Consider the following 256,599-nt stretch of genomic DNA (forward strand, 5'->3'; position numbering starts at 1 on the left):
CTCTGTGTTCAGATTAACCAGTAATGTCCAAAGTACACCTGGAAAGACTTTAGAGATAACATTTGTAAGGTAATGCTCTCTGGACTTGAAGAGAAAGTGTTTTTCCAATTAATTTCTGTCTAAGGGTTGGCTGTGATACTTATCCAATTGGCAACCTAGTTTCAGATTTCAGCTTTAAAATATAATTGGCAGCTCAGCAAATTCATAAAATTGATCCCCATTCACACTTATTTTTGGCTTGCATTAAGAATGTGCCAACCTGGAACTCTAAACTTAACCCCAAGTGACTTTCCCAGGGCTGCTGCCCTGAAAGGGAAGCCTGGCAGCAGCGCCTGGGCCCCAGCCAAGATAAATCTTGAGCCGCTGATGTCAGGGCAGCTGTAGCTTGAACCACAGGTGAAGGGAGAATATAATGATGGAATAAAGGGTGGATTTTGTAAAATGTGCCCTTTCTGACACCCGTTATTCAAGTGACCCCACATTTGGCTCTCCCTGCTCCATGGTCTGACCGCCATGCAGCAGCTTTTATGACCCTCTGAGCTGCCTTGCACGCTTTTAGGGCCATTTAAACACAAAACACTTGCTAAAGTTAAGACGCAGCATAAAATGCTTAATGCAGTGTGTTTCAGCTCCATGCATGAGCAGCAGCTAGCAGAAGGCAGCAGAATCAGTTCAGCTGGTGTGATCGAGCCTTGTCTGGGGGTGCACAGATTTCTTTCAACCTACGGGAGCCTCCCTGGCTAGGAGGCTCAGGAGAAGCCGAGCAGAGCCCAAACTCTGCCACGCAGCCCTCCGAAGCCTGCTACCATGTTGTGTCCGTTCTGTTCCACATAGGGATGAAGTGAACGCAAGCCCTGCTGATGGGATTTATGTGAGTGCATGGGACTGGCTTGTGAAAGTCAGCCCTGGAGCAGCAAATCCTGTTTCTGGTGCTACCACATTGACACCTTGTGGTGGACTTCGCCACCCTGTTTCTTAAAAATACATTATTGGTGTATGTCTTACAAATGGCAATTGCTAGGTGTTTCCTAGAGGTGTTCCACCTGGCTGTTTATACTTTTGCTTTCAACAACTCTACTTAAGCTCCCTTGGACAAATACAAAGATTAAAACATCAAAGAGCAAAGTGCAGAGACTGACCTAAAGCAGTGTCTCCCAAATACCATCCCTGGTTATATAAGCAATATCATGAGAGGTGAACAGAAGTAACCACTGGATATTAATTTTTTCTACTTTTCTGCTCATCTAAACTTGGATTCTCTGTCCCTTTTTTCCATAATATTATGTTATTTTGACTTCAGCTTAAAATGATACTCACTTCCACCCACCCACCCCACCCCCGCCCCGCTCCTCTGCAAGGCTTAAATATGACCTATGTAACTTAAGAAAGATGCTCTAAAGGTTTAAAGATCTTCCATCTGCTTCTTTAAATGAAGCCAGGGCTCCAAATCCACCATGTGTCATATATTACATTATGAGCAAAAGGATATTCAGATGTTGAAGTTCTTCTCTGAGAATGTTTCCCTGCTGGAAATAACATTTTTACAAGCTTCTGTATTCCATTCAGACTCTTCCTAACAGGACCTCCTGTGGGGAGAACTCGGTATTTCTCATTCCGATGATAGTTTTGAGTAACATTTATAATTGTCTGCCAATGGCTGTGTATTTTTTGGCAATAACAAATCATAGCCAAGTTTGCTTCCCAGCTAAAATTTCTTTAGCACTGCTTTTGGAGCAGCGATTGGCTGGGCTGCAGCTTTTGCCAGGCTATCGGGGCATTTACGTCTTTGGTTTCCCTGGAGCTGCAAAATGTGGTTTTATTTATGAAGGGCATTTTGCCATTTACCACTTCAAGTGGTAAAAGACATCACGTTCCTCTGCACTTCTCCTGCTACCCCCTACTTAGCAAGTGTTGGTTGCTCTTTACTCCTGTTAGGCTGTTCTCGTCTATCTGCAGCTCTTCTGCTGACAATGAGAAAACATTACTCCTAGTAACGTAAATCCAGTAAAACTAGGTCTAATCTGGAAATCAAACTGCCAGACAGTGATGGTATCTTTGTCTTGTTCTCATGTTCAATGCTGTAGTTCATTCCGTTGCTATAGGTGATACCACTTCTTATTTAGCAGTTTCCTCAGTTGTTTGGAGTCCCTGCAGTACAGATACTGAATTCAGCAAGCTGACGATCGCAGGAGAGAGCTGAACCCTTTGCTCACTGTTAGAAGTCTGCGGATGGGTGGCAGCCACCCTTTTGATTCTTACCGTGCACAGCCGTACCTTTCAGAGGTTTATTGTACCTTACATAACACACAATCTTGCTTCTACCAGCTCTACGTTTCTTTAATCTTATTTAATACCCCTTTGGCTTTCTATGAGAAAAATTTATTTCTATTTATCTAGATTGACTGGTTTTATGCCATCCATGTTTTGTTTATGGTTCTATTCTGCCATTCAGTGTCCTAACGCCCATTTGTCCTCTCTATGAAAGCAGTAGTGTTAGTAACTCCCACAAATGTACTATTTTGGTGGTGGTAGGTGGAAGATAAATGTTGCTTTTACAGGGGGATTTCAGGTAGTTAAGAGCATATGGTGGCTGAGTTTCTGTTAGCATCCCATTTGATCCTCAGAGAAGAGAAAGCTGTACGAAGTCAGCACAAGCACGTGTGAATGTAACTTTGCCTCTGTTTCCTTACCCAAAAAACTTTTGCTAGGAAAACTGCTTTAAGGTGGGATAGGAAAACAGCCTTGGGCATATCAGGTCTCTGCCAGGCTAAAGGTATCTGCATCAAGCTTTTAACAACAACGACAACAAACACCAAACAATATTTTAAAAAAAAGAGGAAAAAGAAAAATAAAAGAAGGGGGAAAAAAAATAAAATTAAAAAAAAAAAACCCAACCCCCAAAAAACCCTTCAGCTGGAGGGTGGGGGTGAAGGGAGAGATGGGATGCTCTCTGGGCTTAGAGCAGGAGGAGTACTGGGCACAGCAAGGGAGGAGGTGAGCGCCCGGGGCGGGGAGGGAGCAGGGAAGAGAAGGGACCGCAAAACAAGAGTTTGGGGCAGCAGTGGGCAGGGGCATGTGGTTTCTGTGGAGGTGGAAGGAGCGGGGTTGGGGCAGGGAAGAGTTTTGTAAGTTGTGACCCACTCTGTAAAGGGTGAGATGGAAATTCTGAACCCAGCAAGAACAGGAGGAAAAAAACTGTGGAAAAACTAGGGAAGATGAGGAAACTGTGACACAGGGGAAAGCCAAAGAGGAGATGTTGGCGGTGCGGTTATGATGAGCAATTCTGATGCCACCATTCATTGGCAGAGGCACATCGTCTAATTTCCTTGCTGCATTTAAAGGCCTGCCAGCCCTGCATGCGTTGTCCTAACTTTCTGGCTTGTCACCTTGCGTCTGCTGTCCCCACAATTGCTGTGTTCACAGCTTTGCTCCATTTGTATGTCCGTTTTGATTGCATTGCCAAGACAGCACATCAGTACAACTCACTAAAGAGTTCCTCCGAGCCTGCTGCAAGACTCCAAGGCAGTGAGCCCAACTCAGGGCGGAAAAGGGACGTGGCTAAAATGCTATAAAAATCCCTTCGCTATCGATTACAAGTCATAGCGCTTTCTTAATAATGCTGATGACAAGTGGTGCTGTAATATTAAACTGTTCTTCTCAAGAGTTCAAAGCATCCCAGTCCCACCAGCACGTAGGAGGTAAATTCTACAGTGGTCTTGTATGTATGTGAGTGAATGCAGAGGAGACGTACCCTGAGGGAGAGAAGCAAAGGGCTTACGGCGGCAGAGTGAATGAGTTACAGCTCCAGGAGTAAAACTGAGATGTTCTGACTCCTGGCTTGGGGAAAGTCCATGCAAAAGGTGAAAGATGACATCTGAATTGTTATCTTAGAGAAATGTATGTAAACTACCTGTGTCCAACGTAGGAGTCTGATAAAGGCTTTCACCAAAAGGTTTCTTTGACTTGCAGATGTGGTCTGTCACGCTTGGTGAAGTCCAGGGCTTGCTTGCTCTTCCCTAGCAATCCAACACTTTTAAGAAGGAGAGAAGCTGTGAAACTTGCCTTGTTCTATTTACTTGTTTGTGATTAGTTCAAATGTTTGCATATAAATTGTGCCAGCTCTTACGGGAAGTGAGTTAAAATATTAGCAAAACTTCTCAGAATAATAGGCAAAACCAAGTGTTTGATACAGAGCAAGATTATTATCTACTTCATAGACCATCTTATGGCATTAACTTTTATGGTATCTAAGCTCACAAAATTAGTAGACTTGTCATCAATGTTCTGTGAGGGAGAAATTTAAGGAGAGGTGGGAGGAAGGTCCTGTGAGCTGCCCAGGACTGCATCGGGTGCAGAGGACCACCCTCTTTCCTGCTTTTTATACTGAGAAGCTGTTGCAGGGATGACTTCCACCCAAGAATTTTCAGTGAAATATTTGTATCTAGTTTCTGTAGCCCCTCTCAAAGGAGGGTATCTATGGCTTCCTAACTTTTCGGGAAAGGGTGAGAGTAGAGAAGGGAAGAGGGGTCTCTTTTATGACTTCTGTTTTTTTAAATTTTTTATTTTTTAATCTGAAAATGAATTTGGCAACTCTCTAAATCTCCCTTAGGAAAGCAGCCCTTCTCCTGGAGGGTTGCTCCCACTGCTTCAGTCCTCTTCTAAAAATCTTGACAAGCAAAAAGCAAAGAACATCAAGGGCTTTCCGAGCCTGTTGGGATTTATGGATTCGTTTTCAACTTGGCAGCAAGAGCTGGACTTGAATGCATCTCTGCAGAGATACCAAATAGCAACAGCCTCCTACCCTGCCTGCACAGAAGTTGCCTGCTCCTTTCTGTTAGCAGCCCCTTCCCTCACCTCAGGAGCTGACAAAACCAGAAAGAAATCCTCCTGCCTTGGAAAGTGCAAAAGGCTCTGCAGCGGAGCATCCTGGGTCCCAAGTGCTTGTGCTGTGGTGAAATAACGAAACAGCCTGTGCTTTCCGTGGGCTCTTGGCCAGCAGCAGAGCTCCTCTCAAGCAGGCAGTGACACAGTGCTGCTGCTGAGCTGCCCTTCGAACAAAAGCTCCATGAGAAAAAACCCTCTGGTGAGCAGAAGAGCCAAGAGAAATCAAGTTCTGTTTCATGCCAAAGACTGATTTATTTTCTTAGACACTTTCTCAGCAGAATGCACATTCTGTGCATTTTCCTGAAAGATTCCCCAGTAAAGAAGACAGAAATGAAAGAAAAATAAGTTATTAAACATCAAGAGAGGGTTTTAAACAACCACCAAATTCCTGTGTATCCTCAAAGGAAAAGGAGAAAAGCTTTATGCACGTCTCCAGCAAGCCGAGGGCACTATATAAAGGCAGCATGCCTGTTTTCCTGTAGATTTTAAATGCTTTCTGTATTGAAATATGTAACATACATTCCAGACATAAAACCAAATGTGGACATGTATGGTTATATCCTGCTCCATTGCTGTATGTATATTTTCTGAATGCTGTAATTTGGGACTTGTTCTGTTTCAGAATGTAGAAGGTATTTTTCCCCTCCTCATCACACTTTCTCTGCGAGTGTATATATGCATACAGCAATATATATGTGTACAGCAGTAGCTGGGAAAGCTCTGGTACAGGTTGTTAGGCAAGCCATTAAATGCCTTATGGCGCTTCAATGTGTTAAGTGTGGCGAGTGGCATATTCCAGCGCAACTAACAATGGCTGTAGAGCTCAAGTAGTTTTCAAAGCATTTCACAGGGCTTTTATTCCATAGTTTTGTTTTAACGTCAGTTCTAATCTTTATGCAATATGCAGTGGATAAATTTATAAGCCATACTGGTGATCCAGTTATATATATATATTATGACTATAATTAGTAGAAAATTCATGACATATGGAAAAACTATCATGTTCTCTGAAGATAAATTGTACCTCCAAACTCCAAATTACAATTTCTTGGAGCCAACCATATGGCCATAAGAAATTGAACTAATACAGTGTACTTACTTCCTGAAGATTCTTTAAAGACTACCACCAAAAAAAAGCTGCTGGCAGTTTCCAGAGGGAAACAGGTCAAACTACTACCACTTTCAAAAATGCATCATGTGATAATGTCGCTAAAGGTAAATTACTACTCCTTAGTCATCTTTTTGAAAGCAAGAGAATTCAGAGTTGTCAGTGAGGGCCATGTTTAATTCCTGCCTGGAACCAACATCACCAATTGCCCTTCAGAGAAGAACGAAACAGAGATACTGCAGGGTCAGAGAGTTTGTAAATCCCACCTGAATGTTGGACTTGATAAAGCACCAGTGCTAAGAGGAATGGGGGAAAAAAAAAAATAAAAGCAAACAAAAAAGAAAAAAGATGACATTATTCAGAGCGTAAAGTGTTCTAGATGACCATTTTATAATGTGTTAAAGCACTTTTAAAACATGTCATATTGACATACTTAAACTTTGGTATAATGCCAAAAACTTTCAGGATCAATCGTAATATTTGAATTACAACCTGAAGAATTCAGTGGAATAATGCAGAGATTAGCAGCTTTACAGCTTACTGAAAATCAAACATGTCCCAACAGAACACAGTTTAGATATCTGTAATCATAAATCAGCCATATGGGAAAACATTTGGTAATTAAGGGCTAAGTCAACAACAGTTTTCTTCTTTGATACAACAGAGACACTTTAAAGCTCCCCCCTGCCTTGGTATCTATCATCTGTGTTAATTCAAAAATGAAGAAACAACCCCAGTCCCTCAGGCCACATCAGGACTTATATTGTAGATGACTTCCCTGATTTTACTTATATTGTGTGTGATCCCTGAGAAATGTACCTGCAGCTACCTTCAAGTGCTCTGGAGTATCTCCACCACCTCTGCTAGTGATTCTGTGGGTTCACAGCATTGGTTTATAAACACAAGGTGTGTCTTTGAAAGCTAGAAGGCAATAATATGGACCTGAAGATGCCTTCTAGCAGAGAGCACAGGTCAGGCGAATAGGGCAAATTACTTTTATGTGCTAACTGAGCAAGTAGTCACAGGGGGTCTATGGAGACCCTGTTACTGGGACCCACGGAGCATGGATCTTTTACAGTAGTTGAACAGTAAGTTAGGACTTTAAAAACAGGTCTAGTGTTTCAAGGCATTAATGAAGATCTATGCCATCCTGAAATCAGTCATAGAATCATAGAATTGTTTAGGTTGGAAAAGACCTTTAAGATCATCCAGTCCAACCATTAACCTACACTACCAAGTCCACTCTAAACCAATCAAGGGTAGGCTAGACTAAACCATGTCCCGAAGTGCCACATCTATCTGTCATCAGTGAGATTCAAATGCTGACAGCCTGGTTACCTTGAGCCCTCCCATTCACTTCCATGGGAGATGAATGATCCCTCTGCAGTGAGCAGCAGCCTTTGCCTTGACCTGACGCCCCATGCGACTTAGCTGGTTGATGCTTAGACTTGTGCTCCTGGAACAGCTATAACCCTTGCCATAAAGCCCTTTAATAACAGTTCATTAGGCCTCAGCTTTGTGCCCTGGGGCTTGTTGGGAAAGATTTGATCTGGAGGCTTCACAAGTTTCTGTGTCTTTGAATCAGTAAAGTCAAACTAGCACTATCCTTGATATCAGGGTACAAAGCCATGATGTGGTTCACCTCGCTGTAAGGGAAAAGGGAGCACAGCTCCCTGTATATGTTTGCTTGCTGGGCAGAAGGTGGCCTTGCAGCTGGAGTGGGCCAGTAGTCACTATAAGAGGCATCAGGGTAAGCATGAGCTTTCTGGAAGAAGCCCAGCCTATTGCTGGCGTCTAACAGAAAGGGCTGCCGTGGGGGACGGCTGGGGAAACAGTGCTGCTGCTGCTGCAGCTGACGCTCGCTGTACAAGTGAAGGGGGCCGGGGGGAAGAGCTGAGGACTGAGGCAAAACACAGTGCTGAGCACCATCAAGGACGTAGCGGCTCCTCTGACCCATCCCGTGCATGCCGCAGCACTCCTGAGGCCAGCCGGGGTCTGGGCGCACCCCACCCCGCGCAGGCTGCACCGTCTGCTGGAAAGGGCATCCCGGTAGGCAGGTGCGGTCCAAGCCATGGGCGCGATGAAGCGAGTACGGGTTGTGCCTGAGGTCACCGCAGCGATGAGGGCTGTCCGTCACATCTCTGTCCTGAGAGGTATGCACGGACCGATTGTAACCATAGGTGTCATCGGTGATGGACAGGGCTGACAGCTTCTCCAGGAGCGGCTGGTCTCGCAGCAGCTCCGCCTGTAGCAACCGCTTGTCCAGCCCCAGGTCAGCGCCGGGGCTGCCGGCCCAGGTGCCGGACAGCTGCTCACGGCAGCTCCCCTGGGACCACCCTGGGTAGCAGGAAGGCCCTGCGGAGCCGCTGGCTTCTTGCAGCATTTCTGTGCAGGCATCGGGCGGAGCAGGCTCTCCTCTGGTCCTGTATGGTGAGTGGTTACGTTGTTCCTCCTCTTTCCCCAGGCTTAACGGGACCTTTATTTTGGCCCTGAGCTCATCAGCGACCGAGACCTGAGCTTGATGTGGTCTCTCTGGGTGGTAAAATTTGCATTTATTGCCATAGGTGCATTTTTTACCTGAAAGAATCAAAAATCAAACAAGAGGTTGTCGCTAGCAGCCATGTCGATTAATGTAGTCATCACTTCTCCCCAGCACTATGCATTTGCATGGGTGCGGTGAGAACAAACAGCGAAGAGGGGAAGTGCCGTTTTCCAATTCAGTACTTTTGACCCCAGATTTAAATATTGCTGACCTAAATAGCAGGGTGAAGCAGCAGGGAAAGGAAGTTTCTGCTATTTTGGAACTGTCTGAAATTAATTTATGTTCCGGTTGCTGCACTCAGTGGCCTGGGAGACCTGCTGCTACACAGGGTTGCTTTAAAAATGGTGTAGAGATTTACCTCTGAGAAACTTCCGCATTACTGGAAAGCTGTTCGGGGCCAGGGTGGGGGGAAGCATTTGGATGGCCTTTCCTGAGTGCTGTAATCAAAGTCCACCCTGCAATGTGAAAAGTGTGTGCAGGCTGGGGGGGGTCAGCATGGCCACGGTGCCCGGTTTGGGTGCTGCATGCGGGTGAGGATGGAGGAGCCAGAAACAGCTGCTGCCTTTACTGAGGCTGGAGCCACTTAAGCAGGAGGGGGAAAAAGCGTCACCCTGGCCAAAAACTCTACCGCACAAAGCGCCAAGTACCACGCAAGCACATGGCAACGGCGCTCGCTCTTAGCTGAAGGAAAGCACCACTAGGAAGTAAGGGGCAGGAGGAATTGGGGTGGCAGTTCACAGCACGGAGAGAAACCCACCATAGGGGCAAAGCTGCCATTTTGTTTCAGGAAGCACTGGCTGTTTGCTGAGGAAGTTATTAAGAGTGGGTCCATGCCGGCCTAATGGATCATCAGGAGGCATAAACCTGAAAAAGGAAAAAGTCACAGGGGTAACAAAACTACCTCGAGCTCTTGGAGCTAAAGTGTCATCACAGCTTGCGGGCAGAAAATCCTTGTGATCCTTTTGTAGCCTGGCCTTCAGGAGTCAGCCTGCGCTACTAGATACGGTGCCTTCCTGCCTGCTAAGCCAATACTTCAGCTTCACGTAGCTGGTTTTTCCTAATAACTTAAAACAACTGGGAATACACGGCGGCTTGGCGCAGCTCTGGCCGGCCAGCAGCCCCTGCCGTTACAGCATCGCTTCCTTTTTCTCTGAAGCAGCAGCAGCAAACTCTTCTGTGCTCCCAGCACTGCGAGCCTCAGCGGCAGCTCCCTTCTGCAGCAAACTCACGTTTCTCTTACTAAATACTTGTAGGAGAATGAGGTTTAAAAATCCAGCGGTTAATTCAGAGCTACAGCCGATCATGCGTGTGGTGTGATAATCCCAGCCTTTTTCAAGGATTCAGTAAAGGCTTCCCTCTACAAGGCCTGCAAAAATGCTCAGATGATACTGTTTATTATTCTGTGCCAGTACCTACCTGGATGTGATGCTGCAGGAAGAAAACTAATTAGCATCTCTGGACTTGTTTGCAAATGAATCTGCACCGCACCCACCCGCAGAACAACTCTGTCCGACGAAGGGAGTCGCGGGTGGGAGGGGAAGGGAATTTGTTCATCTGCACCCGCCTGTGCACCACCGGGAATTTGTTCATCTGCATAATGGGACTGAAACCTCCAACTTCAGGCTGTGGTTTTTGAGAGGTTTCCAAAGCTGTGCAAGAAGTTCCCGCTAAAATTGTTCAAATGAGCTTCAGAGTAGCAGCTAGACTTTCTGAGGGGAAAGGTTCTGAAAAGATCTGGCAATCCATACGAAATAGGAAGGAAAATATCATATAAATTGTAACCCATTAGTAACTAGGGAAGAAGCCTGGTGGTAGTTGGAGATAATGGACTGGAGCTTCGAGAAATACTGTATGCTGATGTTCAGCGACTGCATTTCTGCCAACAATGTAAGAGGAAAACTGAAGCCCCGTGCCAAGCACTCCCATCCAGTTTTGGAGGTGGGAGAGCCTGGTCTCCATCCTGACCCATGGAGAGTGCCACTGTGTGAGGCAGCGTCTCCGCTCGCACTTGTCCGTGCACACTGGATGCCTGCATGTGCATTTCCCCAGCCAAACTGACCGCTGACGAACACCTCTGCTAGTAGGAAACTCGGACAAGGTTAGTACGTACAGACTGAGGAACATACAGCTCGGCCTTGCAAGCACGGCGCAAGTGCTTTAATGAAAAGCTTCCCCAATGGGGATGGCTAAGGGGGCAGAGACCAGCTTGTCATCACTCTCTTCTAGAAAGTTATTATTAGAAAAGCATAGGAAAAAGGGCTGTTCTGCCTTGTAGGGAAATTAAAAATATGGCCAGATAGCCAGTCTCCTCTCACTGATTTAATTCTGTCATCCTGCTATGAAAGAGAAATGAAAAGATACCAGGCCTTGGGTTAACATCCCACTTCAGATTGGGAAGAAGCAAAGCTGCTCACTAATGTTGCCTTTGAAATAGAGAAGTTCATTGAAGAGTGACTGGGGGTTTTAAGACCAAAGCTGAGGGAGCAGGAACTTAAGAAATGAGATAAGAAAAGCTGCAGAATTCCCTTCAGAAAAAGGCTTGCATACTCTGCTACTGGTGGGAGGTGCATTAATATTGGAGCTGACTGGGTGTGGTGGTGCAGCCCCCCGGGCCACTCTGAGATCCCAGGATAAGCCCTGTTATCTTGGTCATAAGCTGTTATCTTGGTCATAAGCGCAGTGACTTGGGCGTCAGGCACTCTCTGGCCACACCTGGGCCACCTGCTGCCTGAATTGTGTATCAGAATAACTCAGCACTGATTGTGGCCAGAACGTAAAACACTGCCCAAAGCCAATCATCTCGAGATCCTATGAACAGCGATCCAAAAGGGAGACCTTTTGAGCTCTCCGGGACCGCAGCGGGCTGTGTGACCCAGTGTCTCCCCTGCGCTGGGACGCCTCTCGGGGCAGATTTCGCGAGGATTGAAGGATCACCCATCGATGATTTTGCGAGGACTCAAAGGCCTGATTTCGCGAGGTTCACCGACCGTCCATTGATGAATGCCGGCACATAAAAGTAAGTAATTCATGCAACTCATGAAAAGGGAAATTTTAATCACAGGTTAACCTCTGTGTGTGTGTGCAATTTCGTTCAGAACTGTTTGTCTGTCTGTCTGTGCGATTTGATTTAGAGCTGTTTGTCGGTCTGCCTGTCTGCATGTGTGTGATTTGATTTAAACCCCAGCTGTGTGTGCAGCCCTGCTGTAAGTTTCGGGTGACCCTTGTCATTCTCGAATCTTTAAATAAGTCACTGTTTTGATTGGAACAAATTCCATTGAATCGCTCTGTTAATTTGGCTGATGCTTAAGTGCTATTAAGAATTATACAACCTAATTCTGTGATCTATCTCAAAAATACTAATAAATTCTAAATTGCTGCTAAACCAAAGCCATGTAAAAAATCACATTCGCAACACTTGGCCCATAATGTTTCCATTAAAGATTTCTTAACAACAGCTGTCTCTTACCTGTTATTGACAAAAGAGTACATGAGTAGTCGTTGCTCAATAAACCATTTCCACTCAGGGTTTTCATTCTGGAGATCCCGGTAATGGTCATTGGAAACAATGACTCCATCTTTCTCATAAGCAACTTTCACTATATAGCGATCATCGTAGCAAACTACCCTCTTGCCTTTCACCTTCCGGGATGGGGTGTACACAAGGATCGATTGCTTTTCAAGGTCTTCAAGAATGTGCTGATCTGGTGGGGTGGTTGGCAGAAATAGAAGGGAAAAAATAAAAATAAAAAAAATAATCAATTAATAATGACCAGGTCTCAATCATGGGCTAGAAACCTACAGGAATCTAAAGATGTTCCAGCACTTTGAGCAACTTAAAGCAGTGTGATTTTCAGATGCACTGATATCTGGTGGTTATTTGGCAACTTGAAAAATAGGTCTTTTACAAAAGCATCTAATCTTAAAATTTGAGATACCTTTTTTAATTTTTCAGTCCTATCCAGAGAAGGATGGCTTGAATTCTACACCAGAGACATGCTGAACCCCTGTAGTTCCCTTTTTACCCCACTAGATGCTAGAGGGCTCATAACCAGCCCTGGTATGAGTGTTACTGGGAGAGAAAATGTGCCTGATAAAACAAACAAACAAACAAACAAACTTCTTTTGCTGCCGTTGAGGACGCTCTGGCTTCTTGTCATTCCTGCTACACAGAAAGGCGGATCCCCAGCCGCCTCATCTGCAGCTGCAGATGCCGAGCTGCTGGCACAAATGTGGCAGATCTATTTCCATACAAACTAAATATTGTCACCCTCCGCAGACTTCAGATGGTGCGTTTCCTTCTCCTGGAAGAGGAACCCATGTAGCTCCTGTATTGGGGTAATAGGCTAACGGATAATAGTCAAGCAGCAGTGAACGCTTTGGATCCTGCCGCCTTTGGATAATGTGTGAAACGATGTCGTCGTCTCCTGGATGGCCTTAAAAGCTCTGCAGACACATTGCGAGCTGACAAACTCACTCTTTCTTTAAGTCAGCTGGCAGCAACTTGTGCTTCTAAAGCAGAAGGCTCAAAGCAGTGTAACAAAGCCTTGTGTGCCATTTCAGCTGCCAGCCAGGAGCGTGTGGCAATAAATTAATGACTAATTTAAGTGCTAGAAACCTAATACACAACCTGCACTCTGCTTGTCTTTACAGGGCAAAACCGAACTGGACTCTTCGCACCCCCTGCCTCCAAACTGCACCTAATGGTTGCCAAATTATGCTCAGGATGGCGACCTACCTGCAATTGGACTGTCTTGTCGAGGGGGCTCCTTTCTCCAGAGTGGGACAAAAACCTTGATGTACGTGTGCCCCCTGTCTCGAAACCAATCCACTGCCAGCTGGATGCCCCAGCAGGAGAATATCTCTTTGTTTCCATGACTATATAAAAAAAAAGAGGAGGATGGTGAGGCAAAGATTTCAAGAAGCTTAGAGGTCTCTTTAACTGAGCCAGTAATGAAAAGACAAAACAAACAGCTTTTGTGTCATTCACCAGTTTCCAAGAAAGCAACCTGGCAGGGTGTCCTGGTTGGACAGATCCAAACAAGTCCTCCAGCACAACCAGAAACTTGTTATCTGAAGCAGTTTGGATCCTTAAAATGAGAGGTATCCTACCCCCCATTTCTATGACCTGCCTGCTACCCAAGCCTGTTGCTTCCATCTGTATCTGTATGGACTTGGGTCCTAAAGTACTGGCAAGATCTTAGGCTGTGTCAGACGTTTCACGTGCCTTGTCTGATAATGGCTTGAGGAGTGAGAGTTTCTTCCAGCACAAGCAGAAACCCACGAGGCTCTCCTATGAGAAATAAAATGTGGGAATTTTCTTCTGTGGTAACAGTGACATTAGGGATTTTAATGTCTGAAGTAGCTGCAAGTGTGATCGCAGGTCATTCTGCTGCTGACCTCTTTTGGAAACAGGAGTCAAACTATGGGGGAAGGAAAACTGTAAGAGGCAGGATGTGAAATACAGAGAACCTAACCCAGGACACCAAAAATGGGACAAGACCTCAGTGGAGATGGCCACAGGCACCTCAGGCCCATCTTTATCTTGCCCTCGTTGGTCCATTTTGTCTTCATTGCACAGAGAGGTAGGAAAGCCCCAGGACAGGCACTGTAGAGGAGGCAGTCAAGGCGAGCTCTGGAGAATTATCAATATTCAGAGCAAGACACAGAAAACAACCTCAAAAAACCCAATTGGGGGTAATATTCTTCCTAGGTTTCTCCCTCCCTATTGAAAGTTCTCACTGCTTGTCATTCTCTTATCTAAAATTTTATTACAGTGCGGTGCACGTGCAAAGGAAGGTAATTTGTTAACTACCTCTGCACGAGGAAACAAAAATAAATTCTACACAAAGTCCTAAAATAGATAAACACCCTCACAATATCTACAGAAACATCATCCTTGTACTTTGAGCTTTCTGGATAATATGACCACAGCCCCACTCAGGCTTTCACCTCTGCAAAACATACTACATACTTGTAAATTACTCTCTTGGTTACTACACCCACCTGCAGTGACGGACCAGTCAAGGATGATGCCACAGTCTTAAATGCCTCTCTCCTCACCATCCCCCAGGAATTCAAGTCTAGGTTCCACCTACATCAGCCTCATAATCAAAGCTCCATCTGACACCTAATAAAAGTGTCAGTGCTGAAATGGTGACCACAAATGAAAAATAGTGCAGTTTGGAGGAAGAAACCCAGTTGTTCATTAATAGCTACCCAGGCAATAAGAAGTCTTAAAAAAAAGCCCCCACCAATAATAAATGGTCTGACGTGCTTGACACATCTAATCTCCATTCTAGAGCTACAGTTTTGTTTGGGTTTAAAGGATAGGATCTAACCAGGATAGGTATAAAGTCACCTGGACAGGTACATTGGAAGTGCAGGTGACTTTTTCAGATAACTGCCATTAAAAGGAAGTCTAGGTACATCTTTAATGCCACGACTCAAACAAAGTTCGACAACAGCCTGCTTTAACACTGACTACTCGTATATAACACCTCATCAGCTTTAGGAAAGTAATTCTGGATATACCCATAGTGCAGAAGGTAAAGCACTCAAGCACAAGTGATTTGGCCAAAAGGACAAGCAAAACAAGCAAGAATAGGCACCTGGAATTGTTTCTCAGCATTATCACTTAATCCAGTGGCTGCTACAGCCAAACCTAGAGAATGTGTATCTAAAATAGTACGTACACGCATGGCGTGCTGCAGTGTCGACACAACTGAACACCAATGTCTGCTGTGCAACGGAGCAGGGGCTTTAAAACTTTACATTCTCCCTGGCCTCTGTACCTATCACAGCTTAAAAACTAGGTGTACGTGCAAGCGCTAGACTAGATAGCCTCTTCAGTGTGCCGTGAATAGGGTTATGACAGTTCCCTTTTCATGTTAAGACAACTCCATTTATTTTTTTCCACTAGCCTTGCTAAACCATCCTCCCAGCTTCCCATGGATAGCTGGCAGATGGCTAACTTGTTCATTACACAACGGAAAAACAAAGAGAGACGCCTGACTAGTGAGACTGGCTGAAGGCAAGGTTATTTTCCATTCAGGTTCTATGGATAGGCTGATTGATGATTGGAGACTGCCAACTCACTCGCTTTATTACCCTGAGGCATACACATCCTTTTCAAAACCTTGCAGCCCGCAATGGGCCCTGAACGCCGACTCTGAAATGCTCCAGAAACACCAATCCTAAGACAGAAATACAATTGCTCAAGATGCTTTTCTCCACACAGGCAACTGGCTCTCCAAGCTTCATCTTTTTGACAGCTTCATCCCTAAACTGCTGCTTCTCCTGCACTTTCATGGGTTTTGGTGTTGATGACTCTGAAGTTTTCCCAGCAAGGAAACCTAAAATCCCTTTTCCCTTATTTTTGCAAACAGCCCTTCTCCATCTGACAGCAGCAAACCAGAAAAATTAAAATGAGGATACTGGAAGCACTCACCAAGCCCATCCCATTAGCCAAAGAAAATGCCATTCAACACTGCTTTGGAAAGGCATCCAGGAGAGGAAAGCAGCTCCTTCCAGGATGCTTCAGTTCAGTATGAACTGAACTGACAAGCTCAATAGTCTTCTCCATGATCCAAGCAGTCTTTATCAAGACAGAGTTTGGGGATGTCTGAGAAGATCTGTAAAACCTTTGCCTTTCTGAAATGCAAAAGTACTTCACATTCCTCTAATTCCTTTTAAGTAAAAGATGAGGAATTCACAGCAGAACACCAGCCTTCAATAATCTAGCAGGCAGACATCTCTCAGACTCACAGTTTGGAAATTATTGTACAAAAAGATTTAAATTTTACATGCCAGAACTACGTGTGGCTTCTTGAAAACCCATTTAGGTGAGCATGCGGTCTAGGAAAGCAATACGACATGCTAGCTCAAGCCATTTGCTGCACATAACAGTAATGACATTTGTTTTAAATAATCTCTGTCTAGCAAACTCCTGTGCATGGGCTGGCACAGTGGGATCATCTCAGTACTTTCCCAGAGTAGTCCAAGCTCAAAACATGCTCTGTCTCATTAGCCACCAACCTACTCTGGGCCTCCTGCTCAGTGGCAATGGTGCGTTTTCTGCCATCTTGGAAACAATGCTGTTCTCTGCCTTGTCCGCCTCTGCCTGCTCTAAAAAAGCCCTGGTAAATTGGTGAGGACCAGGGTGTTCCGGGAGAATGAAGCGCATGGCCAGTCAAGGGTAGTATTGCCCCTAACACAATGAAAGCGTAGGTGCTCAGCTCAGCTGCTCTGCCTGCATGGGTGCTCATTTCTTTTGGAGAGAGGCAAGGACACCCTAAAGAGGGTCTAGGGTGAAAATGCAAATGGGGGCAGGAGATCCTAACACCTGGCTACTGAGCTCATGGCCCAGCCAAGGCTAAACAATTTTGCTCTATTGTGTATTTCTCACTCATGAGCTGCCCTGACCGAGGAACCCTTCATTTTCGGATGGGATTTCTCCCTTCATCCAGAAGATGGCATAATTTGCGTAGTCTCTAGTTGCTCTGGATGTGCTTGGCCCCTTTCCCCTCTAACCAGAGGGGATGTGGTCTCATCTCACCTCACACCAAAGCTAACTGAAGGAGGAAGCCCTCCTCCGCCTTGTCCCAACCTGCAAGGACTTGGGCTTGGCCATGCTGAGCGGGAAGGGAAGTTAACAGGGAAAACCGGTGGATAGCCAGTGCGCCCTGGACTCTCGACTGCTGGGGCCTCTGGCTGTCCATATCGCTTAGGTAAACAGAGGCCAAGCCATGACTGTCTTTGGCCTTCCCATCCATGTGGATGTGCCAGGCTCCCCACCAGTTAGAGTGCTTTCACAGTGTCAGGGCACTGCTTAGGAAATGTAATTGGCCAGGATGGGTTGCTATGATGTTTCCCAGAAACAGAATTAATTACGGAGGAAATGAGACTATTCAATACACGTCAACTATCAATTCCCTGATATTTCCATAACAATGAAGCCAAAACGAAAACCAAGAAAAATATACAAGCTGGGAACATTGTTGGGGTTTACTTGCAAGTCAAAACAGTACAACTGTGATGTTGTTAGGAACCACAGCCACCTGTCTTTATTTTCCCTCTCCTTCTTAGGTTAGTTGGGCTGTTCTGTCTGTCTGGTCACCAGTTTTTCCTGGCAACACCTCAGCATATAGATTTAGAAATCCTAGGTACCCATTTGAAAAGGCACGTAAATATCAGTGGTGAACTAAAAGGGAGAGAGAGCTGCTGAATCATACTGCCGTACATGGTAGTGGTTAGCTAGCTGGTGGCTTATGAAAGGTCAAAACGCAGAGCGAGCCAGTGATTGCGTTTGGCGTGCATATTTATGGGCATAGAGACAGTAGGTCCCAGGAAGCCTTGCCTCAGCCAAAGAACAGGAATAAGCAGTGGTTCATACATTATACATCAAATACACCAATGCACCTCTCACCTGAAGAAGAAACATACTTCAAGCCATCAGCTTTAAAATTCAAAAGCTTCAGAGCAGGAGAGATGCCTTTTACGAAACAGAGCTTACCTCATTGCAACATTGCTGCCATCGATCACAATGGGTCTCAAATGATCAGAAGAATCACCTTCATCTTCTCCAAGCCACTTTGACCTTGGTGAAGCGCTACGTGAGCCACGGGCAACCAGTTTTAGCAGGGAAGGCTGAGCCTGGCTCTCCAGAGCTTGAGGTTTGCTCCCCATCCGAATCAGCTCTTTCAGCACATCGTCTTCCAGGGCCTCTTGGCCCAGGTTCTCCAGCACTTTGCAGATGTCCTGCTTACCATAGCCCAGCTTGCAGAAAAAATCCAGCTTGCTCTGGTGCACTTCCACCCCTGCTGTAGAAACTTCTCTGGAGCGTGGTGGCACCGGCTTGCTAGAAAGTGAATTGGCCAGTGCCATCTTAGCAGGCATTTATGTTCCTTTAAACCCAGTGCTCCTGTCTTCATCCAAGAGGCATCAGCTTTAGGTGGGGGAAAGATGAGAAACAACAGAATTCAAGCGTTAAGGAAGAACATGCAGTTGTCTCAGTTAGTTGCCTAGTGCACAGCAAAGAGGCTATCTGATCAGCTGTCTTCTCTCTGAAGAGACTGTCCAGTCTTCTCCCAGCATTAACGCATTTTTCTGGTCTACCCTTATTTATAAAAGCACTGGGGTGTCCCGTGCAATGTTTGTCACTCTCCAGGCATTATGTCAGACAGGTGTCATCCTACTTCATGAGCTATGCAAGCCTGTCTGTACACAGACACACTGTATGCGTAATTTTGTTCTTCAGACTTATCTCACAGGAAATGATACAAAGCACGGTGTAACCGGGGATTTTCGATTTGCTCAGTGTGGTTTGTGAGCCACAGATAAAAATCTGTTGAATATTGTTGGATGAGCTCAGATGCTATAGCAACTTCACAAGTATAGCAAGTTTCATCAAGTGATTTAAGGAAACATGTCGTTTGCAAAGTAGCTGGGAACGCTGAACTTTTTTTTATAGTTTTGTCTTTTCTAGTATGTGTCCGTGTGTGTATACGCAGACATACCTTATGAAATTCTGTCACTCATCTGTTCTGATGATGCCTGACTTACTCTTTTCCTGTTATTTGCTATTTCAGTGAGGGCTTTTACGTTCAGAGAAGCAGCTTGTTTTTTGGAAGCTGTCGGGGCAGTGGTTGGAAGCAGGCAATCTGAAAAGTGGTTTCAATTTCACTTATATTTATTGTCAAGAGAAACTGGTAATTCAGAAATGAGTGTGCAGAAGTAGCAGAAAGCTACTTCAAACTTCTCCAGAACTGCACCATTTACATTTCTGGTCTACCCAGTAAATGAAGGCGATGGGTAGCATAGACGTGCATACCCAGAGCTGCTTCAGCCCAACACGTGTGACAAGAGCAGGACATACACAGTGACTACTCATCCATCAAGCCAAACATCTTCTTCGGTCACTGTTGGCATGCTTGCACTGAAGCTTGTCTCATCACGTCTCTGCAATTATTGGTGTTACCTGGATAGAAGCTGTGACTGGTTCATCTACCCACATGTAGGACATAAAGGCAGTCCTCTTCCCTTCACTAATTGCGGCCAGCAAATGGTGCAGAATTACCTGACCAAACAACTACCTCCATGACGAGCCCAGAGCCGCAACCACATTGCGCCCACTGGCTTCCCTTCCCAGCCCGCCCTGCATGCTGCTGGCCCGCCGGCCGCTCCCTGCCCAGCAGTGGGCCACTCCAGGAGCTCAGAAGCCAAAAACCATCTGGAGGAAGGCACAGAGGGACTGGAGACAGGGAGATGGGAGAGGAGCGTGAGTGCAGCTCCTCCCCCAAGGCATTACGGACTCCCCAGGCTATGGGGAAGAAATCCACATTGGGTTCGGTTAATTTAAAACTGATTAGTTCAGCAGGAAAGCCTGATAATTAGTTAATAACCCCACTCATACAACTTTGACCTTTACTTTTCTACGTAGCCTTATAACTTTCAGATATTCTTCTCTGGAAGAAATTTGGCACTCTGTTAAAAATGACAAATAGCATCAGTAAAATAAAAAACACCTTAAGTATGTCATATACATAAGGGGAAAGCAGTTATCGTGTATTTTTCCATCTAAACCAAAGCATCGCTTATTTTAGCCAGTGGGCTTGACTGTTTTTCCTCACAGTGCAATCCACATGTGTAAGAGTTTTTACATCTAATCCTTTTTTTTAATTCATGGACTGAAGATGAAAAAGAATTTGCCTGCTTTTTCATTACTGAAATGATTTCTCAGCTTTGAAATAGCTACTCCCTGAACTGAAATCCGTTGTATCTTTGTACCCAAATATAGCTGAAGCTGTCACAGCTGGGCTAGCGCTGTAGCAAACGCCGCTTCCAGGTGTGTGGTCAGTGCCTCCAAACACTTAACATGTACTACTTGATTTTTTTTGGTGTCTAGATTATTTTAATAAATTATTGTAAATGAAAACCTTTAGTTGCTATCTGTCCCCAGATTGAAAAGAAAATATTTAATACATATTGTAATAGCCATCACTACTATTTTTTAAACCTGTATTTCTATCTATTCTGATGCTTTTATATATATATATATATATATATATCTATCTCAGACCATTTTTCCACATTAGCATCGCATTTGGTTGTGTGTGTGTTTGTCCTGGATTTCATCAGAAAGCAAGTTCAATTGAATCCGGAATTTTACCAGACAGCTTTCCAGCTGCAGAGGATGCAGAGGCCACCTCCATCTTGCGGCATGCACCTCGCAGCCCCTAGCAGCAGCAGCACACGCGAGCACGTGCTGGGCGAAGGCTGCTCACCGCATCACTTTTCCAGCTCCATCCCGGGAAGCTCTGAGTCTGTGGTCTGTGTCTGCACCCTTTGCATCCTGGCAGGCAGAGGCAGCATTTTGTAAGGCTTGGCCCTTCTGTGCACCCTTCAGCTTGGTGAGCTGGGGCAAGGCATGGGAAACGCTGAGCTCTGGGTTACTGCCTGGGGTTGATAAGATGCAGTATCAGCCATCATCAGCAATGTACGAGGTCTGAAAAGTTATCTACTGGATAACTGCATTTTGGCCAAATATTAAAAATATGTAATGTTGTGACTGCAGGGTTTTCACCACAGAGAGATCAAGTTTGAAACCCTGAGAGAAAAGCCTTGGACACAGCCAACACTGAGGTCACCCTTCTAAAGAGAGAATTAAAGGATAATAAAATCACTAGCTTACACATTAGTAAAGAGTCAGTAGCGTGCCCAAGTCCAAGAGGTCAGTTGGGTGCTTATAACTAGCACAAAACATACGACAAGAGGAGAAATTGTGCATCACAGAGTCCAGCTTTTGCTATCACAGACAAACAGGTTGTGAAATCCAATTTATAAACTTGTGACCTTCATTTGCAAACTACTTAGATTTCCTCCTGCCACTTTCCCCCCTCACTTCAGCAGACCTTGTTGGGAAGGTGCTCTTGTTTTCCCTCCACTGAGAGCCAAAGTCTTCTCATTTCCTGGCTCAATTTAGCCGCAGGTAGTTGTGTGCCCATCCTATGTTCCAGCTTAAAAAGCACCTCTCTCTCTCTCTGCAGTGTTGTGTCCCCTCTTGGATACCGCCCCCCCCCCACACACACAGAGGTATCAGCTTTAGTGACATTTCCAAAATTCTATTTTAATCTTAACATTTCATCTATTAAAAAAAAATTACATTTGACCAAAAAATTGAGACACGTCAAGGTTTTCTGTCTTTTTTATCTTTCAACAGATTTGGAAAACTAGAAAATAATAATTTGAAATTTTTGTAAAAACTTTCCAAAAAACTATTGGTTATATTATAATTCCTCAGCATTCCTGAAGCATGGATTTTGCCTAGTCCTTCCTCCAGATGTTTGCTCCACTTGCGAACAGTCAAGAGCAGGACCAGGTGCCCCGCAGGTGTGTTTTTAAGCAGCACCTCCAGCGGCCTCAGGCCACAGAACCACAATAAGGACCAGCTTGACTCAGAGGGAGCTGGGGCTCCTCAAAGCCCCCACCAAAGGCCAGTCCTGGCCAAGCAGGAGCAGAGGGGACATGGCCCCAGCTGGACCTGGCATTGGTCAAGGCAGAGCAGGTTTGGGTCTTCTCTAAACTAGACGTGCATGCTGAGTAATACCAGGAGCGCAGCAACCGCTCCCTGCCACGCTCATTTTCCCCCTCACACCTTAGGTCTGGGCAGCCTCTTCTTCCTCCTCTGTCCCTGAGAATCACGCCACAAACCACCTCAGCCTACCAGCCCACTCAAGCCCTTCCATGAGCTGTTTCTCTGAAAGAAGACGGGCTGCTCTGCTTTCAGAAAAACAAGAATTTTTACTTTCACAGATTAGAGATGCACGTAAACTCTTAATAACAAGACCAGTCATTTGTTGCCTTGATGACTAAGAAAAGATTTGCCTGTTTCTTCCTCACCTTCCCTACCATGTTTGCCAAAACCAACACAAGCAAATACCCTGGAGAGCGAGCCGTACTCACAGGTAAGCCCTGCTTGCTCTGCACCGTACCTGACAGCTGCGATTTCTGGGTCCCAGCAATACCATCCCACCGTTCGCAAGCCAGAAGCTGGATTCAGAGCAGTACCGGGCTCACAAGGAAGTCGTCAGCCCGTATTTAGAGGCTTTATGGCAAGGCTGATGTCAACCGAGAGCAAACAAGTGCAGTGAGCAGGTTAGAGCTCATTCTATAGGAAGGTTTTACTTCCTCATTTGGCTGGCCAAGCTCTCATTTAACTGTACAGGTTGATAAACTTTCATTTCATTTTTCAAAAGGAAAAACAAAACAAACAAAAAAAGAGGTTCCCTACACATCTCTGCTCTGAGTCACAGGCAAAGATTAGTCAAGCCCACTCTGGAAGGGATCCACAACACTGGGCAGTAGGAAAATGGCGTATGAATTCTGGGGCAAGAGAAGAGTTTTCCACCAGGGATGCTTTACCAAGTTAATTCAGCCTCATCCCCCCTTGCGTCTGGCAAATTTCTGTCCTTCATGGACACAGGGAAAAAATATTTTAAAAAAATCAACATTTTGCTTAGCACCTGATATTGCAAAGCCTCATTCAAACACCTCCACGTCTGAGAGAACCTGCTCTGGGAGACTACAGTAAAATATCAAAAAGCAACCCAAAACCCCTAACGTACCGGTGCCTTGATTGAAAGACCGCCTCAGAGACACAGAGCCTGTCCACAGGAAAAACCGACAGGCACTTCCCAATAGAAACCTGAGGTTTTCCTCTGCTTGTTCCTTACCTTGCTGCAGACAAACGTGCCCCAAATCCACTTTTCAGCAGCAGGAAGGGTTGGAAACTCAAGGTGGGGTTAACCTCTGGGACTCTGGATGCTGCAGACAGCTCTGCAGGCATGGTGCCCCCTGCCCAGAAGGCCAGGGAGGGTGGGGGTACCCCGCTGCGGCAGGAGAGCACCTCTGCCACTGTTGCAAGGTGACACACCAGAGCAGGGCCACCCTTCCCCAGCCAGAAGTTCCCCCCCTACTTGCATACTTTGTGGAAGAAGCAGGGTGGCCAGACCCTTGGTAGCGGCATCCCCTTTAATCCCAAGACTGGTTGCTGGTAAGCAAGCCCCTCCGCTGCCTCCCAGCTGGTTCCAGTCAATGGTTATGTCTTTGTATTGCACCCAGACTCCCGGGGACTCTTTGGGACCCAGGCTGCCCGGCTCCCGTGCAAAGCAGTGCCTGGCAGCCACGGGATGAAAGGGCAGCACACCGCCTCATCTATCCTGCCTCTGGCACAAAGCTTCCTCTGATCCACACAGGTCTGGCTGGGCAGGTTGGTGGCTGCAGAAATAGGAAAGTGTTCCTAAGGTCACAACTAAAGCAGCATGTTAGTTTTCTGCCGCCCGGAACAGCTATAAGAGCAGAACACCCAGAGCCTTTGACTCCACATCCCTGGAGAAGAAGGATCTTCTTTGCTCCATTTAAACTTGCAGAATGCCACATAACCTCATCACAAGACCACTGCTAAGCAGTGCTATAGGAAAGGAAGGAGAAAGCTGCTGCGTTATAATCCAGGAAGGCAACAGAGCAAAGCATGTAACATTGCATAGTATCGTTTTAACTCCTCCTTCTCAGTAAAACCTTTTTTTTACTACATAAATAAGAACAAACCAGAGCTTATAAAAAGAAACGAGAAGAAAAATCAGATAAGAGAATTTTGCACTCATCTTTCATCTGTAATGAAATGACTAAACCCATCTACTGTAAAAAGCCATGAGCAAAAGACTTCAACATCATTCAAATCGTAGTCAGCCAGGAAGACCCTTACCCACCTCCTGCAATCCATTAAGAGCCTTTACCTAGGTGATGGCTAGCTGAGAGACAGAAGACTATGCGAAATAAAGGATCGTATTTAATTTTTCAGACGGTCTCAAACCCTTTCGCTCACCAGCACAGATAAACATTTGAGTACCCAAGGCTGTGGTTTCACAGACATTTCCTTTCTCTGCTGTGCTCCCTTGCGCTGACAAGCGCGCTGAGTGTTCCCAGAGCAAAGATTTATTGCTGCTCAATGGCATTGTTACGTTCAAGAGGGAAAGAGCTGCAGCGGGAGAAGTTTGCAGAAGGGAAGATCCCCGCCTGCTAATGGCTGTTCCTATGTTGAGCTGAAGACTGCGGATTTACTGGTTTGTGAACCAACTAGACCTTCACCAGAAAGAATCATTACTAACCTCAAAGCAAGACAGCCTTGTTACGGCAGCTCCTGGAGGCTACGGAGAGGACCAAGCATGACTCACAAGGAGGCTCCCTGTGCAAAACCACTTTCCCGATGGTGTTAGACTTTTGTATGGAAAAAAATTATCTTGAAACTGGTAGCGTGGAACACCGCAGGTGTTTTTGTCTACACACCCCAGCGAGCTATTTGCTTTGCTAAAGGAAACAGTCATTTATTGCATCAGCACCAGAGAAAAGCAGTATTATCGTCTTCCTCATCTGAAAACGTTCACCTGCTGGGAAAATCAAACAAGCGTAGGTGGCCATAGTATCACAGTGAAAATTCTTTAGCTCCTAACCAGAAGGCAGTCAGGATACAGCAAGTGCTTAATCAAACGCAGGTCTATTGCCAGGAATATTTTAAATACTTACTGGAATTAATACATTCCCCATCCTGCCTCGAGCAAGAGTATCTCCCTACCGCCTTCAAGCAAGGCTTGGGTCAGACCCTCGAGCCATACTCCCTCAATTCAATCTCCTCTATCGCCTCACTAAGAACAAGTCACCGGTACACAGTACGAGCTATGGTCCCAATTTCTAATGTTATTTTTTACACACTATTGGGCGAAGTCTAGATGTTTTCTGCCAGTGAAGTTCTCTCCCTGTTGGAGACACAAAATTTTGACTTGGAGACAGGTGTTCACCCCAAAAATTTGCATCACTAACTTAACAGGTCCTGCCAGAGTGCCAGATCAGTTATTGATGGGCAACCTTGTATTCAGGCTGGTAAAGAGCGAGTCTCTTTGGAAGAGGTATTTTTACATGCTTGCCAGAACGACCACCTTTCCTCCCTCCCCAAAACTATGCCACAGTAGCGAGCACTCCATCTGACCGCAGAACAGGGAGAACAGAGAACTGATTTCAAGAGTACAGCCAATGGTAACTTCTTTTACTTCTTGGAAATGTACAATTCCATCTTAAGATCTGATGTAGCGGGATCCCAACTTGTTTTTGCCTAAAATATCTATTTTTCCTCTGCCTTTTATATAAAAAGATACTGCTATTACTCAAGTGTTTTCCACTGGGCTTATAATAAAAAGTACCTTCTACAAGCAGAAAGTCCCAAACAAGTTTCAAGTTCAAAGGTTACTGCTGTTCAGCTTAAGATTTCAGAAAGCTCTTGGAACCGTCTTTCAGCTTCAATGATTTATCATATGCTTGGAAGACCTAAACGTTAATACAGTTTACTGCTGTCTTTCGACACGGCTACCGTGTTGAACTAAGATGCTACTGGCTTGCTCACTGAGAAAAAGCACATTCTGGCGGTAACCAGACCAAGAGTTTTACACAAAAATACTACCCTGTAGCAAGTATTTACATAATTCTTTGTGTAATTTAACATTTTTCAAATTGCTTATACTCGCCTTATGTATACAATGAGTGACTGATGGAACAGGATTGACATTATCCATGCTCTAGAAAGCTTGCAAGCAAAACCTGTAATCCCCTTATCAGTAACATACAAGATTTACATGAAAAAATCAGGCTACAGGAGGGTGAGATGAACAAAGATAAGAGCAGCAACAGGTTCAGAAATGCTTTGGAACTTACTGGAAATTTTGAATGTAACTAATTTGCAATTAAAAATGCTTGTCTAAATAACTAGTGGGGGTGGGGGGAGTGCTTTGTTTTATTTTGTTTGGGTGGTATTTTTTGGGAGGGGTGGGGGGGTTGTTGACAAGTGGAAGGAAGCAGGTACAGCTTTACCTACAGAGAGTGAAGATTCTTGGCAGCCCAGAACCAGGGACACATGGCACGCTCTTCCATCCATGCATGGGACTATGCAGAACAACTCACTCAGCACACATCCCAAAGGAAGAGCAAACGCACCAAGGCATTGTGCCAAACCGGGGTTTTGATGAAGAATGCTTACACGTTGCCAGCTCCCTAACCCACCCAGAGCACAACCCAGGTTTATGCTCAGGGCGTTTCATAAACACACTAATGATCTTTGAGAAAAGAAAAACAGGAAGCCATCGGCCAGAAGGCTGACAGCCATCAGGCAGAGCACACGCCAGGATGAACGCAGGGTTACCATGAATGTTTTTGGGTAACTGCTTACCACGTCACCCATGCTGGAACACCAACTGATTGCATATAATCCTTATGCTACCTCTACCGACTTGTGTGACGGCCATTGTTGCAAACCCCTAGCCTCTCTCATTTGCCTTAAGTGCTTTAAGACCAGACCCCATTCATAACATAGTTTTGGTCACATCCAAAGCCTCAAGCCTGCAGAGCGCTGAAAGAACTGCAACGCACGACTACAAAATAGGTGTCTAACTTTCTCTTATCCATGGACTACAACAGCATACAGAGTCTACATCGCCCTTTTAAGTTGTTACAGAGAAGGGAATCCAACAGAAAACTATAAGGAGCTGATTTTTAGGCCTTTAACCTCTGAACAGGGAACCTAAAGCATGAAGAGTTCCCCTTCAAACAGGCCTCAGCTAAGTCAAAGTGAAGAAGCTGATCTCTCTGCTGCGACATTTTCGATGTTATTCTCAACATTAGAGGAAGGTGGGGTTTTTTGTTCTTTTTTTGCTTTTTAGCTACCACAAGCCCCAAAGGTCAATACTGAAACTGAGGTTGGAGATAGCATTGACGAAAAGGAAACGAGGATAGGGAAGTGTGAAGGGAAGTGCGAACTCTCATTAGAATAAAACAAGCCAACACTTCAACTCCCGGGTAATAAAAAACCCGTCTGCTCCAACACCTCTGGCAGGACAAGAACATCAGGAAATGTTTGTGGTTTCAGCTGACCATATGGCTCATTCGTGTCATTTCCAGAAGAACCACAGGTACACAACCTTAACTTCAGGTGACTGTAGCAGTAAATCCCATCTAACTCGGAGTGCTCAGCACTTCATGTGTGTACCAGGTGAACCATGATCCCTCCACAGTGTTAGCAGAGCAGCCCAGAAAGTCAGTCTTATTTAGCAGCACCTGAAATTAAGTACCTACCTCCAAATGGGGAGCTTTTATGCTGTCACCTGATTTTTTAACATCCGCATTTGAAAGTTTTAGCTTAAAAATATAAAGAGGAGATTTCATCCATCTGAAGACACCGGACACATTTTTAAAAGCACTAAGGCATATTGAAAATCAGAGACTTGAAACCTTTGGGATGTATTTATTTTTTCACCCTTTATTCTGAAGACTCCTTGGCCACCTACGCAAATTGACTATTTACTTCCATACACTACTCATACAAACGTTCAGTTCTTAAGCATTTACCCGTTGTGAGGAAAAAAAAAAATCTGCTGCTGAAAAGTGGGCACATTTGCCAGAAATAGGGTGTGTGGTTTTAAACATCAAGTTCTGTAAGTGGTTGGGGGCTAGCTGAAGCCTGGGAATGCCTGCTGAAACTCTTCATGCTGTTGAGTCACTTTTCTCATCTCTCCTGTCAGAGGACCTCTGGTGTTCAGCAGGAATCCAGCTTTTTTTTTTTTTTTTTTTCTCCAGAGTGGAAGATTTTTTCTTTCTTATGACCGCCATTTCCTAAAAGCAGCAAGAACTTAAGATGCTTTAGCATCTCCACTTCCTTGTCAAATTTGGCCAATGTTTTTGCATGTTAAAAATGGGCCGTGGAAAAGAAGAACTGAGGACGGTATGGCAGTGCAAACCTTGTTTCTTTAACAAAGCAGACTAAAGGCAGGAAGAGCTAGAGAAAATCTACTGCCTCAGCAGCACTACCCCACAGTGCATCATACCCTGGACTAGCAGAGTCCTTCGGAAGTCTGCTTATGCCCAGACTGAAGGCAGAAACTTTCTGGACCGGAACAGTGAGCAGTCCTCAGCCCCAGGCTCCCTGACAGACTCCTAAGAGCAGGCTTCCTGTTTCTTTCTCCTCTGGGAAGCGGGCCCTGCACTCTTGCTCAGACTCCGCAAGGACTGCACAGGCCCCCGCAACTCCCCGGTGGCTTAGGAACATTTTCTAAGGAGACAGTTATGGAAACGCTGGATTTCTAGTTCCATGCTTTGAAGCACACAACAGTTAGAAAGGAGAGATTCAGCAAAAGGCAGCTTCTTAGCCAAGTACACTTAACCTTTAACAAACCGGACAGGGTAGATGCTGCTGGAAAGCACATTCCTGTATACAATACCCTCACTATCCTCACTCAGCTCGGGTCTGGATGTTCTAGGCATCTGGCCTGGCCCTCTTAGCAGAATTTTCTGCCAAGGGGTAAACAGCTGCTTTTGTTCCTTTATTACGAGCCTTCTTAAGCATCTTAATCAGAAGTTCACTTTCTGCACACAGTCCATCCAAATGCACCAGCCAGGCACAGCTACTGGCCCACCAGGGCACTGTAATTTGCAGCGACTCTTCTTGCCTGCCTTAAATTTTAGTCTTCGTCCTGCAGACCACATTCCAATAAGAGGTATCAAGCTATACAATCTTATTACATATTACAATCAGACAGTACAGCAAATACTACAGAAAAAACACAATCACAAAAGAAAAAAGTTAAATTTATTCATCAAAGCAGACTGCCTCCAAGCCATCACACATTCCACAGAAGGGAAGAAAAGACGAATGCTATCCCCCATGTCTCCCCACCCCTCCTAACAATGTGAGATCTCTCCTCCTCTGGAGAGGAAGAGGAGGACATACGCATTCTTAAAATGTATGCATACTGACTAACACCGTTTAAACGGTGAGGTCTTGTTTATCAGAGCAAGCCAGACATTGAAGAGCCTGCCAACTTTCACTAGGACCCAGGCTCTGATAACTTCACCTGCCTTTCCCCGTAGATGAAGAGTTCTTAATTGACGTACTTCTGCCACGAAACCTGAAAATTAATTCCATCATGGCTTTGGTAAATACAATGCAAGTTACAAATCCTGTTTTTCTGCTAGTGACTATTTTCTTCTTTCTTACCCACCCAACATAACCTGCCTGACATCATAGCAGCTGGATCCCCCTGACACTACAGATGGGCCAAGTATCAAGTGAATCTCAGTTTTGAGAGGCATCCTCCAGCAATGCCACAACGCCAAGTTATCTGTGTAAATAAGCGAGCAAGTGCGTGCTATTGATTTAGTATGGCGCAGCACTTCCATTGCCCTTGCAAGTGGCACAGCAGTACTTCAGTGCCTTTAACCACTGCTGCACAGTGGTGCCTGCAAATAGAGCTGACAGGACTAAGCCAACCAGAAGCCCTTAATTTTAACGGGAGGAAATGGAGGTTTGAGTACTCATATACAAATGGTATCTGCCCACTTTCTGGAAGGAGTGTGCACAGCACACTTCGGTCTCCCCAGGTCTTCTATCACACTCATTACCTTCTATTACACTCATTAGCATCTGAAAGTGCTGAAAGACAAATACAACCTCCTTGTAGAAAGGAGGCATGTCCTGCAAATCTCTTCACAGTGGAGAAGGACAATTCACTTGTTAGTGCATGCTTAAGTTTCCAAAAAGCTTTAGACAACATTCCTTATTGGAGACTCAAACCATTTCACTAACACGAGTGAAATACTTTACTGGAACAACCTTTCTGGAATCAAGGCTTACTCTGACAGTCATACATACATGGGGCATTCATAGAATTATAAGGCCAAGCTGCCAACAGAAGGCAAATGCTTTTATCCAGTAACTGCACATCCATTTGAGAGAATGTTGGAAATGCTGGAAGAAAACATATTTTAGTTCCCCTCTCTCTTTTCCTCATCCTTCATCTGTACTTGGGCCTCTCTTTGTCTTTTGATTTCTTAGGACTTCTGCTTCTGTCTGCTTTTTTATCCCAGTCTCTTATTCGGAAGTCATCTTTATATTTGTCTCTTTGTTTGCTGTAAGTGTAGTCTCTCTCCTGAGATCGGCTGCGACTCCGATGCCTGTCTTTCTTCTCACTCTTTATCTTCTCTCTACAGCGTTCTCCTTCATGTTTTCGATCGGAATCCTGTTAAAGGAATTGGATAGATATGCAGTTACAGGCAAAAGGGGAAAATATACAGACATGAAGAGAACTAGAAAAGAGTCAAGCATGGTTGGTTCCTTAGCTGAGGCTGGTACTACCTGAAATAGATTCACATCCATAATGATTTGAAAAAGATAATGCATAAACCCCCTGCACTGTAACTACATGAAGAAGGTAAGTCTACAGCTTTTGTCAGCATTTATGGAAAAAAGCATGGCTGCCAGGTATGCTGCTGCTCATATTTCGTAAGAAGCTTTAGCAAAATCTGGTTATATCAGGGACTCAACTCAGATGGATATTATCAAACTCTTCATAAGCATCACACAAGCTTCTAAGCTATATTTGGATTCTGACTTCTTATTTAACCAATGGAAGTATTTTGATCATAGGTTTTGTTTCAAGCCCCACAGGCATTCCAGTGCTATGAAGATGCAGAACACTTTTTAAGATCTGCCTGTAATAATCCTTAACAGTCTAAATTCTAGGCTTCAGAAAAATGAACGATGCCATTACAAAGGCCAAAACTACACATGCACGCAAACCACTTCCTTGAAGCTAAAAGTCCACAAGAAAAGGCAACATGGAGAATCTAATTCTTTTAAATGTACGGTCAAACAACAAAGTAATGAAATATTAGTTGTATTGTATGTACAATATGTACAATTAGTTGTATTTTGCAGGCATCAGCATGGGTATGGACCCGTACAGAAAACCCATGAGGATACACTCATACACAGACATAGTAAACTAAGGGATACAAGTCTATCTAATTTAACATGGCCTAAAAAGGAGAGACCAACAGTATGTACTACAAGTGGTAATGGTGTTTCAGCACACAACAACTCTTTAAAAACCCCCAGGTAGCCAAAAATGAGGAAATTTTTAATTTCTCTATCTTTCTGCACGTTGTCATCAAGAATGCTGACCGAGTGGCTCAGCACACAGAACGGATTTGCTCTGGAGAGAAATGAGGTTGATGTGACAAAGGAGGGACTGCTCTCAGTAAAACACCTGCTTCACTTGCTGCACTAGGCAGACAGTATGAAACCACTGAGACAGTGTATTAGTAAATGAAGGACAGATGGCTTAATTACTGAGATTGTGACATGTCACACTAACAAGATTATGGCACAGCACATGCATAAGAACACCTGTGTGGAGACACCAACACCTGTACAGGCCACAACATCATAGCAATTTTAAAAGTAAAAAGACAAAAGTCACTTAGAAAGTTGCCATTTCATTTCAAGGAACTCTAAAGATTTTGTTAATACACAACACTGAGTTTTGACACATGAACTAACATTTTCAAGCACTGCTAAAAGCTATTTTGATCTTATTATTCAACTAAGATATACAGTGAAACAAAATACAAGAGGAGCTTCAGAATCCTGCAGAAAGATACATATACAATTTACTATTACAGTAAGAAGGTGCTTGGCATTTGTTTCGAAGGTACGATCACTTGAAAGTTTAGTATTACTATATGCTCTAGCAGACAGATGCCATTTTATGGGATTTTAATAACACCACTATTAAACACACATCATTATGAACTATGAAAAATGTCTGAATTATACAGTATTTCTTTCTTAATTTCAGATACGATTTTCATTTTTCTAAATATGTACACATGACAGTAGCATTCACAATTGTATGGCTAAAACCTGTACTGCATATATAAACAAGCAAACTTTATTTATTTAAAAGAATAGTGAAAAAAAACCTCTACTCAAAGTGGAGCTTTGATCCAGAAAGGCAGTGATCACCATGGTTCCCAGAGCAAACTCCCAGGGCAAACACCACCTTTAGAATTATGTAGATAATGCTGAAATACTGGTGTTAAAATAAGCAACATAAAACCCCTGGACCAACGCACACATCGATAATCACAGATTTGATCTTTATCTACAGAAAAAAAAATTTCTGCTACCACTGGGTACAGTAATCTCACTGGTGGCCAAATGCTTATTCCACATCTTTACTGCCAAACTCTATTTCAGTACAGATTTTAAAATCTGAATTCGTCAAAAAGGAGTGGTGATTCCAGCTATTTATAATAGGTTTGTCCCTTCATCTTCAGAACGATGCACAGCCATTTTAGTCTTGTACACAAAAGCCTCCATCTGTTTGAACAAGATGACAGGTTTCAAGCCCCTTTGTGGCAGGGCCTGAGTAAACATCAGAAGATGGACAGACTGGGGGTGGAGTAGAAAGGAACAAGACAAAAATATTGGCCAGAAAACCAGATGGTGGGCTTGGTGCACTGCTGCCTTCTAGCTGGTTTGTTGCTGAAGTTTCCTCCCAGCACAAGGAAAAACAGGAGAAAAGCAGAACAGCACGCAGTTGAAAAAATCTACCACGCCAACACTGGAGACAGGCTACTGGCCAAGACAGGGCAGGGAACAGGTTACTGAAGACTTGAAAGTGAAGACAAATAGCCTACGCTGCATGCCATAGAAAAGGGCAACTTGCTGAAAGGATTTTAAAAAGTCATATGAGCAAGGAGCCAGCTAAGCACAATGACCTTCACAGAAGCATTTAGGGTACAGGTGTACAGAGCAAGTCTGAAAGTGCCACAAAAAGTTTGTCACAGTAGCTAATATGATCACAGTGTAAAGGAAAAAAATGTAGTAATTTGAAGTAATAGAATGAATTGCAACTTAGTTCCCCCCCAAAATGGGTTACATTTCCCCTTAAATAAGATTTTATCTTTTTAAAGTCTTTGGCACAGAAGAAAGTCAATTTTTAAACACTCTAAGTTACTAAAAATAATGGTATTTTGAAATCAAATCTTTTATGCCCTACTCAAGTCAGAAACATGCTGTTGTCCAGTTGGAAGAGGAAGAAAAAGATTCCTATTTAAAAACAGGCTCTATCTTACTGCTGAAGTCTAGATTTCTCAATACAGGATCACAGCCTCTTATCTGTCAATGCGTAAGTGATGATCATTCCAATTCTTAATCCCACACTATGTTGGTAAATACACATGAGGAAGGAAATATGAGAAGAGGGAAAGACACTTCTCTGGAAGTTCGTGGCTGGCTTTGCCAAAAGTAGTAACTTGCCAAAACTGCAAGTTTTTACCTGCACTTGCAGGTAAAGCATCTAGAAATATCACGAACTACCATAAAAGTAGAACAAATATGCTACCTCTACATACATTAGGCACACTAGTTAAAAGGAGCAAAGAAATAGAGACAGCCTTTTCATGAGGGAGATTGTATTCAGGGTCAAGTTTGATCAAAAAGAGAACAGTGCCAATAAGCAGTAAGAGCAGGAAATTAAAACCAGAAAAAGCAGTATCTTTGCCAAAACCATGCATTACAGAAACCTGAAAGTCAGGAAGCCCCTATGTCTCACAAAAATCCATTGGATAGGCTATACTTCTCCACTGATCCAGTTATCATAAAAAAAATCCAAGGAACAAAAAAACACAGAGAAAACTGGAAAGGGAAGTCATAATATAGATCTCGAGCAGAAACATGACCTGTATTCATTCTAGCAAATCCTATTCACAAACCCACATGGTAGTGCAGCCGTCTGCTCCAGACCCACATCCTGTTGCCTACTAAAAGCAAGCCACAACACCCTACCTCTTCTACCCTTTGGAATCAAGTCAAACAGCACAAGATTCAAAAATATATTCTTAAAACATCAACACAGAGGCTGAAGATTCAGGAAGCATGTGTCAGACTAAGAAAAGGATGAGTCAAAATATACTAAGAAAAAAAAGAAAAAAAAAAACAGCAAGAGAACAGAAAAACAACTCAACATCATGGAAACTATTCGGAAAATAAAACCCTTTCAGTCATAGCTGGAGCTGGTAGCACAAACTGCAGTTTCAGTTGCCAGAACTTCCCATTATAAGACTGTTCTTTGTTAATTAAAACCTCTGCCCCACTAGGGGCTCAGGGTGGAAATTTATGTATGAAGCATGGCTATTGTGATCTTTGGCCAATTAGTTGTGGAAGGTCTGCTGTTGTTTTGTTTTAAAGTTCTTACCTAAAATATATTCTAGTATTTCCAAAATAGGGTTAAGGGAAAATGCTTTGTTTGCCTATATGTCCTGGTTTCGGCTGGTATAGTTTTCTTCGTAGAGTTAATTTTCTTCCTAGGAGCAGGCACAGTGCTGTGTTTTGGATTTAGCAGGAGAAGAATGTTGATAACACACTGATGTTTTAGTTGTTGCTAAGTACTGCTCATGCCCGTCAAGGACTTTTCAGCTTCCCATGCTCTGCCAGGTGCACAAGAAACTGGGAGGGGGCACAGCCAGGACAGCTGACCCAGACTGGCCAAAGGGCTATTCCATACCATATGACATCATGCTCAGTATATAAACTGGGGGGAGTTGGCCGTGGGGCAGGGATCACTGCTTGGGAACTGTCTGGATATCGGCCGGTGGGTGGTGAGCAATTGCATTGTGCATCACTTGCTTTGCATATTCTTACTATTATTATAATAATAATATTATTATTATTGCTATTTTACTTTATTTCAATTATTAAACTGTTCTTACCTCAACCCAGGAGTTTTCTCACTCTTGTTCTTCCGACTCTCTCCCCCATCTCACTGGGGCAGGGGGAGTGAGCGAGCGGCTGCATAGTGCTCAGTTGCTGGCTGGGTTTAAACCACGACACTATACTAAAAATGCTACCATTCATCAAAAAAGCTTCCATACTGTTATGCTTTGAGCTGGTCTCAGTATTCACACTGAACACACTCTGCCTCAAGAACATGCCTCCTTCCCCTGTTCTTGTACGAGTTCTCCAGATTATGCCCAAATTACAAATAAATAAAAAACCCATTTTGTGTATGCTAAAGAGGATTTGTCAGCTAAGCTGCCTGCAGACTTCACCTGGAAAGGGCCATGCCCAAGACATTTACTGAATCTCTAAATCACACTGAGCACATACTGCTCAGTATGTAGATACTATACAGTACACACTAACAAGAATATTCGAGTACAGACACAGAGAAAGATTCTTCCCATAAATTCATTTTCACAGCTCCAAGAGGGAACTATGTTGTTTGCCATCAGAGAACAGAAGTAAGCCTCCACCTGTGACTTTGGGCATAAGAAGGCTAAGCTATTTACACCAAAACGGCAGAAGGTGAGCAACATAGAGGAAAGCACTGGGAAAGACAAAGATACCAGAACACAGCAGCCGCAGACTACAGGAACAAGCCACAATAGCAGCAGATGACTAAATCACAAAAATATGAGAGACACAAAAGAGATCACAGAGTCAAGCACTAGAAAATACTGTTTTCCAGAACCTGGGAATAGCACCAGTAATCCTTCTGTCCTCACATTTCTGCGTTGTGAAATCCACTGATAACGTCTCTCGCAGTCCCCTTGTAACAATTATAACATACAAAGGTTAATAGCCTATTGCTTCCAGTACTTGTTCTACCACCTGCAGGGGTGGAGACATCTGAATGATTTTAAAACGTTCTCTGCTAATAACGCATGACCAGCCTGTTCCACACGTGTAATTTCTGAACCATCAAGAACAAGGACTGCTTCCAGAAACATCTGTTTCAAGAACATGAAAGTGACAATGTCAATCAGCCAAAAAGATAGGAGGAAGTCTAACCAACACTAGTTCAGACTTGTTGCATGTATATGCTCCGATCGAGACTTTTAATTATCTGAACAGGTCTCTCCCCTCCACCCAAAGGATCCCAACTGAATGGGTATACAAACAGCGACAAAAAGACTTGTACCATGAACAAGCAACAGGGCTTACTGGTGGCACTGAAAAAATTTAATCGCTGATGTTCATGAGGAAAGTTATTTTTAGCATCACAGCAAGAAGTGATGCAATGGAACAACCAAACCATGTATGCTCTTTTTACACAGAACTTAAAGCAGTACTCAAAACTCATGCCAGGACAATGGTTTTATTTACTGTGGCTGGAACCTTATCACTTTCTGCAAAATTGCTAGAAGACAGCTTTGTTCTCACTCACAAAGCCTGCATTGTTAAAATACTGGGTTGTGGGGTTTTTTTTCAGCTTAGCTCTATTCTCCCTAACATTCACACTTCAGTGGTGCTTAACCCTCCACTTTATCATTGCAGACACTGTCTCCATGAAACACCAACATCTTGACTATCCGAAGTTCACAGAAAGGTGAGAATGCTGACCTGACAGGCTGCAGTGGAACTAAGGAAAGACGGAACTACTGTCTTCTGATGACCTCCTCTATAGTCCGAGTCTTACAGCACCATTATGCTTGCACAATACAAATGCAAGCAAACCTGCATACACATTTTACAAAAACACTTCCAAAACAGTTAAGGAAAAATAAAAAAGATAATGCAAAGAGACTGTGTTTCTGATTCCATATGGGAAAATGCCAAAACGTGCTGGTCTGGCAAAAAAATGAGAAATAGTTTGCATTCATGAAATATGATTAACTACTAGTTTATGACTGGGAATATGTGAACAACAGGTTCAAAGTGCTGAAGATCTCCTACTTCATCAGATGCTACACTGCCTCTTCAGGATGTTTTGGCAAAAAGCCATTCAGACATGCCAAGCTTCAGAAGTCCAGGAATATCTAGAAAGCCTCTTTCATAATCAGATACTAACATCAGCCTTCTGTATGTTTACAACTCCTGTATTTTATGGGACTTTGCACACTATGTCCTCAGTTCAATATTAGACTTTTTTTCCCTGGCTTCTCTTATTAGAAGAGCAATAAACGGGTATAAAGTTAATGCACGAAGAAGGTAATACCTTAGATTTTTTGGTCCTCTTGTCATCCTCTTCATCTTCAGAGTGATGGTGCTTTTTCTTCTTTTGTTTTTTAGCCAAGTGTGACTGACTTGTTTGAGACTCTTCTATATCCTCCTCCAGCACAAGGTCGTACTTGGCACTGATGGTGTTAGTTAAGGACAGATCTGTTACTTAATAAATAAATAAACAGCAGAACATAAAAGCTCACGAAACAAACAAACCCCTGTTTATCAGACCAGGGTTTACCCAGACTTACTATGTATCTCAGTCTGAACAGGATCGTGCACACTGAAAAAAATCAGCTGTGCTAAAATGACTGGATTCTGTCCTGTCAAACAGTACAGCCAGGTCCCAATTCTCCTTTCTTTCCTACCTGCGGGTATCTGAACAAGCTATGGTCTTCCCTTCTCTCATGCTCACCACAAGCAAAGTAGAATCACAGAGCATGATTTAGTTACTACTGTGGTCTCATTTTGGATGCAGCAGGTCCCTTGTGAAATTACTTAAAACTCTGTTATGCCACATGTCATTCCAGGGCTCCGGACTGGGAACATTATTTACCTGCACACAACATGGAAGTGGAACAGCACATTCTGATTCAACTAAATTCATCTAAGTCATCAAATGAAAAATGCAAAATGCTTAATTCCATCTCAAGCACCAAATGGTTATATGAAGCAGCAGCAAAACACCCATTTGGCAAGCTTTAATGATCAGAAGTCTTTTCCAGGCTGTTTTCATAAACTGTACTTAGTGCAAAAAATACCTTTGACCAGAAAAGGATACTCCTGCTTTGGTTTTACCTTCTCTTTCAGAGCAAGTTTTGAAGGTTTATCACGTTCCTTTTCGTACTCTTTGAAATCATCCTTGGTATACTGCCCACCTGTTCACAGAAAAACATACTCAAATTCACTCCAACTAAAAAAATAACCAAGATCCACACCTAGCACTAAGTTCTGCTTATGAATTTAAGGGCTCTTCATAACCATACAGAGATTCATAGCAGGATACAGCTCCAGAAACAACACTGACATGTGGGTAACAGAGTAGAAGAAAGTAGGACAAGTTGTGATTTTCTGTCCTTCCCTTGCTTGCAGATCCCATTAAACAACATATGGCTTTCTCCTCACTCATGTCCAGTGGAGACAACGCATGAGCTGGATCACAAAGCAGCATTTACCAATTAGTCCCGCTTTGATTACAGGCCGTATGTCACACTACTTAAAATTCTGTTACCATGAAAGCCTACAGACTATTCCCATTATTAAATGATTTTTTTGTTCTGGGCTGCACAAAGGAAAACCTCTGAGACAGCTACAGCTTAGGAATTCAAATGGAAAAATATTAAAAAAATTGTCATGTCTTGAATTAAAGAGGGGCATGACAGATTTCATTTTCCAGCTCACAGATTAATAAACTTAATAAAGTACCAGCTCACAGATTAATAAACTATTCTACAGCAACGTGCTGCCATCTCACGGTCATACTTAAAACTGCAATACTAACTGGCTAGGTCAGAAATGGCTACTGAAGATGGAAGGACAGTACTTCCCCTAGGTAATCTTTTGGGTACCATATAAGCACAAGAAGATGACAGTATAGTTAGCTTTCCAAAATTTAGGACAATTTAGACATAAGTTACCCAGATAAAGAAAAGTTTTCTGTGTAGTCAGTCAGTACAGGATGTACTGCAGAGCATGGTACAGCTAAAAAAGTCATCTCAGCTCTGTATGGGACAAGTTTTAGTGTCCATGACTAGTCCCCAATGCGGAGAAACTGTATGCAAACAATTGAGAGCTGACTGCCTTGTTAGGCGAAGACACACAAGAACATCATCACTGCAATGCACCTCTCCAAGTCCAGTGTTTTCCTCACGTCCCCAACAACCAAATAACCACTGTATCCCACCTCTGCCACCATCTTCTTCCTCCCAAAACATCCTCAAACATCTGAAACTGGGTTTTATAACATACGGCCTGCTATGCAATATGCTTGACCTGCAGGAGATGAAGAGGGGAAATCCCCGTCCTGAATACCGATTTTTTTCTTGTACACACCCAACTGTCACACAGTGAATAAAGAATAGAAACTAGAAGGTAACAATGCACTGCCATATTATTTTGCTAGTAAGTAATATCAAAAAACATCACTTTAAAGCTTGAGAGGAACAAATGATTTACTGGCAAAAATACAGCTGATAAAAAGGCAATCCATGGCAATGTAATATTAATATAACAGTAGCAACCCCTTCTACTCTTTCATATGAAACAAGTGAAGAGAAGAGCTAGCAACTGCGTTGCTCTATTTACTACAGTACCAGGAGAATTTATATCCCTGAATGAGATTATTTAAGCTCATAACAATTGCTCCTCTTTACATAATACTTACAGTATAGAAGTCATGGCTTATTAAGTTATGAGGGTCAAAGAATCGCAAATGTACCTACCTTTTCCCTTCCACTTAATCTTTGCAACAGACTGGCTAAAATCCACATGTATTCGTCTGTCATCTATCAGCACATTGTCCATTTTGAAGTAGGCTTTCTCACAGTCTTCCTCCTGGTATTAATGTTTCCAGAAAATTTTAAGTCATGATTGTTTCATAGAAATATTCACTGAAGAGCTCAAACACAAATTCATCTGCTTAATGGCATACATTTTTCTCTAAAATTGCATAAAGCACAACAGTTCTTGTGTTGTGCCATTTCAAAAGAAATACTTATGCTTTGTCCGAATGTAAACATTTCAAATTCCATTTCTTCAGTTCATTTCACTATTTTAAAATTTGCCAATCCAGCTACGTGTTTGGCACATGTAATACATTCAGAAAAACACGGGAAAAAAGGACAACTAATAAAAGCTCCATTTTAAGTACCTGAGTAGGCTAAAGAGAAGTGAGAACACTTTTCCAGTGTTTTCCAGTTTTCCTCATGGATTAGAGTGATTAGCAAATACAACCAAGAAACTATGCACCATCACGAGAACTTTTACTATCAATCTCACAGTAACAGCAGCATGTTGATAAAGTAGTCTTATACTAAATCCAAAACACAGCACTATGCCAGCTACTAGGAAGAAAATTAACTCTATCCCAGCTGAAACCAGGACAAAGCCCAATACAGGATGCTACTGTATTCATCAATCTACCTTCTTTCATACACCCTCCTCTCTTTATGCAGCATGCCTCCTTTTTCTCACAGCATTCCCTTCTTTAACTCTTCAAAATCCTAATGTGCTTGGGGGGGGGTGGAAGGGACCCGCTCTCCTCCCACTGGTTTCAAGACAAACTAAGAAGAACGTATTTGTTTTGCTAGGTTGTATAGAGAAAGACTTAAACATTTGCCTCATTTAGGACCTACAACTTCTACAACTAAGTCAGTAAGGGAAAATACCAGCTACCCCACACTTGAAGATTTCACTGGTTTTCCTTAATGCAAGTGCACCAAAAATGAACTTTTATAAGTAGAATCTATGTACAGTATACCTAAATAACATAACATACCTTTTCAAACTCAATGAAAGCGTAACAAAGAGATTCACCAGTCTTCCAGTCTCGGATCACTTCACAGCTGAAAAATTGATACAAAATTAAAATGTCAATGCTGTTGGAGCAAAACACAAGGCAAGCACTGCTTAAAAGGGAGAGTAACAGTTAAAAAAAAAAACAAACCAAAACCAACCAACCAAACAATAAAAAACCCTTGAAGGTATTGTAACACTTGAGTCTGAGAGAAGACAAGACTATTCAGACAAGCTATATGAATTCCTTGCAGCAGCCATCAGTGAGGAAGAAGGTAGGATAGTCTTGTGCCAGAACCCTCCTTTCCGGATTATTCAGAGAAACTATCTGAAAGTGGAAGGACTGCAGAAGAGGTACTGAACAAATTGATAGAGGGGAAAAAAAGAGTTTAAGAATCCCTAGGACATCCAGAAATCATGCTGGAGTTGTAAGAGTGGCACACATGATGCCAGTTTCACTCACACATACATACAGTCCAGTGAAGGATCTGGGAGTCTGCAGGCCTGTATGCCAGTACTGCACAAACTGGTGGAAACTCAACACAGAACAGAGTTAGCAGGCATCTGAATAAACAGGACCTACTCGGGACCATCTGAATAAACCTAAGTTCTCTGAAAGAGTCAATATGCTTATGTGTGATGATGATCTATTTGATGCAGTCTTTTGAAATCCCTCTGGAAATTCTAATAAACTCCTGCACCAAAGGCTTTTGGGGAAACTAAGCAGCAATGGCATAAGAAACTTCTTTGCATTGATAAACATGTGAAAGACCGCATAAGAGTAAACAGTCATTTCTCACTGAGAAATTAAAGAGGTCACCAGTGGAGTCTGCTGATGATACTAAATTGTTAAAAAGTGGCAAAAATAAAGACTGAAAAAATTGCAGAAAGTTCTTAGGAGACCAACTGAACAACAAGATAGCAAATGACATTCAATGTAGATAAATGCAACAAGATCAGCATGGGGGGGAATCCTAATTGTGCATTGTTTAAAAAGAAAAAAAATAGCTTTAGCATTAACTAGAAAAGAAGTTGAGAGCAAAGCAGAGAATACCACCATAAATCTGTAATTTCTTTAATACCATGTGCAGTTCTGGTCCTCTCATCTTGAGATAAAAACAAAAGAACATGAAAAGGTTGAGAAAAGGGAAGTAAGGTAACGAAAACTCCTCTGCAAAGCATGAGTATGTAGGCTTGTACTGTTAGCAAGAAAAACAGATGACTTTGGGGTATAGGATAGAGAGGGGTGTAGGAAAGTAGGCTTCACCGTCTATCGTGTTTTTTGATACCAGTACTAGGAGGAGCCAACTGAAACTAGGAGCCAAGTTCAAAACTGAAAAAGGCAGCAGGCATGAGGAACACCTTAACAAGGAGTGTATCGGATGCCAGAAACGTTTGTCACTTTATTTCAAAACCATACATATTCCCATGGAGAAGAAAAACCCAGAGACTGTATCTAGGTCATGTAGCATCTGAGATAAAACTCTTAAAAGGAGGGAGAGGACGGGGGGCTTGGGGGAATATCATATGCTTTCCTTGTTCCTACATTTCCCTAGGCTTTCACTTAAAACCACTGCTGGGACAGGATACTCATCTAGCTAGATCTGACTTTGTATCACCATTGTTGCGGTCTCTATCCAAATACATGCGGGCACAGGATAAATCTCCAGGGACGCCAGAATACTGCTTAACAGCCAAACCTAAAGAGACCGGCAGGAATCAACAAAGTTGGCAGTTTCAACAAAGAAGGTTTTCTTTTTTGCTTTACAATAATTACCTTTTAATAGGACCAAATCGTGAAAATATTATCTCTAGGTCTTCATCTGTGGTCACAGGATTCAGTTTACAAACAAAGAGCACATTTTCTGGTGGCTTGACCTCGGCATCTGGTAAATCTCCCACCTGTGGTATACAGAAAAAGACTTTCATCACTTCTGCCGAAAGCTTTCTACATTTTATTGCCACAAGCACACCGGCAACACATCTTCTGGATGATCTCAGACACATTCCTATCACAAAATCAAAAATTAATAAAATATTTTTCCTACTCAATGTCACAAAAAAGTGTTTTCCATAGCACCTAAAAATGATTATCTATTTGCAATTCCACCACTGGGACTTCACGAAAGTCACAAATACTTTATACCTTGCTTTCCCTGTTCATAACGTAACAAATACACAGTTCTAAAAGGTGAAAGCGTACTTCTAGATCCACTCCATTATAAAAATAAAAATGGACTGGATCCATTCCTTAGTCTCTGTCTGTACCCAAGATAAACTCACCTTTCCTTGAAATCTGGCAACAGCTAGGATAAGCTTAAATTTAAGATCGCTTGATAAGGATGAAAAGTTATTATTATACAACTTTGTTCAGACAGACAGAAGGGAGAAAGCATTCATGCTTACTAAAAAACACTTGCTTACAGCACACACAACTTCAATGTTTACAACCTTCGATCAAAATTCCCATCCTCGAACTAGCAAATTAAGTTACAAAGGAAAATGCAGATACACACACCACCTCCTGTTGAATAGTAGCACTTCTTTTTAAAACCTGAACAAAGGACTAGTGATATTTAAACAATTTATCTCCATCTTTTACTTAATATGCTAATAAAAAGGTAATGCATATTGATTTGATAGCAGAAAGAAGCAAAATAACACAAGTAAGCAGCAGATTCCACAAAAGAGAACGCAAAAGGAGTTTAAGCACATGACACTTCAGAGAAGTTTACTGCTTCAACAAAAGAACAATGGAACTAATAGTTGGGGTTTTTCAAATCAGTGAAACTAGCAGTACACTTAGTTTTTAAGCTCTTCAGCTTATGTAACATAGCTCCCTATTGCATACTACCCAGCAATACTCACAGAAAATTACCGCATTGGCTCACATACCCCACTTGCCTTTTTTAGCTAACCTTAACTTTATCCAGAAAACAGCTCATCAACCCCACTGCTGCTGCAGAACGAAGAGTCCACGCCTGCAGATCTTCTGTAACACTGTGGCCACATCTAGACTGACCTTGGTATTAGTTTCTGCTGCAAACTATTCACCATAAATTTGAATTTGGTAGTTGTAAAGAAGTGTGATGGATTCACCCATCCTTCAACAACAAGTGTGTGCGCTTTTTTGCTTTTTTTCTTTTTTTTTTTTTAAAAAAAAGGACTTCAAAGCCTATTCACAATTTTTGTTACTAAAAACTCTGTGTTTACAGCTGCCAGCAGTTACCAAACATTACGTTTAAGAAGGAAGAACATAAAGTTAACCAATGTTAAATTCAACTAATCCCACAGAAGGAAGACAACCATTACATATATGAATAACGCATCCTCAATGCCACTATATGCCCTGGGAAGAAATTATCTCAAAGTAGCTCAGCTCTCTCCCACACATGCTAAACCTTTTCCAGGATTAAAGATATTCAGCAGCATATTATGTACGTTATGTTCTTTAAATGGATGCATTTCTAGCAAGTTTTTATAAAGCCTCCACTGGTCCACTTTTAATCCTGGCTTTAAAAATGAAATATCATTGGTTTTATCGGAAAACCACCTCCAGTGCTCATGCTCAATCCTTTCCATTGTACCACAGACATTTAATAGCACAGATTCTGAGCCGTGACATTATCACCTAATGAGCAATTTCAAGATAAATAGTACACATCCTCCTAGACTCAATATAACATGCACATCTAAAAGGTAAATACAGAAAGATGTTCACCATTTCCAGAAGAATGGCACGAGTTTTTGCTTCTTTTTCTGCTTGAACTTCTTCTATTTCATCTGCAGACCGTCCTTTCAAGTCATCAATTTCTTCATCTGCTCCTATTCTACCACTCTGAAAAATGAAGGAAAAAAGCTATTTATTACCAAGCCATGGCCAAAAATTCTTTCTCACTTTCCAAATACTACTTGGATGACCTCCCCTCTTTACCCCCCAAGACATGAAAAATGCTTAAGCACTGTTTCTCTGCAGAACTGGGCTTTCATTCTGTTCTCCCCACTTAGATTAATAAGAAAGAGAGAAGATGTTATCCTCATGTGCTTCAGGCACTATGAACTATGTATGAACTTTCAGGCCCAATGTGAACCATATGCAGTTAGATATTCTAAATTCTTTTCTAAGTTCTCCCATCTCATACTTAACATCTCACCACAAGTGTTGACTCATTTCTAATCTAGATAGCTCCTAACAGAAATGAAGATCAGGAACACTGCAAATATCTGTGGTATCTAATAAGATTCAAACATTAAATATAGCATATCACAACAAGAATTTTATTTTTACACATCTACATCTAGGCAGGATTTGAGGTTTCATTTTTTCTCCTCATCAGCATCTCTAAAACACTGTCCTTCTTACAGACATTTCTACACCAAAAGGTGTATCTTCAGACAGGCTACAGGGGAAGAAAACTAAGTATAAGCTTTGAAATCTCTATGCAGTTGGCAGTGAGCTATTAAACTCCTTATACCACTTAACATATCTGAAGGTACATCAGAGAGTAAACATAGTGCAGACATACTATGAAAACCTAATTCCAATCTTGTAATTATATCTATTAAGCTTAAAAATAAACAATATTCTCTCTAGTCAATTTATTCGTTGCTTGAAACAACTGTTTCCATACAAGGAGATAATATCACATAGCAACTTCCATAACTGCATGCCATGAGTGAGTTATGAATAAATACTATTATGTTTTTAGCAAATTACTTCTGTTTGATCAAATACACCACAACAGCATGCATGTTTGCAGATATAACTGAAGGAATGACCAAGATTACTTCCACTGAAACACAGACTCCTTCACATTTAAAAGGAAAAAAACAGCAGTAAGCACTTTAATATTAATAAACATTAGTTATGTTTTGTCTTCTACCAGTGCATACAAAAAACCAGTAATGCCAAAGGTGAATATTCTGAATGTCCTGCTTAACTGCACTGTAATTAGAAATCTAAAATACGGCTTTCTAACCTAACTCTACCATAGTCACAAAGGAGAGCGCCCGCATCACCCTTTTATCCTTTTCTTGAAAGATTAAGCAGCCATATTTTATTAAACACAGCAATAGCCCCAAATAACAGACAAGCATTTGACATATCAGAACTCAAGCTGGCATAGTAGAAGAGCATCTCTTATCCTCCTACACTAAAAATGTGTAGTTCTTTTAGGATATAGATTTGACAGACAAAGTCTTAAAGACAGAATTCTTATTTTGACCAAGTCTGTGCTGGTCACCAATAGGGATAAGTTTATTTAATCATTCCTTCCAACTGTTCCCCAAGAAGCTATCATAAACACTCACATCTAGCTGTTCCTTAGTAGGTTCTGGTGAGCGATCAGGAATAGACAAGCCAGGTGGATCTTCAAATGGATCATCTAAAATTACTGTATGATTTATCCTTATAGAAAACAAAATCGAGACCAGTATCAGTCACATGCAAATAAAACTCTCTTTACCAAAGTAACAGGAAGCCAGCCCACTGATTCTCAGTTATATCCCAAACAGCCAAACATACTGTATGCTTGTAAATACTAGTACTGATGCTTTTGTAAATGCAACATAGCTGCACATTTTCTTATATAGTTGCTTATTTTAGTACCTGCTTATTTTACCAATAATACTGGAATAGAAGAGTATTTAAGATACCATGTACAGGTCACCCGACATCGCTATATTAATCTAGTTTCCAAAAAAAGATGAATTTGTTTAATTGCAATGTATTCCTCAAAAAGGGACGTTAAAAGCAGTCACACCTGATATCTTGATATGGGATAAAATCCTTATCCACGAAGGTTTCATTGATTGTCTTCAATACATCCATGCCTTCTGTCACTTCTCCAAATACTGTATGCACACCATCAAGATAATCCAGGTTTTCCCCTGTAGTAATAAGAAACTAGAAAAGAAGATACAAAACCAACAACGGTAAATAGAAATATTCAGGGCTTGAGTTTTACCTTAGGAGAGGTACAACTCTCACTGAAATCAGTGGGGTGGGGGAAACCCTCTTCCTGACTTCTGCAGGAGATGATTAGTCTTCTTCCATCGGCTCTGAGAAGATGGTGAGCCAACCTACAGCTCACAGCCACCGCCTGAGGCAGAGAGACAGAAGCCTCCCTCCACACAAACTCGCAGCTCTGGCTCACTGGACCCTTCTGTGAATTGATACGACTCAGTAACGTGGCAGAAAACCAGAGTGGCAGAGGAAGAGCACATAGGTATCTGCCAGGCAGGTTTGTTGAGCGAGATCAGCGAAGGATGTGACAGGCATCACAGCTGATGAAAGGGGGAGGGCAGAAAGCGCAAGGCTACCCCTCTGGGCAGCAGTCAGCTGTGAGCTGAGCTCAAACCATCGTCACACTGCATTCAGCAGGTACATTTTCACAATTTTGGCAAAAACTTCCATAGTTCTACCTTCACCTGCTTCTATCTGGGCTTTTTTCCTTCCTTCCCTTGTATCACAAACCCTTCTCTCCCAAAAAACAGGACACAGAGGAGAACTAGAACACAGTAGCATTGGCTTAGATCAGATCATTGGCACTGAAATGTATCCTAACACAAATCAGGTGTTTCACTTGAGGGCAAAACTGAAGCTATGCAAATTGATACCAACTCAACACTTGGTAACAAATTAAAGACAGAGGACACTTGGTAATGAATAAAGGAGGAAGGAGCAGATATGCACAAGTAACAGAACACAATGCTTTACAATCTGACTGGTAACATCTCACTCCTCATTCTCTGCAACACAGTTAAGACTGGTTAGTATTTGGTACAGGTTACACTAAGCTACATTACATTTGTAAGCCAACTCCACATAATTCCTTACTAGAATTTTTCTTTCCCAAGGAAGAAGCTGCAGTAATGTTCCTGGGAACTGCATTCATTCCTATATGCCTGTATATATGCTAGCAGGCTGTGTTCTTAAATGTAAATATAAATGTCATCTCTTCTTCCTAAACCCCCCACCCAAACAATCAATTTTATACATACAATGCAGGGAAGCAACAAAATTAACTCCATATATTACAAGCTCTAGCTGGAATAAAACTGGGTTTTTTTTTTAATTGCTATTCCATTATTACAAACCCCTCTTTTTAAAATTAAAACATACGGCTATTACAAGTGAGGCATTTTAATATATAAAAGTGACATTGCACCTAAAATAATAATTTAGAAATAATATAATTCTATGAGATTAGAGTTTTAAATATACCTGCAGCAAAAACTTTGTGCACCTGAACAGGGAACAGCAAAGGGAACACCACCACTTTCAAAAATTGTTCTATAACATCGCTGGGATAATTGTATTATTAATGCACACTTTTATGCAACCATACAGAGGAAACTGTGGTATGATTTCAGTTCCCAAACTAACATGAAGTTACAACCAGGAAGTTTTAAGATTATTTTAAAACCCAATTTCCTTACTTTTCACTTCCATTTAACTACAGGATTTTTCTCCTGCCCATTCTATACATTCACAAAATCACATCAAGGTATTAACAGAAATTAATAAACAAAGGAAAAAAGATAGAGGACTGAATTGTAACAAAGTTTATGAAATTAATCTAGGACAGGATTTGAATCTGAGCATTTCAACCTCTTTCTTTTCTGTAATCAAATACCCATTGGCACCTGGGACGCTATGAAAAAATACTTATCTATGGCCATTTTTTTACATGCCTTTTGACCATATTACAAGATAATGCTATTGAGATGACACTGTCATTGTTATGCCTCTTTTGTAAATTCAAGGAATTTTCATTTTAGTTACTTAGACATGTACCAAGGTTTTCCAACACTGTATGCTGACCTGTGATCCATGCTGATCATTGCCATTGTTCACCATTGACACGGTTCCCTTTTTCTTGTGCTTAATTCTCGGCGCTTTTTCTGCCTCAAAAAATCTAGCTTGATCACCATACAGTTGACTGAAAATATATATAACAAATATGTTACAAGGCAAAGGAATTTTAAAAAAGTGAGATAAACAAATGCTGTTGAAACAGTAAATAAAACCCCTTAAAAATTTTTACATTGGCATCCAAATAAAACCAGAATTTACATTGCATCCATGCACATTTTTATGGACCTGTACACTTACATAATTCACTTTATATTACAGGGAACAGCAAATTTTTCTCTGAGGCATTTCACAACGGCTTTTGGGGGAGTCGGGGAGGGGCATATTTGTATTTTTTTTAAATACAGTATAGAACATTTTTCTAAGGCATGAAGCAAATCCGTGTTTTGATAAGTGGGTTCTGTAAGAATAAGTTAATCCATGCTGTAAAAACATAATCATTTATGTCACAAATTTCTCTTTCTTCCAAGATAAATGGAAAGCCACTGAATCTATGCATAAACTTAGTTCATCACATAGACAGGACTGCATACAGTAATTTGAGATACACAGGATATGGCAAATTGTTAAATTATTTTTAATTTTTTAAGTCTAACCCTGACATCACTCATTTTGTCTCACTCCATAACTGACAGAGGCATGGTCAATACACACATTTGCCCAAATTTAAGGGGAGTGTTCTTTTTGAACTTGTTTTGCTAAGCCGGTGTAAGCTTTTATGAAGAAAGGATTCAAATTAAACTTTGCCTGTATTAGTTTCCTGGGTAGCAAGAACAGAAACTCCAATTTTGTGGACTTCAGCAGTAATGAACAGGTAGAAAAGACAAACTGCCACTCTCCGTGCTAGTAGTGGAACGGAATCTGCCACTCTCTCATCACCCTATACTTCCCTATCTGCTATACCAAACAGCCTCAGACAAAAGGGCAGAATATCAAAATAAACTTGATCTACCCGTGTGCAGAGACAGCTCAGGTCTGGTAAGCTTACCTACTTAGACTTGCATCTACTTAGCACAATTATACTGCTTCCAGAATCACCGGAGTGGTGATCCATGTATCCAGGTTTTTAAGGTTTTGTATTTAAGAGGCTCTGACAGACCACGACTTATAGAAGTCAATACTGGCCTAGCAACACTGCCTCTGTTCAAACTGAGCTATGTATCTCTCTATGCTGTGTTCCCCAGCACTCCAGGTTTAGTTCTGCTCTGCAATTTTAATTCTACTTTTAATAACAATTTCAAAGGAACCTTATAGAACATACACACTTTGCTAAATTCCATCCTAGCTGTTTGAATGATTTCTTTCAACTTTTACGTGCATGACCACTGAAAACATCTTAAACAAAGAAACAGATTTCTTTAAACACGTTCACATGACCAAAATGAACACAAGTAAATTTTTAGGAGCAACAGGATTACTTATACATAGAGGAAATTAAGTATAGTCTCTATATTCCCCCGCCCGCTCAATTACATACATTTTGTTACAAAAATAAAAGTAGTAACAAACTGCTAATGACTTTGCCTTCTACAGAGCACTTAAGTTACCATCCTTCTCTTACAAAACCAAACCTATACTTACTTGCTAACTTTTAAACAAACAGAAACGTATGTACAACTTGTTTTTGTAACTTCACTTCTAAGGTCAGAGATAGAATACTGTCCAGAAAAAAAATTGGAATGGCCAAAGGCAGCGTAGGAATTAAAAAGGTATTTAAGTATGACAACCAAAGAAGCTTATACATCAACATTTTTACTTCCCATCAGTAATTCTGCCCCAAGAGAGCTGAAGACAATCTAATTGAAACCCCCTATTCCCCTATACAACTTCTCTGTTTATTAAGTAACACAAAAGTTTTACTTACCAAAATATGGATTCCCCTCCACGGCCAGTTCCCATGGGGTCACCGGTTTGTATAATAAAATCCCTCTGTCACAAAGCAGAATACATAAGATATTGCTTTCATGTTTGTGAATTTAAACGAACAAAAAAATAAGGAATTGAGAATACTCACCTGTACATTATGAATAAGACAATAGTTGTAGTACTTGACTTTGCAGAGCTTCAGAAAATTCAGACAAGCTGTAAGAAATTATACCAACATTTATTAAAGAAAAGCCCAGATGTAGTAAGTATGGATACAACAGATATCCAGTTCAACGTGTAGAAAAGTGTTTTCGGAGCAGACTGTGTTAAGAGTTATCAGTGTACAACCTACAAACGCTGTGAGAAACACTCTTAAGGAGTTGTAACATTTCCTCCCTTCCTAAAGCCTACCTCTAGTGATTCGGAGAATCCTAAATACTACTACTTATACAGAAATGCACATTTCTTCTCCCCGGTTTCTTTCCAAGCACCTAAGACAGACGACCACGGTTGCCTTTCGATCTAGATTATATTACATTTTCTCAATTTTTTGAATAAATACGCATTGCGTGTATAACAAACGCATAATTAGAAAAAAAAAAAATCCAAACTTCCCAACAGTACTTGATGCTTCCAAGCATTTCAAACGCGTACATACAAGCCCAGGCGGACCGCTGACGGCCAGGGAAATCCTGGCACTCATCTGGATCTAACCCCAGGCCCGAGGTCCGCCGTGAGACACCAAAACACAGGCGGGGAGAAGGCGTGCTGCTGACCGCACGCACCCCCTGGAAGTCCGCTTGCCCGGGGGGCCGCGCCGGCAGCCAAACCTCAGGCTGCCACAGGCCCAGCAAAGGCCCCGCAAAGGGCCCGGCTGGCTACCGGGGCCGCGGGCGGGCGGGCCGGCGGGCAGCGCTCAGGGGAGCGGCCCAGCGGCCCCTTCTTCCCCGAACCTTCGCGGCCCCCAGAGCCGCGGTCCTCCCCGGCGAGCAGGGCCGGGCGGCTGAAAGCCGGCGCTTCCTGACCGACCAGGCGCCATCCGCCCAAGGGGCGGAACCGCGCCCGGCCCCGGCCCCGGCCCCGGCCCCGGCCCCGGCCCCGGCCCCGGCCCCGGCCCCGGCCCGCCGCGCTCCTACCGCGGGGCCGCTCCTCCGTGTAGAGGTCGATCACCAGGTCGCCCAGCGTGGTCTCCAACAGCACGGCCATGGCCGCCGCCCGCCCCCGAGCGGCCCGCCGGCGCTGCACCGCCCCCTGCCGGCGCGGAGGAGGAGCCGGCGCCGAGGCAGCGCGGCCCCGCTGCCCCCCGGCCGGCCGCGGGGAGGGCGGACGGGCTGCCCCGGGGCCCTGCTGGGCTGCTCGGGGGCCCTGGCCGGGCTGCCCCGGGGCCCTGCCGGGCTGCTCTGGGGGCCCGGCCGGGCTGCCCCGCTGCCAGCGCCGCCCCTCCCCGGGGCTGGATGTCCCCACAAGCGCGTCGGCCTCGCAGCGGGGGGGACCCCCGGGGCCGAGCCGGCCCTCGCAGCTGCCCGCCTCCATGCTGCGGCCTTCCCCGGCGGGAGGGCAGGCCCGTTCCTCCACGTTCTCGCAAGCCCAGGGGCTACGGGGCGGGGGTGGTGTACGGCGCGGCCGCGCTCCCGGGGCTCTCCCCTCCGGCGGGGCTGGAGGCGGCCGGGGAGCCCTTCCCGAAGGGGGTGTGAGAAAATGGGGGCGGCCAGGAGCAACCTCCTCCGGCAAAGTAGGCGTTTTGAGGCCGATCGTGCAGCTTTCGAGCGTGGTGCTCACCGAGGGGTGCGCCTGCTTAGTCTACACAAAAAAAACCCCTACTTTTACCTTGCAGTTATTAATTACAGGGTTATAAAAGTGATTAGCAGTCCCCGTATTTGCCTGGAGCACGCGGCTACAACACAGGCTGTAGTACTGGGGGTGACACTGAAAAAACAGACAAGCAAACAGAATTTATTCCCTTCCAAGGGGTGCCATGGCATGAGTGTTCTTGGGCTGACGTGTTAGAGCCGTACTCATCTAAAGGCTCGTCATCTTGAAAGCAAGGGATCCTGCTCCCCCACGCAGAGAGCCTCCGCTTCAGGCTGCGCTGTCTTCACCTCTCCCCAGACCACGCTCAGGTACTCGGCGCACGACGAGTTGATTCAGGTCACTAATCTGTTGGGGAAAAAAATTGCTTTTTTGTTGCTGAATTTGCTTTCCGCCAGAGCAGTGATCTGAACTGACTCACTGTACAGTAAAAGGGAACCAGTGAAGGGGAAGGGGGGAGCAGGAATGCACAGCTGGCAGTACACAGATGTGCATGTAGGTTGGTAAGAGCAGGATCTCCTCTTTCAGAAGCAGCAAAAGTAACATCAGATCACCACACTATATAACAGCACTTTTATAAATAGCCAGGCAGGGAATTTACCCGCTTTTCTGTTCATCGCTATCCTGCTGCGTGATAGTCCTGGAGACACAGCGGGCTGGTCCCGAGACCAAGATCTGCACTGCAGGGAGTTGTATTTTTGCCTCCATCATATGCTAGTCTTCAAAGCTGTTTGTGCTATCATCAAGCATTTTGCAGTGTTGTATTATTTTTGTGAGCTCATTCCCAGTCTGTACATCAATCCTGAATTGATTCAAGGCTGTTTTTAAGCCATCCTGTATGGCAGTTATTGATAGAAGAAAGCACTATAGCACACATTACATTTATTACTCTGAATCTTTAAGAGGGATGTAAACAGTTTTATGCAAGCCTGTGCTGACTGAAGTTTAACTATTTACTTGCTATTTTGAGAACTCTTACCTTGCACTTCAGAAAGAAAGCACCCCACTTACTTAGGCCAGGCTTTTATCACTGTTTTTAGTCATAAATTAACTAACAATTTCCTTATTCTTTATCCTGGCTTTTGCCTTCTAATAACCCATGGCTATAATGAATGTTCAATGAAAAAAATGGCTTTTCATGATCACTTTTAAAAGTCAGAAATATCACTTCCAACTTAAATATAAAACCACTGAAATACAGCACTTCTGGCACACTCAGCAGCTTAAGCAGTAGTTGATTTCAGTACAAAATACTTAAAAATGTTACCCATTTTAATAGTTATAAATGTCAGGACATGTTTACCAGTAGACTAGAGGAGCCTAGGAGGCATGCGTCTGAGCCAAAAGGGGAAAGCCCTCTTATGCTCCCAGCCTGTCCCAGCCCTGAGTAGTTATTCAATCACCCAAGGAGAGATCACTTGTGAAACTAGATCACTAGTTAGTTAGTTATTGCAAGGAATTTTATCATTTGCGTTAATTAATTATGTTAATTTACGTTTACATCATCCGTTGTGCTGTGAGACTAATGAAAGCTTTGAAATTTGGGGAAAACAGAAGTATGTTGAAAGCATTTTTAGTGCATAATTTTTGCAGTTTTAATTGAGTTCCAGGAGAATAAAAAGAGGGGAAGAAGGAGGATTGAAGGCAAGGGTGTGCAAAAGATTGGGAGAAAAAGGAAAGAAGGAAGGAAACAAAACCAGAAGGAAAGCATTACTCGATAGGTAGTTTACCAGGAAACTTGCAAAAGGAGACAGTCAAAAAGGAACAGGCATTCCTCTCCTATTCCATTTCAGTTGAAACGCTAAACTCCTTGAGGTCAGCTGAGAACCCAGCCTGATCTTTGCTGAATCTATAAATTCTGCAGGTCAGTGACCCTTGCTTCTCTGCTTGTATTTTTATATACTCCTATACCATTAATTAGTATGCCTCTGGTACATTTTGTAAACATTATAATCACGAGTCTAATACACAAAACACTGTAGTATTGTAGCTTGCTTTTGCTCATCTAGGATTCACCAGGTAACCCCCACTCTGATTTACACCCAGAGTGCAACTCATAGTTAGGAATTTCGGTAATTTAAACTTCCTCCCACCAGCACATGCAAATGACTGCAAGTACCAACAAGAGCTGCATTCTTGTAGCTGCCATCCTACCCCCGAAGACTCTTACGCATCCCTTACGAGATTTAGCAAAACATCTTGGTGGGGAGCTGACTTACCACATAGTTTTATGCCTCGGGAGACTGCACAGTGAACAGACCCTTCACCTGTGTCTTTCAGTTTACCAAACACAACCGATTAAAAAAAAAAAAAAAATTAAGGACAGGTCTAAGAGAAACTAGGTAAACTAGGTGATGGTACAGAGAGGCGGTGGAAATTAAGATGCCAGAGTTTTTATCCCTTCTTCTGTTACTGACTTGCGTGATTAGAGAAGGCAGTTAATCAGCTTTATTTTTTCTAATCTCTAAAAGAGTACTAACTACTGATAATAAAATGTATTTAGTGATGAAGTACTTGAGGTTTTCACATAATATGTGTGAAATATACCTCACAATATATGACTCTCCTAGGCCTCATTTTCCAGTGCTTTGTATCTTGTTGCAGATGTTTATACCAGTGTCTCATGAATGCAAACTGCATATAAAATACTGTCTGTGGGTTTTATGATTTATGTTCACTATCAACCAAGTGGGAGTCATAGAGCAATATAAAATTAGACTACAGATTGCTTCAGCAGGGCAGCTAATTTATTGCTCTGCCCTGCCCTGGGTGTATTAAAACCTCCCTGGACAAGTTGTTAAGATGTTTGTCACCGTTAGAAAGCTTTTTGCCAATAGATAACGGCAATATTTGTTGTCGCAAATAAAGCACCTTTTATCTTCATAACCGCTGAGGACTCGGAGATTCAGGTTGTTTCCTTTCTCCTTGCCAGAGACTTCTGTGGTTTTGACTGCCGCTGTTCAGTTCCCCCCCGTTTTCTCTTCTCTAGGCTGAAGACTTGTAGCTCGTCAAAACTTCACCTTGCGCTTTCTTCCCTTCTGATGACCCTTTCTGCTCTCCCCTGGAGCACGCTGCCTGCTTTTGCTTTCAGGAAACCTTTCTTGACGTGCGGTGCTCAGAACTCGGCCCAGGATTACTCCGGCCAGATGATGACCCTCGGACAACTGCAGGTGCTTACGGGTGCGAGGTAGGTTGGCTTGACGAGGGTACCTTGGCCAGGTCATAAATAGCAGAGGTTATTAACATTAGGTATGTGGGTAATTCTCTTATTATGCAAAGCGCTTTCAGAGGCTGTAATCATCTACTAAGGGTACGGGCGTTTGCAGGCGCAGGCACTTGTCCTCGGGTTATTCTGCAATGCCGAATTCGGCACCTTCGGCCGGGGCCGGAGCAGGGGCAGGGGCCAGGGCAGCCCCGCCGCCGCCGCCGCTGCTCCCCGGCAGCGGTGGCAGGAGAGCACAGACGGAGCTGTTTCTCTCGCTAAACTTTTCGCCCCTCTTCCAAAAAAAAATGGTCATTCCCGAGCCGACGCCCGCCCTCCGCGGGGAGCTGGCAGAGCGGCGTGGCCCTTTCTTGTGAAAAAAGCTGCTGCGGCGGCCGGGGGGCCGCGGCCCTGCCGCAGACCGCCCGCGGCCCGGCTCCCCTCCCCGCCGCGGCCCGGCCCCTCCCGCCGCCTCCCCCCTTCCCCCCGGCCCCGCCTCTGCCGCCGCCGCCGCCGCTTGTTGATGTTTCACTTTGTTTTAATTCCCGGGTCGCAAGATGGAGGCGGCGCTGGGACGGCGAGAGCTGCTGCTGCTGCTGCTGTCGTCGCTGCTGTCGTCGCTGGCTGCCGCGCTGCTGGGCCCTGCCGCGCCGCTGCAGCTGGGCCAGGTACCGACGGGGGGAGGGGGGGCCGGGGCGCGGCGGGGCCGGGCCAGCCCCTGTCCCCCGGCCTCCCAGGGGGGAGCCGGGCCCCGCCGGGGCGCTGGGCGGCGGCGCGGGCGCCTCCTGTCCGCGGCGGGGGCCGGGGCTGCCTGGGCCGCAGGCGGGCGGGGGGCAGCGCCGGCGGGAGCCGCTGGCGCGGCGGGAGGGAGCGGGCGAAGGCGGTGGCACCGCGGGGCGGTGTGCCCGCCGCCGGCGTGCCCGCTGCCCGGGGGCGGGGGGGGGTCGGCTGTACCCCCTGGCAGCCTAAGGTGTGTTAGCCCTGCCTACAGCGCTCGGGCCGCTGCTTAAGTGCGTGTCGGTCTGAAACGTAGAAAACGGGTACAAAAGGACAAAATTACGCATCTGCCACAAACCCGGTTACCGTGCGTGTAAATGTTTCCCCCCCCCCCCTTTAATGGCTGATTTATGTGGGATTTGTTACGCCGAAATAAATACCTGACAGGTTGAGGGGGGAGATAGTTACTTCTGTCCAATGTAGATGTATTTATATTGTATTTTTACGGTCGTCTGCCCGCATCTCGATGGTTCAGTGCTACAGAAGTACGGAGTGCATTAGGTCCGCGTTTCCTCCTAGTGATTACTGTACTCTTGAACCAAGAAATGGTTTTTGACGTATCGGTGTATTACGAGGCATCGTGCTGTCTGCTTTTCCATTCCAGTACCTATGCTGTACCTTGCTAAGATGAAATTAAATTTGGTGGCTTTTTAAAGAGTGGAAGGAATTTTTTGGGTAGTACTTACGAGATCTCAGTGGGAATAAAAAGCAGTGCCGTGGCACTGGTGAGGTTTGACCTCTAGAATTACAGAAGAGAACTGGGTACTTCTGCCTGTACTTGAATCATGAGTAAATACATCCTTTAGTTGTTACAATCGTGATCTCCAAAGTGTGAGATTGCAAAGAGTGAAGAGCTGTGTTGGGTTTGTAGTCGCTGGTCTAGCCAATGTGAAGTTGCTGTCGTGGGTGTAAATTTATTATGGCTTTTTTCCTCCACAGTTTGGTTTTGGTGGTGGGTTTTTTTTTTTTTATTTAAGTAAAACCTTTCCAAGAAGGCCTGACAGAGGCCCTGCACTGGCACATCCTGTGCTGCAAAGCAGGATTCCTGGGCTTATTTCTCTGTATAAACATTTGAAAAGACATCTGCTTAGCTGTGATTTCAAAATGGGGATCTAGATCTTCAGGCACTTCTCAAAGTGCATCTGTGCTTTAATGTGCTCTAGAGAGAGCACAGTCCTCAGGTGCTTTGCTTATCCCTCTGAGAAACGGAGTGCTAGCTTGAATTTGGCACAAGACACAAGAAGCGACAGTGGAATATAGACCTATGTTCTTGTGTACCTTCTCCCTAGAAACTATCCCACTTTCTCAGCAAAACTTCAACTTCATAGCACTAAAGTTGGTTGCCACCGTTGGCAGTTGTGCAGGATGTGGAGGCACATCTGCACATGCTATCTTTGGATCTGAAAGCGTGAGCGAGCATGGCGCAGGGGTGCCGGGGCGGGTCCCTTGGATGCCAGCTTGCGGTCAGAAATGGAATAGCTGTGTTTTAAGACTGCCAGGAGGGCTTGACTTAGTAGCTGGGGTGTCATGCCTTATGGGCATAGCTGTGCTGTTTGTGGGGTTGAGTTTGCCCATTTGTGCTGTACTGCTAAGGTGGTCTGTCAGCTCAGTTTTTGCTAGTTGCAAGTGTCTGCACTTTTTTAGCTTCATACTGGTGTGGTGGCATAAGTATATGCGGAAAAGCTCTTTTAAGAGTCAAAAAGGGAACATATACATTTTTACTTTAGTATTTTTTATTTTTAAATCTCAAACTTATAAAGACTTGTTTCCTCCTAGACTATTTCTTCTTGTACATACAGGATCATTTTTGATGTAGAAGGAACAACGCATCTTGAGAAAAATTTGAGTAGAAGAATTAATGGGTTTTGAGCATGAGCTAGTTTATGGTGGCCTGATAGGAACGGAAGTGCCTAGGCAGCAGGAAAAGGCAGAGCGGGAGTGCTGTGCTGTCAGGTTGGCTTCAGAAGCCATGAGCTTAACGACAGTGGGTGATGGGGTCAGAGTAATCGTGATCTTTCCTCAGAATGGCTTGGGACTGCCGTCTGGTTGGGAGCAGGCAGCATCAATGTGTTCAGCTTTTCTTTGACTGGACACCACGACTATGCCCTCTACAATTCTGTGAGCCCGCTGGCAGCGTACTACTGATAGCTTCACATTTTGTAATTCTTGTACATGGTATTAAATTTTACCTCCAAGTTGATGGCCATGATGTTACAGAAACCATAATGGAAGGACTGAGGAAAAACCTTGAAATATTGGAATAACGTTTTGTAAGGCTGAAACGCTTTTGTTCAGCTCCGGAATGTGAATGACTCCACTGTTGTGCAATACTTGTCATTTCTTAAATAAGCTGTTTTGAAATCTGGGCTTTTTTTTTTTTTTTTTTTTTTAAAAAAAAAAACATTAGCATGTGTTTTGGTTTTTCTTTCCCTTCCTGAAAATTGGATGAGCAAAACTGGATTACAGATTGATATTAGACAAAGTTTAAAGAAAAAAAGGCAAGGAATGATGCAACGAAACAACTAACCTTCACATTAAAGTGACGTGTTTTTCTGGTGCAAGGTCAAGAATTAGGTTTTGCGTTTTAGAGTTTTTTTTTAATGTGCTGATAGGAACTGGCTAAAAGCACAGTGGGCTGAATGCTAATGCTATGTTGTTTGCTTACTCTGTTTGACTCTTGATAACTTAGATTTAGCAGTGTTCTTTCTAAATGGCTTACTTGCCTACCAGATTATTTCACAATAGGAGAAAGTAATCTTCACTACATCAACCATTTGAGTATGCTTGCAGTGGGTGTAATGGGTTTTAATCGAAGAAGAAACTTGTCAATAGTGACATGCTGAAATGTTTCTTTCATCACTTTATGCCAGTTTCTCTATTAACAGCCTGGCGCATGTTCTGAACTTTATGCTTAAAAGATATGACATCATCTTCCCATGTATATTTGATTAAATTAAAGCAGTATGATGCAACCATGTCCTGGTGATGTGAGACTAAGTATTCACCTTTAAAACTCCTGATAAAATATTCATAGTATGAGTGGATTTAATAGGGAGAAAGCAAAGGCAATTAGTTGTAGCAACGCATGTAGGGCAAAGGAAAGGATAAGCAATATTATACTAAGAATCATCACAAAGCAAGGAAGGAATGTAAGTGTGCTTGTTCAGAAAAGAAAAGCATCGTGTTAGATTTTTATATTAACAAAGATAGTTCAGCTTTAGTTACTTAAGCAAATACTGGATTTCATTATCTTACCCTAAACTTTGTCATGCGGTTTAATAATGCCAAACCTTATTGGAGCAGATTTTGTACTAAAATTTTGTAAAATTTGAGGGAGTAATTATCATCCTGCAAACTTGTCATGTCAAATTTGTACCATGATTATGTCTTAACTCAGTTATGTCTGATTGCAGTGAAGACTCATCCTACAGCATAGCTCTGTTTTGAGTCTGATGAAAGAATTATTGGAAGCACATACCCAGAGCCCTGGATTGCAAATATACAGTTACACTATTTGGAGCCAGTTGTCCATGTGAGTGCCAGGACTCAAATGGTATGAGTTTGGGTGGTAATTTTGTTTGTCTGTTCAAACAGTTGTTTCTAAATTTGAAAAGACACCATGGGAAAAAAGTTATTAATTTTGTCTGTTTCTTATCTGTTTGGCAACTTTCATTGGACTTTTCATTTTCGTATCGGAAACAGGGTATCCCAATAGTGCCTTGTGTAATCACTGCGAAGGGATTGTCTGTCTTCCAAGTCTCCGTACAGCTGGCCATCTTGCAACGCACTGTGCCATCTGTTCCTAGTGCTGTCTGCTCCACTTCCCACAGGCCTTCTAGTGTAGAAAGAGCCTTTTTCGGAGAGCCTCAGTAGAGAACAGCTGTGCTTTAAGTGGGTTGGCTGCTAGCGGCTGAATCTAGATGGGGTTTATGTGACTAATGCAGTTGTGTAGGACTTAACAGTTACCCTTGTACTGGGAGAAACTGTACAGTGCACCCCGTCAAGTACCCACTGCCCAAGGAATAAGTTTTTCCGTGATTCTGTAATCCAACCTGTTTGAAGTTCTTTTGTGATGAGACCCAACAGCTTTGTCTTGTGTGGCATTTTTCATAAAAGGCTACGATTAGGTGAAATGTTCTCTGTAGATTTGTGTGGCATTGGTATGGGCAGTCTTTGAGGATTAATGAATATTCCCTTTTAACTTATGCCAGATGCTTTATATTCTTTGCTGCCATCTTTTCCCCATCTTGCTCTTCTGCTGCTACTGTGATTCTACTGCCCCAGTTAACACTCCTGTGTTCCATTGCAGCACATGGTGAAAGATAAAGGATTAGAAAATGATCACTACCTGCTTATCTCTATTGATCCAAGTTCACAAAAATTTACTAGTTCACTGTAATGTATGTCGCCACACTGTTACTGCTGTTGCCTAGCTGTCCTAGGACAGGATGGTATACATTTGTGGTACAAGTGCTGTCCTCTTTACAGGTACTGTGGCCACTGTCACTGTAATATCACTGCTGGAGCACTAAAACAGTGATGAGAAATTGTAGGAAAACTCAGGAGAGACATCTACATCCTGTAACAACAACAAGAATGATGGGACAGTTTTTAGTGTAAACTGGAGAGTTTTGCGTGAAAGCGTTCACAAGCACAGGAAGGGATGAGGTGCTGTGAATGATGGAACGGGTGTCAATGGTAAGCTGAAAGGACAACCTGATTCCTAGGGACCTGGATTGCTTCTTGGGGCTGTCCTTTGATTCCAACTCTGTCAAAATGCAGCTTTCTCAAATATTCCAGTGAATTCAGGACCTTTTAAATTACAGGACTGTCTGAAATTTATGTGAACTTCCATGATATTGTTGATACTGAAAAGCATATTGTAAGTTATACAAACAAGTTTTATACTCACACTTCAGGCTTCTCCAGAACTTGACAGTGCAATATTATGGATTACTGCAGAAGGCCCATGTCCTGCTCTCAGTGACTTTGTTACTACAGGATCGGCTTACTATGCTTTTGATACACAAAATAAGTGATGTGGGGTTATTTACTTTTCTCAGTACTGAACTGTATAGCCATATCTATAAAACACTCCCTCCCGCCCCCCCCCCCCCCCTCCCCCCAGTAGTGAGTTTTGTTATGGTAATATAAAAGGTATTTTCTCTGTTGAAATTAAAGGATGTTTCATAATCTGTGAGTCTTCACCCCTAGGATTGGAAAGATGGGTATTTGAGTTACCACTGGAGCACATTCTAGCAAGTATGGCTTGTCAGGCCAGGCATTTCATCATGAAAGCATGGTGCAAGCAATATTGGCCTGCCCAGTGTCCTTTCCTCGCAGTTTACAAGCATTAACAATGTATGGCCCTTGAGCACTTATTCATGAGCAGATACCAAGGGGGTACCAACTGGGGTCGTGATAACGGGGAATGCTGCGCATCACCCGTTCCCTGCTGTGGATGAAAGTGGGCTGGCTGGCATGGCGCTCTGCTCTCCCGTGAGCAACTTGCAATAATCCCTTCCCCGTTCCCCCAGCCTGGCTTTTCATTGTGTTTGGCATGCACCTTGTGGTTCTTGCCCTCATGTAGATTTTGGTATGGGGTGTGTAGGGTCAGGAAGATCGGCCGTAGCAGAACCTGTTGAGTTTTGGGTATGGCACTGCAGGAAAGACCGATGGGAAGCCATGGGAAGAGCAGTGAGGAACTCTCCTCTAAGGAATGATTACTTGAGCTGGGAGCATTAGCATAAAATCAGGAAGACTGAGTTGGAGGACTTATTTTCCATGGGAGGATGTTGTGAAGAGTAATGAACAACCTGTTCATAAATTGCAGCAAGAAAGCTTCAGGTTAGATGTTAGGAAAACTTGTAATGTTAAAGGTAGCTGAGCACTAAATAGTAGTTGAGGAGAGTGTGAAATATTTGGACGTCACTGGAGAGCTTTAATAAGTTAAATTAACATCTGTCAGGAATGACATCAATATAGTGATTCTGACTCTGGAAAGTTGGTCTTCCTCTGGTCCTTGAGATGTTTCTGTATCAGTTCAGGAATGTTTAGAGCAAGCACAATTGAAAACTGATTATTTGTTAGCACCAAAACTTTGAGATCTGTTTGAAATATTTCTTAGCAAGACTGGCACCAAGTCTTTGAGGCTGCTTAGTGAAGAGGCAAAACAGGAATGTATGACAACTTGAGGGTGGATGTACAGAACATGGGAAGTGATCAGTAGAAGAATTTGTTGGATCTGGGTGTGAGCAGACGAGTCAGAGGAATGTCAAGAGAACGAGTTCTCCGTTGCTGCTTGTGAACACAAAATGGCAAGGGTCATGGTGTAGCCGCTGTAGTAGAGTATTAATAGTTGCTCTGAGTTATGGAGCAGCTTTATGAACCTGTGCCTTCCAGAGGATGCCCCATCACCTTGCCTCTGATCAGAGGGAGATGCGGCGAGGACAAGCAGACCGTGCGGCAGAGCCAGTCCAACAGCCGGTGGCTGTCAGAGCAAGTAGCCCCGCTCCTTCCTCACAGCTGCCTGCTTGCGTCTCTCATGCTTGTCTGGCTCTTCTTTGCTTGTCGAACTGACAGAAAGACGGTCTGTCAAAAAAGGAAAGTTTTCCTGATAATTTAATGAGCTAAGTTGCCTCACTGGCTTGGCATAAATGAACGGGAAGGATGATGTGCAGGAGAGGAGAGGTCTACGCTGTCTCTTTCAGTGGCAGAGGCAGCAAGCTGTTAAGCTGTCTTATTTGTCTGCACGTAATGATCTATTTTTTGTAACTTTGACAGCATGGAACTGATCCCCTGAAATACTTTAATTTCTTAAACATGTAATATGCTCTTCAAGTGCAAGTTTTAAGTGTGTACCAGAATTCATGACTGTGCTCGTGGATACTGTGTCAACAGAATTGACAGCTATTGTGAAGAAAATAATCATCGCATATATAGCTCACTTTGTACATTTAACACTCAATTGTTGAGCACTTCTATCTTGCCCCATGCCCTTCGTTTTCAAGTAAAGCATTTGATTTTAAAGAAAATCAGCAGTTACAGGCTATCAGTCATTTCCTTTTTCTTGTCATTTCAGTGAGTCACTTCGTAGATGTTGAAAAAAGATTGCAAAATACTTTCTGTGGAAAGGAACTCAAATTTCATTTGAGGCTTAAAAACTGAAGGAATATTAAGACTGCCTGGAAAATCCAGCTTTTGGGCCCCTTGAATTCCCACAAAACAGAAAAACCTGGGAAGTCAGGTTTTGGTAATCTGTTAAGCAGTTTGAGGGTGTAAAAGAAGTACAGCTCTGAATGCTAGATAAAGAGCTAAAAGTTTGGTGGTTTTTTTTTCAATACACAGAATTCTTAAATCTTGAGAAGAAAATAAGTGGTTTGAGGAAGTTACAGGATGACAGAATAGATTACATCCTATGATTATATTATTGGTCTGGTTTATATTTTCAGTCACAGACTTCCAGTTCTCTAAGTATATTGGTAATTTTCATTTACTTTGAATAGGTAGGATTTAAGTTTTGAAGAAAAGTCAGTATAAACACCTGTTTCCTAGAAAGGGCATCGAGAAGGAGATTTCTCAGTGGCCAGAGAGTTTTCCTACTGATCTGAGAAATGCATCTGAAGCATCAATGACAAGTAATTTCCAACCAAAAGGTTATCTGTGTTAGATTTTAAACTATGCTTCTCATGATGCCAGATTTCTGCTGAATCAGATTTGGATGTTGTTTTTCAGTTTTCAGTAATCCTGGCTACCTATATATACTGATTAACACCTGCTGTTCTAAGGAATTTTTTACATTAATAGTCACACTTCAGAAGCTCTCTGTTCATGAATTGTGACTATATTGTGCTAGGTACTGTATATTTCAAGTATTTCCTGCCTGAAAATGTAGTGTTTTATAAAAATCCCAAACAAAAAGCCTTTTAATGTATTTAAATTCTTTAAAATGCATTTTAAATTCTGAGCAAGTTCAACTTTCTGTTGAGACATGACTCACGTTTTAGCTGTTAGTTGTGAAACCATGTCTCAAACACAGAGCTAAAGAAGATGCTGAAGGCATGGAGAAGTTTTCCAGAGGAAAATGAAACTCGATTAGAATAATTTAAGGCTCCCAAAAGGCAAATAAGGAGCTTAATATTATTTTTGAAGAGGTGACTCAGGAAAGTAGCATGGCAATTGTTACTCTTGGCTATGTCCAAGAGAGGTTTGGCTTTTGTAGGTAGGTTTTGTCAGGGGCAGGCCTGGGAGATTTAAGGTCCCATCTGCGAAAGAGGCCCTGAAATTACCAGGGTGAAATGAGATGACAGAATGAATGAGTCCATAAATCACAGCAATTAGGGTTGGAAAGAAGGAAGCAAATCCCCATTAGCTGTGAGTTTGGAGGTGTCCCATGTGGCGTAATTGTGAATGATAACCAAAGAAAAGAAACAGTATTACTGGAGACACTGAAAAAACTGAGTGTTCTTTAGTACAGGCTAACATGTATTAAATTATATTTTACCTTGAAGACTAAGTGGAGCACTTAAAAAATTTACAGAGTCTGATTTTTACCTTGTATTGTCTATCATTTTTCAGCTAATGAGAGAGACTTTTCCATTATATCCATGTGAAAGAAGTTCTCCTGAGAATTTAGCTTATCATCATCATCTTTATTTAAAAAAAACCCTTTATGCATAAGGGGATGCAGCTGTCATTCTTTCTCATCAATCCTCTTTATTAAAAAGTGAGGGGAAAAAAAGAAAAGTAAGCATATTCCTCTTTCTTCTGTCTGCTGGATAGAAAGCCTGGGAACGTGCTCTAGGGATTGTATGTTGTCATTCTGTAAGGACAGTGTGTGAAAGCTGCCTGTGGCCTGCAGTGGCTTACGTGTTTCCTCAGAAACTTACATCGCTTCTCTCTGTTGTTTTCCAGGAAATTGGAGTCAATGTTATGATGTTGAAAACCAACGGAGAATTTCACAAAGGACAGGTTTGTCTGGTTTTTCTGTTTATTCAGTGAATTAACATGCAGTGAAACAAAGTCTGCATGTGGATGCAAAGATCTGTTTTGTCTGACGTCAGTCAGTATGAAGTGTGTTCCTCTGAGAACAGAATTGTAGCATAGGGCCAGGAGCCATACACTCATTCTGTCTATGTGTCTGTCTTTCAGGTTGTTTTTAATATCACCTATGTTAATGGACAGGTGTATCTAAATGATTTTCCTATGAAAAGCGGGGTTGCCCATATAACATGTCAAACAGTAGTATGTGAGTATTCTCTCTCTCTTTTTTTCTTTTTTTCCTCTCCCTTCCCTCCCCACTCCCCCCGGGGTATTTGGCTTCCCTGTTATCTAGTAACCAAAGCTTACAATGACTACATGTTCTTGTACTCTGCAAACCTGAGCATTGTAGAAGCAAATCATTTCCCAGGGTAGGATAATTTTGCTACTAAAAAGGGTGGGGAAAAAAAAAAAATCTTACTGCCTTGTTCTCAAGTCACATTCACATGCTTATATGTAAATGGTCTAATCTGAAATCCAGACTCTGCCTCTCTTCAAAAGAATGTTTTGCACTACAAGCTAGACAATGTAAACAGAAGGATGCAACTCCACCCTGCTAATGGCTGTGTCCCTAGGTTGGTTGGCATCTATCCAAAAAGAGATTCAATAACAAAAGTATGAATTATTGTTAGGAAGATCTTTTAATTATCTCATTTCTGTGTCTACTGGACAAACAAGTTTCTGCTGGATAGGATATTATAGCACAAATACTGCAGTTTTGCTAGTGTCCGGCAGTGGTTGATGACTTCGAATTATCTTGAGACTGCTGTTTTTTCCACTGATTCAATGCTACACCTTTTTTGAGATACAACTGTATAATTAATTAAACAGGGGCCATTATGCTCATTTGATTTAAGCTTCTGTTGTATTCAGAATGATCTCTTGATGGATCAGGTGCAGTCAGTCTCTAGCTTGGTTTCTGAGGTCATCCTCTCCTTATAATCAGGCATTTACTTAGAAAGTATGAATGCCTTTTCTAAATTGCTTCTCTGAGCCATGATGTTGTTTCTTGAACCCTTCCTTCCCAAGCATGATCAATAATTAATTTGACACTATTTCTTTTCTGGAGGGGGAGAGCAGTAATTAATTTCTCTCTGGGACATTTATGTTCCTATTGCTTCTATTTTTTCTATCCTAGGGCAGAAAAACACAGCAAAATGTCATTTACCTGGAAGATAACTGACTCCAGAAAAACAGATATGATTTTATTGACTAATTCTGAGAGATACAGAGCACTCTACTGTAGTTCCTATTAATTTCCCAAATCATAGTTGTATAGCTTGCAGTGACTAGTTACAAACGTGAAACGTGAGAAAAATACTGGTTTGACCTGGGAGCTAGGAACCTGGAACTCTCTGTCTCCATGTTTGGGTCTGAGTCCTCAGCACAGTACCTCTCTGTTATCTGTAAAGTAATGTTTATACCATTTACTTACTAAATCCTTAGTGATAGATTCAGATAACGTTTGTAAAATGCTAAAGGAATATCATGATACTTGTTACCTGTTAACAAAGGGGAAGAATACTCCTGAATGTATGTAAAAACCAAACTTGAGCCAAATATTCACGCTCTTGAATATCAGAGTAGAGACCAAGTCTCCTGAACAGTATTGTCTTGGCACTGTTGTCGGAACATGCCTGGCGCCTATATTCCCACTTGAAGTTCCCACAAATGTCAATTTTAGAATCGTAGAATCATTTAGGTTGGAAAAGATCATCCAGTCCAACCATTAACCTAACACTACCAAGTCGACCACTAAACCAATTAAGGGTAGAGTAATAATTAATTTCATGTTTCCTGGCTTGGTGGCTGGATTATTTATTAATGAAAGTAAAACTAGGAATCACTAAGGTTGGAAAGGACCTCTAAGATCGTCAGTCCAACCATCAACCCAACCCCACTATGCCCACTAAACCATGTCCCAAAGTGCCACGTCTACATGTTCTTTGAACATTTCCAGGGATGGTGACTCCACCACCTCTCTGGGCAGCCTGTTCCAATGCTTGACTACTATTTCCCTGAAGAAATTTTTCCTAATACCCAATCTGAACCTCCCCTGGTGCAGCTTGAGCCCATTTCCTCTTGTCCTATTGCTAACTACATGGGAGAAGAGACCAACACCCACCTCACTACAACCTCCTTTCAGGTAGTTGTAGAGAGTGATAAGGTCTCCCCTCAGCCTCCTCTTCTCCAGGCTAAACAACCCCAGTTCCCTCAGCCGCTCCTCATAAGGCCTGTGCTCCAGACCCTTCACCAGCCTTGCTGCCCTTCTCTGAACACGCTCCAGCACCTCAATGTCCTTCTTGTACTGAGGGGCCCAAAACTGGACACAGTATTCCAGGTGCAGCCTCACCAGCACCGAGTACAGGGGGACAATCACTTCCCTGCTCCTGCTGGCCACACTATTCCTGATACAAGCCAGGATGCTGTTGGCCTTCTTGGCCACCTGGGCACACTGCTAGCTCATGTTCAGCCGGCTATCTACCAGCACCCCCAGGTCCTTTTTGGCCAGGCAGCTTTCCAGCCGCTCTTCCCCAAGCCTGTAGCATTGCATGGGGTTGTTGTGACCCAAGTGCAGGACCCGGCACTTGGCCTTGTTAAACCTCATCCAGCTGGCCTCGGCCCATCGATCCAGCCTGTCCAGGTCCCTCTGCAGGGCCATCCTACCCTCCAGCAGATCGACACTCCCACCCAGTTTGGTGTCATCTGCAAACTTACTGAGGGTGCACTCAATCCCCTCATCCAGATCACTGATAAAGATATTAAACAAGGCTGGTCCCAAAACAGAGCCCTGGGGAACACCACTTGTGACCGGAAGTGTGATTTTGGAAGCACGAGTGTCTTTCACTCCTGTTGAATGTAGTGGGGATTGAGCAGCCTGACACATGAAAGGTTGGGACCAGAGGGAGCTTCAGCTACTTGGCATCTTTCAGGCTTTGGTTGTTTAATGTATGCTTGCTGCTAGAAGTCAGAAGACATTCAGCAACCAGGTTAGTGCGCTGGCTCACACCTATAGGGATCCTTTCTTGTTCTCTCTAACCTCGTTTTCTCCTTCTGCCACTTATTTTTGCAATGGAAGATATTGCTAGATGATGCCAAAAAAAAGTATTTTTCCATATTTAAAATAAGCAAGATCAGTTTACGAGGAAAGGGGACATTGCATAAAAGTAACGAATACACTGAGCAGTTACTGTGTAACTGAAAGACACTACTCCAACATTCCCACAGGTTACCTCTTAGGCTCAGCTCTGCAAGTGACACACACCACTAGTGGCTTAGAAACAGGGCCCAGTTCAGTCTCAGTTCATGTACCTTGCTATCTGCATGCTGGACAGATCTGTCACCTCCAGTCTTGCACTTCTGCAGCACTTCAGTTCTAGCATGCCCTCACCTGTAGTAGAGGCATGGTAGTTGGGAAAAGGATACTAACTCTATGCAAAAACACTGAGGGTGGAAAGGCAGTTCTCTGTGTACTTGTGGAATATTAGGTTGCCAAAGTAGCTGAAAGCTTTTGGGTAGGAAGAGAGTTTGAGGCATCATGGTCACATATGAAAATGGGGCCGGGGGGAGAGAAAACATGTACGAGGGAACTGACACTCATCTTGAGTGGTGTATGCAGTGTGTGTGGAAAAGAGCATACTTGTTTCTGTATTGAGAGGAAGGGGAATGTTGTGCGAATCAAGATGTTTACACAGGTGGCTGGCTGGGCTGTGGCATTACTCTTATGAACTCTTTTGGATAACTAAAGTAAGGATGCAGCAATAGGGAAGCCAAAGTGCTTAGAGTGCTTAAATGCAAACCTCGAAGGCAGGGATGCAACATTGTTTGCAAGTGCCCTCAGTCTGGGGATCATACAGTGCTGCTGTTGTCTGCTGTGTATATCATGAGACCTGCTCCAAGTTTGAGTTGGTGATATACTGGTAAAAAATCATGGCATCTGTTTTACCTGTGGCCTGGATTGCTACTGCTTATAGCAGCAGTTACCGGAAGTGTTAAGGACATCAGCATAGTACAGACTTCCCTACAACTGTTCAGGCATCTCTGGTTTGACACTAGTGGTCCTCTGCAGTTGTAATGACTTTTGCATTCAGATGCTACATGTGCAAAGACATCTATGTCAGAGTTGCAACTGTTTGCCCCACGGTTGAATACTACTTTCTGGTTGGGGTGGTTTCTCTTTGAAAACTGTGACATTGTGTGTTAACAGTGGAGAATGGAAACTTGGATAACTTACCAGGTCAGCAGCGCCTGGGAACTGTCAGTGTTCGCATCATGGTTCACGAGTGGCCTTTGGCATCCAGTTCTGATTTGCAGCTGATTGTCATTCAGGAAGAAGTGACAGAAATTGATGGAAAACAGGTAAAAAAAAACCCAACGTAATGCTTGTTTTTAATTTAGGAGAGGCAAGCAGTTACCAAGGATTAAGAGGTTTACATGTGTCTGGCTGGTGGTTAGAGCACAGAGTATATAATCTAATGCTAGCTAGCACAGTACTGAGGGAGATAATACCAACATAAGTTGCCTGTACAGTAGCAAGGGTGTTTCATGAGAAGACTTCAAGTTTTAATGCTTCTATTTGTATTTTAATTATTAAGTGTTGGATGACTTTCCCTTAAGCTTGTTACAGTATCATTAACTCTGTCACATGCTCTTTCAACACGTGCATTTATGCAAGCAAAGTCAGACTCACAAGCAATGCTTCATTTACAAAATAATGTACAAAATAAATAAAAGGGGTCTGGGCTCATTCTGAGTCCTGAGGTTTCCCCCGTTGTTTATTCCAAGCTAACAAAGTGTTTCAAGCATGTGGGATGGGAAACAGCTTGCAGCAGCAAACTCTTATGGCAGGTGGGCTTGTTGTGAAAGCCCACAACACCAGAGAGCTTAACCTTAGAATATTTTGCATTTAAGATAATTCATTTGAATAAAAATCTTGACAATGAACATGGATTTTGAGAAAAACACCCCCAAATTCTAACTGTACTTGCACAAATACCAGTGAATGTGAGGGGTTACAATTCTAGTTGAGCTTGAAATGTGCAGAACTGAGTTCTCAAAATCACCTATAAGGTATAGTTATTTTTCCAACCAGAGAGGTTCTGGAGAGAAGATACAGCCGCTGAAGCCAGCAAAAGTGTCATTTGTTTCAGTATGTGTCTGCATCTTACATGCGGTCAGGCTCTTTTGAAGCTGGCTTACGTTCTGCTGGGTTTTTTTTTTGTTTGGTTGTTTTTTTTTTTTAAAGGAGAACGATAATAGCATTGATCCTTGATTAACTGCATGCTCAGCATGTAGTATTTTTACAGGGATCTGCATCATATCAAAATTTTACTCTGTTAATGAAAAATCCCACTGAGAGGTTTGAGCTTTTCTAATGAGCTGTTTATCCCACTGTCAGAAGGCTAATATATCCTGGTTTGGTTCAGTTGTTACACAATAGCGTTGCTATCTTTCAGATTTCAAACCAGACATCATAATGCATTTCAGATTTTCATAGGGACCTGGTAAGAACAACCAGAAAGCTAATGTTGTTTCCTTACTTGTTCCTTTAAGTCAGCAGCTTTCAATCTTTCTCATTAGTTACCAGCTGACAGTAACGATCATCTGTTTCATTGCACCATTCTGCGCACGTGTGAAGCAAAAGGAGACCGTTGGTTGGCCTGTGGTTCTGAAAACATGAGTGAAACTGTGTCACATGCTGCATTCCTCTTTCGTTATATTTCTATGTAGCAGTTATATAGTCACAAACACTCTGGATTTCTGTCAGTTCTTGGCCTCACAATGCAGTTATTGATGTTAGCAGGAGTTATGCTGAGTGTGTTCTACATAATAATCACTGCAAGCATTGCTTAAGTGAAATGGGTCTGGTGCATCACTGGAAGAGGTGGAAGAAAACTATTCTTCTGGTTGTTTGAAAAAAAGCAACATTACTGGAAAAGCAGAACCATGTCTTGCCTCAGCAACACTTTCAGTGTTTGCAAGTGCTCTTTCACTACGTACTTGAGTTTTCCATGCCCTAAAATGCCTCCCTGATCGTAATGAGCTATGTAAGACTTGGTTAAAAGCCCATGGAGTGACTACCACATGCTTTTGCAGGGACAGAGAGACCCACTCTGTTCAGCATATTTTCTAATGTGGTATAGTCTATAGAAGAGTGGTAAGTAAAGACAAAGAACACTAATTCATGTTATAACATCCCTATGTCTAAATCTTAATGGCTTGGAGTTTTCTGTGATGAATACATCAGGCTGGTTTTCTCTGCCAGCCTACTTCACTCTTACTTGTAATATCAACATGTTTGCATCTCTTGTAGGTTCAGCAGGAAGAAGTAACAGAAATAGATATTTTAGTAAAGGACCTGAGAGTACTTAGACATTCAAACTACACTGTCCCTTTGAAAGAGAGCATGCTGTATTCTATCCCAAGGGACAACGACATGTTATTTACACTTCCCAACCTCTCAGGAAAAGGTATCCCTCTTAGCTGTTACATAATATTTTTATTTATAGTTGATGTAGTTGCTTTACAAGGGTGAAACAGTTCCTTCATTAACAGGAAAGTGTTTTGTTTTATGTGGTTTGGTTTTTGTTTTTTAAACACCTAAATTCAACTCTTCTACATCCTAGGTGTTTTGTTTGTTTGTTTTCAAAACTGCTCTCCTTTGAAGCACCTGGTACTTGTCAGTCTGCAACCCAGACATATCACAGGAATAAATTTTTCTCTCAGTGCTATGATGGAAGTTTCTTTAAAGCTCCCCCTTTTTGCTGATAATGAAGGAGAAAACTGGAGAGGAAATACCTGTCTGGGTCACTTCCAAACCAGAGAATAGTTTTGTTATTAAACTTGAATAGCTTAAAAGCAAGAGAAGTTATTGAATGCCTTAATCTTATTTCAGTTTTGTTTAATCAAAAACTCTCAAGGATTTCATAGGAGATTAATATTTTGATCTAGTTCAGCACCTTTTAATCTGGCAACAGCTGAAATTTACAGCTAAGGGCACAGCTAAAGGCTGCATTGTAACACAGCTTCTGCTTCTTATCAAGTTCACTACTCAAAAAAAAAAAAAAGTCAGCCTTCTGTGTTCTTGCTGTAAATGTGTGAGAACTGTACCATAAGTATAGAAATGTAGCATGTCTTTGTTTTGCTGAATAGTGAGTCAAATAAAAGGCAAGCCCCCCACTAAATCTAGCTTTTCTTTTTCAGATACTCAAGACCCACTGCAAACTACCAGTCAGTACCTCATCCGGCAAGTAGAAACTACAGTAGATGAAGAGACATTACCTGGCAAGTTACCAGAGACCCCTCTTAGGATAGAACCTCCATCTTCTTACAAGGTAGTTTTGTTGTTTGTTTATTTTAATTATTCGTATATATCTTTAAAGACTGGTCTAAAAAGGAGAAGCAGGTTTTTTTTCCCCTCCTCCTGTTTTTTCCCTCTTTCCCCAGAGTGAAATGTATAGAGCTTGGTGACATTTCTAGGAGGAGAAGTTGTAGTAACATGTTGCAGAAAGAGCTGAATGTTATTCAGTATTATAGTTTGAGGGAATAAACTTCCTTCCCTGTTTTTAGTATTGTCTGCAGAAACACATACAAATATTATGTTTTCCTCCTTTGTGGATGTTTACAGAACAAAACAAACAAACCCAGTATTGTTAGGATTCAGATAGCCGGTTTTCCTCATGTGAAGACCAAACACAACATCCATTTAAAGATCGTAAGAAGGTATATAACATTCCTAGGCCTTTGTCGTTGGTCCTCTATTTTTAATTTAAAAAAAAAAAAAAGCAATGTAGTATGTAGTAACTCATTTCTGGAAGAGAGAATTGCCATTCTTACTTAACCTGGTATTGACTTCTCAGAGTACTGTTATGCTGCTTTATATTTGTTAAAGACCAGGATTTTCTGTTGTGTGAGGCATCTGACCGTAACTGACTTCCACAGAAGTCTTAAAAAATTGCCACAGCCAACCACTAAGAACAGAATTTCACAGATGTACTCTAGAAAACTTTTAAACCCCCCCCCCTTCCTAAATTACCCTTTAGCAGTGAGAAATTCGGGTTTTTTTTTGGTTTTACTCCAGTAGGAATCAGATGGGTTTCTAAATCCTGCAGTGTTCTGACCTCACAGATACTTCATGACAGTGAGTTGTGATATTTACATTATATCAAGCTAAGCATTTATAACAGTTTCAAATACTGTTTAGCTTTAAGTTACCTAGGTTTTTATCTGACTCCGCTTGAGTGCTTACCCTTCTGGGAGATGGGCCATTGGTCTCAGCCACTGTAAGAAACACAGTAAGAGCTTGAGAAGTTTCAGTTCCAGATTAGGTAAGGATGGGCTTGATGGCGTCCTCTGTGGCTGAAAGAAACACTTTATAACCTACTGCTGAGACGGGAGGACCAAAATAATAAGCTGAAAGTTACAGATAGACTAGAGAAGGAGCCACCCCTCTCCTGAGCTGTCAGTAACCCTTCTGCTGTTGTACACTGCCATGGTGTCTTAGCTTCTTGCCTAGGCCAAATAGCTCACCTTTCACCTGCTCTGTTCAAGTATCCTTTATTTCCCAAAGTGGCCTTTCCTTTCAGGGAACTCTGCTAGGATGAGTAGAGGACTAAACCTTCCAAACTTTGTAGAAGAAAGATGTCTGAGTCGCCAGTCAATTCCATCCTACCTTCACATATGTTTAAGCATACATAAATTTCAGTAAAACTATCACCATGTAATGTGATTCACCAGTAGCTACAAAAACTGCACTTGCTATGCTTTGCAACCTGTCTTTTTATTTTTACCTGTTTGGTTGTAGGTGATGTGCCAGTGGGTGGAAGACTTAAGAAAAGGGTTGTGCAGATTCTGGTTTCGATCTTTACCCATCTTCTTCAGTTTGATGGAAGTCATTGTAGTTGGAGTTGTTGGAGCAGCTCTTATTCTCAAAGTCTTAAAGGTGCTTTTCCCTCCCTGTGAAAACAAGTAAGTAATTTTTGCTTTTTTTTTTTTCCTCTGATGAAGGCAAAACATTAACTAAAAAGTCTTTCAAGAAGCAACCTGGTTCAGTAGGAAAATGATGGCAACACTTAGGTGAAAAGGCTGCCTGTAATTATCCCAAGTGACCTTTTGACACATAGGCATTTCAGAGGAATGTCGGAAAATCTTTCATTGGAAACGTCTTTAGCTTGACTGTCATGCTGCTGAATTTTTATCAAGTCTTCTGAAGACTACGTTGTGAGACACCATTAACATAGCTCCAAGAGAGGAGGGTAGAAACTAGAGCTAAACAATTCCAACAACTCTAAATCTTTTCATACTCCTACTGTGTTGGAATTACTATAGTAGTTACGAAAAGCCTCAAACTTGGCTTTGCAAATTTGTACGGGAATCCCCCAAGGAGGAGCTAGCTATGTAGGCAGCTTACGAGCCATAGTGATTGGTGCTAGCATTGGTGGCAAAAGGTCACAAATAAAGTTGATTGACTGCAGATGGCTTTATTCACTCGGTGCGTTACCAGGAACACTAATATTTTTCAGAGAAGCAAGCTCTCAAAACACAAGGGGTAGAAAGATGAATTAGTAACTGCAGCTAAGATCAGGATAGATTTAGTGCTGGAGTGGGCAAGCATGTACATTTTAAAGCAACCCAAGTCAGTTCTGGAAGACCTAACCCTTGGAACCATACAATTCTTTCAGGAGAAGGGACTGACAGTGTAGCACGCTTCATCACCCACAACAAGCACAGCTCATGTCTTCAAATGCAACTGACCGGCTGTGCTTCAGAATGGCCCTGAGTGCAGTTAATTTATGTATCCACCCAGGGATATGACTGGCCTTAGTCCTTCTGACAGAGCTAGAAAAATGGAGGTTTAGAAGATCTGGAAGGTTGGAAACTGCAGTGACAAAAGAGAGCATGCTTCCCCCTGACATTTTACAAAGCATGCTGTCAGTTTGGAGTACTTCTTGTAACGAACTTCTTAGAGCAGAAGAAGTGAAGAAACACTTTGTACTCCCCTCCAGCAGTAAGCAGCTTAATAATGCCACATGTGAAACTCTGAACTAAGAAGAACTAGGAAAAAAATTCTAATCCCCATAAACTGTTCAGCAAAGATTCTGATGGCCTGTCCATGGCAGAGGTCAGTACAGAGCAGAAGAACCAGCCTGCAGTAATGCCTTTTCCAATTGGAGAACGTGGGGCTTGTGCATGGCTTGTCAGAGCATTTCAAGAAATTGTAACACTGGAAGGACAGTGTCCCCCCCCTTTAAAAAAAAACAACAAACCCAAACCAAAACTAAACAAAAACCAAAACCCCAAAACCACACAGTCATTTTCTTGGTACCTGTATAAAGGTGGTCCCATAAAAAGTGGTAAAGGTTTGATTCTAAACCAGCAAGAATGAGTAGGTGGTCTCATTTGGTGAGTGACACAGTTGTGGATGTGATTCAGGACCTCATCCCAGGTCTTTAATGCCATTCTACAGTACACTGATACAACTAGAAGCCTTAGCTAGTCTTAGAGATTTAGGTACAAGAGCCTGACAAAGTAGCTCCTGACGGCAGACAGTTTTAGGCTACTATGAAATTGAGTATATAGAGCCTACGCTGCTGATACTTCAGATGTAGAAACTGGGTGAAGTGACCCCTCTGAAACCACAGCTAGTACATTTTGGAACCAGTTTTCCATCAAATTTTCATTCTAGCTTAATAAAAGAGGCATTATGAGGGTAATACTTACTTGATGCATTGATTTAAACTAAGTTGAGGAGTTTAAGAATAAATCTGATTTTTAGAACACAAAATTGTTTTGTATATCATTTTCTAATGCCAGGTAATCTTACCTTTCAGAGGCATCCTTCTCCTGGATCAAGTCAGCTTTGTACCCGTGATTACCATCAGCTTGCCTTCAGATCTTCCAGACAGGAAAAATAATTTAGATGAGAAAGCGTGTACTTAATACTGTGTTTACTTTGGAGTTACTGTTTTTTTAAAAAAAATTTTTAGTTGACCTGAAATTTGCCACTTGATCTTAATACCTTGTTTGTTTCCTTCTAAGAAAACTAAGTCAGTTGATTAATTGGTAAAGGGACACGCTGGCTGAGGCCCAAAGCTGACTTCCCTGTGCCTCTCTGTAAACATGCAGCCTTTTCAGAAGCTTCAAAATAAAACAGCTTTCCACCCTGAGGGCTACCATTGGTTTTAACTTCTGTGAAGTCACTTTTCCACACCTCGGACAGGATGCTGGCTGCCTTCACACCCATAGATAAACCAGGTCAGCTATCCTGAATAGCGAGATGATGAAATTCAGGGTGTCCTGAAGTCTCCAGATAGCATTCTTCAGAAAAGGACAAAGGAGTATCACTAACATTAGCTGTGCCTGCAAGCCTCAACAAAGCTGCCCAACCTGGTTTCAGGTCTTTCAGGGTTGAGTGTACCCTGCGAGGAAAATATCACTACCAAACATTTGTGTTACTCAAGTAATTTGACATTTTATAGATGCAAAACAAAAATTAAAAAGGCAGATTTCTATTTCAAGCACTTTACACTTCTATGGCCCCTTCCACTCAAAAATTGTTAGCACTTGTAAACGATGTGCTTTTTGTATCTGTGACAGCAGTACTATGTGAAGTCTGAAAAGAAAAAAGAAAATTCTACAAAAGTACTGGCTTACTATTGCTAAGTAGGCCCAGTCTGCCCATGCTGATTTGTACCGTTAACATTTTTCAAATAAACATTTAAATTGTTTATTAGACTGTGTTCATGTGTGCATCTATATTTAGTTACACTAAAGAGCAGTTTTCCAAGTGCGTTAGATGCAGGGTACTATTTGTTTTTTAGCTTTTGTTTGTTCTTATTTACAAAAATTGTTTGTCAGAAGAATGACTAGGGAAAAAAATAAATCTTAACTACCTGATATTAGACTGACCACAGTTATCATTTGAATGATCAGAATTATCCATGTTCAGCTGAAGTTGTTATAGTGAGGGAGGAAAGCTAGGATTTCCAACACACACATCCCTCTTCCCACTTAAGGAAATATTATCATAAGTTTAATGATGTCTCTGAGTTACTCAGATACATCTGGTCTGTGACAGGAACAATTTGAGAGTTGTCTCAAACTGACAGCACTGCAGTGGTAGAAGAAACATTTCTAACACTGAACTGCCTTGAAAAAAGACAAAATGAAAAAAACCAAAACAAAAAATACCACCCAAGCAGCACAGCATGGTATACGTCAGCAGAAGGTAACAGGGACGCTGCTCAAACTTCCTTTTTTTATTTTTTGTTCTAGCACCGTGTGGGTTTGTACTTTGCATTTACTTCCTCAAGCTCAGCGTCATTAGAGTGCAGGATCCCAAACATTTGCCAGAGACCCAGCCGAGAAAGGATGACAGAAGTGGGGGATGTGTCACAACTGGCTGGGTGCTTCAGGCAGGTGTGGAGCTGGGAGACACTGGAGCAGGGCAGCTGCTCTGCCGATCTGGAATGAGTGGCAGTGACTGACATCGCTGGAGCCTCAAGCAGTGCTTTCCAGGACCATACCACAAGAGAACTACCAGAACGGTAATGTAACCATGTAAGACACAGGTGATGCTAGAGCTACAGAGGCATCTGAATTGAGACTGCAATGTAGTGAAAGAAAACACGTGACAGAGGGGCAGTTGTCATCCATAGCTAAATGGGAAGCCGCTGAGACTCCAGCACAGGCACAGTGACTGCACAGACAAGAGGAACTGTTGAAGCAAGTCTGCAAACAGTCGTAGACAAACTCCTCTTCCATGTATATGGAAATTAATGTTCTTTCCACTGTATGAACATAGCCCCAGCCCCTTCATTAACAGTTCAAACAGATGTATAAGGCTGAAGTTTAGCTTCTTATAAAAAAATAACCCAAACAAGGAGTAGGATGAACACAATAATGACAGTTCTTCCTTACTGCCTAAGCATAGCATTAATTGCAATGCAGATGGAAATTTGGCAGCTGTTAGCATGTGCTCTTTGCATCCCTACTTATGAAACTGTAAACCAAGCACCTGCACACCAACAAGGAGATTTAACTCAATTCTAAACAGCTGCAACATAAATAAGCCTTAAGCCTGAAAAAGTCTTGGTACCGCTTCACAACTCACCCGATTTCCATGAGCTAAGTAACCCTCTTTTCTTCTGTATTGTGTTCTACAGTTACAAAGCACAAGGGAAGAAATACTACCATCATGTTAACAAAATTAAGTAAAAAAAAAAGTGCAAATCTTGAATAAATTAATTACCAGACAACATTGCTGTGCTATGGAGCTGGAGCTATCAAGTCTTAAGAAGTTATAGCACTAGTGTTCTGCTTTAGCATGTACATGGTTTTCCTGAGTGGTAACAGTCTCATGCCTTTCAGGGGACTGCTACTTTGAACTGGGACCACTCTGAACCATTTGTAAAACAGTTTACAAACTCCTTAACTGCAACTAACACAGTTAGGAAAGGGCAACTGTTTTGCATGGCAATCATGGCAGGTCTCATTTTCCCAGCGTATAAGCTGACAAGGACGCAGGTTCCCAGCTGGGGGAAAACAAACCAACACCCACCTCCCACCCTCAAAACCCAAAAAACCCCTCCAAACCCTCACTCTGTAGGATGGCAGTAGGTTTTTCAGAAAGGCAACATCTCTTACCTCCTCATGAACTATGGCTCTCACTGCAGCCCTTCTGTTCCATCACCCTCAGAATGCCTCTCCGCCTTTTAAACACACAGAGTTCAGGAGCGCTGGCCCTTCCCTCCATACAGGAGCTCCACTGGAGCGGGTGGGTATCATGTTCTGCGTTCCAAAACAAAATGAACCTCTGAGCTACAGATTCCGCATCTACCACTTTTTTCCCTTCCATCTACCATGTGTTACACAGGTGTTCATTTTGTTCATTTAGAGTGAACAGGGCTGGTTGAGCTGTAGAACTAAACTACTGCTTTTGAAATGAGGTTTACTTTAGAAGTTCTCAAAATATATCATGCTTTCAGTTTAAGCATCCCCTTACTGGACTGCTTCCAAGGACTAAAGCTTGTGTACTTTCCCATCTTACTTGGGTGAATATTTTGGTTTGCTTCCAATGGATTGATTTCTGAGAAGAAATCTCTTCCTGCAACACAACTGACAGCTGTATACTCATCCTAACAGACAAACAGAAAAATAAGTATCAAGAGAGGCCACCTCTTCAAAACACTGCATCTTTTTCTTAAATCTGACACATATGGCTATCCTTTTGAAAGGAAAGAGGTAAACTTGTTTTCCATTTTGGAGATGAAAGTCTACAAATACACACACCTGTATACTCACCTGAACGTCTTTCCTTCATGTCTGGGTCCATCATGCCAGGTCCACCCAGGGATTCAGGAGCTCTCAACAGTATCTCCTTCTCTGTCTCACTACAGCGTCTCATTATCGGCACTGCTGAAAGTCCCTTCGCAGTGTGTCCAGCTGTCACTCACGACATAGTGGTGAATTTTAAGTACATTAACAAGATGTTAATGATAATGGCATTTATACAACTCATTTGCCTCCTACTCAGGCTGCCAGTTTTCCTTTTCATTACCATTTGTCCTTTCCGTCTGCCTTACAGCATCTGAACGGACACGTGAGCAGGAATTCCACAGCCAGTTTCGTACAGCATGTATCTACTGGCTGAAAGAAGTCTAGACATACTTGATTCATGAAAAAGTATGAAGCTTAGCTGTAAGGAGAACTACAGCTGGCTGCTCCGAGATGAGCTAGCAGGATGAAGTGTTTCCAAAATAATAGGAGATGGACAGAGATGATAGATGTTTCAGTTACAATGACCACTGTTGAGCAAAATCTGAAATTATGACCTAAATGGTCACTGTAGAACCATTCTTGGAGAATTGCTTCTCCATTCCACTTGTCAAGTAATGCAGAAAGAGAATTTAGATTTTACATCAGTTGTAAAGTCAGTTCGAGTATTAAATTTAAGTAATTTTAAAATCTTGAAGATCAAAGCAGATCCCATCAGTATCTTTCACACTTGAGAAAAACGGGTAACTTTTGAGCTAGTTCAAAGACAGCTAGACAGAATTTGCATTTAAAAAAATTTATTTAGACATCTGTTGCTCTTAAATTACAAAAGTTAAAAAGAGCACGCAGTGCACTGACACACTACTTATTACTTCTAAAGCTGTTTTAAGACGTAAGGTGGCTTCTTCAAGATAAGACAACTCAGCATGATCCAAATTCAACTATCCACTTCTCATATTTCTCAATGTCCGCAGCAGATACAGATTTAGAAACTTTCTTCAAAGCTATTTCAAAGTCTTCCATAGTTGTTGGCATGTGCATTTCATCTCGGGAAAGGTTTCTTATTTCTTCTGGTGTCAAGCCTTCAATACGCCTTCTCATAGCCATCAACGATGCATCTCTATTAAGGATGCAAAAACACCCCAAAAAGTTAATCAATATAGGATGACAAGTTCAGTTGTTTGAAAGGTTCAACATTAAGCTGTTGCATTCAACAACGTGCAATAAAGAATAGTAAACTTCTACAGCAAGATCTCCAAGTGCTTGTACAACCTCCAATACCATGCTATCCGTATTTTTTAAACATGGATTTATCCTCACTGGATCTTTGAATAGCTACTATTTACAGGCTAGGCAAAAGAGGTAAAGACTAACTGGTTTATCTAATGCCACTGCATGCCTATGAGTACCTGCTGTTTATAGTATTTTTAAATAGGAACAAGGCAGAGTAATGGTTTCACTCCTACATATAGAAGTGGCTGCAATGTTTTGAATGTTTCCTGGTCCAAATAGGAGGCCCACTTTAGACAGAGACAGTACCTACCTCCAACCTATAAATTCACAGCTAAATGTTAAACTACAAAATCTGTTCAGCCCATGGCTCCTCAAACTTCTGGCCTCAATAAGCATTAAGTGTCTTTACAAGTGTGTCATTTTCTTGCTGCATTAAGTTTGCATTTGGATTTCCAACAGTAATCTCAGTAGCAGCAGGTGACGAGCTGGTGAGGCGATAAATGGGTAACACTGAAAGACTAAAGTTCCTGCTAATTCATTCTTATATAGCTTAAAATAAGAAAATGCTACTTATTTTGTCTAGCAGTAAAAAAGATGGAAGGGTAATCCTGGCAATATCACAACAGTATCATACCATATTGGTAGGTGAGAATCCAAAGAGAAGAACTTATACATTGTCTTCTAGGAGGATTTAGAAAGGTGTTTTCAGCATATTCTGTTTCAGTTCTACCCCCTCCACCCAAAGGAAACCATAACTGACAGACTTCATGGATTTACTAAATAATTGTTAACAACTAGAATGCATAATACAATAACTGGAATTTCAGAACAACCCAAGAAAATTGCCTTTTAAACTCCATCTTAGTCATATATCACCACGCTTTGCTGTTCTGTCATCATTTGTGAACTAAAAGCCTGTGTAACACAATGGGGGGGCAGGGGGCAGGAAATGGGGGGAAGCATCCCATGCATCTAATGGCCTCCAGACAGCAGTTCACCAAAAAAAAAAAAAAAAAAAAAAAGCCACAACAAAAACAACCCAACCAAACAAAAAACACCCACCATACCCCAACACACCCACAAAATTGAAGTGCAGCTGCCGCTACTTTCTCCTGTAAAGTCATTTTGCTGACAGTCATTCCAACACCAACTCTTAGTGCTTCCCCAAATGCACCCTTAGTGCCTGGAGGAGCACCAAAGCTATATTCAAAAAATAAGCAGCCACACACTGGAACACGCAGCAGGGGTCAGTTCCATTCCAAAAGCCTTTCAACCTTCACAGTCTGCTCAAAACGATTCAAAGTCAGTTCATACTCACATCTAATATGCAGTTTAGATGGATTTAACATTTCCTGAATGTCTTTATTTTAAAGTTTCACCTTCATTTTCCATAGTTATATTCTGACTGGTTTTCACTCTGGCTCAGCAAACTTTGGATTTCCCCTCAAATTCTTTAAGGTAGGAGAATAATTGGAGCAAACAAGAGTTCTTGGCTCACTTTTTCTTAAGTTTTGCTTGTGTCACTAGCAAGGACTGTTACAGTCTACAAGTTTGAACTTCACTGTGCTTATATACTGTATGTCTGAACCATACAAAAGCACTTTTAAATCAGCCATACGTCTTTTTGTCTCAATTGAAATTAAACAATCATGTTTACAATCTGTTTTTCCTGATACCATTAACAAAGTGTAAATACACAGGCTAGTACGAGTACTTTCTTACTAATTTCAAATCATGAACACCCAAACCCCAGTTCGCCTGGATTTCTGGTTGCTGCCACCTCAGTCATCTCTAAGGGAACTGCCACAAATGAAAGACTCAAGTGGTTCTTTGTGGGGTTTTTTGCTTTTGCTTTGGTTTTTTAATAGTATTTGTACAAATGGACTTTGATTAAAAAATAAAAAGCAGCAGTGTGTGTGTGTATATATATGTATGTGTGTGTGTATACATATATATACACATGAAATTCACTCAAAAACATTACAAGTATTCTGACTTTTAAACAAGTGTATTGGTATCCAGTATAAAATTAATTACAAACAACGAACACCGAACAGACCAGAGGAGACAAACTACAGCTAAAATGCACAAAGCAGCAGGCCAAATAAACTCTCTTTCATATCACATCAACCTATTAGCACAAACTCCTTTCAAAGCACAAACACCAAGACCGAGCAAAAGAACACCACAAATTCATCTCACAAACCTACAAATGAAACAAATCTGTTCAATGCTGACACAGAGCAACTAACATACCACTTTTTTCCCAGACACTGTGTAAGGATTGTTCAGGAAATAGTACTGAGCCTCCAAACTCTTAGTTGAGCCTTAAGGGACCCTGCTGATAGAGCCTTCGGTGGCAGTTTTGCATACAGGTGCATTCATCCCTGTGGCACAGCATATTGTCCTCTCACTTGTGCTGACACGTGTTTGCAGAGCGGCATTAGGAATCAAGGCAAGAAATGGATCTGCATTTGAGTAAAGCGATGAGATGTTTTTAATCCAGAACAGTTCTCTTACCCTGTTCAAAGTACAGGCCCACAACAGTTGCGCTGGCACAACTTGGAGCTCAAGCCTCACACTGCCACACTTTCGTGCTGCCTCCAAAGCCTGAAAGCATGGTTACACAGCTGCTTATTAGATGACAACAGCCTCTTAAGAAGTTTTGGTTCTTTGTCTCTTACTGCCGATCCCATAATTTGCCACCGCTGCAACTGTGCCAGTGCAAATCTTTAGATGTAAACCAGATGACTGGTATTAGTCTCAAAAGATCCATCCTTTCCTTCCCTTTTCAATTTTTGAAAGAAAAGATTGAGGGATGGGTTAGAAGGTATTTTTAGTCAATTATTTCAGGAATCTTGGTTACAGAATAGGCCCACGAATGATGGTATGCAAACAGTACTGAGGAAAAGGGGAGATGGAGGAGGTAGAAGAAAACCTAAGTCAGCCTCATCGCTAAAGCCAACGTGCTGAGTACACAGCTCTCATACTGTCACACAACATGGTATATACCTTTTCTGTGTCATGGAGGAAGAACACGCCGCATTTTTACTTTAGTTATTCTGGCCTCTGCCACTATCACCTCTTACACATGGATGTTCTGCTGAAGTAGCACAACCTCAGTGGAATGACTGCAACTCTACAAGTTAAAGTCTACCATCCTGTGCATATTCCTCACGCAAGGAATTTGGTGTACATGAAAGAACGTGAAATTTTACCTAAATCACAGCCTGTTTAGATTACTATGTTGCAATGGCTCTTCATCATTATAATATGAAAATATCAAATGGAAATGTAGGTAAATATTTAAGGTAGTGTTTCACCTTTCAGCCATACATAGAAGACAACTTACAGTCTGTTTTACCCAACAACTTTAATGATGTAAATTAGTTACTTTACAAACAGTTTTCGCAGAGTTTGTAGCAGTAGTAATACAAATGTTAACATACCTGCATACGTTGGTAATGTCTGCACCTGAATAACCCTCCATTTTCTCAGCTATATTTGCAAGGTCAACATCATCAGCCAGTTCCAGCTCTCGCAAATTTATTCTCAGGAGTTCCTCTCTACCTTTTGCTAATCAGAGAACAGAAAATTGAGTCTATACAACTTGCTTTCTGAAGATAAATAATGAATTGAAGAAGGATAAGAGGGAAGAATGAGAAAAAGGACACTGTAGTTGCTACAAAGGTAAATGTTCAATGTTTAGATTTTACCTGGTCCTGAATTCATACATGAATTTACATACCTGTATCAATTAGATTTTTAAACCAGGTGATCAGAACTAAAGAAATATTGATAAAGTTTAGTCTTTTCAACCACTCCTCTCCCCAAGTTTTCATACCTGATGGTAAAGGAATGTAAATTCTCTTTTCTAGTCTCCGTCTCAGGGCTTCATCAATATCCCAAGGAAAATTAGTAGCAGCAAGTACCATGACCATCTTGGAAGGATCATCATTTTCAGTAGCCCCTCCAACACCTGCATTGGAGAAAAGAAAGTAAAATGTACATGTTTTGTGAAATTTCATGTATTGATAGAACAATATCCACAACTCTATAATATTAAAGCAGCTACTCTATTGCATTTTAGCGAATCCAAGTGCAATAGAATCACTAAGAGCAACAGAAGTCAGTTTTTCATCTGTATAACAGCCTGCAAGCAAGAATGGAGACTCAGTTTAATTAGAAGCAGTGGCATAGGCCACTGCTCAGGTCAGGAAGTTCCTCTCTATCATGGCTGGAACGCTTTTACAGCAGAGTTGTTTGTATTTCTGTCATTACAGTCTTTGAATTTTCACATCAATGTCCTGTAACAGCATGTGAGGAAAAACAAAACAACCCCCCAAAACCACCACCACACCAAAGAACAGACACCCATGCCCTGCCCCCCCAACATTATTCACCAACAGCCATGCAAAAGCAGCATTACTCTCCTACAAAGTTTCTTCACTTCTGAATTCAGGCCAAACGTTTCACATCCACAGGTAGACACCTACAAACTGCTGAAGTGAATGTTTAAATTTGGTAGACTGAATCACAACTTCTCAGAGGCAGAGAGAACACCTCAGTCTCTACTGTGAAACTGCTGCTGTATGAAGAAGTTCATTTCATTAAACTTGCTGCCCTCTGCATTTACTGTTTTTGCTTATAATCATAGGGTTGGGCTGTGGAATAGCCATTGCTCCTAGTCTGCCTGAAAATTTGCATATAAAACACCATTTATGAACAGTCAAGTAGAAGGACTTCAAATAGTTGTTACTAATAGAAATAGCTTATATACATACTTGAGTTATGAGAACAGTATTACAACTCTGCTGCTATTTAAAGTCAAACATAAAAGGGTATCAACATCAGAGAACCAGAAATAAATATACAAATCTTCTGACTCATAGAATTCTATCACAAATTACTCCATAGATGAGCACTTTTCAGTTGCTCCTTTCCTTCTCCCTGCTCAGAGTATAAAAAGGATGCCTCTATGGCAACTTTGCACAGTGTTACCTACTTTTAAACTTGGTTAATACTTCACATATCAACAAAATAGCTGCAATGAACTCAATGTTTTAAAAAGAAAACTCTCCCAACCACTTCTATAAAAAAAATTGCCTTCATTTTTTATTTTTATCTTGGGGGGGGGGAGGGGGGAGGATCCCAAAGAAGTTAAGTGTAACGATTGCCTTTAAAGTTTAAATTGGAAGAGGTGACAGTTCTTTTAAACCACTTTTTACTTGGTTTTGGAGAAGTAAGCGATATGCTAGGTAAAGACTGAGAGGAGCATTTAATACTTTTTTTCTTCTGCAGTTCTGAAATCTTGTATTTTCCACTGAATCTTCATTATTCTGGACCAGTAATATAAGGTTATTGCTCAGATGCTAAAAGATTGTTAAGTTATTGCCATCTTTTTTCCTTCCACACTGGCAGTTGGAAGTGTATTTGTATCTTTTAATCCCAATTTTATGTAAGGCTTTCAAACAAATTGCTTCTGGAGAATGAAGGGGTTTTTTTGGCTTTTTGGTTGGGTTTTTTTTTTCCCTCCCTCAAGATTCCTGCAGTCCAGCACTTCCCAGTGATCAGGTTATTTACCATCCATCTGAACTAGCAGTTCTGCCTTCACACGTCGGCTAGCTTCATGCTCCTCTGAAGTTCCCCTGCGACTACAGATGGAGTCTATCTCATCAATAAATATAGTTGTCGGGGCATAAAATCGAGCCTAAAGAAAGCAAAAGATAAAACAGAAACTGAAATGGGAGTCTACTCACATTTAAGAGAAAGCAGCATATTCAGAGCTGAATAATGACACATTTATCCCAAAGAATCAGCTCGTAAGTATCAAACAATACCTAACCTTCCCTCTCTTTGACCATTGCACACAACTATAGAGCAGCTGTGCATTCATTAATAACATTTGAGCAGAACAGTTTCTGGTGAAGTCCTATAATTGCTAGGGTTATAAACAAACATTTAGTAAGCTAAAGGCAGTTTCACACATTAGGAATAACATTTTAACTGTGGAAGTCATCACAGAATGCCTGAATAAGAGCCCAGTTAAAGCTAAGATGAATGTTAGGCTAGGACACCATGATATGGAACCTGTCCAAGAGACAGGTCAACTGCAAAATAACTCTAACCTTTCTGAAAACAAGAGAGGTCAAACACAAGGATCTGCAACAATAAAAGCTATTGTCCTACAGCAGTTGAGATGCTGTCCACTGTGTATATGCATTTTTGATCAATAGGCATATCAACTCATTTAATACGATCAAACTATATTGCAAAAAATCTTTTATTTCCTGACTTTTCTGCTACTGTAATTGCAACTCTGCTGCCCCCTTCAGTACTGGGCACTTCAAACACTGCATGCAAACCTGGTAACATGAAAAAAAGACTACATGTTCTGAGCCAATTTCAAGTGTTATGTGTTCTGAAGCCAGCTACAGTTTGGAAGTCCACTTATTTTAAGCACAAACAAACAAAAAACCACCCACAACAACAAAACGTGCACAGCCTAAGTAGGGTTCTCACCCAGAAAGCAATTAGATTTTATCTCCAGTTTTATATTCAAGTATGTTCTACAGCACTCATCAGCTTATAGCAAGCTACCTCCAATGTAACAAGCTAACCCTGAAAATAAAGATGACCTGATTTTTCAGTTTTTATAAAGCTATTTAGGAATAACCAGATCTTGAATGTACATGGCCAAATCAGAAGGTCCTAAAGCGTTTGAAGCTTGGAGAGCTGTTTATGTATGCTATGAGTTCTACATTTTGGTAAGGTTTCATTATTCCAGAAGTAATTCTACTTCATTATCTCACTATTTATGTTCAAAAACTTCAATCACCATTTCAAACAGCAGACGAACAAGTTTCTCAGATTCTCCTCTGTATTTTGAGGTAAGTGTGGAAGAAGAAACATTGAAAAAAGTAGTCTTGCATTCAGTGGCTACAGCTTTTGCCAGGAGGGTCTTTCCAGTACCAGGAGGACCAACCATCAGCACACCCTATTAAAATGAAAAATAACCACTTTTAGGGCAAGAATCAAAACAGAGACAATTTCACAGTTTGTTTAATAGTGTAATATTAAAGTACTAGATGTAAACTTTCCCTTGAAAAGTTATTCAAAGGTAAGTAATTAATTGCTACTGCTTACTTGCAACAATATAGTTGCAGGCAGTGAATTTATGTGTAACATCTTTATTTTGTTAGTACTATTTACCATAAATTTTGTAACTAAAAAGTGGAAAGAATTTATATAAAACTGTAAACCGCCTGAAATTTCTTGTTCCACCAAGATACAATCTCAGAATCTTACTTTTATGATCACAGGATCAGATTTTTTCATACCTTCCATGGTCTTCTAATTCCCTTAAAAAACTCTGGCATCCACATTGGTAAAACTACAGCTTCTTTAAGCAGCTTTTTGGCTTCTACTAAATCAGCAATGTCATCCCTGACAAAAAAAAAAAAAAAAAAAAAGTGTTTGACAGATTCAGAGAGGCTTCAAAAGAATCAGTCCACAGCTCAAAACAATATGCAAGTAAACTTGATTGTTATGTAATGGCTCTTCCATAATTCAGGAAATGAGTTGGATTTATTTATGTTCTAGTGGCAAAAGCCTACAACTACAGTTGACATCTGGCTAGTAGACTCCAGCTGGATGCAAAAGCAAAGAGACACACATTAACTATTTCACTAGAGCACTGTTGTTCTTATTCACAGAAAGTATAAGCAGAATAAGGCAAGTTGGTTAAACTTATGCTAGTTACAGATGATGCTTTCTTCTTTTGCCAATATGTTGGCTGTCCCTGAAACGTGAATACCATCTTTCATTGTTAGAAGAAAAATTTACTGAAGGCTAGTAAATGGAGCTGAATTAAAAAGAATTTTTAGAATTCTTTTTCAGAGTTACAAATGTATTAATTCTTAGACACCTTATAGGCTGGTCTTATTTTCCTGAGGGTAACTCTCAGGGCATTCCACTTAACAGCATGTGCCCAAGTAATATTTTCATTTCAAAATATATCTATATGAAGAATTAGTTTCAAATCTGAAGTTGTAATTTAAGATTCAATATAAAAACTGAAACATATATTTATATATGAAACTGAAATACATGACAGTTACATGCATACCAAGTTGTCTGTGGGATTGTTCAGGTTTTTTTTAAAGCCTACTTTATTTGCCAAAAGGTTTTTGCTAATTTAATCCTCACAAAATCACCTAAGCTTGGAAACATTTGGAACACAAAACCCCCTTTGTATAAGGTTTAATATTTAACATGTTTATGTAAAGGTACTGACACGTGGTTATACTTTACACTGGCGGTTACATCACATCCAGCAAGATTTCAAATGGTTCCTATATTGACATAACTTCTTTGTTAATTGGTTTTCTATCTTCGTATGCCCTGGGTAGCAAAACAGGTTTTTAAATGAAGAGACACTGGCAGACACTAGAATTTTATACGTTGCAAAAAAGTACCTCAAAAATCGATTTCAGGACTCTTAGAACTAAGTTTGAGCAGCTTTGTATGGTCAGGTTGGACAGGGCTTTGAGCAACCTGATATAGCATGCCCCCCCAACGGCAGGGGGTTGGACTAGCTGATCTTTCAAGGTCCCTTCCAACCCAAACTATTCTATGAATCTATAGGTGGAAAAACACAAAATATAAAAATACTCAACTACACAAGAAGTTTAGTTGCCTATTTAATGAGTAAAGAAAACCTGTAGGTACTTCTTATATGCAAGCATATGCTAAAATACTTAATTCTTGTCCTGTTGCATAAGAGGAAAAAGAAACAACTCAGAAAGACTGGCAGCAGTATTCAAACTTACCATCGAATGTTGGGATTCTGAGAAATTATATCTCTTTCCAAAGCTTCTACTAAATCTTTATCATATCCAGTACTATCAAATTTCTTTGGTTCAGACTCTGAAATCTCAGGTGTGGATTTGTTCTACATATAAAGGATATAACAACATAAATACATAACAACGGTTATGCTACTAATGGATTTTTATAACAATTCCACAATAGCATCATATTTCTAGAAGAGGGCAACATAAACCAGCATGAAAATTATGAAGCATCCATATTACTGCTGCACTGCAGGATCTATGTGGTTCACCAAGACTTGTGTACTGCCCTGGTCCCATTTCCTTCTCTCCAAAGGCAGCCTATTGTACTGATGCAGTTTCTTTGCTTTAGTAGGTAATCAAAACTGCACACACCTATCCCAGTCTAACAGTGTTCACCTTCTCCCAGGGAAATCAAAAACTGAGACAGTAGCTGGGTAGGGGGAAATCATGAGACTGAATCAGAAAGTGTCACACTGAGCTAGGGTGTCTCAAATATATATCTCAAATATATATGAGACACAAAAAAAATTAAGCAGGACTTCCATATGTAGGACGAGCAAAGGTGATCTGCAGGAAGACCACAGAAGTACAAAAGAGCTCACTGACTGATACAGAAGCATAGACAAGAACAGCAGAGAAGCAGCTCTGCAGCAGAGCAGAAGCAAAGAAGCTACGCAGTTGAAGGGGCTCAAACAGCAGAGACCATGCAACTGAAAGGAAATAAAATGCACTAGACATACCCCGTTTTTTTAACACACTTAACAGCAAGCACTGGTGATGACAGAACAACTGTAAAAAAGAAAAAAGACCTATCCTGTCTCTGTGTGTGCATATCCTTAGCGAGAGAGGATTATCATTCAAAGACAATGTAATTTAGCTCTTAATAAAAGGAGTAGCTTACATAGCTAAACAATTCCACCCTTGTAGTTTATGCTATTTCCACAGGCCATGACATCTTGCCATATCATAAGGTTGCTGAAGCTCACAAACTCTATTACATGGATATTTGATTTATTCAGACTCTGGAAAACTATGAATTTAGTGTCTTCAGTATGATCTCTTACTCTGGTCATCAGCTAAATTTATGGAGACCAGAGCACAAGCAAAAATTAAAGCACTCTGACTGCAAAGACTAGATCATAGATCATTCTCTCTCATGAAGTATGTTGGGGTTTTGTTTGCTTTAAACTGAAAATAGTCCGGAGCTAATACCAGATCTCAACAACAAAAAAAAGTTTAAAAAGGTAAAAAGTAAAGGTCCCCTTTAAGATTAAATAAATCTTGAAATGCTTTGGAACAGGCAAGTCAATCTCAGTCTAAGATATGGGAAAGCAATTAAAGAACCCACAAGGACATCCACATTTGAATGAGCGCCATTAGGCTCGGTTTCAGTAATTCAGTGATATAATTTTAAACAACTATCTCCAAGTTGCAATAAACAAGCCCACATTTACCAGATCATTTCCTCCAGATGAGGGTTTGGGGATTTTTTTTTTTTTTTTTTTTTAATTAATCCGTAACCAAGACTGTCCGTAAAGCAAAGATACCTTACAAGGTGAGATACAAATCAGCATGCTGACTTTGAACAGAAGAAACACTTTATAGGCATCTAATTTTATAATACACTCAATATTAAGAAAGCAAGACTGAATTTCTCAACTTCACTAAGTTACTTGCAAGTTTACCTTTTCCTCTTTTCCTTTATTTTGCTGATCCTTTTTTTCCCGGCTGCGGACCACCTTCCCTTTATCATTGGGATTTCGAGAGGATGGACGGTGAGGGCCTCTGACAGCTGCACTTCCACGATTATTGTGACCTCTGCAATCACTGCATGGAGCAGACTGACGTTTTCTGGGTCCTGGCGAAGGTCTAATTAGTTGTAACATATGCAAAAAGCCTCAGTGTAAAGTCACTGGTGAGCACTACATAACCAAATCAAGTGGTTACAAACTGAAAAGCCATTTTGCTCAAGACAAAAATCTGCATGTCAGAAACAAGACAGACATTTTTAGATAGTCACTAAAAATCCATTTTCCCTTTGCCAAAAGCTCAGGGCTCATTTGCTTAAAACAAGCTTCTTGCTTTGTATATTTAATAAATAAAAGTAATCCTAGTATTATGGAGCTGGGGGGGGGGGCACAAACAAAACCAAAAAACCGAATGTATTTTCTCCTTATCACAATGGTCCTCACTCTCCTACCCAAAGAAATGTAAAGGTTTCTTGGGAATTACAGTTTTATTTTCACTTCCTAGGAAAGAAAATGTGTATGTGAGGCCTCCAGTTGTTTGAAACTACACTACTTTTAGAAGCACATATTGAATAAACCAGTATCGTGACTGGTATTATGGATTTTGTTTTTAAAATTCAGTTTCTTCCCCATACAAATCCGTTACGCTCACAGATATACTTTTTCCATGGGCCTTCCTAAATTCCAGCATTAATAAGCTATCAGTCAAGCTTAAGTTCAGGGATATTTCTTGACAACAGAAAATGGAAGATCCTGATTTGGAGACCATCTACTAGAACTAGAAGATATGTTTTGACACATCATTCAAGATATATCAGGATCCAGCACCTTCATAAAAGTTGTCTTTAATTGATTCACAGCAGCAAGTTTGTCAGAACTGTACATATCTCTTCAGGGTGAAATGCCTATTAGGCAACATGAATATGCTAATTATAAGATCATGAGTGTTGAAGTCTTTTCACTCTCCAAATGGAATATCTACCAACCTATACTTCTATTTATGAACACCTAGCCACCTCTGAATTCTACCCCAAAGCTCAAAATAAAGGAATAATGTGATTACACATCTAATTTCATAGAATCATAGAATGGTTTGGGTTGGAAGGGACCCTCAGAGATCATCTAGCCCAACCCCCCTGCAGTGAGCAGGGACAGCTTTAACCAGATCAGGTTGCTCAGAGCCCCGTCCAACCTGACCTTGGATCTTTCCAGGGATGGGGCCTCCACTACCTCTCTGGGCAACCCACTCCAGTGCTTCACCACCCCCATTGCAAAAAATTTCTTCCTTATATCCAGTCTAAATCTATCCTCCTTTAGTTTAAATCTATTCCTCCTTGTCCTGTCACAATAGGCCTTGCTAAAAAGATTGCCCCCATCCTTCCTATAGGTCCCCTTTAAGTACTGAAAGGCTGCAATAAAGTCTCCCCGCAGCCTTCTCCTCTGCAGGCTGAACAACCCCAGCTCTCTCAGCCTGCCCTTGTAGGAGAGGTGCTCCAGCCCTTGGATCATTTTGGTGGCCCTCCTCTGGACCTGCTCCAACAGGTCCATGTCCTTCTTGTGCTGAGGGCCCCAGAGCTGGACGCAGTACTCCAGGTGGGGTCTCACCAGAGCAGAGTAGAGGGGCAGAATCACCTCCCTCGACCTGCTGGCCACGCTGCTTTTGATGCAGCCCAGGATACGGTTGGCTTTCTGGGCCGCAAGCGCACATTGTTGGCTCATGTCCAGCTTTTCATCCACCAGTACCCCCAAGTCCTTCTCCACGGGGCTGCTCTCAACCCCTTCATCCCTCAGCCTGTATTGATATCGGGGGTTGCCCCATCCCAGGTGCAGGACCTTGCACTTGGCCTTGTTGAACCTCATGCAGTTCATGCAGGCCCACCTCTCCACCTCAATTTGTGAGTTCTGCTATTTCTGTATAGGAATTACTCAATACTTCACCAGCTGGCAAGACAAATGGAACAGGAATAGTTCTCTCAAGTCTTTTTCTTTTTAGAAACATGAGTTTGTGTATCTCTTCTCTAGAAAGCTTCAAAGTGTTAGGAAAGTTCTACCTCCCAGGCTCTATTCTTCCAGAAGGTTTGAATGAAATTGGCTGGCAGTGTTCATTATTATGAAAGTTATTAAATGAGATAAACAGAAACAGTGTGATCAGACAAGACCCATTTCTTTCAGAAAGCAGGCTTAAAATAAATCAATTAAAAAAAATGTAAAAATGTACCCGTAAAGACTGAAGTTACCCATCTGTGAGAAATAGCTTCTAAGTTCAAAGCCTCAAAGAACAGTTTGAGAGCACAGCTAAGCTGATCTAATAATCACTTTCTGTCAAAATGCACAGTCCCATGTGTGCTGTCATGCACTCCTGTTCCCTCCTTCGTGGTACCACTGGCATGTGTTAGAACCTCCAATTAACCAGTTCAGATAGCTAACCTCAGGAAAAAAAACAACAACAAAAATGAAACAAACTAAAAGCCAAACCAAAAAAACCCCACACTAGGCCCAAAAAACAGTGTCTTTTTTGCCAGTTTAGCATCCTGAGCCAGCTAATCAACACCAACGAGGACAAAAGTCAAAAAAAACCCAGGCAGCTGTGGAGGGCAGGACTATCCTTTCAGGAGCAGCAACATTGTCAAACCACGCCACAAGGCCTTGGTTTCACCAGGTTTAACCCAGCATAATTCAAAACTACTTCTGAAATAAGCAGGCTTGCCGGCAGCTGCTTGTTCCCACCCCTTCCCTTGAGTTTACGCTAGCCCAACTGACCAGTTCATGAAGGAGATCAGGGAACCACCTTGCTACACAAAAGAAACTGAGCTTGGACACTTCTAGATTTTACTGTTATTCTGATAATACTTCTTCATCCTTTTCATATCAGCTACATGCAGAATCATTTTAAAGTTGATGAGAAGATCAGTTCAGGAATACAGCTGGGCTTCCATGGAATAACAAGTTTATCTTAAGTCAGGGTGGGGGGGAAAGCTTGACATTAGTCAAGCCTATATAAGACAAAAGCCCCAGAATATTCTGAAGTAGGCTGCCTCAAAATGACACCTCCTTCACCACAAACAGTGGCAAGCTGCTGGTGTAAGTGTTACACATCTAAGTTCTAGGACAAAAATTACACAGGAACAGGCTGAAGTCAAAGCACACTTTGCCCTGATAAACGTTAATTTAGGTCTTCAGGTTTCCTCTTACCTACGTTCAGCAGGTACTGGCAAAGACCAGACTTCTGCATCATGAGCTGGTAATTCTTGCTGTGAAGCTTTCAATGGAGTACTGTCTAGTTTAAAACTCTCTAGTGTTTTCATTATATCTTTCACATGCTTAGCTTCCACACTTATCTCCTGCCAAACCTGATTTAAAAAAAAAAAAAAGTAGATTAAGCACATTGCAAATAAGTTTGTAACAGTCCTCTGTTCAAGCCCATGTAAAGCCTGGATGGATTCCACAAGATTTCACAAGCTACCTGATTCTACTTCAATAGACAAGAATAACGCACATCAGATATTAAGGAGGCTTTTCTGCCTTCCTCAGCACACTTAAAGAACAAACAAATAGATTTTGGATTTAACACCAAAGAGACTTTTAACAAATTTTGCATATTAAACAAGTACGACAGAAAAGAGCGCAACCTAATAATGAAAAAAAAAAAAGATGGTTTGTGCTAAGGATAAATTAACATGGTAGCTACAACTCAGTTTCTATTAAGAATCTATAAGTCACACTACTAAAACACTGAGAGGGAAGTAAGACTATTCAAAATGACACCAGCCTAAAAAACTTTAGCATAACAGGAACACTTATCAGCAAGAAGCTGACAAGCCAGGCAGTGCACTGGCTCCCCACGGCTGTGTTCCATTGCCTGTTTTGTCATTGTCAGCGCAAGAAGTCATAAAGACGACTTAAATAAGTCTATATAACAACAAAAAAGCCTATATATAATAGCACTACAGTTTATCAGAGAATGGTGTAAGTATTTTTATACTTTTGTTTACCATAAGATAGGCAATTTTTGCTACTTTAATGCTTTTCCCTCAAAATGTCCCAGAAAAGTGCTATTTACCTGTTGCCATTTCTGCTGCAGATACGTATCTCTGACAGAGTAGAGGTACTTATTCATTTGGTCAAGAACTCCCTGGTAGTAGACCATCGCAGAGTCATAATTTCCCAGTAAGGCATATTCACGGGCCAGCTTTACATTCTCACTGATCATAACAAGGCTCATGTTCAACATGAAGCTGAAAAAAATAGGAAATATTAAGGGGAAAAAAAAAAAACCTCCCAGGACAAATTTTTGCAACCATTTTCATATGCTCATTACATTATTTGGCATATCAAAATATAGAAGCTGGAAATATACTGGTTAGAAAAAGGTCCTAGAACAAATGTCATCCATATAAAGAGATAATTGTTTCTTCATAGAATTGTTTCATGCAATGGAGATTCTGTTGAGAAGGGTATACAGGATATGTAGATTTAAATGCACCGTTGCAAGTCACAATCGTATACTCTCCTTCCCTGTTTATTCTATTGTGAGATAAATTGGTGTTTTACTGTTAGCACTACAACATTGTCCACACTACAATGGCCCGCAGTTTAAAAAAAAACCCAGCAAACAATAAACCAAAGCCCTTCTTCCAGATGCATTAAGTTTTGTTAATTTTTTTGTATTAATGTTCCATGCATACAAGTTTAACAGTCTGATTTTGCCTCATGGAGAATACTATTTCTCTATTTGTTTGTTTTTACAGTTCTTCAGTTTTATTTATTGTTTCTTCAAAACAAATATCTGTCTTCCATGTACAGTTTGCACCTCCCTATCACCTTCATTTTTACACTTAAGAGATTCTTGAAAAACCTTGAGGCTACTAAGTTATCACTGAATGGTACGGAAAGGCCACAATTAAACATTTAGTGTGTAGCTACCCGCTTTATTTAACATATTGTTCAAACCATGCTACTTTTCCCCACCAGTGGGTTGGTTTTTTTTTTTTTGAGCAAACATCATGGACTGTGACCACTTCCACTTTGTAGCATCAGCAGAATCTGCACTTTTAGATTAAAATAGCACAGAATTATTATTTATACAAATACAGCAATAAGTAGAAGCAGTAGACTTACTCTTTACGGTACAGCCACTGTCCATATAGCAGTCATCCTATGTTCTTATCCATTACGTATACATCCCATCCCCCTGTCTCCACTTTTTCTGTCTCTTGGTCACCAAGAATTTCCCCACTCTTCTCCTAATTTCCTAGAACCAAGCACAGAAAACACTGAAATAAGCAAATAAACATGCCTGCAAGAGAGCTGTCTTGCTCTCATTTCAGTACCTGTACCCAGTACCAGTAAGAAGCAATCACAGACAAGCAATTACAGCTAAGCCCTGGGATGAAGCATACTTGATACAGATCAACTATTTAAAGAATGTAAGAGGTACTAAACTCACATGCGCAATAAACAGACTTAAGACTGAACACATTTCAAGACCAGGTCACGGTCAAATTGGATGCGTTATTAGAGGTTTCAGAAGCCACACTTTACACACACCAGACAATCTACTGCTAAAATATTAGCTCCGCAGAGTAAAGAGGAGCTGGTAAGTATAAATCAAACATTTTAAGACTTCCACTCCTTCTGTCCCCTTCCCAGGTACCATTATGCACAGACACACAGCTGATCCATGCCTGAGCCAACATCCTCTTTTTTCCTTCGTTGCTCTTCCTTCCCTAGTTTTCCTTGAAGCAGAGAGCTGCTGTGAAAAGTTTCAGCCCAAACAGCAAAACTCTGGCGGCAGCAGAGCTGAAGACAGGCCTCTGACAGCCCACACCCATCCACACAGAAAGGACCCATGGGGTTGAGTCTGGAAACCTGCTATCATATGAACCTGCACTATATAATCTCACTCTGGCCAGAGAGTCGCTGAGCTGGCCAAAATGATGTCCACAAGCTGATATAGTTAATGTGACCAGCAACTACAAAGACTACCACATCCCAGTCTAATTAGGCTTTGGAGACACAGTTTGACTTGGGAGTTTTGTTGTTTTTTACCTCAGGAGAAAAAGCCAGAAGATGTTTGTCAACTGCTGTATGGATCATCACAGAGATATTACCAAAGTTTTCCCTGCTATATTTAGGAGCAAGCTTTTCCACTCCTGCTCATCCTACCAGATACACCTGTTTGCCTGTCCTGAGAATTCAAACCGATGACTAACACTACTGAAATCACAAGTTGAGCAAGATGCTAATAAACATTTTAAAAATCAAGTAATAGCACGTTACTAAAGCCAAACTAGACTTTCAAACACAGAGAGAAGTCACAGATAACTTTTTTTTTTTAATGCTGAATAGTGTAGAGCGATCCAAGCAGAACAGCAATTCTGTTTAAATATCCAGGGGGAAAAAAAGCTTGTAAGGGTTGTTTACAACTGGAAATGTGAAAATAGCAAGAATCAGAAAAAACCTAAAGAGGCTAAGGTAGAAAGATATGAAAGCTTGGGACCAAAATGACAGTATTGCACATAACAGAAGAGTAAATGTGATTTTCAGGTGAGAGAAGACAGAGAAAGGAAGGACAGAAAGCGGAAACAGACACAGAAGAAGAATGAGCTAACATCTCACATGGGGTTGGGGGGAGAGGGGAAGAAGGTGCTCACTTATAAATTTATGTTTCCAGCATAACCAAAAGTACTAATTCCAACAAAAATCCAGGAATCCATGTGTTTCATCAGTGGTACTGAAAATGCAAAAGAATTTAGTTTAAACTAGAAAACTAGTTTAATTTGTTGCTTCGTGTTGAGTCATAAGAGCAGAAGAGCTTGAAGTGGCTTCCAAATACAAGGCTTTTGTGTATAAGTGGGGAAGAAAAAGCTGCTGGCTCTGCTTATGCCTGGACATGCCACTGCTGCTGCCGCTTGAATACAAGCAGTGTGGGAGCTGATACACTAATGCGAGTCTACAGGCTTACTGCACCTGTAACTGAAGATGCTGAAGCAGTTCTAAGACAGGGTAAAAAATGGAGTTAAGAGTACTAATCTGAAACCAGATTAAAGTTGGTAGCAGAAAGTCATAGTAGACAGTGGCAGCTCAAAGTAGGGTGTAAGACACATGTGGGAGAGGTGTGAGTATGCACAAATCCAGAGTTAAACCAGACCTGAAGGAATTAAAAAAAAAAAGATGACAACAAAACTAATCCTGCAACACTTAATAATTTTTAAAGTATTTACAAATACCTAGTACTAGCACGTAACAGGATGTCAAAGCAGCACAGCTGCACTTATCAGCTATGACCTTTCCATGAATCGTGCCCAGTGAAGTTATCTATGTTGCAACAGCAACTGAAATAGTAATGAGCTTGTAAAGTTTACAGCAAACAGGATATAAGGAAAATAACCTAAGCACTTTGTCTTCCAAGTTTAATTCTACACTGTGTACAAACACACACACTTCACAATATTCTTCACACAGAATACTCACTCTCTACAGTAGCTGTGAGTATATATGGTTCCCTGAAATTAACACAATAGAAACCCACCCAATTAACTTGTAACAGCCAAGAGCAGCGAGGGCTGAAACCTAACAAAGGTTTGAGATACCTACAGCTTTTGAGAATGAGGTTTTGGAACTTATTTTTACATTTTATTTCAAAAATAACAGCCTGACCACCATCAAGAAAACACTTGGGATAAAGTCATGGTGGAAAACATGATGTAGGGAATTATCATAAGGAACAGCTATAAGTAATTTCTGCTCGCGTTCATGCATTAGAATTTGGGAAGCTGTAACTGAACACAACAGCAATCCTGTTTCACAAAGAAATCCCCCCCAACTTTAAAAAAATAAAAGAAGAAATTGATATGCAGGGAGGGAAGGTTAAAGTTGGAGTCTATCAGTTACTATGGGGGTCCCATCAGCTACTCTGCTGACACAGAGAACAGTACAAGCCATACAAGGAAAATACTTCCAAAGAATCCTGCAGTCCGACCTTAATGTTTGGACTAAGCCAAAGCCTGAATTTTGGCAGACTGTACATGTTTCCATTATTTCAGCCTGTATAAGGCTCTGACATCAAAGTAACCATGTAAAATTCAGAAAGTTCTCTCAGCAAGCTAGAAGAGAAAAAAACCCTAAAGTAATAGCTTTCAGGAATCATTTGCTACTGATCACCGTGGCCTGTGATTGGACTGCATCACCTCCTAACTTCCTTCCAGCTTTAATACTCCTCTTCATAACATCCACTCCTAGCAACATTTGGTATCAACAAGCTATTGTGTTAATTACTTGGGAAACAGAAGAGTTGCCAGACTTACTGGATACTAAACAAACTGGTTCTCATCCACTTATTGTATTTAACAGTAACGGTAGCAAAAGAGAAACCACCAGCAACAACTAACATAAGCATACTTAGTTGTTTATGCAAAAAAAAAAAAAAAAAACCAACCAAAAACCATTAGGTAGGTAGATACACTGTTAGCAGATGATTTTATGTTTTCAAGGCTAAACCTTTCAAAAGACTGAAAAAAAAATCATATTACTCCCCATTTCACGGGGGTTGGCATTCTTTTAGACAGTCAATGTTAAATTAGCAAGTTTCTCAGAAAATTTAAAAGGGTCTGCAGCAGAATGGATATCTAGAATTGATACCTACTGCTTTTCTCTGTCTGGAGAGAAAACTAGCATAATTGCAAAAAGCTTACTTCATAAAGGAAAAAAAAAAAAAAAAAAGGGTGGAGGGGGAAGGGAGAAGTAGGAATCAAAGCTCAGTGTTTGAACTGGTGCCACTGCCGCGTAACACAGCAGCCCAGCTAGCCCAGCTCCCCGGGGCCAGGGTGCCGAGCAGCCACACAGCCGCCTTTCCACGACTTTAGGGATGGCCACAGCGATGCCCCGTGCGGCTCCGAGCACGTGTAAGCCACAGCAGTGACATCAGACCGCCGAGCACGGTGTTCATGGTCACGGGGTGTCACGACAGCAATGACCGCGACGACTCACGCTCTCCAAAGCGGCGCCCCAGTCCCTGGGCCGCGGGACAGAGGAGCCGAAACTCTCCTTCCTCCCGCCCGGGCGGAGAGGTGCCCGGCTCCCCTCGGCTCCTTCCTCCCGCCCGGGCGGAGAGGCGCCCGGCTCCCCTCAGGGCGGCCCTCGGCTCCTTCCTCCCGCCCGGGCGGAGAGGCGCCCGGCTCCCCTCAGGGCGGCCCTCGGCTCCTTCCTCCCGCCCGGGCGGAGAGGCGCCCGGCTCCCCTCAGGGCGGCCCTCGGCTCCTTCCTCCCGCCCGGGCGAAGAGGCGCCCGGCTCCCCTCAGGGCGGCCCACACCACGCCGGGGGCGGGCTTCGCCCCTCGCCTCAGGCCGAGCGGAGCGGGGGGCACCCCGCGACGGCCACATCGGGGGCGGAGGACGGACAGCCTGGCCGCCGTAAGGAGGGAAAATACCTGGCGTCGCTTGCTCCTCTCCAGAGCTCGGCCCCACCGCGGCAGCAGCTCCCAGCAGCCACGACCCCTCCGCTTCTGCTTCCTCCTCCAGCGGCGTTAACGCCTCCCCGGCCTTGCCCGCCTCCTCCCGCCGCCGGCGGCAGCAGTTTGAAGGCAAATCCGGCTGCGTCACTTCCAGCCCGGCGAGGCGGCGTCCTGTGTGACGGGGTCACCCAAGCGAGCCGATAACGCGTTGGCGTCTGCTTAAGCGTTATTGCTGACAGCGATAACCTGTGTTTTTTCTTTGTTTGTTTTTTAAATTTTTAAGGAAAAAGACAGGGGGAAGGGGGAAAAAAAGAACGCGCAACTGCATTGGCCGGGAATCGAACCCGGGCCTCCCGCGTGGCAGGCGAGAATTCTACCACTGAACCACCAATGCCGGTGCGAGAAGCATCCCGCGCCTGCGTCAGTCGAAGGTCACAAGGGGCAGACTGCGCCTGCGCCGCCGCGCGCTTTCAAACGGTCGCGGCGGGGCGGGCCCGCCCCGCCGCGACCGTTTGAAAGCGCGCGGCGGCGATTGAGGGGGGCAGCCCTGTTGAAGGGGGATTAAATTTCTCCCCAGAGGCGCTGAAACGCAAGGATACCTTGGCCGCCTTTAGGAATTGCAGTCGCGTTAGAAACGTTGCTGTGAAAGAGTGTTGGATTCCCCCCCCCCCCCCCCCCCAACGTATTTAACGTAGGACTGCGGCGGGAAGTTGGTACGTCTCGCCACAGGGGTAACCTGACAGCAGCACACGAGAGGCCCGAGAGCACAGATGGGCCGAAAAAAGGCAAGTTTATACCTCCAAGGAGGAAAGATGCGGTATGGTGAGGCATCAGGTGCTACCAGCACAGACTGGGCCTGCCACGGCGGACAGCGGGCTGAGCAGAAGGAGGATCAATCTGTGAAGAGGGGCTTCATTCGGCTATTTCCTTCCCATACTTTGCAAAGATGGGTTTTGTCTAGTGAGGAGCATGTATCTTTTTTTTTTCTGCACACATTCATTGCTTGGGGGCTGTCTCCAGCTCTTCAGACGGTTATAAAAGGTGTTCTGGGAAACAAAACGCGTCATGTACTACAGGGCTTAGGAAAACCAGATCCTGAGCTCAGTAAGCCACAGAAAACTGTTCTTGAGTATGGTGTCCCTGATGGAGCAGTAACTTAGTGCCCATCTAAACAGACTCAGCTGCTTAGCTTCAAACAGGATCTAAAGGTCGGTCACCATGCAGCAGGCTTATGATAGTCCATTAGGGTCAACTCAGAAGACCTGCAGCACTGCAGAGTCTTTTAATTAAGTTTATCACACACATTCTTACCCTTCTGCTCTTACTTTTTTACCCATTTAACATTGTTAAATTGGCAACTTTAGTCTATCCCTTTAATGTCTGAATTTAAAACAATCATTTCTACATTACTTCAGCTATAAGATAAAGCAAGCTGTTGATGAGTTTTTAAAATTCTAAGTGTTACTGTATCACTTGGTTGATTACAGCTGGAGGGACTACCCTTCTTCTGTTTATAGGTTGCTAATGAATGAAAAATGGTGCTGTACTTCCACTTCTCTCCCAAACCAAAGTAAAATAATTAGGACATAATAGTGTCTCTGCAGTAAGACACTGGTTTCTGCATCAGCAGTTTGAGATGTGCACTTGAAGAAGCAGACTTTCTCAAAGACAACTTCCCCTCCTAATAAACACGAAAGCTGTGATTTGTTGTTGTAACTCCCTTAAGAGAAGGAATAGCTCCATGGTACCTAATGTACGAGTAATAAATAACTAAAGCTTTAATTATTTTTATGAAAGAGGTAGCAAAGGACAGAGAAAGAGCACCAATAAATGGAACTCTTGAACATCAAAATGTGTATTTCTGAGAACAGGTTACAAACATGAGGTAACTGCTAAGTACAATAACATTTCTGCTATTAAACATATGCAACCTTTTGTTAATCAGTGGAGCTGTTGCAGTGTAAAGGGGACTCAGAGGAGAGGGGTGTGAAGGAGAAGGGAAGAAAAATAAAAGCATTTGGGCAACTAATGTTTACATTTCATATTTGATCAGCCAAAACAAGAATTTGATTTTCACTTCTTATGAAGATTCATTGCATTTTTTATTACCCCAGCAGGTGTTACACTACAGAAACCGATTCTGAGAAAACAGAAACTGTTTCTAAAACTCAGAAGGAATGTCACCAATTACTGGTAGCTGATAATTCAGTTAGGCCGTTCACAAGTGCTGGAATTCTTTCACTTATTCTGAAGTAACTTTAAAGTAAGTGTCAGTGCAACCATCCACTCACATCCCCTAGGTCAAATATGCACGCTGCTCTAACAGTTCAGTCAGCAGGGGCATGGAAGCCTCAGCTCCTCAACTATCGGGTGCGGACAGACAAACAGCAAGTCTGGCGCTCCTGCACAGACACTCTGGGGTACCGACCAGGAAATTCAGCGCACAAGATGCACCTTCTTTTCATACAGAGATCAGCGGACTCAGCGATTATGGTCCAAGCCACCCCCATGTAACCCTATAAAACGCAAACGTACCAGTAAGCATTCGTAGAGCACATACCACACATGTAGCTAGACTACAGCTATGTGGAGACCTGGCAAAAAGGGATGCATGCCCGTGTTGTGACAGCGACAAGTACACAATACTCAAAAGACTGTGAGATAACGCAAGATTGTTAAGTTTACTAACTAGGCACGTAATAAATGAATAATTTGCTTAAGCGGAATTGTGCGGTGGTCTATGTATTTAATTGGAGGATCCAAAAGAACTGACAGTCAGAAAGATATTTATAATACAAAAAAGACATTATATATACACATATACACACATGGAATATATCTATATATATCTATATAGATATACACAAATCGGTAAACTTGAATAGCGCCTTTATCGAGAGCATCTTAAGGCATTCAAACATTTTACTACGACACTGACCCTATTTATTATCTTTTTGCTTTGGCTGAATTAAAGCAAACAGATTAAAGGTCTGATGTGAAACACCAAAGACGTCTGAAACCAAAGCCTAATTGTATCGTGGGTGACAGCAGCATCGTCTAAGAACCCACCCACTGCACTGTCTATTAGCTGAATAATATTAAAAGGAGTCTAAATAAATCATTCCCACTCACAGCTTTGCAACAGCAGAAGATAACGTCAGTCTCAGAGAGACTTTCTAGCCATATATTCTATAGATTCTATTACAAATTGAGGATAGAAAAGATACAGCAAGAGGGCCTGCCCTAGGATAGAATGCCACTGAATATCAAATAGTATTTACAGTACAGTTATGGGATTATAGAACATTTTATAAATACAATTAGTATGTGTACAAGGGCACATAAAAGAGAAATTTATTTTCATGCTTTACAAAGTGAAAGTAACCTGAACTAAAACTTACTGCAGAATTCCACAGCTGCTGGTTAGGAGCTTCTCTTCTCAACTGCCTGTACAAACCCAATCCCCATCACAGGTCACCAGTGAAATACCCATGTTTTAAGCAGCAGCTTTGAAGAATCTCAATAGACTCTGAATCATGAAACGTGACGTTTCAAAACATGGGTAAGACATAGCATGTTGGAGTTGTGACAACATTTACGCATAACTAACTTTCTCAGAGAACTTGGACTGTAACACACTGCATTTTTGCAAGGAAATATATAATACTGCAGCATATAGGTGGCAAAATTCAAGCAAGGTACATTACAACTTCTAACACAAAATAACAGAAAAAGCCAGAAGCATCTACCGAATTCTAAAGATGTGAGCTCTTCCTATATTTGTTTAGAATGGTAAAATAATATTTAATATTTCAGTACTTGCACATGTCCTTAAAAGATCAATAATTTCCTTTAATAAAAGCAGTTAGTTTTGCTTGTATAGAACCATGGTGCCTTTACAGACTTTTTTTTTTTTTTTTAAACCACATTGGCTGAAGACCAGTTATAGCATGAAACAGGAATATTACATAATACAATGCAGGCAGAGGAGAAATATATTCAGATAAAAAGGCAATTTTAACAGTCAACATAATGAAGAACTGACATTATTTTCTCTGCACACTTCACAAATGGTAAGGCAGGCTTGATTAAATTACCTTTAACCAGTAATATATTATACTTTACTCCAAGACAAGTAGACCAGTTTTACTGGGATACTTACTATGAAGGAGGATAATCTTTAAAGGTTTATTTACATGGAAAACAATCTTTTTTACATAATACATAAAATGGAGTAGTTATACACTGCAGCCATTTTATAATATTTAAGCTAAATGAAATGAATGTTAAAAACTATATCAACAGCTGTGGAACAGGCAGACAGAACGTGAACTGTTTTACTAAGCTACAAACCCATTTTCATTATAGAAAGTAACTAACTACCTGCTTGAGAAAAGAAAACAATTTTTTATAACCATCTTCTAACCACTATAAGCACTTCACAGTAGAGGGGCGAACTTCCACAAATGTTTTCTCCCGTGACAAAGTCCGTTTAAGAAGCTCCCGTGCTGCCAACCCTCTTTACTGCAGTTCACTCCTTCCTCAGTTATGCCAATATAAATCATTTTTTGGACCACAGCGGGAACTGGATCCCTCAAATGAACACGCTTACGAGAAACAAGCCTCCAAACACTGAACACCGGGCAGTTTTTTCACTGATCCAGCATTCGGCACAGCACTATATGCAGTTGCACTGGCACAGAGACACTGAACTGGAGCACAGAAAGGGAAGCGCAGAAGAATTTCTTAAACCAGCTTGGTGAGAAAAGTAAACTACTAACTGGCATTTGCTGCGAGAACAGCTATGAACACCAATTTCACGATGTTTAGATAGACACAATGCCAGTACAATGACACAAATAATAACTTAAGAAAGCAGTAATGCTTACAGGCACATTATTAGATTATCCACTGGAATTCAATTCCAAGGAGGAGGAAATGTTTTAAGAGACATGAAGTTTACTAAAAATAGTGCATTTTCTTTACCACTGCGCTAGCCTCAGGAGAAAGGAGGAGAGAGAGAGAGAAAAACAACATAATTCTTTCTGCCTCTCACCTGTAACTCCCGGTCCCAGGGAAGCTGCTTAGAGGGCTGCCCCCCTCCCTGCTCCCAGTAACCTCGACAGGCTCAGCACCCTCCCACCACGAGACCCACAGGCACGCCTGCTCACCTGCTGCGGGAAGTTATGGACACAGCCAGGCAGCAGACACAGCCCTAAGTTCCTAATTCTGTTCCGAATTGGGCTGTGAAAGATGGACCACCAAAACTGTACTGACGGCTCGGACAGACTGGTGCATGACATTTCTCCTCACTGTCTGCGTAACTAGGAGGAAAACCATTAAAGCCAAGTGAAACCGGCCTCCACAACAAGTCTCAAAAGCCATAATTTATCATCTTTTCCCATTACTATCTCAAACATATAATAAAGAAACTATTCTAAAATTTATTTTTCAAACTAAAAATTCCAACTAAAGCAGAACTGTACACACTTTACAGTTTGGTTGTAGTCAGAAAATTAAACTAGATTTCAGAAAGTCTTTTTCCTAAAGCTCTTTTCCTCTCATAACTATAGCACTGATGACAGGAGACAAACAAGTTGTTTCTGAGCGAGCAGTCCTTCTGCTTTGAGAGTACCAGTCACGTGTTACAGCGTTAATAGTGTCAAATTCAATTACTTTTTAATAAAACACTAGTTCTAATGCTTTATCACTTTACAATCATACTGTAGCCAAGACTGACACTTCCTTGTTCCAAAGCCGAGAACTATGTCTACCACAGCAGCTGGAAACATTTCACCATTTAGATGGCCCAGTTTTTCCAACACTGTGAATAATTAGGCTAAATACAGCAAGAAGTGAGGGTACAGCAGCCTTTTTTTTTTTTTTTCCCCCCCCTCTTCAGAAATGTATCAGAGAGCTTCATTAGTGTAAAGTAGGTTTTAGATTTGGTCAATGCAAGGAAAAACTGTCATTAAAAATTCTGAAGCAAAGATTTGTTTTCTAAAATTATTCAGTATATGTACAAATAGATACCAGGCATCATCAGGGTGGAGGGGGTGGGGGGTGGGGAAGTCGTCACTATTTCCTATTTTGAGTACTTAGAGTACAGAGAACCGATAATAAAATTCAAATTATATTTTTTTTCACCTAACACCAAATCTCTTCTAAATTAAACAATTAACAATGCTGGAATAAATTAATATTTGAGAAGGATTTCCCTGTATTCTGGGGAAACAAAATGTACAGAGAGGGAAAGAGAAGACACAGTTTTCTTAGTGTTTTTTTTTTAAAAAAAAAAAAAAGCATGCATTTACCCTAGCAATCTTCTCTCAATTCTCTTAAGAGAAGAGACTTTTCAAATATTGCAGCTACAAAATAAGTTTATTTAGTTTTTGATCTTTATTCCTCTACTAAACATAAACCAGGTCACGATTTTGAACTCCTCTACCTGCCTGTTCATCATCATCATCATCATCATCCGACTGCTGTTCTGAGTTTTGAGAACTACCATACTCATACTCAATGGGCTTTGGATTGTTGTATGGGTAGCCATTATCATCAAAAAACCTTCGGAAGGTGAACTCATAAAAAGCATGTTCAGGATGTTTTCCATTTTTGTACCACCCATTAAGTGTATCGTTTCTGTTCCCTTCCTTATCATCATCACTCCACAATTTATCTGGATCAACTGGATCAAAGTTCGATGTATCCGTAGGATGAGCAATTTTGGGAATGTAGAAAGCAGACTGCCGCCGCAGATCGCTTGAAAAATCAATTGTCTTAAAAAAGGGATGAGCTTTTATTTCATCTGCACCGTTTTTGCCTAAACGATCTTCTGGCCCTCGGCAGAGTTTAATAATAAGGTCAGAGGCCTCTGGAGTCAATTTAGCTTGAGGTGGAATATGAAGTGCAGTTTGCCAGTTGATAACCTTTAAAGCAAAAAGAGGTGTTATTCCATTTACAATTTCATAAAAAAGGAAAAAACACAGTGAAAATTAAAACAACAAACAAAACAAAAAACCCAAAAAGCCACAAAGCAATCATTCAACATGTGTGTTTTTACAGTAGAGAGGGGAAAACGTGAAGCTGCTCTTTCAGAAACACAGGCATGTTTTGTCTGGAAAACTGGCAAAATCCAGATAAAGTTTGTTCGCATCCCAAATCTAAACTAGAGTCTGGCACACAGTGCCCCTGCTATAAACCAACAAAGATACCATACAATCCAGCATCTGGAACCTGATATGAGGCACATGGCTCACAATCTTAAAAGGAAGGTGAGACAAACCAATTTGGATTTATCCGATGCACTGGAAAGATGAACACATTTAAAGTTAAAACTAATCAATGCTGCACTACATTTGAGCCAACTAGTATCCTGCAAGCTGAATGCAGCTTTGCAAAGACGGCACCTGCAGAAGCTTGCCCTGGTGGTTTCTCTGAAGCAGCCGGGGCTCAGGAAGGAAGGGACCAACAGCTCTGAGCCGCCAGTAGCCCTGAGCAGCCACGGTCACCTGCTGCTCCTCCACCTTTGCACACTGCATGTCTGCAGATACATCACCAAAAGAAATCCTCTGCAGGTGAGCGGGCATGGAAGCCTGGTGGGGAAAAAAACACCCAGAGGCTGGAAGAGGAGAAGAAAAAAAAGTAGAAATCTGAAATGTGATTTTTAGTTGGCGTGTTTACTATATGACCAGATAAAAAGATATGAATATGATCCTTCACGTCCCTTTACATATTAAGTGCACTGCCACAGTAAAGTTTAAAAACTTGTTAGTTTATAGCATGCTTGGATAGAGCAGCACTCTCAAAAATTACTTTTGATTCCATTACAAATTAGAAAGGCTCTGTAAATTTCAAGCCTGCTTTTTCAGACTGTCAATACCAGACTTTTAAAGTTACCTTCATTTGTGTTTCCAGCGGTGTTTGTGCCAGGAATGGAGGCTGCCCCACTAACATTTCAAAGAGAATTACTCCAACACTCCACCAGTCACACAACTGTGTGTAACCTGAAATGAAGTCAAAACAAGGTAGTCAAAGCCTTAGTGTAATTTTAATCTTGTATTTCTAAGAATAAAAAAGGTTCACAAGCAAATTCTATTCAATACTTGTTTAAGATTTCCGTATTAACAACTATTTATTTTTTTCTCAAAATATTACATACTTGGGAAAAGTGGCAGTGTAAGAAAGGTGAAGCGAGCTACCTGAATATCAATTACTTTGCAGTGAGATTACAGTACGAAAATGCATTACCTGTTCGCAACAATACTTCTGGCGCAATATAATTGGGTGTGCCAACAAGGGAATGGGCCAGACAGCGCTGATGCTGACGTGCAGCCCTACGTTCAAGTGGCTTCAGCCGATCTCCACACCTGCAATTTGCTGGGTCACCCCATTCATTGCTGAAATCCATACTGTCTTGACGTGCATGATCACCTATAATTGAGTGAGAAAGATGCCAAAATTTAGGAAGATTACTCTAGTTCTTAACGAGTAAGAAATTTCTTTTATCTGTTAACATTTCTTGTTCTAACACAGAATCTGTTTCAATTTCAACACTCAATTTGAGAGCTAAAAAAAGTCATCACCACCAGAATTTTGACTTTTTGCTTATGATGTAAAATACCAACTTTTGAGGACTTTTAAGTTAACTTTTGACATAATTATGAGAAATTATTGAGCTTGATCTTTTCTCAGTTTTTCTGTAACATAACCACATTGGGGGTACAGGGTGTATATTGGTTTTGTTGCTATGCAACCAGAAAACCCCCAACATTTAAACCATCAAAAAATAAAACCAGATTTTAAATCTTCAGCTTCTCTCCAGAGACAGTATAACAGTCTGGCCTAATATACATGATGTTTTGATAAAAACAAGTCAAAAGTAATTAAAAAATTGTCTTTGAAGGTATGTTCTTTTGGAAATTAAAACCAGGTTATTACAACACCTGTATTTTATCACGCTCAGAACTGTGCAATTTTTTTGCACCAGCTTTTTTTTTTTTTTTTTTTAAAGTAATCAAGTAGGGTTTTTAAAAGCTTACTTAAACCTTTCTCAGAAATCAATAGGTTACACTAAAAGAAAGCACCCAAGACACTCAGAACTTGGCGCAAGGTTTTCAAGAACAATGAAATTTAAAAGATCAATCCCATCTTCAAAACACAGTCAGGGCTGCTGTCTATGTAATTATCTTGCTACCGCAGTGATCTTCTCTCTCCAAATTTCAGAAGCCACTAATGGGACAGACTTACAGCAGCATAGCTTATTCCTCCCTTAAGGAATCAATGCTCACGCTTACAAACTCTCCCTAACTAAGCGTTGCTTTCTATAGTGTGAGTGATGTGCAGACATATTGTCAGATGCGTTATTATTCAGAAAGGAAACAGCACAATCATCTTTCTACTCATTTATTATTTAATTCCTTGCAAAGAATGACACGTCAACAAAATAACAAAGAAACCTTTTATATTTCTCTTACCACTCTGGTAGTATTTTGAATCGTGGGTCCATCGAAAACCTGTACAGAGCCCGAAGTCAGTCAATTTAATATGACCATCGCGGTCTATCAAGATATTATCAGGTTTAATATCTCTGTGGATGAAGCCCATTTTATGAACACTTTCAACTGCGCAGGTCAGTTCTGCTGTGTAGAACCGCGCCAGATTTTCTGGAAAGACACCCATTCTAATTAGGAGACTCATCATATCACCTCCTGGAATGTAGTCCATTACAAAGTACAAATTGTCCTTATCTTGGAATGAATAGTACAGGCGAACCACCCATTCATTATCAGCTTCTGCAAGGATATCCCGCTCAGCTTTCACATGAGCAACTTGATTTCTAAGCAATACATCTTTTTTCCTCAGAGTTTTTGTTGCATATAAAGCATTAGTATCCACTTTTCTTGCTAGGCAAACTTCTCCAAATGCACCGACTCCCAGGGTTTTAATTTTTACAAACATTGACTTGTCCATTTTAGCTCTTCGTAGCCGAATATAATTAGACTCCTTCTGACACAACATTTTCCTCATTTGATCTCGGGCTTCTGGTGACAATCCAACCTGTGCAGCAAACAGAATTAAATCTGAAGAGTGAACAGTACTCTTAATTCTTGGTGATCTTCTTATAATTACAAGGCCTAGGCAAAGCAAGCCAAATACTTGTATACAGCATGAGAAATAATACTTTAAGGAGTTTTGTTTTCCTTTTTTTTTTTTTTAATTTACACATTAGGATTCTATGAAAACATATAGGAGTGATACAAAGCAAAACGCGATCGCTTTCAACAGCAAAATGCATGAGGTGCCAAAGCACCAGGAGGTTCTTGAGAAGGGAGTACTTTCTTAAGGAAAGAAAGGGTAATTTACAACCTACTGATAAACATCACCGCAAATAATACTTATCTGAGTAACAGTGTGCATCAACTGCCTCCCTGATTCTCTTTGCAGAGCTAAAGGAAGCCAAGACGTGCCTAGGAGCAGTAAGTTGCTGAGGACTAACTAAGGAGCTGCAGTGGGAAAGGCTTCCACTCTCCAGACTAGCTAGACCAGAAGTCACTAAACTTCCTGACCATGCCAGTGGAATTTCAGTTGCAGGAGGGAGTATGCGACTCCCCCTCTCATGCTTCCCTGTGTACCTACACAAACCAGATCCGCATGGCACCGTTTCCTACCGTCCACCCACACCAAGCACGTGCCTCTGCCACAAGCCAAGACCTGATCTTCCTTCTTACCACATAACCCACCTCTTTCTAACAAGACTTCAGTCACGCTCTCTCTACTGCTCTCCGCTCTACATACCAACAAGCTGAGCACAGCAATTTCTTTCAAGTGGCTCACTCCTCCCCATGGTATCAGTTCCTGGCCTTCTGTGTACATATCCCTATCTTGAATGAACATCCCTGGCGTTCTGGCCAACACCACTAACATTCTGGCAGCTGAAACACTCACAGGCCACACGTAACTCATCACCTACAGCGTGGAAACTCTTATCTACAAGAACCACACTAAGCATTCTTCTTGTATTCCAATTTGGGTTCCTCCTAGCATATTTTGCTGGCTTCAATTCTGTTAAAGTGCCATTCAATTCCCGTGCCATCTTTCAGTGCTCTGGAATGAGAATATCCCTTCTTTTTGGCTTTAATGTGAGCAGAATCTTTCTTCAATTTTTTATACATTTTTCTCTGCGACACTATCCCCACACAGCTTTATGCTCACTCCTCCTTTTGTTCTCTATCAGCATTTTCAAAATCTTGTATGTTCCCTTTTTTATAACATCTCAATTATTTTATCTACCTACCTGGCTTGAAATCACCATCCTACAGCAATGATTTCCAAGTTCCACCTACAGTATATTTCCTTATCTTTTCCTGGACATTCTGATCATAAAATTGAACATGGCCAAATTGAATCCCTGCAAACATCACAACTGTTACTCAAGCACTATTCTAGAAGTTTTCAATTTTATTGTCACATCTTATTGATTCTCGATACCAAATCTTGCTGCTTCCATTTCTTTAATGTTTCAGATGTTTAAGATACTGTCTGCATAACAGTACTCAGGACCATCATCAGGATTAGGTAAACACTACTCTAGACCTGTATAAACTGCATGTTAATAGGTGACTTCTACTTTGCCTAACTTACAACATAACTTGAAACAACTTATAATAGATGTGACTGAGAAAAAAGGTGAGATAAAAGATTAATTGGATATCATTCAGTATCTTAAAAATGCTTTAAATACTGTTAGAACACAGAAGATTTCTTACAGACATCATAACAAAAATGGATCCAAAGGAGATGCAGTTAGGAAAATGCATACAAAACGCTTGTCTACCCAAACAAACTTCACAAGGAAGATCAATTCAGTAAGATTTTAATGGGGAAGGCTGTCTCAAATTTGAGACAAATTTTTCTGTTGACATCAGACAGGCAGTATTTCGGACTGGGTCGCAGTAGTTTCAAGACTGGATGTGGGAAACAGGTTCAACTCCCTACTCCGAATCAAGAAATTGTCTTTCTCAACACATTACTGTAGGGATATCCTAGCACTGTCTTCCAGGACAGAAACATCTCAAGTTTTCTGTGAATGAACATGCTGAAGGCACACTTCAATGCAGACAGAGGGATTTTTGAACACTTACAAATGTCAAGAAGAAATTTGAAGACCTGACCCTGTTAAAGTTCAGACAACAGTGGGTCACCTTCTCAAGTTCCATCTGAACCATGAAGTCTGCTTCAGTACAGCCCCATTTGCACACACAGTGAACCCCACGGATCAGTTAGAAAACTGGTAGACTATAATCTAGATGGCAACAAGACCCTAGAAGGAGTGAGACCCAATACAGTAATTGATCACTGCAATACATACAGAGTCTCCAAAAACCTTGTAGCTTTACCTTCTAGTACCTGCTCCCTAGCTGTTGCATCCTAACAATTTTGTTGTAAAAAATAGCTCAAGTACCCCATTTTATCACCTCTTCCCCCAACCCATCTTCACTTTTTCCTATGCCACCCACTAAAACAAACATTCATCACAAACTGATCGCTCTCTGCATTGCTCTTATTTTCCTTAGAACTCTCCTCAGCTACAGCATTTACCAAAAATTAACCAACTTTGTCGGCTGCACAAACGCTCATGGACATACACCTCCAATTAGTTCTAGTCAATGCCAGACACAAGAGCTTCCCGAATTGCTGTACGATGTCACACAATTTGCTCTCATCTTGCTTTGCTTTAAATGACGACTTAAGTTTCTCTTTGTGGCAAAGACATCTAGCATAATTCTTGGGCAAATTCACACATCTGAATTAAATATTTTTGAGAGACAGCTCCACTCTATTCCCTAGGAAACCTGATAGCATAGAAATATGTCACCTATGCTAGAAATACAGCATCCTGTGAAGGTAAGTATTTCTGTAGGGATGCATTCTGGTATTTTTTTCTTTCAAAATTCCTACCAAAGCAGAGAAAAGAAGGGATTCAGTACTTGTTTAATCCTCTTAAACTTTCTGAAAATAAGTAATGAGCTAGTTTCCCTTTCTCCTTAAGGCCCAAAATATACTTCGCTATTGTGAGATTCCTCTCTTACACCCTGATGAAAAAGGAGAGGTCTGCTGCAACATAATACCCCGTTTTCCACCCCTCAGCCTGTAATTAAACATCTGCATTTCATGTAAGAAAAGATATTTACTAGGATGCTTTAAATGCACAAGAAAAATATCAAGAAGTTATATCAGTGCTTTCAGATACGTAATACTTATGCTTACTATGGAACACAACACAGTAAGAAGGGAAAGTGAAGTTTGCAAATCAACATTAATTATATCTTACATTTCAGTACTCAAAAATAGTAAAATAAATTCATGCTTAATTTTGATGCAGGATTGCATGCAAAGCCTTCTAAAAAGGGATCATGCTATTCTTAATAAATACTGTTGCTCCAAAATCTTACTTGTCTACACAGGGATGGAGGCTACAGAGTTCAGGAAAGCTTCCCACACCTTAACAGTTTAAATCAGCTGTTAGTGGAAGTGAAAAGGAAAGAGAGAAGACTAAGAATGAAGATCTAGAAAGAGCTCCAGGAAGAAATCTTGCTAACATTTACATATTCATGATTAAGCAAACACTTATAAAACACTACAACTTACAGCAAGAATTTTCAAAGAGTAAGAAAACATGGATTTAAAAAACAGCACTTCAAGAAAGTGGCATAACTCAGATACATTCTTTCATAGAATAAATTAAAAGGTACATCATACTTATGTCAAATTTTCAACTACAATTGTTAAATATATATAGGTAATACATCTTGAATTTCCATTTCTGCAAATCTTGATTTCACTACTTCTCACTATTTTCTCTTTTGAAATTACATATGTATACGTCAGCCCCCGTTTTTACCCTTTTGATTTCATTTAGTAGAACACTGACATACCAGAAATAGACCACTGATTCATGTCGGCACAAAGAAGTTGATTGTACATGTTTTTCTTGACATCTGTTTTTTATTATCCTATTCAATTACCCCTTGTTTAAACAGATACCCTTGCAGCCTGGATTATAAAATACTTCGGCAAAAGGTACCATGTCTCTTTCATTCTAAAAATGTAACTTTTAAATACTGATTTTTTTGTATTTGAACTTAAAAAACCCTATCGCTACTAGAAACAAACTGCAGAACATAAAAGGCATCATTAGATGACTATATAAACGCACTAACCAGCCTACCACTTGTCCCTGCTTTGCTACTTGCACCTGCAGTGTTTATTTAAAAAAAGTTAAAATCACCAAAATATTGCAAAACTCACTCAAAAATCAGGACTAAATAGAACCCATAACAAAAAGCTATGAGCCATGTAGCTAAATCTCAGTTCACGCTACAATGATTTTGCTTCTGCTGCCTTATCATACACGAACCAGATGAGCTACACATAGACATGCAAAAATCTTACTTAAAAAAACCTAATTTCTAAGACGACAATGGAGTACATAAACAAAGAAATGAAGAATTTGCCACATCTCGAACACAAAAACTAAAAGCATACTTCAATACCGTGATATACCACAATGTTCTATTCATCTTTACTATTTAAACATTCTACAATTAAGATATATTTCTTAAAATTAATACGGGAACAGTTCTCTAGTCATAGATTTAGGAAGAAGAAAGAGTTTACCCGCATCATTTCATTCTCTAGTTGTTTTTTCCGATGCAAACGTTGCTGATGCGACTTCAGTATATTCTCCACGTGCTGCTCCATGAAGAATTTAAAGGCCTGAGGGGAATAGCTTTGAATGCGAGACTCTCTTCTTTCTTCATCTTTCTTGTTTTTTCTAACAGGAACAGGCGATGTTGTAATTTGTTTCTTTTCTTTATCTGTTGAATCAACGCATTCATAATTCTTTTCATTCTCATCCTCCTTGGATAAAATAGGTGGTTCCTCCTTGTTGAGCTTGGGTCCTGTCTCATACAGATTGATAGAGGGATTCTGGTGTAACAAGTGTTTTGGGTACGGTGGTGGTGGACCCTGGTAATTTGGAGCCTCTGCAACAGGAGACATGACTGCCATGTTTGTAGCTGGACCCTCGGAGAAGGGAATGGTCTGAACGGTTTGCACTGGCTGTGGCATCCAGGAAGGGTGAGTGGGCGCTAAGGCAGTCTGTAGCTCTGGTTTTAACACACGCATACTTTTTACTGGTTGCTGAATGGGAGCTGGTGTTATAGCTGTTACTGTTGTAGCCGAAGGCTGAGAGCTGCTAGAGTGACTCTGCCTATTTCCATGATGGTTGTTGAAAGAATTTGACCGCACGGGAACGTTGGGTTGCCACGTAGGCATGTCATGCCCATTGCCAGGTGATGACTGCGGTTGCACAGGGGAAGGCTGTGACCAGGACGCAGGTATTCCAGCTACGTTTGTATTATAAAGTTCCATATTGTGGCTGTTTCTATTTGGCACCATCATTGCCTGAGGAAGATTCCCATTGGTGTATGCTGAAGGAGGAGCAGACCCTCCTGCCTGCATCTGTAGTGCTGTGGGACTTTGCCTGTTAGTTGGATTCATGGGGTATGGGGGTGGCTGGCGACTGACAGAGTTCCCAGACACCACATTCTGGTGAACTATGAATTCTGCCTGACAATTGCCATTTTGCATTCCAGCTCTTCCCGAGGGAAAACTAAATTTGCTGTTGGCAGAACTCTGCATGATTATTGGTTGCCTGCCAATAGGGACAGCGCTCATGCCTCTCTGACCCTGCGTGGAAGAATTTACAGGTGGAGGATTCATAGGTGGAGGTGGATAACCATCCTGCCATGCTCCTGGTGGCACTGGAGAAATACGGGAGATCACATATTCCATGTTTCCAGAGTAACGCTTTGTTTGAGAGTTTGCTTCCCAGGAAGGAGGTGGAGGAGTAGTTCCCCTTGGAGGGGGTGTCTGTCCTCGAGGAGGTGGAGGCGGAGTGACACTCCGTATCTGCGGCAGAGGCGGGGGATTCACTCTTTGTCCATTGCCAGGATGGGCCTGAGCAAATGCTGCAATGCCAGATCCAGATAACGGCCTTCCTACATCAGGCTGAGAGCTGGGACTTTCTGAGCGATAAACTACACCATCTCCCAGAGAAGGGCCGTGCCTCTGAGGAACCAAGGACTCCTTAGAACCCTTCCAGCTCTGCTTGCGGTTAACCGATTGCTGTACAGTCCCTGCTTTTACAAGAAGAAAACACAGCATTTATATTATTAGAAATTATTTCTATTCACTGCTTTGAATATTTTATTCTTCGGCATTAATTACTACAGAAACAGCATAGGAATTCTCCAACATAACATAATCCACTGTACTTCATGTGAAAAATTTATCTCTATCTAGTAATACACAGCATGCTATGGCAATATGCTCAGTACACAGTACAAGAGAAAAAAAATGCAATGACACTATAGTATCAGAGATTTTAGAAATCACTTTTTGAAGACGCATTTTGCTTCAATTACAGATGCACTCAATTTTTAATTGAAAAAATGGTAATATGCAAAATTATTAGGCATACTACATATTTTTAATCATGCATACAAGCAATTCTCAGAAGAGATGTTCAGTACAAACGCAAAAAAGCAACAGCACAGAAAAATCGGTTTAGTCGTGTTGCTATTCCTTCCAGTTTAACATAGTAAGTGAAGTGTTTCTTAAACTAAAATTTAATTGAATGTTGTAAAATCAAACAGCCCACTTACACCATTGTATGCATACAGTTCATCTAAAATTGTTATATTCCTTGCATGCGAAATTTGCTTAAGTATTACAAAAAGTTATGTCTTTATGGATAAAGGTGTTGTATAGAGGCAAGAATTAAAACTGTATGAAAGTAAAACTTACAGAGCCAAACTCTACAATATATTTACTTTACAGATGTTATTTTGCATCATGTAAACAAAATAATACGCAAGGAACTGATAGTGCATGCAGTCTTACTGTGCTTTTTACAGTGTTATTACTGCAATATTTGTAAACACATACAGTACTGTAACTGCTGAAAGTCACTATATCTTCAGTAAAAGAATGTGTTAATTACTATATCTTTGCAAGTAACAATGAAAATCATGGCTAAATGGTGGCATTTAGCTAGCAGCTTCATACAAGCACCGACTAACCCGGCTTCACAGACTAAATGAAAATAATGCTGTACTTCACTACTCTTGACTACTAATTTTTCCTCATACCTATATGATCAATTTAAAATGTAACTTTACAGAGCTAGCAGCTCAGCACTCAACTTGAGTCAGGTAGAAGTTCAGTATTTCTGCTGCATTTGAAAGTTACCGTTTGTTTAGGCGTATGCTACTAAAACCTGGCAAAAAAAGAAAAACATCAAGATGTGCTAAAAATGTGTTTGCATGCGTTAAGACAGCAATAACAGAAAGTAGCAAAATTCCGACTCTGTTGCTACTAAAGCTGTAGTCTGTCCCCTAACTTCTATAAAAGCATGAAGTCTGCCTTAAAAACCATACAAACAAGATCTGGAACCAAGCAGAAAATTAAGTAGCAAGGCGGATCTTGAAACAGAACATCCTAAATACAAGTATTGTAGCCATATGATACAGAAATATATACACACACAAATAATACATATACACAAAAGTACACATACATAGTGCTGCTGTGTGGGACAATGTGTGAAAAGAGACAAAGAAATTAAAATCAGAATTCAGTGCTCACCACTGACTTCTAAATGGCACCTGACACTGAGAACAAGATACAGGCATCACACCGAGGGACAAAAATTACTAAAATGAGATATGAATGCCATTCCTTGTATAAAATACTTACAGACAATACTAAACCCATGCAGTTATAAAAAGAAACGTTTAAGAAAGTCACGTCAAATGCACCTATCTTTCAGAAGAATTACATTATATACTTCACATGCTATTTTTAAAAGCAAAAAACTGTATCTCAACATCTCGTCTATTCCATTGTGAGTACATGAAGTAGGAATTTGCTATTTTATATTTTTCACCTACAAGAATACAGTCAGTGAATTACTGAGTTACCATGGATACACCTACCTGGTGGTTTCATACCTGCGTTTACAGGTCTCGCTGCTGCTGCAACCATCTGTTCCCGACGAGGATCCTGGTAGCTCATTTTACTTATAAATTCGATGGCAGCTTCTATACTACGGTTGTTAGTTTGTCTAAGAGCTTGTATAACCATATCCTAAAGAGAAAGTTATATACAAAAAATAAATTACAAGAAAATGTCAAAAATACAGAAAAATCACAGTTATGCAGCCAAATATCCTCCAGTAATTTTACCAAAGTACATAACTGATTTCGCTCAATTGTTTTAAAACTAATTTTAAAGTGTTTTCTCCACAACAGATCCTCCAAAACACTAATACAGTCTGGATTTTCAGGGAAAAAATGTTAACTTGTTGAAGCACTATAGTTTGATGTAAATCGTGTCACTTTGCTATTTGTACAGTTTGCTCATACGCACTGGTACGCACTACCCAGGTAACAGCTACTTACATGATGACCAGAGGTCCCTTCCAACCCACGTTATTCTATGAAAGATACCCTAATATGAAACTCAGAACTTCAGGGTTTGCTCATTTTCATTCACCTCAGCATGACTTTTTGTCAACAAATACCCATTAGTTTCTCCCTAAGAATTCTTCCTGATGAAGACAACAGTATTGTCAGAAATTCTATTATTTTGTGGTAAATTTAGGCTCTGTGTTCTTAGACATCCAAACACAAGTTTTGATCTGATGGCTAATCCCAGCACTGTCAATGGAAAAATGTATTATGGACCAGAGGTTTTTCCACTGACTTGAATGACATCAAGGTCAAGCAACAGAGGCAGAATTTCAGAAATAGTTAAAAGTCAGGCACTGCTCACCCAGTTATATTGCACGGGATTTGTGCAGCTGACTCAAAAAGTCTGAAACAAATCCACAGCATAACTCCCTATAATTAAGCACACTGTCTTTAGTGATTTGTTACGGCCACACTTTGTCGTATCGAAGCAATCATTTCAGTTCACATTATGTTTGAACAGGTTACCTACATACGACAGCATTCACCTTCTACTAAAATCAATGGGAAATCAAAAGACAGCTCAGGAGGGAAGAAGTCAATATCGATTTCAATTCAAACCCACATTTATACTTTCACCATGCCTGTGTACATTTTTAACACTACAAACATACAAAATTACATACAGCCTTCAGAAACGGTAATTAAATTCAGCAAACAAAGCAGAACCTTAAAAAAGGATTTTAAAATAAAAAAATACATACAGTAAGGTTGTTGCAATGTTTACAGACCAGCTGACATTGCTGGAAAAAGCAGATACAACTTTTGACCTCGTAACTCCTTCATGAGACAGTTACGTCTGCAACACTTCTACTGTTATAGGCAAGACTGATCTGTTGCGAATTAGCACATTTTCAGCACCAGTATGCTGTTTGATCACTGTGCAAACAGAAGGTTAAGTTGTCCAGATTATTTAATTTACAACTGGAATATACTTTTATGGGACCCATCATTCATTTGTACCTACCGACTTCAATTTTCTTCTTAATCAGTTTCAAAACCAAATTTACTGTCTTTTAGCCAAGTAATTCTACAATATATAAACCTAAACGTACAAGTTCACATCACCAAGCCATAAAGACACACAGAATCTCAAAGTACAGAACCAGCAATATTTTTAAGAGATTAAATTTAGTTCCCTCTCCACTAACCAGAGGACCCGAGTAAGAGCCAAAGGATCTCTCTCCCCTCTAGCCGAAGAAGAAAAACCTTGGTCACCTATGTGACATGAAGTATTCAATGTCTTTAAGAGTATCACCTTACACAGTACTTCAGAACTTACGAGGACTGAACCTGTATCCCAAGAAGCAAGACAGGTTTCCTGTAAGCTATTTTGGGTGGTTGGCAAAAAAAAACCACCACACACAAAGAACTGCCTTCTCACATAATTACTATACACATATATATATTACTACCTATATACACACTATATATATGTATACCTGATACCAACAGATATCTATCTGTTCAGTTTTAACCCTGAATACTACCTACTACTTGAGGGGTGGGGAGAATAACCCGAACATTTGTGACATTCAATATATTAAAAGAAAAAAAAAAAAAAGGTAAAAGATCAGCCACTTACAGCTGGCCAACACACCCCAGCTATGATCCAGTCGATAAAACAATCCCAGCTCAAAATACATTCTCATTTCATTCCTACTTGCTGTCTTGAATAGCCCCCACCAAAAAAAAATGCTTTCCTACTTCAGCTGTATCTGTTCCCGGTGGTGTTCCCGGGCCAAAGCCATATGGCCTATTGTGGCAACACAACTGTGGGTTAACACATGGCAGAAACGGCTTACGCTGGCACTGTGCCTGAAAAAAGGTCCATATAACCATAAGCGTCCTGGGAATTCTCAGTTGCATCCACGAACAAAGGGTAGGAGCAAAAGGCTTCTAGATACAAAAGGATCCAACAAAAATACCAACTTAAGATACCTTTCTAGTTTATTATCCAGCCACATACCATTCTTCGGTTTGCAAAAATGACTGCAGGTTCAATCTGTAAAAATAGATCTGAGAACTGATCTACTTTTAAAAACAAACAAACAAAAACCCAACAAACCACAGAGCAGGAACAAATTATTGCAAAATCATTTATCATTATAAAATCCTTCCATTCTTACTGAAAACACAGCCTGGACTGTGTATTGGAACCAGCAAAAGGAACATGCAAAACCACTATCAGCACCTGACAATGGGACATTGTTGAGGAAAAGCCAGCTGATAGTTTTGGAGAAGCTTACTCTTGGCAGAAGTAGATCCCTGTAAACACCGAAACATCACAGCCAGCAGAACTCGTGAGCTGGTCACTACTACAAGCAGTGCACTCCTGTGAAAGCAATCCCTGTTGTGGTACTGTGCCTTTTACCTTTGGAAGGACGAGTGGTTTGCTAGCTAGGTTTAAACCTGCTTTTGTACTCAGGCTTACAGAGAATGCATGAAAACAGGTGCAATTTACTTTGATGTGCAAATCCCAGTAAAAACACAGGAGCTATAAGCGTATTAATTTTTTATTTCTGGAAACCACTTTTCAAACTCCTTTCATTTATTAAAATGAATCAATGGAAATAAGTTTAGTCAATAATTTAAAAAATAAACTGAACAATTATTTAGTTCCCTGTTCTTATAATGAAAATAATAGCAGAATAATTACTTATGTCCAAGGTTTTCAAGACTTGACATTTTTGTCTTGAGAGTATACCACAGAGAAGACACTCTGCAACTGGTTTTGGCATGTACCTTGTTATTTTATCTGTATCTGACAAAGTGCATAAAGTAAGGACAGACAAATTTCTTTCTCCACAAAGTCTGAGTTTCTATAAGCCACAGATGTAAAAAGCTCATTAAAATTAATTTCTGAAATATTTGGTACTGTCTTTCAATTTAGAAAGGCCATATTTTAGCAAGATATTTTAATTGAGCACAATCCAGAATTCCATTGAGTATCAGAGGCAAAATCCATGTTCTAGAGAGTCCAGTTCTCTCTGTTTAAAATGATATAAATAATTAAAACAACCTACCCCTACCACATAAGAACAAACTGCACAAGATGCTTAAAAAAAAAAAAAGCCAAGCCTTTGTAAATCCTTCTATTCCTCCTCTTCATCCCCCATTATTACCAGTTTCACTACATCCTAATTAGAAACCTACCAGATTTTGCAGAAGCCATTTTACTTATCATATGCAGTTCAAACATTCCATGATGAACAGCCCCTCCAACATGTATTAATAGTTTATAGTTAGCAGAACACCAAATCTTGAAAATAAAATATTTCACCTCATCAAAGCCAGCAGCCTGTAAGTCTTGCAGCATTTGTCGATTAACTTCTGATGTTCCTTTGACAGCTGAGGTTGTTTCGTTTGCAAAAGGCAGAAGTGAGTTTCTTATCTCCTGCAAAACCTTATGATATGTTACAAATTTGGGGGGATTTCGGCCTTGTCTAGGATCTTCAGATAACATTTTGCCCATGCTGTGATCAGCTTTAGCAGCATCTGAGGGTTTAGGTAAATTCCTGAGGCTCTCTCGTATTTCCTGTAGCATCTGCTGGCTGCTGCCAGTATAGTTACTGGCAGGAAAAGTCTTAGGCCTCATTTGTCTATAACCTTCTGGCTTCTCACTTCTCTTCATGAAAACATGTATATATGCAACCTCCACCAAGGACTCGCACACACCAAAATTCAAGGAAGACTGGCTGGTAGTTTCAGAACCTGTGAAAGCAGTGGCGCTTCACTGGGAAACCATGGTTCCTGTAGTGCTGGAGTTTGTCACAACCCAAAACTGCTATCCTGGTAACAAAACAAAACAAAAAAATCCTGTTACACATACAGCAGTGAAAAAGTTCACAATGTAGCACTGGTGGCAGTGAAACGCTCACATGCAGCACTACCTTCGCAGTTATTAAAAGCGTGCTAAGCAACTTCTTCCAGCAGCCTTTACTCAACCTAAATCACAAACTGTGCTGGGCTTCTAACAGTCTGTTAACAAAAAAAAATGGTTTAGGTGCCTCAAGTCCAAACTGTCCTGAATTGCAAAGGATGTGGACGCAGTAAAGAGGAACTCAGTGTGGCGGACAAAGCTTTCAAGAGCAGATGTGAACTGGTGCGTGTGCTAACCCATCACTGCTTCTTTGCCTTCCCTCTCTGCTGGGTGCTGTCTCCGTTCATCGCCCACGTTCTCTCCATCAACACTTTTATAGCTGAAGGTGCCAACTCTACTGTCCGGTTAGCTAGGATATGGACCAAACACCCTAGCTGTTCAATAATTCTGATATCAAGCTCCACAAATAGGCGGAAGTGAGAAGTACAAAGTACACCAGTAAGAGCATATAATTACCATTATTTTATCCATTCTTTAGTAGTCATATATGTAAAAAGTAAACACTTGCCTAGCTCACTGCATACAACTTTATGATTTCTTGTAACACCTGCCATTTGAACCAGTTTAAGCGTTCAGTTTGCTAAGGCTGCCGCAGTCTCTTAGCTTGAGGCTCCTTGAACCAGTCTCCATCAATAGTTAAGTAATTTTAAAATTTATTTTACATAAGGGAAGATGAGAGCAGGGGGAAAAAGAAGACAAAGAAAATTTAATCGAACTTTTTTACTGTAAAATTGTTTAACAACTCAAGCATGAAATTCACCGAGAGCATAGCTGTGACATTTGGTAAGGGAAACAGAACTTTCTGCCAGAAACAAATAAATAATGTTTCCATTTTGAAGGCGCAGACTCATCAGAGAAAGAACCCTGTGTCTGCAGAGAACTCAAATCTCTGCATTCGTGCTGTGCACTAGTTAGTACTGTAACTACTGTAACTGGCAAAGGACAGAGCAACTAAGGTGAAACACTTAAGAAGTTACAGAGCATTTGCCTCTTTAGAATATCATGAAATAAAACTTTTGCAGTCTCTACTGCTCCACAGAGGAAGATCAGTTACTAAGATAGCACAAGATACAAAAATTACATGTTTTAGCGCTGTCTTTTCTTCACAGGCAACTAGAAGAATGGTAAAGCTCAATTCACACTGTTCCTTTACTATAATGCAATGTCTAACAGTAGCAGTACTGAAATGTTCTTATTTTCTTGTTTCTGTTTCTCAGAGTGTTAAAAATCTGTATTCCTAGTTTTCTGAAGAATTATTTTTGAGGATTCAGATGTCTGCAAGCATCTTTTGTCTCTTAAAGAAGTAGTGTGTGGATAAGTGTTTCTCATATTAGACATGAATTAAAAAGGTGGCTAAGTTTTACACAGTCTACATAAAAGTCACTCTTTCTTCATCCAGGTTTTACTTCTACAGTATTTGCATTGTCAAAAAACAATTAATGATTCAGTGACTGAGGAAGAATACAACAAGAAGCTAACAGGAAAAAGAACCCTCTAATACACATGCAAATTTTGTGAATTAAATACACATGCTACCCATACATGAATGAAACCTGAAAGCTTGAAGTAATACATAAATAAGGACTGCAAAAAGAAACACAAGAGACACCCACTTAATCTCATTCTCCTTGGAGGACCACTGAAGAAATAATTTCATTTCTGTAATGGAACTACCTAAATCTTAGGTGTTATAACTGCACCCACAAGCTTTCTCTGCCCTGTGATAGGTTTGAAACCTGAAATAAATGTGATTTGGTAGTTACACTAAAGCTTTCTCCTGCAGTCTGGTAGCATACAATTCTTTAGCACTCACTGAATAAGAAAAAGATCATCAGACATGTAAGTAAATTTTCATAATAAACAGTGAAGTTTTGCGCAAAGTACTACAAAATCTAGATTCAGCAGAAGCATATCATGAGAGCAATTAAAATGCTATTTAATTTTGGCCATTTTCAAAATAATTTTCAAAACATGCCATATTTAAAACCACACTCAAAATACTTTGACAAAAACACTTTTTCCAAAGAAAAGGGGGTAACTATAATTAGACCATTTTACTAGAATTTAGTTTTGCTATGGATGTTCCTTTTCTTTCTAGGAGACCTGCTTCAAAAAACACAGGCACTGGATACCCAAGTGCAAGGATATATGCTAATAACACTTGAGACAATCACCACCTCCAGAAAACTGAAACCTCTAGCATAAACTCATCCCAAAACATAGGACAAGGACGGTAAGTATCTTAGAGGCTTAGTAATCTAGATTACTTGTTCAAATTCAGTCAAAATCAGGAGTAATGACTAGTTCACCATTGGCAGGGTAATCTAGATAAAACCATTGGTATTGATCTTGCATCACAGAAATACCAATGAGAGAAGAAAGAAATGTCCGTACATGAGTTACTCCTTTTAACAAGTCCCAAAGGCCTGGAATTCAGGAGAAAACAGTTGTTTTGCACCTATGTATTTTAGCAAAATTTCCTCTGACCTAGAGTCCACCACCTAGGGAAAAAAAAAATCAGCTTGTGCTCAAAACCAAGAGAACTGTATTTCTTTCTAAAGTGCTTTGAGAACTTTAAGACAAGGGATACTGTAAGTGTTTGATAGCTATTATTTTGCTGGCAACTGCAGCGTAACAGGATATGGGCTAAGCAGTCTTGGAGAATAAAGCTGTGCTTTCACATAAATTTTTAGCAGAAACAGAGCTTTACCAGTGTAAACCAGCCAGTCCACTTATCTCCCACCACTTACTAGTGCCAGCCTAATTGTTTGTAAGGCCACACAGAGTGAATCAAGCTAAGGAATTTATCCAGATAAATAGTAACTTCTTTTGGTGGGTTGTTTCTTTTGGCAGCAGGGTTGGATAATAGCAGTTTGATGTGTATGTGAAACTACAGTCTTAATTGCTCCAAACCCAATTAAATTGGTCCTCCAGTTTAATGAAGCATAAGGAGGCAAATATTACCACTGACTACAGTTTACCTTGCTTTACATATGAACCTCAAAATTCAGAAGTCACCTCCTCTTACGGACGTTTGCACACATTTTAAAGCAAGAAAGTTTTGTCTCAGGTAAGAAAGCTATCTCAATTTTGTACTACTAACTAGCAAACACTAAATTATTTTCCTCTACAGGTCAAACTGTAAGGAAAAAAACCCCAACCTTGTCTTTTTACAGCATAACCACGAAAGATTGGACTTAAAATAGGCAGTTGAATGAAAATACAGAATGGTTGCATGCAATTGTCAATGACTTCCAAGTTTCCCTGGGGAAAAAAATACACAGCTTTGTAATAGATCTGTAACATTTCTTACGTCCAAAAGTTTTGAACATGCTTTTAAATACTCATATTTCCAATTAAGTATTGAATGCCACATATTAATCTGTTTTGGTTCCCTCTTTCATGTACCTATTCTAGTAACTTACTTTATACATAATCACAACACTTTATTGCTAGGGCGAAAAAAAAAACCAATCAAGAATTTGGGAGACATAAAATTAAGTTTGTAGGGGCTTGGTCCAAACCAACAAAAGGAAGCTGTTCTTCAGATAATAGGTCATTGAGCCGTAAAGCAATTTACCAAAGGATGCATTTCCAATGCTGAAAGTTTCCATAGGATGAGGAGAAAACTGGACCCTGAAATTGGTACATAAACATAACTACACACTGTCAGGGGAGACTGAGCTGGAAATGACCGGCGGCTAGCTGAACACTGGGAACATTGTGCATTCGCTCCGCTTGTTTCCACCCTTACGCTCTGCTATCTCCTTTACCAGGATACAGCTCTTCTTACATACAAACGTATGCTTAGTTCCTCTCGGCAGCGGCATCTGTTATTTCGAGCACACGTAAGAGTGATCTTTATGCCGGCCAGCATTTCAGCCACCGAGGACCAAAGTGTAAGCTGCGCTGGCACAGCCAGGTACCAAGGTAACTCCTCCGGCACGGCAGGGCCCGGCGCTGAGGGCCACCCAGACCAGGCGGGTTCCAGCGCCGGGAGGAGCGCTGGGCATACGACAGCCACGACTATCCCGACACCGCCCCAGGGCGGCGGGACACGGGCGCTCCTGTCGCCCAGCCGGCCCCGGGCCGTGACCCGAGGTCGGTCTTGTGCGGCGCCGCTCCCCCCCCGCGCCGCCGGTCCCCCCGCGCAGGCCGGCGGGGCGAGCGCGGCCGAGCACCACCGCGGGGGGCGGCGGGACCCTCGCCCGCCGCCGGCAGCGCCGCAAGGGCCCAACCGGCCGCGCCGGGGGAGCGGGCCCCGCCGCCCCTGCCGAGGAGCCGTTCCCGGCGAGGGAGAAGCCTCCTTCGGAGGCGCCAACCCCCGGCGGGGGAACCGGAGACGGCACCGTCTCCCGCGGCCGCATCCCGCCCGCTCCCGGCGGGGCGGAAAGGGCCCAGGACTCCCCGGCCGGCCGTGCCGGAGCCGGCTCGTTATCGTCCCCGCGCTGCGGCCCCGCCTCGGCCTCTCGCCCCCAACCCGCGGCCGCTCCCCCGACCCGCCGCCGCCGCCGCCCCCCCGTCGCCACCGCGGCACAGCGGACCCACCTGCAGCGACAAGGCAGCGGCGGCAGCGCCCCGGGCCCGGGCGCACGGAGCTCGGCGACGACCGCCGCGGCCCTCCGCGATGCCGGCAGCGGCTCCTCTCGCCCTCCGCCAGCGCCCGCCGCCGCCGCCACGGGCCTCTCAGTTCGGCGCCGCCATTTTGTCGGTGTCTCCGCCGCGGAGGGCTTCCCGGATATGGGCAGCTCCCGGCCTCCCTTGCGCGCCCGGCGCTCCCCCCGCCGCCCCGACCCGGATGGAGCGCGGCGGCCGCCGCCCGCCCCGCCCCGCCCCGCCCCTGCTGCGGGCACGGCCGCCCGCTGCGGCCCTGAGGGCGCCTGCTCGGGGCAGCGGGGGGGCACAGAAACCAGCCCTCCCCCCGCCGCCGCCGTGGTTCGGGCGCTGCTTTTTCCTTCCGTGGTTAAACGCCGATTTTCTAACGCGGAAAAAACCCGTTTTGCCGAGCCTCCGTGATCAGCTAACGCCCGAAGGAAGGACCCCTTACAGACCGACGCGTGTAAGTCGCCGGGAAGGACAGCCCATCCATTCCCACTCAGAGATGCATCGGGACCATTTTTGTTTTCAGGCCGAGCGTTGCATTTCAAACAAATCGGGAAGCAAAATTTAAGACGCGCTAATCGGCCCCTTGGCAACTCCGCACGGTCCCTTACGGAGGGAGGACAGCCCCGTCCCCAGCGCGCCATCCATCTCCTCCAGCCCGTCACACAAGAAATCCACATCAGGTATTCCTGTCACAAGAGATCAAGAAGGCTGTTCTGTCGCTGTGGAAGTAAAGTACACTCTAAAGCGATTTTGATGGAAAATGCCATATAAAGCCATATAACTTAATTTGCTGCTGCCCAGATCTGAGGTTTCTCTCTGTCCTTCAGATTGTATCCCACGGATCAGTCCGGATTACATGGTTATTTACCTTCCTGCAAAGACGACTACATCTATTCGAACTAAATCAGTAAGTCAGACCAGTATTCTTGTGCAAAACTTTTTATTAAAAAGAGAAAGGGTCCTCTACAACAAAAGGTAGGTCCAACGCTGATCATAAAATTTAACTTTTCAAAGATTGCAACAGACCAGATGTGAAATTTTGATTGTGACAAAGACTACATCTCATGTTTAGGAAGTCTTATTCTTGCACCTGAAAACACAGCCAACACATATGTCAATTATGACCTCTTAACTATAAAAAACACTTCTCTGTTGAGTTACCAGTAGATTATCAAGATCAAGTTTCAACATGCATCATCCATGATGAAGCTGTAAATAATCCCAAATAATGTTAATAAAATGCTAAGATTCTTATAGAACCTTTCACATTTCACAGCTTTAACAGTTTTCCTTTTCAATTCTCATGAACATAAAAAGGTATGTCCCCTAAATATATAAAAACTCGTATTAAAAAAAAATATTTCTCTCAGGTGACATAAAAAGAACTTCAAAGAACCCCATAGTCTGGCCTTAGAATTAATACTTGAAAGATATCTTTACTGGGGGGAAAAAAAAGAATTAGGGCATTACCTTTTCTTTCACTCTGTATGCAGGTGTGTATTATGGACATCAGTTTACAGCAAATATCTTGCCCTAGTGACTACTTTCCTGCTTACCAAAACCAAACAGGCATTGGGTAAGAAATGGGAGCAAGCTTACAGCTAAGCTTGTTCAGTTACCCATCCTGGAGCATCAATAATGAGTGACAGCTGTCAGAATCGGAGGTACCTGACATTTCTTCTGCAGTACCAGGACCAAGCTGTAGGCCTCTCTCCCACACGCTGATAACAGACTAATGAGTATCATTAAGAATGAACCTGACATTTCCCAGTAGTTCAAGGTGACCAGTACTTCAAAGGGATACTGGAGTCATTTCATGCAAAAAGTTGTCTGTTCACATAAATAGCCTCTGCATCAGTACCATATACTAGGCATGGTCCTAAAATATCTAAACTATTCACAGACAAAGTCTGATTTGGAATTAAGTTGGTGATTTCCATGCGGTCTTTGGTAGGATCGTTGCTTAGCCAGGCACTTACTACAGACTGGTTAATGGTATTGTGGGAAAAATAGGCAGTACTTCTTCCTCCTGAAAGAAGGAGAGGGAAGTAAGTTCCAGTTTATATATTCTCAGAATTTGGAGAAACATAGTAGGTATGGGACAGACATAATGGAAATACTGTTTTACATTTCAGTCAGTTTTCAGATTAGTTAACAAATGTTGTTGTCTCTCTGGTAAACAAAGGAAAAAATAGCTTAAAAGGAAAAAAAAAAATCAAGTACTTGAAGTGATTACAGAAGTCTGCTACCAGCTCTGTTCTGTTAAGACAAATAGGTCAGTACAGCTATGAACTCATCTTGCTGAACAGTGTAAGCGTCTACAAGTTTTTCCAGCCAGAGACTAAAGCAAGGAGAGACCTAAGAACAAAAGTCTATTTATACAGCATCTTGCTATATTTGGGGCATCAGCTTTGCTTTAATAACACTTAGTCCCTACCATCCCTTCTCCCTACCATCCCTTCTCCCTGCTTACTCTGCAGGAAGTGATATACCTGGATTTGACTTCGAATTTTTTCCACATAACATTTTACATTCAAACTGAAGTCTCACAGTTTGAGAACTATCATTCAGCACAAAATTAACAAGAGGCTGAAGTGGTGCTAAAGGGTTTATATTTAATATACCTGAAAACAGGCAGGGCACAACTGGAATTGGTTATCCTATTGCCTTCCTATACAGAACTGAGCTTTGAATGGCAACTTCAAGGCCAAAGGCAGCAGATGACACCTGAAAGTTTCCCCACTGTTTACAGTCTGAAGTGGCAAGCAATTAAGCAGCCTTTGTGACTAGAATGTGAAAATAAATGTTTATATTAAGTCAGTATCGTATCTTTAATTAAAATCCTGCCACGATACAAAGGGATCCAGTTTCATTCATTGCAAGTTCCAATTATGACCTTGAATAGTAGATTCATAATTCCACTATCCTATTAATGTATCAATTATTTTGGTATTATAACATTTTGTTTATCTCCCTCAGACACTCAGATAGTAATGTGTCATTTAGGTTGCCTTCATGTCTTTTCTATATACAGATGATTTTTAAGCGAACACCATCTATCTTTGAAATAGTAGACATGCCCCTTCACACATTGGACACAGTACAGCACGTTCCAAAAAACTCACACAACTGTTTGCCTTATAAGTAGTTTTCCTGAAGTGCCTATCGGGGCTTTCTTTCTAAGAAAAGAAACCAGCTTTAACATTTTTGTGTAAGGATTGTCTTATTAATTGGGTCATGTGAGAACATCGACTTAATTATGTGACGAGCTGACAAATTCAGTGCAGACTGATTTCAAACATCCTTACCTTGATGAAGAAAAGATGGTTTTTCAGATATGTCTGTGGAAGTATCCCAGTGCCAAAGAGATCCATCTTCAGAACACGTAAATAAGTGATCGGGGTTGGAGGGATGGAAGTGAACTTCCCACACTGGAAGTATCAAACCAAAACCAAACAAACCCACTTCAGAACAAGTATCAAGTACTTCGCTCAGTGCACTTTGGCTAATATGATATGGACATGCACTTACAAGCACCCAGGCCCCCACCAAAACCTTCCATTCCTAAGAGTGTGTGGGTAGGAGACCCAAAACCCCACCCTTAGTTACTTACTGCAGTTTTCCCTCCCTGGGGGCAGGGAAGAAAAAAAAAGAAAAAAAAGAGAGGAGGAGAAAAAAGAGAGGAGGAGAAAAAAGAGAGGAGGAGAAAAAAGAGAGGAGGAGAAAAAGAGAGGAGGAAAAAAAGAGAGGAAAAAGGAAAAAAGAAGAGAGACACTCTATTTTGTTGCATTTTCAGTACTGTGAAAATTGTCAAAGGTTAAAATCTTAATCTGAATTCAGGCATTCTGAATACTTTCTCATGCCATCTTCCCTGTTATTAAGTTTCAACCTGCACACAGCATGCACTCCTTCCCAGCGCACACATTATCATTTTGTGTCTAAACACCACAACTGTGGAAAAGATATTTAAGTCAGTAAAACTTAACATCTCAAGAAATATTTTTACTCATTAAATATAATTGTGGCATCAAGTCAAGACATTTTCAGTACAAAATGAATTGCTATCTTGTTCATATAAAGCTACCAGGAAAGTGAGCTGTTTCAGCACTGTGGAGGCACGCAATGGATCTGTACTACCTTCAGTTTCCCCTTCTTCCTCACGTTTTCAAGTTTGTTAATAATTGCATTCTTGCTTTACTCTACCTGCATACCACAGCATCAATTTCTATGACTATTAATATACCTGCCCTTCTAGAAACACAGCCATTCTGATTAAATGCATCTAATGACTCATTAAAGAACTGCTTACTAATTCTAGTTCTAGTTTAGACAGAGTTGGCTTTTAGACAAGAACAGTCTCATATAGAGAGAAAGAACAAACTGAAGCCAACAGGATGAAGACACATTAAGTAGCAACTATATGATTGTTTTCTAGCATAGCTACAATACCTAATTTTTTTTACAGAAATTAGAAACTTTTCTAAAATGCCACTTTCTTCTCCCCCCTCCGATTCAGATACTTACTTTCTGCTTCATGAGCATTTAGCAGGGACACTGGCATAGTACCCTGCCTGATGTCCCATATACTCAGCATCCCATCCTGGCCTCCTGTGGCCACAATATGCTGCTGATTGGGATGCCTGTCCACACAGTGCAGTGGAACTCTATCACCTGTCCTGCAAAGGAGGAGAAGAAAAAAAAAGAAAAAAAACCCCCACAAACAAACATGAATTCTTTATCAGCTTCTATTTTCTCCTTCTTAATCCCTAAGAGCACTGACAAACAAGGTAACGGTATTGACTGCAGCATCTGGTCACTACATGCTGAAGCCGCATGACACCTACTGGAAATTAGAGGTATGGCAGTAACATGAAGTTACAATTGGATGAGCATCAGGTTCTGTGCCCTATGGTATACAGGCATCTACACGGTATCTGACAGCTTTACAGGAGTGACAAAACCTTGCATACAGATAATACTCTAAGTATACCTACAAAAATAAGAATGTTACTCTGAAATTCACGTTATAATTACAGTTTCAACATATACTAAGAGTTACAAAAGGAGACTGGAAAAACCAGGGACCTCAACCACAGCTTATTAACAGCAATGGCAATTATTCCACAGACAACAAGAGGATTTGAATCTAGTTCAGTTTGTTTTCTCACAATACCATATAAGGCACAAAATTATCATTCAAATGCATTTCAAATGCCAGAAACTTTGTATTAGGCCTGTGGAGAAATACAGATGTAAAGTATATTTAATTAGGGAAAGAGAAAGAGTTTTGGGTTGAGGATTGGGGTTTTTTTTCTGAAAAAAGAGCAAGTGTACAGGTATAATAGTCCTTCAAGAGTCAAATCATAAAACAGACCACCAAAATACAGCGCTCAGCCAACACAGTAATTCAGCCATCAAGCAGAGTCTGCTTTTCACTATGTAAATACCAAAGAAGTTAAAAACCTTCTAAAAAAAAAAAAAATCATTTATCATCCCATTGTCAAGAAGGTATCAGGAAAGATGTGTATCAGATTATATAAAGTAGCACATGCTTCTCAGTAAATATGTAAAAAAATGAAGGTCTTACAAAGAAAATATTTGAGATGGCTCATTTCTTTGCTGTCTGAGGTCCCATATTTTTAACTGTCCAATTGAATTTACTGTCAAGATCTCAGTTGTGCGAAGGAAAGTCACTGCGTGGAGCGTACTGCTGTCTGCATTGTCTGCAAGAAAGATAAGGAAAGTATTCAGGTAAACCTACAGAATGCTAGTCTCCATTTAATTACAACAAAATAACTTTTTAGAAAACATAACACAGCTGCTTAAACATGGTTACAACCTCTCTGCATTTTCAGGGGCAGAGACAGACCAGCGTCATGTGAAATTTTAAGTGTTGCAAGGGTACCCTGTGAAAAAGGAGCCCTTGCTTCCTGTATCAAACACTAGTGAGACAACTCTGTAAGAAGCTACATTTAGTTAGTTCTAGTGCTTACAGAACTGCTTGTTGATGTGTAAGATTTCTTTCTATGGTTTCTAAGAAAAGGAATCAATTTAGCCAGGTCCATGGTTTTCATAAGAGTTTTCTTTATATGCTCTGCATCTACTGACACGAAGCAAGCTACAGAGCTTTTCATAATGCAGTTGTTTTTTTGAACACAAGAAGCAGTAACTCTGGCTGAGAACATTAAGCAGTTGTATACAGAAGCACTTAATTCACCAACTTTCTTTAGACCTTTTCCAAGAACTGTCAATGTGATATCCATCCCTGTCCCTAAAGCCAAACAAAAATTATGCTTTGCTTGTTAATCTTAATGACTAAATGGCAAAGCTGTTTTTTCAGGTCCTTTCCTCCAGTGCTTCTTTTGTTCAGAATAATTTACAACATCAAACACTTCACAGCATTGAGGTGAAACTTTTGAGGCTTTAGGAGAGAACAGACACCATGGTCTTATAATTTGATTCTGTTATTTTATATAAACTTTATCTTGATTATGATGGGGTAACATTGTTAAGTCTACTTTCACATCAAGCCTTTTATGCATGGTATAAGTCCACACTGAACATGCAGATCAATTTTCTGCTGCATAAGATGCAAACCTTTTCTGATATTGAGACAAGCTACATTGATGATTGATGCCTGGTTACAGATATTTGAATGAGTTTTCTTTTCTGCCTACTATTTAAATTTAAAAACTGAGTGGAAGAAAAAAAAAACCACCCACCAAAACACCTTTAAAAAGCAATGTTAGATTACTGAACACCAGAGTTCTAAACGATTTAAAAATTTTGTGACAGAGTAACAGTAAGTGATTCAGCAATGATACATCTTTTGGCTCCAAAAGATTTTTACATAATCTCTAACTTTGGAGATTTCTTCCTACCACGATTGACTATAAACATATCAACTTTGCATTATACTCTTAAATCCATTAAACAGTAACAAAACTAGCAAGGTACTCCTTTACAAATATTTCACGAGGTACAAGAGTTCTGTCTTCATGTTAAAACATGTTGAGGGTTCAGCTCATTGCCTGGGAAATACCAAGATGTCATTGAACTGGGAACCAGTACAAAGGATTGCTTACACTACAGAACTTGAAAGCATCTTCCAAGATGTTCTCTCCAGCTTTTACTTTAAAACAATCTCTAGTCAATGAGTTCGTGCTAGTCCCTTCCACGTAACTCCAGGTAAGCTTCACTTACCAGGTCGTAAGTGTGATTGACTTATTTATGGACCATTGCTATTTTAACGTTTCTCTTCCCGTTTCCAAAAGGACATTTCTCAACTAATTCACATGTGATTTCTTAAATGTTTATGCGCCAGCAAATCTCAATGCAAAGTCTTACTGCAGCATGACACTGGCTGATGCTACCACTACAAAGTAAGCATTTTTTCATAGTACTATCAAGTGAGCACTAAGAAAACTAACAACTCGCATCCAGCACATTATTAATTCTGTATGTAAGCATCTGAGCAATTGCCCAGAGAAAAATATAGATTTTTTTTTTTTGTGGACATCTGCTTCCTGTGAGTCAGCAAAACATTCTACTTTATTAAACTTGTACCAGAATGCTCTGTGTTAGTATCTGTATATAAGTAAAAAATTAAAAATAAAATAATCCTTTTAAACTAGTTAATGTTCTCACCCCTCAAAGGGGTAGTTACTGTGTTTTGTGGGCATGTGGTAATAAAATCTGCCTCATGCCCTGCTTTTTTTTTTTTCCTAATGTAAAGGCATAGAAAAGTTTCCTACAGGAATTCTCAAGGAGCTTGACTAAAGGACTGTATGCAATTAATAGGATTTATCTTGTGTGTGTATATACAGCCGTGCACACATAAGTACCCCCTCTAGAAATCCCAGAGCACTTCCTTCCTTAATTGGCTTATCACTGTGCAAATTCCTTCATCCTTTAGAGGCAAGATTTTGTTTGAGGAGAAACACAGGTGCTGTGTCAAACTGAAGTTTCAGGGAGAAAGTCCCAGTTTAATAGTGCCACTATCAAACATGCTGTTACTGTCCTTTAAATAATTTCTGCTTTTTAGTTTCATTTCCAACAGATGCTACAAACTTGCATTCTATTTCCATGAGATGAGCCTGATAGAAGAGTTGAGAATAAACAAGTTTTGACACCTTTCACAAACATCTACCTCTATCACATGATCTATTACTCTAGGAAATATGGAGCTTTTTCACTAAGGGAGGAATGATCACTGCAAGCCATGATATCTGGCAGAAGAACAGGGTACAACCAGTGGGTTTTGGTTCTTGGCATTCCTTGAGACACAGAGAAATAGGTGGTTTTGAATATGGACACCATGAGGGTTAACCTTAGTACAAATAGTGAATTGAAATGACCATTTCACTGACCTCCAGTTACGAAGAACTTGGGACACAATACTTGAAATCTAACTGCATTTCCTGTATACTGTCATAGCATTTAACAATTCTAGATGAAACAGAAGCCTACAGAGGATGTTAGGCTTTGAAGTTCTCTATCAGTTAAAACATTAACTTGCAAATATCTGAATGAATATAGAAATACATCTGAAATACACTTTAGGTATCTGAAGTCAGGAGGAATAGAGGAATAACCTGGAGCAAACACATTCAACTTGGAATATTTAATTGAATTCTCAACTGACTTTTTTTTTTTTTTTTTTTTTGGTTATCATTCAAGAAGCTAAAAAACAAACCAACCACTCCAGACTAAACTAATTTGAACAGTTATCTTGACATACCTATAGTTCTTACTGCATCCTTTTGGTCAGCTCTGAAGAAATTTATTCTACCATCCTCTCCAACAGTGACAATTTCTGGGTTGTTGCACATGACTCCGGTACATGCTGCTCCACCACAAGATGTGTCTTGATCCACGTGATAATGGGCTTTCTCCCACCGCTGGTTGGCAGATAAAGTCTAAGTAGTAACCAGACATGAAATTCTGCTCGTAAGTAATGATCCTGATAGACCAAAGCTTCCAGAATACTCACAAAACCAGAAACAAGCTCCAGGAAAGCCACACTACCTCACAGGAATGAGAATCTCCTACACAAATGAGAATCAGAGATCTAAATTTTCCTCAAGTCTTGAGCACACAACCCTTCAATGAAACATTGATTATTTCTTCTCTGAACCACCTTTTCACATGAGCTAGAAATCAGAAAGAACACTATTTATGAGCTGTGAAATGCCTTTCACTAGACTTATCCCTTCAACCTTAACCCAGGCCAAGGGAAAAGAGCTGAGGCCTTTACAAAATATAAGGTCAGGTTTAGATTTTGACTGCAAGGAATTTAGTTTATTTTAGGTACCACATCAAACTATTAACAGATATTAGTCTTTATTGTGTCATTGTGAATATATAAAAAAGTCATTATCCATTTATTTTCAGTGATTTATAATCAAAGCAAAAGACTACAGAGTTTACATATCTTCCCTCACATAACATTTGTGAGAAGAAATTCAACATGAGTCATTTAGTTCAGGAATGCAAAAACTCTAATAAGGCAGGTACAAGTCCATTAATATCCACTCCTCCAAAACAATCTAAACTCTTAAAGTATGTTTTCAGTAAATAGACTATTTGGTTACAGGTATATACTAACAGATACCCCAGTCTGGCTCTGGAATCTAATCTATGTAGTATGTATGCAAAATGCTTTTTTCTTTCCTTGTTTGTACAAAGCGAAAGCTTTTTCTAACGGACTTCACAAAAGCTGATTTTGGTGTGCACATATTTCTTGTTCTAGTAGTTTTGAGAAATCTTATGCTAAGATCAAAGTGACCCGTGTTACACAGAATAGCAGCTTAAAGGCAGTGCAAGTTACTTACCTGGTTATTTTGATGATGACGGAATACAGTTACAGTTCCTGTTGATGAGGCAACCACGATTCTCTCTTGATCCAAAAACTAAAGAGAGAGAATAAGCATGCTATTAGTTGATGTCAGTACCAAGATGATAATTTTGATTTTAGAGTAACCTAAATTATTGGTAGGTATAGTAAAAAAAAAAAAACCCAAACCCACAAACTGATACTGGTTGGTTTTGCCCATCTTCCTGAGAATTTTTCTTTGTCAATCTCAGCATTTTGACAGCTTGCTATCACTTAATTTCTCTTAAGTGACAAGCCCTTAAAAAATACAGACCTGTTCAACACAGCCATTTTACCTGCATGTCCATAACATCACCGTTGTGCCTGATGTCACACAGCAGCTGAGGCTCGCCTTGATAATCACCATTGAGGCCCACATTTCCAAGATCTCCAACAGACCAAATGGAGATCCTGTTATCCTGTACGGAAATGACACCACCAGTTTTACTCGAAAATGCTTTTGGAAGTATCTAACAATAAGGCAGCCTAGATGTCACGGCCTTCTCGCTACAGCCGGGGAAAGCAAACGGGCTGCAGGCCGCGCACCGCTCCGGAGGCCGCCGCAGGCGGGAGGGAAGGGCTCGCCCGGCGGGATGACCCTGCCGAGCAGCGGGGCGGCCCCCCGGCTTCCTCAGGGAGGCGAGCACGGCAGCGTCAAGCGAACGCCGGGACGGGCAGCGCTCACGGCACCCTGCGGCCCAGCTCCCCCACGCGAAGCGGCGGGGGCCGAGGGGGCGCCGCCGCCCGTCCCACGCCCCGGCGGGCGGGGCCGACCCGCCCGTCCGCTACCTCGTTGTCCCAAGATCCGGTGACGAAGAGGTCTGGGGGCTGGAGGGCGGCGGCGGGCAGGGGCCGCCAGCGCGCCTTGCTGATCTTCTGCGACACGAACTTGGCGCACACCTCCTCCATGGCCGCCCCCGCCGCGCGCCGGCTCCCGCCGCTGCCGCCTGCCCCGCGGCGCGCCTCCTGATTGGCTGCGGCGCGACGGCGAGCGCGCAGGGACAGGCTTGGTGCGCGGCGGCCGGCGTGAGCGCGCACGGGGCCGTGGACGGGGCCGGGGCCGGGGCCGGGGCCGGGCATGGCGGGGGAGCGGGGCGGCCCCGCCGTGTGTAGCAGCCGCAGGGCGCCAGCTGCCGGCGTTTACCGAGACGGACCGGCCGGGGTGGGCCGCGCCCCATCAGCCCCCGCCGTTCGCTAAGCGGCAGCCGAGGGAAGCGGGCGCGGAGGCTGCGCCCCCGTCCGGGGGGCCCCGCCCCGCCCCGGCGAGCTGGGGCCTCGCCAGCGCTGACGGCCAGGCGCTAAGCCGGCGCACGTCGCCCAGGCGTTATTTGCAGAATCGGGCCCGGGAGAGACAAAAAATAAAGAAGTTATTTCACCAGTGTACTTGTCGGTCTGCTCCGCTGGGCCGCCTTCTCCCCAGAACGTTAGGCGATTGTCTTATCTTTGCAAGGGCACCAACTTTTATTTTCTTTAAATCAATGACTTTTACAGCGACTAGCTGTCTCTGGTTTAGGTTTGCTTTTAATTATCTGCGAGTGATACTCCCCTCCCGCTTGTCAGATTCCTACCTGTACAGACGTACAGCAATGATTTTTTTTTTTTTGTCCCAAATAGCGCGTTAAATCCAACAAGAGCACACATGTACTTCCTTTATCGTATCTCACTTGAGACCTTAACAACCGTGCAATAAAAAGTGCAGAGGTTAGTTGTAAAACGAGCTGATGGCTGACATAGCTATGTTGTCATTTCAGAGGATGGGACGATCTGCCCAGTCACTGCAGCGCTGTAAGGGTCTCTCTGGCCAGCACCACCTTCCTACTTTTTCAACCTGATTTTCTGCTGCGATTTTTTCAAAGCTGCCACTGCCAGCTCTCTGAGGTTCCGTCAGCTGTTATTACCAGACACGACATGGACTTATCAGCATTAGCAGCAGTGGCTTGGTCAAACTTTCCCCCATGTTACTGCAGTTAGCCTGCCAAAGCCATCTGTCAGATTTTTACTATACAGCATTCTAGAGTTCCTCATTAAACCTGCTGTGCTGTTTTGTAATCCTTCAGATGGGATACCAAATCAGTGATATTTTATATGCTTTATGCATCTTTTGAACTTCAATTGTGAGGAACTCTTTTTTTTTTTAAATTATGTACAGCAGAATCCAACACTGAACATATTCAAAAAGCTGGATGCTATTGTAGTCTGCCATACTGCAAGCCTCAAAACAGCTTTGTTGCGCACCGCAGTAGCATTATTGTACAGTAGCCAATACCTTTGGTGCCCTGTAGTAAGCTGCTAACAGCAATCCTGCAAGTCACTGTCTTCAAGGGTATTTTCGGCCAATTCTCATAACATTGGTGAGAAAGGTCAATAGGCACCCTCGGAATGCAGCTACAGACCAGATAGCTAAAAGTGGAAGAGATAACACTTGGGGAGTATTGAAATGTTTTATTAGGCAAATATTTTTGTTGGTTACTTTGTGATTTCTGTGTATATTTTTTCTCTTGTGCTCCTGGATGGTTTCTTTCTTTGCTCAGGATTGCTTGTTCAAAAGCATTTGGGAAGTATTAAGGGGAGTAGGTTGGACATAAAAGCTCATTTTCATTAAGAGGGAAAGAAGAATCACAGTTTTTCTTCCCTGTCTTACACTTCTTTTAAGAAAATGTTGGCAGCATGTTGTGTGATGGTGGTGAGAGCTGTGACGGATTTGGGGCTGCTCTGTAAACCTTTAAACATATTCTCTGTGTTTGTTCACTATGAAAGATGTTTACTGTGTTAGTATGTTGTTTCAGTGTAATAGCAGATTTAAATAAACAAATAAAAGGAGGAAACAAACACCGGGAGAAAATATGCCTCATCAAATATTTCTGAGGTTGTCAAAAAGGGTGTTAAGTCTAGACAAAGCTGACTCTGGGAATTGGGTCCAAACATATTATCTGAGACAACAAGGAGCATCTATGGATTATCCTTAAATGTGGCTAAAGCTAGGAGTGTGAGTGAAAGGGAAGAAAACTGAAAGCATGCCTCTCTGCCAGAGGTTAGGGGGCCTGGGAGTGAAGGCACTTACTAGATCAGTGGAGGTACTAGGGCAGCATAAAGCTAATTCTGAACTCTATTTGCTTAAAATCTGCTTTCCTCCAATTATCATTCAACAACATTTTAAGGAAGTTATCTGGAGATGCAATATTTACTGCTGGTCATAACTCCTGGAGTTGTGCCCAGTTCCATCTCTTGAACGAGCGCAGTTCCTATGCAGGGTACTGCAGAGTGGATTTAAGAGCAGAGTGCCAGGGCCCTGGGTGCATTCGTGAGCCTTACCTGCCCTCACCTGGGGCTCCCACCTGGGCTGGGGCAGCTGCTCCTGGCCTGAGCCATGTTGTAGGAGGGCCTGTGCCCAACCATGTCCCTGACTTGGTGCCCGGCTTGACTTGGGGCCTGACTTGTCACTTAGCTTTTGCTTGATGGCAAAACCATTACTGTCCCCAGTGCTGTTCTGCTTGCCTTGCTGGGACACCGTGGGATGGTGTCCTGCTGAGTGGCATTGTCATCCCGGGCTCCAGACTCACCTTCTCTCAGGGAGGGGTCCCAGTCCTGCTGCTCCCTAACACGGAGAGTCACTGATGTGCCGGGGTCCTTCTCACCTCCTCTTTGAGTGCAGGGCTTGGAAAAGAGAGATGCCGAGTTCAAATAACGTGAACTTCTGAAATGGAAATACAAAATGAAGGTATGCACCAAACTGACTTGAGATTACGGGAAAAGAAATGCGATTAAGGAGAGTGATTAAGTTAAAAACAGAATGGAGGCAGGGAGAGGAGTGACTGTAGGTGTAGAAGCCAATTAGTGTGGGGTTTGGGACATAACTGCAGAAGCGTTCAGCAGGAACATTTCACAAGGCATCTTCTGCTTGCGGTATGTATATGCAGAAGCAGATGGGATCAGACAGTGATGATCAAGTTTTCATATGCTTTTTGACTTCAGAGAATTTAAAAAATCTAATGGATTCATGAGGTGGGAGGGAAAGGATGAAACAGAAATAGCAGCATGGAGGGGTTTATATATAAATGTATGTAAGTACCGCTAAGGGATTGAGATGTGGGTGAATGCATGGAAAAGGAGAGAGATCCGACATGTGCTTAAAATTAGTGGGATCTCCACATCAGAACAATCAAGTCATGGCCCACTCTGGCTGCTGGCATTCCCGTGCCTCTTCCTTAATAGGGCTGTCCATGCACCAGCTCCCTGGAGAGTCTAGGGAAATGGCTGTACCTGTGCAAGATGGAGGTGCCTGCAACTGACAGTGGGCATCCAGGGATCAAGGTGCTCATGGTTTGGACATGTGAGGGCAAAGAGGATACAGGAATGCTGAGTGTCAGAGCAGATGGAGAAGTTCCACGTGAATGCTGACGGCCAGAAAACATTTTTTGGTTTTTTTTTATAATTTCTGCTTGTCTTTTACTCTAGTGTAGAATGTCTTTCTTCCCTTTAGTTTTATCTTAATGGATATGCTCTTAACAAGCTTAAAAAATAGACTCATGGCCTGGGGCTATAGAGCAGAATGAGCTAGGGACCTTCACGTTTGTTTACTGCACAAATGGGTGTATCCTGCCGCTATTGGTGCATGTTAGTTTCTCAGGGCCCTTTGAGGCAACTTGGCTAGCCTTAAAGCTCCTGGAAACTTGCAGAGCCAAATGCTGTTTCCTTCACACATGCCTGGCATCCATCCAAGACACCCCAGATATCGCTTAGGAAGGCTCACACTTATGTTCTTGTCATTCTCCGAATAGTCATGCCAAGAACGTACCCAAGAGATGGACAATAGGTACATTCAATCCGAAAGTACCTGGGCAAGTCTGCAAGTTCCTAGGAGATAAAGGTGGGCTCTTTCTCTGAGCTCTGTGACAAGCTTAACCCTAATACAAGCTGGTCCTGGTAAGCCGTGTCAGTTCATATGTAAATGGTTTCTCTTGTGTTTCTGGTCTCCCAAGGGGGTAAGTATCCCTGGAATGCTTTTAAACATGGGCCAGCTAGTTTCTTGCCAACAACCTCTCTATGTGAGAGCAATGCAGTTTGCTTGCACAGAAAATGTCTTTTGCATTTAAAACAATTAAGTATTTTTGTGTGGGCATGTTTACAATGTCTGTCTGTTCTCTGTATTTGCTGCCCTTTGGGAATTCCTCTAACTCCATGGCTTCTTTCCTTCATTCGCAGCCCACTGGATATAACAGGGAGACCTTTTATATTCTGGGACAGGCTGGGAGTCTCTCACGGACTGTAGAGCGGTTGCCAGATCCTGCTTAGAAGTTAGATGGAGAATACAGAATGAAGCAGTGGATCTGTCTCCAGGATTACAAGAACCAGATGGGAAAAGTCTGGGAAGTCTATGGATGGGACCTGGTGTATGCATTGGCAACTGCCATATTTGCCCTGGATTGACTGCTAGCCAGAAAAGCAGATTCTCACCTTCACCTCATTTCCTTCACCTGAACCAGCAATGATGGGATGGAGTATCTGTGTTGTGTGGAACTGGCACAGGCTCATCCCTTTCAGGATGGGTTCTTGCACAGAAGACGATGTTATCTGTGTCTCCCATGGTGGTATGTTAGGCTGTGTGTGTCCTTGTATCAGGAACGCTTTTAAGAAACAATATGATTTTTGAATTTATATCTGCCGCATGACACCTTGGTTTTTTATACAACGTACTATTGATAGGGCCTATCTATTCACAGTTATGTATCACTACTCTCATGTTTCAAAAGAAAAGAACTGAAAACCGTGCTGTCTGGTACCAAGCAGATGACGTACCTGCACTGTTGTGCCTGGTTAAGAGAGGAAACGCTGTAAAATTGCAGTCCCGGGCATGTGGAAGCTGGTTGGCAGGGACCAGAAGGGGGCACAAATGCAAAAGTCACAGCACTGACAGTAGGTTCCCCCAAATTGTCTGCAATAATGGAATTTGCTTTCCCTTAAAAACAATAGAAACACGTATAAATAACAGGTGGCAAATGAATATTAGTGGCAAAATTAATCATTAAGGAGTTTAGGAGTACCCAGGAATACCACATGACCGTAGGAAATTAATTCCATGGTTTTCTGCGTTACGCTACAGGCTGCGGGAGGAACCGGAGCTGCTACTTTTCCCTCAAGATTGCTACTACGCTGGGACAGAGCAAGGGCCACATCGTACGCATCCATTTGGCGTTTATTAAATTCCGAGTTACTGATTTTACGACCTAGGCACCTTTCAAAAGGAATTTTAATTTGTAACTTCCTCCTCCGACAGCATCGCACTAGTAACGGATCGTCGGCAGCTCTGGCAGCGTTTAGCCACACGCGCAGGTGCCAATTCCCTCCCCATTCTTTCTGTTGTTTCCCGAGTCTTCAGCCACAGCCTCCTAAACCTCCCCCCCGCCCCGACCCTACTCCACCCCCCGGCAGCGGCCGCCGCCTCGGGGGCAGCTCCCGCGCCGCCGGGGCAGGGGCGGCAGGGCCGCCGGCGCGCCCGCTGACCAATGGCAGCCTTCAACACGTAGGCCTGGCCCGCGCCAGCTGGCCGCGGCCAATAGGCGCGCCGCATGCAAAACGCCGCGCCGCCGGACGGCGGTAATTGGCCCCGTCGCAAGGGCGGCGGGGCGCGCGCTGGGCCGCCGCCGGGGCCGGGCCGGGGACCGCCGCCGCAACCCCCACCCCGCACCCCCCGTGCCGGCTCCCGTCACCGGAGTCGGCCAAAACCGGGGGCAGGCGGGAGCGCCGGCGTGCCGCGTCGCTAGCTCATTCATTAACGGAGCTCCTAAGATCACAAACCCACGCCCACCGACCCGTCCCGCTTCTGGGGCAGGGCTGCGGCTTCGCCGCCGGCGCGGGCCGCGCGGCCGCTGCAGCCCAACCCGCGGAACCGGGAGCGGCCGCCGAGCCCGCGCGTCTGGCGGCACGGGGCTGCAGCTGTGGGGCGGGGCGGGGCGGGCGGGGGCCCCGGGCCCGAGCGGCGGGGCTCCGGAGGGCGCTACCGGCACCGGGGCTCGGGCCACCCGCGTCCTCCGCCAGCGCGGGCGCGTCCCGCGGCCCCTCCGCGCCCCCGGCGCCGCTGCGGCGGCGAGCGCGCCCCGCGCGTTACCGGCTGCTGACGGCGGCACGGCGACCGCGGCGGGGGGAAGGCCGGCTCCCCGCGGGGGGCCGCTGCACCCTCCGCCCGCAGCCTCCGGGCATCGGCGGGGGGGTGGGGATCGGCCCCTGAGGGGCAGCTGCAGAGGAACACCCCCGCCCATCTCCGCGCGCGCGGGTCTCTCCCCACGCGCGCCCCCGGGGGCGATGGGCGCGCATGCGCGGGGCCGAGCGCGGGCTGGCGGAGCGGGAGCGGCGGCGGCGGCGGCGGCCGGAGAATGTCGGGCGCGCGGGGCGGTGGGCGCGTGGCCCCTCCCCCCGGCGGGCGCGCGGCAGCCGCAGCGGCGGCGGCGGCGGCGGGAGGGGGGGGAGGAGGAGGAGGCGAGGAGGCGGCGCCTGTGTCGGCGCTGGAGGTTGTGTCCTTCCTGGGGAAGCTGCTGTGCGCAGTCGCGGCGCTGAAGGCGGCTCTGTACCTGCTCCGCAGAGTGTGCCTAGCCATGGCCTGGAAGTCGGGAGGCGCCAGCCACTCCGAGCTCATCCACAACCTCCGCAGTGAGTCCCGGGGCCCGGCCGCGGCCCCCCTCCCGCCTCCGCCGCGGGGGGACCGTGAGCGTTACCGGCCGCTCGGCCGCACGCACTTCGCATTCCCGCGGCGCCCGCCCAGCCGCCAACTGTCAAGGAGCCGCGCCGGCGGGGGGAGGAGGCGAAGGCGGCGCCCAGCCGGGGGGTGTGTGTCTGGGTGTCCGTCCGGGTCCCTCCCGGGAGGGCGCGGCGAGCGGCGCCGGCGTCCCGCAGCCGGGCGGAGGGCGGCGGCCGCTGGCGCAGGGCGGGCCCGGGCCGTTGTTGCGGGAGGCGATGCGGCGGGAGGGGCGGCGCCGGCGGCGGTCCCGGAGGGGCAGCGCCGTGCGGCGGCTGTGGCTGTTGTCAGCCCGCCGCCTCCCCCCCCCCCCCCCGCCGCCGCGGCCCCCTTCCCGCCGCCTCGCCCCCGCCTGCCCGTAACGCTCTTGTGCGAGCCGAGGCGGGGCCGCGGCGGCGGCTCCGTGATCCCCCGCACGCAGCGGGCTCGGCGGCCCTCCCTCCGCCTTCGTCCCGGCCGCCGCCGGCGGGCCCTGGGGGGGGGGGCGGCGGCGGCCCGGGGCCCGCGGCGGGGCGGGCGGGGGAACGGCGGTGTCGGCGGGCGCGCAGCCACCGTCCTTCGGTCTGTCAGGCCCCGGCCAGGCGCGGTGGCCGCTGCCCGGGTTGGGGAAGCGCGGCGGAGAGGCCGAGGCTGGGGTTTTTTTGGGTGGAAGAGGTGTGTGGCAGCATTCCGCTCGTGGGGCCCCGAAATGCTCGCTCTTGGCCCCGGTCCCGAGTTGCTCCTTCCAAAGCGGTGGGCTAGGGCGGCAGGGAGAGGAGAGGAGAGGAGCGGAGCTGCCGCGGCTGCAGGCTCACGCTTGTCGCCGGGCTTTCCGGTGACTGCCCGGCACTTGGCGTTCCTCGCCCGCACCGAAGCCTTGTGCTGGCCCCGTCCTGCCTGCGGAAGGTGCTGGGCGGGTGCTCTTCGCTGAGGCACTTGGGCACCGGTCTGCAGCGTGGTTTTACCTGTGATACGGGGTGATAACACCTTCCCTAATCGGAGCTTCCATTTTTCCTATTAGCCTCGGATTAATCTGTTAGATGCACTTGTAGCGTCTCTTCTCTTTACTCCTGGCCTTTCCCTTCCTCTCCTCATGTCCGTGTCCTAGACAGAAAAGGACGTAGATTTGGAGCCTGTGTTATGGTAGCTGTCTTCTATTTTAGCGATGCCGCCAGACCACAGACAACTTCACCTGCTTGGCTGCCTCGTTGTTTTGGAGACAGGAGAATCATCCTTGTTGTTTTCTCCAGTCTGCTAATGTTGGATCCTCTGGTCCTACTGTCTTTTCCAGTATTTTCTTTTGCCACTCTTTTGAGAACTCCTCCATCCAGTAGAGCAGTATACGCTCAAGTGACTTTCAGTTTCACTGTAAAAGCTGCCTGTTTGACAAATAGATAACCTCCCTAGTTATGAGAGTTGCAGTGGATTTTTTTTTGTTTTGTTTTGCAACTGTAAGGGCTAGAAATACTGTTTTAGTGAAATTCTGTTCCCTTACACAGCAGGGGAGAACTTTCTGCAGTAAAAATGAATGTTAAGCTCCAAAACATATCCAGAAAGTGATTATTGCCAGAACTGTCTATGGCTCGGACAACCTGAAGGCAAAACTGATTTCTTTGTTGAAGAAACCAGTAACAGTGTTTTTCAACACATGGAAACTGTTGAGGGCTTTGCAAATAATAATAATGAAAAAGCTAAAACCCATGATAGTTCATACACAACAGTAGTAGTATAGGAAGAGGAATGTAAACTAGAAGTGCTTAATATCGTAATCTCAAAATACAGAGTGATGGTAATTACCTGGAAAAATACAGTCCGTAATCCCCCCGCCTTTTTGCATATGTATGCCAAAATATTTGGTGGGGTGTTAAATAATGGACTGGAAATAAAATGTTGCGGAGGCACAGAGGCTTTTGATCGTGCAGCAAGATTGTGGTGTTGACCTCAGTGGGACTCCAGTGATGGCGTAGGGCTTTATCAGCGCAGAGCAGTTGCAGGATTAAGACCTTAACTTTTAAAAAAAGAGTTCTCCAGCTAAGATGATAGGTTGTTGCTAAAGTTGGGAACAAGCTTGGGCGAAAGTACTGTTTTATATGATATATAATTCTCTTAGATATGTTTTTAACAAACTTAAAAATCATTGGTTACAGAAAGACTAAAATGTTCTAGAGAATTCCTTTTTAGTAGATCCCTCAATGTATTTAACTTATTTTTTCTCTAAAAACAGCTAAGTAGCATAGCATTTCTAGCATTTTTATGCTAGAAGTAAGAATGCGAAGCAGATGAGGTTAATTTGATGTTGTCTGAGTGTTTATCGTGCGTGTAACTTAGTAACTGAGTATGTAATTCAGTGTGTGACTTGCATACTTAAAAAAATAATGCAGGTTGTAGTGACAGAGTGTGTTTTCTTCTGCAGCAAAGCCTGGTTGAGAGGTTCTTGCTCCTGCCCTTATGCCACAAGTCTTCTCTTCACTGTGCTTATAGAATAACTTGTGAGGGAGGCTGTGTTGTAATGCTGGGTTGCTTTCTCATTGCTCCCCTTGTGAAACACCAAGGTTTAAACTCCTCAGTATCTGTGAGCTGTCATACTGTTGTGGTTAGAGAAGCAGTCAACTTTGTTATGGGTATAAGTGGGCTGGGGAGAATGGTAGTTTCTTAAACTGCTTTTGTTTCCAAATAAAAACATCAGTGGAAAACTCCTGTAGGCTACGTATTCTTTTCCCTTAAAACAGCTATAAAGATTATTCTTTGTTAGAAGTTGTTGTTGACAGTTACTAACGCTTCTATTTTGTGGCAATAAAGTACTCTAGTTTTATGAAACTATATTAACATATGCTTATTGCTCATTTCACTGTTGCCTCAACTATAGAATTAACTTCCCTATAAAGGTAACAATCATTGTGTTAGAGCAGTGGTGAGTGCTTTTGTGTATTTGCATGCAGATTTAGGCAAGTATTCTTTACAAGTCTTACCTTTGCTTTCATGTCTAAAATGGGACAAACTCTGCATACTTTTCAGTGCATAATTAGAGACAAGTGATTGAAGAATGTTGCATGACTTTTTGTGGTGGTGTTTTGATTTTTAGCTCCTTGTTGCATTGTAAACGTGTTCTTGCACTGCTAATTTGAGGCATCGTAGATGCACAGCTTGTGACATATGCAAAATAAATTTGCTTAAAATGCACTCTTTTCTTCACAACAAAAATGCTGTCCTTGAATGTGCTGTTTCCACAGGGTGTTCAGCTGCTTTGTTTTCCAGTGATTCTCAAAAGTACTTCTCATTTTTAAAAATGCTTTTTTTATCTGAATGTTTGATTCTTGCAGCATTAGAGCTATTTAAAAAAGTATTTTTTACAGAGTAATTATTTCAATCTTCACTTCTTCCTAACTGAAAATGGTTGAACGCGTGCCTTCAAACTTGAGTGAACTTCCTCCCTAAAAATATTTAAATTAAGATCTTCTAGCAGATGACACTTCTAGGAAACTCTCTAAATGCGGGTTACTGCAGGGTTGGAAGTCATGCTAAACGTAGAAATAATTGGCTGTGATTAAACACATAACTGTGACTCAAGTTTTTTTGTTATAACTTACTGTATAGGGATGCTGAGAAAACAGGAAAAGACTGGGTAATTGGTGACGTATTTACTGCTCTCTTGCTTGGTTGAAGATCTTTGGATTCTAAATCTGTATCTTTTCTTCCCCTCTTCATCTTCAGTTATCCACTGTTCTCTCATCCCACTATTGGGTCATTTTGATCTTCTGGTTTTCATACTTGGGCTCCTGCCAAGTCCTGTTACTTTACACACCAACATCTTAGAAATCAGCTTTTCTGCCCCACCTGCAGAACTGAAAAATTGGTCCCTGTCCAATTCACAGTCCATCAAAGTTAAGTTTTCTTATCACACCTCTCTTTCTCTCCTCCAATCAATATGGTGTGCTGCCATATGACAATCTTTCTTTGCTTATTGCTCTGATCATGTTGTGCCAATGGTGTTATAACCACATATACACACTTTTGAATCCACATTTCCAGGTGAAGGTGAATTGACTGTGGCTAAAGTGCTGCATAATGTTGTTAACCATCTGTGGGCTTGTTCCCTGCTACATTCTTTTCTCTTTCTCATCTAATAAACTCGCATCACAAAAGTTCACAACCGTAATTTACAAGGTACTACAAATTCCATAGAATTTCACGCCTCACTTGAGACCAGATTCCTAATTTTTCAGCGTGAATGGTGTTTCAAATCAGTATATATCCAAATATTGTCAGGCTTTTCAGATTCTATTCTCAGACATGCTAAAGATATTTCTCTGAATGTTTTATTATTTAGATGTTAAATAATTAAAAATGACGTCTTGGCAAGTTTCATCATAGTGGAGGCTTATCTACAATGAATCTGCACCTTTGTTGCAGGTTTCTAATTGCTGAAGACAGATTTCTTTGGGAACTGCCATGAATGTGAAGGCGTGGAATATGGCATTGCTAAGCCTAAGTTAGGTTCAGCAAGGACTAAACGTTGTTTTTGTTTTGGTTTTTTCCCCTGTCATGTCACTTTCCTTGGTTTTTCGAAATCTCTTCTACATCTGGCTAATTTTGCTCAAGGAAGAGTAATGTAACTTGGATGAACACGAGGAAGGGAAATAGCAATGGAAAATTAGACCAATAAAAACCACTTAACCCAAATTTAATATCTCCACTGTACAAGCAATTATGCTGCCTGTTGTGTGCATTCAGTGAACACACTTTCCTTCAACATATATGTTGTATCGAGGCTTGAGTGACTAGGCATTCTAACTCATGGCCGGACAGTGAAACAGTTGAAAATGGAACTCTTTTTTTTTTTTTTTTTTAAATTAAAAGTGAACACATCCACTGATACATTAGTTTAAGAATATCTAAAATTTCTTAAATTTATTTAATGTCTCAGGTGGCATAGAGTTGAAAGCCTGTGATGCTGTTTTTTGGAGCACTGAGGGGCTTTTTTTATTTTGTTAGCAAGTAATTTGAATAATTGCCTAAAAGAGTTGCCGTGAGACTTTTTTTATTAGTGATGTAAGTATTTGTTAGTGATTTGCCCATGTCAGTGAAATGTTTTGAAGGAATTTCTACACCTTTGACCTTCTACGAGGGAGGCCTTCACATGGATCAAGACAACTTAACATCCCAGAAAATGAGAAATGTTAACAGAAAGGAAAAGTAACTTGAAAAACATGCATTGCATTTTATCTGTGTGTAAATTAAGATTGTATTCTTAACTGGTTCTTTGTTTTTGACTTTTTTTTTCCCCTTGATGTTAGACAAGGTGTCGATGTAATGTTAAAAGCGTACCCATTCTTTCCTACAACCACCCCAAAATTTCGTGCAACAAAGTCCATGCCCTCAGTCATCCAGGAAAAAAAGAGAGCATGTTTCTGGCTGCTTATTTATATCACAATACTTTATAATCAGTCATTTTAATTTAAAAATGTTTAGTTCTTTTGCCTGATTGAAGTTTTTTTTGGGGGGGTGGGGAATCTCTGTTTGGGTTTATTGGCATAATACTGTTTTTTCTGGTAGTCTGAAGCTATCTAATAATCCATAGTAATATGGAAATAATCTTGCAGATCTGTCCCTTACAAGTGATTACTGTGCTTGTGGGCATGTTAAAAAGAGGGCATCTTGTATGTTTTTCAGTAAAACTCCAAGCTTTTCTTTTAATGCTACTGTTTCTTTCATCCTGATGTAGTACTAAGAGCTATTAGTAAGCTTGGAAAGAAATGCGTAATGCTCGTGTTCTTTTGAATGATTGTTTCTGTGAATATACTACTTCAAAGTCATGTTTGTTAGTGTTATGATAACACTTTTTTTTAAGCAAAAATTTTTCTTAAGTATGTTACAAGATGAGGTTCATTTTATTAATGTTTTTAATTTAGATTTAAATTACCAAATTTTGGCAAGAACACAGTAAATTCTTTCGGAGCTTGAGACCAGTAAATTTTTGGAATGACATCTGTCCCGGACTGGTTGACTTGTGAGTTATGTTTTAAGACTTCAGAATACTGCAACATTGGACTTGAGCACAAAATAGTTTTAAATGCTTGCACTGTCAAAATCTAAAACAGATGGTCAGGCAAATATAACTTTAGAAATTCTTCCTTATTTCTGCTAGTATGACAACTTTGTGTCATTTTGTCCTAAGAGTCGGGGTCCTGTTTTGCTGATCTCTTGATCTTCCTCAGCTTTTGCATAGTACTGTGCCCGTTTTAATGAAACCACCTTCATAATAACAGACTGTTTGTGTGGTCTGCCTGCTGGTCTTGACAGCATTGGCTTTTCTGAAAACAGATCAGCAAAGTGATTGCCTGGAATCTGCTCAGTAAGGTGTAAGATGTGCAGCATCTGCCTTTTCTTTAAAGATCTGCTAAAGCTATTGAAGTAGTCTTGCCTCAAGCCTTCCTGTGAGGAGAGTTGCTCATCTGTCTGTCCTGTCCAGCTAAGTTTATCTTAACCTCTGCAACAGTTTTTAGTTACTACTGATGGTTGTCCCCACTTTGTATTGAACTCTTCAGTTTTGACATTCCATGCGATTTGTAAGTGAAGTTCAGCCCTCTCAAATGTAGAGGGATCAAGGTGTGTGCAGAGGTGAAGTCTCCTTCATCGGCACGCAGGCGGTGAAGTTTATTGCAGTTCTGTGTTCTTGCAGGCTGAACCCAACCTTAAAGTGACTTTCCTCTTTCATGTACTCCCAAAAGTTGCTTCACTCAGCTGCTGATACAGATTTAGATGAAATCAACATAACCATTTCGACAAATGTGAGTACATTATTGACGGCTTTGGTGACAAAGATATGCACTGTAGGACTATGAGCAAAGAACTAGCATCACCCCCAGAGAAGAAAATGGTTAACACCAACTTAGCAACATTGGCCTACGGTATGAGGGAGCAATACAGCTGTGGTTAAGTATGTCTAAATTAGTCATCTGCAGACTTTCAGATCCATGAAAATGAATAGAGTTCTTACCCATTATACCAAAATGGGCAGGTTGTTTTTGAAGGTGATAGTTATTAAGTAGGGAAGGAATGCTCCCATAAAGTAGAAGTGAAATTTTGGAGGGTGAGTTTGTATTTAACTGAATCTTGAGGCTGTATACTAGTTTGTTGTGTTGAACCTAGCTTTTGGTTCCCATGTGGCTTTACCTCTGCATGTTTTGAGTAGCATTTAGATGCTAATTTAATAATTTTTTTAAAAATTATTTTTTATTTTATTTTTAACTTCTGCCTCTCTGGGATTTTCATGGGATTCGATCTTTGTGTTTATTTTCTGGACCCTAAGATTAGTTCTGATGGACACTTACTTTCCTCAGCCTTTCTGTTGTCGTGTCTCTGAACGACAGACTCTCAACTGATTCCTTCCAGTTAGCCATATGCAACATTCCCTTTGAATAATGTATTATTGTGAATCCAAATCATAGTGTTAACAGACGTGCAGCTGAACGTTTGAGGCAGATACTCTTTAAATTATCAGCAAAGCACAAGAGGCTTGTATGTATGAGTGGTTTAAAAACCACTTGTTTGCAAACACCTACTTTCAGTTTCTTTAGCACAAAGAGCTTTGTATGTTTTGGGGTCAGTGTCCTTTATTGGATCTTGGGATGCTGATCCATCCCTTCTTGTTCAAAGTGCTTTCTTTGTGTTCATGGTTTACAGTGAAATCTTCCTATGCTCATTACTTAAATAAAATCTTACTAACTGAAGCGCTTTCTTTCCCATCTTTTTTTTCTTCCTCTCCCCACACAAAAAGACCCTGACCTTAAAAAGATCAGTTGATCGGCTGCTTAGAACCAACTAACTTCATGTTGCTTGAAAATCAAGATGTAGTTCTGCTCCAGTCCACTTTCCTCTTGAAAGTTGCTGGCTGATTTGCATGGGTCAGATGGAGACATCTGGAAACCGTTGCTTGTCACTTGAGTAATTTTAATCTCCTTGATTTTATCTTTTGTGATATAGAGCTGTATGTGCTTTGCATCATGCTTTAAGACCTCTGTACGATTTAAAAATATCACTGCTTTGCTGAAAAGTCATCTTCATAAGTGAAGTACTCTGCAGTGGTTATGGAGAAAGTAATCTGGGGAGAAACTGAACTATGTGGATGCTGAAGTAGTCCCATGGTAAATGGTTTTGGGATCTGCATGAGCATTTTGTTTATATAAAGCCATCAGCAGGAGGTGTTTGAGTAGCTGTTTTTAGTTTGTAGAGTAAGCTTGTGTGCTGGATTTTGTCATGTGGCAATGAGACATCCATTTTCTGATCTAGAAGCTAGTGTTGGTGTAAGTGTTGACTGCTAGTATTTTATGGTTTGGTTGGAAACTTGTTTGATCAACAGTCAGGATACCATCGGTGATGCAGGCAGTTCTTTGAAAGATAAGCACTTCAGGAATGCATTTGTTGCTAAATAAAAGGATAGGTTGTTTACTTGTTGCACGTCCATGGTGTCTTTTCAGACTTTAGCTCTTTTTTCCTTGCTCTCTGAGAGCCAACTGTCCAGTTTCCCAGGTTACATTCAACGGTGATATATTTCCACCTTCAAATGTAAGGACTGCTCTGTGAGCTCTTTTCCTGTTTTCATGGTGTTATTTGTGGAAAAGAAGCAGACCAGAGTGAGTTTTCAAAACATGCTCCAATTATGTCAAGTTGTCATTGCTGCAGCCTCTGCACCGAGTAACTCGAACTCTGCAGGCCCTGCTCCGCTCTTTTTGGCTTCAGCCCTTTGAAGCTTAGGAGTTGTGCTGATATAACTCTAATAAACAGAGTGTAATTTTCACTTCAAGCTGTAAGCTAGTGTGTTTGTGTATTAGCCTTTGCTTGTAAACACTTTATAATTTAATATCTGATTTGTTTGCAACACATTATCAGAGTCTTGAAACCCAGCAGTCTCCTCAGGGAGAGTCTTCTGTGCACGTTATCATTGGAAAGGATAATCAACCTATATATATTTAATTGTGAGTTATTTTCCTGCAGTATATAGCTTCCTTTTAAGATTTGAAAAATGTTTTTTTATTGGCATTTTATTAATAAAGAATTTCCTGTTGATTGTCTTGTGTTTTTTCAGCACTTAGAGATGGCATGAAATTAGAATGCCTTTTTGCAATATAAACTTTTGGCTTTTTTAGGGGATATGCTTATTTTCTGGCCTTCATTCAGAATCTGAGAGATTTCTTCCAGACAGAATTAAGATCCTGGCAGTTGGTCATCTTGGGACTGACTGCTGCAGGAGGGAAAGGACTTTCATGGGAGTTCAGTACCTTGCAGTTGCTGTGTTTCTCTATATTCAACCATGAGACTAAGAAAAATGCTTTTTGTTATCAACACAGAAAAAAATACCACAGAGTCAATACTGACTTCACTGTTTCAGGCTTGATCGCTTTTCTTAATTCACACCTAAAATTTGTTGTTGTCTCCCTTGTATAATAAGCAAATTTGAAAAGCAGACAATCTATGGGGGTATAATGTGATGCCCTGTAATTCCACAGTCATAGCTGAGATAGTGTATTTTTTTTTTTTTTTTATGAAGAGGGAGCATTATTCAGTAATTGAAGTACATGGCTGAGACGTGAGATCAAGCTTTTCCCCCTGGTTCTGCTGGGGACTCCGAGTATGGGTAATTTGCTTAACTTCTTATTTACTGATGAAAAAGATGACACTAATCAAAGACAGTCCAACAGTCAGCAAATCTCAGGAGTGTTTGCTGAATGAGAGCATCCTGAATGCTCAGAATTTGTAGACTATTAGTAGCTACTGTTTCCAATTTTTTTCTTTTTTTTTTTTTTTTTGGTCATTGCCTGTCAGTGTAAGCTTGATCACGTTATATGTACTTTGGCTGAAACAAAATTTCATGCTTTTTTTTGCACAGACTTCCACAGATGATCTCTGCCATAGAGCTCTTACACTCCGATTAAACACGTTGTGGGAAGAATGGGTAAAATAAATAAGTAATGTAATAGAATGGAGGCAGAATAAAATTTGTAAATGCTGAGAGGTGAATTTACTTACTGATACTCTAAGTAGAAAGATGGCAGGAGTAGATGAGAGAGGTGGCAGGCATGGAGGTCTGTAAAAAGGGGAAGTGGGTAGTGTGAAAGAAGAGGTTTGGAAGCCTGCGGTCACAGCAGTACAGAGGAGTTCCCCTGAAAACTAGAGGAGGTTCTTGGCCTTACCATAGGGCCCTGCGGTTGCTCTTCCAAGCTGGAAGCTTGACCTGTGTATTCTCTGCATGGTTTTTTTTTCCCCAAGGCACAAAAGGAAACCAGATGGCTACCTGTAGCTTCTAGAATATATACGTCTATCTGCATAATATACAATCTCAAGAAATCATAGAATCATAGAATCGTTTAGGTTGGAAAAGACCTTTAAGATCATCCAGTCCAACCATTAACCTACACTACCAAGTCCACTTGCTATTTTAGATCTTTCCTGAGTGGTTCTCAGCTGCTGCTTTTTGACCTCCCTTCTGCTCCCCAGAACCTTTATCTCTTCACTTCTGTTATAATCAGCTTTGCTTATTTTCCTGCCTTTTTTTTTAAAAAGTACGTTTATTTCAGAGATACTAATTTCTTGGTGATACCTAATGAGAATCTAACAAGTTGTTGAGGTTTTTGTTTGTTTGTTTCTATGCTTTGTTCACAGAACTGATATGCAATTAATTCCAAGTGGTCGGGGAAAACAATTCTAACCCCCCCTCCCCTTACTATCCTATATTGTCAGTGCCAGTCTGTTAATGGATTGATTTGTTTGCTTGTTTTCTTTTGGGGTACAATTTTTGCTCAGTAAGTAAACTTACGTACTGCTGCAAATGCCTGCTGTCTCAAATTAAAAAGTATGCATTAAAATGAGGAGTTTCCTCTAGCTGGAACTGTAGTATACAGTTAAAGCACAGGATATGTGTAATGTATGTGGTCTGTGAGGGGAGTATATGCTTTTTCTGGGATTTATCAGATACAGAAATAATTCTAAAAAAAAATTTTTTTTAAAAGAATTGTTCTTTTCCTTAATAATTTGGTAATATATTCTTATTGCGGTTCTATTTGGTATTTTGTCTTCAGACTGAAAAGCAGAATGTTTTGGGGGGTTATTTTGCTGTCTGAATGCAAGCCTCTGTTATATAGGATAACTAAATTCTGGACACAGGTAGTAGATAAGAAAAAACAAAAGCAAATCCCCTGATTGATAAGGGTAGTTGGGAGCACACTGTAAGCAGTCAGAGAAGCCTCTGCAGAAGTTAGCTCAGGCCTGGGCACAGGTGTGTTAGTGTTGGTAGTACTTAACAAACAAACAAAAAAACCAAAACCCACCAACACCCAACCAACCAAAAAAAAAAAAAAAGACCCCAAACAAAAAAACCCACTGATGCAACTTCAGTTAGGACAATCCTACAAAAGCTTCTTAATCTGATTTTTATGTTATTGCATTTTGGGTTAGATTTTAAAGGTATTCAAATTACCTATTTTTTTTTCCTTTCAAGTATAATTTTCCAAATAAATCTTCCTTGTTTAAAATAAGTAGTTCAATGAAGCAATCCATTGTTGAAATTTCAGTTATTTGTGGTTTATACTGTGTCTTTTAATGCAAGTGATTAATTTCTTCCATTTGTTTTCTAAAGTTTTGTTACTCATAAATGTTTCTTCAGAACTTTAAAAAAAGAATTATCAATGTTAAAAGAAACCTTCAATAAAATTGCAAGAAAAATGGCTGAACTGCACAGTGCTTCTGACTTTTTACATGCATGGGCATTTACATTTTATTTTGAAAAGTGAACAAAGATTCAAAGTGTTTTCATATAAAAACTCTTTGGCCTCAGTCTGCCCCAGCATAAGAATGCTGATTCTGTAGGAGTTTGTTGGCAAAAGAAGAAGATCCTTTTGTAAAGAAAAAGGAGAAACAGATCTTGAAAATAAAATACTGAGCAAGGATGCTGCAGCTTCCCATTTCTAACCTGCTTTTGTATATTTTTCAATAACTACTCACTTAGATCTTCTTAGAAATATGAAGCATATCTTGTTTGGTATGTAGAGTAATACCAGTTTCTTACTGACTATGTTTTCAGGAATATCAAAGGTGTGCATGAATTTGAGTTTTTCTAGGGAATAGATCTTTGCAAATGGTCTTCACTGTTTCAGAAGAGCATCTGTAACTGCTGGGAAAGTCTTGTTCAAAGTTCACTGGCTTAAGCATTGTTTGATCTATGACAGCTTAAATTCTAGTATGATGAGGGTTAGAGTATTAGAGAGGGTAAGGTAGCATGATTTCTCACAGTATTAGGAATATAGTCATGTATTTCACATGCTTTTGCATTGCAGAAGAGAAACAATGCCTCCAATTTTATTTATTTATTTGTTTATAGAAAATGGAATAATCAAATCAGACAAGGTATTTGAAGTAATGCTGGCTACAGACCGTTGCCACTATGCAAAATACAACCCTTATATGGATTCTCCGCAGTCTATAGGTAAGAGTATCTTGTAAAAATGATTGAAATTGTTCTAATTTGCATAACTGTGCCTTTGTCATATATATGTTAAGAATGCAAACATACTTTTTTAAATTTGGAAGCTTGTTTAGTTCTTCATCAGTTTACTCAATACCTTTTAACTAAGTTTCAATTTGTTATGGAATGCAATTGGCATACATAAAGCAGATAGATGTTCTTTAGTCAATATTAATACGTGTAAATATGTATTTATTTTTTAAACCACAGCAATTCATGGTGCAGCTGATGTTTAAATACCTAAAAATTATTTGTACCCGGTTTGTCAGAAACAGTCTCTCTCTCTTTACAGAAATGACTCAGTTGAGATCAATGTGGAGTTTCTTAAACCTTTACATGAGATCTTTTTAATATGAAAATAGGCTTTGAATGGGAAGATCTACTGATAGGACAATTGTTGAGGACAGTTGTTTCCCATCCAGATCCCAATTTTATCTTTCCAAGGCAGGAGAATGAATTACGTGAATGTACTAATTTCTTTCTTTTTTTCTTGACACACCCCCATTGTGGGTGGTGAGAACTATGAATTGTAATGGGATTTTATTATTTGTATAGGAAAACTCTTGGATTTTTTTCTTTAATAGTGGGTGGTGAGAATTATGAATTGTTTTGTGGTTTTATTAGTTGTATAGGAAAGTTCAAAAACCTTCTAAAATACATGCTCAAAAGATTATGTATCTCCACAGAAACAAATACAGGTGAGTGTTCCTCCGTGTTTTCTCATAGGTGTGTGCTGTTTGCAAAATAGATGAAGTTATTGTCTCCAGAAGTTCCATGCTTCCCACCACATCAAACTCAAACTAACAAATCCAGGTTTTTACATAAGGACTGAGTGAAAAAGGCGTTACGTTTTTCTGGGAGACATTACTCTTCTGATTTCAATATGCTTGATCGAGCTAAGGCAATATAGTGACAAAATGGAGATTGTAACTGAGATCAAGGATAGAACCTTTTTTTTTTTCCTGTCCAGATTCGACTGCACAGCTTTCAGATGATGTACCTTAACTCACTTCTGAAGTAGAGTACCTATGTAGCCATTGGGGGCGGGGGGGCAGGGGTAGTGCCCTGAATGAGGGTGACAATTGAGATGTTGCATTTGACAGTCAAGACAACAAATATCATAAGGTTGCCATCTGAACAAGGATCAACATGTTCTTCCATTCTCTTGTTTTACAGGTTTCCAAGCAACAATCAGTGCTCCACATATGGTAAGCTTTAAACTTATGTGATTAGTATAGGTGATTTTATAAACATCCAGATGCTTCTGAAATAACATATTTAACGAACAGTTGATTGCAGTGATGCTGTTGTGAACTGCTTAGTAGGAGGGCACAGAGAAGATTGAGCCAGACTTTTCTTGGAGAGGCACAGTGATAGGATGAGGGGTAGTGGACAAAAAAAAATGCAACATGGGAAATTCTGATTAGTTTCTAGGGTGAAAAGAAAAAATCACATTGAGGGTGGTTAAGCACTGGAACAGGTTTTGCAGACTGTGGAAATTCTGTTCTTTGATACACAAAGAAGCTGACTGGACAGGGCTCTAAGCAGCCAATTTAAATTGCCCCTTTGTTGAAAGAGGGTTGGACCACAGGACTTCCAGAGGTCCCTTCCAACCTAAATTACTCTGACTTTACAAGAATTACTCTGAATTACAAGAATTCAGGAGTGGATAACAGTGATTTCTATGGTGTGGTATTGCTGTAATGCCTTTAATTCTTTGGGCAGGGGGAAAAAAAAAAAATATTGTACTGAGATGCAGGTTTTTTGCCAAGTGGTTTGAGACCAGGGCATTCATGACTGAGCATTAAGAGGGGGTTTCAGTATATAAATCTAGCACAGACATAATTTTTCTGTGTTTCTTTATTTGAGATGAAGGATGAATAGAAGCATGTGTATTTTTTTGTCCTTGCAATGTTTGGAAAGTGTCAAAACATAGCAAGTTTGCTCCTCTTGGCTAAAAACTCCCTAGTTGGTTTAGAATTTACCTATCAATATAAAAAAAATCAGGAATTTTGTATAGAAATAGTAACGATTTTGTTCAAGGAAAGACAGAGAAAGTAGTACTGTGGCTGAGTGAGAAAATAAGTATCGATTATGTTTTCAAAATTTTAACTCGCCTGTTATCCTTGAATTATCCTATGTTTAGCACTAGTAGTATATGAAGTGCTAGAGCAAAAAGGGAATGTATCCTCTAAGCAAATGTTAACAATAAATGTTCTAACAATAAATGTTCTGATTACTTCTGTTTTCCGGGTGTGATGAATTAAGCCATAAGAGTGTGGTAATGGCTCTCTCTGAAACATTAAGGAACAAACTGGGTTTTTTTAGTGTGTGATCTAAGCTTAGTTTGTGTACTGGTCCACCACATAGGAAAGCAAAACTGCTCATGAAGTGTGTCTGTAGACTACTACATTTCATGTATGAGCCTGGCTGTCTGCCTTTGTTAAAGACAATCTCTTTTTCCTACTCTTTCATTCAGCAAGTGAGCAGGTAATACGAGAGGTAGTTTTAATAGCCATTTTCCCTGATGCTCCAAAGCTGCCTTCTTCCTAACTAGCCTCTGTCCCAGCATATTCCAGTGTATATAACATAATGATAAGCCAAATTCTTTATGGGCCATATACTGCTGGAACAGTAAGAACCACCAGACCTGAAGAGAATTAAATCGATTAAAGGTGTGTCTCCCAGTAACTGTATCTAAATTGAGTGTGTGCTAGAAGCTTGAATGGTCAGATGAGTTTATATCTATATATACTAAAAAAATATAAATATACACACACACACACAATTTGTTGAAGTCAATGAAATAGCAATGGTTATATCATGTAGTTAACTGCCCCCCCCACCTTTTTTTGTAATAGAAAATAATTCTGAAATTTCTTTACACAAATCCTCAGTGCGTTGCCCAAAATCACTGAAGAAATGAACGTATATTGGGTGAAATAGACACTTAAAATATTTTGAAATTTTCTGTTTCTGTCGTCTTCTCATAGCATGCATATGCTCTTGAACTTCTGTCTGATCAGTTACATGAAGGAGCCAAAGCACTTGATGTAGGATCTGGAAGTGGAATCCTTACAGCATGCTTTTCGCGAATGGTGAGATATTTAATCACTTGACCATCAGAACTGCTTGAACTGCAGCATAAGTCTGAATTAAAGGGGAAGGAAAAAGCATCTTTCATACAGTGGGCTGATGTAGATTATACAGAAAATAATTTCCTCTCCTGGGTGTGATTAGTACCCATTTCTTACTCTAGCTGAGACTAGATGGTTGAGTTAAAGGGTCCAGTAAATCATGCTGTGGTGAAGAAACTGCCTAGAGAGGAAGTTTTTTTTTCTTGATTACATTTTAGTGGTTGCTTTATAGCTTGAAGGAAGGAGATGTTTGTCTTGTCCAGCCCAATCTTTGCAATATCTTGTGTGGCTATGAATGTTCTCGTTGTGGTCAATTGTCATGTCTTCCTGCAGTGATGAGAGCTTAGTGAGACCTGAAAGAATCCTATTTACATAGGAAAATATATTGCATGTATATAAATTATCTTTGAATTTAATTTCTTTTTTCTTGTTACTATATTGCGTGAGCATCAGTATAAGTATCCATTTAATCTTTTCTAAGTTAGATATTAATTTATATTCTTTTTACATCTTTTTTAAGTAATGGAATCTCTGGATTGTTCAACCTGCATGTAAGGAATTCTCTCTGGTTCCACCCTATCTTGCATCAGGAAAAAAAGATGAAGAAGTTTGTTTTATGATGGCTGTAACTACAGTACTGTTAGACTAATTTATGTAGTAGAATATAATCAGTTCTTCCTTCTCCATTCCAGGACTTTATCATTGCTTTATAACTAGCAGAGACCTTAATTAAAATGCTAATAAGTGGGGTTTGGGGTTTTTTTTGTCTTTGTGAGAAATTAATTTGGAATATGGTGATGCATATGATAAATTCTCATATGGGTGTTTTTGCTACTTAGCTTTCTGTTTTCAAGCACTGATCTGTTGAGTCTGCAATCAATTCTGGTTTCCTGTGTTAAGAATTAGATAAGAATGTTTAGGACTGGGCAATGCACTAGCAAAAGTATTTAGTTTTTTTATGTGCTAGCTGTCATATTTTTAAAAAAAAGTAGTTGAAATAAGTTAACCAAACTGCAGTTTAGAGGAAGTCTTAAATGTCACTTATTCAACTTTCTACCTATTAGTTTTGGTCTAACTTTGTAGTCAATAATCAAGTGTTAGTAGCATGCGTGGGAAAGCCAAACCTACAAGTGTTAAAACTTTTGTCAAAGTTAAGTGTATTTCTCACTAAAGTTACAAATGCATAGATGAATAGCCATTTTAGATAAGATGTGGTAAGATGTGGTAGTGCACTTTTTTCTTTTGAAACAGCTACATAAGAATAGCTGAAAATGTCCAGAGAGAAGTCAGAATTACCACAGAAAGGAAATCTCTTTTCAAATTTGCTGAAGTTAATCACACAGTCTTTTTATTGCTATATAAATGTCATGTTCCTCTTCTGAATCCTCCTTGGTGGTATGCTGTGGAATGCCTTACAGACGTGTTTTGTGAAATATTAGATAAATGCTTTTGTTCTGTTTGATAGCAATATTACTGTGCAATATGGACCTTGCTTCATCCACTTGAATGAATGTGGATAAGACAGTATGTACTGCTCTGCCTTTCTTTCTCTGTAAAGTTCTTTCTAACAGTAACAAAAGCTTGGAAGAACTGTATTATAGGGAATGATAGTAAAACGTTTTGCTATCAAAATTCAAGTGGGGTCATGTGGATGTTGCTTCTCAGTCTACTTGAGATCTAGAATGAATAGCTCGCATTTGTGGCCCTAGTACCAATGTGTACTGAGTGCACATTGATGTTGTGACAGCTTTACTCCTATGATGATAATCTAATTTGTGGTACTTCTAGGAAAGCTTTATGTTTACTTAGACTAGTAAAGCATCTTACGATTTTTGTTTGGGTTTTCATGTTAAACTGCTGTGATAAAGTTACCTACATAGCATACAAACTTATTTAAGTTTATTCACTTTTAAAGGTTGCTGGCAAATTCAATTCTAGGTTTCATCCTATAAGTACTAGAACTATAAAAAGTGGAGTATACTTTTATTCCAAACAGACCACGGAGATCCTCCAAAATTGTGCCATTTTGCTGTTGTCTTGATTGCACACACTTCAGAGTTCCAGGGTAATAGATAGAGGTAATTGATGAGGACTCAGAAATAGCATAATGGACTGTGACATGCAGCAGGAGGTTCTTTTACTTTATATCAGGCTATTTCATGATGTGACCATTTTGCTAAATTTTAATTTCTGTGATGTTACCCTCTGTTGGACTACACTGGATCTTTTGCCACCTTCTGGTACAACCAACTGCCAGGCATTCCTCCAAATAGCAACCTGTCATAGCAAAAACTTGCCATGTGTCTTGCTCTGCGTCAGAGGCTAGGCTGGTGGTCTTCCACTTGAAAAAGAAGAGATAACACTGCTCTTTGGATGTTTTTAACATAGGACTTGTCCATAATAAAAAAAAACAATCCCCATGATATTGATAATCAGTGATTAATTTTCCATGTCTTAGCAACATTAAAATGTAAGATACAGAAACATAACCAATGCATTCAAGTGTGTTCAAAGACAAAGTTGTATGACAACACGGGCTGCTAGGACATACTCTGCCATTGTGTTCCTTGAGCTGGGTCCTGTTAAAAATGGTCAGATTTTAAGATTTGGATTCTTCTTCTCTCTCCGAAATTGGAATAATTTTTCTGGAATAAAGACACAATTCCAGAAAAAATACCTGTAATGGAGAAGTTTTTGTTATTAGGCCTTTTTTCCCCTCAGAATACACAGATCTCTTTTGACCTTTTGTGACTGATGAGCTCTCAAAGTTCCACTCTTCCTGTGGAAGAGAGCTGTAGATCTGAAAGTAGCTTCCTGTATGCAAGGGTAGGTGGAAGGTAGTTTGTGCCTGACTGTTAATTGCTGCATTTGCTTCTGAAAGAACAGGACTCTTGAGATAACTTAGAACAAAATGCATGACTCACTGTTTTCCTTGAAGTCAGGTCTTCTCTAGACAAACCTTAATCTTTAAGTAAGTTTATAGTCTTTGTCCTTGAAGTTGTTACTCTCTATTGCAGGTAATGCAAACACTCATGATCAAATTTAACTTCTAAAAATTCAGAGAAGAAATGTCCACTAATAGTATAACTTAATTGAATCACATCTCAAAGATGACTATAGCAAGCATTTATAATACTGTACCAACAAACTTTGATTACCAGTTGCTTCTAGCAGTGAGAATGTGTCATTCTAAGCAGTAGTTTTAACAACATTGGGAAAATATACTACCACTTTACTGGTTTTGTTTTTATTTTAGAGAAATGGGCTCAGCAGTTAGAAATAGTCTATAAATAAATCAAAACTAGCAGAAATTATTCAACTGTATATTTTTATTCCAGGTTGGTCCCAAAGGACAAGTTGTAGGAATTGATCATATCAAAGAACTAGTAGATGACTCAATAAATAATGTCAAAAAAGATGATCCCACATTGCTGTCTTCAGGAAGAGTGAAACTGATTGGTGAGCATCAGACTGATATACTTACTAATTAATCTGATATTCTTTCTAGCAGCTGGTTGAAACTGACTGGAATTGGATGTGATTTAAAAATTTTAATTTAAGAAGTTAAACCAAAGGAAGAAGACCCAAATGAAAACTTAAAAATCCAAGTCGTCTTTAGGCCTTTGAAAAATATCATATTTGTACAGTTTTGAGAATATGACTTCTGGTAATCTTAAAGAATATGTAATCGTTCTATTAGAGAAGCTTAACAGGGAAGTGTTTTCTGGAGAAAATACTTTACATGCTGAAGATCTGCCATGTTAAATTTGCTATTGAAAATAGGGTTTGAATGCACAATTTTTCTTGAATAAACATACTGTCATCTAAACTTTAACAAAGCCTTCATACTTCTGATACAGTAATTGAGAAAGCTGCACGCAAAGAGTTGAGTGGAAAAAGTACTAGATTAGCAGTATGCATCACTGAAGTTTATTTCACTTCGTTTTAAAATTAATGGTATTTGTATGTTAGGGAAGTGATTAATTGACACCAAACTACTATAATTCAGTCAGAATTACTGAGAGGAAATAATGCTAAAATTATACAAGGACAGTGAATTGTCTTAAATTGTTTGACTAAAAAGAAAAAGATGGGGGTGTTTGGGGTTTTGGGGGGGGGGGGGCAGAGTTAGAAGATGCAAAGTTGGCAGGAGGAAGGCATTCCCTTCATGATCATTCTGTTCATTAAGTTTAAAAAGAAGTTGAAGGTCTGGATTATTTTGAGGCTTCTTACAAGAGCGCTTGAAAAAATTATTATTATGTGATGTTTGGCTCTTAATTATAATTTTGATTCTCGGTCTCTTTTTTTTTTTTTTCAATGAGGGACTTTTCTAAATCGTTTTTAAATAAGCTAATCAACACAAGTACTTGTACATGTGTATAAAATGCAGTGTCCCTCACTGAGAACACTTATGCTGTAAACTCTCTTGGAAAAGAAGTTATACTGAGACTGTTGGGGCTGGAAAGGGCAAATGGGGGAATAATTTCCATTGTTGCTGTACAAGAGCAATTTGGACTTATGCTTCTGGTTGTACCTGAAACAAACTTTCAAATAATCTATATTGTGTTTGACCGTGTAGCAGGATGACTAAGAGATTGCTGAATAGTTCTGTTGTGAGGTACATTTAAAAAAAAAAAAAAAAAAAAAAACCAAACCAAAAACAGATGGACAAGGAGCACTTTGCATGCAAATTAGGGGGAGAAGAAGAATGATTCAACTGTGCTGGATTCCTGGGAGCTTTTTGATGTGGAGCTAAAATCCAGACAGAGCTGTTTTTTAAAACAAACAAAAATAACCCAACCATACCCCACCCCCCATACACACAAACAAAAAAACCCTGAAAACCCAGGGTTGATTGGTGATAGGAACTGTATGAACTAAGACAAGGTAAGTCAGTTGCTGGCTTTTGACAAGTGTGCTTCTAACATTCTCCATTGCTTTGTCACACCTCAGATATGCCATAACTGCATTTCAGAAGCATCAACATTATTTTGGGGTGTCTCAGTAATATAACTGCACCGAGAACTCATGAATAGGTATACTTAGGGTATATCTATATTAGTTAGTGGGGTTTGGTTTTTTGTTTTGGTGGGTTTTTTGGTGTGGTTTGGTTTTTGTTTTGTTTTTTCTTAAAATCAGGAGGCTGCCTTTGAGGTGAATCTCTCAACTGCTTCCACTTACCACACTTTGGCTCGCATGAGAGTACTCCTGGAGAGCACAAACTTTGATTTCTTCTGAACGAAGCTAGACTGGATTATGTGCTCTGAGAAGCAACCAAATATGCTTCATGTGTTAACGGATATTAAGCCAATAAGACTAGAACTAGACCAGAGTGATCATTCTGAAATGCATATGTTGCATGGACATCAGGTTCTCAGCAAAAACTGTTCTGCTGTACAGGTCTGCTTCTATTGTACTGCACTGTTTGCTGATGCAGACATAGCCAGAGGGGATGAGGGTATTCTAACCACAGTGAAGTAGTTTTCTTCTGTTTCTGTGCTCATGCTACAGCTCTGTGTGAAACAGGTCGGCATAGAGACACTGAAGGCTTGAGTACCATGATCAGGAGATCGGGGCTAGGTTGAAAAACAAGCTACAAAACCCTTTTATTTCAGAAAGTTCTGACACTACTTGCCCGCTCATCGCCACCCACCACTGTGATTACTTCATTAACAGGCTGCATGTAACTAGACATCTTGGTAGGATTGGTGGTGATACTCAGGATGTAAGCACAAGCTCAAAATTTGGGCTGCTCTTTCCCCTTAGACATTGAATAATGCAATAATTTGTATCACATTGAGTATATGAATGCTGACTTAACTTTTTTTTAAAAAAAGTTTTTTTAAAAAGTTTTGTTTTAAAAAAAAAAAAGTTAATCTTCTGGACATCTAAAAGTGTGTTCTCATTGTGGGTGGATATATACCTGACTGCTGTAGCCAGGAGAATTTTTGTGGATGTTAAAAGGGAACAGCCACGCTGTGCTTCATGCATATAAAGGAGCATGAAGTTTTATGTGTGTGTGCTGGTTCTGAAGATGGTAGCTTTCGTTTGAAATATTGATTCTAAGAGCAAAGGGTTTAGATGTTTTGGGTCCTTTTTACCACTGTCAGTGAAGTGATAAGATGTGCAGAAGTTGCATTCAGACTTCTGGACAGCACACAAGGTGCGTTTAAGTCTTGGAATACATGCGTTCTTCAGAAGACAGCCGTTTCTTTCACAGCTGTTTCTTTAACTTAGAAATCTCGTCTTCTTTTGCCAGCAGTACAGGAGATCGCTGTTTCTAATGCCTACTGCTGCATCTTAGGGAGTTGAGAGTTTGTCTCCCTGTGTAACTAACATAATTCAAAGCAGTGTCCATATGATTGAGCTAAAGAAGTCTTTCTTCCTTGCCTTCCCTGGTGGAACACCGGTGTGGTGGTTTAGCCCCAGCCAGCAACTGAGCACCATGCAGCTGCTCGCTCACTCCCCCTACCCCGATGGGATGGGGGAGAGAATCGGAGGAGTAAGAGTGAGAAACACTCCTGGGTTGAGATAAGAACAGTTTAATAATTGAAATAAAGTAAGATAGTAGTGATAATAATAACAGTGTAATAATTATGATAATAATATACAAAGCAAGTGATGCGCAATGCAATTGCTCACCACCTGCTGACCGATACCCAGACAGTTCCCGAGCAGCGATCGCTGCTCCCCGGCCACCACCCCGCAGTTTATATACTGAGCATGATGTCATATGGTATGGAATAGCCCTTTGGGCAGTCTGGGTCAGCTGTCCTGGCTGTGCCCCCTCCCAGCTTCTTGTGTACCTGGCAGAGCATGGGAAGCTGAAAAGTCCTTGACTAGCATAAGCAGTACTTAGCAACAACTAAAACATCAGTGTGTTATCAACATTCTTCTCATCCTAAATCCAAAACACAGCACTATGCCAGCTACTAGGAAGAAAATTAACTATCCCAGCCGAAACCAAGACAACCAGCTTCATACAGTAACACATTACTGCTTCCTCTTTAGAGGAGGTGTACAGTGCTACTAAGCAAATACAAATTATGTACTTGACTGCATTGAAGTGGTTGTTCCAGTGGAACCCACTTTGGCAGAGTCGGAGATTAAGCCCTGGAAATACTGGAACTTTTATCTTCATTACTGGCAACACTAATAAAAGCCGACAGTGGAATTGGTGATCGATAGGCATGAGTTCTCTTGAAGCATTGGTAGTTCTTGCTTGGCAGCTTCTGCCTGTGGCCCTTGGTTGGAGCTTGAGCTGGTCAGAATTGATGATATGAGAAAATAAGTCACTGAGCTTTAAGGGGCTTCTCAGCTACAGGGGAAGCATGCTTTCTTCTTACAGTCCTTAAGCTTTCAGTGTAGAAGGTCCTTGCAGGGTCTTGTTTCAGGACCTAATATGAAAGATTACAAACTCCCCAATCTTAATCGTTTCAAGGAGCTGTCCAGATCTTCCTGTACACTCTTGGATACTTAAGTGTGTTGTTACTGCCTAGGTGGCCCTCCCTATCACCGAGGTCAAAATGAAACCTGGTATGGCCACCATGTATTTTTCCTGGCTTGTGAGTTGTTGGAAGGCAAAAAGTTGACAAATTTTCATCCTCTGGCAGGGGCTTAGAACTTCTTTTGACTCATTCAGCCTTTTAATTAACCTGTGACAATGGTGATTGCACAGAAGTCGAAGCTCAGTCTGAAGACAGGAAACCCCAAACAATTACTTGTGCTGAGCAGAGGACTGTGTTCATTAGCCTTCTTTCTTTTTCTTCTTGACTGAGTACTGGGACTTCTGCACTTCCTGACTGAATTTATGGATGGTTTAGCCTCATTTACTTCTTTTGCTCCTAAATAACTCCAGAGAGAGCTTGCCTGACTTGCTCTGAATTTCCCATTGGTTTCCTGTAAATACTGTGGATACCACATTCACATCATCATCTTTCGAAACTTAACTCAGGGTCTAGTTTAGTTTGCTACATTTCAGTGGCTTAAAAAACCCAATCTATTCCCCTTTCAGCTGCATAACTGGGATGGTATGAGACATCTGTGATAGGGTGCTTCTCCATGAGTTCTCCACCAAAGCTGAAGCTGCATCAGTAGCCCTCTGAATAACTTAATTATTCCTAACATCTTTGAAGCAGCCACCTGGAGCTTTAGCCACAGGTCTGACCTGGGTATCTGTGTTAGTCCAGCAGTTGTCTGCAGGGGGGATAGTGAGACCCATCTGCTGGCAAAGGGGTGTGCGTGGTGATTGGTGTGGTACTGCATTAATGGGTGAATGTAGGTGTGGACTTTCATTCCAACTGGTGGTGCAGTTGTAGGTGTATAGTTGATGTGAATACTTGCTTTGTCTCTTCCTTACCTTTGGAGTCTTCTGCTATGTGCTTCTGAGATTTGACGCTTTAGGCTTATGATTTGCATTATATTTAGGAATGGTGTGCATGAAGGCAAGGCAAAGCAAAGTGTATGTTCTAAGAGGGTAAAAGAGGGGAAAAGTCACCTGCATTGGAATGGTAGGGCACATAAATACTTAAGTATCTTTTCTGGGTGGACCACGTGTCTCCAAGAATTTCATTATAAATCCATGCTTTCTTATCTCAGGTGCTTCAGTAATATTTCATATCTTTTATAAGTATGTATATGTATGTATGAGGGTGTTTTGTTGCATCTATTTTACAATTGTGTTAATATTTTTAAACAGACTTCATCATGTTTTATTACTGCTCAGCAGAATTTTAGTTCAAATCTGAACATAGCCTTTTATCTACCTATAGACATGGCAGATCAGTTGTTTTCTCCACTCCTTTTGAAAACGTTAAAAAAAGTCTTTTCTTGCAGTGGGAGATGGAAGAATGGGATATGCAGAAGAAGCTCCCTATGATGCGATTCACGTAGGAGCTGCGGCACCAGTTGTGCCCCAAGCAGTAAGCCTTTATGTTTTATATGTGTGATTCAGTAATCTCTTAGCTGTAAAGAACATTTTACATACATATATATGTAAAATACTTGGTAGACTTGCACTGCTGGGAGTTTCAGTGGGTAGGGTGGTATTACTGTATGGTGTGGTTTTTTTTGTTTCTGTTATAAATTGGCTTCCTGTTGGTTTGCAAAAACTGTATGTTCTAATAACTCTGCTCTAAATAAACACACTTTAAAATGACTTGTGCACAACCCTCTATTACAACAATGAACTGGAGCATTTTATTTAATAATTAATTTGGTTTTATCAAAAATTGAATTACAAAATTTAAGTATTTGTTTCCCAGGTTCCAGGGCATTGAGCCTGTTGGAAAGTAACATGCTCAGCTGGAACTACAGACAATGCCATGCATTTGTAGCTTTCAGAGTGGATATGGGGCAGCTCTTACTAGAGAAGCTGAAGAGTAACTAGGGGCTTTAGTGTAGTGCATGCATACTTCATGCATACGTGAAGTCCATTCTTGCAGATAAGATTTTTTTTTCTTTTTCCTTTCGTCAGGTGAATGGGAATATATAGCATGATTTTGATATGCTAGATACCAGTTAAGTTTTTTTAAATCTGAATTCTAATGAGAGAGAGTGAAGGACTGGAGATTTGAGGGGCTGTAGACAGGTTAGACATTTCCAGGCATTGGCTGTTGGTTTGGGTTTTTTTTTTTTGTTTTATTTTGGGGTGGGTGTGAGTGGGGGGGTTCCCAGTAAAGTGTTGACAGATGACAATTAAAAAGGTAATTTAAAGCTTGTTAGTGAATGAAGCAGTTCTTAATTATAACTTCTGTTAGTAACAGGGATTAAGATTTTTTTTCATGGCACCTGGGAAGTACTGAATTTTCCTTAAGACTACTGTGATTAGCTGCCTCCTTGAAAGCAAAAAAAAAATCCAAGCATTTCTCTCACGTACTCGGTTACTTGTCACTTATCTTACTCATGTTCATAGATTTTTAGACTGGTTTCATAAAAAGCTGTTCCATTCACAGAATGAAAGAGGAGCTGTTGGGTAGTGGGTGTATTGTAGATAACTTAAATTTTTTCCAGGAAGATAAATTTTAAAAAGTCACAAATCTCAAATCTTATTCTGAGGGCTTTATGGGAGAACAGTTACCCCAAAAATGTTAGACAGTGGGCCTGTACTGATACACAGTAAGTATCAAACAGTTAAAACTGGTAGTTGAAAAAGATTGAATCTACTGTAAAAAAGTTTCCCCTCTTCTGTATAAACTAAAACTGCAACCAACCCAGTTAATCCAATTACTATTTTCCCATCTTTTGGAATGATATGAAATTATTGTGAATGTTTCTGTAATACCAGTTGTTGTACCATGTTGTTGTGATACTCTCATTCTCAGTGCATTTTTTTATTTTTCCTAATTGAAGTAGTTATCTACTGCGTAATAGTGGATAGATAAATTGTGGCAAAGCTATTAATCAAATGTAACAAACTTTGGATCCAGCTTCTCTGAAGTGGCTGGTTACATTCTAATTTCTGTGTTGTGTTCTAGCTTATAGATCAGTTAAAACCTGGCGGAAGATTGATATTACCAGTTGGTCCTGCAGGGGGAAACCAGATGCTCGAACAGTATGACAAACTAGAAGATGGCAGTGTCAAAATGAAGCCTCTGATGGGAGTGATATATGTGCCTTTAACAGATAAAGAGAAGCAGTGGTCCAGGTGGAAGTGATTTTCTGTTCCACTTACTTCTTCCACACACATGCAAGGTGAAAGGGTGTGAATTTTAAGCAGATAGACTGCAAGGCCTGCCTTTGCTGCTGTCATTGCTTTCTGCTCCTCCATACCATGAAAAGTGACTCAATCTGCATTACTACGTCACCCAAAGGAGGTTATGCTAAGTTTGAGTTAATTTAAAAGCAGAAGAAAAATATTGCATGGGTTGCACTTTGTCTCTTTCAGACACATTTTCTTTAGTCTTTGTGTTGAAGTTTCTTATTTGTTGTTTGGAACACAGTATTTTCTAAACTTAAACTTCCCTTCTAATTAATTTTTTTTATAACCAGCTTGCCCAGTAATTAGGGTAAAGTGTAAAATACGACTTAAGAATAAATACTGTTTTGTCCTGTAAGTTAGTGGTAATTGGGTGTTCATCTTTTATTTTTCTGAAATGTCACAAATGAAGAAAAACCTTTATAAAATCCTGTGTAGGAAATATAGATAATCTTGTGAGCACTTTTCCCTCAGCATCCAAGTAGCAGAAAGTGGAGAAGGTAATCCTTTCTTCCCTAAAGTAGAAATGTAGTTGAGTAGTGTTCAGCAAATTTTCTCAGGCATGTTATTAAAAGTCTGTCATCTGTCTCTGATGGGGACATATTTGTATTTGCCAACACGCAGACTCTAAAGGCCTTTCTAGAGGTAGTAAACCTTCCAATTTGCTGAATTGAATGGCTGGTAACATAGATGTAACACAGCTTTCAGCTTAAACCATGCTAGGCATTAGTATGTGGATGAACAAAGCAGCAGTCCTCTTTTGCTTTCTGGCAGAAAATGCTTGTGAATGTATTATCTGTGTTAATGAAGTGCATAGATGCCTACTGAGTTCTGAAAACAACTTTTGAGCTTTATAACTCCTAAATCTAGGGGTTTGGGTTTTGGGGTTTTTTTTACGGTTTTTCCTTTGATATTCTGGAGTTATAGCTTGTGATTTAGATACATGAATAGTTACAGTTTAAGTTAGCAAAATGTCCGTAGAAAGTACAAATAAAACAGTTTGCATTACTGCTGCTTACTAAAACCTCATTTCAGTGTTTCTTGGACTACTGTATCGCCACCATGTACAAATTACTCTTAGAACAACTTTAATAAGTTACTGCTTAGTTCAAAGCTTGTGAAGCATGTTTGCTATTCACATGGTTTGTATTTGTTATGCAAATTAATACTTTGTCCTCAAATATTGCCAGTATTCACTCAGCGTGGTATTTGGGGGTTTCCTGCCTCTTGCAAGGCTTTGGAAGTCTTGCTTTGTGGTCGGTTTCCTCCTCTGGCAAATGTGGTGGACTTTATTCAAGTTTGGAGTCCATACTCTGCTTACTCCAGAAGAGAGACATACTCTTCTTAAGCCTTCCTTTTTCCAGAGGGGTTTTACACATTTTTCTGCGTTTCCACCTGACTGGTTATAGTAGCAATTGTGGTTTTTTTCATAGCAGCAATGTGTGTTCTTATAAATAGCATTTATTGAAGGGTTTCTGGAATGACAGTGGTTATCCTTTGCTGCTGGTGGAGGTGGTGTAGTGTATTAAGGACTAGAATTCTAAGGTCCTTGCATCTCTTCTTTGCAGTTTTGTACTCTGTTTTCTCCGCTAGCTCCAGAAGAAGTGATAGATTGGTTTTGGGCCTCCTTTGGCCATGAGTATTGTGGGGTTCTTTTCCAAAGATTTTCATACCAATTTCTGTTCTTTTCTAAAATACTTCTTGGTTTTATTTATTTATTTGTAGTTTAAGTGTTAAGAATATACATTGGTGTTGTCAGAAAAGGTAAGTGCTTAGCCTGAAGGGTTACCTTGATCACTACAGTGGCATAGAGTCTTTTTCTTGCTAGGTACATTTAAATTTGGTTCAGACTTGGAAATCTCTGTTAAAGGAAATCTCAGAAGTCTCACTTCTTTCTAATGTTGTTTTTTCTTTAATTGTCCTTTTTGTGATCTGAAGGAAATTCTCATTCCCTTCTCAAGGATAACTGCCAGTGCACTGCTGACCTTACAGGACATCACATCTGTCTTTGTTTTTTTTCCTTATTGGTGAGTCCAAAGTGTATGGTCAGCCAGCTGCTGCTAAGGAAACTCCTAATTATAAATCAGCATTTGTTGTCTATACTAGCATCAAAGATGAAAGAGGTATTGTTTCTGCACTTCCTAGATTTCAGTTTATCTTTCCTAAATTGCTGAAGACCTGTGAGCAGAGATCAATTAGACGCTTCTCTGAAAGAGCATCTTTAAGTCTTTCTGTAATAAAGAGCTATGGTGTATGAGAGACTCTAGTTGTTGTAAATCTAAAATTCATTGAACAGTCTTTTTTTTTTTTTTTTTCTTTTAGAGTAGCTCAAGAATCCGGTGTCTTTAGCTTGTCATTCTCTTAGTTTACATTGTTATGCCGTTTCATTCCTAACACAGGTAACTGTTTCATCATGTTAAGGATTGGTGTCCCTTCACAAAAAACAATCGATAGGCCAGCAGCATCTTCCTAGGCTAGCAGACCTTCCATTTGGCAACAAAGAAGCCACTTGAATTTTTACTTAGCCATTCACATGTTGGAGAAAGTAGAGTTCCTTACTAAGGCTGCAAGGTGCTCTTTACAAAGCAGTGACTTGATCTCTAAGTGGTGTTTGAGGTCGAACCTACCTTCAGAAGTTTTGCATTGTTCTTCATTAAGTAAAACTGGAACTTCTAGCAAAAGAAAATCTGGAGTAGCTGGAAGGAAAAGACTCCTTGGATTTTGCTAAATTGTTGTTGTGGTGCTAAATAAAGAATCTTATTTTGTGAATATTGTTGGATTTCTTTAAATTTAGTCCATAATATTCTAGTTTGGGTTCAGCTACAGCAGTATCTTTAAGCTCCAAACATTAGTGGGAATCTTCTCAAATGTGACTCCCCGAGACATTTGGAAGTAGAATATACCCAGGAACGCTATCTCTGGTACCTTTTAACTTAAAATATTGCATTAGTAGAAGTCATTTATAAATGTTATGCTAAATTCATATTTGCTGAAAAAATACAAAATTATAATGACAATATACCCTTTCTGAGCACAAAATGCAGGGACTAGATGGGAGCTGTTACTGTATCCCACTTACCTGTACATACAACACGATTAAGCACCCTTTTGGAAAATGTATTTATTAGGAAATATTTTAATATGTTTCTGCTTAGAAATTCTTCTTCAGTGTTTCAAATGCCCCTGACGAGCTAGTTGTCTAATTTAAATTGAAATTAGCAGGAATTGTTGCCCAGAATTCCTTTGGCTATGCAGACTAATGATTATGGCTAAAGTTTTGATTTTGCTTTGGCAAAAACAATGTATGCACAAAATGTTTTAGGTTAAATTTAGAATTTATTATGCAAAAATGCATGTGATGTAACTGAAATAATCAGTTGCAGAGAAGATTCCTTTTCTTTATCATTTCAACCTACTCTCTCAATTTGATGATTGATCATAGCAAATAAATACTTTATAACAGCACCTTTCCAGATTAAAATGTTACAAGTCCAAATATTGCTTCATTACCTTTAAAATTACAAGGGGAGAAATAATTGGCTGCTGAAACACTGAGTAGATCCTGCAATTCAGTGTAGCCTAATATGAATTAGAAATACAGTATCAGTAATGACAGCATATTTTTCATAGATGAATGATGTATCAAAAAGGGAAAGTCAAATGCTGCTTAATGACAAGAAAATTGAAGTGGATCAAAAAAGAGTGGGTTACAGATTTCAGATAAATTTATAAGTGCTCATTCAAATATTTAATTTGAATGCCTTCCACCAAAGAAGTGGAGACAGATTGCAAAACTTCATGACTTACCTGTATCCCAAACTTACGTTATTTCTTATTGTTGGTAAGATTTGTGATTTTTTTAATTTTTTTTTTCCATAATTAACTCTGACATTTACCTGTAATGCTACCTACTAGATTTTTCTGAAAATGTTTCTTAGTTTGTTGTTGGATACTCTCAATGAGAAATGTGGAGTATTCCTGTATGTTTTCCCTACTAGTAAGCCAGAATTTTTCAAACTTTCTTAAATTTATTTTTACAATAGTAATTTTGAGCTAATGACTTCTGAAATTTGCTTTAACTTGAGCTTATAAAGTTACTTTGATGCCTCAATTGACAATAGTGAGTGATTCCCTTGCTAGATTTCCAAGGGCCTGACAAGGACTATTGTGATCACTTAAAACCTAAATACATATATTGCTTAATAAGCAGGACCTAGTAAGCAGATTGGAAGGAGTACGTATAGAAGGCGGAGGGAAATTATGTGAGATGTGTAAGAATCACAACAAAGAGTCATGGCCAGAAAAGGGGAGAAAAATACAAATTAATTAGTAGATCTTTACTAATTTCTATGGCTCTAGAGGACAACAGGATATTTTTAACAAGGAAATAGCAGTTGTCTTTTGAGTCTCCTTTCAAGCTGTGAAGCAGGATAGAGCTTTTACCACGGGGAGGATAGGCAAGTATCCTGGTTTTTACCAGTAGTTGAAACCTGTTAGGTTTCATAGCTTGGCAGCTTCTGATCCATACAACTGAAGTTCAGATCAACTGATGCTGTTTTGCAATGTGTGTTTAAGTCTGGAAGCTGTTCATGTTAGGTGGAAAGCTGAGAAGTGTTACCTACCTGGATCTAAGACTTTTCTGTAAGTTTATAATATAAATAATCCAATAGTGCACGTAGAAGCTCAGTTTCTCGTAACAGTAGAAAATAAATGCTGCATAATTTTAACACATACATCATGGATTGTTTTGGGCTGGCATGCTGTTGTTAGATTAATGAGTAGTGAAGAGCGAGTAAAAAATCTCTTGAGGGAAGCCGATACGGTAAATGTTCTAATAAAGAGAATATTAAAAATCTTTATTTTGAAAGTGACATCTAGGATATACTTAACTTACAGGAACATTATTATTTGGTCAGGAATAGCTTAAAGCAATGCAAAATACCAACAATTAAACCACTGACATGTTAGTATCACTTATTTGAATTCTAAGTACAAATACCATTTTGTAAAAAAAAAAAACCCACACTTCAATACATTAAGTGTGTTAGGAACATTATGCAAAAACCTTGCCAACATCTGTGGCTGGGTAAAATTATGTCCAATAGTTTCAGAGTAAATATGGGAGTTTTCTTAGTCTTACAATTTCTTGAGGATCTTGGGTTTAAAGGATTAAGAATTACTTGTCTCAGTGAAAGGCCAGGCTTTTACAAAGCTATGAGGGTATATGGTAGGAATTGGGATGAAAATCACGTCAGCAATTAGGCATATGAGACTACACCAGCAATAGCAGTAGTCCCTGCTTACATACGCTTTTTGAAGTTGTAAGTATTAACTGATGATGATGCTGCAGCTCCTGGAGGCATTAAGGATGAACGAATAACTTATCCTAAACTCACCGGCACTGCATTTTAAACTGAGTATCAGATGTTAATTTATTTTTACCTGTTTAAAGTAAGCAAATACCCATTCTGTGAAATAGGCGAATGTGGAGAACTTCCAAACCTTTGTCTATAAACAGATTTTTCTTCACCCCTGCCAAGATGTGTTCTCCCTTCTACTTTTTTCTGCTTTCTGTAATTACTGCAGCACTGAAGCTGATTAGTACCTCACTATTAGAAGGCAGTGCAAAGTGCAAAGAATGCAAATATTTATCACTAACAAATCATGAGGTTTGCATCCCAGCTGCATTAGATAGAAAACTAGGCATTTAAGCACTAGTTGCAGCAGCCTTTTCAGTTGCTTTTAAAATGTTTTGCATGCTGTCATTCCATGCTATGTGATTCCTGAAGGATAATGCCTTTGTAACTTTAAAGCTTTTGCTTGTGTGCATGTAGCACTGTATTTTTGTGGGTTAGTTTGCATGCTAGCTGGAAATACTATTGTGTATTGAGCTAGCAATCACATTAGTGAAGTTTTTCCTAATTCGGACAGTGTTTGCTTTGGCTAATGAGGGTGATGCACCTACTAAAAGAAAAATTGCAGCAAACTCGTTGTGAGTTTATAGATCGTTTGTGCCTTGAGGGTGGAGAAAAAAGCGAACACTTCTGTTTGAATTTGCCAACGTTCATAATGGCACAGTGCACGGCTTTCAGATTTGATGGACATTTTGCATTAAAGTTAATGCTTTAGAAATGTTTAAACAAGTCACTAATATGTGACAATTTCACTGTTGGAATATGGGTTCTATGGGTTTCCTGTTTCAGTGTGTTTTAAATGTCCTGCAGGAACAAAAGCCTGCATTTTCTAGATTCCTCGTAGTGATTTAGACTCCTTGATGCATCCATTCTCCTACCTGCATCTCCTTTTAACATGCACACACACCTCACCCCGCCCCCACCCCTTCTCTAACCTAGTCCTGATTTAGCATCCGTCCTTCAGGAGCTAATTGAGCTCCTCTGTGAAATACGTAAAATAGGTGGTACAAACTGCATGACGTTGATGTGAGATTGTGTTCCTAGCTGTCCTGAGAGACTGCAGCTGAAGCTAAACTTGCCTTTTTGGCAGCTACAGAGAATGTTTTTTGCCAATACTCTGTCTAGTAAGTTGGCTCAGTTTCTTGCCAGTATGTAGCCAACAGTTTGGATGACAGGTAGCTGTGTGGTGCAGGGGATCTTCATGAAAGCAAATGATCCATTAAATGTAAAATAGAGGGACCCATATTTCACAATATATCACATAATAGTATGAGATGATATGGGATTGCTGTTGCCTTTGTTTTGTTTTTTCTTAAATGCTTGAAGAGACTTCTGAGGTTTTGCTGATATGCTCGAGTACTTAAATGTAACCTGATTCAGTATTGGAACTTTTCAAGTATGATTTCCAGGGGGAGGAGAAACATAACTGCATGTGTTTTCTTTCTACAGGGATGAATTGTAAAAGCTACATCATCTTGACCCAAACATAGTGTTACAGTGGACTGCTCATCTCCAGTTCTAAAAGCTTTTTGAAAACCAACAGCATTGCAGCTTGTTTTGGACTTCGTTATACTGTTGTTATCAGCATGGAAAAGCGTGGTGTTTGTTTTATTTTTTTAGGTGCTCAAGGCAAATCTGATAAAGAAATGGTGGAAAGTTTTATGTGGGCACTGTTTTATTTAACATGCCTTTATTTTACTTTCGTTTGTTCAAAGTGAATTTCTGCAAAACTGCAGATAAAGACTTATAGCTTGTGAACTCTAATTTTGATGGGGGTACTTGAACACTCACTTCTCTCGGCTCCTGTGTCCCTTGGTAAAACTGCTTCTGTGCACCTTAAGACACTACGTAGGTAATACCAGGTTTTCTGTGTTCCAATGTCTGCTAGATGCTACTAAAAGGAGATGAACTTCCTTTTTAAGCTTTTGACATAGTGTCATAGACTAGCATGTAGTAGATACAATCAGCTGCTTTATTACCTTAAAACCAGGCATTTGTATATATTAAACTTCAAGACATCAGAGGTGGGTGGCCGCTCTTATCAAACATTGCTGTTCAAGTTGGATATAACAGACATGGTTTTCCCTTTACTTCTAAAATTAATTAATGGAGTCTTGAAATCCTGTTTTGTTTTATAGCTCACATAGCTTTAACTCCATAAATATGATGTAAGCTGTGTCCCAATCACTGAACAGTTTATGCAGTGCTGCTTTGCCAAATAAAGTTAAAAGCAAAAGGGGGTTTGTGTGCTTGTGTGGAAGTTTAGGATCAGTATGTAGTAGAGAACTGAGATATGGATTGCTAGATTCTTTATTTAAAAAAAAAAAAAAAACAGTTTGGTTCTGAAAGAACGCTGCTTTTGGCAAAGCCATTTGCTGTATTAATGTTCTCATTTTTCTAACTGTGGGCACCTAGGAAAAATTCTGGCTTTTTAGAAAGTGAATTCTTAATTGTTGTACAAAGAAAACATGATACATGCAGAAGGAATAATGAATTCTGGACTCCTAAGTACAGATAGAGATACAGTTGTTCAGTTTCATATAGAAGAGTAGTTGGAAGGCTATAAACCTTTTTTCTGCCCTGAGTTTTCTGTTTTGGTACTGTAAAATGTCAACAGCAAATTGCAAAGCAGTACAGTAGGGTGAGCTGCTTTGGGAAAGGGGGGAAATGTGTCCTGAGTCATCTTGCTCAGATGTGAGCAACCAGGAATTAAACAGCGTGTTATCATTATTTTCTTTTTTATGGTGAAAAGGATTATAGTATAAAATAACTTGTATAAAACAACCCATCATGATCACTGCAAAGATGTATTTCACTTTTTGTGGTGGAACAGCAATAATTTTGTGATAGGATTAATCCCTGAAAGCATAAAGGTTAAAATTCAAAGGCCTCTGAATATGAAAGAGGAATGCTTTAAATAACCTTCCTTTTGAAGGTCAGCCCCATCCTATTCCTGTGTAAAAGATATGTATCACTTAATCCTTCTAGATGTTTGGAAGTTAATGTACCACCTCCTGATCTGACTGCAGCCTGGGAGCACATACACAAAGATTAATCTTATAAAGGAATTAATATAGCGTGTATTCTAGAAAATACAAGTCAGAAAAACCCACTTGCGTCTGACAAATTTGTACTAACCCACAATCAACTGTGAATCTAGTTCTCGGTGTTGAAGTGAACTATCTTACATGATGCATGCTAATGTTCAACCTTTTGGTCACTGTATCATTCAATTTGAGTTCATCTTTATTTACATCTTCTCACTAATTTAATCAGTTAAGCAAAAGCTATGAGCTCAACGGAATCCAAATTCTTGTCTCTGGACACAGTGTAATAAGCTAGCCTAACTTGGAAGAGGTGATAAAGCTGAGACCCGGTGACAACTTTTTTTTGGGAGAACCACTTCAGGAGGTGTAAGACTTCAGGGACCAAGGCTGTTGGGATTAGTGCACCCATTCCACTGAAGGGGTTGGTGGTAGTCAAGGTACTCGGACAGAAAGGACTACCCAGGAGTAGCATTTAGGAATTGGAAAATGGAAACCCCTCCATGATGGAGCAATGGTTCTGAAGTAAAAACTTCTTGGAGAGGAGGACAAGTTGAAATGCAGAAGATTTGAAGAGCTTGAATAAATGCTGTGTGAACTGTCTGAATTGCTAATTTGCCAAATAAATTGAGAGGAAGCTGTGTCTAGGTGTCTGTCTGGTTTTGTTTTGTGGGGTTTTTTTTTTAATCTTCATGGGACTTCACATGTCCAAAAAGAAACCAAGCATGTATAAAAATACTGGTTTACTAAATGACCAGAACTTATTAATGTATTGCAGTTAATGTATTGCAGCATATTGCAGCAGTTATCAGGCCTGGTAATACCATACGGAATGTAAGTGGGGTTCTACTTGGCTGTTTGGAATTTCTTTTAGTTCACATCTCTGTGTTTTGGGGAACTGGCTGTGGGCATGGTATACGAATCCCACCTGCCGTCTGCAGTTGAATCCCGCTGGCTAGGAGTGTATGATCTGCCACTTGCAAGAATTAAAGTTTATCTTTTTTATAAGAGGTGCAATGATGTTTCACTGGATTGTTATGCTCACCTCTAAGCCACAGCAACTCGGGAGAGCAGATTGGCTGAACTGGTGGCAGTCACTTGTCCGGTTGTTTCCAGGGATTAGGCAGTAGAAGACCTCTAGAGTCTGAGCAGAGGAACCAAGAGCCCATACCTGTATCTTGAAAACCCACAAAGAGCTGTGGATGCTCCGCAGAGCAGAGCAGTTTGGTATGCTGTATGGATGCTTTCTGTTTACGTAGCGGGAATTACCTGTTTATTCACTATTTCCATTCAAACTAGCCAGCTAACTTGAGGTTGTAGAGACCATGACGTGATTCTTTGGGTTTGGGGTGGGTGTCTTTTTTGTTTTGGTTTGGTTTTTTTGAGGGAAAACAGCGTACAGAGGGTGTGCACCAGCACTGCTGGTCAAGGCCACCTGGATGATTCCTGAAATGTTGTGTAGTCAGCGGGTTTGAAATGGGCAGTAACGCCTAGGGCATGGGGGGCTCTGTGTGGTAGGCTCTGGAGCGTCCAGCTGGCAGCAGTTCTCTCTGCATGTGCAGTGTTTTTGTGACAGGGTGACAAGCTCCAGGGTTTTCGAGTGTGCAGGGACTGTGGAATTAAGCATCAGCACAACGAGTTGAAAACTAAAATGCCCAGAGGAAAACTCTGAACTAATATTGTCTTTTCTAGCCAGAAAGAAGGGTGTTAACCCACTCTTAGAACAGCAGTGTTTCCTTCCTTTTACTTGTTAATGTGCCCTAGGATGTGCTGCATTTGATTTAAGTGCAGTTCACAGAAAGAGGGTATGATTGCAACTCCTTCTTGATTTTGACATGGTGCAAAGGATGAATAATGCAAATGAAGCTCGTGATTTGCGTCTCTGGTTCCATTTAGCTGATTTTTGAGGTGGAACACATTATGATGCAGTTAGAAACATCCATAAATACTAATTACCTTTATGGAACCCTCGTTCTTTGTCCCAAATGCCATGGAAGAGGTATTCTGCTAAAGGGAATGAGCGATGGTCCTGGCTCAGCAAAAAGGCGCGATGAGGTCATGCAAACACATTGTGCAGAACAAAACACCAACCAAACAAAAAAACACAGAGGGAAAGTGCTCCCCAGAAAGGCAGCATGTGTGCAGGGGGATGCAGGAGACGATGATGTCTGAAATGGGTCTTTTCTATTTCAGGATGTCCAGACTTCACACATCAGGAAGTGTAAATTGGAGCTTAAATGCTGTGGTGTACAATAGATGGATTCCAGCACGGGGTTTCAGTTGGTTTTGTGGGCTCACAGTTTGCCTTTGTTGGGTCTGTTTGAGGTTTTTGTCTGCTTATAATTGTGGAAGGTTGAAGACCAGTTGTGGGAAGTGCACAGACGCTTTTAAGGTATCGTAAACCCTTTTGCCTTTACTATAAGCGATACGCACTTGTCTGCTCAGAGCACCCAGTGGCAAGGTTTGGGTTTCCATGCCTCGGCCAGGTCTGAGGAAATCAGCTTGGACTAAAACTTGGCCTTTGTAATGCTATAAACTTTCCTATATGTCTCCTGTTTACCTCCTACATTTCACCCTTGACGTACAGGGCTGCTTTCTGTTCCAGGTGGTAGTTTTATATGCAGCACTAATTCGTAACGCAGCTGATGCATGCTGAGTTTTCCTATGAAAGGCTGTTATTGTTCTCCCGTGCTCTTGGCAGAGTATCAATGAGATGCTCAGCAGAACGTGCTCAGGAACTAAAATCATATTTCTTTAAATTATTAATTGAATGGACATGGTTATTGCTGAAATATGTAGGGAGGAGCTCCAGCTGCCCGTTGAAAATTGCCTGAAAGCTTCAGGAAGGAGAAATGGGAAGAACTCACTTTGTGTCTCATCACACCAAACTTGAAAACTGGAAAGTCTTAATCCGGTGCCTTTTTAACAAAACTCTGTTTTAGCAACAACAGATTATTTTCATAAAGATTGTTGACGGACTTCCTCTGAGATCTCACTTCGATCTTTTCATGTTTCTTTGTAGTCCAGCCATTTTCATCATGTGCTTCTGAGGAACTGACCTGCTACATATTCTTGAAAATGTTCCCTGAAGCTACCAAGAAACTGAAGTCCTATTTTCAGCCATGTTTAGGCATATGTTTGCATCTTACGTGTCTTTTATTATGAACAGATTAAGTGTCTTGTTTACCACGTTCTGCCAAATCCTTTTTTTGCTATAATGGAGAAAGGGCATCTGAGGTTAATCAGTAACTCTTGTTACGGTGCCTTATGGACGAGGAGGACGCTCTCAAAGGCCTCTGGTTGGGGAAACGGGTGATTCGGAGCATCTGCTTAGACTGATGCTCTGCTCAGAGCTCTGGAGAAGCTCGTCTCCTCTGGCTATAGAGGCAGCCTCTGGGAAAGTCTTCTCTTGTGCATGGAATTAGTCTTCAGGGATGCTTGCCCCTTAGTCCCAAATTTCCATTGTGCTGCCCACTTTCAAGTCCTTTCCAGTCCTGCACCCGTTCAAGTTTGCTGCTCCCTCTATATCTATGTTGTTCAGCCATTTATTTTGAATGTAGATATCTTACATGCATCTCTTCTGTGCATTAGGATCTGGTAGTTGTGAAGAACTATGTTACAATCCCTGCTCACTGCAGGGGCGTTGGGCTTGATGATCTCTCAAGGTCCCTTCCAACCCAAAACATTCTATGATTCATTCTAATTTCTTGCTCTGCCCTCTTTAAAACAGAATGAAACGCTTCTGTTGGCCGAGCAGCTGGTGACATCCTTGCAAGCTGTGGCTCTCAGTCCTTCACAGCACTGAACTTTTCTGCCTTGTCTGTTTTTTCTCAGCCTGCTCAAAATAAACTTCTCATTGATTTATGAGTGGTTTATAACTGTCAGGAGCCTTACAAATGCAAAAATTAAAATTCTAGCAGGTATCTTTAAAACTTGTTTCTGAACTGCCTTCTTGTGCTGATTCAGTCCTTCTAGTCTTCTCTTCGCTTGTGTTTCCGAGCTCCAGTGCAGAGCGCTATGTTCAGCGTTTCTGTTGTAGTATAAATGTATTTGTAGCCTTACATTCTCACCTTCTGACTTGTTTTGAGTAACTATTAGGTGAAAAATATATAGCAAAGTTACTTCTACACATTTTTTTTTTTCCCCCTCTAAATATTTCCAGCTTACAGCACATTTCCCTTTTCTTACTCAGGTCAAGCTGATTGTTTCATGGGCTCTTTTCTTTTGTACTACTACTAATAAAATATAAAAAAACCTTCGTACTAAAATAATAAAAACCACGTGTTTATTGCCTCTGTCTGACCTTTATGCCCATCAGCTCTCTGAATCTTTTCTAGCTTTCCCCTTTGCTTTTACCCTTTTAGCTTTTGCCATTAGAAACCGAAAATCCCAATTCCCGATGCTCATGACAGCAGCAAGCGTAGACCTCAGTGATGCATGACTGTGAATTCTATTGGGGCTTACTAGAAAGGCTCGCTTTGTTTTGGGGTGGCGTGTTTGTGTTGCTATTGGGTCGTGCCTCTGACTCGCTCTGTGGAGTTTGGGATTGAAACTCTTACGCTTTATCTAGGATTTAAAAAGCAAATGGAGCATCACGCTGACCTATTTCAGCCTTTTTGTTTTGCAAATGCGCTTTTGGAGCTGCCCCTGCTATAATCCTGCAGTGCTATGGGAAAGAATACAGCAGGGATGTTCAGGCTAGGATCGCCTGCACAAGTGGGCAGCAAGCAACCCACATTAAGGAAAAAACTGACTTCTAATTACAGAGAAAACTCAGGTAAGTACGGCCTGTTACTTTGAAATAATTTGTACCCTTAAGTGTACCTAAGTTGGTCTGAAGGGCAAAACAATTGAAAATATAAAAAGCCATCTAAAAGAAATACATCTTGATCAACATTAAAATACACTGACAAAACAAATTGTAATGACCTCTCCTAATACACAGAGGAGTAATATCCACAGGTACATGCTATCAGAGCAATCAGTGGTCCTTGCTTATCTGTCTAAAGCATGCTGGTAGTAAAAATAGGTGAACTGAGCATATTCCCAGATGTGTGGAGAGACACATGTCAGTGTTTAGGACAGGAAAACCAGATCTGACCTCAAATAGTGAATTTTCACACAGAATATCTGACTTCTGCTGCAGTGTAAACACGGTATAAAACTCCCTAGCTCCTGAAGTTTGCATGAGAAGCCATGAAAGCAGTTAGCAATGCAGCCATGAAGCTGGGGTAGCAGCGGTGCCGGCTCTGAGCACTCCTTTGCAATTGGAGAGCGAGCCCCAACCTCGGGAGCAGCTGGGAAGGGGCCGCAGAAGTGGTGTCAGCCAGAGGCAAGGGCTGGGAGCAGCCTGCGGCGAAGCAGGCAGCACCCCCGGCATCTCGACAAGGGCGTCTTGCCACAGCTTTTTCTGTGGGTGCTCAGATGTGCTCTGGCTCAGTAGTTCAGTATCACTTATTTAAAGTCAAATAGCATGAAAGCTATTACATGAAAACACATGTTACTGAGACCAGTGTGTATTAATTGCAGGAGCTGCCAAGCCAATCTGTTGTTTTGCTAACTTTGTCTTGCATCTTCATTTAGCTGACGATGCCCAGGCTTTCTGGTAAGGCGCAGACTTTTTTTTTTATTTCAGTCCAACTGTGGAATTTGCAATTACCCGAGAAGGAACAGGAACAGGCTGGTGGTCTGCACAGCAGCAGCTGTCACCATCTCCCCTCCTAGAAAGACGAGTCCCTGGGAAGACTGTGGCGACTGTACCACACTGACAGCTAGACTCCTGTGCTACGCTTGCCGTCTGCTGCTCTCACTCCAGCTCTGCTTGGAGGTGTTTATTCTTTGCTGTCATACGTGAAATCCATGAAGGTTGATTCCACTTGCAGCAGCACAGCAACAAAGCCTACTGTCAGGTAAAGCGACTGGAAAGCTGAGCAGCTTCCCGTGCCACGGCTGTACCGGCTGGCCCGTGCTCCGTGCGGGATCTCGCTGTTGTCCTGCCCGGAAGAACAAAAGCAAACCGTTCATTCTCCTGCTGGCCGCGTGCCGGAGTAATGGGTTTCAGCAATAGGAGCACTATGGGCACAGTGAGAAAAGACTTACTTTGGTAAGACGGTGAAGGAGAATTAGATATTTAATTAAAACCCTAAACAAATTTCAGTGATGGGAAATAACACCCCAACCAGATGGGCAGTGCATCTTTCCTAGAAGGCTGTATTTCAAATGTGGTCTTTTGGGTCTTGCACTATTTGCCGTGCCTGCTGTAGGTTGGGATGGAAGAGAGGCCGTGCTCCCAAATTAGAAATGGGCAGCATCAGCAGAAGGCCTCCTGGACCCCATGTAACGCTGAAGTACGAACAACCGCACTTTGCCTGACGTGGCAGGCGGGCTCTGAGCAAGGAGCACTGGCAAGCGGGTTCCCTGAGCGGTTGGCATAGCCAGCTCTGTGACCGCCGTCCTGCGCGGCTCAAGTACTGCTTGGGGTCACGGCGGAAGATGCCCTGTTCTTCTCAGTCCTCCTACAACAAAATATCTCAACAAACTCTCCCCACCATACACATTCCAGCTTCTTTTAAGGCTGTTTCACAGAGAGGAGAAATGTACTTCTGTCTGCTCTCACGCTATGGTCTCGTAGCACAAAATTTAGCTGGTAGCTGAATATAAAGGCAATGCAAGAGATATAAGAATAAAATAGGTTTATTAGAGCTATTTTACATAAAGTAATCAAGACCGAGCAACTTGAAGAACTATTTGTATACCATGGCAATATTCTGGCTGACTCAAAGTTACTGAAGTACAAAAGATGACATACAAAAAGATGCATGCCTCATTTGCCTCTCTTTTTATTGGGACCCGTGATGAATGTGACATCCTTGGACAGTCAAACAAGATAGACAGCACGGTGTGTATATATGTATGTATATATAACATGTACTGTACACATTTTACTGTTAACACAGCTGAAGTTCACTCACACATATCAATTACTTGCTCTAATTCTATGAGAATTTTGCCGGGGTGAGGGCAGGTCGCCGAAGCTTTCAAGCTTTGCAGGGAGCTATGGGATAACCAGCAGGAACCCTACACTCCGGCGTCTCAGGTAAAAGCCGCTGCGTGCCGCTCTCGCGTGCCATGGAGGGTGTTGAGCTAGGGGTGGAGAAGGCTGAACAAGCCCTGAGCTCCGGGGAGAGACATAGGTCTGGGATCGCACATGAGTGCTGTCAAGCACTAGTAACTCCAAACTCATCCACTGAGGACTTGTATTTTTTCATTTTAGCATTTAGTAAGCATGACTCTCTGTTAGCTGCACAGAGGTTTAAACTATGAATGAAAAAAGGATGCTTTGTTCATTAAATCCCAAATTCCATTACAAAAGCTGGTGCTTAGATAGCGATTGCTTTTAATTAACAAAGCAAGACAAATTCTTTAATGAAAATACTCCCAGTGCATCAGGTGGGAAGTACACAAATCAGTCTCTGCTGGACAGTGAAGTGACACGTGGCTCTGGAGTGTCCCACTCCCCAGAGCGGAGCGCAGCGGTGGCACCACCGAGAAGAGCAGGGCGGCACGGGCTTCCCTCCACGCCTCGGCCAGCGCGGCCGCGGCTGCCGGGCCTCGGCTGCTCCCGTGCCCTGGCCCTGGGGCACGCTCTGCTGCGGCCGGGGCCCCGGCTGCTGTGGGGAGGGCAAGGGCACCCCGCATCCAGTCTGGGGTGTCCCCACCTTGCCATGCCTTCTGCACAACAGCCAACTGGAGCTACGCCCTGGAGCCTGAACGTTTCTTATTTTCTGAGCACGGGCATCTACCCACTTTTGAATTTTATCACCAAAGGGGAAGAACATGTTCCTCATCTCGTAGGCTGCTTCTCCACTTGAAACTTAACTAAAGATTTTGGTCCTTTTATAGAGGCAGAGGTTCATGGACACAGGAGAAAGCGGAGAAAACAACTGACTAGATCCAATTTTTAGAGATACATCCCATTGATGAGGTAATCAGACTCTTCAGATGTAATGGGTCGAGCTTTTTTAAGCTTCTGTCTCACTAAACGCAGTCTGCAAGCAACCATAAGCAGCAGTAAAGCAGTGATGGCCAAGCCTAAGGCTAAGGGTAACACAGCACCTACAACGAGGTTAAAAGAAATTATGCTTTATTTAATACAGTGAGAAATCGGTAGAGAAAACCTGAAATTTTTCAGCTAGTCTATCATGTAGGTGCTACATTTGGAGCAACTCATGCTGAGAAACTAAACTGTATGATCATACAAGTTAGGAACAGTTCAGAATATGGAAGTACATTATTCAATGTACTATATGAATGTGATACTATTCAATGATCTATAGCACCTGCCTGAAAAAACTAACATAATTCAAAATTAATTCACATGGTCAGTCTTACCTGTTTCTGGGACTGGACGACCACCTCCAAACTGATCTCTCTTTGGCACAATTATGCCATTCCCATTTTTATCATCTGTTCTTTTCCCTGAGGAACTATTATCTGCACAAAGTCAAGCAAGATAAATGAATATTGCAGTTCGGTGACTCAGGAAGGCTTATCCACAGGACACTAGAATTAAATAATGTGAAAGTGCTTAAATTTAATAAGAAGAGTTTAAGAACTTCTGACTCTTATGGTATAACTTGAATTGTTTAAATAATGTGAAACTAAAGCAAAAATGAAAATTCAATTTTGCATCGCAAACCACAATGCATCCCAACCAAACCCAAGGGGGTCATTTTCCACTGAAAAAAAGTTGGATATAATTCTCTTTTACAAAGTTCTGTAATGGGGTATAGACCAATCTGAGCTAAAACATTACTAAAGCAGTTATATATAGGTGAAAATGAGGCCATTTCAAGTTATGTTGATCTCTACCCTTGGAACTTGCAAAGTGGGAAATGCATAGATTGGCTACATAAATTACCTTAATTCTGTCTGTTACCTGACACATACAAATGCATAACATACGTACTTGGAAGACATAAAAATACATGGGGAAAACTTTTCAAAAAGGATGACTTGGAGTCACTTCAGCTTTGTGTAGTAGAGAAGATACAGCAGAGGACTGTAACTACACAGAAGAATCATAGAATTGTTTATGTTAGAAAAGACCTCTAAGATTATCAAGTCCAGCCATTGACCTAACACTACCAACTCCACCACTAAACCAATTAAAGGTAGAGTAGTAATTAATTGCATGTTTCCTGGCTTGGTGGCTGGATTATTTTTTAATGAAAGTAAAACTAGGAATCATTAAGGTTGGAAAGGATCTCTAAGCTCATCAGCCCAACCATCAACCCAATACCACCATGCCTACTAAACCATGTTCCAAAGTGCCACCTCTACACGTTTTTTTTTAATACCTCCAGGGATGGTGACTCCACCACCTCTCTAGGCAGCCTGTTCCAATGCTTGTCCACTCTTTCAGTAAAGAAATTTTTCCTAATATCTAATCTAAACCTCCCCTGAGGCAGCTTGAGGCCATTTCCTCTTGTCCTATCGCTAGCTACTTGGGAGAAGAGACCAACACCCACCTCACTACAGCCTTCTTTCAGGTAGTTGTAGAGAGCAATAAGGTCTCCCCTCAGCCTCCTCTTCTCCAGGCTAAACAACCCCAGTTCCCTCAGCCACTCCTCATCAGACTTGTTCTTCAGACCTTGCATAGTTTGCTGCCAAGAAGCGTTCATCTTGGGAGTGCAGGCAGCTGCAGTTTTGCTTCACAGAAGCAAAGAGTAACCCAGCTGGGACTCCCTCCTCCAGCCCTCCCACTGAAGTCTTACTCCAACAGCTATGGGGACACTTTGTGCAAGAGTGATGGCTTAATCCACCAACACACCCTCGCAAAGATCAGAAATACGCCTATGTTTCTAAATGTAATGACTGTATTTGTTTTTTACTGATAAATATTGAAGGGCACTTTGACTGTGCTGTGATATGTTTGCTGGCAGCCCTCAGAACTGTGACGATGCCAGTGGAAACATACTATGCTACAAGACCTGTAAAATACGAATGTTAAACATTGTAATTGGAATTACATATAGTGGTGGGTGTTAAGGAAGTGTTTAAGTCAATTAACTTGGAACATGCACCACGCGTAACTCCCACCCACCACCAACAGCACCGAAGTGCTGCAGAACACATCCCTGTCAGCGGCAGCAGCAAATACACACGACCATTAATTAAAGCTTAAATTGTTTCATCGATACTGGCATGAGGTTAGTGCTAATGTCCCTGCTCTAAGGCACAACACAGCCACCCAGGCTCTGGCTTTATGCCAGGTTATGGCTACTGCTGTCGATGCTTCCGCAGCAAAAACATGACTAAGGCTTGGGCACTCAGTCAAACGTTGTAATCCCAGCCCTGAACAGTACTGCACAACAGCTGGTGCGGGCAGCCTGGGGAGAGGCAGACACCCCGTGCCAGGGGAATGCAAAGCTGTTATGGTGATTTATACACTTGAGTTGGCTGTGCTGGGGAGTGCAAATCTTCAGGCTGCTTGTGAATTCAAGCCGTCTGCATGACTGTGTGTGCTAGACTGGCTATTGCTGCTTAGAAACCAGCCCATTGCTCGTTCCAGTGTGCTTTGCTGCAACTATATTTTTGCTGTATTCATTTACAAGTGCAGCAGTGCCAGAATATGCAGCTGGGCTTGAGAGTTGCCCTGGACAACGATGCCGGGGCACTTCGGAGACAGCCATGCGGAAACGCTGCGCTGGCTTTTGGAGAAGATGCAGGCTGGACTACTTCACTATGGAGATATGTCTGCAAAGGGAGAAGACTCCTTTATTGACATCAGATGCCTCTTCCTGCATCCGCTCCCAGCTATGGAAGAAAATGTTTAGCCTTCCAGCTTGGGCAAAAGTATACTGTGAGTCTGTTGCAGAAGACTCCATACCCTGAGTACCTGAGGAGGTTGTCTCTAAGTTGGAGATGGTGTTCCCCTGGAGTCACCCTGCTGTAGAGGGATCCCACTGGAAAGGCAGGAGTGCAGAACAAGATTCACCCATTATCAACAATGACTGACTTTTGGTTTTTTTTCCCCCTCTTTACCGTGAATAGACCCCCTGCTAGGTCAGGTAGAAGTCTGAAACAGTCCTTACCTTGGACTTGTATATTTTCACATTTTTCATACTTAAGCGTATATTTTTAAAAAGCTTGTATCAAGTCAGAGCCAAACATGAGGGGCTACTGGAGTAAAGAAAGCAGGTTAAGGGAAATTTGGAACAGAGAAACCATTAGGAGAAAATGGATTCTGGGACAAATTTCCCCTAGCATTACCCTCACAGGCAGAAAGCTCGTACTCCTGCTGCAAGGAGCTATGCCACAGCTCAAAACATTACAGCTTAGCCAAGCTCCTTTTAAAATGGAGAAAAGATAAATATGGTGGTCCTTGACAAGGAGGTCCCTTTACTGGACATCTTTATTGGATTCTCAGAGATGAAAGCTGCTTATGGGAACGTAAGTAGCAGAAGGGACCTGTCATTATTGGTACTGTAACCACCACCGTAATACAAACAAATGTAAAAGAAGAAAACAAAGCAACTCCCCAGTCCTGCAACTTCTTGGGAAAAAACTTTTGTTCTTTAAAAGTCCGCTGAAAGCTCCTGTATCAAGCATCGTGTAGCAGCCTAGAATGTGCCACATGCCGTCTCCGGTAGGTAAATTACCCTTAATGCCAACACCTTCTCTTGCTCTTCCTTGCAGTCACTGGATCTAAGAGCATCATGTTTTCCTTCCTGGCTTGTATTTCCACGACAATCTGCAAATGCCAACTAAGAAATAAGACAAATGTAGCCCTGAATGGAGCGCTCTCAAGTGAAAAGCTGGAACCTGTGCTGCCACTGTAAAGCCATATCCCTTAATATGTATCTTAAGTAGAGGGCTTTTCACCATGTTGACGTTAAAATTGTTCAAGCTTATTTTTGAAATTTATTTATAATAGTATCCCAGGAGCCTGGATGCTTGCTAAGTCAACTGTAGGCTAACAAGCAACATTATTGTCTTGGTCCAACAAAGACCTTTACAGTGTGACTCGGAGGCGCAGGCTCTGCCTTGGCACCGGCAGCGGGTCCGGCACTGTCTCAGGAGACAGTCCATCCCAGAACAGGATTTCTGCCAGTGGAATTGCTGAACTTCTGTGGTGGTTGGTATGATTTCTGTTCAGTGCTCTCCTCAAAAATGCATCTAGCAATTGTTGCCCACCTGAACACTTTTTCAGATGGACTTCATGGAGCTGCTCCAGTGTTTCTGTGTCTCTCATTTTTGTAGCACCTCATTATTAGATTTAGTCTGTAACCGCCTTGAGATGGCAGTGATGGAGAGAAATCTAATTAACGGATCTGGGTGGATTTTTAGGAGATGCCTGTCTCCTCAACTCCATAAAGACTGTGGTGCTTGCCAGTGGGGCAGGACTTGAACCTCTCTGGACCTCTGGGAATCACTAACGTACAGCATGTGACTCCTATAGAGTTTAAGTGCCTGCGTGAGAAGACAGCAACTCAGAGCAGATTTTGGCAGTTGCCCTTTGGCCCCAGGTACCTAGCACCTCTTCATGTCCCACCACATGCACCCTGTTTGGAACTGATCCATAGGCATTTTAAAAACTTGCTGAGCTGTTAGCTGCTTTTTTGGTTAAAAGTATTGGGCTCCTGGGTCAGTACGGACTGCGTCCTTCTATTCTACAAGGAAATCTGTAAGTATCATTTAACTGAAATTAAATTCTGACTGAGCTGTGTCAAAAGAGCAGTATTAAAACCACAAGAATTAAAACCAGACATGGTCAACTGGAAACCTTGCCTGTTTAAAATTAAAAAGATTACAACAGCTTTGGGTAGTACACTAATCACTGAAGCCCCATCACATTTTTTTAGTTTTATAATAATTTTTTCTTTTACTGTCTACTGCTACCTTGAGAGCAAAAATGATGCAAGGAAGTCACTGTACAATGGGTAAATGCAGAAAATGACTATGCAAAAAAAGTGCCACGCTTTTACATGCACTTCCAATTACAACCTCTGATCATAGGTTGTTGAAGTTGGTGACCTCAATTCTGGTTTTACTTCTGGATTCACAAGCCAAATGGTTTTTGAGACCTGCTTAGCAGCTGACTTTCCTGCAATGCCCTTTGGCAATTTGATGTTTGGTTTGGGTGGCCCCATATCAGGTGTCACTCAGGACTATGCAAGTGAGAAGAGTTTGGGGCAGACTTCAGAATTTTAAGTCATTCCAATAAGCAGCACCGAGGTCATCTACACTGCCAGAAAAGGGGGAAACACTCGAGAGAAGATTTTGCTATCAGTTCCTACACATTCACCGAGGCAGTCAAATTCTTGCAGAACGTTGTTTTCACTCCCTTTGCAGTCTCCACAGATGAAGTACAAGCATCTGAAGAAACACCAAAGTGCCAACCAGGGAAGTGCCCTTTACAAGAGTCAGCAACCGAGGGCACTGAGCACTGCTTTGTTGTAACAAGAAAATAAAGTGTTTATAATTAGCTGCATCTTGGGTAGCAAGAATCAGTCTGAACTCTGAAGAAATAAAAGTGGGAGGTCTCACACTCATTTCAGGCTCTGTGCACACAGCTTTGCTTTCGTCCAGTTGCCATTTCAGATCATTTTAATTCACCCGCAAGAACCTTAAAAGACACACCAGTTTTATTGTAGCTTCTGGAGTTTTACCAAGGCAAGGGTTGGTGACTCTGCTTGTAACATCACTACACACTGATTCACAACAGGCTTGCAGCCACTACGGAGAATACCACTGGGGTTGCTTGTTACCAAAGAGTGAGCCTTTTCTATAGTGATAAAAGATTTCTCCTGCCCTGGAGACACACTTCAGAAAACAAGTGCCCATAATAATCAAGATATTACTTCGGGGCGGGGGGGGGGGGGGGGAAGTCATCCGTTAGCACCAGGATCACCCTCACCCAAGTTGAGCAGTACTTTGTTGTGTTCGCCTGAAGGTACCCCGATACAGATTTAAAGAGCCTTATAGATCAGCTTACACAGCTGAACCTGTGGCAGAATTTGTATTTAGCTTACTGCATGGTTTGTTCCTTCAGACTGTATTCTTTTCCTAGCATTTCTACATTTTAACTTTATTTTTGCACCTGGTAAGAACCAGACAACTTTATAAAGCAATACCTAGTTGTAACTTAATTATTACAAGCTTCTTTTGCATTTTGTATATTTGCAAATTTTTACTCTTAGCCAGGCACCAAAAGACAATTTAATTAAATTTAAGGTGCAAGACATTTTCTTCCTCAAGAGAGAAAGATTTATTGGAATTGGTTCATTTCAATTCTTACCTGGCACAAATCCACTGATTTGTTTTAGTCCCTGAGAAAGCGATTGGTTAGAGATGTCTGCATCTACTGAAAGAAGCGGTTGATTTCTGGCAGTGGCTTTCAGAGTGTTTTCTGCAGAGAAGTTTTCATCTGTGTTTTCTGTCAGTCCTACAGTCCTTTGCTGGGTAGTGCCAAGAGCCACGTGAGACACTGTCTTCCGGCCTGGGCCGACTGTGTTAACAGAAACAAAAATCATAGTTTTTATATAGAATTGAAGGGAATGGAAGTGTTCTTATGGAAGACCCTGTGATATGGGCCTTGAGGCAGGCTAAACAAGTTCATCAGGTTCAGACATGATGAAATGTGAGTTCCAGATACACAGCAAGTTAACAATTGCTTGCTGTCAGTTCTTAAGCAAGGGTATACACATGAACCCTAGAGTGAAATCCAGCAACTGACATACCAATGAAAGAGTGGTTAGCCATCGTGCCAATTGACCTGCTGATGATTTTTGTTCACTTAGCTGAGCATGGGTACATACTAAGGATGACTAATGAAAGCGAACAGAGCGATGGTGAATCAACCGGTTCCCCTACGTGCTCACATTTCCAGTGCTTCAGATTCTTGCAAGGTACGTAGCTGCACGTTGAAGCATACCTCTGAGACACCTTTTCAGATCAAGACCAGGGTCCTTGTTCCCAGAATCATCATGCAAGTAAAGAACTGATCTTTTAAATGTTGAGAACTCTTAACACAAAGTCTGTCATTGGGTGACCTTTGATGGTTTTGATATGCTTTGAAGAAAAGGGAGTTAATTTCTGAGCATCTGCTGTACACAGACATTAAACCTTCGCATGTGCTATTTCCAGCGAAAGGCTCTACGGTGGGCGCAAGCTGCTTGCTCACGGGGAGAGAGGCCACCAAAGGGGGATCACTTCCCTTTGGTCATTCAGGCCGCAGTTACTTTCACAAGCTACCCTGTGGTCTGGTGCACTTACAGTTCTGGCAGAAAGTTTCATCCGATCCATCAGGGCACTGTCTCACGCCATCGCAAGCAAACGTGATGTCAATGCAGCAGCCATCATCACACAGAAACTGGTAGCGAGAGCAAACCCCAACACAGGCTGTTGAGAAACAGTTCGCAAATTACCAAAAGAGAAATCCAAGCAGTAAATGCTGAGTCAATGACTAAAATCTGCAGCACCAAGGAAAAGGCAAAACCACACTATGTCGAGAAGGACCACGAACAGAGCAGAAAGTTGAAGAAAGGCCAGGCTCAGCTATATGCTGCTTTATTGACACAGAAGCTAATATAGCTAATAGCTGTTCCTGGCACCCTCATCACTATTCCGGCAATCTCTTTACTACAGGAATACTCAACCTGGAGGCTGTTGCACCTTACACCTTGTGCAGCACCGCTACAGCACTTTAAACTCTGCTGGCCTAAGCTGAAAGGAGATCTTCCCAGGCTTAAAAGACCCACGACAGTCCTGAAAATAAATAAATGAAATCTCTGTGGCTTTAACTGCGTCTCTCCAACACATAATTCCTACTAAATACCCATTCGGTATTTCTGACAATATGTTATTTTACATGCACACATATGGACTATATGGGATCTTTTAAGAAATGTTTTCTGCAACCTGATTAAAATACTAAAAGAATGCTCGTCATTTATTTACACCAGCAATGTAAATCCAATACAGCACATGGCAGAACAGGACTAAGCACAAGGTCTCACAAGTGACCTTCACCAGAAAGAACTGATTGCTGTCTGCTTTAATATTTAGATTCCCCTGGAAATGGAGAGTGTCCCTGGACCTTTCATTTTGCATACTCAAAGTTTTCCTGAAACCCATTCTGACCTTTTAATTATCAAGTGTTTACATCTGTGCTTTTGTCTTTCCAACAGCAGTGTAGTTCATTGCTTTGTAAAGCACTATCAAATTCAGTGTTTGGTTAATGTTATAACAGCAAATCGACTTGCATAAGGAAGTCACAGCCTTCGGTTGTTATCCTGCTTATGTACCGAAAAGCTGTGCAATGCTAAGGAAAGTACAGCAGGAACACAGGCGCCTACTTAAAACCCCTAAAACCATACTTAGAAAATGCATCTCCTAAACTTCAGCACTAATAATAGCACCGGTCTTGCATGCATTAAGGCACTGTGGACTGGTTTAACTATAGCAGTAGCACTTGAATTGCAAATGGACTTGGGGAACTAAAAGAAGAGGAAAGGCAGGAAATCCTCTATGTGCTCCACCCAAAAGATACCACAGATACCCACAGCAGCAAATAAATAAATCAGCAAACCTCTCTGGCTGCTTTAGCTGAACTAAATGTTAATGAATACGACTCTATCATCCATTACTGGAATACAGGCATAAACAGACTCACAATGGGTTTTTTGTAATACCAACTTATTGCCGCTGGGACTACCCTCTCACTGGTGCAAAGCAAAGTTTTTACTAGTTCAGCTGAACATAGTCATGATGCTAGTTTAACCTTTGTGCCAGAGCAGCAGATCTCTATTAGCAACTTGCTCATTACAATGTAATTAGAAGTTATTACATTAAAGAGTGCAGAATTGACAGCCACTGAAATCTAACTTACTTTCTACCTGTTATGTTTTTTACATGTTTCTTGAGCTCAGAGTTTTAAAATGATGGGTCAATTCTAGTTTCAGTTTCCCCAGTAACATAAGGCTTCGATAACAACCATTACACAGAAAAGCTTAAATGCATGAAAACAAGAAACCATCCCATCTTTCAGACTACAGATGCAGGCCAGTACTATTATTAGTTTGTGTGTCACACCTACAATGAACTGCTTTTCACTGGGTCTTCCCCATAGCACAAGCCTTGTCACGTTCCACGCACCATCTGACTATGCCATGAACTGTTAACGATGTGCCTGATAGATAGGGCAGTATTTCATTTTTCCAGCCCTGCATGCTTATTAGCAATACAAGGCTGAGCATTTAAATGCTTGAAGGTTATTACTACAAACAAGTGATGCTTGCTTCCTCAGTTTGAAACAGCAATTCAAAACTGAACGAGATGTCCAACCCAAAGCATTCTATGATCTATGATTCTATGTAAAGAATAAGGGCAAAATAATACACTAGAAATGGAGAATAAGATTTCTGCCTCCATCAAGACCCTTGCTCTGAACATCACACCCTGGGTGTCGCACAGGCAACGGCTCCAGTCATTTTCTCACCTACTGCAGAATGAACCATGGGCAGAATGGTCACAGAGACGTTGTCAGAGCTCCGCTGACCTGCAGTGTCTGTCACAGTTAGCTGGAAAATATACCCGCCTTCCTGGACGTGAGACAGTTTCAGTGTTCCTGGCTGTGGTACCTGATTAAAGAAACACAGCAAAGAAAAAAAATGGTATAAAGGATCCACCCATAAACTTCTAGGAATAGAGAGCTCCTATCTGTATGACGCTTTTCATGCAGGTGTGCTGGTTTTGGCTGGGACAGAGTTAATTTTCTTCACAGCAGCTAGTATGGGGCTATGTTTTGGACTTGTGCTGAAAATTCTTGATAATACAGGGATGTTTTCACTACTGCTGCGCAGTGCTTACACAGAGTCCAGGCCTTGTCTGCTTCTCACCCCACCCCACCAGCGAGCAGGCTGGGGGTGCACAAGGAGTTGGGAGGGGACACAGCCGGGACAGCTGACCCCAACTGACCAAAGGGACATCCCACACCATGTGACGTCATGCTCAGCATATAAAGCTGGGGGAAGAAGAAGGAAGGGGGCAGGGGGACATTCGGAGTGATGGCGTTTGTCTTCCCAAGTAACCATTACGCGTGATGGAGCCCTGCTGTCCTGGAGATGGCTGAACACCTGCCTGCCGATGGGAAGCAGTGAATGGATTCCTTGTTTGGCTTGGCTTGCACGTGCGGCTTTTGCTTTACCTATTAAACTGTCTTTATCTCAGCCCATGAGTTTTCTCACTTTTGCTCTTTTGCACTTCTGCCCTTCCCCATCCCACTGGGGGAGTGAGCAAGCGGCTGTGTGGGGCTCAGTTGCCAGCTGGGATTAAACCACGACAGCAGGTTAAATACTTCTCTTAAGTCTAATCAAGCATGTGTATCAACCTGCAATGTTTTGGTCTTTTTTTTGCATCCATTTGTGAAAATAAACATGCTTGACATTTATGTACTGTTTTTCATGGTACACGCTATTACCTGGAGCTGTGGATCTTAGCAATGGAGAATAAACGGAAACATAAATTTAATTCAATTTTTCAGTAGTTAGAAATATAATTTCAGAAGGTAGGCAGTAAAATATTTTGCTCTCTGTCGAGTTAGTCTTTAGACAATATACATGTATTCACAGAAGTTACTTTTGCTATGCATTGATTTATGATAAGGTGACTGATAGCATTGCTTTATTAACAAGACTGCCCACCTCTGTCCAGTATGACATTTAATCCAGTCACTTGCAACTTTTACAAATTGCCAGACTGAATTTTTCCATGCCCCACGCTGAATTTCCATGCCTTGCTCTGAACGGCAAATAATTTCATCTATAGTGAGTGACCTAAACATTAGGTTTCAGAAAATCATGTGAGAGAGAGATAAACAATTTAATTTGGATTAGATCATTTAAAAAATAGTAAAATAACTTATTTTATGATAATTTAAAACATGTGCCAAACTGCAATTACTAGTACAATGGTCACTTAGAAATAAGTTTGTATAAAATGAGTATGATATTTGCATCAAATGCTGAACTTTCTCTTACCTTGTGACAATTACTAGTCACAAATAACTCCAGCTGTCTGAGAATTCAGTGACACATACTTCAGTAACTACAAAGCTCTGCAGGTTTATTCGACATGTAGCGTATTTTTACAAATGAAGCACACAGGGCTGTTATAAATAACTGTAAGGCACATGAAAAGCTTCTGTGACTATCTTTAATATTAAAACCAAAATTCAATAAAGACCTTTGGTTTTGCTTATTTGAAGTTGGGTTTCATGCCTAAAAGAGAACACAAATTTTCAATAATAGAGTCCTAGACCTAGCTTTACAGCAGGGTGTATTGATAAATTCATTTTTCTCATCTGGTGAGTGAATTTCCTAACTGAAATTTTTTTCCTTTTCTATTGATCTGAATGCACTCAGTTATCTGATCTTGCTGTTGATTACCTCCTCATGGAATGTATGACACCTTAGAATTTTATTCTTTATTGTATTACAGAAATAAATATGCTCCAAAAAACACCTGCTGCTGTTCACTGTGACTGCTGGGAGAGCAAATATGGTATTTAAAACTCACGAGCCGTGGAGTCCAACTCTCTTCTCAGTGCAGAGCCAGAGAAACACCACTGACCTCTGAATACGCCGCCACTCCTCCTGGCAACCTCTGTGCTTTTCTTTTTATTTCCGTCCTGCCCTGAAGAATGCCTGACTGTACCTTTCTTACAAACTTTGGCTCAATCTAGACAGTAAATTTCCAGATAATCAGCATTTTAAAAAGCCCAAGAATTGCCCACAAGTGTCACAGAGCTGCACAGCTACAGGATGTGGGTAGCAATCTGAGAAGCAAATTATCTAAGTAGCAATAATCAGTCACAATAGAAAAAAAAATTTCCATTGGCTTTCTTCAATACGATAAGATCTCTTTATAACAGTCCTTCCCCTCTCCTGCACCTTCTATTTACACTTTGGTATGTAAGTGCAGTGCAACAGCTGCCTTTTATCTTATTTAAACACAGCCCCATTCTCCCTCGTAGCTATGGATTCATATACAGTTTCCTAAGAATAGATGACATGAAATCCAGTAACTTCAGGATAGCAACTAAAGCACTAAAGATAGCAACTGAAGATTGTACGAACAATCACAATTATTAACTCAACTCTAAAATTTAATTAAACTATCATGGATAATCGTCATGGTATATATCTGTGAGAGAAAACCCTGCCCAGTTCAACACAATGGAAACGTATCTATCTAAACATAAATCTGTGTCAAGGTATAAAGGAATTGCCAAGATTAATGTGTTTTGCAGGCTTAATAAATATAAGACTGGTCTCTATTTTTGGAGTGACTCTGAGTAAAAGTAAAAACATGAACTTTAAATTTTTTAACTAACTTCTAATTTTTGTGTTACTCTAGACGTATTACTACATCACAGATGAAGAGTATTTGATTGCTATTTACAGAAAATAATGCTGCAAAGGGTCAGATTAACAACTCTTGATAATAAAATGTTTGCTTTATCCAGGTGATATTTAGCAACTACTCTTAAAGCTTCATTCAGGTCTCTTCTATGTATTATGCTGTTTGTACTCCTTACAAAAGCCTTTTGACTTTTTAATTTTCAAGCCAGTAACATAATAAATTAAGATAAACAAACTCACAGTGGTCTTTGACATAGTTTCAAATTGCAATACAGCCTCGAGTAATTCAGAACTGGCTGACTGTAGCCACCCTTCCACAGATGTGAATCATGCAGTAGAAGACAAAACTTGCAAAAGTATGTAGCACTGGTTTAACTCATCCTTTTGAATACTCCTGCTGTTTTTTCTGCAAGGAGTAAGGTTATAAAAAATTACTTGTACGTACATTTCAGTAACTACTCACCAGAGAAACCCAACTGTCTTCCTAGGGTTCATCCAGCAGCCTGTTTCCTAACCGTGACATGGTGATTTTCAATTACCTACACATTACCTACACTGCCCTCCAGGAGACTAAGGAATAACCAATTGTTCTGTTGAGTTTTTCCATGGATGACAATTTTAGGTTTCAGTGCATTTAGCTAGCTCTTTATGTTAGTCAAAACTCTGGTTTGCTCCATCCTTACAAATCTTGAGTAACTTTGCTGATATTGGTTTGTCCAACTTGTCTTTCATGTTACTGAGCTGAGCAGACATAAGCAGCAACTGTCAGGTACTGCTCATGGTGGCACTGATACACATGGCCTCTTGGGTTTTGGATGGTTCCCGTTGCTCATCCTGTCCTGTTTAAACTCTTCCTAGCCATCGACAGCACCTCAGCAACAGCAAGGTTTGTGGTCCGCACCCTCTCCCCTTTAACATGTCCCTCCTGCTGCTCTAGGTGGAGACCCTGCCGAGCCCTGAATATTGTGGGCTATGAAGAGACTGTGAGTAGACTCTATGGGTTTGAGACATTTTTCCTTTCCTTTTCTGCTGCTCCTAGAGCATGCACAAAGAAGGGCAGGATGGAGAATCCCTCTCTTGACGGTTAACTTTAAGTTGAAACCAAATTGCACAGATGCACAGAAATTGTACAGATGCAATAAAACAGTATCTCAAGATATCTTACAAGGTCTACATCACACATTTCTTTGCAGTTTCTCCATAAGCGTTGACAGAAGACTGTTGGTGAAAATATCTTACTATTTTTAGTAACTGAATTACTAAGGTGTCTCTAACCTGGATCACAGAAGCCAAAAACCAAAGCAGTGAGCACAATGGCAAAAGAGAGCAGAACTGAAATACAGTAGAGTATTAGCATCTACTGGTTTGCTACTGGCTGTCTCATGCCATCCTGGACACAGATAAGCTGTATAAAACACTAGAAATAATCACTGGAACAACCTCCCCAGGGATGTGGTAGAGTCCCCATCACTGGAGGTTTTCAAAATGTGACTGGACAGGGCACTAGAGAATCTCATCCAAGCTCCTTGACCCACAAAAGGTTGGACCAGATGATCTTTCAAGATCCCTTCCAGCCTGGGCTGCTCTATGGTTCTATGAAATAAATGCTCAAGTTGTACAGTCATCCTAATTTGGGCACCTGGTAGCCATATCCATTTGAATACATTTAATATTTTTAGCTCTACATTTTAAACCGTGCTATAATGAACACAACAATCTGCAAATGGCTGGCCATGTGCAAGGTTGCATGTGTACCTTCATTTCAACCGATGAGTCACCTTGCAGCAGCGTCCACTCGTACTGCACAATTCCGTGGTCATCTGAGCTTTCTCGGCCATCCAACAGCACCCAGTCGACAGGTGACTGCAGCACAATATCTTGTCCTGCCTTGCAGCGGGGAGGCTCATCGTATTCCTCTTCTTCAATAAAAAAAAAAAAAAAAGAAGCTCAGTTATTTACGAGGGGAAGCTGAGTGATTATTTATATAAAACATATTTTTTTCTTGGTTAAGGTATTGATTCACCACTGTGCAACCTCCTGAAAGACAGGACAGGTTCATTAGTGCACATTTTGTTAAGCGAAGTACCATCTACTTAAATTTTAGTTAACTGTTCCATATTCGGTGATCTCTTCAGGAAATAACTGCTATGTTAGAAGCACATGGCATAAAAACCTCTCTGTGTACACGGATGTTTAATACAACAGGACTGTTAGCATCAGTGTGGATTTTAATCTGAACTGAGGAAAATGGATTTAAATATGAATTACATACATAGTCAGATGGCAGTTACTGCACACCTTTTATAGCGCTCTGCATAACTTAATACTCTTTGAGTCTCTTTTTATAATACATCATTACAGGAGTGAAAGACTTATTTAACATAAGCTGGCATTCTGGTGAAGCAGTGCACAATAACATAATGATTAAAAACAATCAGAAATGACCACTGATTTTAAGTGCCTAATTTAAGACATTCAAAGCTTAATTTTTCAAAGTATTTTGGATTCACAGCATTTTGCTATATTCAAAGTACAATTCCTTTTGATTAAAATTGTGAGTACTAAGTACTTTTGCCAATCCGACCACTAGGTTTTGTTAGACTAACAAAACCCATGGCCTGTGCAAAGTGGTTTAACTCATTTGCTCTGCAGCTTTCAGGCAGTGCAGGGAAGAGAGATGGATAAAATCTGGTCCTACAAGTCAGCATTTGACAACTTTAGCCACAAGATCATATCTTCCTGCAGTTCCCTGCCCGAGTTTCATTCCTTCTCTGGGCATGGGATGTTCCTGGTACCCTGAAGCGCCAGGGTGCTTTCTGCTCTTGACCCCTGCAAAGATACCCTGTAAAGGACATTGATGTCAAGCATCTACTGAACGCAAGGCTGTAACCTCACTCAGTGTGTGCAGAGCTGCATAAGGAAAGAAAAGGCGGTTCCCCATCACTGTAGGGATTCTCCCTTGCACGTGCTCCTCTCCATTTTCAAGAACTTGCTCGAAGACACAGAGCTCACTGGAGCAGTGAGACAATTTTTCATCACTGACTAAACAGCAAACTTTTTATTTCTTGTTTTTCTCAGAGGTTTGTAAGGCATAGGAAATTTCAAGGCAAATGCGTTAAGTTAGGAAAATGTACAAATAACTGAAAACAGGGTCTAATAATAGAAGGCATGAAACAGTTCTTGCTCATCCAGCTGGCACAGGAAGCTTTGCATAATTTGTATACACTCAGTTCTCAAAACCAACTATGTTTAAAAAGCAACATTTAGGTGCAAAAAAAAAAAAAACCCTCACTGTTAATAAACACCGTCATTATGGCGCCAGGGCAACTTTTACTTGGTATATGTGAGTTACATACAGTCTTCACATGATTATTTACTTTACCAGTCACTGTCAAAAAGAGACCGACCTGGGTCTGAAACAGCACAGCCCATGCTTCTGCTTCTACCTTGGAAAGTGGTTTCATGTCACCTGTCTGGTATAAATGACTTGATCAATGCCCTGCAGGGGCAGAGACAAGCCCCGCTTCCCCTGGGCCCTAAGCAATAAGGATCTTCTCTTCCCAGACTAACTTCATACTCCAGCAGCCTGAGTTGCAATGGCAGGACCACTTCACGTTGGGGCAGCTCACGTAAATTCATGCCAGCTTTTTGCTAAAGATGAGTGAGGGACCACACTCAGGCCTCTAGTCCCAAAGGATGGAGGTACCAAGCCTTTGCCTGTAGAAGACCAGAACATGCTCAGAAAGGCAAATCAATAGCAATTCAGCTTGTCTCTTGCCCTAGCGAAACAAAAACTGGCCTGAGAGAGACATCTGGTATGGGAGGAGACAGCCTATTGAGCTGAAGACCCTTTTTCCAACAGCATTATCCTTAGAGAGTGAAACACCTCCAAATCTGGGGAATACATGCCAAGAAGTCATCATTAAAAAGCAAGGGGGCATACTCAGGAGCCACTTAAAACCACTGCTCATGGGAGTAAAGGACTATCAGCCACAGGTTAGCAGAAAAAACAGGCCCCTAAAGCATCTTTTAACTTCTGTTTCTAATGATTATTTAGATTGAGCATAAATAAGCAAGATGAAACTGATATACCAGAACAACACTCTGAGATGCTGGAGCTGGCTGCTTTTAGAAAAGGGGCCGCAACTTTAAGAGCAACCTTTTTCCCTAGGGGGGGAACACAACAGGCTTAATTTGTTCTGCTTCCTCCACCCTTTATACAGACTTGGCCTGCCAACAATGAAGCTGCCAGCCAGTTGTCTGAATGAAGACTTTGGTTTTTTTACTACCGATTCCTGAATTTGATATCAGTCTACCTTTGTGTTGAATCCTCCATTGCTCACCACTAGTGAGTATCACAGAAAGAAAGTCAGACATTTCTGATGAGGCACTCAAGTCCTCTTTTCTTTCTACATCAAAAATTAAAAAAATTACCTAATGAAGGCAAAAAGGATTACCTCTTCTTTCAGTATAGGCATATGGGGTTTCATTGTTAACCCAGTACAAACTGCCTGGAAGTGCAAAGTAAATCCACAGCTAAACCAGCACAAACTGGGTGTAAAGTGAAGGGCTCAGATTTACACTGGAATGTTCAGTCCAGAAATTCATTCCACTGCTGACTGTTCTTGAAGTACACAGAGATACACTTGATCTGAAGAATACATATCTGTCATTAACGGCTCCCAGAATTAAATATGCAATTGGTCTTGGTTTACTGAAGATATTTAACATAAATGAAACCACAACACCCTAGAGATCACTGTATACTCAGTGATATTATATATCACTATATATATATATATCTATCTCAGAAATATTTTGGAATTACGAATACACCATGGTTATGGATAAATGTTGGTTTGGGATTATAAAAAAGAAAACGGCAGAAGACTCAACACCACACTACTCCGAAAGAAAAAGAACAGGTAAAATGCGATTCCCTTGTGACAGAAAAATCTTGAAATGCAAAGCTCTTTCCTCTATTTCCTAAATTCAGTCATGGGGTGACATAAGGCAAAAGAGTTGTATCTTCATCACCCGGTGATGCATTGCTGTACAGATTAATTTTTCAGTGCAATTCAAGAATGCAGTGGAAACATAACATCAGAGAGCAAAATAATTCAATCATAACTTTATCTCTCCTGGTCTATGTCACGGCTGACAGATGTTTGAATAAAAGTTCATCCTCCTTCGTGGTTCTGCTTCAGCTCCAGGGTAATTGCATTAAGAAGTCATAATCCCTTGTTTCCGATACCACCATCACCCACAAGGCAGACTTTTAAATAAACCCAACAGGACACAGAGCAATTTGCAGATTAGGAATTGAAATTGCCTTGCAAGCCCAGTGCTGGTAGTCACGAAAGCTGCCTAAAAGGCAAGGCATTCAAGAATTCAAGAGGGCAAGGAATTCAAGACTTCTAATAGGAAGAGTATCATTTGAACAGTAGTATATTTATATCATGCCATAACTGCACTCTACATTTGCGCCAGGTTGTAATGGAATTAAGGTAGTTCAAAATGATGAAGGACATTTGAAGATATTTTCGAAGGTTTTCAAAGAAGCCTAATTCCCTGTGACTTTGATGCAAAATCTAGTCCTAAGCGTTCTATCTTGCAAGGGCATACAGGGTTATAAAACATTACCCAAAAGTCGATAGTGCTGTGGATTTAATACTTCCCCCACTGAAAACGTCAAAATCACACCTTGGGTTTTTCTGGCATCTTAAGATCATCTTTACTGCCACAAGTTCCTCCCTATAGCTCCCTAGTTTACCTGCCCATGCACTTTGCAAAAAATATTTAGGCATCGTAACGCCTCTAAAAATTGAGGCCCTGCTCTCTCTTATCTCCAGGGGATTCCCCTTGGCATTCTCATAAAACAGGCAGGACTGGACGGACCTCAAGCCTGAGGTCTCCCCTGCCAAGGGAGCAGTAATAGCAGGACCCATCTGGACACAAGAGTTTTCATTCACACCACCACCAGGCTTTCTTCATGCTGCGTGCACCGACTAATTTACTTAAGTTGAGATATATAGCTGAAGAAGATAAAGAAGAGGGCATTTAGGAAAGCAGGCAATGCAATCAAGACAAAGTGCATTTAAGATGCAACTGTTGAACAACAGGAGGTGGGGGAGTGCGAGTAAGTTCTCTGGATCAGATGCTAGGAAACGGGCTCCAAATTTAGAAATTCAGACTTGTTTTCATCTGCAGCTGCTTGCTCTGGATTACGTTGTTCTTAAAGACGCTTCAGGGCTGAAGGAACGCCTGCTTTTGATGTGGCCCAGACTCCAGAGGGGGTTACACAGAGACTCCGTGCTGCCTCTGGACTACCCGTGAGACACCCTTCTCTTCTTCAGTCTAGCTCCGAAGCTCTTAAGCAGGAAAAATTCTAAATTAAGTGAATGAGAAACCCACTGTGGCGACAACTTTTCGACAGCACCCCCCAAGAAGAAGGGTATGCCCTCGCTCGGCTGCTGTGTAAATCCCCCTCAAGCTACCGCACCCGGTCCCGCTGTCGCTGGCCCCAGCAGCTCGCACTTTCCAGGGTGCCCAGCACCCGCAGATGCCCTGGGGAACCCGACCCACGCCTGCTGCGACCCGCCTGGTCGCCCCGGGGCCCGTGAACACGCTCGTCCCACCGGCCGGCTCCCAAATACCGGCCGGCTCCCAAATACCGGCCGGCTCCCAAATACCGGCCACCCGGCACGGCCGCTCCCGAGGCTTCTGCACGGGCAGCGGTGCGAGCGCCGGGCTTTTCCAAACCCGCACAGCCCTCGCACCCTGGGGCACGGCTGGGCCGCCTCGCCCGGCTCGGGGAGGGGGCCCGCCGAAAAGGCATGGCACTGCCCGGCGCTCCTCGCCCAGCCCGCCGCGGGCGACGCCTCATGAGCCGGGCGCCCGTTCCGCGGAAGCCGCCCGGAGCCTCCCCCTCCCCTCCTCGCCAGCGGCCCCGCGGCGCGGGGCGGCAAATGGCGGCGCCGCCCCCGCGCCGAGGGCCGGCTGCCGCCATTTCCTCCCCTCCGTGGGGCCGCCGCTCCCCGGGCCCGGCGCGGCCGGCGCCGCCCCCGCCGCGCGAAGCCATCTTGGGCCGGGCCCCGCGCCCCACCGCGGCCCTTACCCGGCGGCGCGGCGGGCGGCGGCGGCGGCGGGGCGATGCCGGCGGGCCGGCGGCTGTAGGTGCTGTAGCCGCGGTGCGGGGCGAAGCGGCAGACGGGGCGGCCGCGGTGCGTGCAGTTGAAGAGGTAGCAGCCCAGCTCCGCCTCCGCCGCCCCCCGCGGCCGGCCGGGCCCCTGCACCACGGCCAGCGTGCAGCGCGGCTCGGCGCAGCAGGCGTCCAGGCACTGCCGCCAGCCCGCCACGGCGGCGGGCGCCCGCAGGAAGGTGGCGCCGGCCGCGATGGAGTCCTTGGTGCGGATGATGGAGTCGGGCCTGGCGGAGAAGCTGCTGCTGCCGCCGCACCGCTCCCCGCCGCCGCCCGCCGCCGCCGCCGCCGCCGGTCCCGGCTCCTCCTGCTGCAGCTGCCGGCGAAATTCCTCCAGCAGCGACTCCACGCCCGAGATCTGCGAGCGCAGGTCGGCCAGCGGCGCCGCGCACCGCCCGCCCGGCAGCACGGCCCGCCCGCCCAGCGCCGCCAGCAGCACCAGCACCAGCGCCGCCATGGCCCCAGGCGGCGGCGGCAGCGCGCAGGCGGGCGCGGGAGCGGCGGGACCCGCTCCCCCCGCCGGCACCCGCGCGCGCGGCGCGGGGAGGCGCCGGCCCCGCCCGGCTGCACGAGGCGGCGCGGCGGCGCTCAGCACCCGCCGCCGGGAACAGCTCCGCCGGGCGGGGCTTCGATCCCCCGCCCACTGGCCGTGGCCCCGCCCACTGGCCGTGGCCCCGCCCACTGGCCGTGGCCCCGCCCACGGCGCGCAGCCCCTCGGCGGGGGGTGCGCACCCCCCGCTCGGCGCCGGCGCTCCCCAGCGCCGCAGAGAAGCGGGTTCCTCTGAAAACGTGCCTTAAAAACGCACGTTGCTCCCGTGGCACACGCGTCACGGGCGCTTGTGCGCACGTCGTTTGCCGCTTGCGCAAGCCACCCCGGCGTGAATATTCGGAAGGGAGGCCGTGGGGCGGCGAGGTGACACCTACAAATAACGGGGGCAGGTGGTCAGTGGAACCGCGGTGGTGGTGGGAACGCCAGGAGACAACACAAAACAGGGAAATTGCGGAGGGCGCCGTCCCGGGTGTAGCATTTCTGCTCAGAAAGTAAGAGGAAAAAAAAAAGCCCAGTAGTGTAAAATGTACCGAGCAAAGTTGTGACTTCTTCAGTTTTAGCAAAAAATCCCCGATGGGATCTCAGCCATCCAGGATGGTGGTGAAGAGCTGCTCATGCAAGTTTTTGAAGTAAAGTTTCAGAGAAATGCTTCGAATTAAACGCCACCAGTTCTACATCTGTCATAACTTTTGTTTTAATTTTTTAAACATGAAACAAAGGCCTTGCGGATTCTGTGACACAAATGAGTAACAGTAAGACCTCCCTGAAGATCAACAACCCTCAAAACAGCTGCCTCATATTTTTTTGTCAGACGAATGGAGCCTCAAAGCACTCGAATGGCACACTGAGAACTATCTACTAGCAGTAAGAAACATAAAGGTGCTAGTAAGTATATAGAGATGGTGATGGGCTTTGCACAGCATACAAAGCGGTGGTGTATGTATTTTTGCTTTAGTAATGAGAGGTCAAGCGGTAATTCTGTGTTTCCATGTTGCTTTGTTTCATTCTTGCAAGCATCTTTAAGCATAGACTCATGCATTTCTTGAGTTACTGAAAAATTCTTAATAACTGCATCAAAAAATGATCATTCTGGCAGGGTATTTTGAATATCCTTCATATTTTGGGGGTTGGTTTAGGCCATGTTCCCAGCATAACTCAGAACTGCTTCTAAGACAAATCTGTTTTAATACTCTGCCATTGTGGGTCCTTTGGTGCTGCCCAGGAAACGCACATGCAGCTTATGGTTCAGCTTACGATTTTTCCTCCTCCTCCCCCAAGTCACGGGACTGCGGTTCAGTCACTCTTTGAAGCAGGTTGGCCCATCAGCAGTGCAGCTTTTGAGGATAGCTTTTCTCTGGCTATGTGCTCTATGGGTTCTCTACATTTCTAGAAATTATATTTTTGAGACTTTCAATTCCCTACCAAATTTAGTTGAAACTGGTCAATGCATTCAAAGGTTACAGGAAGATGGAGCAGCTAGGCAGTAAGATGATATAATCTTCATTTGCTTTGAAAATCAGGCTAAAATGCCATGATTTTATTTTTTTGGAAATGTTTGGAGAGGTGATCAATCCATTCATAACGGAGGTGCTGACTGTGAAGCACTGATGTGCCAGCAGCCACGCTGGTTTGCTACTGCTCTGCCGTTGTACCCGCTGACACTACTTGTGCCGCCAGAATGTAAACCATAAATAAAGTTCATACCACCACTGTGACGGCTGAACTTTGCAGAGGGAGCAAATGCACCAGGTCATCACTTCCTCATAGCCACCAAAGATTTGGGGCTCCTCTGCTAGAGCAGAAGCTCCCAGTTCTGGATCAGCAGACAGCCGGTGTGGATTAGCAGGGCCCATTTGCAGGGCACAGGGGGTCGCTCATGCCCCCACCCTGGGCGTATCCAGTTCTACCAGAAAGGTGGCCCCTGTTTGTCAGCGATGGTGACAGCACCTCTGGAGAGGCAGGTTGTTCTTGCAGAAACCACTGAGGGAAATGTTGACTTTCAGTCGCTTCATAACGAGGAAGCCGAGGTTGGAAGGTGTCCCCAAGGAGAGCAGACTCTTCTTCAAGCACGTGGGCATTTAAGAGGTGAAGAAGGGTATGGCGAAATAGAGGTAACTGTACTGTTGGTTTGCTTCAGTGGCACTGTTGCCTGTTTGATGGCTAGCAGATGTCACAGCATTTTCCTGAGTTGGGATAAGGATGACATGCTTACATTTGTGCTTGGAAGTGTTGAGGCCACCCTCAGATTAGCTTCCTGAGCAAGAATGTGTAAGTGCAGCAGATTTTTTTGTATTGATGCTGGAGCAGAACTTGTTTTGTTGCCTAATTTTCTTGGCTCGGAACACGTATCTCACGTTTCTTTGGCCTTGTGAGAAAGATGACATTTGTAGTTATGCTGAGCTTTTTTCAGAAGGTGGCAGCAGCTTATTACTCATATAAAATAGATTGCTGCGAGATGTTCATGTCTGCCTAAGTGTAAATAAACACTTATACTTAATTTCACATTTCTTTACTGGTTCATTGTTGTGCGTGTCTTAGATTTTCTTTAGGTTGTGGAGTTGTAAATGAAAATTAATATTTAATTTATAGTAATACTTAAGGTATTTTATTCCTGCCTATCACTGAAGTGGAATTTTGGGATGGTTTGATTTTCAAGCAGAGGGCATTAGAGATTCATGAAGACATTTGTCAGGTTTTAGTTCTTTTTCCCTTTTCAAAGGATACACGTATGTACCACAGCTTATTGTCCAAAATGTGCACCTCATAAGACATGGGACAGTTAAAGAGACTGCTAGCTTTCTTTTCCAAAAGTAGTGATTAGACAACACATATATTCTTTACATCTAAACAATACCTGGCAGAGTAATACAGGGATTCAGAATTCATGAATATTCATGTTTCCAACCATTTGTTGATTAGTTTCAATCTCTATTCATATTCAAGATTCATAAATCACTGAAACTATGGGAGTAAGATACGAGTGCATCTGCTTTTCTCTTCCTTTAGATATATTTTTTCCAAAGTAAGAGAAGAACAGGGATTAAAAAAACAGGGGACAGAAAGGGAATGGAGTAGGATGGAAAGAAATGGAGAAGGTAGAAAGGAAGCAGGAAAAAGATGAAAGTTATATCCAGGCTTCCCCATCAGAAGTGCTTTCCTATGGACTCGTGTTTTCTTTTTTTGTTGGAATATGTGCTCAGAAAAAGAAATATGTCTTCCTTTTCATTTGATGTCTTCCAGATGCTCTGCAAACAGTAAACACGTAATGCAAATGTTATCTGCAGAAAATGTGTCATCGGCATGATGCTGTCATTAAACACATTTTCTCTGCTCCAGCTTGCTTGTGAGAATCTGTTGAGTAAATCAGCTCGGATGCTGGAGTGGACCGTTGATTGACAGCTGAGTTTGAGCAGTTTGCCCATGAATGAATTGAAGTGATAACCTTTTCTTTGCAGCTTGAAGATTCAGGTTTCTGACCGTGACAGTGAGAGCCGAGGCGTTCAGCAGAAATTACAGAGGATAGGGTGGTACATGTTAGTAGTGGGAGCGGAGGAATTACAGGTGTATAACTCAGCTTTTATGTTTTGTTGTTTTTTAATATTTCCCATCCCTCCCAAGAAAAATTGTGTAATGCTGTGGTACCGGTGTTATGAAAACAGCAAGAAGAATCATTTTTCAAACTCCTAAATGAAAAATGTAATGTAATCATGAAAATGTTTCATATCATATTGATTGTATGTACATCCCATGGTGATGCAAGTTAAAAAGGTATGACGAGTTACAGCTTGAGATGGTTTTAGTCCAAGCATGGTAGACAGTTTTCCTTGCCCTCTTTAAGAAGAGAAAAATAGCCAAGCCCAGTTTTGGCAATGTGTGTGAGTGTATAATTGCGCTTGTGTTTCTACTGCTATATTAAATATCAGTGTACAAGAAGTGGGAGCTCTACTAGTTGATAAAGTGGAATATTATTAACAAACCCCCCTCCTTTCTATACGCCTGACTGTAATTAATGCCTAACACAAAACAAGTATTTTACTAAAACAGGGAAGGAGACAGGGCGAAAAAGAAGGCATGAGACTGTTTTAGAGACCCTTTCCCACTAGCAGCAGTGGTAAGGATCAGGCTAAGAAAGAGACATCAGGTGATTACTTTATCATTACGTTCATATGTGCCCTGATTCCTTCTCTGCCCAGATACTGCATAATTGACTGCACAGCATTAGCCAGGCACCACGTGGTACGAGCACAGCTACTCTGATGGAAAAAGCACTGAGGCTCTGGTACTGAGATAAATTTTTTTTTAAAAAACCCTCCTTGTAAGGAACGAGGAGGGTAGTGGTGAGAAGGGGGGAGGCATTTCTGTAAAGTGAATTTGTTAATTGTGTTTATTACCTGGTGTAAGGTGAAATTCACTGTGAGAGGAGAGGTCACATAATGATCGTGCTCATTGCTGCTAAGGCGTAGGCACTACTAGGGTGAACTGACTGTTTCATCAAAATGAAAATCAGGCACGGATGTGAGCAGGGAAAAAAGAGAGGTAGGGTAAAGCTAAGCACAGAAATCCTAATACTGCTGAGAGAATAGTACCACTCTTACCACATTTCTTAGCTGGATCTTGGAAAAACACAGCATTTCTTTTCAACCTGGGATCCACCAAATGGATGGATCATCCTTCAGCATCCTTCTGGTCAGTGCAATAGCACTGGCAGCTGCTTCTTTGGGCATGAAGGCTGTAATACTGCAGGCTGAGAGGTGAAGGACAGTTGTGATTTTATTTTTTAAAAAATGATTCAAATAATTCTCTGGGGAAGGCAATACGAGAGCAGTAGATTTGTAACTGGAATTTCAGCCAGTTCTGTAGACATAAGTCACCACTGATTTACAAACAGTAAAAACCTAATTTAACAGCCAAAGCCCAGGTTAAGCTGGGAGTAGAAAAAGTAATTTTCCTTGTAAACAGCACCATTAATAGGGGAATGGTTGAGAGAATTAAGGTGGGTCAATACTATTTTTTTACAGTCAGTGTATTTTAACCTTTGAAGACACTGACTCTGCCTGTATTTGTACTGGAGAAGAACAACTTGTGCTCCAAGGTGTTAGCTAAGCAAAGATTTGTATAATCTGTGTCCACCAGTCAATGAAAAAATTTTCTGCTGCATATTGAAAACACGGAAAGCTATTTCATGGACTGGCTGAAAGTACCTAACAGACAGCCTAAACCCTTCATACTTGGATTTTTTTTTAAATACACAAAGCTTTGATATTATGCGTAAAACTACAAAGGATCGCTTCCCAGTAGGAAAATATCTAGCTGAAAAATTGACTCATTGCTATTTCAGCCATGCATTCTTCTGCGGTATGGTATGTTGATAAAAATCAATTGGGTAATAAGCTCATGAATAGTGAGTCAATGGAAGCTGGTGGCAGCCTTGATGTTGATCAATAATGTCAAGATCTTGAAACAGGTTACAAAATAATAGCGAGCTCTGCGCATGACACTGAATTAGCGAATCAACTGGATCTGACCACCAACAGTCCTTTTTCTGTTAGTGACTCCCTCTGATTTTTCATATAAAGGGCAAAAAGAAGCCAATTAGTTGATCATGGGGAGCAGTTTTAAATGTAATTCTTCCTTCATACGCTCTGAATTCAGCATGCTGCTCTTAAATGAACAATTTTTAACTTTTCAGCACTTTTTGGCACTTTCAAAACTCTTCAGAAAATACAGGGCTTCAGGAATGCTTACAAGGGCAGTAGACTCTTCACATCTTTATTGATTCTACAGGAAAACAGAAATACAATGATGATAATGTTGAACTTAATGGCAACAGTAGAAATCATGAGCTGACTGGACAGCTTGATCTGCAGTGGAAGTCGTCAGCCACCTTCTACGCCATTCTTTTTAAGACTTCCTTTTAACCTTCATTACAAAATACAAAAGTCACTTTAAACTCAAATCTACTTCCATTTTCTTCCCAGATGCTTCTGTTCTCTGTTTTTTTCCTGGGGATGTTAAACAGTAGAAATGAGTCTAGCAACCATTATTGATAATTTTAACCCATTATGTTACAACTGATAACTCTCCCAGTGATTATTCTAAAGCAATTTCTTGGCTAAAGCTTTGTCTGTTAATGCTGAGAATGCATTGGCTAGTTTTATACATCAGCTAGAACGGTGAAAATGTCCAGTTCAGTTCTGTTAAGCAGCCTGTATTGCTGCTTTCATATTCTGCTGTCTTAAGTGAGTGCAGCCATGATTAGGTGGAAAGACAATAAAATTCATGTAAAGGTTTGTTTTAATTCTGAACCTCGATGTTAAAAAATAGCCAAAGACTGTTCTTAGGTCCTGATGTAATTTTTAATAATAAAAGTGATAGCTTATGGCCTTGCCACATGGGTTTGCCTAGCTATTATTTTGTCAAAGAAGTAGGACCTGATGTATTTTTCTGTTGCAGGCATAAAAAAAGAACCCATGATAGCTGGAAGGACAAAATTTTTTCTTAGTCTGAAGGTGTACAAACAAGATCAGGAGATTCTCTCTCTGTCTTGCAGAGCAGATTAGATAGCTTGCCCTCCCAGCTCTGAGAAAAGATTCTGGCTTTAGTAGGCTTTGGGTCAGATTCATAATCTGTATCTCTTACTTGCAAATTGGAATTGCTAATAGATATCTACAAAAGGAGAGCTGCAATAGAAAAATTAATTCATGTTAATATCACACTTTGAGGTCATTGCATTGAATAATTAAATGATGCAATTAAAAATATTCTTGTCTGTTTTTTTCACTCGGTACAATCCAATTCCTCTTTTGCATGTTAAGCTGACTGTGTTTGCCTTAGATTACTATATTTGCATTTGTGGGGTTTTTTTCAAGCACTCTGACTGTACAATTCTAGCAGTTCCTTTGTATTTCCGGCCACTGTCATGTTAGAACTGCTGTCACTGTTGTGTTGTAGGTCACACACACAAATCTCTCCTGGTGAAATCAATGGTGTGGTTTACTGATGTTCCTGCTTTGCTAATGGTGGAGAAATGGGGTTTAGGTGTGTCATAACTGGTCTGTTAATTTGAGCTCTTAGATGAGTTTTATCCCGAGCATTTTACTTCTGTCCTCATTAAAAAGTCTATCTGGACTTCAAAGCAGGAGGACTGTTAAATTAACTTAGACGGATGAGAGAGTGGGATTTTCTTTAAATTGGGCTGCAAATCACACATTTTGTAGTGAAGCTTGAGGCAAAATGACTTGAATGCAGATAATCCTCCAGTGTTTTTCCCAATGTTTTCCCATATGTGTCTCGGAGGACGCACATGTTTCCTCACAGGTGACAAACTTGGCTAAGCAAATACCACAGAGGGTGTCACCATAAAAAAACCCAGCCATTGTGTCTCAGTCAGCTATAATTTAAATACTTTAACAGTATATAAATTGTAGTGGGGGGGATATCTGGATTTTGGTTAGGCTCAGATAGAGAGGTAACCCAGGGTAACCATGCAATGAAGATGCACTGGTTGCATTAACCAAAAAAGGCCCTAAATCTTTTCAGGGAGTGTAAGTTTCCAATTTTCCCCAACACGTTGGATTGCATTACTATTTAATAAGGACCCAGAGCTTGAATACATATCTGACCTATGGCATATTATGAATTTCCAGAACTGACTGGTAATATTCTTGAAAAATACTGTTAAAATGAGAGTTACCATTTTCTTGCTTCAAATGTGGCCTGGCAATATTGTGATAACAACCATTTTGTTGGTGTTTCCGCACTTCTTCCCTGGGCTTATCTGGAAACTAACAGTGACAAACCATTTATTTCAGACCCTCAGAAGCAACTCCCCTGAAGCTCAGTTCTGGCAGGAGGTGAAGGTTCTAGCAGGTTCATGGTTTGACCAAACCAGTTTGTCCCTTCTTGTGTTTCTTTTAGAGAGAGAAAAAGGAAATACTTGAACTTGAGCAATACTGACTTTTTGTATATATATTTTATCGAGATACTATATTCCTACTTAACCAGATAGTGCTTCAGTCAGTATAAGGGGTTGTGAATGAATGCAGTTTATATGCCTTATGCACTATACTTTTCACTCAGGAGGTTTTCTTGTTGCTAATATTGCACAGAAGTTATTTATATGTGAAATTTGGAAACTGCGATTAGAAGCAGTGCAATTCACAGCGAGTGTGTATTCGGTATGTGTCATGAAGCCATTTTAAAAGGCTTTTCCTGCACAGTCGGGTTACTGTGTAGTGCATATATGCTTGGCACTTGTGGAGCTGAAAGCCTGCCCATATTGTTACATCTCCGACAGCCACAGGAACAGCCAGAGGACTAATCCTGAGGCCATACCGCCAGTGTAGTAAGTTAGCTCTCTGAGTGACATGTGTGTGGCTGGTAACTCATATTCCTGACTGGAAGTCAGATCATATCCAGAAGAGTTACTGAGATGTTGCTGTAGGATATTATGGAGCTACTTGATTGTAGAACATTATTATTTTTATTGCTTGATTACAAAGCATGCATACAGTGCAATAGCTTGTTTCGATAAAACTACTGAATTTATTTGTTCTTCTAATCTAAGTAAGTCGTGTAGAAAAGATCTTGCTGGATCTTTGCCAACAGGGCCAGACTTCAACTTGTTGCTCTCTGCCGATATAGCCTACAAGTGTTCAGGTTCCTAATGCTTGAATAAATACTTGAACGCATACTTTTTGTTTTCCATTCTCCATTCTCTCAATAAAATCTGAATGTCTTCTCCAAGGGCTAAGAAATTTGGCTATGCGTGAGACAAGTATCCAAATGTATTGTTTAGTTAGATCAACCTCACAAATCACGCTGTTAGGTCCATCCGGACTGGAATCAGAGGAATTTTCTCGGCTTCTGTGTAAACTTCCTGCCAGATGGTATGGAAAGTTTGGATAGTGTGTGGGATTGACAGTTTACTTGAGAGGTAGATTAAAGTGATAATGGTATGTGCTATAGGGTTTTCTGGTATCTTTGAGCAGCTCTCAGCAAAGCTTATGTGCTTTGTTTAAAGTTGTTAAAAAAATCTCTCCTCTCATTCCTTAGCTTTTTCATTTCTGCCAGCAACTTTTTTAATCCAGAGGAGGCAAGAATGTGTTTACCCTCTCTTTTTTTCCAAGAAAAGGGGCAGGAGAATCATGTAACTTAGTGCTTATATGAATTAGTATTTTAACTATATTATAATAACATTTTATTTATACAACTGTTACTCAGCTCCTATTTTCAGGAAGAAAATAGGTGAAATATATTAAGGTAATTCCCATACTTTGTAGAAAATTCTCTCAGCTCCTGCAGCAAAACTCGCCTTTCCTTAGTGGAAATACCATTTTTATGAGTGGGCATCCTCCAGGAAAATACTAATGTAGTATTTTTTCAGGCATGGTGCCCTTAGCCAGTTCATGTTTTAGTTACAGCATGCCGGACAAAAAGGGAAAGACTTTACTGTTGTGTCAGCTATGATATTAATAGGGCATTTCAACTTTGCTTACTCACTCGTCATGAGCTGTTGCTGAAATTTCAAGTCTGAGGATCGTTTCACTGGTATTACTCGCTATTCAGTATGTCTTGAAATGGAATATTGTCTCATGGTAAAGACTTTTTAAAACCTGCTGTTTGACTTCATGATGTCTGGGTCTTCCATGGCCTCCTATGAGGCTCTGGGTATTTGCCCTTTGTCTCTCTACTGGTCTGACACAGAAAGGAATGGCAGATGTATTATATGTTTAAGTATTGCTTAAGTATCTGTAGGCTGTTCAGTGAAAACAGCACATCTATTCGTAGGCTGGCATTGCATTTGATCAAGATGCCACTTAGTCACACACCTATTCTTAATGGACTTTGGGATCCTGCCATATTTTGCATCATTTGTTACTTGATTACAATAAATTTATCCTCCTATTCCTTTAAGCTATTTCAATTATTTATTAATCTGTGTATTGCTTTAAACAGCTTAGCAATAGCCTGCATAAATACCCAGTATAATTTTCTCCTGTAACAAAGCTGCCAAATCCTTGCAATAGATTGCCCAACTGTCACCCTGCAGTGCCCCAGCTAGCTCATGGCCTTTCAACATCCATCCAGCCACGCTAATTCGGGCTGCCTTTCCCAACCCAGAGACACCGGGTAAACACCTGCACAACCCTTCAGCTTTAGAATTCGAGAAATAGCATATTGGGTTTTTGTTTATTTCTGATTTTTTTTTTTTCAGTTACAGGATTTTGCACTTATTAGACAATAAGTATAAAGGAAAACATCTGCTTAAACAACTTCCACATTCAACAGTTTAATGGCATGACTTTTTGTCTAAGTGAATTCCAGGGTACCTTTCACATCCTGAAGAAAATCCTCAGTGCAGTTGTTGCAATTATTCCCCTACGATATCCAAGTTCCAGATTAGGACCCCGAGTAAGTGGAGCCTGATCAGTTGGAAGAGTCTGGCCCTGCACTTTGAGATGTAGCTTTAATTCACGCTAGAAATAAATTTGCATTCCTCACACCCCAAGTCCGCATGTTGAACAATCGTTGTGCTCTTTGCCCCCTCCCTAGCCGCACGCACTATCTCTCTTAAACAGGGCACAACCCTTCTGCATCTTCTCTCCTTCCCTACCCCGGGCAATATCACACCTCACCTCTCCCAAGCAGGACACAACCATTTTATTCCCTTTTCACCCTGCCCTCCTTTCCACTATCTCCCACAGCACACACCACCTCTCCCAAACAGGACAGAGCCCTTGTGCCCCTTTTCCTCTGCCTTCCCCTGCACATTGGGACCAGCTCTCCCCATCAGACCAGCATACTTGAGTGCCTCTGCTCCCTCTTTCAAACCCATGCCTTTCTCCCAGCTAAATGTGATCTGGGTTTAATTCTTTTTTTTTTTTTTTAAAACTGATTTGATTTATTCTGGTTATGCAAAGAGAGGAGACAGACTTTCTGAATATAAAGCCTTTATTATGTACAGTACAGTGGTAGGTAGGGGGGTACATTAACATACTGACCAATGTCCTGAAAAGACTGTTTTTTTCCTTGTTTCCCCACCAAGGTTCCAGGGGTGTTGCACTACTTCTTGTTTAACTAAGAAAAGTTCCCGCATCCTTCTGAACTTTGATTACATTAAAGTGATGGGATAAGAATTTAGTAATTTCATTTGATAATTTGTGATGCCTTCTGTTGAAATAAACCTTGCAATTCATTTGGGAAAGGACAACATGGCCCTTTTATCCTGGTCTGCTCTGGAGAGAGGGGAACTCACAATCTGCTTAGCAGACATTACAGATTGAGACCAGGGTTTTCTGCATCCCATCTCCTGAATTGCATGTGGGTCAGGCTTGCCATGGTGTGGTGAGGTGCTTGAGAAGGCTTCAGTTAAGCCTGACCATCCTCAGCTCAGTCAAGGTGAAGGAGAGGGGCTGAAGCAGCTAGCCAGGTCTTGAGTCTTTGTGCCCCAAATTAACTTTTTGCCCCACCCCATTTGCACCACACAGGTTATCCCAGCTCTGCCCCTTAGCCTGCACTTCACAGTCCCCTAAAAACATGCACAGCCCTACTGGCAAATTTTACATAGAAACCTGCACATTGTTCCCCAGATGCCACCTAGCAATACCTCCACACAAAGCCACCCTGTCCTCCAGGCAAGCAAAACCCTCCAAGAGCTGGGGCAGCATTACGGTTGCCTGCACAGCACAGTTGTGTTGGCATGACTTAAAGTAGAGCTGGGTTTGAAGGCTGGATGTGAATGTGACGTTTACAAAGCAATCACATTCTTGCTGGGAGAAGAGCAGGTACAGGACCCGATTAGAGACACAGAGAGAAGCGGCCCTTCTGTACTCTGAAGATGAAGGAAATGAGTGGACTCTGTATCAGTGGGTAAAATCTTGTGGTCCCTTTGCTTCCTCCTCAGTTCAGGTGCCGCAAAAAACCTACGGACCTCATAGTCGTTACCCCAGCGCATTGTTAGCAGAAGCCTGCAGGCAGCCTGGAAGTCTAGCTTAGAGGTGTGCCAAGCTCTTCATTCTTACCAGGGTGTCCTCTTCTCCACGGCCGGTGGTTCTGGCACATGGAGGGTGAGTGCTCCATTACGCTTGATGTGGCTTTTCATTGTACTTCCTTCATAGTAATATCCAAGCGCAAGCCTGAAATGGTGGATCTGCAATTTGCCACTAACAGCCCAGCCTCATCACTCTCTTGGGGAAAATTGTGCTTTTGGAGTAATGCTTTGTTTTAATAGGGTTTTGTTTTTTCTTTAATGGGGTATTGGGTTTGTTTTATATATATATAAGTCAAACATACATATATTTGTATGTATAAATCTATGTAAATGTACCTTTTTTTTTTTTTTCCCAGAGAAGGCAAGGCTCAAGAGGAATGTCTTTTTGAAAGCTGGAGGATGGTAATACTTAAGGTGGTTCTTGGTGGCTGCAAGAGTGCATTCTTTAGCCTCAGGCTCTGTCCTGAAAATGATATTAACAGGGGGGCTTTATCCTCACAGCGGAAATTGTCACTTTATCTCAGGAATGGAGCTGTGACCTGCAGTCTTTATGTCTTATACAGATGCATGAGAAACTATGCTATCCCTCCCACCTGCTTTTAAAGAACAACAAAAACCTGGAATTATTCTTAAAGTCTAGGCCCTTGATAACCATCATCAGCTGGGATGCTGCCAGTGGTCAAAAGGTTAACAGCTAGCTCCATCGGTAGGCTGACTTTTGACTTCAGTATCGGTTGAATGAATTCCTTAAAAACAAGGCAGGTTTGCGTTTGAGGCATAAGCTACCTGGGAGTGAGAAAAGTTTACTGTAATATTTTAAAAGAAGTGTTTCCTATCTGCCCTCAGACATTGTAATTAACCTGTGTGAGGCCAGAACTATGTATTATAAATGAGTGGAGAGCATCCAAGCTATTTGTAGACTAAGCAACTTACCTACTTTACAAGCAGTCATGCGGCACCTAGTGCAGCACCTCTAAGTATAGACTTTAAAGCCCTTCATTTTAAACAATAGTTGTGTGATCTGTAATTGCAATATACTCCTGTAAACTATCTATACCATACTCTGTATTACCTCTGTGACTGCTCGTTCCTTAGTGGGCTCTGAAAGAATAATTCAAACAAGTTTCATTTGTTGTTGCTTCACACTTCTTCAGCACAATAATGTGCCTTGTTACCAGGTTAGCAAGCACTCCCTGCTCTCTTTCTTTTTATAGGAAAAGATTGAACAGGCCCTAGGAAGTGCCTTCCAAATCGTATAGTAGTCCCCGCATCTTCTGGTATTAATAACATTCCCTATTAATTTCCAATTTTTTTCTCTGTTAATCTCTAGCTTTGCGATCACACTCAGAGACCTTTTCATAACTCCTGACTTGGGCACTGCTTTCAGTCCACTCCCTCTGGAAGTTATATTGTGTGTGTATGATTCTGTGATACAATATGTGCATTAACACTTTTATCTTCACTGGAGATGAAGCTGCAGATCTGACCCAAACTGTGTGCACTAACTATAATGTTGAAATTTCTTATAATTATCTACAAATGGAAGTGTGAAGTTACAGGATTCATAATTTGCATTACACTCAAAGGACATAAAAAGTGGGTGTAAGTGTAATCAGAAATAATAGGGTTTTTTCCTTTATGCTCAATAAATATGTTTTAGAAATACTTTTACTTTTAGGTAGGCCATTTTGTATACCATGTTTTGGAAAAGTGAATGAAACTCAAAAGGTGGCATCTGTACATCTCTGAAGTTCTGGAGAGAAATGATATGCAGAAAGCTCTGCTAGCTTGGGGAAGTTTCACAATTGCCTGGATACTCAGTCTTGACAGGAACTAAGATATAATCTGGTGTGTAAGAAACATGCAGCGTGCCTTCATATCTGCTTATCTATCCTTCTGTGGAATGCTCTTCTTGACACTACCTCCATGAAACCCCAAGCCATGCTCAGGAGCCCCACACAAACGTGTTGCCAAACTGTGTGCTGCCCCATGGCTGATGGGTTTCGGGAAGGGGAGGTTGCAGCCAGAGCCAGCCGGCTGACTCGTACAATGACACACAGGTAATTTCTTAAAAAGTCTAATAAATGTGCAGTATTCTCTGGCTCTACCTATCCATTGCTAGTGAAAAAAAGCTGTACAGTAGTAAATAAAGAAGGGCTAAAGTCAGTGAGGTAGATGAGGGTGCATACAGAATAGGGAGCAGATGAGCGGTGAAGCCCTTTCATGTATGGGGATGAATCTCCCGAGACCCGCAAAATACGGACTGGCTTTAGTATTCCAGACTGGGCAGTGGCATGCTGGGGTCTGAGGCCGAGTTCAGCTTCTTGTTTTATTGAAGTGGGTGGCCATGACTGTGTGGGATGAGGTGGCACTGTCCCCCCAGGCATGCGTGTGTCTACGGGGGGAGAGGCCCTGCGTGCGCAGAGCGGGGTTTAGGCTGCGTTCACGGAAGGGGCAGGCACAGCACTGGTTCCTGCGTGAGCAGGTGGCGTGGGATCCTGATGTTTTTAGGGGTGCAGTGGGGACGGACAGGGGCCGTGCAGCCTCCGACTAGCCCAGAACACCCTTGCGTTAGGGATGGGCAGGGCTGCCGTGGGGCAGGGGAGAGCAGAGCTCGCTGGAGGTGCTTAGCAACTCTTCCAGCATGCTTCTGTGATTTTAACAAATCTAATTGCCCCCAGCACAGCCCCGCTGCATACAGCTGTACATTTACATGCCAGCCCACAGCAAGATGCGCCTCGTTTGTACATTTTTCTTGAGTTACCTAGCCTTATGAATCCCGCTTGGATTTTTGAAGAGGCCATGGACTTCCTGGAGATCTAGGGTAAGGAAACAGCCCAATTATGCCTTAACCACAGGCTTTTCATAATTGTGAAACGCTCAGGTGTAGATCAAAGGCAGTGATGGAGAGGCACTAGACATGTGCCAGTGCCAAAACAAAGGGGGAAGAGGCCCGTGTAAGACTTGCAGACAAAAACTGAAGGAGCTCAACGTCGCCTCTGTCAGTGCATCTCCTATTAGTACCTGCCATCACAAGCTGGGCAGATCCTGCTCTACAAGCCACCTCAGGCACTTCACGGCTGGCTCTAAGGGTGCCTCCCCAGCACAGGCAGCTGTGCCTCCACCATCTGGGGTGCCAGGCAAAAACGCATGGGGCCTGCCCCAGGGACAGGCACATGGCTTTCCTTCCAGGCAGCACCCAAAGGGAAAAGTACAGATGGGGCAGGCACCGAGGCCTGGTTTGCAAAAACCAGCCGAGGAAACAATGAACAGTAGACTCAGCATCTTCCACCAGTGGGTCCCAAAGGAAAAGGTAAGCCAAAGTTAAATTAGGATACCTGATGCAGATGGGTGTTTCTTCACATCTGCTTTGGTACATGATGTCCTGGATATGAAGGACGAAGTCAGAGGCTCCTCTGCTTTCTCCCCCTGGTTTGTGAAAGCGAGGAGTTCATCGCAGCATATCAAGTGGCTGAGTCATGAATCAGAAGATTTCAGCAGCAGATTACAGCAATAAAAAATAAAATTAAGCACTTCAAGACTGTTGCCATCTCTGAAACCGGGGCTTTCCAGAATGGTTTGGAGTCTTTTTTACTTATGCTGCACAATTAAATATTCAGCATTTCCTACTAAATTTAGGTTTATTGAAGTAAACAATGATGCATAAGAGTAGAACTGGACAATTCCATTTTAGGTATTAATAATTCAGAACCATATTTGAAAACAACAGAGGGATATGTACAGTACATCATAGAGGTTTTTATTGTATCCACCCACTGCCTATCCACCCACACAGAGATCTGGATACTGTTTCTACTTGGAAACAATATAGCATCATCGTATCTTAGGCTTGTTTAAGTATACAGATATACAGGATACATTTACAAGAATGCAGTGTTTTTATGTGCAGCCGGATGAGTCATTCTTTTTTTCCTGCAACCAAATCAGCCTCTTATTACTTAAAGTTGGTATTGACAAACATTCATGCTTAGGATAACAGAAACTGTATTTATCAGATTACACGAAAATAGAGAAAACTGCATTCTACAATGTGGAAAATATTATTCTAGGATAAAGCTCTGTCACTGAGCTCTCCATTTTAGTATTACGTTTAAAATATGAATACTTTTTTTTATCACATTGTCATTATTTATCTTGCTGTCACTTTAGGGCATGTAAAAAGTTTTGCTTTGGGACCCATCTGATAAATTCCTTGGGCAATACTCGGTGTTACCTGTGTGCTCCCTGTCACCGTCTCTGACAGAAAGCAGCCACAGCACAAAGAACTATGCGGGGTGCGTGAAAAAGGCAAGAGAAGAACAGGATGCATCTGTTAGGGATATATTTTTACTGCAGTCTAGGGTTGTGGTTTTATTTAAGGATTGATACCTCAGCTGGCTTTCAACAACTTCAAGATTGGTTTAGCTCAAGTGAAAGAGGTTTCAGGGTGTTTTGCTTGCCCATGGTGCTGAGCAATGCCTGCAGAGACGTAAGGATCGCTCCTGCCCCATCAGCCTCAGGACCTCTTCACCCCAGCTTCCACCCCCAGGGTGCGCAGTGCTGAGGAGAGCTGTGCCTAAAACTGATTTCACCTTTCTGGAGATCAGTCTAAATGCTGCTCCATAGACACTGGATAAGAGATTCAACAAGAGAGTTAATAACATAAGGAGCCAAATTCAGCCTGGAGGAAGGAGATCAATTTCCAGCAAGTAAATTCCAGCAAGGGGCCAAATTAGGCAAAGACCTAAGATATACCTCAAGTGAAAGAGGTAAACAGCTCAGTCTCTTCAATGAAATTGTTTCAGGCTTATCCCGGTGAAATGAAGATCAGAACTTGCCTGGAGAGAGCTTGCTTTATTTTATAGTTATCTAGTTATTTTTTCTGCTGCCCAGACCATCTGTTCCATTGGTGGGTATGTCATCATTCGCACACCCACTGAATGCCAAATTAATCCAAGTCACACAGCTTACACCTCCCTTCTGACTTAGACCAAACTATATTTTATTCCAGCATAAAATACACATCAGAGCTAAGTTTGCCTCACTCACTTCCAAGGAGGAAAGGGTGAGCTTTGGGGACAGCCTTAAAACACCAGAACTTTTGTAGAAGTTCCCACCACAGCTCATCAGCACTGGGCAATAATGAATGCCCAGTGGGAAAAGGGATGCAGAGACAGAGCAAGGATGCAGCCGTGCTGCCAGAGCCCTCTCTCACACTCCCAAGAGCTGCATCTTTGGGAAACTCTTGAGTCTTTGTATCCAGTAACTCTCAAATGGATTCCCTTTCCGTGAATCTTTTAAGCCCACAGAGACTTTTTGTGCCTGCAGCCTCCTGTGGCAACAAGTTACACAGCTGAACTGTAGTTTGAAGAATCACCTCCTTTTGCTTTCTTTGAAACTATCACTATTGATTTCATTTCATGTTATATTGGACGACAGAGAACAGTTATTCACCATTTGCATCCTTCTAGCCACTTAAGATTGTTTAGACTTTTATCATGTGCCCTCCCTGGTTTTGTGTTCTCCCAGACAAAGGCTCCTGGTCTCGTTGACCATTTCTCACATCAAAACCGTTCCAGACTTCGGAGCATCTTTGTTTTTTCCCACCCACTTTTTTTGAGCTGGGAGGGTGGGGGCAGAACAGCACACACTATTCAAATGCAGTCACACTGTGAATTTGTACAGTGACATGATATTTTCTGGTTTGGTCTTCATTTCTTTCCTAACATTTGATTTGCTTTTTTAAATGCTACTGAGCACTGAGCTGACATTTTCATAGACCTCTCTGTAATAACCTCAAGATTGCTTTCCACAGTGGGAACAGCTATTTTGGAGCCTATCATTGCATATGTATAGTTGGGCTTTTTTCTCCCATGTGCATTACTTTACATTTATCAATATTGAATTCAGCTGCCTTTTTATTTCCAAGTCATTCTGTATTATGACATCCCTCTGCAGCTCTTAGGAGTTGGCTTTAAATTTACTTCTTCAAATAACTTAGTATTGTCAGCAAACTTTGTTACTTCATCTTGTCCCGCTTTCCAGGTCACTTAGGACTAGATCAATCAGTGTATTCCTGTGGGACTCCACTGGTGATCTTCCTCCACTAACTTTTATCCTTTGTGTCCTAATTTTTAACCATTTATTTCTCTGTGAGAGTACCTTCTTTTTATCCCGTTGCAGCTTAGCTTCTTTAGCTTCAGGTTAGCTTTGTCCCACTGAAAATGCAGCTCAGTGACTTTGAGAGGAACATGAACATTGGTTGTATCTGAAAGCAACTGAGTGGGACACTATGGAGATAGGACCAAACTGACTCTTTTTTGTCACCGTTGAAAAAATGCCATCTCTCCCAATGATGATGAAAAGATGCCTGAGACAAATGTCTGCTGCACAAGCATGCCCCAAGGACGTCCATACTCAAACTGAAGATGCACACAGGCATCTACAGTAGCAAAGAGTGTACCTGTTTGCAAAGATCTAGGTTTGCTCTGCCTTTGGTTTGGGATTCACTGGGACATGCTGGAGCTTCCTGGCAGTAGAGGAATATAATTAGCTGTGCTTTGGGGAGTGGATTTGTTGATCTGAATTGATGTCAAGTGTGAGGGAGACTGTGGCCTGCAGAGATGAGGTCACTGAGATGTGCGGTTGGGAGACAGCTGTGGGAGCTGCTGGCAGATTTGCAGACCTGGGAGGAAAACAGTAACGACGGCCTTGGGAAGAAAGGGCAGTGGAGGCAACTGCCGAGTGAGACATTTCGCAAGGCAGTTCTGCACTGAATGCCAGAGCAGCAGTGATTTAATGTTAGGGGCAGTCAAACTAATAGCAACAAAAGATATTTAAAAATACTGAATTGTGAGAGTAAAGGGTAAATGCGTAACTGTCACTCAGGACTCATTGTTACAAGATACCACTGAAATTATTTCATCAGAGCTCAGGCTTAGCATGGACTAAATCAGCTTGCCTAGTGACAGGTCTGTCTTTTCAGCTCTGCTACTGATGTTGTGAAACAACTTTCTCTAGTGATCATTCCTATCTATCCCCTATGTCTCCCTGCCTAGTCCTAAAATTCTTTTTGGTATGCTTGTTCACCCACTGAAGTCTATATCCCTTTCTGGTGCCTTTTTTCCTTTTCTTGAGGAAAAAAAGTGCTACATACATTTGCATCTTTTACTTTAAAAACTGTGGGGCATTGTAAGCATTCAATTCTTCAAGATCCTCGGCTGAATGGGCTTCATCTCCTAGTTCCCTGGCATTATCAAAGTTGGCCTTTTTGCAGGGAAGAACCTTAGTTGCACCTCTCTCTCTGTCTAACTTAAAAGTAGGTCACTCTGCTCAAAATATTGACGCGTTTAAAATCAAATGTCACCAGAGCGCAACAGGATTGAACTCCCTGAACTGGAGCGTGAGTCAGGGAGGGTTAACAGTGAGTAAGGCAGGAGAAGGGTGAAGGCTAACCCATTATCTGTAAATGAGCAGGCGTCTGGCAAGAAGCCCGTTGTAACCTGTAGTAGAGAGCTTCGAATAAAACTCGATGGCTGAAAGGTGGGTTGTAAAGCAGAGACACCGCCAGTGCCGAGGCAGGTAGCCATGGCAGGGGTGTGAAATAGCCTCCCCACGGCATGGCAGCCCAGGGGCAGCTGTAGCCGAGACAGTGCGGGGGTAGACGAGGAGACACAGAAATGGTCCCTTGAGTGCAGGTCTAAGAGGCAGAGCAGTGACTACTTCTTCTGAGCCCAGGAAATGGGGATTTTTTTTTTTGATTCAGAGAGTCTGTGGGTGACAAGGGAGGTAGTCAGAAGGAAGCTGGAAACCCAGGGAGGGAAAGGCGGGGAATTCCTATTACTGGAGCTGCAGGCAGGCGTGACGCAGCGCACCTTCTCACTGCTGCACCGACCTCTCCGATGGCAGGGCTGGGTAGCTGTGCAATAGGGGAGCAAAATAGGTGTGTCTCGGAGAGGTGGCTGCTTTAGTGCCAGTAGTGATTGAGTGAGCAACTATGACCAAGCATGGTCAGGGAGCGCTGAGGGAGATGCAGCAAAAGACCATCAACATGTCCAGATGAGAGAAAAGTCTCTGAGAACAGCAATTTGATACAAGAAAACTGGTGCCAGGGCCCTGGGGGCACCATCAGCCCTGACTGTCCCTGCCTGGACCCCGGGGCTCCCCCACGGCCCAGGACCCCACGTCAGCCCCCGGGGCCATCAGCCCCTGCCCCAGCGACGCCGCAGCAGGGCCGGTCTCCAGCTGCCCACAGCCCTGCCATGGGCCCCAGCGAGCCAGGCCCACCCGCAGGCCCACGACCCATCCCTGTCCCGAGGGACATTCCTGGGGCTGGGGCTGCCCTGGTGTTCCTGGCTGCCTGCTCCTGGACGGGGGTGGGATGGGCCCTGGCTGCCCATGGGGATCTCCATGGGGACCCCTATGGGGAGCTCCTGACCAGGAGTTTGCTGAAGCAGGATTCACTTCTGGTCAAGCGGCTGTCTCAGCACGCTCCAGCTGGCGCTGGGAAGCCCATTTTGTATAGCATCTGGGCATTGCGACCATGACAATGCTGATTCGTTGCCTGTATCACATTTCTCAAGCAGAAGATAGAAGAGGTTTTGTGCTAGGCAAAAAAACCCTCGGGTTGATTCCTGCCAGCGTTAAAACATACGGCTGCACCCTGTGTGTCTCACCTCCCTGTTGCCCCTGAGGAGGACCCTTCTTGCTCCCCTCCCCACCACGGCTTGCGTCTGGTGAGTGCTGGTGACTCCAGGCTTGGGAAATTTGGTAGGTGTCTGTGGGGAGTCATGGGGATACACAAGGTGCCATCTCACTCTGCAAGATCTGCAGGGGTAAGCGGCCGTCCCTAATATCCATATGTTGTGCAGGCAAAGCCACAGAGCGCTCCTTGAGCCTGCGGAGCTGGGATACCAGTGCAGGCGCGGTGCTCCAGCCTGAGGAGCTGACTGCAAGGCACTGGAGTACAGTCACAGGACGATACTTCAAGAGCAATCTAACAGCTGGCTGTCTCCAGTCCAAATATTAGACTGAACAGACTTTTCTGTCAACAAAAAGGCAGGTGTTCAGATGTGTAAGTCTTTCATATAAGGCTGAATAAAACCTCCTGAACAAAAATATTTGCAATTATTTCACACTTGAAGTATTTGTGTCCCTTCGGTTAACTAGCAAGCTGTGTAAGACAGCAGGCAGAGAAGTTTCTTGGGGTAGGCTTTTTGTCAGACCTTTCTCAGGGAAAGTGTGAAATAATTTCCCACTGCAAAATGGCCCTGGGCATTTTTTGCCAGCTTTGTCTATTCCTGCTCAGGTATCACCAGTGTTCCTCGCTGGCTGAAAGGGTTTGAGAAGCAGATTGACACAGTGGAAATTCAATCAATCAAGCCAGATACACGTGCCTGCAAGAGAGGTGATGACTCCTGTGTTGCAGGGAGAAACGAGGTCAGGATTCACAAAAGAGAACCGGCTACTGCTGAGCCATGGACGTGTTGGTCCTGTTGCACTCTCCTTTAGCCTGGACATGGTCTTACGGTTTGCTCCAGCCTGGACCAACTTCCAGTGGATGTTTCTGGGAGCACGGGGAGGGGGGAAACCTGTATGTTAGATTTTGCAATGGGTACTTGTTCTTGGAAACCTGTTCACATCTGCTCATTTTCTTGATTTCATTGAATTTGGATTAGTAATCTCTATTGCCCCATTGAGAAGGTAGGCACTTTTTGTTGAATAACACCCTCACTTCCTATAGAACAAAGCAGCATGGATGGTGAGTATCTCTCCAGCGTGAATTCTATGATTTGAGAGAGGAATTCACAGACGTGTTGGAGAATGACATGTTGGAGAACATGCAAAAAGGGATCAAGGCTGTCTTACGATCAGTGCTGCAACCTAAGCATTAGGCAGCCACTTCAGGGAGCTGATCCACAATGCTGCAGGCAGCAGGTTTGTGTCTCCTTGAGGAAGACATTTTTATATAGCAGGGATTCTTTGAGGGGAAAAAAAAGAGAAAATGCCTGTGGACAGAGAACTCTAAGCCAGGGGTCCTCAAAATTTTATTAAAGAAGGGGCCCTCAATGGCCAGAGCATCTGGCAGCTGGCCTCATAAAAGTGTGCAGCGTTTATGTTCAATAGATGTAACATTGAAAATAGACCTTGGGAAAGTTTGCATGTAAAATCTCCCAGGGGTATATGGTCCTAAGGGTTAATAAAGTCTCTGTGTTGTTAAATGATGTTTATGTGCTTCAAAATGGCTAACTGTGGGTTTCATCCTAAGTGATGCTAGACCTGAAAGCGAGCAGTGCTTTTGCAAGTCTTACATTATCAGCATTCTTGTGATTTTGGACAGACCAAAAATGGAAAGAGAATTGCAAATTTCTTTTTGTAATAAATGTTTCAGGGCTCTGCAAGCTGATTCGCAGTGGGTGGAAACAGGTAGCAGTGCAGAAAATAATCTCTTGCCAGTAAACTGAACAAATGTAAATGTAGATGCGGAGTGTAAAGGGTTTCTGGCAAATGTAGACCTGCTACCTGTGATAGAAATGGCAGCACAGCAGAGCAGAGCTGAACTCCATCCATGCAGGTGTGCCGTCTCTGACAGAAGCCCAGCATCAGCAAATTCATCTGCAGAAAGCAAACAGAATAGCGTTCTGTCCCTACCTCAGTTTGTGTGTGGGCTAATAAGACTGAAGGGGGAATTATGCGATTCAGGCACAATATGGAGCTGCCTGACAGATTGCAGACAGATGTAAGCTTGCTTTGCCTGTGCTCTGCACTGACTGAAGCTCAGCTAATGTATTCTGTTTCTCCGTCAGGCTTATTGCATCGAGCTCGGCATTGTGCTGATAATGCAGTCACGTGGCTTCTGCAGCCGAGCTGGCTCGCGTCCTACCAGCTTGAAGCAAACTTGCATCTGTCTTCGAAATACGATGTAGACATAACCTTGTAACAGGCCAGCACTTCTCAGCCTGCACAACGTGGAGCTGGGACATGCTCAAAGCAGGAGGGAAAGGATCAGAGGTTGTCTCAAACTCTTTGAAGTAGAAGGGATTTTGAAGATACGTGGTAATACATAGGCAACCTGGAAAGGGTTACAGTGAGTGGGAGCAGATGGTAGCTTGACTGACAAGTGGAGATGCTGAGCATCTAAGTGTACTAAACTAGCTGGGTCCCTGGAAGCAGAAAATTGAGCAGTGTGTATTTCACATAGGCTTGTTACTATGGCTGTTCCCTGACTAGCAGATTACACCCATGTGTGACCATCCCTCTTTATTCCTGTGATGTGTTCCCTACTTGTGATACAGAACAACCATGCAATTTGATTACTGCCGTGCTGATACAGATGCCTTGAGATCTTTCATTGGGACACAAGATGTCATTTTGTCATAAAAATGGAGATATTGATTGCTCCATAAATTATACTGATTATAACTCAGAGCATAGCAGGGACCAGTGAGATGGCCAGAGAATGTCAGAAAGAATATACCTACTTCTGAGCAGGGGAGAATTTAACTCTTTTATTTACATATTAGTCAATATTCCTATATGCACCCACAGTTAACTCTCAAGTGCTTTTTGCTTTGAATTTGAAACTTCAAGTAGGAGCTCTTTGTTTTAAACTTTATTTTTTAAAACTGAAATAGAGAGCAAGATTCTAATGTTCTTTCATGCTCCAAGTGCCCTATTCCACTATAAGCCCCATTTGTTTTATATTTGGAAGAACTACCCATACAGCAGTTACCATAAAGAAAAAAAATATTGGGCAGACTCAAATTTCCCCCTTTTCCTAAGCAGCACACACCATTCCTATAAAATGCAAATGGATTTTTCCACCTTAGTCTTGTCCTAATGTGTAAATGTTTATTCTTTCCTGTACAATGGAGATGCTTTGCTAAGCTTAAGTAGATTTTGTTCAGTGTCAAAATGTGTATGTCTGCCACTTCCAGCTAATTTTCCAGAGAAAAGGATGTAATAAGCGCAAACATTTATAATCCTAACAATTGATGGAAATGAAAACAAGCTACAATAAAAGTGTGTGTGTGTAGAATCTAAGTGAGAATATTAAATTAATCACTCAAATTTGTATAGTAACAAAGATTGACACAATTTAGCAATTATTTTTATAATGTATCTATAAAGTTGCAAATGTAGCTATTTATGAGGCCCTATATTTAGTCTTGCGTTTAGTTTGCCATTTACTGTATAAAATGAATACCTTCCATGCCTCATAAAGCCTGCACACAATTAGGCTTTCTCCAGGACCTTCGCTCATTGACCAAAATGCCCCCGCCCTGGTTTCCCCTGTGGCAGGATTGGCTCCTATGCCTTTTGCTACTCTGAGATTTCTAGTGTAGAGATGCTGAATGTTTTTACCTCCAGCTGACACTTGTAATGTAATGTGTTCCTTAAACTAAAGGACCTTTTCAATTAATAAAAGGCTATAATGTATCAGACTTCCATGAAAATAACACAGGTGGCTTGGGACCAAGGAGAGTGTTCAGGTAGAATAACTCTTGGGTGCTCTGCCAGATTGCTTATTACATTAAACTTTTTTCTTATTAAAGTTTTATGAAACTCTTGGAGATAAAATCTAACTTGAGATAACTTCTCTGAAAACCCAAAAGGACTTCTGAAGACTCTGATGATTTTGCATGTGATTTATAAAGCAAAAAATTGCTTTTCATTTTTGTTTTCATTTCCTCAAGCCTCTGTTGTGGTGTCTCAAGCATAGTAGTGTGAATTTATGGTTTCAAGACTTCAAAACCCCAGCATAATTAGCAGTGTTTACTAACCAGCTGAACAAGTCACTTGCCACCTGAATACTGGCATGATTGTTTTTCCACTTAAGAGGAGTGAAGGGTCTGTAGTTTTGTTGCACAGAATTTTTATCAACCAGTAAATGGAAAGACAGCCTGGTGTGTTGCAGCAAAGCAGACTGCAGTAGAAACATTTTGCTGTGCTGAAGATATGCTCCTACTTCTCCCTAGGAAGTTGCCATCTACAGCCAGTTGCCTTTCTAAGTGGCAAGAGATGGATGTTCTAGAGAAACACATTTAAACTTTTAATATTCTTATGTCAAGACCACTGCAAAAGCAGTGGATTTATCCCCTACTACTTCAGTTAAGTATCCCCAGTGGATACTCCAGTGTTTAACTACCATTAACCATTAGAAAGATTTGCCTAAAGGTCATCTTAAATCTCTCATGCTGTAGCATAAACCCATTACATTTTCCCCCTGTCTTCAGTCACATGGTAATTAATTTGTTCAGGTTATTTTGCAATAATGTTTTACATATTGATAGAATTCTCACAGGCCCCTTTTTCTAGACTAACCAACCCCATTTTCCCATTTTTCTTATAACTCGTCCTCTTGCCTTCCCTAGACTTACTCCAGATGATCTCCATCTTTCCTAAAGTGTGTCATATGCACAGCTGTACACAGTACTCCAGCCAAGTGCTTATATCCACCGCCCTGTCTCTATGAGACTGTCTTTATTCCTGAGACATTCAGCTCTGAAGCTACATTGGTAAAATACTTACCTACCTGGCATAATATAGAATACATAACAAAATATACGTAGGACAGCAAAGTAAGGTTCTGTAGGAATCTTCTTTGTAGGGTTTTTTTTAGGTGATTTTTTTAAGGGAGTGTAGATACACAACTGAGATCTTCCAGTTAAACAAAAATATCAGTAACTGATGAGATGTATGGGAATGGATGATGTGTATAGAAAAGGTGAAAGGTACAAACAGGTTTTGGTGGAAAGCTGGTACTGAGCAAAACGTGGCGGCATGTGGGAAGAGTTATAATGCATTTTGTAAGACCCTGGGGCAGGTATAAGGAAGTAGAATCCGATGTGGAAACGGAAATGAAGCTAATTAAAAGACTTGGAGAATTAATATGCCTACCTATTTAGTACTCAACCCTTTCAGAGCACTTCTGGTGATTACACCCTACAGCATGAAGAATTAAATCCTTTAGTCTTATTCTAAACAAAATTATAACAGGTATCAGTGCATTGGCTGTATTTTCACTTTCTTCAAAGTGGCTATGTCTAAATACTCAGGACGCCAACCTTGGTTGCTGGAAAATAGCAGAGCTGAGGTGTAGAGAATGAGCTTTACATTGCCTTGCAGCGAGTGTTTACTCCTTGAGCCATGTTTTAGAATAAGTGGAGATCTCTATGGGTTCAAATGCTTCCTTGCCCTTTATTTGGATGTATGCTAGGAGGTTCTAAACTCAAGTTTTCCGGAGTCCAAGTCAGGAGGGCGGATTCCTGTCTCTGTCACTGAACACTTGAAAAGAACCAGTAAATCTCAAGTACTTCTCTTCTTAGCCAAGGGGGTGAAATTGGAGCAACTAAACAAGTTACTAGAGAGAAAGAAAGTGATAATGGCGTTCAGAAAGAGAAAAACAGTGGTAAAAGCAAGATGTAGTCATTTCACTTTCCCCAATTTCTTTAATGCAAAGCTATTTGTGGAACAGAGAAACACAGTCTAGAGGGACAGACTCTGACACAGCAATAGTTTGCCCGAAAGGAATCCACTGCTTGCTTTCCCAGTTCCCTTGTCTCATGCTTTCCTGACGGTTCACAGATTATTTCCCTGCCATAAGAAATGGGTCATCTCAGCAGCGCCGTAGCATATGGGTCATCTCACCAGCACCGCAGCAAATGCACCAGAGCAGAGAGAGGACTCGGGCTTCTGAGCCTTCTCAGCTCGCTCCGGGCACCAACGAGCAGCCAGCTTTTCTCCTGACACAGCTTGATACCCATTGCTCTGGGGCAGCAGTGGTTAGGATGGCTATCACTAAAGAGATTAATCCCTCCTTGTGTCTAAATATCTCACAGATCAGGAACCGATTTTACCCCAGCTTGCTGTACTCCCCTTTGATTCACATTGGTGTTAGACTGTTTTACCTCCTCAAAATGGAAGCTTTAATTGTCCTTGTGTTACATCTCATTGCAATTACAATACATGTAATTAGATGACCTCAGGCAAAAACTGAGTCTTACAATAAATTGGCATTGATATTGGCCACCGGTCTACTGACCTGCTGCTTCTCATCTCTTGCATTTACTCCAAAAACTGAGCAATGATCTAAGTGGTTTTGTACTTCAAGGGTATGCCAAAGAAGTTTATGTAGACTTCTACCTACTGCCCTATAATATTTGTCTTTATTGCACATATCCAGTAGGCATATAGTAGAGCAGCCATTAAATTTAATGTTCAATACATATGGCCAAAGGAAGTGTGTTTAGAAAGCATGGCTAATAGCGTAGAGACAAATTCCATTTTGTTTCCCACAGATATTAAGGCTGACAGACTGTTAGTTGCATGATCATTAGCTAAAGTGAGCTCCACAGCAATGCTTGAGGCAAAATAATAATAATATGGTGGCAGATGCATCAGGAACAGCACAAGTCAGCAGCACCAGTTAGCAATCCGTTTGCTTATTAGCAGAACATTCAGATTCCAGCCAGAACCTTTAGATTGTTTTTTTTTTTTTCTTAAATTTTCTTTCTGAATCCTTCCTATCTTCAGGTCTTACTCCTTTATTGACAACAATTTTTCAAAGCAATACCTAGACACTATAAATTCCATTTTCTTTGAACAAGCATATGGGTAAGGGAAGTTCTTTATGGCCTAGGAGAGGCTGTTTGTTTTATGGAGTCATAGAATCATCGAATAGTTTGGGTTGGAAGAGACCTTTAAAGGTCATCTAGTCCAGCCCCCCCCTGCGACATCTTCAGGGACATCTTCAACTAGATCAGGTTGCTCAGAGCCCCGTCCAACCTGACCTTGGATGTTTCCAGGGATGGCACATCTACCACCTCTCTGGGTAACCTGTTCCAGTGTTTCACCACCACCATCATAAAAAATGTCTTCCTTCTAACTAGTCTAAATCTACCCTTCTTTAGTTTAAAACCATTACCTATCACAGCAGGCCCTGCTAAAAAGTTTGTCCCCATCTTTCTTATAAGCCCCCTTTAAGCACTGAAAGGCTGCAATCAGGTCTCCTCGCAGCCTTCTCTTCTCCAGGCTGAACAACCCCAGCTCTCTCAGCCTGGCCTCACAGGAGAGGTGCTCCAGCCCTCTCATCATTTTGGTGGCCCTCCTCTGGACCCGCTCCAACAGGTCCATGTCCTTCTTGTGCTGAGGGCTCCAGAGCTGGACGCAGTACTCCAGGTGAGGTCTCACCAGAGCAGAGTAGAGGGGCAGAATCACCTCCCTCGACCTGCTGGCCACGCTGCTTTTGATGCAGCCCAGGATACGGTTGGCTTTCTGGGCTGCAAGCGCACATTGCTGGCTTATGTCCAGCTTTTCATCCACCAGTACCCCCAAGTCCTTCTCCGCAGGGCTGCTCTCAATCCCTTCATCCCCCAGCCTGTATTGATACCAGGGGTTGCCCCGACCCAGATGCAGGATCTTGCACTGTAATAGCAGCATGCAGTATCATATTCCTAATTACTGTTGCATTTTTAAAATAATTTATGCTTGTTTATTAGTAGTACTCCAAAATTACGATATATAAATCTGTGTCCTGATGTCTATCCCTAGGACTGGAACACAAAATTACACCACCCTGCTCTTTATCATCTTCTTCTTTGATAGCCTGAAAAAAAAAAAAAAAAAAGAGGATAATAAGGTTTTAAATACATTCTTCATAATCTGTATTTCTTACACTGACTGTGGCAACAGTAATAGATTTCATAGGTTTGCTCAAAGTCAACCAAATGTGAAACAATCTATGCAGAGTTGTGTTTGGACCCTGAGGGACACATCCATGAAGAACCATGAAGTCATATTTCATAATGACATATCTGCAATGCATGGTTCAGCCTTCAGATTTCACAGGTGTGACAAATTATTAGAGTTTAATTCTACTTTTACTTCAGTTCCCAACTGAAACCAGCCACTTCTTCACATTATTTAAAATTTCTTCAGATACTGGCTGTTTTCCCACTGCCCTCTCAGGAGTGAGCCAGTTCAGCAGCACCGCTGTGATCATCTCAGTGTTGTGCTGCACTGGGAGGGACTTTAAGACACCCTCCATAACATGGTTGAAATAGGACTACAGAGCCGGAAAACTATTCCAGGAGGCGGGTGTGTTCATTTGAATCAGACTTTCCCTTCAACACAACAACTAGCCAAGGCATTAGGAGTTACCTAATTTTTTTTACTACTACATAGGGCTCATAGATGTTGAGGAATTTTCTCCGTTTCTCTTTTTTAGGAAGATGTCAGAACTCCTTTATCTTCTGCTATTAACCAAGGTGACTGCAGTCTGGTCTAAAACGGCTTCATCACACAAAAAAACCCCAAGTGCTAGACTGGTCTGATTTTAAAGTGATGTTTCACAGACGTGACTAAATAAGGGATTGTCCTTAATTATAGAACATCTACAAGGATTTGTGATTTCTCTCAAGTTGTAGTGTTAGAAATTTTTCAGCCACTCGTGTTTTTGTTTTTTTAAATTTTCTGGGCAATAGCAAGGTGTCAGCTATTTAAGCTTACTAGTTGGTAAGTCATATGGCACCCAGTCTCCACCTCCCCCAGTCTTATTACAGCTTCAGTTCTGGGGTCCCGCATATCAACAGATTAATTTAGAACTGTGCCTGGAGGAAGTCTTTGGGATGTAGGCAGGCACTTAGATACTGCCCACAATAGGGACAGATCTAGGCGGACACCTACCTGCTCTCCTAAACTCAGAAATGTTTGAGCATTTCTAGCAAGAGTAATTGCTAATCACAGAATCATAGAATCATTTAAGTTGGTAAAGACCTTTAAGATCATCAAGTCCAACCATTAACCTAACACTACCAACTCCGCCACTAAACCATGTCCCTAAGCACCATGTCTAAATGTCTTTTAAATACGTCCAGGGATGGTGGTTCCACCACTTCCCTGAGCAGTCTGTTCCGATGCTTGACAACCCTTTCTGTGACGAAATTTTTCCTAATATCCAATCTAAACCTCCCCTGGCGCAGCTTGAACCCATTTCCTCTCGTCCTATCGCTAACTACGTGGGAGAAGAGACCAACACCCACCTCACTACAACCTCCTTCCAGGTAGTTGTAGAGAGCAATAAGGTCTCCCCTCAGCCTCCTCTTCTCCAGACTAAACAACCCCAGTTCCCTCAGCCGCTCCTCATAAGGCCTGTGCTCCAGACCCTTCACCAGCTTCGTTGCCCTTCTCTGAACACGCTCCAGCACCTCAATGTCTTTCTTGTAGTGAGGGGCCCAAAACTGGACACAGTATTCCAGGTACGGCCTCAGCAGTACCGAGTACAGGGGGACAATCACTTCCCTAGTCCTGCTGGCCCCGCTATTTCTGATACAAAATGCTAATGCAAAGCTCATTAACCATGAATACTTGCATATGCAGCTTCATAAGAAATGAAGTGTAAACACTGCTGTCAATCAACATTTTAATTGCCAAATGTTTGTGGAAAGCCAATTCAAGATGATATGAACATGTTAAAAGTGAATTCACCCTGAAATTTCGGCACTTCGTTGTGAAAGTATTTGCACTGCTGACCCGTCTCCACCTGGATTCTTTTAAAACATGCTGAAGCTTTATCACTGCTATGATTTTTTTTCTGGTTCTAAAATTGGTCTTGTAATAATAGAAACATGAAATTTGCTGACAGATTTCCCAGTGAGCTCGGGTGGGCTGAAGCTGCTATTTTAAGCACCCTTGTGAGAAAAGTGATTGGTAGTATATGCACTGAGCCCTGATTCAGCAAGAATTAGTGCAGGATCCCTGTTTCACATTCAAGCTACAAGAAACATTGAAGAGGAACTCTACTTAAATGAATGGATAGAAACATTGCAAGATGTTTGGAAAAGCAAAGTACTAATTTTGTTAGTAATAGAGAGCTGAAGATTACTCAGAAAAGTCCAGCTCTAGTCAGAGTCTCAGCTGATGAAAATGGGCAGAAATTCAATGAATTCAACAGGGTTACAATGATTTTACACTTACTCAGGATTTGATCTGACATCTGAATGTGAATTTATTTTAATCACAATTTAATCACAGCTGCTGTCAGTTGAATACCCTTATATCTTGTCGTTCTGCAACAAAGGCAAAACTGTTTTCCATCTCTGTATGATCAACTTGAACAAACTGGGAAAGCAGTGGAACAGGCAGTCTAAACATGGCAGGATAGCCATGTTTAGACAATCTAAACCTATGGTAGATGAGAGACCCCTGAAAAAAAAAAAAAAATTTAATAAGTCAACTGCACCTGGAAATTGAAATCAGTTTTGAGGGTGAGCATCCAGATTAGCTTCCTAAAATGGCCTGGGAAAGGAGGAGGTTTTAAGAGTGGTTAGTAGTTGTAGTTACTGCACTGTTGAGATCTGAAATATACTGAGCTGAATTGCTTCCATATTTCTTTTCAGTTGAGGCTGGATTTAGCTGGAAATTATCTCCTGGCATGGCATGAACTTAAATATGATTCAGAAAGCCATTCTTTATAATAACTTCAGTGGTTTTGTGCTTACTTAATTTTATTTTGTCAAGATCAAACTAAGCCAATTCTAGTCCATTTGGAAGGTGTGTGCATGATGACCCTGGGGGTGTGGAAGGAGGAACCAGCCTTTGGACTGCATGGATGCCAGCCCTGACAGCTTTCATACTTTTTTCCCGGGGGGGATGGAAAGAATGATGTGGCACAGCAGATTTTATCTGTGTGTGATACTTACTGTTATTATAAGGGAATTTCAGGGTGTGGAGTTAACCCTCAAAAGTTTGTGTAACTGCCTACATATGTCACGTAATATGTGTCATGTAAAATACATTCTGCATTCCCTGGTGAGTCTTTCTCTTTGTCCTCTCCTATAATTGCCCTGATCCACCAGTGATCTCCCCAGTGTTATTGCAAATGGAGAAGCTTAGGCCCTCTCCACACTCCAGGATTTTCTCTGGCTCTCAAGAAGCATCTCCTTCAGCATCTTCCTGCTACTCTTGTCCTGTGATGTTCCTGGCTAACTGCTAGTTGTTCCCAAATCCTGGCTTACACAGCAGCTGTATACCACTTACTCCTCAGTGTTTCATGACTGAAAGGAGGGAAGGAGTGCTTTTTGCCCTGCCGGCTTCATAGAAAACAAGAGTAATCTGGGATGGAACAGTTTAAAATGAGCAACATCCAGTCCAACACAAGGCTTGGGTTTTGGGTTTTTTTTTTGTTTGGGGTGGGTTTTTTTTCTTTGTTTTGGTTTTTTTTTTTTCTTTAAGAAGTGGTGTATTTTACACCTTGGGGTACACCATGGGGTACCATGAATGAAGTCTCCTGAGGTTAAAAACCCAAAACCAATGTGTGGATAATACCCTGCAGCTTTAGTACAGAATAAATTAGTTTAGCTTGTGTCGTGGTTTAGCCCCAGCCAGCAACTAAGCACCACGCAGCCGCTCACTCACTCCCCCTACCCCGATGGGATGGGGGAGAGAATCGGAGGAGTAAGAGTGAGAAACACTCCTGGGTTGAGATAAGAACAGTTTAATAACTGAAATAAAATAAAGTAAAATAATAATAATAACAATATAATAATAATAGTAATAATAACATACAAAGCAAGTGATGCACAATGCAATTGCTCACCACCCGCCGACCGATACCCAGACAGTTCCCGAGCAGCGATTGCTGCTCCCCGGCCAACCCCTCCCAGTTTATATACTGAGCATGATGTCATATGGTATGGAATAGCCCTTTGGTCAGTTTGGATCAACTCTTCTGGCTGTGCCCCCTCCCAGTTTCTTGTGCACCTGGCAGAGCATGGGAAGCTGAAAAGTCCTTGACTGGCATAAGCAGTACTTAGCAACAACTAAAACATCAGTGTGTTATCAGCATTATTCTCATCCTAAATCCAAACCACAGCACTATGCCTGCTACTAGGAAGAAAATTAACTATCCCAGCTGAAACCAGGACACACCGACCACCGGGGGAACAAAAATTCAGAGTCTTTACTGGGAATCCCTCCTTTCCTCAGGGTGGCTTTTATGTTGCTGATTTATTTTTCACCTCAAAGACACAAAATATTATCCAGAAAAATGGACTTCATTTTCAGAAAATACAAAGGCAGCAGTAAGTCAGGCATAACAGACTCAAAGACGTTTAGAAAGATATGAAAACTTATTTCTTTGCAAGAGTGCTACAACTTTCAGTTCTTTCTTTATTCTTTTTGGTTCTTTTCTTTGCAAGATTATTGCAGCTTCATCTTTGCTTAATAAATGGTGGGCATTTCAGTGGCTTGGACTACAGTAGCATTTTGAGGGCCTCTAAGGCAGACCCCAACAGGATCATGTCTTGTCCTCGTATTTTCTTCTCTGCAGAAGTTTAATTTTCTAAAAGTAAGCTCCCCAGTTTCTCCCTGTATTTTCTGTGTGACTGTTTCATTCAAGGCTCAACAGTCTTCTACCCATTGAAAGTGCACCAGATTGACTAATGGAACAAGCATCACGATTCTGGAAAAGTATTTCCAAAGCATGTATATTCTTGTTTGGCTCACGGTGTTTCTCTCAGTGGGAGACTTACTATGCTTAGACGAACATGTTATGTACCAGTTAGTCAGGTACCCTGGTGACTACACGTAGCTTTTTAAAGGAACATCATGCCTTTTTGTGCAGTTCTGACTTGCTTTTATGTACTTTTTTGGCAGCTTGCTCGTTCTACCTTTTTTTTTCCCGAAAGAGCACCATTGTTTTCAAGATTCTTAGAAAATTAGATATGAATGTTTTGATTTTATTCTTCCTGCTCAATAATTATGCACTTCCCTCTCTATTTTTGCTTTCCTCCCATTCCAATGTGATTAATGTACAGCAGCACAAAAATAAATCTTGCAATTACTGAAAATGCAGTTCAGGGGTACCATTTCCAGAGATCAAAAAAAGAATAACCCACGAAGAAATGGAGGTTTGATTTTTACTTTCTGGCGGGCAGGGCAACATGCAGAGTCAAACATATAGTTAGGAGCTAGCTAAGATGGTAAGCCACAGCCTTCAAGAAGAGGCTGCGTGGACTTGTACTGGCCAGCAAAAGCACGGGGAGGGATGCTTCCCGAGGTGACCACAGGGAAACCCTGGACTCTGCTGCCCTGTTTAAGGCAGGACACAACATGTTTTTTTCCACCATGGCTGTTTTACATGGGTGGGCAGGGGTGCACTCTGCTTCCCCGCTTTCTACATGCCTGGTGTGACTTTCTCTGCCTGCAGCTGCACTGGGGACCCCCTCTGCCAGATGTGGGAGGTGGGCTCTGCAGCGACCCTGCGCCGTGGTTCCCACCATCCCCCCTTGCTCGGGCACAGCCAGGCCTCTGACACCTGGAAAGCTGCGGATGTTAGAAAAGCCTTTTGTGCTTTTTTTGCCCTGCTTGAGATAAACAGGGATCCTGAACTGCGGGCAGGCTGCCCAGAAAGGCAGGCAGGCTTGGACAGGGAGACTAGGGCTTTGTCTTTAACACTTCCCAAGGAAAAAAGGTGTTTTCTTTACTTTGGAGCAAATAATGGGCATGCGATAAATTTGCAGGAGAGACTGGGCATGGCAGTTTTACTGCAAGAAAAACTCAGTGAGGTAAAGCACTAAACTCTGTCTCTTCCTCTTCTCTCCAGACACCCTTTCAAGCTGTTCTGGTTTCGGCTGGGATAGAGTTAATTTTCTTCCTAGTAGCTGGCATAGTGCTGTGTTCTGGATTTAGTATGAGAATAATGCTGATAACACACTGATGTTTTAGTTATTGCTAAGTAGTGTTTATACTAGTCAAAGACTCTTTAGCTTCCCATGCTCTGCCAGGTGCACAAGAAGCTGGGAGGGGGCACAGCCAGGACAGCTGACCCAAACTGCCCAAAGGGCTATTCCATACCATATGTCATCATGCTCAGTATAGAAACTGGGGGGGAGTTGGCCGTGGGGCAGGGATCACTGCTTGGGAACTGTCTGGGTATCGGTCAGTGGGTGGTGAGCAATTGCATTGTGCATTGCTTATTTTGTATATTATGATTATTTTTATTATTATTTCCCCTTCCTTTTCTGTCCTAGTAAGCTGTCTTTAGCTCAACCCATGAATTTTACTTTTTTTTTTTTCTGATTCTCTCCCACATCCCACTGGAGAGGGGGAGAGTGAGCAAATGGCTGTGTGGTGTTTAGCTGCCTGCTGGGTTAAACCAGAACACAGTGCTATCTGTAAGCAGGGTGAGGGCAGAAGGGCAAAAGCTTTGGCCCAAACTCTCTGAGAGAGGCTGAAATCACCTGCTCCCTCCATCCTGCCACACTGACAGGGCCCTTTGCCTGTGTGGGAGAAGCAAATAAATAATGTGAAACCCCTGTTGCTCTACAGCCCTCTGTGGTCGCAGGGGTGGCATTGTATGTGGGGCTGCCGGGCTGGGTGGCAGTGAGGGGCAGTGGGAGCATCTGGCACCGTCACCTACTTGAGGCTTTGGTTTCACTGAACAGGACTGGTTCCACTCCAAAGCCGCAAACTGAGCAAAATTTCCAACCCTTTTCTGAATAAAATTGAATGTGTTGTCGATGGGGCCTGAAATATTGATGAACCATCAGGATTTTTGTTTCCTGCACTCTGTTTGATTTCCAGTGCCCAGTAAATGTAAGAAAAGCTGTGCACAGGTGAAATGGTTCCCAGCTAAATAAATGGGAAAAAAAATCTCAAAAGGACAATCAATAAAGACCTGATACTTCCTCGACCTAGCTGGCTATAAAGGCTAAATTTGCTCCAAATCAAACCTGTTCCATTATTAGTGAGAGCAAATAAAGTGGACCTGAGAAGTGAACAAGTGTTATGGAAATCCAAACACCTGTTTCCAGTGGTTGCCAGAGGTCGTGGCGTGCAAGGGAAAACATGAGTGACTGACTCGCCAAGGGACCGTACTGCTACAAATGGAGTAGCTGTGATGAGCTTACCCTACAGCTGTCCTTGAACAGGGGTCTCAGTTACAGATTTCAGTAAATGTTAAGTGTTCAGGAGAGAAAGAACAATGATTTCAAGGATTTTACTGGTGCTTGGACTAGGTAGCTGCTTTGGCTCTACCCGGTTCTCACTGCTGGTGAGGCCTCGAATATGTGGGACATCCCCAGTGAAGTATGGGGACGAAGCTGTAGCTATTGAAGACCACGTTGATGTATTTGAATGCATTTGGATTTTGAAATTGTTTTAGAATACCTTGGCAACATTTTTTTTGTGGAATCAAAAAAGGGGATCTGGGAAGCAGGGAGGCACCTCATCCATGTTTATCCTGTTCTTAAATAGCCACAAAGGGAGATGCTCCACTTCCTTGGGGCAATCAATTTGAGTGCCTCATTACACTTACGAATTTCATAGTGAATCTTGTATATGAGTACTGCAATTGATATTTTGCTGGCTAATGATATATTACAGTATGATCTATAACCTCATTTTGGTGAGGTCCGGCATTATGTTCTGAAAACACAATGTGTGCACACACTTTGCTACCTGAGTACATGACTTAACCATCATTTTATGTTGACTTAAGCACTAGCTACTTCCAAAATGTGCTATCTCATCTTCTCCTGCCCCCTGCCCAAATATCTCTACTTGCTACCTCCTGCGTATTCGTGCAGCCACATCAGCTGTATTGGAATCAAGTCCTTCCTCCTTCCCTACCTCACCCAAGGAAGGGATGTGTTCTGGTGGGTCGGGTCCCTGGTCTGGATGACTGTGCAGCTGCAGGAGTGCTCACATTGGCACCAGCGGCAGTGAGACTATGCAGACGAGCACCTGGAGGCATGGCACTTAGATATCTCAGTGCCAGCCCACTGTGAAAGTGGCCCTTAGGTACTGCCCGGGTATTCAGATATTGCAAGCCAGCTTCCCCTCCCCCTAAGATGCATCACATCAAAAAGAAAAATGGTTTTCTTCTGTTTCTAAGTCTTCATGCTGCTCAAGCTGCATATTTGCTCAGTCTTTTTTCTACAGACACTAAGGCTGGGACGCTGCTTTAAGAACGATGAGACCCACTATGTGGCTTCAGGCACTGGCTGAACTTCATCTGCTCAAGTGAAGTTTTGCTTTTGGCTTCGGTGGGGCTGGCTTTCATCCTGAGGCTTTACGCTGGGCAGGGAGAAGAGTAGCAGGGTTAGGATGGACATCTGAAGAACAGGTAGTGGGAGGACTTCTGCCAGCCACACTGCATCCCCGCAGCCTCCGGGCATGCCAGCATGCAGTGGGCATGGGTGTAGCGTCATGGGGAAATAGCAGTGTTTTTGCACATCTGAAGCTGCCACGTGGCTCTGCAGACAACACTGATATGACCTGCCCTAAATGGTGCCCCGGCATGGCTCCACTCTGAGCCTTCCCGTATCTGTGCTGGGAGAGCAGGACCTTTTGGATGTCTACAGAAATGAGTCAGGAATGAGTTATAAACAGAGCTGCCCTGGGATTATTTCCCAAATGTCAGGGAAAATTTCTAGTTTTGTGGGTTTTTTTTTTTATCTTTCACCTCGTTTTAGCTCAACTTTTTGCCCCGTTCTCCACAGGCCCAGCTTGGGGCAACTTCTAGGTCAGACGGGTGATGATGCAGCCTTTCCCCTCTGTGCAGTAAGGTCCCCTCTGCTGAGAAGAAGACCAGGGAAAAAACTTTCCAGGAGCCAGAATTGTACTGTTAGATGCAAAGGCAGGTGACAAGCACAGACATGGATGAACACTGCAGAACTTCAGCCACAAAATCAACACAAAGGTTGCCAAAAAAAAAAAAAAAAAAAAAAAAAGAAAGAGAAAATGGCCAGTCTGCAAGGCAAACCACAGCAGCCCAGTTTAATTGCCTAACTCAGAGTCCCCTGCTAAATAAAGATACCTCTGTAGTTCTCTGAAGTGGCTCATCACTGCAAAAGGCTCAGAAACACACAAACAAAACTCTGTGTGGGGAAAGGAGTGTGGGAGAAAGTCATGGGAATAATCACAGAAATTATGAAATCAGTATTTTCCCACTCGGCAGGTAAAATTAGAGAATAATAACAATAATAATAGTAATAATGATAATAATACTTTGCTGTATTTACTGAAATAACACCAACCTGGACCAGAGATGCAGCTCCGTTAGATGTTGTGCTGAGAGATGACATGGCCCATGCCCTGTACCCGGTGTGGCCTGGGTCATGGAGTGGCTTCAGGGACTCCCCTGACACCAGGCAGGGTCCTCCTGCTGCATCAGTGCCATAAATCTATTTTTGTCTTCCTCCTTGCTATGCTCTCTGGGAAGCAAAACACAGCATACAGTCCCGTGCTCTGAAGCGTATTAATGAAAACTGTGCTTTTGTAATGATCCTCAGGACTTTTCTGGCATTTTTCTGAATTGGATGGGTACATTACCTCAGTATGGGAATTTCTGATAGTTAAATACAAATTGAGAATTAGTATCTGCCAACTTGATATGATGTAGCCCTAGCAGGCTTTTTAAACTGTTTCCTATGGAAATCATTGTTCTTCAATTACACCGTTTCAGCTTTGTCAGCTAGTGTATAACCTGTGGAGGTCGTTTTTCAAATTAAAGACAAGCTCGGCACTGTAATAGGGAAGAAGCATGGCATCTGCAATAGAAATGCCAAAATCCTGGAAGCTTCTCCACAAGCATGAGTGTTATGTGCAAAGCAGATGGTAGGAAACGAAGCACATAAGAAAATATGAGAGAGGTGTGTTTTGTGCAACTGTATTGCTACATTTTAATTAAGGTAAGTTTTTTCCAATGTATGCAATACACTGGAATACATATTAAAGCACTGGCAATGCTCTGTAGAATAGGCGCCATTCTTAGCATTTGTGCAATAATATAAAGCTTCAGAGAGAGAAGATCGTTGTGAATCATAAGGATAATTTGGAAAGAACATGAAAAATGCTGCCTGTTCAGCAACGAAGAAAAGCTCCAATGACTTCGCAGGATGCAGTTACCAACCTTCAGCCTGTGTAATGAAGTGAGCCAGGTTACACATGTGACCAAACACTTATTTAGTAAATGTTACCATAGATTTTCCAAGTGCATTAGTAATCCAATAAAATAATTCCCATGCTTCAATTAGACACGTGTGTGTGTTTTTTCTGCCCTATCTAATCAGGACAAGCTGAATTACATCAGACAGGGCCATCAAGCCTCCTTAGGCACGGACTGGCAGTTGTAAGATATCAGAGCCCTGCTTTGCTCTGTAGGCAGCAGGCATTCCCGTTGCAGGCAGAGGATTATAACCTGTCGAGTCAAAGTCTTAATCTCTTCTCAGTCATGAGTCAGTGTTGAAATGGCAGTCAGAGCATGCACAAGCAGCAAGAGAAAGATTTGTTGTGGCTAATGGGAAACACTAAAGGAGAAAACACTTCAGTTGACTTTACTGAATATATAGAGGACTCTGCTATGAGGAACAAAACTTAATGACAGTAATCATAAGAAAATTAGAAATAAACAACCTAGCTGTGCTCTGAGGAGGGGGGCTTATTTAAAACCTTCTATTAATTTTGATAAATATGCTGTAAATGCTTTGACATAAGAAGCATGTCATGTCATGTTTATCTATCAACCTAGAGGATTCACAAATCCCATAGCTAATACAGGAAAGATGGAGATCAGCCGGGTAAAAACACCATTAAACATTCAATTTCTGCCTGTTTTTTCTCTGATTCATTAAGTTCCTTCTCCCATTCTCAGGATGAACCATGGCAGATTGCAATCTTTTCCCATTTACAACATACCAGGGACATTTTATTGTCTGTTCTTTAAAGATGAATTACTAATGTACTAACCCACAGAAACTAGCATGTATCTACATTTGATTTCTTCAAATGCCAAGGGTTGTTTTTGAGGTCAAATCTAGTAAGTTTTTAAGAATCAATACAGAGGGGCTTAGAAATAGGAATCATTAGAAATGTCCTAAATGATTAATGATTAATTTAACATTAGCTAGCATGCCATATTTAAAACTAGTAACATATTACCGCTTTTTAAGTGTAAACTATTACAAACATACCTCAATACCATGCCTTTCACATTGCATAGGCCCAAAATGTAAATAGAATTCATAACTTTATCTTTTCATAACTCACCTTTTTACATAGTAGCATGTGACAGAGGGGCATTTGCAGGCTGTGGAGATTGAGCTATGTAATAAAATTCATGCATAAATTACTAATGGTACCCTATCTAAGGCTAACATATTGACTAACCCTCCTGTGAACATCAAACAGGTCAGTGCACTAAGAGGTTACTAACTAACTGATGCCTGTGGTGTTTTTCTTATGGTGGTTTGAAAGGAAAAGAAAATGACCCTGACGTAGATGGTATTTTCACTACTGCAAGAAATAGATGGGCCCATTTTGCAACACTTCTCTGAATTTCACTTTAGGAAACAGTTTTATGAAGTGCTGAGACCCAGACTCTCAGTGGTGCTTAGAAACGTGCAAGGCCTGAATGACAGAACAGCTTTGAAGTTGACTACGGTTAAAAAGAGTAACTTGCATTTATTGAACCTGACAGTGTTTCACTCTCCTCCCATTACAATTAGAAAGTTAAATATAGGACAATACCTGTACGTAAAAGCTCCTAAATCATCTCTGTACTATCCAATTCTTTGAAGCTTGATAAATGGAGGCAATATAGACAGGCATTTAGCCGATTAACTAATATGTATATTCATACAAGAAAATTAAATTTTGAAGCAGTCATACCATTGTATAAACCTTACTGAGCTGAACCTACTGGAAAATTACTTAAGCCTAAGTGGGGGAGGAAATGCTAAATTGTGCCTTATACTGAAGATTACTACAGACAATCTCAATTCTACACTTAAAAAAATGTCCTTTATGTAACCAAATGCCTTACATGACCATGTGTTTTTAACCTCTGCTCCATTGTCTCAAACCATATTGTGCAAAATTTGGGACAGGGAGTGTCTCTTGCTATGGATTTGTACAACTAGTTAGTATTATGGGACTTTCATCTTGGTAGTATTGCAATGAATTATTATAACTATTTTGTATTTATGAACATCTCATGCTTACACATGGAATATTTCTTTTCATATGTTATTTATACAGAGCTGCTAAGTGCAGCAAAATTGCATGAATGCCCCAGAGCTGGATGGTTGTTGTACACATAAAAGCTTATTCATTTAAATTGCACATATTTAGAGAGGGGTTTTGGATTATCCATGTTAAAAATAGCTTTGTACAGAAATACCCACAGAAATTAGGACTGGAGGGCACTTTTAGGCTATGTCTTTACAAGAAACAGGGCCATGAACTTTCTTTTGCCCTGAGAGCAAATACCATGGTGCAGTTGAATACTTTCCCCCCTGATTGTGGTGGCCTTGTCCGTAGTGGCAGCTGGGGACAATCTTTGGAGATTAGGTCCCCAGGACAGTGACCAGTGTAGGGCTGAGCTCCGATGGGGACACCACTGGTAGTTTAGCAAGTAATTGGGTACCAGTGCTTGAGCCTGCTCCTGGCCCTGGAGAGCTTACAGGGATAGGTGTAGCCTGAGAGGCTCCTGGTTCACGTCCTTGCCTTCAGGCTGGATAAACTCTCCCTGTAGAGAAATAAATAAACAAATATTTGCCTTTTTTCTTTCTGAAAAACCTCTGATGAAGTGGATTCCACAGCCTCCCTAGGCAGCTTATTTTGCCATTTCTCTATACCTACCATTGGAAATTTTTTCATCACATTTAATCAAAATCTCCTTTGCTTCAGTTTAAGCTCATTATTCCCTGTGCTCACCACATGAGATCGAGAGCATATTATTTCCCTCAGCTTTATCGACACTTCTGCATTTTATAAATGAAATATTTCTGGTTCCTTTAGTCTTTCGCTGTAGGTTATTACAGAAAGGGCATGTCTTTTAGACCTTTAATCATTCCAGTTGCTTTTCTCCGATTTCCGGTCTGTTCTGGAGTCTCACACTCTTAACAGGGGCCTTACCCACAGAATCTCACACAGTAAAGTTACCTCATGTCTCATATGTACGACACTCTTCTTTATACATCCCACTGCGATGTAGCTTTTTTCACCACAATATGTTTCTGACCCATGTTCAGTCTGTGGTCCAGATCCCTTTGGTCCTTGTTGGTAGAACTGCTCTCAAACTTGCATTTTCCAATCATGTATTTGCGCAGCTGACTACTCCAGATGAATATGGAGTGTTTGCATTTCTTTTATTGAATTGCATCCTGTGATATACATATAGAACTGATGAACTAGGTTTTTTTGCTGCTCTACATTTTGCTGATCTCCTTTCTTCAATGCCTGCATCCTCCATGTTCCTCATTTACTAGATTTTGAGTGGCAACTTGGAATATCCTTAAGGTTTGAAAAATGCGTTCAGCGCTCTTGTAAAAATCTTCCAAAAAGGCACCTGAGAAGCAGGGCTGGTTCTACTTTTGCTCCTCATTTTCTTTGCTAATCAAACCATAGCTGATAGCTTTCCCAGCTCGCCCTCTTGATTGTTTATGCTTCCTCCATCAAAATAGCTTTTAGCTTGAAAGAACATGCAGCGGGATGGCATCAGTTACTTAATGCTTTTAACAATTCTGTGCTCTTGTCATCTCTTGTTATAGCCAGAGAGACCACAGGCTCTTTCCATGCTGAACAGCCCAGTATTGTTCCTGTTTTCCCAAAGGAGGTAACTAAGGACTTGGGAAGTTTAGCATATCATTCTTGTACAACAACAAAGAACAGCGCCAGCTTTTAGCTACACATCCATGCCGATTTTTAGACAGTCTTGGGCTCATTCTGTATACGTTCTTCTGCAGAATGCTTTGAGGTGCAGGGATGAGGGGACATGAGACAAAACAGGACTATTGGCACACAAATTTCTAAGTGATTGCTTTCTGCTCTAGCTTTCAGGGGGTTTTTTTTGTTTGGTTTTGGGTTGTTTTTTTTTTTTTTTTCCTGGATCCAAGCACCTCAGTGCCATCACTCACCACTAATTGCCAAGCAAAATGGGTAAAACACATTACGTCCCTCCTCCACAGGCTGGCCAAGCTATACCGAATAACTTACTATCATTCTTCTTTATTTCTTGAGAGCAAGTGAAATGGACTGTGTAGCAGAGGGGACAGGTACCAGCCTGGGAGATGACTGATCCAGAACATTATTAATCTAGATATTGTGAGTGTCTCACTCTCTAACCTATACTTTCTTTTAATGTTTTTGTTGGTCTCTTTTTATGGACTAATATAAATACTTTATCTGTGTCACTCATTTTCTCCCTTTGTATTTTACCAAAGGGTTAATATTTCAATGTAAGCACAGTGGGACTGTGCAACAACAATCAATATTACTAGAGGCTGTGGGATGTTAATTGTCCAGACCTGCTTCATGGTTTGTTTTGCTGTTAGGTTTTTTTTTCAAATCTTTTCCTTTATTGATTCCCTACCTCCCCACTAATCCCTTCCAGAAAAAAGGAAGGCTGTCCACATCTTTCTAAATAAAAGTGACAGTTTGGGTGGTAGTGCTCAGATGAACAATCATAGGTTACTTGTACCAGGAATTGCTGATGTTATTGAGGGCAAGCGCTAGTAAACAGAGGTTACCTAATTCTTCTTTAGTTGCTACCTACCCTCACAAAAAGTATCATGACAGCACAGCCTGTGTATCCTAACATGACTGAACAGCATGCACCAGAGATGCTCAGAGATGTTGTACTTGATACTTGGGAGTGCTCTGAATTTCTGACTGCTTTCTGGGCACCCAGACTGCAAACTGGAGCCCTTCCAGAGAGACCTCCTGCTCTAAAGCACCTGGCATCCTCTCTCACCACTGCCACTGCAAGAGCAGCTGGGAGAGCCAGAGCTGAATGGCGCCTGGGTCCCATGCAAACTGCCACGACGTGCGCCCAGGAGGAGCCCAAAGGGCAGGTTTCTCCCTGAGGACACTGGCTGGGCAGCCAGAGGCAGGACTGGGGGAAGGAGAAGGGGCTCCAATGGACAGCTAGTATACAGGGGTCCTAATTAGCCTTCTTGGCTGGGAGCGACTGCATAGATGTATCATGTGGTCCTACGATATGTGTGTAAGGTGAGAGTTTGGAGGAATTCCACTGCAGAGGAACGGCCACTGCTGGCAGACTTCAGGGCATTGCAATCTCCAGCCACTACTGGTGTAAGGGAGAAATGAGGCTACAGTCACACCCTGTGCTTGGATGTCTGCTCTGAGACAGGAAGAGGTTGTCATTGTGCACACCTACTTTGTAGGAAATAATGGATGTATGTGTACAAATGCGTGTTTCCTTCTATTTTTTCTTCCTCTCGTGTAGCATTTACCTTGGACCTGAACATAGCTTGGTCTGTGCAACTCATGACTACCCAACCATCTCTTCTTGAGACGCAAGTCTTCCAAAGTTTCATTATCAGAGAGTCTCAAGCTATAAACAGATTATATCATAAGCAAGAGGGACCAGAGAAAACACTTCAGTGTAACAAATATTTGCTCTGTGTCATTAGCTTATACGACTAGTATTGGAATTACTGCTTCCACCACAGGTATTGCAGCTGGGGGTTGAGCAATGAGCCAGCGGTGTCTCCTTTACAAGAAAGGACAAAGAGGAAAAAGCAGCCCTCGGTAACAGATATTTGTAAGAGCCAGACTCTGAGGAGCTTTTTAGTGAAGGCAAAACAAACTAAAAAAGTAGAGTTTTGGAGGATCAAAAGGATGGCTGCAAGAACAAAAAGTTGGTGGTGCTGAGAATGACAGATTGACAGAAACACGGTGTCTTTGGAGTATGGAACATCAATATCACGTATAGATGAAAAGCGATTGAAAATGAAAACAAAATCTCCTATTATGTCTGGGGAGACAAGGAAGTTACCAGTCAGAGGGAGGGACATTAATTAGGACATGCGAAGTAGAAAATCACTTAGAGACACAGACCCATTAACAGCTCATAGCCCCAAGCTAAATTCAAATAGGAGACACAAAAACGGCACTTACACACTGTCTGACACACATGGGTTACCGCTGTGATGAAAGGAAAGCTTAGTTCTGCGGTGGTTTATGAACTATGGCAGTATCCCCCTGAACCGCTTTTGCTTGTTGATGGGGAGGATGGCAACACTGATCCAGACAAGGCAATGCACAAGCGTGACCCCAGTACCCACACCACAGGGCTGAAACCTCCTCCGAGCTGAGTGGGCTGTCAAGGGTCCTCATTGATGAAACACTTTTCTTGCACAGAAATAACATTAAATAACTCAGCACAGTGTCTTCAGACTCCTCAGATGCAGCCACCAGGCACAAGACAGTCTATCTGGTTGATGGCGGTTTCCAATAATCGTGCGAAAGAGAAGCCCTGCGACAGTAAATTTTGCTAGTGTGCCTGGAGCGAGGTCTCACAGCTCACCAACAAGATGCCACACAGAGCTCTTAAATGGTGGGGTAGACGGTAAAGACTGTCTAGCATTGCAAAAAATAATGGAGTCTACTATTACACACACAGGAGATTCTCTGGCAGCTCCTAACTCAAGTATTTTGTTAGCAAACCAAGGGATACAAGCGTGAAACAATTCCTATGATTCTGAGAACATGTGAAAATGAACATGCATTTCAAGAAGGAAACATAAATGGTGTGTACTTTGCAGTTTAAACAATTGCAGATTGCTAAAAATCTCCAGCCTATGAGTCTTCCACTGAACTCTAATTTCTTCCTGAGCATATCATCATGAGAAGCAGAAACCGACAAAATTACATACCCTTAAAGAGTGAATGCCTCAGGGAAATAACAGATACTGAACTGAATGAAATTTCATGACACATACTGGTTTATTTCAGAGTCCAGCAACTTCTTATTTCCGAAGTTATTCAGAAAAGAACATGGAAACATCTAAGACAAGCTGCTATGAAATGGTGGAAAACCATGGAGAAGATGGAAGCTGCAGGGGTCCTTCCTTCGAGCAGCCTCCGAGGAAGGAAAACTTGTGGAGAGCGGCATAAGAAAGGGGTCTTGGTTTTGCCCAGTGTAATATTTGACAGCATAGGAAAATGGGGATTTAGACTATCACTGAAGATAGCAAGCCTAAACTTTTGTTTCCTAAATAGCAAGCTTGCCTAGGGAAGAACCTTTTAGCCATAGAAATGAGTCAACACTGACATTTGTGGCCAGCACTGATGGAAGTGTCAACTGTTTAGGAAAAGAATATACCTGCTGTCAAACAGGGTGACTAAAGGTGAACAGGCAATTAATGCTCAGGACCTTGCACCCTCAAGGGTTACTGCATAAGCCTCCTGAAAAATTAGTCCAGATACTCTTTAATATTTTCTTTGACTGGAAGACAGATTAGGATCATGCAATACCTGCATGGGAAGTGGATACAGTTTCATGTTGCCTACATTCACAAGAGATTCCCACATCCACTGTTCGGGAAAGAAACAGGGAAGTGCAGGTGATGCAAGTGTTCCTCTGCCTTTGGTGTTTCCTAATTCATGTTGTCTTTACTTATCCTGTCACCCGATACAAAGTTCTTGTGAGAGAGACCTGGACATGATCACACTGAGAGAACACAATATTTCAGTGATGTTGTATTTTATCTCCCCTTTGGTTTTATTGATCAACCATTAGCTTTAGATGAAATGCAGCACTGTGATTTTGATTTAGCTGCTGGAAGAGCCTCGCCTATGAAGCTTAATCTCTTATGCCCTGAATTCATTCCTCAAGGCAGGTCTGAAACTGGGGCTGAGGGGTTGGGAAGGATTGTTCGTCCCTCTGCCACGTTAACACTTGCCTTTGTTATGGGTGTAACCATTAACCGTTGTGGTACGGAGAAGTATTTGCGAGGAAACTTCTCACTCCAAGAAATGCTCTCATATGCCTCCGGACACTCAGGACTAAAGTACAGGTTGTGCCTACACAGGGCTGCATTGCTCATTCCCAGGATGTTAGCAGATCTAAATGTTTTTGCTCAACTTTGACTCTTAAACAACTAGATCTGTCTTTCAAATATAGCAAAATCATTGCAGGAAAGATTCTTGGCAGCACTTTTTGCCCTGGCTTTCCGAGGAATGCACTTGCTTTAAAAACTGAATGAAAAACCAATGGCACATAAAACTGCCCTACGACAATGCTGGCAGTTCTACCAGTTTCTCATCCACCCACGTTTACCAACCACTATGTGTTATGTTAGAATTGTAACTTTGCAACGATAACCTCTGAGGACATGTGTTGTGGAAGTGCTATTTGAATAGCAGGTGCCAGCTTTTAAATGTCTGCAGTGATTATAATATCCTATTAATAATAGTACTGAAAAAGTCCTTCAGCTGAGTCTTTCTGGATTCTCACACTCAGAGTCAATGAGAATATTTTAGTCATCTGTACACCTGATATTTGCTGCAGCAGGGAACAAAAATCTCAGTATTCTCCAGCCAGCTTAGGTCCAGAGTGGAACACCTCAGTGTTCTTCTGGCTCCAGAAAATATTCTATTATGGTGACAATTCAGGTATTCCTGCTTTATATCCCATGGAACAACAAGTATGATGCGTAGCTTTAAAAAGCCTCTCGTGCAATATTTACCTTCTTTTGCATTAATCCATTTTTCTTCTCAGCAACCAAAACCAAAATCAGTCTATAAAGTTGAAAATGTTCCAGCTCTAAATGGGAAAGTTTCAAGTTTTGTGGCTGAGAACGTCAGCACCAGACTTTCAACATGACATGCAGAGCTGAAGACCCAAATTATAGGCCACTCCAAACACAAAAGTTTAAAAGACAGCCACTCCCCTCTTTCAAAAACTCCTCTGCATCTTTTTGGTTTCTCTAAGAACAAGTTGTTGACGATGGTATTTTCCTACTGTATTTACCCAAGCCCGGATTTATAAAAGCCAGGCAGGCAGCACTACCCAGCTGCAGCTGGAAGTCGAGATTTGCTTGGGTAGTGGCAGAGAAGACTGCCCAGCGGATAGGACAGCCTCCTGGCAT

The 256,599-nt window shown here is 42.0% G+C and overlaps 8 protein-coding genes and 1 non-coding gene across 18 annotated transcripts; 2 read left to right on the plus strand and 7 right to left on the minus strand.

Moving 5' to 3' along the window:
- Window positions 1-7,550: 7,550 nt before the first annotated feature.
- Window positions 7,551-18,428, minus strand: ZC3H12D (zinc finger CCCH-type containing 12D). The gene is made up of 5 exons (XM_009479787.2): window positions 18,046-18,428; window positions 13,270-13,409; window positions 12,001-12,235; window positions 9,292-9,398; window positions 7,551-8,569 (listed from the first exon to the last, which is right to left on the minus strand). Exons 1-5 carry the CDS (start codon window positions 18,426-18,428, stop codon window positions 7,551-7,553), a joined length of 1,884 nt encoding a protein of 627 aa, XP_009478062.1.
- Window positions 18,429-29,179: 10,751 nt separating this feature from the next.
- PPIL4 (peptidylprolyl isomerase like 4) lies at window positions 29,180-52,778 on the minus strand. 3 transcript variants are annotated; one of them, XM_075707944.1, is made up of 14 exons: window positions 51,805-51,874; window positions 50,817-50,884; window positions 50,667-50,731; window positions 48,752-48,869; window positions 46,689-46,831; window positions 46,237-46,333; window positions 44,648-44,764; window positions 42,704-42,828; window positions 40,910-40,976; window positions 39,855-39,966; window positions 38,195-38,291; window positions 37,409-37,547; window positions 36,278-36,316; window positions 29,180-30,643 (listed from the first exon to the last, which is right to left on the minus strand). In XM_075707944.1, exons 1-14 carry the CDS (start codon window positions 51,872-51,874, stop codon window positions 30,419-30,421), a joined length of 1,482 nt encoding a protein of 493 aa, XP_075564059.1. In that variant the 3' UTR covers window positions 29,180-30,418. The 3 variants fall into 3 exon arrangements, with proteins under 3 accessions (XP_075564059.1, XP_075564060.1, XP_075564058.1); XM_075707945.1 differs by lacking the exons at window positions 36,278-36,316; window positions 51,805-51,874 and adding an exon at window positions 52,684-52,778 and having other exon boundaries at window positions 29,181-30,643; XM_075707943.1 differs by lacking the exon at window positions 36,278-36,316 and having other exon boundaries at window positions 29,181-30,643.
- Window positions 52,779-56,227: 3,449 nt separating this feature from the next.
- GINM1 (glycosylated integral membrane protein 1) lies at window positions 56,228-77,233 on the plus strand. The gene is made up of 8 exons (XM_075708046.1): window positions 56,228-56,347; window positions 65,370-65,426; window positions 65,607-65,703; window positions 69,703-69,854; window positions 71,809-71,965; window positions 72,699-72,829; window positions 74,299-74,462; window positions 76,325-77,233. Exons 1-8 carry the CDS (start codon window positions 56,237-56,239, stop codon window positions 76,431-76,433), a joined length of 978 nt encoding a protein of 325 aa, XP_075564161.1. The 5' UTR covers window positions 56,228-56,236; the 3' UTR covers window positions 76,434-77,233.
- A 2,571-nt stretch (window positions 77,234-79,804) lies between these two features.
- KATNA1 (katanin catalytic subunit A1) lies at window positions 79,805-101,136 on the minus strand. 3 transcript variants are annotated; one of them, XM_075707274.1, is made up of 12 exons: window positions 101,033-101,136; window positions 96,724-96,856; window positions 95,666-95,840; window positions 94,798-94,955; window positions 91,543-91,726; window positions 89,834-89,955; window positions 88,343-88,448; window positions 87,841-87,999; window positions 86,586-86,712; window positions 84,847-84,981; window positions 84,452-84,578; window positions 79,805-80,889 (listed from the first exon to the last, which is right to left on the minus strand). In XM_075707274.1, the coding sequence occupies exons 3-12, from the start codon at window positions 95,834-95,836 to the stop codon at window positions 80,691-80,693; spliced, it is 1,488 nt and encodes a 495-aa protein (XP_075563389.1). In that variant the 5' UTR covers window positions 95,837-95,840; window positions 96,724-96,856; window positions 101,033-101,136; the 3' UTR covers window positions 79,805-80,690. The 3 variants fall into 3 exon arrangements, with proteins under 3 accessions (XP_075563389.1, XP_075563390.1, XP_075563391.1); XM_075707275.1 differs by lacking the exon at window positions 96,724-96,856; XM_075707276.1 differs by lacking the exons at window positions 95,666-95,840; window positions 96,724-96,856; window positions 101,033-101,136 and having other exon boundaries at window positions 91,543-91,715; window positions 94,798-94,889.
- Window positions 101,137-101,379: 243 nt separating this feature from the next.
- TRNAG-GCC (transfer RNA glycine (anticodon GCC)) lies at window positions 101,380-101,450 on the minus strand. The gene has a single exon. It is a non-coding gene; the product is annotated as a tRNA-Gly (tRNA).
- A 5,966-nt stretch (window positions 101,451-107,416) lies between these two features.
- Window positions 107,417-128,122, minus strand: LATS1 (large tumor suppressor kinase 1). Of its 4 annotated transcripts, none has more exons than XM_075708050.1 (8): window positions 128,084-128,122; window positions 122,936-123,444; window positions 119,134-119,269; window positions 115,736-117,258; window positions 110,533-111,115; window positions 109,307-109,489; window positions 108,956-109,062; window positions 107,417-107,985 (listed from the first exon to the last, which is right to left on the minus strand). In XM_075708050.1, exons 2-8 carry the CDS (start codon window positions 123,284-123,286, stop codon window positions 107,467-107,469), a joined length of 3,402 nt encoding a protein of 1,133 aa, XP_075564165.1. In that variant the 5' UTR covers window positions 123,287-123,444; window positions 128,084-128,122; the 3' UTR covers window positions 107,417-107,466. The 4 variants fall into 4 exon arrangements, with proteins under 4 accessions (XP_075564165.1, XP_075564164.1, XP_075564163.1 ...); XM_075708049.1 differs by having other exon boundaries at window positions 115,736-117,261; XM_075708048.1 differs by having other exon boundaries at window positions 119,119-119,269.
- A 941-nt stretch (window positions 128,123-129,063) lies between these two features.
- NUP43 (nucleoporin 43) lies at window positions 129,064-138,938 on the minus strand. The gene is made up of 8 exons (XM_075707137.1): window positions 138,804-138,938; window positions 138,311-138,433; window positions 137,974-138,051; window positions 136,881-137,058; window positions 133,728-133,863; window positions 132,665-132,816; window positions 131,449-131,571; window positions 129,064-130,169 (listed from the first exon to the last, which is right to left on the minus strand). The coding sequence occupies exons 1-8, from the start codon at window positions 138,921-138,923 to the stop codon at window positions 129,955-129,957; spliced, it is 1,125 nt and encodes a 374-aa protein (XP_075563252.1). The 5' UTR covers window positions 138,924-138,938; the 3' UTR covers window positions 129,064-129,954.
- A 6,446-nt stretch (window positions 138,939-145,384) lies between these two features.
- On the plus strand, window positions 145,385-181,173 carry PCMT1 (protein-L-isoaspartate (D-aspartate) O-methyltransferase). 3 transcript variants are annotated; one of them, XM_075706609.1, is made up of 8 exons: window positions 145,385-145,658; window positions 158,096-158,200; window positions 159,416-159,447; window positions 161,233-161,337; window positions 164,715-164,835; window positions 170,212-170,297; window positions 171,852-172,068; window positions 178,936-181,173. In XM_075706609.1, exons 1-7 carry the CDS (start codon window positions 145,385-145,387, stop codon window positions 172,029-172,031), a joined length of 903 nt encoding a protein of 300 aa, XP_075562724.1. In that variant the 3' UTR covers window positions 172,032-172,068; window positions 178,936-181,173. The 3 variants fall into 3 exon arrangements, with proteins under 3 accessions (XP_075562724.1, XP_075562723.1, XP_075562725.1); XM_075706608.1 differs by having other exon boundaries at window positions 171,852-172,021; XM_075706610.1 differs by lacking the exon at window positions 145,385-145,658 and adding an exon at window positions 147,228-147,350 and having other exon boundaries at window positions 171,852-172,021.
- Window positions 181,174-188,490: 7,317 nt separating this feature from the next.
- LRP11 (LDL receptor related protein 11) lies at window positions 188,491-208,614 on the minus strand. The gene is made up of 7 exons (XM_075708290.1): window positions 208,074-208,614; window positions 202,712-202,875; window positions 198,034-198,175; window positions 195,810-195,935; window positions 194,833-195,042; window positions 188,922-189,023; window positions 188,491-188,645 (listed from the first exon to the last, which is right to left on the minus strand). Exons 1-7 carry the CDS (start codon window positions 208,612-208,614, stop codon window positions 188,491-188,493), a joined length of 1,440 nt encoding a protein of 479 aa, XP_075564405.1.
- Between the last annotated feature and the right edge of the window lie 47,985 nt (window positions 208,615-256,599).

This window comes from Pelecanus crispus, chromosome 3 (assembly GCF_030463565.1).
Source record: "Pelecanus crispus isolate bPelCri1 chromosome 3, bPelCri1.pri, whole genome shotgun sequence".
Taxonomy (NCBI): Eukaryota; Metazoa; Chordata; class Aves; order Pelecaniformes; family Pelecanidae; genus Pelecanus; species Pelecanus crispus.

What these genes read in the sequence shown, in the direction of transcription:
- ZC3H12D (XM_009479787.2), bottom strand. Translation starts at nt 18,428, where the DNA reads ATGCCTGCTAAGATGGCACTGGCCAATTCACTTTCTAGCAAGCCGGTG. An exon ending in GGCAGCAATGTTGCAATGAG is followed by an intron (nt 13,410 to 18,045) that starts GTAAGCTCTGTT and finishes TTTTTTATATAG; the next exon opens with TCATGGAAACAAAGAGATAT. An exon ending in ATGGCAGCTTTGCCCCTATG is followed by an intron (nt 8,570 to 9,291) that starts GTGGGTTTCTCT and finishes TGATTCTTTCAG; the next exon opens with GTAAAAAATGCACCTATGGC.
- PPIL4 (XM_075707944.1), bottom strand. Translation starts at nt 51,874, where the DNA reads ATGGCCGTGCTGTTGGAGACCACGCTGGGCGACCTGGTGATCGACCTC. An exon ending in CGATTTGGTCCTATTAAAAG is followed by an intron (nt 40,977 to 42,703) that starts GTAATTATTGTA and finishes TCAATTTTTCAG; the next exon opens with CTGTGAAGTGATCCGAGACT. An exon ending in CTTTCATTGAGTTTGAAAAG is followed by an intron (nt 39,967 to 40,909) that starts GTATGTTATGTT and finishes CATTAATACCAG; the next exon opens with GAGGAAGACTGTGAGAAAGC.
- GINM1 (XM_075708046.1), top strand. Translation starts at nt 56,237, where the DNA reads ATGGAGGCGGCGCTGGGACGGCGAGAGCTGCTGCTGCTGCTGCTGTCG. An exon ending in CGCCGCTGCAGCTGGGCCAG is followed by an intron (nt 56,348 to 65,369) that starts GTACCGACGGGG and finishes GTTGTTTTCCAG; the next exon opens with GAAATTGGAGTCAATGTTAT. An exon ending in AACCTCCATCTTCTTACAAG is followed by an intron (nt 72,830 to 74,298) that starts GTAGTTTTGTTG and finishes GTTTGGTTGTAG; the next exon opens with GTGATGTGCCAGTGGGTGGA.
- KATNA1 (XM_075707275.1), bottom strand. Translation starts at nt 95,836, where the DNA reads ATGTTGAACATGAGCCTTGTTATGATCAGTGAGAATGTAAAGCTGGCC. An exon ending in GAATTAGAAGACCATGGAAG is followed by an intron (nt 88,000 to 88,342) that starts GTATGAAAAAAT and finishes TCATTTTAATAG; the next exon opens with GGTGTGCTGATGGTTGGTCC. An exon ending in ACTGCTAGTTCAGATGGATG is followed by an intron (nt 84,982 to 86,585) that starts GTAAATAACCTG and finishes TCTCCAATGCAG; the next exon opens with GTGTTGGAGGGGCTACTGAA.
- LATS1 (XM_075708047.1), bottom strand. Translation starts at nt 123,286, where the DNA reads ATGAAGAGAAGTGAGAAGCCAGAAGGTTATAGACAAATGAGGCCTAAG. An exon ending in TTCAAAATACTACCAGAGTG is followed by an intron (nt 109,490 to 110,532) that starts GTAAGAGAAATA and finishes ACTCAATTATAG; the next exon opens with GTGATCATGCACGTCAAGAC. An exon ending in CGCTGGAAACACAAATGAAG is followed by an intron (nt 107,986 to 108,955) that starts GTAACTTTAAAA and finishes TTTGCTTTAAAG; the next exon opens with GTTATCAACTGGCAAACTGC.
- NUP43 (XM_075707137.1), bottom strand. Translation starts at nt 138,923, where the DNA reads ATGGAGGAGGTGTGCGCCAAGTTCGTGTCGCAGAAGATCAGCAAGGCG. An exon ending in CCATCTCAAATATTTTCTTT is followed by an intron (nt 132,817 to 133,727) that starts GTAAGACCTTCA and finishes CCTCCTTTGCAG; the next exon opens with GACAGGTGATAGAGTTCCAC. An exon ending in AAATGCTCATGAAGCAGAAA is followed by an intron (nt 131,572 to 132,664) that starts GTAAGTATCTGA and finishes TGATACTTCCAG; the next exon opens with TGTGGGAAGTTCACTTCCAT.
- PCMT1 (XM_075706608.1), top strand. Translation starts at nt 145,385, where the DNA reads ATGTCGGGCGCGCGGGGCGGTGGGCGCGTGGCCCCTCCCCCCGGCGGG. An exon ending in CAGCATGCTTTTCGCGAATG is followed by an intron (nt 161,338 to 164,714) that starts GTGAGATATTTA and finishes TTTTTATTCCAG; the next exon opens with GTTGGTCCCAAAGGACAAGT. An exon ending in CACCAGTTGTGCCCCAAGCA is followed by an intron (nt 170,298 to 171,851) that starts GTAAGCCTTTAT and finishes GTTGTGTTCTAG; the next exon opens with CTTATAGATCAGTTAAAACC.
- LRP11 (XM_075708290.1), bottom strand. Translation starts at nt 208,614, where the DNA reads ATGGCGGCGCTGGTGCTGGTGCTGCTGGCGGCGCTGGGCGGGCGGGCC. An exon ending in ACTCATCGGTTGAAATGAAG is followed by an intron (nt 198,176 to 202,711) that starts GTACACATGCAA and finishes TTCTTTAATCAG; the next exon opens with GTACCACAGCCAGGAACACT. An exon ending in AATCAGTGGATTTGTGCCAG is followed by an intron (nt 189,024 to 194,832) that starts GTAAGAATTGAA and finishes GACTTTGTGCAG; the next exon opens with ATAATAGTTCCTCAGGGAAA.